The sequence below is a fragment of the Centropristis striata genome, chromosome 9 (genome assembly GCF_030273125.1).
Source record: "Centropristis striata isolate RG_2023a ecotype Rhode Island chromosome 9, C.striata_1.0, whole genome shotgun sequence".
In the NCBI taxonomy this organism is placed as follows: Eukaryota; Metazoa; Chordata; class Actinopteri; order Perciformes; family Serranidae; genus Centropristis; species Centropristis striata.
The window spans coordinates 34,988,908-35,277,265 of record NC_081525.1 but is presented as its reverse complement, the minus strand read 5'-3'; the positions used below and the strand labels follow the sequence as shown (position 1 = coordinate 35,277,265).

General features: G+C 39.4%; 13 protein-coding genes across 23 annotated transcripts in view; 7 read left to right on the top strand and 6 right to left on the bottom strand.

Annotated features, from left to right (window-relative positions):
• Nucleotides 1-63,253: 63,253 nt before the first annotated feature.
• On the bottom strand, nucleotides 63,254-67,022 carry LOC131977867 (C2 calcium-dependent domain-containing protein 4C). The gene is made up of 2 exons (XM_059341318.1): nucleotides 66,961-67,022; nucleotides 63,254-65,409 (listed from the first exon to the last, which is right to left on the bottom strand). The coding sequence occupies exon 2, from the start codon at nucleotides 65,351-65,353 to the stop codon at nucleotides 64,115-64,117; it is 1,239 nt and encodes a 412-aa protein (XP_059197301.1). The 5' UTR covers nucleotides 65,354-65,409; nucleotides 66,961-67,022; the 3' UTR covers nucleotides 63,254-64,114.
• A 10,022-nt stretch (nucleotides 67,023-77,044) lies between these two features.
• Nucleotides 77,045-94,434, bottom strand: cdc34a (cell division cycle 34 homolog (S. cerevisiae) a). The gene is made up of 5 exons (XM_059342099.1): nucleotides 93,938-94,434; nucleotides 83,182-83,268; nucleotides 82,849-82,946; nucleotides 80,665-80,799; nucleotides 77,045-80,050 (listed from the first exon to the last, which is right to left on the bottom strand). The coding sequence occupies exons 1-5, from the start codon at nucleotides 94,118-94,120 to the stop codon at nucleotides 79,828-79,830; spliced, it is 726 nt and encodes a 241-aa protein (XP_059198082.1). The 5' UTR covers nucleotides 94,121-94,434; the 3' UTR covers nucleotides 77,045-79,827.
• A 1,309-nt stretch (nucleotides 94,435-95,743) lies between these two features.
• On the bottom strand, nucleotides 95,744-128,083 carry ap3d1 (adaptor related protein complex 3 subunit delta 1). 5 transcript variants are annotated; one of them, XM_059342093.1, is made up of 35 exons: nucleotides 127,759-128,083; nucleotides 123,546-123,641; nucleotides 122,556-122,636; nucleotides 121,127-121,207; nucleotides 120,908-121,015; nucleotides 119,942-120,071; nucleotides 119,218-119,357; nucleotides 118,644-118,717; nucleotides 118,473-118,522; nucleotides 118,258-118,307; nucleotides 117,821-117,869; nucleotides 115,969-116,114; nucleotides 114,189-114,337; nucleotides 113,839-114,069; nucleotides 112,799-113,030; nucleotides 112,552-112,697; nucleotides 112,262-112,403; nucleotides 111,346-111,417; nucleotides 111,129-111,204; nucleotides 110,713-110,912; nucleotides 110,254-110,327; nucleotides 109,394-109,417; nucleotides 107,725-107,893; nucleotides 107,335-107,481; nucleotides 106,856-106,909; nucleotides 103,798-103,908; nucleotides 102,998-103,153; nucleotides 102,595-102,642; nucleotides 101,621-101,641; nucleotides 101,088-101,277; nucleotides 100,871-100,959; nucleotides 100,274-100,359; nucleotides 99,561-99,682; nucleotides 99,232-99,311; nucleotides 95,744-99,127 (listed from the first exon to the last, which is right to left on the bottom strand). In XM_059342093.1, the coding sequence occupies exons 1-35, from the start codon at nucleotides 127,852-127,854 to the stop codon at nucleotides 99,032-99,034; spliced, it is 3,816 nt and encodes a 1,271-aa protein (XP_059198076.1). In that variant the 5' UTR covers nucleotides 127,855-128,083; the 3' UTR covers nucleotides 95,744-99,031. The 5 variants fall into 5 exon arrangements, with proteins under 5 accessions (XP_059198076.1, XP_059198077.1, XP_059198081.1 ...); XM_059342094.1 differs by lacking the exon at nucleotides 101,621-101,641; XM_059342098.1 differs by lacking the exon at nucleotides 106,856-106,909.
• A 2,110-nt stretch (nucleotides 128,084-130,193) lies between these two features.
• hdgfl2 (HDGF like 2) lies at nucleotides 130,194-139,579 on the bottom strand. The gene is made up of 16 exons (XM_059341850.1): nucleotides 139,335-139,579; nucleotides 138,760-138,836; nucleotides 138,030-138,171; nucleotides 137,407-137,604; nucleotides 137,194-137,316; nucleotides 137,036-137,104; nucleotides 136,755-136,938; nucleotides 136,539-136,623; nucleotides 136,115-136,418; nucleotides 135,864-135,997; nucleotides 135,668-135,735; nucleotides 135,403-135,473; nucleotides 135,222-135,323; nucleotides 134,318-134,465; nucleotides 134,109-134,226; nucleotides 130,194-131,326 (listed from the first exon to the last, which is right to left on the bottom strand). Exons 1-16 carry the CDS (start codon nucleotides 139,404-139,406, stop codon nucleotides 131,227-131,229), a joined length of 1,995 nt encoding a protein of 664 aa, XP_059197833.1. The 5' UTR covers nucleotides 139,407-139,579; the 3' UTR covers nucleotides 130,194-131,226.
• Nucleotides 139,580-141,635: 2,056 nt separating this feature from the next.
• fh (fumarate hydratase) lies at nucleotides 141,636-143,739 on the top strand. The gene has a single exon (XM_059341297.1). It carries the CDS (start codon nucleotides 141,683-141,685, stop codon nucleotides 143,180-143,182), a length of 1,500 nt encoding a protein of 499 aa, XP_059197280.1. The 5' UTR covers nucleotides 141,636-141,682; the 3' UTR covers nucleotides 143,183-143,739.
• A 123-nt stretch (nucleotides 143,740-143,862) lies between these two features.
• On the bottom strand, nucleotides 143,863-146,492 carry fam32a (family with sequence similarity 32 member A). Its single transcript, XM_059341299.1, has 4 exons — nucleotides 146,372-146,492; nucleotides 145,523-145,667; nucleotides 144,250-144,303; nucleotides 143,863-144,079 (listed from the first exon to the last, which is right to left on the bottom strand). The coding sequence occupies exons 1-4, from the start codon at nucleotides 146,443-146,445 to the stop codon at nucleotides 144,011-144,013; spliced, it is 342 nt and encodes a 113-aa protein (XP_059197282.1). The 5' UTR covers nucleotides 146,446-146,492; the 3' UTR covers nucleotides 143,863-144,010.
• Nucleotides 146,493-146,618: 126 nt separating this feature from the next.
• mrpl54 (mitochondrial ribosomal protein L54) lies at nucleotides 146,619-149,045 on the top strand. Its single transcript, XM_059341298.1, has 3 exons — nucleotides 146,619-146,825; nucleotides 147,502-147,658; nucleotides 148,138-149,045. The coding sequence occupies exons 1-3, from the start codon at nucleotides 146,699-146,701 to the stop codon at nucleotides 148,268-148,270; spliced, it is 417 nt and encodes a 138-aa protein (XP_059197281.1). The 5' UTR covers nucleotides 146,619-146,698; the 3' UTR covers nucleotides 148,271-149,045.
• Nucleotides 149,046-151,105: 2,060 nt separating this feature from the next.
• On the top strand, nucleotides 151,106-160,759 carry malt2 (MALT paracaspase 2). Its single transcript, XM_059341439.1, has 17 exons — nucleotides 151,106-151,191; nucleotides 152,674-152,844; nucleotides 153,355-153,521; nucleotides 154,241-154,371; nucleotides 154,458-154,614; nucleotides 154,703-154,890; nucleotides 155,093-155,189; nucleotides 155,369-155,425; nucleotides 155,762-155,842; nucleotides 155,974-156,177; nucleotides 156,984-157,161; nucleotides 157,266-157,340; nucleotides 157,483-157,610; nucleotides 159,034-159,183; nucleotides 159,310-159,467; nucleotides 159,676-159,813; nucleotides 160,069-160,759. The coding sequence occupies exons 2-17, from the start codon at nucleotides 152,702-152,704 to the stop codon at nucleotides 160,486-160,488; spliced, it is 2,472 nt and encodes an 823-aa protein (XP_059197422.1). The 5' UTR covers nucleotides 151,106-151,191; nucleotides 152,674-152,701; the 3' UTR covers nucleotides 160,489-160,759.
• Nucleotides 160,760-161,409: 650 nt separating this feature from the next.
• On the top strand, nucleotides 161,410-171,979 carry safb (scaffold attachment factor B). 4 transcript variants are annotated; one of them, XM_059341235.1, is made up of 21 exons: nucleotides 161,410-161,733; nucleotides 162,028-162,118; nucleotides 163,887-163,954; nucleotides 164,254-164,466; nucleotides 164,557-164,616; nucleotides 164,701-164,740; nucleotides 165,537-165,960; nucleotides 166,323-166,366; nucleotides 166,452-166,558; nucleotides 166,693-166,842; nucleotides 167,289-167,377; nucleotides 167,617-167,663; nucleotides 167,760-167,839; nucleotides 168,026-168,168; nucleotides 168,624-168,729; nucleotides 168,918-169,114; nucleotides 169,393-169,561; nucleotides 169,771-169,856; nucleotides 169,964-170,022; nucleotides 170,790-170,844; nucleotides 170,974-171,979. In XM_059341235.1, the coding sequence occupies exons 1-21, from the start codon at nucleotides 161,581-161,583 to the stop codon at nucleotides 171,089-171,091; spliced, it is 2,499 nt and encodes an 832-aa protein (XP_059197218.1). In that variant the 5' UTR covers nucleotides 161,410-161,580; the 3' UTR covers nucleotides 171,092-171,979. The 4 variants fall into 4 exon arrangements, with proteins under 4 accessions (XP_059197218.1, XP_059197216.1, XP_059197217.1 ...); XM_059341233.1 differs by having other exon boundaries at nucleotides 168,891-169,114; XM_059341234.1 differs by having other exon boundaries at nucleotides 164,554-164,616.
• Nucleotides 171,980-184,585: 12,606 nt separating this feature from the next.
• On the top strand, nucleotides 184,586-193,193 carry lpla (lipoprotein lipase a). Its single transcript, XM_059341335.1, has 10 exons — nucleotides 184,586-184,854; nucleotides 185,722-185,927; nucleotides 186,743-186,922; nucleotides 187,535-187,646; nucleotides 188,725-188,967; nucleotides 189,482-189,724; nucleotides 190,932-191,052; nucleotides 191,269-191,451; nucleotides 191,954-192,061; nucleotides 192,189-193,193. The coding sequence occupies exons 1-10, from the start codon at nucleotides 184,731-184,733 to the stop codon at nucleotides 192,238-192,240; spliced, it is 1,572 nt and encodes a 523-aa protein (XP_059197318.1). The 5' UTR covers nucleotides 184,586-184,730; the 3' UTR covers nucleotides 192,241-193,193.
• Nucleotides 193,194-202,714: 9,521 nt separating this feature from the next.
• Nucleotides 202,715-208,837, top strand: LOC131978047 (lipoprotein lipase). The gene is made up of 10 exons (XM_059341549.1): nucleotides 202,715-202,975; nucleotides 203,731-203,927; nucleotides 204,256-204,435; nucleotides 204,645-204,756; nucleotides 204,844-205,077; nucleotides 205,465-205,707; nucleotides 206,012-206,132; nucleotides 206,414-206,632; nucleotides 207,059-207,166; nucleotides 207,253-208,837. The coding sequence occupies exons 1-10, from the start codon at nucleotides 202,876-202,878 to the stop codon at nucleotides 207,272-207,274; spliced, it is 1,536 nt and encodes a 511-aa protein (XP_059197532.1). The 5' UTR covers nucleotides 202,715-202,875; the 3' UTR covers nucleotides 207,275-208,837.
• Nucleotides 208,838-209,822: 985 nt separating this feature from the next.
• On the bottom strand, nucleotides 209,823-259,631 carry si:ch1073-396h14.1 (disintegrin and metalloproteinase domain-containing protein 10). The gene is made up of 16 exons (XM_059340393.1): nucleotides 259,549-259,631; nucleotides 247,018-247,046; nucleotides 245,852-245,999; nucleotides 245,529-245,647; nucleotides 245,066-245,221; nucleotides 236,269-236,354; nucleotides 234,158-234,280; nucleotides 230,480-230,572; nucleotides 228,399-228,567; nucleotides 222,009-222,172; nucleotides 218,810-218,981; nucleotides 218,529-218,673; nucleotides 217,247-217,430; nucleotides 213,085-213,184; nucleotides 211,991-212,211; nucleotides 209,823-210,926 (listed from the first exon to the last, which is right to left on the bottom strand). Exons 1-16 carry the CDS (start codon nucleotides 259,629-259,631, stop codon nucleotides 210,825-210,827), a joined length of 2,094 nt encoding a protein of 697 aa, XP_059196376.1. The 3' UTR covers nucleotides 209,823-210,824.
• An 8,224-nt stretch (nucleotides 259,632-267,855) lies between these two features.
• The window catches only part of tpm4a (tropomyosin 4a), a 29,288-nt gene continuing 8,785 nt past the window's right edge, over nucleotides 267,856-288,358 (top strand). Inside the window, exons 1-2 of one of the 4 annotated variants that reach the window (XM_059340475.1) lie at nucleotides 267,856-268,195; nucleotides 270,265-270,390. In XM_059340475.1, the coding sequence (XP_059196458.1) occupies nucleotides 268,082-268,195; nucleotides 270,265-270,390 (240 nt within the window). In that variant the 5' untranslated portion in view covers nucleotides 267,856-268,081. Of the gene's footprint in view, nucleotides 268,196-270,264; nucleotides 270,391-277,104; nucleotides 277,676-288,358 lie in introns of those variants that run through there. The other 3 variants (XM_059340473.1, XM_059340476.1, XM_059340474.1) reach the window with 3 other exon arrangements.

Below are 288,358 nucleotides of genomic sequence, written 5' to 3'. Positions count from 1 at the left end.
TTAGAGTGATTTGACCATCTTCACTCAGCCGTCATTGGTAACTAAAAACTGAACATATCTGCTGTTGTTGTTTCACATAATGGACAACCAAGTGTTGTTCTGTTGCTGTGATTGTCTTTGTGCATCACAAAAACCTTCTGTGTCTTTTTCTTCCTCTTTGTCACTCTGCGTGGTGCCACTCTGATCACTTCATCTAATGGTGCACAAAGCCAAAGGAAGGCAGAGACTGACGATCATCTGCTCTTATCTCCCTTGGGGATCAGCGTTACAGCATAACACACGTACATGCAGTTATTCGCAGGCATGTTTCTTAAGTCTCCTTCACCTCCTCCTCCTCCTACGCAAATACTTAACAGCAAACTTTCCACAAAGTTCTTTTTTTCCAATCGGCTAGACGCTCAGTGAGCTAAATGCTGTTTACACCATTATCGTCCCTGACCGCTGACACCAAATCAAATGGAAAAGTACGCGCACATATATTTGTAGCCCGGGGAGACGCTGGCGAGATATGAGATCCACATCAGGTCAGCAGCTTGGCTCTTCAAAATGGAGAGGTTTTGTCTTGGTGGCCCTCTCCTTTTCCCTGAGGGAATTTATTGTCTGTCTGGTCTGGTTTAGAGCCACAGTTCAGTCTGTAAAATACTTTAAAAGCTCCTGGTCGTAGTAATCTGCAGGGAGTAACTGGGTTTGACTGGAGTGATGGTGAAGGAGAGAGCGTGTAGATCCCAGAATGTCTCCAAAGACTCATCAAGTTTAAAGTTTAATGTTATATGCTCAGTCCTTAGCAACCGCTATTACTTTCCATTCTTGCACATTGTCACATTCTCACACTTTACAATGATAGGGGTGGCAGGTTACCCATTACAATTCTTAGTAAAACTTGAGTGTGGGACTTTTACATATAAATTCATGTTTTTTTTTACATTCAAGTCCTTAATAAAAAAATGTAAAACAATGCTGATTAATGCAATTGGTAAAGTTTTCTATCATTTGCAGTATAATGGAGTTGTGCTGTCTGGTGTCAACTTTCCGGGAACTAACTTACTGCTCTTAAACAGGTTGGAAGAAGGAAAGTATTAGTGCAATTCATGTTCAAAACATGCCTGTTCCGAATTATTTAAAAGTGGTTCGCACTGGTTATTGTAGAACCATCCAAGCCAAAAGGAGAATGTAAGATTTCAAACTTTATTAACTAGCAAGGTGTGCCTAATAAGTGGCGGTGTGGTGTTTTGCTGCTGTAGCCCATCTGCTTCAAGATTAGACATGTTGTGCATTCAGAGATGCTCTTCTGCACACCTTGGTTGTAGCGAGTGGTTATTTGAGTTACTGTTGAACCAATCCAGTCATTCTCCGCAGACCTCTGGCATCTACGAGGCATTTTGGCTCACTGGATATTTTCTCTTTTTCGGACAAATCTCTGTCAACCCAAGAGATGGTTGTGTAGATCAGCAGTTTGTGAAATACCAGCCCGTCTGACACAAATAATATGCTCCGTTCAAAGTCACTTAAATTGTTGCTACTACATAGTTGCGTTAACAAGCAGTTGAACAGGTGTACATGATTAGTGTGTAGCTGTCCAGCTGTCTTACTTTTAAGATAGGAAATGAGTAAAAGTGTTCTTTTAATATGCAGTTGATGAAGAAAATGTGTCCCGGGAAAAACATTCGCACCAGTTAATGTTATTATTATATTAAGTACGGCAAGGTAAAATGTAAGCCCAGACTCTTATGTCAATTAAACAAAACACTAACACATTCACACTATTTTTATTTGAACAGTACAAAAAAGGCTTTTAACACGAGGTCTTAGCATTGTGTTCGACAAACAGAGCATAACCATGTGTTGAGTTGGAGTTTAAATGTCCCCATGTGTTTTGTTTTTGGTCCATGCACATCACTTCATCATGATTGGACAATTGTTTTTCTAGGGGAGGTTTTAGAAAACGGTCAACTGATTATTATTACATTATTGCAACATTTTCCTGAGGCAAGCTCACATTTCAGCCACTGATGGATACTTGGAATAGTAACTCCAGGCAGCCCAGCAGCTATTTAATTATCATACCGTACTGTCAGAAGTGAAACCAGCCTGTTGTGCTTTGGTACACAATCAGCAGTCATGTTGAGCGTGCACTTGTCGGAGTTAGCTGACTAAAAGATGCAATAAAACAGATGGCACTGGGGAAAATAAAAAATAATGGAGGTGGATTGACTTTATCTAAAAAACAAAAATGTATCTGCATGTGTTCTTATGTAATATTCCTGCGTGACGTCCTTGTACGACTGACTGCTAAAGGTGCTGAGGAGAAGTGAAACCTCTCCACGTGTGAGTGCGGCACAGGCTCCTGAAATGTGATAGAAGTAATTATGGCACTCAGCGGTGCATGTAGAAAACGCAGATAACAACGGCTCGCCGAGAGAACTCTTCAACAGTGGCTTTGCCCGTCTGTCCTGCACAATTACAGGCTGAGGAGAGAGCCTGACACTTCTTCAGTGAACCACTTCAACATGCATAACTACTTCTGGCTCTTCAGACGCATGTTGTACCTTGGTATGCATATTACAATTACATAAAAAGAACAGATAACACATTTATTAATACTTGTATTTATATACAAGTAACTTTCTGTATTTACTTATATTTTTGTGCTCACACAAACAGTTTGCATCCTTTTTGTAAATGCATGGAATCGTCTTTGTTTGTAGTAATTAGTCAAATTAAGCCACTGCCATTAGGCTTTTAGCAGATTTGTTTCCAATCATTGATTTGGCCAAAATTCTCAAAAGCACACTGCACTTTAATGTGATATTTTTCTGCTGGAGTTTGGCCCAGTGGTCACACAAATCCTGATTCTTTATATGTCTGCAATGAACACTGTATATGTTCAGCAAAGTCAGAACCCAATGTAAAATTCAGTAATTCACTTACTCATCCACTATGTGTTATTTCTGCGAGCCAGCTGCAGCGTGTGACTGCTTATTTAGCCTTGAAGCTGCAGGGAGTTTGCAGGAGTTCTTCGTTTCCTTCCAGAGGGGGGTAATGAGAATCATGGAGACAGATGGTGTGGATGCAATGGCTGATGTTTCTAGCAGCGTATTTTACCACCTGGGAGCCTGAGAGAGCCTGAGTGCCACAAGCTTTGGATCCCCGGGTAACAATTTTCCTCAGCACCACATTATTGAACTGCACCAAAACACAATCATGCAGCAGAAATTAAAGGAGATTATTCAAGTTGCCAAATGTACACCGCAAGGATAATGCATGCAGAGTTAAAACTTTGCAGGGTGTCTGACACGTTATACTGTGGCTCATTCCTCCTCTCATTTCTTTTTTTCCCTCATCTGTTAGAATTTAAGTTTCTCTTGTCATTACAAACATTAAAGACGCATCAACATAACATAAACATTACTATTGAAGATGCAAGGAATACTCCAATGAAATACCTCCAAAAGGAACAACAAACATGATAAAAACCTATTCCATTAAGTTAAGCCCCTTTCACACATGAACTCCAACCAAAAATATTATCTAGAAATCCCCCGGAGGAGCTGGATGTGACAATGAACCAGTGACAATGAATCAGTGTTCTGAATCAGTTGGACCAGAAATTAAACAGACTTTACCCTGCCAGCTCAGTAGTACAAACTCCATGTAATGTCCGATTGTGCCCATGTGTGAATAGAGCAGGTCATTGTCCAGAGAATTTACTGAGCAAGGTTACTTTTCAAACATGTAACTGGCACAAAACCAGGAAAACACAAATATCCCAGGGTAAAGAAGAAGGGTAATTTACAGGAAAATGCTAACAAAAATGTCTAATTGGGGCACCCCGAGGCTCATCGGTAGAGCGCCAACCATAAAGGCTTAGTCCTTGCACCTTGCACAGTTTTGCAGCTCTCACTAGGCCAAAAGGCCTAGTCACCCCTTCACAGTTTGAATTTTTACGACTCATTGTGTGGGGAGCTTCAATCCCATGTTATGATAACACCCTTTTACTAACATATTTGACACCCTGTGTAAGGTCATCATTGATTCATAAAAGAGCCATCCTTAATTTGTATCTGTAACCAGATACCCCTACATTATAGTGCCAACACTGTGTTCGAATTTGGCTTGGAACCATTTCCTGAATGTTTTCCCCTCTGTCTCCCTGTTTCACTCTATATCTCTAACACTATCAAATAAAGTGGAAAAAGGACAAAAATGTGTGGATGCAAATGTTTAACTGAAGAGATGACAATACTCAGTCAATGTGGGCACACTATGATTTGTTTACACTTGGTTTTAAAAATGTGTCTTTGGCGATGGGATCACAAGTGGTCAGCGCTGATTACAAGTGTAAACAGGGTCCCAGACGCATTGTGGTAGGATTACTCAAACCTCTTGTCGAGGTAGTCTAGGGCACATTTGACCGCATGTATTTTGTAGTGTTAACACCAATGTGTTCTGATGCATCATCGACAAAGATGTAAAAGGAAAATCAATACAAGCCTGGCGCTGGTGTTTTGATGGAAAAACGCAGACGATCGTAAAAATGGAAAGGACCTGAAGTGATCAGCTGGGCAGCATGCATGATACACACAGTAAGCAGCAGTGTGTCTCATCTGTCCGCTTGTAATTTGATCGCCCAAGAAGCATTTTAAAACCAAGTGTAAACAGAATGGCAGTTGTTAACCATTTAAAAACCAGCTACCAGGTGCCAACCCTTGCCTAAATTAAACACAGTATTCCCATTAAGTGAGAACACATCTGACAAGGACAAGTTCCTGTTCTGTGCTGTGTTGAAAGGCAACTCCGAATAACATTAGCACTGGATACTCTGGACATTGTCTCATGTGAGAAAACGCTTTATGTCATGAACAAAACTGAAAAGTGACATAACTTTGGATTTTAAACTAAAACATTTTTTTTAATTCTCTGATGTTTTCTTTTTGATTTTGAAACAAGTAAATATCTTTAATGGGCTAAGAGACTGTGCAGGCGTAGAGTCAGTATTCTTCCTTATCACATAAAGAAGGAAGACGTTTTGGCACAGACAGTATGAAGACCAGCTTGTTCTCATGATCTACAAGGTCACTAACTGTGTCGAATCAGAAGTCATATAAAGTGTAAAGAGCTCCTTACCAGTACGGTAGCACTGTACAGCATGAATAACATCTTCCTCACTGTGTCACCTGGTCTTTTTCAGCTCTGAGGGTGAGTTTCTAATCTCAGCTGCATGTCAGCCTTTGGGATAATAAGTTGCACCCACACACAGCCTTTGTTCTTGTCCTTTGTCTGAGTCCACTGCCAGGAAGTGGGAAAGGCGTTATGGAATAATGGAGCTCTGGACTGGTGCGACTTCACCATTCAGAGCAGGCACACAGCATGCTAAATGATGCATCATTATAGCACTTCCATAATGGCGATCTAATTGGGCTCAGGCGGCCCGGCAGGGGCATTTCACGTCAATCTTATTTTTCTGGCGCGCTCTCTTTCTCAGGCTGAGCTTCCGGCCCTCCCTCCACTGGTTTGTCTTTCAGGCTTTCTGCACCTGTTTGTCTCCCTCTGATTTTGTCATCTGTCTGTCTTTTACCATCTCACCCTACTCCAATGTGCCACTGTTTCCTACTTTCATGAATGAGAAAAGAGATAACCAAGAGGTAGATACAGGAAAGAACAACAAACTTGTGCAGGAGATGCAGAAAAAACTGTATGCGTGTTATGACAGTCTGTACTATTTACTGTAATATGTGCACAATGACAATTCCTGTAGGCCACCAAACAGTGTGATGCATACACATGCAGAGGGGAGTTGAAGGCTAAGGCTGAGTTTTTCCCATTGTGTGTCAGTGAAGAGAAAAGCATTTCTCATATTGTAATCTTTCATGGAGTTGACTGAATACGTAGATGTATAGTGTTCAAATTTCAGGTACAGTACCAATCATACGTTTGGACACACTTGTCATTCAATATTTTTTCTTAATTTCTTAGTTAAGATTTAACCAAAAGTGTATAAAGCTGTCATAAAAGCAAAGAGAAAAAACGTTTGCACACTTGTAAATCAAAGGTGTGTAGGAGAAGACCGTGGGTTTATAATAAAAAGCAATAAGCAATCACATATTTATAAAGATTTTAATAAAATTTTGATTGCAAGTGTAGAAGACAGTACGAGTCCCTTATATTTTAGATTCTGATATTGTAAAAACATATTTGCCTTGTTTTCATATTTTTGCTCACTACATAATTCCATATTATTCCATAGTTTTTGAAGCTTTTATCCAAAGTGAATACAAATATTAGAACAAACTTTTGACTTGTACTGTACATGTTGACACAAATTGAGGGACACCCCATGTGCAAAATTAACAATAATGTTATTTTATGTATATCATTTTTTATTTCTATATCTTTGTAACTTCTTTATCTTAAGCTGCTGTGACAACTGAATTTCCCCAATGTGGGATAAAAAAAAAAGTCTTATATTATCTTATCTTAACTGGACAGAGACAGTTTAAATGGCTGTAGTCCTCTTACTCAGATGAGGGAAATGCTTTACGTGGAATCATTTGATTTGATTTGATTTATTTGGCACAGTTTTAAAAGAAAGAAAACATAATAACAACAACAATAATAAAATGTATATATTCCACATTTGTTGCTGAACAGAGTTCAAACACTCTTATCTACCACAGTGTGCTTTCAGGTCTCATCACTCCACATCCTGCCTTAATTGTCCTGTCTGTTGGGGTTTTTGGTTTCACCTTTCATTTGACTAATATGAGGCGACTTTCTGCATACTCAAGTCAAAACCAATCAGACTTATTCACATTGCCCAATACTGCATTCAGTGTCTTAATTGGCTTTATAGAAAAAAACTCTTCAATAACTCATCTATCCATGTTTTATACCCAGTACCCCGACATTCAGATCCTATCTGTAATCAAGCTAAAAATACCACTGAATACTATTTCCCATAATGCAACTAAAAGCATCTTTTAATGAGACTAACCCTAAACACACAGGTGGGCATGATAGAGAGGCTCAGGCACATGCAACCAAGTCAGCACAGTGATTACGATTTAGAAAATAGAATACATTAAATGCATCTTTATTTTATATGTATATATCACCCCTTTTCGACCAAGGCAGTTCCAGGACCAGTTTGGAGCCAGTGCCTTATCTTGAACCAGTTCTTCGCATTTCGACAGCCAAAGAACCGGCTCTTGGCCAGGAAAACTTTTTCCAGAGCAGCACCAACCCTTTGAATGAGTGAATCTATAGAGTTTTATGCCTCTGGCCCCTGGACTCAAGCATCTCTACATCAGTTTGTCTGTAGTGCCCCGTCACAGTTAAAGTGTAAGAAGTCTGAGAGCATCCATGATAAGAAGCAAAGAAAGTGTGTTGCTTAAGTAAGAAAGATGTTTGTTTTTTTACACTTAGAGCGTCATCTCGATCAGGCTTTAGTCGTTTTGTAGCGACTTGAAAACACCCAGATGTTCATTGTAATTTCAGCAGACATGGTGGCTTTGCTCCAACATGTGCCTGCCTCCCACAGAGCTCAGAGCAATTAAACTTGATTTTCTATCAGTGCAGATTTCTGTAAGTATACACCAGCCTTTTCTTTGTCTGCTCAGTCATAGTGGTTTTCACCGTTTATGTTAATTACCCACTTCTTCTTCAGTTTAGTTTTAAGTCCTTTGCTGCTATAAAAATGTGAAACATAGTTCAGTGTATATCAGTATATTTCTCCAGAGAGACAGCTACTAAACACTCATACAACAGCCCCTACCTTGACTTCCTACAGCGCTATAAGGCTTACGTGAGAACATTACCAATAACATGGGCGGCTGTGGCTCAGTTGGTAGAGTGGTCACCAACTGATCAGAGGGTTGGTGGTTCGATCCCTGACCATGGCAGCCTACATGTTGAAGTATCCTGGAGCAAGATACTGAACCCCAAATTGCTCCCGATGCTGCGTTCATTGGTTTATGAATGAATGTGAATTCCAATGGTGGCAGGTGTGCCCTGGTAGCCTCGGCCACCAGCAAGAATGTGTGTGTAAATGGGTGAATGAGCATAGTGTGTAGTGTAAAGCGCTTTGGATGAAAGCGCTATATAAGTGCACTCCATTGACACAGGTGCAACATGTCCAAATTCCAAGCAGGGGGGTGCCGATGGCGCCTGCAGAAGCATTTCGGCCCATTCATTTCATTACAAAATGAGAAAACTTCTTACCTCTGAATTTTCTTTTTAGGACAACACTATGGTCTCAATCGCTGGTTAAAAATCTTCTTCAAGACAATTTGATGTTAATAGTGTGAATAATGGCCCCATTTAGAAGAAAATATAAGATAAAGAATCATATGATTTTTGGCTACCTTTGATTGACAGGTCACTAACAAGGCGAGCCGTCATCAGGAGAGAAGCAGAACAATGTGCATCCACAGCAATGTGTCAATAACATTTTTCTTTTTAAAAAGGACGTTTACCGCTTTGATCCCATAACTTTTACCCTTTCACTGTATTTTCACTTAATGACAGTTTATTTGAATGTTTTGTTCAGTGAAAATGTCTTGTTCAGCGTTTGGTTGGACTAACACACTCCAAGGAGTCGCTATTCATTTTTCTTTGGTAAGTTACGTACATTTTGTTTTTGTTTTTTGCTAGCCAAACAAACATCCCAGTTAATGCTCCATTTACAATTCTACAATTCTACAATGTCATTTAGCAGACGATTTTATCCAAAGCGAGGTACAAATGAGAGTCATACAACACAAGCAAGGATGAAGTCAAGAAACATAGCAAGAGTAAGTGCCGTGAGTTAAGTTCGAGTCCATTAGGACACAAGTGCTTTTAGGTCACAAGAGCGGTCAGTGCGAAATATGGTCTGCTCCCTGTATCGGAAACAAGATGGCGACGAGTGTAACGCTGAACTGGATGCCTCAAATGGACAGTCCATTATTTATACAATCTATGGTTCAGTCATGAGGAAAAACAGTAAGGTAAAATAAACTAGAAAATTTCCTCTGGGGAAATTCTGAAAGGGCCACGGGGGCTACTGCCGGTGTGTGTACACTATGATGAGATTCAGAGATTTATAACTATGCCCTTTAACCTCAAAATGTGTGTGTGTGTGTGTGTGTGTGTGTGTGTGTGTGTAACTAAAATCACATAAAGTTACCTGTGTGTGTGTGTGTGTGTGTGTGTGTGTGTGTGCACGTGTGAGTTTGAAGCATATGTATGTATGTGTGAGGAGTGTGCGTGCTAACGCGCATGTGTGTGTGTGTGTATCTGTAACTGTAATCACATCAAAGATCAAAGGCAATCAGATCAAAGCAATCAACAGAATTAACTGGCACCTGTTCCGGCAGAATGACAGCAGAGGTAGACAGACTGAAATTTCTGGCCTCGAACAGAAAGCATTTTTGGCAAAACCATAATACCTATCATTGATCCGACTTCACTTTGAGCGTCCTGAGTTCTTCCTGAACGTCTACATATGTTTTTTTTTAAGAAAAATGAAAAAATAGCTTTGTTAGAGCGATCTAAAAAAACTTTTAAATCTCCCTTGTTAAGAAATCTTCCTGTGTTTTTAATATGGGAGCCAATGAGGCTGTTGGTGCGTGTTGGTGGCGCATCTATGCATCCTACGCCCAAACTATAACTCTGACACCTTTACCAGAGGATTGTGAGTGAGAAGACAAATTTTCCTACGTTTCTATGTATAAATTATTTCTGTAGAGTGGAATTTGCGGCCTGGAGCGCAGTTTTCAAATTTATTTTTTGACAGTTTTTTCTCTCCCTCTACACTCTGGCGATGATGTCACACACTGTGACACGAACATTCCGTGCAATACACACCCATTATAATCTCTGAATTTCTCTCTCTACTCTTCAAGTTGTAGGACTAGTAGCGGGACGAAATTGCGTCCGGAAGAGGAAGAAGAAGAAATCCACAGTCCCTATTGCTGTATGGGACCAGTGCTCGGTGCGATTGCCCCGAGGCCCTAATAAAGCCTGTGACTGACAAGCTCACTGCAGTCTTTTGTCATTCAGGGCTTCATTTCAAACATTCATGAAACAAGCTGACACATGATGACATGACACGTATGTTTAAGGAGCTCAGGCTGACTGAGTGGCACGGATACGTGTAAGAACTAGAAGGGCACTCGAGAGCACAGAACTCTACCAAGACCATGGCCTTTCTCAAAATCTTAAAAACTGTCAGGTAGTGTTTTAGTACCAGCTTTGTCAAGGTTCCTAGTAACCTGAGGCTATACAAAAAGTTAGGAGTTAAGAATTGTCAGTAGCGTCACAAGCCCAACATTTTTAATAATTAATTTAAGGCTTACCATCAATAGCCACCATTTAAAAAGATCAATCATCTTTTGTGATTTCGAGAGACATGTGTATATTATTTTTAGATCATGTGGCGATAAATGTCTACAGTTGTCTTGGCTTGTCTTCTTTGTCAACAAAAAATAAATTCATAACCCCTGCTCCACAGGGAACTGAAAACATTTGATTCACTGATTCTGTGGCTGTCGGCTCAGTGGTACAGACCGGGTATCTGCTGAGGGTATAATTACAGAGATAGATGAATATAAGGGTGTAATTACCTCTAAAGAAGGTTCACTGGAACTGAGCCCCAGGAAAGTGTGCATGTATGCAGATAAATTAAAGGGTTGTGACAGGGGGCTGTAACCTGCGTGCATCAGTGTAAGTGCGGAGCTGGGTGGCCTATTTACATATTGTACACTAATGGCTGTTTGATTAGATGAGGTGGATGAGTCTGACCTTTCATTATGTATGAGAGCTGTGATGAGGCTGCTGCTATACTGTGGAGAGGCTGTCAGACATAAATCAATGCAGACGTACACAAATTTACATCAGATAGATTCAAAAGTAGTTTCCAAATAAAACAATAGTTTGACCTGCCAGGTGTTTACTTGCTTTACTGCCAAGAGTTAGATAGTGAGCTTTATGAAACCCTCCCGTCTGTAGTTTAAATATGTAGAAATAACATTTTACCCTGTTTTCTACTCCTTTTGCATGTAACCAATTAACAAGATAACATGTAATACAATTTTTTTAGAAAAGGGAATCAGATATTCAATGCAATTACGAAAGTGTCGACTGGTATGATATCCTTGAAATTTCTCAGACTGTATTCATCTAAACATCACTAAACAAATATAGTTCTCTGCATAGACTGCACAAAATATATGTATCAGAACTCCTCGTCCAGTAAGCCAAAAATGTAAAACGTGATGGAGATTTGCTTCATATGCTTTTACACTGCCCTTATCTGAAGAAATTTTGGAAATACATTGTGAGAATAACTTAAAAGTTCATCTGATCCAAGGATCCGGATCTTACCAGATATAAGCACTTGGTGTGAACCATCATAAAAAATAATACAACGCCAATTCCAAAAGCGTTATCTGGGAAATATGTTACAGTTGTGGCTATCGAACGCTGCAAAGTTATGCTTTTTTATGTTTCATTAAAAAATTTTTAGAGCAGTGAAGCTTAAAGTTGAGGAAAACTTGAGAAAATGCTGCAGTTGTTGTCGTTCATACATGTTTAATATCAGTTCAGTTCAGTTTGACGGAATACTTTGTTGGTCAGTCTGTGGATTTGACTCTCATTGTGGAGAAATAAAAAGACTGAAGTGAGATGAATACACTGAGAATTTTCTCTTAATTGACAAAACAATTCTTGATTGAATTTCATTTTGTGGGCACAAAATGCAGTTAAACAGTTAAATCACAATATATTGTATCGCAATACTCACCATATCACAAAATGCTTAACATCACAATAACATCGTATCTTAACTCAAGTATCGGGATAAAATTGTATCATGGGGCCTCTGGTGATTCCCACCTCAAGCGTTTATGTGCCGAAACAAAAAGTGGGGTTGCCTTAACACCTGAACTTTGGCAGCCCCTTTTATAATATATTTTCTTTATTTCGATACATTAGGACCTAGCTTGATTGGATATACATTTTTCTATTTTTCAATTGTCAATGAGGGAGAAATTTCTACCATTCCTGAAGGTAGGGGGCTTGTTAGGGGTTCTTTGTTTGTGTTTGTCTCGCTCATGTGTAGTTATTTATGGGGGAAAAAACATTCATTTTGCCTAAAAAAAAAAAGAAGAGAAAAACATGTAAATGAATGAGCTTAAGAGATGCTGGATTTTTTTTTTTTTACCAGGCTAGCTGTTTTCTTCCTGCTTACAGTCTTTATGCTAAAGCTAAGATAAGCACTCCAGGCTCATCCATGAAACATTTGACCATTTCTGACTTTCTTTGTAGGGATTAAAGAAACAACATATAACTTGAAAATAAATGTGCTTAAGAGGTGATGATAGGGATATATAACCTTTGGACAGAGCCATGTTTATTCCTGCTTCCAATCTTTATGCTAAGCTAAGAAAAATCATTGCTTTCTTAAGCTCAATACTAGACAGTAGTAAATGGAATCAAAGTTCTCATATAATTTCTACAAGAATGTGAAAAAGCCAAAAGCTGCACTAACTTTACCATTTAAGAATTAAAGAAGAAAAACACAGAGCACCTTTCTATTGATGGACTCCGCATTTCCAGCTAAAACCAACCAGAGAGAAGCATTAAGATGATAAAGATTGACACAAGAGAGGAACACTGTGAGATTTCAGATGAGTGGGGAGTCGAAAGGGATTGGGATGGGTATTTAAATGCACTCTCGACCTTTCAAAGCAAGACATTATGGAGCACTTACCCGTGCCAAACAACACCGTAATAACATTTTCCAGGCGGCTCTGGGTGACCTGCAGGGAGAGCCCATTGCCATGTTGTGCATTTGTGTATCTGTGTGTGTTATTTTGAGCATTCGGTGTAACCAAAATAAATGCATTAGACTATAGTGCTTGGTAGCAATATTTGTTGTAATAAATCAAATTATAAAGGCACTTTAAGGTAATCCTTATCTTGAACACAGCATGTTTTATTTTAGTACAACGTGCAGTAACGCATGCACCTGTGATGTACCTGCACATAAGGCACATATATTTCATTAATCATCTCATTATTATGCACATAAAACTATTCATAACTGTCTCTGCTTTCTCACCATCATCTAATGCGTCCTCTGTGCTCCGAGCCCAAACTAACAATGGCACATTTTAATTAAGGACAGAGGGTAACCCGAGTCCTCCGTTGATAAATGACACGATGAGTCCTCTTTATTTCAGATTCGTTGAATAATGAGCTTCGGGTCGTGTTGTCGCTGCCACTAAATATCTTTTCTTTCGGAGCAGCACAGCTGTCATTGTGCCTGCAGTGCTGAGTCCCTCTGCAGCAAAGAGAAAAGTCTCAGCATAAAGCATGCAGTTATACAGACACAGGAGACGCTTCAGGGTGATATGTAATCCCCAAAATCCATAAGCGACCACAGAGGTACCTCTCCGTCTCTTAGGGTCCAGATCTCACTCTCTAACTTTGCCCGAGGCGGAGGACTTACTGGTGTTTACCTGGCAGCTGAGCGGCAGATAGGCTCCTGTTTCCTGTCCTGCTCTCTATCAGTGCTATAACAAACCTCGAGTGGCCAATTAAAGCATCACTGAGCTTTGATGTGACAAGAAAGCGCACAAACCAATGTCAATATTGTATTACTGGGATATTGTACCAGATGTATATGGTTAGTGATGAATCATTAAGTTATTATTACTTGTTAGAAACAGTTTTATTTCATTGAATTAGCGACTAGGTGCCGACCTTGCTGCTTTGTTACATTTAATGTTAGCTCCAGCTAATGTCTGATTTACAAATAGTGAGTTAATGCCATACGACTACAAGTCACTCATCCGGATTGGGAAATCAAGTCGTCACTTTGTGGGCTCTCCACCTGCCGACTCTGGTTTTCAAATGTGAGCATCATAGTAAAAAAAAGCTGACTAGCGTTAGCTTACAACAAAGGCTAAAATTAACATATTTCGGTCAGTGTTATTAAGAATGCAAATCTGCATACATAGCCATCAACATGAGTAGCACAAATGTGTATTTAGATGCTAATGTAGGCGCAAAGCCATGAGCAACACTTTTAAAGAGACAATGTAGTCCGCCATAATTGTTATTATTCTTGCGGAGAGCATGAGACATGTCCAGACATATACAGTGAGTAGTTAAACTAACAGACCAGCCCCAGCCCAGCACTAGAACTAGGTCAAGAAGGGGTAATGGGGACCATCTGATTGGAGGAGGACTGAGGCAAACGCGGAGGAATTAATCCTGGCTGTGTGGGCCGTGTATGCCAAGTATCCTGTTAGCCAACGTACAGGTGTTGGATGGTTGGCTAGATGACCTCCACACCGGCATCATTTAATATGCATTGTTTAATTAAGAATAGCAGGAACTGTAATGTCCTTTGTTTCACTGAAACTTGGCTAAATCCTGGAATAGCATAGAGCACCATTCAACCAGGTGACTGTTGATCTGATAGATGAGGGACTCTAGTGATTTATGATGAAAAATGCACAAGTTGAAGGAGCTGATGGGATTCCATTTCACTGTGGCTGACCCTTGCATGACTTCAAGAGACAAAGAAAACTGATTGGCTGCTTGGATCCCAAAATGTTCATGTTTTGTTCTCTTTTAAAAACATGTACCTCTGTTCTTGGGGGACAAGATTGAAGGAGTAGGAGAATAGCTGATTCCTCCACTTGATGAGCTCTGCTGTCACCAACATACTAAAACTGCTGCAGCTGCCGGTGTCTGAAAAGTTGTGAGAGAAATTCCTAGACACAATGAGGCTTTCACTATTTATCTCAACAGCGTTTGCCTCAGCTTACATGAGTCACTCTCACACATGAATGTCATTAAAGATAGCAGTCGCTCCTCACTCACTGACTGGCATGTTTATATTTTCCATTAGAAGGCAAAATGGGAAATGGTTGTGTTAATATGTGCCCCGTTTTATCATGTATATGTTTAATGTGATTTCCATCTTGCAATATGGGCATCCAGTGTTAATTGTAAAGCCCTGTACAACTACTGTTCGTTAGCAAGTCTTAATGAAACAGGTGGCAGTGGAAGCTGAGAGGAGTGGTGACTACTTGAGGGTCGTCCAGTCGCTGCACAACTGTTAAGGCTGTAAGGTGGCAATGAAATGGTCACCCTTTAAAATGGCATATTTCTTTAAAGATCCTGATCCTGCTACTACAGCTTCTGAGTAAACTAACAAAAACATAGCTGGGATAGAATGGTCTAGGGGTCAGCAACTTTTACTATCAGAAGAGCCATTGTCAGCTCTTGTCTGTCAGAATGGAGCCGCAAACCTCATTTTGAGCCTTAGATTGAAGATAAAACAGCCTAAAAAAGTTTGAAGCCAAAGTTTGAATTAGCCAACATAATGAACATTTATTTATATGATTTTGTCAGACTGCAGTGAGGACACAAGTGCAAATCAGAGGCTGGAAACCGCAGAAACATCTCAGGAGATTTGGATCGAAAGCTAGCCTAGCTAGGGAAAATCAAAACTAGAGGTTACGGCGCTGGCCAGTTGACTAAAATGTACACATTTTTACTATTGGAGAAGGGAGAAATTACTTTGGGCAACTCTCAGGTCAGTATTTAATCACGTCGGCTAAAATAATTTAAATTAAAAAAATGGAGAATTATGGCCCCCAGGCTTACTACATGTTAAATATTATGCATTTAAATGGTTTGAATCTAATCCTAATTGTTCTGCCATTACACTTTTTTGAAATGATCTCACTGAAAACTGACACTCTTCTGGAGTAATTCTCAGCCTGCTGCTGCTCCAAACCAGAATGACATTAGGCTTTTAGAGATAACGAGGTTTCTCCCCTTCTCTCCTTCATCATCAGAGGTGTAATTAGACAGGTAATGGAGAGGAGAGCAGCTCCGGGCCCATCCTTCTTAATCAAAAGAGTCATAACAATGCAAATACTGACCCTTTGTTGACTCAGATGCCAAAAAGACGGTTATCATTTTAACTTTTAAGCAGGAGAGAGACGCCAGAGCCCAGCAGTCAGTGGATTCAGATGATGATACGCACTTCTTAATTCACAAGAAGAGGAGGGACGGTATGAGTCGCACTGGATGAATAAAACGGGTAATAAAATTGGGAATGAGGGAGTGATGAAGCTTTTGGCCTCCCTCCCCTCCACATCCCGCCCACCCACTTCAAAGCCCGTCCACCCACTCACGAAATGGCACTGGCTGTCTCCCTCTCTCGTCCAGATTCTCTCTGTCTTGCTCTTTTATTTTCTTTCACCTCATTTCTCCTTCTACCCTCACCTCTCCTTACCTCTCTGCTTCTGCTCCCCCCCCCTACCTGTGTCGGTCTCTTTCTCTTTTCAGTCAGGCATTGAAGCATGGGGAGGCTGTGTGCTGTGAAGACAACAGCAGGGGAGCAAAGAAATGTAAGGAACTGAGATAAAGAGACTATATAGTGACAGCATTAAAGGCTTGAGACTGTAATAAAGGAGACTATTTAGATTTAGGGTCGAAGGATGGATGTTACAATCTGAGCATGAGCTAAAAAGCCCTACAGAAGAAACCTCAAAGCACCTTCGTGCCATTTTGAAAAGCTGATGGATAAAAGATAAATAAGCCAGCGCAAATTCATAAATTAAGTCACACTCGGTTGGAAAAAAAGTGTGCGGTTAATTGTGATTCTGGACCTATTTTTTCCCAACAAAGCAAAATGTTGTCGGATGAATATGGTCCAGAGTGTGAGCACTTTGCATAATTAAACAACCTGTTCATATGCAGGAAGGAATTTAAAAGACAATAATTAATGCCTTACAATCTGTGCAAATGAACAATCAACAGTGGCAATTAGGAGGACACACTAAATACACACAGCCAAGAGACATCACCACACTGCAAAATGTTCTAATAAACAGGTTCAATAAGGAATGTCAGGACTTTATTCCCCTAATCAAATAATACAAAACTGTTTCTGGTCAAGGCGTTTATTTAATTCAGTTCATCGGAGCTTCGTGGTAATGGAAAAGTGCTCTGGTTGCTATCTTATTCATGTTACATTCTTTATATGCAGTGGTCATAATTAAGGTTAAAAAGTAGTTTCAAAAACTTTGATCAAATGTTGTTGTTTTTTCACTTTTAAGCTGTGGTCAAAAAACTCTCACACCGAAAATGCATCTTTTCTTTTCTTTCTGGTCTAAAGCAAGTATACATATTTGTAGAAATATCCTTGGGCAAGACTTATACTGAACAAATTGCTCCATAGTTATAATATTAGGTAAAAAGGTCACATGGAATTGCCAAAATGTGTGAGATTTGGTTAAAAATAGGAATTTTACTGTTTTCTGCCTCTCCCAGACTCAAAAGCTATTAAATGCCTCAGGACAAACCTTGAATGTTTGTTTAAAATCTTGTTAGTATACTGTAAATATAGAGAAAACTTTAGACAACTTTAGAAGAAACCATTGATGGACATTATAAATAAGGACATAACCAACTGATGTAACAATTTTTATATGCTAACAAATACCCATTTTTTACTTAAAATCACAAAGGCTCTAATAGTAAAGGCTGTAACATCTTAAAATGTGTTGCATGTGCAGCGCATTTCATTTCAAAAGACAGATGAAAGAAATGTTGAGTGAGAGATTGCAGAGAGTTACAGAAGCTCGTGGATCACATCCGTCAGAGGTCAAGCAGGATGTCGGAGCCTCCACATTATCTCTACGCTCTGCCAAGGAGGTTATGTTTCCTGTTTTGGTTTGTTTGTTATTTGTTTGTCTGATTGTCAGGAACACATGGTCAGGAACCTTGGTGGGAGGGTGAAGCAAGGGCCAAAGAAGAACCTAATACATTTTGTTGTGGATCTGAATTTCTGGGCAGATACACAAATTATTTTTCACTTTCATTAACATTGCAAGGACGGTCACTTGGCCTCAGTGGAGGTCTGCCATCTCTGATTCCCCTTTTAGTTTTCAATAGCAATTGTGGTCATGTAAAGAGATATTTTGGGTGTCCATGGTTTTGGTTTATTTTCTCCAGCGTCAATGTTAGACTACAAGCAGTTGGAAAACTTCCAACCCATGAATGGGCATGAATCATCAGTAGAAAACTACTCAAAATAGAAAATATCTGATCTGAAGGTTCAAGTCTATGTACAAAATACTAATAAGCATCCAATTACAGAGCTTAAAATTCTCTTCATGCATCACTAAGGCTATGTCTAGATTTTTCTGAAATTACGAAAGCTGAGGTATGCATCTCAAACTGTTTTTTATTGCTGAAGGTTAATGCAGCTACTTACAACATTGTAACATTGTTTCTACATGAGCAGCATGTGACCACACACACCTATGTCCACCTGTGGATTCTTTCTTTATAAAAATGAATTATGTGTTACCGTGGCAACAGTCAACGGTGATGTCATTTCAACACAATGTAGTTACCCTACAGCCGTGACGCCATGAGGAGATAGGGGATTTCTGTGTGTGTGTGAGTGTGTGTGTGTGTGTGTGTGTGTGTGTGTGTGTGTGTGTGTGTGTGTGTGTGTGTGTGTGTGTGTGTGTCAGCAGACGAGAGGTGAAATTAAAGAGTGGATTGGGAGAAGAGATGGAGCCAAAAAGGGAGGATGAGGTTGAGAAAGCAAAAAGATAATGCTCCCTGTGGGTGAGAGAGGAGCGGGGAGGACTAGTGAGAGAGACGAGTATTGGATTCTAATGAAAAATCTGCCTGCAGGTGTTCATCATATCTGCAGGCAAATCATTTCACAAGCGACAGGGAAACAATGATGTTTTCAGCACGTGAACACATCAGCTACTTGTTGCTGTTTTAAAGCATCTAAACAGCACATTGGGACACTTTGGCTACGTTTACACTGCAGGTGTTAGTGCTTCATTCAGATGTTTTGCTCAGATTCTTTTTTTTTGTTTAGCATTTATTATTTTCTTAATGTGGCCGATATCAGATTCTAGCGTGTCCAGCCCTGAACTGACCTGCATGTACAGAAAAAAGTGACAAAGACGTCACACGCAGCTCTAGACGGAGGTTAACATGAATTTACTGAAGTAGTACTCAATTGTTTTGCAGTGGAAGCCGGTGAAGTTATAATATCAAGAAGAAAGATGAGTAAAAGAGAGCAAATGTTTAACAATGGCTTTTTGTGGAGCAATGGCTGGTACGTCTTAAGTGATGTAAAAGTTGCATAAATTACGACATGCATACTGTCAATAAAAATCTGATCTGAGACACATATGAGCAAAAAAAATCTGATTTGAGCCACATTTGCATTCAATTCAGGTTTGTTTCAGGTGGGTCTTGTTCTTATAATTGTGGCCATTGTGACTATCATTAGTAATGTTAACTTCTCCTCTGTTTACTTTGTAGAATGTGATCCCATCTGTGTTACTGCAACAAGTCTGTGTTTCTGATCAACTTTGTCTCAAAAACAAGACTGAAGGCCAGCTGGAACAAATAGAACCATATTAATATTAGTGATTGCATAGCATGCACACAACTACATTGGATATGCTGGCCCCACACTAGAGGATTAATGGGCCCCTTTCAAAAATCTCAGGGAAGTTCCTGATTTTGAGGCTGGTCCTATAGTGTGAAAGGAACTATTTCGTAGCAATAGCCAGAGACAGCAAGCTGACCCGGGAGCTTAACTAACTCAACGCATTTTGCTTTGTGACACTTGCACCGCAAATGTATAAGCCATGCAGATTACGCTTTCCAGCCATGACTTCTGACACCATGTGAAGAACCTTTTGATCATCTTTCTGTGAGATCTCAACTCTATACAAAACAGCTCTCTGAAATTATTAAGTATGAACACCAAGTATGTGGTCTTGCATCTAGACTGAATCGTCGGTGTTTGAATTCCTACGATTTAATTTTTTTTAAGTTGAAATTTCTAAAAGTCTTCTAGTGTACTGTACACCAAGTATTAGTCGAATGTGTGCCTTTGTGTTGGGTGACAGAAAAATAGAAAAGGGTCCTTGCCCACATTATTTTGATAAATGAACTGAATTACTGCTCTGTCACCCCTAAATGTTTTTGTTGAGGCCAGGTCAGGAGGTTGAATACCTCTTGATTGCAAAGTTGGGTCCCATTGGATTCCTCAGTTCCTTGTTACATCACTGAGATCATGCTTTGCTTGACTTCAGTTAATGTCTACATGGAGTGTCATCAAAGCCACTAACAATAAAGGACAGGCTGGATTTCCCCCTTTGGTCACTCAGGATAACACAACTGATTCAGACCCACCGAAATGAAGAACCAAACCAAAGAACATGTTGTTTTTAGAACACTCGAGAAAAGGCTACAGGGCCAAATTGGATAACCTTCAGAGTAGCCAACAATCCAAAAAAAAAAAAAAAACAGCTTGGATTGCTTTTGCAGTTGTGTGTCTACAACCAGTGATATTGCAGTTTACATCCAGACTCATGTATGTAGTGAAGACTGGGAAGTCATTTAATAAAACGGTATTAAGTGTTTGTTTTTTTGGCATAATGGAAGTAATTACAATACTGAATTCATGTGTTGTCAATGCTGAACTGTTGTGAGGACATATATTCAATAAGTGAGGTTGTGTGGTGGAGATGAGCGGAGTAATCTAAAATGGATTAAGGCTGATACATCTGTGGCTTTTACGGAAAAGTTATTAACTCCTCCTGTCCTGTATCTGTCTGATATATTTGCTCTAAAAATAAGTTCACACAGGTCGATTACTTGTCCTTTTGTCCTCAGAATTCTTGCTTTGCTTTGGTGCTCAAGCTGCAGTTGTTATATCAAACAAGCCACTGAGGTCACAAATATATTGAGGAAGACCTTTAGACTCTCAAAAACAATAAAAAAAACAAGTTATGTGTCCTGTCTTTTACTCTGTGCATTACTGACAGCAATTCTTTTTTGTTCTGTTTCGCTGTTGGCCTGGTAGCTGGTAACTACGACTATCGCTACCACTATCATATATATATATATATATACATTAAAAAATAGATTTCAGTGATGATGCTTAAATCTGGCTGGGGAATAACTAAGGCCTGCAACACACTGGCGGAAACCTTGGTACCTGATGAAATGTCAAGCAACTGAAAAACCTGAGATAATATTATTAAGAAATAAGTTCTCATTCTCTCCCACAAAGACAGATAAAGTAACCTCAGGAAGGGTACAAGTATTCTTGATACAATAGCCCAGACAAGCAATTATTTAAACTAAATATCATCACAATAATTTGACATTTCCTAAGTTTGGCATTTTACAACACATAGTGACAATGGGTGAATAAAATCAAGCAAAAGATTTTAATTAGGCTTCATGAAAACTTCAGTATAAAATTCAGGCTTTTTTGAGGGTTTCATCTGAAACAATGACGCATAATTTGATATTGTACCTCTCATTTAATCTTGAAGACTTCAATTAGCTATGAAATTTAAGAATTGTAATTGCAGACCATGAAAACACATGAAGAGCTTCTTCCAGAAATGAGAAATTTCAAATTAAAAACCATAGTGAAGGTGGCTCATTATCTGTGTTACTCAGCTGCTGCAGTGTATTTGGCTCATCTTCAACAATGGTGCTTGTAATTATGAAAAGTACAGTACTCCACTTTACGTTGTCCATAAAACTGTGGATTCTAAAAAAGCTGCTGCAGTGTGAAGTGGGTGCTGAAGCAGAGTAAAAGTGAAAGACTTAATAAGCCAGGTTGCAAAGGAAATTTATACTCCCTTGTCTGTCTGCTTTTTAGGAGCACATGGCCCTAAGCTCTGCAGAGAAAAAGTAAACCAAATCTACAGCTAATCCCCTCATCGTTCCCCTAAATCTGCAGCCACAGACCACGTGCCCACATGTGTCTGGAGGGGGGAAGAGGCGGAGGATGAAGAAAAATAAGATGATGGAATAAAAAGAGAAGACAAATCAGGGACACAACAGTTGACAATATAATATCACAATAGAAATATTGGTGTCTGTAAAATTTGCAAATCTTAAAATGTAAATTTTAAAGGACTAGTCTGACATTAATCATTAATTAATTAAAATTGCACATAACATAATGATTATACCTAGTATAACAAAAAAAATGAGTACTTAGTGCTTTCACACTGCAGAAATGTCATAAAGTAGACCTGGATGATAATTCAATATGATCATTTATCCTATTTCAATGGAATCATATCATGATTAAGTCATATTTCGGGATATTATGAGAAATAAAAACACTGTCTAAAATAATAACTTAATATTCTGAAGATTATCAGTTGAAGATTGCAGTTTAGATCATCACTCAGGTCAAACAGATTAACAAACTAAAATCAAATTAGTAACTTCCCACATAAACCTTTAGACAGACAGACAGACAGACAGACAGATAGACAGATAGACAGATAGATAGATAGTACTTCAAACAATAAAATATCAAAAATAAAGTGTCTAAAGAAGGACTATGTATTAAGGAGTAGAATTCCAGTGCAAACTCGAAAATTTCCTCTGGGGAAATTTTGAAAGGGCCACGGGGGCTACTGCCGGTGTGTGTACACTATGATGAGATTCTTCAGAGATTTCAAACTATGCCCTTTAACCTCAAAATGTGTGTATGTGTGTGTGTGTGTGTGTGTGTGTGTAATTAAAATCACATAAAGTTACTGTGTGTGTGTGTGTGTGTGTGCGCGCGTGCGTGCGTGCGTGTGTTTGAAGCATGTGTATGCATGTGTGAGGAGTGTGCGTGCTTACGCGCATGTGTGTGTGTGTGTATCTGTAACTGTAATCACATCAAAGAACAAAGGCAATCAGATCAAAGCAATCAATAAAATTAACTGATACCTGTTAATGTTTCGGAACACTGACAGGTGGAATTTCTGGCCTCGAACAGAAAGCATTTTTGGCAAAACCATAATACCTATCATTGATCCGACTTCACTTTGAGCGTCCCGAGTTCTTCCTGAACGTCTACATATGATTTTTTTAAAGAAAAATTTAAAAAAATAGCTTTGTTAGAGCGAAATCTTTTTCCGAAATCTTCCTGCGTTTTTAATATGGGACCCAATGAGGCTGTTGGTGGTGTTGGTGGATCATCTGTGCGTCGTACGCCCAAACTATAACTCTGACAGCTTTACCAGACGATTGTGAGTGAGAATACAAATTTTCCTACATTTCTATGTATAAATTATTTCTGTAGAGTGGAATTTGCGGCCTGGAGCGCAGTTTTCAAATTTCTTTTTTGACAATTTTTTCTCTCCCTCTACACTCTGGCGATGATGTCACACACTGTGACACGAACATTCCGTGCAATACACACCCATTATAATCTCAGAATTCCTCCAAAAATGATCATGGTCATTGACAGGGATTGATAAAAAACTATCTGACCTATCGAAACGTGGATTAATACACCAATACACAAGACTTGTGTCTACTGTTTAAAGTTTAAATGGAGTCTCTAGGTGAAATTATGCCGGAGAAGTAGACATTTAAAAATCTCCAATTATTGTTCTTTTTCGCTCATTTTTTGTCGGCCGTCCCATTCATTTCAATGCAAAATTTTGGGCAGTTTTTTGCGACTTACGTCGCAAAAAATTAGTATTCTGTAGAGAAAAGTAATAGCATACCGATCCCGATCAAACCGCACGTTTTGATATATAATTTGTCCTGCAACTCTTCAAGTTGTAGGACTAGTAGCGGGACAAAATTGCGTCCGGAAAAGGAAGAAGAAGAAATCCACAGTATAACAGAGTAGTGCTCGGGGCCACTACTGACAGGCTTGACTTAATGCTTGACTTAATGTTTAGATGCTTTGATGTTTGATGAACATTGAGTTGAGAGAATATGTTTGTGAATATGTTAATGTTTAGATGCTTTGATGTTTGATGAACATTGAGTTGAGAGAATATACCATATATGGACATAGAATGTTTGTGTGTGTAGATGAGAGAGCGAACACGATGATGTCATTTATGATGTCACGAGACTTAATGTCGAGATTCTATGATTGATGGAACATTCCAGACAGTAGTCTCTAGTCACTAGTTTATTAGGAGTTAGAGGCAAAGTGACCATTTCAACACAAACATTTGTCAATACATTGTCAAACATTTGTACCTGATTTAATTTTCACAGATAAAGCATTGTTCAACATGGATAGTTCATCCAGTTCAGATGACGAGTACATGGCTCAGGAGTTCAGCAGAAAGGATTCCTATGACTCACTACAGGACTTCTTTGCGTCCCCTGATGAAGGATCCTTAATCAAAGAATTAGAAAGGTTAGCCAAGGTGAAAACCTATAAATGGAACGTCAATATTAAAGAACCAGAGGTCAAAGAGAACAGCGTTCAGGAGTTCAGCACAGAGGATGACAAAGAGTCTGAAGGGAACTTCTTTGTGTTCCCTGATCACGGATTCCGAGTCCCCAGTCCCCAGCCTCAGGCATCCAGTCGAGATGACAAGACCATGGTTCAGGAGTTAAGCAGAAAGGATTCAAACAACTCGCTACATGACTTCTTTAGGGCCCCTGATGAAGGATCCTTAACCAAAGAGTTGGAAAAGTTAGACGAGCAGCCTAAAACCGATAAATGGAACTTTAATATTAAAGAATCTGAGGTCAAAGAGTTGTCTCAGGCATCCAGTTCAGATAAAGAAAACAGGGTTCAGGAGTTCAGGACAGAGGATGACAAAAAGTCTCAAAGAAACTTCTTTGTGTCCCCTGTTGACAGATACAGAGTCCCCAGTCCCAAGTTTCATGCATCCAGTCAAAATTATAAGACCATGGTTCAGGGATTCAGTCCAATGGTTGTCAAAGAGTCTCAAAGGAACTTCTTTGTTTCCCCTGAAAAAGGATCCCTATTCCCCAGTCCCCAGTCACAGGCATCCAGTCGAGATGGCAAGACCATGGTTCAGGAGCTCAGAACAGAGAATAACAAAGACTTTGTACCAAAGATCCGGGCTTACTCTCCTGAGGAAGAATCAGCAGTTAAGAAGTTTTCTCCTACATCCAGTTCAGATGATGAGTACATGGCTCAGGAGTTCAGCAGAAAGAATTCCTTCGACTCAGTACATGACTTCTTTGTGTCCCCTAGAGAAGGATCCTTAATCAAAGAATTAGAAAGGTTAGCCAAGGTGAAAACCTATAAATGGAACGTCAATATTAAAGAACCAGAGGTCAAAGAGAACAGCGTTCAGGAGTTCAGCACAGAGGATGACAAAGAGTCTCAAGGGAACTTCTTTGTGTTCCCTGATCACGGATTCCGAGTCCCCAGTCCCCAGCCTCAGGCATCCAGTCAAGATGACAAGACCATGGTTCAGGAGTTAAGCAGAAAGGATTCAAACAACTCGCTACATGACTTCTTTAGGGCCCCTGATGAAGGATCCTTAACCAAAGAGTTGGAAAAGTTAGACGAGCAGCCTAAAACCGATAAATGGAACTTTAATATTAAAGGATCAGAAGTCAAAGAGTTGTCTCAGGCGTCCAGTCGAGATGACAAGACAATGGTTCAAGAGCTCAGCAGAGAGGATGCCAAAGACTTTGTAGCAAAGGTCCAGGCTTACTCTCCTGAGAAAGAATCAGCAGTTAACAAGTTTTCTCCTGCATCCAGTCCAGATGACAAGAACATGGTTCAGGAGTTCAGCAGAAAGGATTCCAACGACTCGCTAGATGACTTTTTTAGGGAACCTGATGAAGGATCCCCAGTTCCCAGTCCCCCGGCCTCAGGCATCCAGTCAAAATTACAAGACCAGAGAGGATGCCAAAAAATCTAAAAGAAACTGCCTTGTATCCCCTGATGAAGGATCCCCAGTTCCCAGTCCCAGGCCTCAAGCATCCAGTCAAAATGACAAGACCAGAGAGGATGCCAAGAAATCTCAAAGGAACTTCTCTGTGTCCCCTGAAAAAGGATCCCCAGTTCCCAGTCCCCGGCCTCAGGCATCCAGTCAAAATGACAAGACCAGAGAGGATGCCAAAAAATCTCAAAGAAACTGCTTGGTATCCCCTGATGAAGGATCCCCAGTTCCCAGTCCCAGGCCTCAAGCATCCAGTCAAAATTACAAGACCAGAGAGGATGCCAAGAAATCTCAAAGAAACTGCTTTTTATCATCTGATGAAGGATCCCCAGTTCCCAGTCCCCGGCCTCAGGCATCCAGTCAAAATTGCAAGACCAGAAAGGATGCCAAAAAATCTCAAAGAAACTACCTTGTATCCCCTGATGAAGGATCCCCAGTTCCCAGTCCCAGGCCTCAAGCATCCAGTCAAAATTACAAGACCAGAGAGGATGCCAAGAAGTCTCAAAGGAACTTCTCTGTGTCCCCTGATGAAGGATCCCCAGTTCCAAGTCCCCGGCCTCAGGCATCAGGTCAAAATTACAAGACCAGAGAGGATGCCAAAAATTCTCAAAGAAACTGCTTGGTATCCCCTGATGAAGGATCCCTAGTTCCCAGTCCCAGGCCTCAAGCATCCAGTCAAAATTACAAGACCAGAGAGGATGCCAAGAAATCTCAAAGAAACTGCTTTGTATCCCCTGATGAAGGATCCCCAGTTCCCACTCCCCGGCCTCAGGCATCCAGTCAAAATTACAAGACCAGAAAGGAAGCCAAAAAATCTCAAAGAAACTGCTTTGTATCCCCTGATGAAGGATTCTCAGTTCCCAGTCCCCGGCCTCAGGCATCCAGTCAAAATGACAAGACCAGAGAGGATGCCAAAAAATCTCAAAGAAACTGCCTTGTATCCCCTGATGAAGGATCCCCAGTTCCCAGTCCCAGGCCTCAAGCATCCAGTCAAAATTACAAGACCAGAGAGGATGCCAAAAAATCTCAAAGAAACTGCTTTGTATCCCCTGATGAAGGATCCCCAGTTCCCAGTCCCCGGCCTCAGGCATCCAGTCAAAATTACAAGACCAGAAAGGATGCCAAAAAATCTCAAAGAAACTGCTTTGTATCCCCTGATGAAGGATTCCCAGTTCCCAGTCCCCGGCCTCAAGCATCCAGTCAAAATTACAAGACCAGAGAGGATGCCAAAAAATCTCAAAGAAACTGCTTTGTATCCCCTGATGAAGGATCCCCAGTTCCCAGTCCCCGGCCTCAGGCATCCAGTCAAAATTACAAGACCAGAGAGGATGCCAAAAAATCTCAAAGAAACTGCTTTGTATCCCCTGATGAAGGATCCCCAGTTCCCAGTGTCCGGCCTCAGGCATCCAGTCAAAATTACAAGACCAGAGAGGATGCCAAAAAATCTCAAAGAAATTGCTTTGTATCCCCTGATAAAGGATCCCGTGTTCCCAGTCCCCGGCCTCAGGTATTCAGTCGAGATGACAAGACCATGGTTCAGGTGCTAAGCATAGAGGATGATGACATGGTTTCGGAGTTCAGTACAGATGATGACAATGACTCTCTATCGGAGTTGTCTCAGGCACCCAGTCCACTTGCCATTTTGAGCTCAGTTCCTTCCACCAATACAAAGGAGTTCACACAGAGAATGAAGACCTTTCTCACTTTGTTTGTTGGTAACCTGTTGGACCATATTGCCCACTCCACAAAAACATCAGTGCAGGACTTTGACTTTGATGGAATTGTGGAGAATCTGATAAAGACACTGGGAGGAAAAAGTTTCTATCTACCACAGACTGTTGGAAACCTACACATTACCATTTTTAAGAAGCTTTGTCTGCAGTTTGGATCTGCGAAGCTGCTGCGTGCTGCCATTGTGTCTGAAGGTCTGGTGTTCGAGGAGGCTGTTGCCAAGGAATTAAAAAGGCAGCTGGATAAGGCTTCGCGCCCCGGCTTTTTTACAAAAGTCTGTAGATTTTTCAAAGGAACAAGCAAAAAACTGGATGAAGTCAACACATCGGTGTCCCAAAGTGGAGTCGTCTTACCGGAGAAAGGATCAACAACCCTGCCTCAAAGAGAAAAGAAGTGCCCTGCCATCATCGGGATATTCTCTGCCGCAGCCAAGATTCTGAGGAAGCCCTTCACCTCCAGCATAAGGGATGACTAACTCAGGGAAATACAATTTATCCCCCCCCCCCCCCCCCCCCCCCCCCCCTCCTCTGTGCTGACACTGGGTTTTCCCCGGGTGCTCCGGTTTCCCACATTCCTTTTTCTGGAAAAAATCCTGCTAAAAGGGGTGCTTCATGATAAAAAAAACAAACTTTTTTCTCTCTTCTAAAGTCTTAAGTTTGAAACTTTGGCCCTCTCTGTGCTGACATTGGGTTTTCCCCGGGTGCTCCGGTTTCCCAGATTCCTTTTTCTGGAAAAAATCCTGCTAAAAGGGGTGCTTCATGATAAAAAAAAAAAAAACTTTTTTCTCTCTTCTAAAATCCTAAGTTTGAAACTTTGGCCCTCTCTGTGCTGACATTGGGTTTTCCCCGGGTGCTCCGGTTTCCCAGATTCCTTTTTCTGGAAAAAATCCTGCTAAAAGGGGTGCTTCATGATAAAAAAAAATCTTTTTTCTCTCTTCTAATATCTTAAGTTTGAAACTTTGGCCCTCTCTGCGCTGACATTGGGTTTTCCCCGGGTGCTCCGGTTTCCCACATTCCTTTTTCTGGAAAAAATCCTGCTAAAAGGGGTGCTTCATGATAAAAAAAAAAAAAAAAACTTTTTTCTCTCTTCTAAAATCTTAAGTTTGAAACTTTGGCCCTCTCTGTGCTGACATTGGGTTTTCCCCGGGTGCTCCGGTTTCCCAGATTCCTTTTTCTGGAAAAAATCCTGCTAAAAGGGGTGCTTCATGATAAAAAAAAAAATCTTTTTTCTCTCTTCTAAAATCTTAAGTTTGAAACTTTGGCCCTCTCTGCCCTGACATTGGGTTTTCCCCGGGTGCTCCGGTTTCCCACATTCCTTTTTCTGGAAAAAATCCTGCTAAAAGGGGTGCTTCATGATAAAAAAAAATCTTTTTTCTCTCTTCTAAAATCTTAAGTTTGAGACTTTGGCCGTCTCTGCACTGACATTGGGTTTTCCCCGGGTGCTCCGGTTTCCCACATTCCTTTTTCTGGAAAAAATCCTGCTAAAAAGGGGTGCTTCATGATAAAATAAAAAATATTTTTTCTCTCTCCTAAAATCTTAAGTTTGAAGCTTTGGCCCTCTCTGCGCTGACATTGGGTTTTCCCCGGGTGCTCCGGTTTCCCACATTCCTTTTTCTGGAAAAAATCCTGCTAAAAGGGGTGCTTCATGATAAAAAAACAAACACTTTTTTCTCCCGGCTAAATTCTTCACTTGAGACTTTGGCCCTCTCTGTGCTGACATTGGGTTTTCCCCGGGTGCTCCGGTTTCCCACATTCCTTTTTCTGGAAAAAATCCTGCTAAAAGGGATGCTTCATGATAAAAAAAAAAAAAACATTTTTCTCCTGGCTAAATTCTTCACTTGAGACTTTGGCCCTCTCTGTGCTGACATTGGGTTTTCCCCGGGTGCTCCGGTTTCCCACATTTCTTTTTCTGGACTTCAAAAAATACTGCTTAAATGCTGCTCACGAAAAAAAAAGAAAAGAAAAACCCTTTTTCTCCCAGCTAAATTCTTCACTTGAGACTTTGGCCGTATCTGTGCTGAAATTGGGTTTTCCCCGGGTGCTCCGGTTTCTTCACACATTCCTTTTTCTGGAAAAAATCCTGCTAAAAGGGCTGCTTCATGTTAAAATAAAAAAAAACTTTTTTCTCCCGGCTAAATTCTTCACTTGAGACTTTGGCCCTCTCTGTGCTGACATTGGGATTTCTCTGGGTGCTCCGGTTTCTTCCCACAATCCTTTTTCTGGACTTCAAAAAATACTGCTTAAATGCTGCTCATGAAAAAAAAAGAAAAACCTTTTTTCTCCCAGCTAAATTCTTCACTTGAGACTTGGCCGTCTCTGTGCTGAAATTGGGTTTTCCCCGGGTGCTTCGGTTTCTTCACACATTCCTTTTTCTGGAAAAAATCCTGCTAAAAGGGCTGCTTCATGTTAAAATAAAAAAAACTTTTTTCTCCCGGCTAAATTCTTCACTTGAGACTTTGGCCCTCTCTGTGCTGACATTGGGATTTCTCTGGGTGCTCCGGTTTCTTCCCACAATCCTTTTTCTGGACTTCAAAAAATATTGCTTAAATGCTGCTCATGAAAAAAAAAGAAAAACCTTTTTTCTCCCAGCTAAATTCTTCACTTGAGACTTGGCCGTCTCTGTGCTGAAATTGGGTTTTCCCCGGGTGCTTCGGTTTCTTCACACATTCCTTTTTCTGGAAAAAATCCTGCTAAAAGGGCTGCTTCATGTTAAAATAAAAAAAACTTTTTTCTCCCGGCTAAATTCTTCACTTGAGACTTTGGCCCTCTCTGTGCTGACATTGGATTTTCCACTCAACACTTGATAGAAGCTGTTGTCATCTTAAAAGCTTGACTACTGTAATGCCCTCCTGTCGGGCTTGCCAGACTGCACATTAAAACCCCCTCAGATTATCCAGAATGCAGCACCGTGCCTGGTCTACAACCAGCCAAAAAGGTCACATGTCACACCACTGCTCATCGAGCTCCACTGGCTACCTGTTGCAGCCCGCATCAAACTTACATCTCTAATCCTTGCCTACAAAGCTGTCTCTGGTACTGCACCCCCCTGCTAGAACACCCTGATTCAGGCATACGCTACCTCACGTCCGATGCGGGCTTCCAATGAACGCCGCCTGGCTCTGCCACCCGTTCGTCTAAGGCAATCCCTTTTTTTGTTGTTGTTGTTCCCCGTTGGTGGAACGCACTACCGATTCCTTGGGGCATCCCTCTCTACCTTTAAAAAAACTCCTGAAGACCCAGCTTTTCAGAGAGCACCTTCTCTCCTACCACCACACAACAATTCCACTCCCCAAAGAATTGCCACAAGCACTTATTGCTGTACTAATGGCTCTTATTGCACTATACCTTGATTGTTTTCCCTTTTTTTGCTCTTGATAAAACGTCTGCTAAATGACTAAATGTAAATGTAAACATCAACTTTAGAAGCACCAAAGAAAACAATATAGCAGTACTATTATAAGCAATAGAGTAATACTAGCATAGCAATACTATACATGCTGTGCTATAACATCATAATAGTGCTACTATAGTGTTTTATTGTGTGTTTGAAAAAAAAAAACTACAGAAACACTACACAATAAGTGTAATAACAAAATCACACTACAGTGAGGAGTATAGTAGTGAACAGCTGTTGAAAAATTCCATAGAACATTACAAACATGTGTTTTATTCATTATAGTGATCTACATCTTTTGGATGCTGGGAAATATAGTGCAAATTACATATTTTTGTAGGCCAACCCAGAAGTTAGCATCGCCATAGGGTCGAATCCGAATTCGCCTAGGTTGTAGCTGTGATTCTGGCAGTTCAGAAGTTTTGGTTGCGATCTGGCGGTTGGATAGTAGCTCGGCCGGACTTAGACTTAGTCTAGGTGATAAAGGCGAAATCCTGGCACGTGTGTGTGTGTGTGTGTGTGTGCGCCCATCGGGTCGGAACTCTGCGCAATAGAGAGAGCCGATACGAATCGTAAACGAGCAACCATGTAGAGACAGAAATGAGATATAGACCTGTTCTATGGGAAAGGTAACCTTAAATGACTTCTGTTGTGATCTGGCGCTATATAGAAAATAAATTAACTGGATCGTCAAGGGGGGCGGGGGGTGCCGTTGGGGGGATGGGGTGTCCCCCTGATATAATGGTATATTATCACTGTATATGTATAATAAATCACTAAAAAAATAATAGAAAGTGAAGTTTTATTTAAATTTCTAATGAAGAACAGAAATCATGACACCACTACATATCTATTCCTTATCTCATTTTAGATTAAACAAACAAAATAAGTATTTATTAGCAAGCTTTCGCTGTGCTGGACCAAAGACTAAGGTTTTATGTATTGTACATATCAAGCTAAAGAATATCCAACATTTCATGGTAAAATATGATCAAACCCTATTGTTGTGTTCTCTGGGCCAATGGAAAGACTGAAGGCTGTCCAATCCAGCATGTTCTGAGGGAACAGATGAGCCTAGAATGTGCAGCCATTTATCTCTGCATGTGTTCAGGATCTTTGTGGACACCAACACGCTGTGCCGGCCATAAGCAGTTAAACACCACAACATGTCCTTTATATGGAGCTGAGGGAGCAACTAGGTCTCAAAACAGCTCGTCATCTCTCCCTGCTAACCATTCTGCTTCAGGTTAATTTCATGCTGCCTGGCAAGATGAGGGATCACGACAGACTTACTTTAACAGAAAATTATAATAGCCACTGAAGCCTGGAATAAACATACAAAATAGATATATAAAAACATTGATTAATTCATGCATCAATTAGCTGGACAGAAGGCAGAGAAACACAGTGGACAGATTAAAAAAACAGAAACAGTGAATCAAAACACATGAACCATCGTGTCACCTAAAAAGAGAAATTAGACATAGCGAGCTGAGCATCATTATCAACACCATCACACTCAATCACTAAATGCAGCTGGAGGTCTGTGCCTTTCACAGCTCTGTGACCAATCAATACGTTTAAGCCCCTCTGCCCTCGGCCCGGTGCAAACGAATGGAAATACTCAGAAGCAAGAAGGCTGCTCGCTTTCCTCCTGAAAGTCTTGAAATTGGCTCAGCTGCAAGGAGACGGGCTGGGGTTGTCTGGATATTTCTGTCTCAGAGCTGAGACCCAGCACATTTTCTCATTCAACTGTAAGACACAAAATGATACAGGCTGAAATTGAATGTATAATAAAAATTGAAAATTGTATATGAAGTTGATGGAATATGCTATTTCAGTGTTTACGTTCTCTCTGTTGAAATAGAAGCAACACACAGACAGAGAGTGTATGTCCACTGCTCTGTAACTTTGAAAGCAAAGATAGATCAATAAAATGCAGTCAGCCTCAATCTCTGTCCACTCACTGATTATTATCAGCTATAACAGGCTCTACCGGCGAAGAATTAAAGAAAAAAATTCACTTCCTGTGAACTTACCATGACACGAACAGTGAAGCAGTGATTGTCGAACCACAATGAACATGAACTCCTTGACAAGTGCCTATTGTGCAACGTGAAAGGAGCTCATGTTTAAAAGTGACGTAGCGGAGATTACAAGCGCTTCCCTAAGTAGGCAGAGCAAGGCGGGCTCTCCTTTAGTGCCGATCGTGCCAGTGTGTGATTTCCGTTTTTCTGTTGTAACATCCCTATCTGTGTAGGAAGAAATGCTACCAACTGCAGTCAAACTGTTTAATAGCAGCAAGACAAAATGCAGCTCTGCCCATATCACCATGTCATTTCACTGTTTTTATACTATACTGTGGATATATCTTCATATATTTTATATCTATTGTCCATATTACAATATACAACAACAAAAGTGCGATAATCAAAATACTCTGAGGAAAAACCCTACGTGCAATAATAATAATACTTTTCAGAAATCATGTAAGTATTTTATATATATAATGTGTACATAAAGTATGCATATTTAAGTATTCATATAATGTCTTGATTCAACTGACAAATAACCGAATGAATCTGAACCAAACACTAAATCAATTTATGAACTTCAGCTGGATGGAAAGTTATACTGCAAAGCGTGAACAACATATACTTCCATAAGTGACACATCAAGTTCACTATTTCATGTCACATTTTCATTATTAAGTTGAGATATACCTACTTAGTATCATAATAACTCAAAATACAGTAAGGTGACTAAAAATGGCAAATATATTTTCAGTTTCACCAACCAAAAGCTGATTCCTGGAGGCAACCACATGTAAAAGTTGATCCTGCCGCAAGTAAAGATCTCACACCTGAGTCTTTGTCAACACGCAGTTAATGAGGTACCTAATGAGATTTACTAATTTACAAAACGGCAAGCTCACAGGCATCTGTTATTTACTCAAGGGCTGACATATTAATACTTAAAGTCACAAACAGTTTGTTTTGTGCTTGGTCTTAAGATAGTTGACGTTTATATAAAACTTGTTGGAAAAAAGTTATTTTATTCTTCTGGTACAGATAGTTTTAGAGCCCGACAGATATATCGGTTGATAGATATTATCGGCCGATATTGGCCTATCAAAGGTATATCGCTATTTGGGGTATATGCTGTCTGATATGTGCCGTTATGAAAACATATTTTTCACACAATATGTAACAGAAAATTTTGCTTCACGGATTGTTTTTTCTTTTTCATAAATAGTCAGCAATCGACTGACAATGAACAGTAACGATTTTTATTTAGCTACTTATTTTATGCCCACTCATTCTTATAGACTCTTTTATAGAATTGGCAGACAATGTAATACAATGTTATACAATATATTATTGTATAATAATGTTTAATATTATTCATTATAGCTTTTATTGAGAAGGTATTTGCAGAGGGGTGAAAAATCAGTGAAAAACAAAATCCCAAAAATAATAATTTTCACTACAGCTCAAAAAATTACTAAATCAGCCACCATATTGGTTATTGATGAATTCTGCCCTCTAAAATCCATATCGGCATTGGTCTCAAAAAACCCATATCGGTCGGGCTTTAGATAGGTTCATATGAAAGGAACTCTGATCTGTCAATAGACCTGTTGTGTTTGTGCACCATGATGACGACTGTATCCTTCTTCTAACAACTCAGAGGACGATGTGAGAGGCTGGAAATAACAGCCAACTGTCTGCTGACCATCTCAACTGGTTTGTTATGTTCACTCTTCCCCCCTCGTCTCCACGTCACACCGATCGAAGCAAACGAACGCAAACAATTATCATCAACACACACTATATTTCTGTCCTCTCGAGTGCTTATCACAGTGTCTGCCTGGACTTTATCTAGAGGCAAAAACAATGATTTTTAGTTCCTGATGTGTGTTTTTGTGCTTGTTTACATAAACATGTCATACGTGATAAGTGTCTAGTGCACAGGATGAAGGTACAGCAGATTTTCTGAAGCATCTATTCACTGTTGCTCCCTCAATTAGAGTCTTTGTTGTGGTAATCTCACTCCCAGTGTCTGGGCCTTGTATTATCATCACTGTCCCTTATTTAGCTACAACACCTCATCATCTTTTCTTGGCTCTCCTCAGCGCAGCAGTACAAGCACACATCAACGCTGAGGTATAAGGTGCTGCCTTTTTAAACAACACTGATGAATGTTATAAAATGGTTTAAAATTAGGCAGTTGTTGTACACTGCGGTTTCTCTCTCAGACCACATTTGAATTTCGATTCAATTGAGGATGATAGTCATATTTGATCTCTTTTTTTCCTGCTGATAGCAGATAGCGAGATGTAGCTAGGTCAGTGCTGAAAAACTTGAGGCGGCATGGCACAGGAGGTACGACTTGATTCCAAAGCAGTTGGGACGCTGCATAAAAAGTAAATAAAAAATGGAATTAATTAAATTTAAAAGAGGGCATATTTATGAAATCAAAGTTTGAACATAAACCTATTCAAACCCACCTGCTTGGGTAGAATTAGGATTAGACCAAAAACATATGCGCTAAACTTTATAACAGAAGAACTGTAAGTACATAATACATGTATGAAGCTTCATTTGAAAGTAAAATCTTCTAGTTTCTAAAGTTGTGTTTAGCATGTAGCAAAAACAACCAAAACTATGTAAGTTTAAATATATTGTATTTGTACACTGTTTAATTTAATTTCTGGCCCAGAAAAGATAAGTAAGTTATTGTATTCTATTTCATCCATGTTTAGGTCTTTTTGGGAATCAGGGTTGTAGATGTTCAAGTAACCAAAAGGTTCGTAGAAGTAGCTGGAGGGTCTGGCTACAAGGCTGAGGGACAGACTCTTCTTTATCAAGCATGAATATAACTGATGCCGGCCGGTCAGAAAAATTTAACATTTTGCCCAACCCTTAACTTCACATAATAATTTTAGCCAATGATATTCTACTTGGCTTTGGAGATGACAAACACAGAGTATCGCTTCTATAGCTCTACACTTGCACACTGCTTTCAACATGTTCAAGTTTTTTTTATGAAACAAATCCATAGTAGCTATTCGACATGCTTCACCTGGTGACGGAGTAAAAGCATTGCTGCTGTCTGGCATGGTAGTGAAGATAAATCTCATGCTGAGGAGTCAATGGATGCCAGCACATTGTGTTTGTCTCCTTTAATAAGTTTTGACTGTTTACTCTGAACCTACATCAAACTACAGCATTAATCTATGAGATAAGGCAAGTGTCTACTTGCATACTGTAGACAGATGAGAGACTGTAGACTATATAGAAATTGTTGCATTCAGATCTGACAGATACACAAATTAAATGTATTCATTTTATGTCATCATATGTTTGGTGTAACAATTAGGGATGCATGATAATCGCGTAACCAATAAATTATCAGCCCATAATGGCAAATTTATTTATGTTTTTATTATTCCAATAATGTAAAAATTATCCGATAGATTGACCTAATAGTTGGTGGTATGCACCATGGTTTCCGCTATATCTATATTATGTCCGTCAATACTTCAGAATAGGGGATTGTTTAATTTTTTTAAACTCTGCAGCAGTGTCCACAGCAGGACGCTCCACCAAACAGTCTTCGATCTCTTGCGGCGAACAAGCGACTCGAACACTGCCAGGATGCAACACTTGAGAAATCATGACAACCATAACAGTGTGATCACTCTGTCAACATTTCTACAGTTTCTGAGAGAGGTTAGACTGCCTGTTAGAGCTGATGGCTAGCTGACGTAACTGGAATAGAACAAAGCACATTGCAGCCAGTCAGCCTCCATTTTTTTCCCGGGGCATGTAATTACTAAGTGTTACGGTCATCATAGTTTCAGAACATGCTTTGGAAAACACTGGTTCTAAAGCTTGTTTTGCAGTTGAGTGTCATTTTTAAAACTTTCTAAAATACTGATTGATATTTACACGTGCACACCGTCCAGAGGACAAATAACCCTTTACCCCCGCTAGTGAAAAAAAGCGTAGAGGAAACACTCGTATGCACCTTTAAAGACTTTTTGCACACTGACTTAAGAACATAAACACTACATACTCCTGTACAGTTGGTGGCAGTATGCACCTTAAAGCTGGTTTTGCAATCCGCCATAAAATACAAGGAAGAAGAAGACTCAAGATGTGTGGTTTTCACCATGGAGGAGGAGGATAACTCCATTGCAACCTAAAAAAAAAATCACCATTTATGAAACGGCAGTAGCTAACATTGTCAACAATAGTAAAGCAAATGCCCTTGTGTTATTATTGTCAGTGCGTTTTTTTCCCTTCCAATATCATGAATCATATCACAATTGCAATATCAGTTAAAATAATCACAATAGAATGTTTTTTGTTATATGCAGCCCTAATCTTCACCATAATTAAGCTCCTTTAAAATCAAGACGCCATCCAGACTTTTTTTTTAAAGACAAAAAGGAAAAGTTGCTGTGTGCCTTCATCCTGTTTGCAAAATCAGCTCTTTAAACTTTGTCTGGAACATAAACTGTCTCAATAAGCACCGTGTAGAGTTTCCATGAAAACCTTCTCAGCAGGAGCTTTTGTGTCAATTTAAAAAACCTCCTTTCCTCGTTCATTAAAAGCCAGAATAAGGGGCACCAAGCTGACATTTCCTGCTAAACCACTCAAGTAAATAATAAGGCAATAATAGAAGACAATTAATGGTTTGCTCCTGCATAAACCCAACAGTTCACTTCAGTCTCTTGTCTCAAACCTCTAGGTTGTCTACAGAAGATGAAGGAAGTAACGATTAGGATTGGGTGGAAAACTCTATCGTCCTGAAGCATTGTCAATTGTTGATTCATTTGTCGATAACCTTTGTTGTAAGGTAATGCTAGCTCGCTGGGTCTGACTAGCTTCTTGGCACAGACTACCAGGTATCAATCACAATGCAGTTAAACTATCCATCCATCCATTATTGTTATCCGCACTCAGGTTGTGAATGGCTGGAGCCAATCCCAGCTGTCATTGGGCGAGAGGCGGGGTACACCCTTGACAGGTCGCCAGACTATCGCTGACATATAGACACAGACAATTCACACCTACGGGCAATTTAGAGTCACCAATTGAACCTAAGTGCATGTTTTTGGACTGTGGGAGGAAGCCCACGCTGACATGGGGAGAACATGAAAATTCCACACAGGCGGGATTAATAAATTATTACACGTGTTTTAGTTGGTCTTGTTGGTCACGACGATCCTGCCCCCAGCCCCTGGTCCGAGACCAGCAAAGCGTTGGTGCCACTCTGGAACCAGTTGTCCTGGCCATGAGCCGGTTCTTTGGCTGTCGAAATGTGAAGGACTGGGTCTAAATAAGGCACCAGCTCCTTACTGGATCTCAAACTGCCTTGGCCAGAAAAGGGGCATGTGTACGCCTCTAAATTCACCATGGCAGTGTTTTTCTGGCAAAGCATCGACAGCAAGATAGGCATTGCCAATTGATTCAAACCATCATAGGTTGTCAATTCAATCGACCGTCAGCCCAAGCCGAGTTACGATCTCTGAATTTAGAGCATGACTTAACTCTGACCCTAACACCTACTGTCCTGTTGGACCTCAGTACGACTAAAAGTGAATCACAGGATTTTAGGGCATGTTCTGACAAATCTACCTAGGGACCAGATCATGAAGATCATTAAATCTTGACAAGAATAGTGACTAATCATTTATCAGGGTGAGATGACACAGCAGTAATATTGTATGTTGGTTTTGAATCATACTGAATACACAGGTGACAGTCACAGCATCCTCTCTCTGGGTACTCTGAGCAATTACAAGCTTTTAGAGATCAGCAAGACTGTGAATTAAATTAAAAAATCATCAAACCACAAGTCATAAGTAAAAATCTGAAAAAGAAACTGTAAAAAGATATTCCTCAAAATGCAATTAATCAGAGGGGGTGAAACTGTTTCACCTCAATTAGATATGAATGAGACATTTTGAGAGGTTTAATAACTTTGTTTCCTTTCTTTAAACAGGCCTAGTTATACAAGGACATGTAAAAGCATAATAAAAGCATCTATTTTTAATTTAATATGAGAGGAGACAAGACCCAGTTTAATTGAGACAACACAGAGACAACAAACATCTATTTAACAAGAAATTATATGTCTGCTTTCAAATGTTGTCTTTCCGTTTCATTCTTTGTGACTGCCAGATACTGTATGAAATTCCTGGATGAAAAGGAACTCTGGCGGTCATCCAGAATTCATCTAAAACTCTTCTATTTCATTCTTCCTGCCCACGGTGTTTATTGTCATCTAGGTATTACACCCACCCACCAATTTATTAGGTAAACCTGTACAACTGCTTGTTTACGCAAATATCTAATCAACCAATCACATGGCATCAGCTCATTGCAATTAGGCACGTAGACATGGTGAAGACGAGCTGCTGAAGTTCAAAGTGAGCATCAGAATGGGGAAGAAAGGTGATTTAAGTGACTTTGAACATGGCATGGTTGTTGGAGTCAGAGGGCTGGTTTGAGTGTTTCACAAACTGCTGAACTACTGGGATACAACACAACGCCTCCAACCTCGAAGCAGACGGGCTACAGCAGCAAAGACCACAACGCCACTTTTTTTAATACTAGGAATGGGCGATATGTTATCGTAGGGGTGGGCGATATGGCCCTAAAAGATTATCACGATATTTCAGAGTATTATCGCGATAACGATATTCTTGACGATATCAAAAATACTGAAAAATATATAGAAAATTATTTTGTAGTCCATATAAATAAATAAAAATTGTACAACAAAATAAAAATCAATCATAAATCTAAATGTAGTGTAAATTGCAAATCTCAACAGTTGCCAAATACAAAAAAATTACTTACTTGAGTATTAGCGAATAATAATAAAAAATAACCTTCTAGGGGGTCTGGGGGCCCCCTGGGAGAAAATTTTGTACATTTTATAGTACAATGTGATCAATCTCGTCCACTTTGAGAGCTAAATGTGAGCAAACACCTCACAAACACATCATTGCCTATTTTAATTAATTATTGTAAAGGAGAATAAAGGTTCTTCTATGTTTTATTTAAGGCATCTTATTTTGACAGTCTTCTTGTAATTTCTGTGGTGGATTCTGTGCTCTTATTTTGAAAGCTGCATTTGTGAAGCGACAGGAACTAATTAGTAGCTTTTTGTGATTAAAACAACTTTACTTGTTAGCTAATGTTAGCTCGCGGCTAACAAACGGCACAGTGCAACAGTGTGTTTGGACCGTTTGGACCTCTGACAGGACAGGTTGATAGTATTTAGATCGGCTCACGCACACAGAGACGCACAGAGAGAGCGAGTGGGGACGCGACTGACACATTACAGACAGGTAGGTGCTTGTTTTGAAGCGCAGTGGGAGGGCAGCTCGGTATATTCAGTGCTTGTGTGTGAATGCGTGCGCATGTCTCGGAGGAGGACAGAGAGGTGGGTCGGGGTTTAGACTGACTGACGGGTGACAGACACTGCTGAGCAGAGACACAACGCAAAATAACTTTATGTTATGAATAGTGTAGATATACTTTCAGTAGCTTGAAATGTGACGTTAGAGCAGCACAAGAGACTGGCCAAGGTCTAGGTAATTAATAGGAAATCCTTACGCCACTTTGTCAAGAAGTAGGGCATGTTGCCAATATCGTGATATGCATTTTTTTTACCCATACAAAAAATATACCGGTATTATCGTGAACGATACGATATGGCACACCCTTATCGTTTACGATATATCGTCAAAACCTTCCCCACGGTAAGAATGTCATCCTACGATAAAAATACTAAATCAAATTCCCATTGATGACGTATGTAAGTGCGCAACACACTCGCAGCCCAACAACACGTGTGGAATATAAACAACAATGGCGGAAGGCAGAGCAGATACACTGGGCAGAACTGGTTTGGTTTTAAAAAGTCTGACGCAGAGCAGCAATTCACCACGTGCAAAGTTTTTTGCTTCAGCCAGACATGTGGAGTAGCCGAGCAACTGAGCCGTAACGTTACATTAGCCTAACCGCTCACTAGATCAGTGATTCGCAACCGGGGGCCCGACCCCCCCAGGGGGGCGCCAAAGGTCCACGGGGGGTCGCAAAGTCCTCTAGATTTTAAGGGGTGTAATAAATGTGTTAAATATAGATGAGTCAGCGTTAAATTCATTAGTGTGACAAAGGACAACTCAATAAGGGCTACATTAAATGTTTATTCATTTATTTAAATAAAAAAAATCACTCCTCCTGCAGTATACACAGGTAACCTCACCTAGCAACAGAAACAGAGAGCTAATGGAAAAATGGCGAAGCGTCAGGGAGACGAGAATGCTGAATATATCAAAAAGAAAAAGAGAGGGTACTATGAAAGTTACATTGAATTCGGCTTCATAAAAGCAATGGACAAATTTAGAGCCGACTGCGTCTTTTGCAGTGAGAAACTGGCAAATGAAAGTTTGAAACCCTGCAAACTGAAGCGACACCAGACAACTAAACATCCCAAGACGGTGGGTAAACCCAAAGAGTTTTTCCTCAGAAAAAGGGGAAGTCGTTGTCACAAACAGGCCCCAAAACATTATGGACGGTTTTATTGAAGCTGGAAGCGACCAGAAGCAGTCAACGGTTGCGTCTTTTAAGTGCTCGCTCCTTATTGCGCAAGCCAAAAAGCCACACAACATTTGGGAAACACTGATTAAACTGCTGTTGGTGAGTACTTATCTTACTGTTCCTTTAGTGTATACATGTGCATTTAACACATTTTTTAAAAGGTGCTATATAAATAAAGTTATTATTATTATTATTATTATAAACTCACTGACATAGACTTATGTGAACTGAAATATTCTTAATTGATATAAAACAATTGTGGAAACAAGTGTCTGAATTTTCATACATTGTTTTGTTTTCATTTTGTGTTGCAGAGAGAAGCATGAGGGACAGCAGGATCACAGAGATGTGGGAGTCTGCAAGAAGATTGTCAGCTTGTACATAAGTACATGCACACAGATATTCCTATCAGCCTCGTTCTCCACATTCTTGTACACTGTACGCATTTCAGTGTTTACATGTTCATTGAAATTTGTTGAAATTATATGGGGTTGTTTTTTTATTTTTTATTTATCATGTTGTCATTCACACTATGTTGTAACCCAACAGAAGAAATGGTGACTTGCATTTTGTTAAAACAATTGTCCATTATATGTTTAAGTGAAGTGTTATGTATATGAAAACTTGAACCACTGGTAATTTCTACGTACATATTTTATCAGTCATCACTGACTGGATTTCATTTCCAGTGAACTTTTCTTTATTTGTTTTGTTTCTTAATTTATCAGATTGTAAATTTGCAGTTGCACTACTTTGTGATTTTTATCAGCTAAGTTATTTTGGTTAGTTAGTTTTAATACATTTTTAATACATAGATTCTGTTCTCACATTTCAGACTTGTTTGTTTGGTGTCACTGTTTTGCAGTACAGGTGAACTACTTGAACTTAATTGATGTAATTTAGTAGCCTTTATTATTATTTTGGTGATATATTTATAATCAAAACGATTAGGCTGAAATGGTGTTTATTTATCGTCATTGTTTTGTTGCCGTGATAAATACCAGAAATTATGGGGATAAATATTTTAGTCCATATCGCCCATCCATATAAGATACACACTTCACCTAAATGTTTTGCTGTCAGTTACTTTTTCTTTTAGCTCTCTAAAATAACCTGTGCTGTGTAAGGAGCAGTGATGACAGCCCACTAATTTGCTCTCACTACCAATTTTAGCTGCTCTGTTTCAACAATGTTGCTGGGAGAAAAAAAGTGCATTCAGGTTGAAATTCAACTATGGTGTTTTGTCAGGATTAAAGGGAAACTCAGGTCAGTTGCAGTCCATCCTGCAGCAAACGGTGCACTGCAGTGTATTCACACTGGGCATCTCCAATTCCCTACGGTAGAATTTAGCCATCGACTTGGTACTGATGTATCGGTTCTCATAACATCACAATAGTAGATATAGTTATACAATAATATAGAATATTTCTCTACATCTACAGGTTTATTCAGACATATGTAAGTGAACTGCTGTGGTAAAGTAAAGCAGTCATGCTGAACATATGGTCCATCAATCAGTGTAGCTCCAAAGGCTTCAGTCAGATGTATATAATGGATATGGATTTTTTTCTTTTTAAATCACAGCTTGAGAGGCAATAAAGGGCTGAGATGGAGGGAGCGCAGCAGCTGTATCGAGTACAAAAATGAGACAAACAAAGACAAATGACAGTTAGGATACAAGGGTTAAAAAAAATGGCAGATGAGAGTCTGATCTTTGCTTATTGCGTCTTAAATTCAAAACATTGTAAGGAGACGATTATATTCATAATATTTGGGTTTTAAAATGAGTTTAAATTACTCTGAGGCAAGAAACAAAGAAATCATTAATATTGTGACATGAAAATGATACAATACATTAATATAAAGTAAGTGATTTTGGACTGTTTTGTCTTTATGAGTGTATGAAAAGCAAAACCCTATCTGCTGTGCTGAAGAAAAGCATGTATACTGGAGCTTTATCTAAAAGTACTTTAAATATCAGAAATCCATTTAGGATTTCTCAAAAATATTGGCTTCTACAGCTCTTACATCTGGAAGGCGTAAACAGAGTATGTGTGGGTCAAGACACAAGTGATAAACATCAAAACAGATCCATGTATCTGTTTTGGTCCGTAACTGGTGACACTTGGAAGTCAGTGTAGCGCTGGTGAGTCAACAACAACAAATTATAATTTCTTCAGAAGTCGCTGTGAGACCTTAGAGATGCTAATACTGTGGCAGATGTCATCTTTCAGTAGGAACATGAAAGAGCAGATGTGGGCACAAATAAAAAACAAAAAATACAAAAAAAAACTGCCCAGTCTGCTTAAAATGTCCTGAGCACCTGGTTACATTCAAACCAGGCAGAGTTTGTGTAAATATACTCATCCTCTCTCTCCCCCCCTCTATATGACACCTGTTCATTTGAAAGCTAATTCTCTTTGATTTCATGGAGCAGCACGTTGATAAAGGGACGGGATAACGTTCAGCTGCGTTGCTAATTAAGATCCTGGTGCTGCAGCACTGATGTTAATTCACAGGTGTCTGCTGCCTGCCAGTCTCCATGGCAACCTCAAGGTATGCCGTCTAATCCGTAACAGACACACACATTTTTTTTCTCCCCCTCTTATCAAGACTGATTAATCTGGACAACAAACAATACCGGCTGTGGCAGGGGCAGCCCGCTGCTGATTTCTGCCTCAACAGGAAATTGAGGCTGTCTGGTAAAAGTCAAATCTTAAAGTGCATTCTGGATCGTAAACAAACCATAAAGTCTTGTTCGTGAAAGAGCATTAAAGCGTCTTTGCTGCCTAACTTCCCTGGATGTTTACACAGGAAGTGCAGCACAGCTCATCATAACAGTTGAGCAGAAACCTGCTCATGTCAGATCCATGAGCTCACTATCATGAGAACTCAGTGCTGATTGATTACACACGTCCACAGTTCATCTCAGCACGCCATCCCTCTTTTTCATTACTCGGTTGTCTTTATTAATCTTTTTAATTTTAAATTCCTGTGATGCACAAATCCATACTGCATAATAATCAAAAGAACGGCCATGACTCAGCTGTTACATCTCACTGATCTCAAAGCCAAATATCTTACACTGCATGGTTGAAAACTGAAATTCTACAATTTGTAGCTGGCAGATTGAAAAATATTCATGAGGAAAACAGATTGTGTGAGCTAGGAGATCTGGACTCTTTTTCTAGAATTTTTTCTCTCCCTCTACACTTGATTGTAGACTAGGACTAGTAGCGGGACGAAATTGCGTCCGGAGGAAGAAGAAGAAATCCACAGTATAACAGTAGTGCTCGGGGCTTTGCAGCTATTGCTGTATGGGACCAGTGCTCGGTGCGATTGCCCCGTGGCCCTAATAACACTAATTTCTCAAGAAAGACAAGTTACAAAGATGACTCTTGAATTCTTCCAATTAAAAATAAAGAAAATCAGAGTCGGCTGGTCATGCTTACCAGTCCACTGACCAGTGCCTTTAAAGCTCACTAATTAAATCTTGTTTGTTTAATTTGTACAAAGACAAACAATAAAAACACCATGCTGCGAGTTTACAGAAGGTCATGTGCCAGACTCAGCAGACACCAGGAAATAGTAAAGCTTGTAAAAATAACATTTTATGTTTCCCATTTTGCACATTAAACTGAAAAGCTATAACATGTTAATGGGTGTGTGTCTGAGGTGCTAGCTGTTTCCATAAATCTAGCTAAAAAGTGTATCATAGATCACACTAAGAGTGCCTGAGGACTCCTTCCCAATGAGTTGAAGCTAAACATCTTCGGTTGACTCTGTTACACAAATGACCTTATATGTTGATTGCACAATTGTCTTGGAGTGAATATTTTTGCAATCAAATGTGAACAAAGAGCCTCTTTCATCTCAGCTTGTGATCAAGGCTCAGAGCGTCAATTACAATGCCTGATTGTTGACTTTGGCAAAAAAAAAAAAGACATACATGGAGCAGAGGTGAAGCAAGTGATTACTCTTATAGTTTCTGGGAACCAGCATCAAAGAGAGCCTGACATGGTCCTCTCACATCTCTCCCTAGTGAAAAAATCTAAAAATAAAATAAAAAAAAGTATTTCTTTTCACCAACATGACTTTATAAAAGTACTCAGATGGCTGCTTTCTTAAACAAATAACTAGAAAAAAGGATATTTAGCATTATGCAATATATTACACTGTCAACCAAATCTAGCAATGAAAACTGAGAAAATTAAGACTACAGTGGAAGTTGCTTATAGTAATCACAGCTGTAGTTTCCACTGTAATAAAAATATGATAAACAGCTAAGTAACATCAGTTCTGTATAATCAGTATCAATTGTTGATCGTTCAAATAAAGAATAAAAGTAAAATAAATAGCTAACACCATTTGTAAATCACTACAGAGATCATTTTCTGCGTTATGTATTCTGAATTCTGCATATCGGACAGCTTATATGCCAGTGGATAGATATTTCTTTGATAGGCCGGGTGGTTTTACAAAGGAGCAATAGAGAGCATCTTTCCTGGAAACATTACAAACTGGTCGGGGACATACACGGCCCAAGACAGGACGGCTCTGCAGTGGGTGATTAAAACCACCCAGAACATCATTAGTAACCATCTATAGAGCATCAGTGAAGTCCCTGCTCGGAGCCCGTAGAAAACTAGAGGCAATACCAAGCCCAGCACCAGCCTGTTCACCCCGCTGCCGTCTGGCAAGAGCTACAAAAGAACCTGCTGTCCTACCACCAGACTACAGAGCAGCTTTTTTCCCTCAGGCTGTAAAACTCCTGAATTCATCCTCTGTTTTCCACCATAAAAAAACTTGCAAAGAGGGACAACAACTCTCATTTTGTTGTGAAATCCTTTGCTGCAGAAGACAAGAAAAGAACTGAGTAACCTCGAAATATGTGATTGTTTCTCCCTGTAAAATTATGACAAGGAAACATGGAGGTTTAAAGGGAGATATGAAGGTGAAACATTGTCACATGCATTTGTTGATAAGGACATTTTGTCAGGATGTTGTCAGTCCTTTGGAAGAAATGAATAATTTGCTGCTTTGCGAGACAACAAACAGCACGGTACTTCCCTCAATATAATCCTAATATGACAAGTGATTGGGGAGGAAAACAGTGCTCACCTTGCTTCAGTGTGTTGATGACTACTTAATAAAAGCGCTTTCATTTCCTTTCACCCAGTTTATTGTTTTTCCATTGGAAAAGGGATGTCGAGGCAAATCTATTTCCATAATAAAATCAATAGAGGCAAACTCTTTCCTGCCCTTTATTTATCAGTGACAAATCAAGGAAGACAAATGTGCACAATATTTTCCATCATTGCGCCTCCTCCGTCACTGCATCGATGTTATGATGAATAAATGATGGAAAAACCATGTGAATGAATATTGACTTCTGTTTTCTCAGTGTAGCTTAATGTTTAATCATTTTTAGTCAATGTTGTAATGATGCAATCAATAAAATTTTCTATAATGATCTATTTATATTAGATAACATCTCAACATGAGTAAAGACAACAATAAACTTACATAATGATCACTCCCTCATATTCACTCCAGCAGCTATTTAATGAGTAAATGCCAAAATGTTTGAACAGTAAATTGCTTTTAAAATCAACTGTCTTTCAATTCCACTAGAGCTTGTTGGACATGGAAAATCTTTTAGAGATAATATTGCTTTTGGTGAGGGTATGTGCTGTTTGTACAAGTGGAGGAGTAGTTGACTCGTCAACGTTTGAATGACTGCAGCAGTTACGTCCTGAGGGAAAGAATGTTTTTGGTTGTTTGGTTTAACACTGCCTTTTGTTGTTTTAGTTCACTACACCTGTGTTCAGGTAAGCATCTCATTGTAAACTAGAAAATTTCCTCTGGGGAAATTTTGAAAGGGCCACGGGGGCTACTGCCAGTGTGTGTACACTATGATGAGATTCTTCAGAGATTTCAAACTATGCCCTTTAACCTCAAAATATGTGTGTGTGTGTGTGTGTGTGTGTGTGTGTGTGTGTGTGTATAGGTGCAATTGTGTGTGTGTGTGTGTGTGTGTGTGTGTGCGCGTGTTTGTAATTAAAATCACATAAAGTTACCTGTGTGTGTGTGTGTGTAGCGAAAATCACATAAAGTTACCTGTGTGTGTGTGTGTGTGTGTGTGTGTGTGTGTGTAATTAAAATCACTTAAAGTTACCTGTGTGTGCGTGTATGAAGCATGTATATGCATGTGTGAGGAGTGTGCGCACTTTAGTGCATGTGTGTGTGTGTATCTGTAACTGTAATCACATCAAAGATCAAAAGCAATCAGATCAAAGCAATCAACAGAATTAACTGACATCACCTGTTAAAGTTCTGAAAGAGTGACAGAAGCCAGAGGTGGACTGAAATTTCTGGCCTCGAACAGAAAGCATTTTTGTCAAAACCATAATACCTATCATTGATCCGACTTCACTTTGAGCGTCCCGAGTTCTTCCTGAACGTCTACATATGATTTTTTTTTAAGAAAAATTAAAAAATAGCTTTGTTAGAGCGATCTAAAAAACCTGTTCCATCTTCCTTTTTTTCGAAATCTTCCTGCGTTTTTAATATGGGACCCAATGAGGCTGTTGGTGGTTTTGGTGGCGCATCTTTGCGTCGTACGCCCAAACTATAACTCTGACAGCTTTACCAGAGGATTGTGAGTGAGAAGACAAATTTTCCTACATTTCTATGTATAAATTATTTCTGTTGAGTGGAATTTGCGGCCTGGAGCGCAGTTTTCAAATTTCTTTTTTAACAGTTTTACCTCTCCCTCTACACTCTGAGCGATGACATCAGACACTCTGACATGAACATTCCGTGCAATACACACCCATTATAATCTCAGAATTTCTCCAAAAATGATCATGGTCATTGAACAGGGATTGATAAAAAACTATATGACCTATCGAAACTTGGATTAATACACCGATACACAACACTTGTGTCTACTGTTTAAAGTTTAAATGGAGTCTCTAGGTGAAATTATGCCAGAGAAGTAGACGTTTAAATATCTCCAATTATTGTTCTTTTTCGCTCATTTTTTGTCGGCCATCCCATTCATTTCAATGCAAAATTTTGGGCAGTTTTTTGCGAATTTTCAGTTTTTTTGTTTTTTGAGAATTTGTCCTGCAACTCTTCAAGTTGTAGGACTAGTAGCGGGACGAAATGCGTCCGGAAGAGGAAGAAGAAGAAATCCACAGTATAACAGTAGTGCTCGGGGCGATTGCCCCGAGGCCCTAATAAGATAGAACAGAATGGATGATTGGCAGACAACAACCAAAAACTTCACGTAACGTTTTGGGATTAGACGGGGCGAAATAGTGGGCAAGATTACGTTGGTTAGAGGTTGTGAATCTTGGTCTTGATCAGGCGGCAACCTCCCTGTCTGAGCAGTGAAGTAAACCTGGAAGTGCCTTAAGCCTGCAGGGGTCGCCAACGTCCGGTCCTGTCTATCTCAACACAAATGTGAGGAATTCTCAAGTGATTCATTGCCTCAGAAAAAACATTCTTGTGGCAAGATTATGGTCTCAATCCCAACTTTCAAGTCTTCTTCAAGACAATATGATGGAAATTGTGTAAATAATGGTTTCAAAGAAAATAGATAACAAAGCAGGGTATGATTTCGGGCATGGCTTATCCATGGCACTGTGTACATCTAAATAGCCGTGAACCTGTGTTTTCGTCTCAGAATTTAGACTCTTTCAACATGTTTTTTTCAGTGCATGAATGTTTATTTGAACATTTTGGCCATTTAAAAATGTCAGCTGTTCAGTTTTTCTGGTAAGTAACATACACTTTGTTTTAGCATCAAGGGTTTATTTTTAGATACACCCATAGATAGCTCCCTCACTCCTCCACAGTTCGAATGTGGTCTCTCCCGATTTAAAAAAAAACAAAGATGGCGACAGCCGTAATAAAGAACTTGATGCTTCAAACGGGCAGTCCACAAACCAATGGGTGATGTCACACAGACTACATCCTCTATTTAAATACAGTCTATGGTTTTGATTCATTTTTGATTAATTGCCCAGCCCTATAATACAGTACATAAAATGATACAGAACCTACAGGTAACTTCAGCTGTCCTGTAGAGACTAATTACAGACTCCCTGTTCGCTTCAACTGACTCCAAATGCTTAGAAATGTGTTTTCTGCAACACTGGCCACCTGATGTTTATCAGGGGAAAAAAAGGGTGACCCCCCTCTCGCTCCAGTGTACCTTCATTTCCCCCTCACCTGTGGCAAATGTCCCCTGTGTTGCTATGGTAACACTGAGATGATGGGTTTGACTTTATAGCCCCAACAGAGTTTAGAGCTGCAGTGTCTCCTGTGATCACGAAAGTTGAGCCGCAGTGCTGGTGGCTGAAGGCCGTCAAGCTCACTGGTTAGGGCCGACGGGAGCTGACGCTGACAGGGTCGCTGCAGGTCGCCTCTGATCATGACCAGTTCTCTCTGCCAGGCGGTAAATACTAGGGATGGGCATCGTCATTAAATCATAAAAAATCGAATACTTCATCATATCTGGAAAAAAAAAAAGTTGTATTACTGGTGCCTTGTGTGTGTGGCGGGCTAGATGCCAAGCTGTAGAAGAAGAAACAAAGAGGGGAGAGGGTGTTTTCCATGGTGGGACAAGTTAGCACCCAGAGGGATTTACGAGACCCCGGAGGTGATTTATGGTTTTCGCCATTGCTAACTGTGCACAACGCCAGCAGCTGAAAGCAAGGTACGAAGGAGTCGCTGGATTTGTCTCCAGTCGCTTTCTTGAAAAATAGTCGCTAACTCCATCTGTAATAACAAAAATTGTATGTATGTGTATCTAATCAACCTGTCTATCAGTCCATCATATGGCTGTCAATATCGCTCCAAAATGAAGGTTGAATATTCGCTGTAAAAAAACATGTACGTTTGAACCATTTGAATATATGCGCATTATGTCAATAACTTCGTTACTGACCGCTGCATATAGGGCAGTTTTCATTTCTTGTTTTTTTCGCTCATCCATTTCTTTTCTCTAATGTTTTCATACTATGACATTTATTTTACAGGTACATGTACGGACAATAACTGAAACGGGCCAGTTAGAAATGAAAAGAGGAAAATCACAGAAAACATGTCCAGGACGTGATTAAGGGAGGATCGGATGGTGCCTCAGGGAGCGATGAGGAACTTTAAGCTGCACACCTGTAAGCAGCTGTACTCCATGCAGACATTTCTCAGACTTTATTTTGTCACAATTCACAATAGAATCTCCTTTTCTTTTTTTCTTTTTTTAATATTAGAATATATATTCGAATTTCAAATATTCGTTGACAGCCCTAGTCCATCAGCAGCGCATAGTCGTGTGTCTTTGAGGCGGTGTTCATGTGACCGCTTACAGCTCGTTGTTTTATTATATCACATTATATTGCACCAAGTTTCATCAGTGTGGAGTTTTGAAAGTGTAACCAGACCTGATTCACTGTGACTTCAACAAGCTGCAGGAGCAACGCAGTCTCGATTGCTCTCTTTCACTGTCTCCACTGCGGCCTCTCCGCTCTGCGCGCAGACATGCGTGTATTAATCATTTGGCTTATGTGTTGTGAAAACACAATTACAATCTCAATCAGATGCTCTCAGGTACCAGAATTATAGGTATTGATTGATTTAACGTGAATTAGTAGTCTGTAGTACCGATGCAATTTGGTGCAAGCACATGCTCTGCAGTCAACAGAGAGAGAGAAGTTTGTTTTCATTAATGTCGAAGCAAACTTGAAGCAAAATTTTTGAAATGTTGCATTAATGAAAATGCGTATAAGGGATGTTTCAACTGGTTTACAGCGAATAAACAAAGCTTCATAAACATACTTCGGTCAGAAGATGGCAGTGTAATGTATTGCTGTAGGCCTATCCGTCAGTAAACAGAACAAAGTGCGCGAAGAAAGAAGAGTTCTGACAAAAAAAAAAAAAAGATGTTGCTAATCAGAGAACTTTGGCCACCCACGAGATAATATAGAGAGAAGTCTTCAGGAATTGGATTCAATTCGGCAACTTATAATTCTTCTTTCGTGTCAGCTCGTCTTGACCTGCTGAGGGGAAACAGCCGATCAGTCATGTGAATTAAATGTTCGCTACATCAGAACGTATTCAGAAAAAAGCATTTCTATCTCCCGTTTAGCATAACTATTTTTGAAAAAAAAAAAAAAAATCACCTCAAGCGAGCATAAAAACTTTGAAAAGTTTTATCAATTAAGATGAATCGTTTTAAAAATAGTCACGAGGTGCAGCCCTAGTAATAAATAGCATCAATGACTGAAGTGCTCCAAGTCAGAAATACAGATTATCCAACATGAACAAATTAAGGGCCATGGAACTGCACACCTAAATGGAATATGGACACTTTACTAAATGCACTATGCTTCTTCTGCTTTGACATAAAAATGTCTGAGTAAATGTTCTTTAAAAAGGTCTTTTCTAGCAAAGAGAAGGACACAGCCATTCTGCCCCTTTGCAGAGAAATAAGCCTGTTCCCTAGACACCGAAGCTGTATGACCTGACGTGTCTACTTTCAGTTGATAAGCTATAATTGGTCAATCAATGTAGCGAAGGGTCATTTCAGGGGATAGACTGACAGATGAACACATACATCAGAACAAAACCAGAGTTATGCTGCAAATCCACCACAGTGACATGGAGTCATGTGGAGTTTATACAGGATAATTCAAAATGGTGAATTCCTCAAGTACTGTATTGAATTCCCTAAGGTTTTGGGCTTTTTTTGGTCATTTTTGAATCCTTTTCTTTCTATCTGTATATACAACACTACAAACACTACAAAATGTTTAACATGTCACAAACTCACCTATATGATCTGATAATTATTTGTGATCAACATTTTGAACACAAAAAACTTAACAAAACATTAAAATTGACTATGTTGTTGTTTTTTTACTTTACAAACTAAACAATAATGCTATTTGAAGAATTTCAAATGATGCACATGAGAACACAGATTGCAAATATAACATTTTATTTTTTTTCCTAAATATTTTGACCTTATCTCTGGTTTTACTTGTTCTATCATCATCAAACAGAAACTAGCATGGAGTTTTAAGCCAGTACTTCAGAGGGAAGCTGACGGCAGGGCTTGATGATTGTCGAAAAAGTCATGTACTTCGATCACAGCGACTACAGGGGGTTAAAAGACAGGCGACATGGTGTTAAATGCGATAGTGGGCATAAAGGCACAAATGCATTAGTGGGGTTCCAGGTGTTTATAGTTTCTATAAAAACATCTGTAGGTACAGTACCCCTAGCAATAGTAGTGCCATAATAAAAAAAGAAAAGAAAAAAAACACCCGCTGCAAACTTTGTATGGTGTCATTAACTGAAGAGCAAACCAGATTTCATGTTTTTTGTTTGAGGGTTAAATCTGAAAGGAAAAACACAGCGTGCTAGGATTATACTGGATTGCAATTTAACAGCAATACTCAACCCCACTACACACACACACACACACACACACACACACACACACTCATCTCATTCCTTCACTCAGCGAACCACTCTGCTCTGTTGTTGCCATAGTAATCCCAAAGCCAATAACAGCTCCTCAAGTCAAGTAAGCCAGCAATGGAAATTCCCCCAATCAGATTTGCCCTACAGAGTATAGGTTTTCATTGCACCCAGAACCTGCACCCTTTCTCTCAGACCCCCTGCCTCCACTGTGTCCCCCCATCCTCCATCCTTCTCAGGAGGAGACAGCATTATAAATCAATTTACAAAATGCGAGAGACATCCGGCAGAAGATGGAAATGAACAATGGCAGATGAAGGATATTGGAATACATTTTCCTGCGGCCAAAGAGAGCACGGTGTAGGCAGAGGCAGCGTCTCGTGTGCAGCTGGCACAGGAAACCTAATAGTGTTTTTGTGTTTGTGTGAGGAGGAGAGACAGACAGAATCTGTATGAGTCTGTTTCTGTGTGGGATCCTGAATAATAAATAGTGGAAATATTCAATAGTCATAGCAGGTAAAGTTGTTTGAGGTAACTCAGTTGTTGAATGAACTGGTGGATGAGACAAAAAAGTCACCTCATTTGACCACAAAAAATTCAAAAGCTTCATATTCATCAGTGAGTGTGGGATTTCTGTCTCACAGGGGCAGACCTGTGGCCAGAGGACGTGCTGCCAACTTTCCAACCTGTTGAGTTTTATTCAAGGCGGGCTGTTCTGAAGATGTTCAGCTCAAATTTAAACTAAGAATAATTTGTTTTAACCATGCTAACAGCCTGGCTCCAGGCATTGCAATTAGACAGTCACTCAAGTCTGCACAGGCCCAAATCTAATGGTTTTACTTTGTTCACAGTGGACTTCTATAAGCTTTTTGGGGTGTTGGTTGTTTATTATTTGCTGTAGCTTTGTGAATATATCTGCTCTCAGAAATAAAAATGGTCAACAATGATGTAAAGTTGCATATTTTTAATTGAAAGATGCTAAATTTGATGACTCTGTCCAATATTTTTCAATAATATTCACACAATAATATACTATTCTGTAATAATATAACTCAAACGTGATCAGTACTTTTGCTTTGATACCAACATTTCATTACAATTTCAGTTCAGTTTTTACTTTTATAGGTTTTAGAGTATTTTTAGACTTTAATTTCTACTTTTACTTTAGGAAAAGCTGTGAGTTCTTCTTCCACCACTACTTGCTTTAGAAAAGCTTTCTCACAGATAAAACACTTCTGAGGTAAACAATATGGCACGGCGGCCCACAAAACACAAACATTTTAGTGGTTAGAACACACATTGCAATTAACCCTTTGAACCAAAAGCCGTTTCAGGGTGTTTTTTGCTCTTTTTACACTTTACTCACTGTGTCCTTGTATGTCACTACAATATGCCAGTCCTGCACCTCTATGAAATCAACACAATCATGGCTAGAAGTGTGAACAACTCAAACGTGTTTTATGCAGAATAGCATAATTTATATATTTATTTTTATTAATTGGAATAAAATGTATTTAAAACACTTTTTAAGTGCCCATAAGTGTCATGAATATTATTACATGCTATAGACCTACATATGGTCATTTTTTGTAAAAAAAATAAAAATAAAAATAAATAAATAATAATAATAATATTTTTTTTAAATGTTGATTTTTTTTGCCAAAATCATCTCCTCATGACGCAGAACACCTATGGTAAAATCGCCTACATCCTCAGTTGATCAGATCATGTGATTTTACCCCTTTAAGATCATCACTTCATTGACAATTTGCCACATTTATAGGCATCAGATAAGAACCCAGCAAGTAAGAGCTAGAGGGAGATTGTTTAGATATCAGTTTAGTTTATCAGTGTTTTATTGTTGACACTAATATTGGTAACACTTTACTCTAAGGTGTCTACATAAGAGTGACATGACGTGTCATAAACATGAGATGTGTCATGAACATTAATGACACTTTGAAGTACAAAAATAAATAAATAAATAAATAAATAAGTACAAAATAAAGATATTGAACTATTTTATACAACCACTACTTGCAACCGCTCCTGACTTCTTTGTTCAAATGTTTTAACAGTATCTATAGCTAGTTATTCCAAACGGTTTATTTTTGGCTACATTTTAAATGAGACCTGTAGAAAAAAGTGATTTTAACAGAAATGTGTTTTGGTTACTTTTTCTAACGGAAACTTTCCTAACCTATGATTACTTCAAATTTCAACGATAATGCCTGTTCCTTTCAACAATAAACGGTGTGTTTAGGGCGATATTATAAAGAAAACATGCATCACAGGGTTATCTACACAGTAGCATCTGAAAATAATAAGTTTTCTTACTCACAGGTCAGTAGATAAATGTCGCCATCCCTGAAGTATGACCAGGATGAGGATGTCTGATAAACCAACTGAACTTGACATCAGTTATAATTCACAATGGACACGGCTGCGATGCTCCTCAGGAGGACTGGAGGTGTTTATCTGTTCTAACAACAAGGTTATAATGTTTCTTCTAAGACATTGTCCTCCTCGGAGCCCTGTAGTATCAAGAAACTCTCCTTTTACAACGTTAAGCAAGATTTCAAACATTACCAACCGCTAGCTAGCCATGAACGTACGCACAATCAACGGCTCTGCGTACGGTCGTCTCTCTTGCGTCATTGCGTCATTGCGTAGCTCCGTGAAACACGTTACACGCACCGACACAGATGGTTAGCTGAGAGTTTGGCTGTGCGCATAAATAAACAAACAAACAAACAAACAAACAAATAAATGAATTAAGTTCTTGGGTCTCGTCATAATAAATAACTTTCTCATAATAATGATTTACTATCTCATAATATTTAATTAGTATTCAAATTCTGTGGCACAAAGGACAGCGACCTGCGAGGAGTGTGTTTTGTGGGCATTAAAACACAGTAAAAATAGAAATTGAAATATCATAATAGAAATAATAATAATAATAATAATAATAATAATAATAATAATAATAATAATAATAATAATAGGAAAACTATTCCTTACCCCTTACTTAAGTAAAAAAAACTAAACTAAAATTACAATGAGAAATTACTCCACTTCAAGTTAAAGTCCAAAAGTATCAGCATGAAAATGTACTTAAAGTATCAAAAGTTAAAGTACTGGTTATACAGAATGGACCTACTCAGATTGCTATACATATTCTAAATATATTATTAGATTATTTGTTTTGATGCATTTATGTAAGCAGCATTTTAATTTAGCAAAGATAGGGCTCATTTTAGCTAATTACTGTTATACGTTTAATTTTAAAAATGTCTTATCACTTTAAATGTATTATGTTTTTTATGTTAAATATTGACAAGAAAAGTAACTAAAGCTGGCAGCTAAATGAAGTGGAGTAAAAAGTACAATATTTGCCTCAAAATATAGTGGAGTGGAAGGAAAGTACTCAAATATACACCATGGCGCTGGAGAAATTTGGGTGATATTTCTCTGTTGGTTATTAAGACAAGCATTCCCATATATATTTGAGCTATTGTTAATATTAAAATAATAATAATTAGGGCTGCTTTAAAGTAATATTTCTTGAAAAGGACATTCAAGCATGCAGAGGCATAAAAAAAGTGACAGCAGTTATTACCCTGGTGTGTAACAGCTCCGGCCTCCTGTCTCCTCCTGCCTCCCACGCACTTCCTCTCCAAACAGGCAGCTCCGAGACGGACTCCTCCCTGAGGCTAATGATGATGGTGCAGTACTTTTACCCTACTAATTACAGACAGCATGGCACAGACAAGAGGTTTAATATTTCTGTTTGGGTTTGTCATCAGTGATAAAAAAGAGGGACAGGAGGCCTCTGTTGAATATAGGAGTCTAATTGGGGAGACGTCATTCATCAGGCTTGAAGTTAGTCTGACAGTGTCACATTACTGCTGTGAATGAAGAAACCAGAGAGATAGAAAGGACAAAGGCAGAGCAGAGATGAGGTGAGGTGATGCAATCCTGACTAGAAATGGAATTTACTTAAGTCAGAGCAGAGCCTTGAAGAGCTCACAGATGTTTTTATCTTCTGACTCACAATCACCTTTTCTCCTGTTATTCACGGTGCAGATGACATTTCTCAGTAAGAGACACTATAGGTGAATCGAGTATTTTTTTAACTTAAAGATATCACCATGAAAGTTCCCCAGTTTGTTATTTACATTAGGACAATATTGTTTTGCATTACAAGTTATCTGAAATTTAATGTTTAGATATGCAAATGAAATTCATTAAATGTGCGCCAATTTGCATGTATAATTCCAAGACATGAATCTAAACATTGAATAAAGCCAATTTCAAAGTTATTATTTCATTTTGTTGATATATTAGATTCAAAGTTTTCACAGAAGGATGTTGGGATATCCTTTCATCAATTCCAAAATCAGAAACTACTGTCCAAAGACCTTAAAAAATATTTTCGTCATGTTTTCATTGAACAAAATGTTCTATAAATGAGGGTATATATGGACAAACCCCTCTGTTAAAACCTTCAGAATACAGTTAGGAATACAACTGGAAGGTTTGGTGTGTAAGTGTAGCTGAAGTTATGTGAAGAGAAAAAAAATCATTCTGAGAAAACAGCCTTTAAACATTTTATAAATTCTTAATGGAAAGGACGATTTGGGGACAAAATATTAAACCTAATTCATAGCGAAAACAATATAGAACATGTAAAACACATAATATTGTGCAGAAGAGTGGGAGTTTTTAACAATGCCTGTGATAACAAGGTTTAGACTACATTTGCAGTTTGACACACTGCAATAGATAACTTTCAGTGAATTAAGGAGAAATCTACAAAATGTTGTAAAATATGCATGTGAATGTTTGGTTTGGATGTTGTCCACTATTCTAAAAGAAGACATGTTATGGGAGAAAAAAAGCCCAAAACCTCAAAAATTGACCTGGGCATGAGATGTTTTTTATGTGTAGTGTCTCACCTTAAAAACTGGGGATGTCAACCTGTATTTTTCACACTCACACTTTTCACGTCATAACACACACTGTTTCCTTTAGAGCGGGGGTGAAACTGATTCAAACGTTATCCTTCAGTTGGTGTAATAAAATCCCTTAATTTGCAAACATTGTTGTTCCCAGAGAGGCAGCCCATTTTTTTTTGTCTAATATTTTTTTCTTTTAACTAGTTTCAATTTGGTGTTATTTAGTATCCCTTATTGTTTTAATTATGGCTGCATGCAACTATTAGGATTTCTTTCTTTTTTTTCAATATAAGAAAGATAAAGGATTATAAAAAATAAAAATAACTAGTTTGGAATTGCATGCTGGATTTCATTTCATACTTGTCATTTGGGAGCAGACAATATATTCATTGCAGGGACTTAGTACGTGCCAAGATACAAAACTCTGTGAAAGCTTTAAAAGCAAAGAGTTTTAAAAAATATCTCCCTCAGACTCCCTGTCTTTTCTGTGAAAGGGCAATTTTAAAGATCACTTATTTGCTATTTTTACATTGTTAAACAGTTTCTGATGAAGGGTCAGAAAAAAAAGCTTGAAATAGAGCTGTAATAAGTAACCGTTTCAGAGGACTTGAACTGAATGTGCCACACTTATGTGTGCAGTGGAACCCAAACGATAGAGCTGATTTTTATCATAAAGTATATATGTATAACCAATCATCAGATTTCTTAATTCAATATATCTATATTTTTATATATATATTAGTATGGACATTTATGATAATTTACTTCTAGTAACTTTTAATAACTTTCATGTCATTCGTAGTTACAAACATATTTAATATTTAATAATAAAGTGTTTTGTTCAACTTGAAAACATTCTGCCCAAAACATGTTTTTATTTCAAATTGAGAAATCTTTACCAAACCAACCTTTTATTGTCTTTGTGAAAATGCATGTTTTGAATACTCAAAATGGTTTAGGAGAATTTCTACAGTCCAAAAAAAAAATGTATTCCTTTGGTTAATCTGAAATTAAAATTGACCATAACATGACAATAATATTATATAAGGCTCTGTTGGTGAGCGGTCTGTGATACTAATATATTAATAATAATATTGTTGTAAATCAACAATGACAAAGCAAAGATGCTGGAGAATTTTTCCTTTAATTAAAGTATTTCACATCCATTAACACAGTAAATACCCAGAGAACAGCTGCCAGTGATTATAAAGCATCACAGTAAAAAAAAATAACCAACCTGCACAGGACTGAATCACAACAATAACTGCGCATGAAAACCAGCTTCCATCGTAATCTAAGTCTAGAAAGAAAAGGAAAGATTTCAATGTCAAGTATTGGGACGGGCACTTTTCAGTTTTCAGAGAGAACCTGTCAGGACGGGAAGACTTGAGGAACACTTCAGCATATATACAGTATATTTAAAACAAAACTTTAATTTAATAATACAGCATCCAACTGACCACTACTCACACTGGCAGTTTACTCAATTCTCATTTCAAACGTTATCAGTCAAGCCTCTTCGCCCTTTATTTAATTAAACAGCTATTGAGTGGAGAGATACAAGGACTGATTTCCACCAGCAGGCTGGATAATGGGAAAGTTAATTCTGGTAAATCCTCTGTGGATCAAATAAAGGTCAACATCTAAAATGAACACACAATCAGTGTGACTTTGTTTGTTGGTTCAACACTTTAACAACAACTGAACGAATTGCCGTAACACTTGAATCACATAATCATGGTCTTCAGAGGGGGAATCCTGACTGATTTGATGTTCAGCTCAAACTTATCTAGAAGGTCAAAATTTTGACTTGACTTCTGTTACAATGACTATGGTTACATGCACAAAATTTGTTTGCCCTTATTTCCGAAAAAGACAATATTTCTACTAAGCAATAGCAATGCATACAAAGTAGGATTTATTTCACAAGAGTGTTCTCTCTAAAAAACAACTCCATATGTTGTTTGTCCAGCAGCGTAAACCGACTCTTATTTACATTTGTTAGCGACGCTCTCTAGCGGCTGAAGGAGACCAAGGTGGAAGTTACAGCGCATGTATAAAGAACAATAAAGTCTGTAACTTAACTTCTGGGCTTAAACGGTCCGCAAATACCACACAATCTATATAACTACCTAACTTACAGTAGTTACGTTAATTTATTCTAACTTTTTTTGACTATATTTTGCTATGCGTAACCACATACTTTTAAATCTTAAGGAAATAAGTTTTCTTTGCCTAAACCAAACCAAACTGTGACCGTTTCACATCATTAACATGTTTACTGTAATTTTTATGTAATGAAGGAAACACCCCTGTGTGTCGTATTTGAGGGACAGAAGGTCATATAGGTTGGAGGACTTGTTGTCCTCTTTCATTCCTACAACCACCTTCTTGAAAAAGAGGGCATCGCAATATTTGCGCTTATCCAAATTCCTGTAAGCCTCAGAGACACTTTGAGATTGATGCTAACATAATAAGCTAACATGCTAATGGTAGCAGGAGACTGAACCCTTAGTAGTTTAGACCACTCCACAAAGGAAGAACCCTTAAATGTGAATCAGGCAACAACAACATGTTTTCCTGATGATTAGGATCAAAGTTATCTCATAGCGTTTCATTTTTTACAAAAAACAAAAAATAAAAATAAAAAGTGCACAAACTGATTCAATAAATCTCCTGTTTATACAGCAAAAAGCATCACTTATTTGCTGCTAAGGTGTCAAATGGGAAGTGTAAAGTTTTTTTTGTTCAGCTTCTGCATTTTCTAAAAATCATCCAGGGACTTAAAAAAAAAAAAAAAGACAGGGAATAAAATGAGCATCTTACCAAATATATTGCAGTTTTTAAGCTTGTGATAGAGAAAAAAGTCTTAACAGCTAAAAAACATAACAGGGTAGACCATCATTTACTTTTCACACTTACAAAAAAATATATAATAAGCATATAACCAATGCAATCGTAAGCTACATCACATAAGTTTGGTTGCATTTATTTCATTCTAAACTATGGTCTTTTTTTTTTTAACTTAACCAAGTACTAGCCCATTAATCTCCTATGAAGTCTTCAGATATCTACCACATAATTATATTCAGACAACTTTTCACCATTTGCAGAATACGAGGCCTGGCCAGAAGTAGTCAGGTAACTTTTATTATTTTTTTCTCCCTGCATTTCCATTCTATTAAATGATAAGCCACATGAAAACAGTCAAAACAAGTAGTTATAAAAAAATAGTACTGAGTTGCAGAACACATCATTCAAATTTCAAGTGTATCATTATAAACATTTGTGTCGGTCCTCATCTAGAATCAGAATAACCACTGCACAATATGGAACCACTGAAATTCATCACTGACACTAAGTTGATCATGCTAGAAGAGACCTCAGAAACAGTTTGGTAGAAATTACGATAACTCTACGAGCAGGCACTGTATGTTTGCGACAGGGATTACAACAGACCACCGACCATAACGAAGCCAACCAGCAGTGTCACTGTTAATAACGTGTATATATATATATATATATATATATATATATATATATATATATACACACGATAGAGAGAGAGAGAGAGAGAGCATATCAAGAACAGTGCTACAAGTGAGCTACAAACACCAGCTGAGAGTAATCCTCCTCTCAGAGCTAAAGTGAAGCTTGGGGCAGTGTGTCAGTAATTTGCATCGCTCTGACATCTCTGACTCGTTGTCTGTGTGAAGTCGCTCTGCTCGGCTGAACGAGGCGAGAGCTGCTGCTCACATCAAAACACACAATATCGATTTCCTTGTTGCCTTGTTTTTCCTGATTTCTCTCTCTGAGATTTCTTCCTCTTTCCTCCCCCCTCGGGCTTCATTAGAGTTGACATAATTTAAACGCCCCTCATCAGCACTTTCTCACTCGCTGGTGCATAATTGGCATTTCGCTGTAGAAACTAGTACATGTGCAGTTATATACAGTATACAAATCCATGACACATTTCAAAACATCCTACAAAATACTACATGTCGTACATAGAAAATCAACAACTTTGGACAAAATGTCATGCTGATCAAAACACACACTCCTTCTGTATCTATGTCTCTCACACACACATAGTAAGGCTTTAGGGTTTCATAAAACTTTGAGCATGTCATGCAAACACCAGTATGCCAGTGACATATTCGTGCCATGCAAATGTGACACCAGTGCTCTGTTCTTCTCATATTAGACATTTAATACATTTACATGCACACAAGTACTGTATTGTCCACTGCCAACAAAGGCAGCAGACTGGTTGCATAAATTGACGACTGTTTAATTGGATTACACTGTAAAATAAATATTTTAATCATCTTGTTTTCATCCTACTGCTATTGAAATTAATTAAAAACCAGTTAAATCTGTACTTCAGGTGTTGCTTTATATAAACAAGCTAATATATGTTGTTGATGTTGAAGAATAACATGGAGGTTGTCACCAACCACACTGAATGCTGATTGGAGATGTGGCTTGGGCTCGTTGCCTAGTTGCATGAGATTTAATCAAGGTGCTCACACTTGTTGAGGCGTGCATGACAGGCTGCAGCTAAAATGTGCACACGGGTCCTTCAGAGGCCTCAAGAGATGTATTCAACCAAACAGAATATATGAAGGAATGTCCTCATAATTCATGCAAACATGTGTCGTCATTCTTACTTTGCAGTGAGAATATTTCAGCTGGTTTCCAATAGAAAACAATTTGTTTTAATTAACTTTTTTTTTCAAAAGGGGGTTTTATTTGTACCTAACTTTGATTGCAAGCAGACTTACTGTGTTTGTTTAAAGAAAATACATTTTAAAGATACCCTGTGGATATTTCTTTACCACTAGTAGTGCTGTGGAGCAATATCTGTGTTGATATGCAATCATGAAACAAACAAACAAACAAAAAAAAAGTTAAGGTGCATTTCCATTCCAGCATCCAGCTGGTAAGTATGAAGTCCTCTCTCTAGAGACAAATATTTGGGAAGATGCAACAGCAGAAACAGCTGATCTGAGTTAAATGTTTGCTACATCATAATTTATTCAGTAAGGTGGTTCCATATCCCATTTCAGGCTACAGTTTTCAGTTTCTCTTACAAAATGAAATTCACTGAATTATCCTAAGTAATTAAAAATATCTGTTTATGTAGCGTTCAAACTGCAGAGGCATTAAGGCCAGTTGGGATATGGGGTGGATGGCACAAACCCAGGACTTTGACCTGGGAGACCAGTGTTTGTCTGGTAATGTTTCCAAGAAATTTACAAAGTTAAAAGATATTTTTTGTTTCTGCAGGGCACTATTTACTTTAGGCATAGGTATTAAATGGAGACTGTATTATAACCAATTAAAAACTTGTAGGTGCTTGAACGTTATTTAATTTAACTAAAGTACTATTTTTTTTGCAGCACATAAATGCTTCTGGAGCTCTACTTTCTTGTAATTGGAGTATAAATAGTCTGACATAATCACATTATGGCAATCACAGGACTGTGCATCATAATTCTATTTGATGTGCATGTAAATGCGTCTATTGTCCCTCGTCCTCCCTGTAGGAGGCGGGGCCATTGAAACTGGGATCAAAGGGTCATTTGCACATCAGGATGTAGTGCCACTTCAAAGCTCTGATTCACAAAGGCATCTTTGTGCTGAGCACATGCGGTGTAGCTAATGTAGAATCACATCCTGTGCTGCCGTGGACCTATGTCACATTACAATAATAAAACAACGCCACACATGACGAACACGGTGCAGGCAATGACACCGAGACGGGCTGATGCACAGGTGTCGTCCAACCTTTGAACCAGACCTGGCTGAGGAAGTTGGCTGGGAGATAAGTCCAATTTCATCTGTTGATGTCTCGCCCAGCTTGGTTTAATGAGTGTTCATTACTGGGAACCAGACGACTCTCAGCCTCCATAAATCCTTCAATCATCCACGAACATCAAGAGGTTCATTTTCAGAGCTTGGCAGTTTTTTCAGATCTCAGGAAAAAAAAAAAAGCTTCTCTTTCTTTCAAGGAATATATTTCACTACCTCTGTTCACTGTTTTTTATCTACTGGAATAAAAAGAGCAGTTTATGTAGAAACCAGTGCAAACGTCCAATTTTAACTTTCAATCCTTGTGTTATTTTGCCTCCTTTGACCTCCAGGTGCGGCGGCTTTAAACCCCGGAGAGCAGCTTTGTTAGAAGCACCTCCTTCTCTCCCAGCAGGTTGTCCCTCTTGAGGCTGGTGCCTTTGTTCACCACCTTGAACTTCACCGACAGGTTCTTCACCTGAACCAAGCTGATGGAGTCAAAGAAGAAGTCCTCGTTGAAGACTGGGTTGCGGCTGTTCTTGATGATGTTGCTCCTCTGCTTCTGCAGCTTGCCAGGGTTCAGGTAGACGGACACGCAGCAGTTGATGCTCTTGATGTCATAGTGTTTGTCGTAGAGGCTCTCCGCAGCCAGGATGCGGATGAGCAGGCGGGAGGTGCTGGAGTCGTAGTTGGCGCTGATCCTCACCGTCCCGCCTTTGTGCAGGTTGATGGTGTGCTCCCGGTGGTCTGGTGCTCCAGCGGCGCCGTGGTAGGACGGCACGTGGAGCCGTCGCTGGATGTTGGGGCTGGGCTCGGCCGAGCTGCACTCGTCGGTGGAGAGAGAGCTGTGGCGAGCGAACGACCGCTTGGCTTTCACCACCTTGGCCTGCGTCTCGTGGGTGAAGATCTTGAGCAGGGAGGCAGAGCGGGAGAGCAGCGGGGAACTGAAGGGGGAGGACTCGGCTGAGGAGCAGGTGTCACTTTCTCCTCCGCTGAAGTAACGATAAGGATTCATATGAGAGGTGTTGCAGTCTGCTGGGTTCAGGTGGTTTCCCCCTTCGCTGCCTCTCCCCTGGGTCTTCCTCTGCGTGTTTGGGGAGGTGATGGGACTGGTGTGCTCGCAGTGGAAGAGTGACTCTTTGCGGCGAGTGTGGGGGCTCTCCTTCAGTGTTGCAAAACCGTAAGGTGTTTGAGTCTTGGGCACATACGGCAGGGACATTGCTGTTTGGGACTGGGGGTCTGCATTGGTGTCTCCAACATCATCTGCACTCTCTATCTGTATTATGTGACGGTTTGCTGCTCTCAGCAGGTTCTTGGTGTCTCCTGCGAGCTTGGCCACCAGGCGTGGACTTCTCGGGCTGCTGATCTTCTTCCCGCTGCTGATATTTTGCTCTGGAGTCAACTGCTGCAGTCCTTCTTTGGGCTTCACCTGAGGAATCTCAGGTTCTGGGGCACCGCTGACCAGCTTCGGAGGAATGAAAAAGTCGGGGATCTTGTCCGGGGTGAGGACGTTGCTGTAGGGGACGCCTTTCTTGTCTCCGTTCTCCCCCTGACGCAGCATGCCGGTCTCCACCGACCCACGGATCTTATCCAGAACCCACATGATCCCACCAGGCAGTGGGGTGTGTGGGCGTGTGGAGGAGGTGCAGTCAGGTGTGTCTGCAAATTAATAACACACAGAGGGGGAGATGTAAATGATCAGAGGATGATTAATCCACAGGGAGCACAGAGATAAAAATAACACCAAAATGTTGTAGCTCTGATGGTGCAGACAACAATGAAAGCTCAAACATTTAAAGAATTAGGACTGGAAAAACACGAAACACTGCAGTTACAGAATGCTGAACTTTTGGAGCCATTACTGCAGAGTAAAAGTCTCACAAAGATACTACAGCTTTAACCCATTGAAGCCTGGACAGCGGATACGTTGTTTTGTAGTATTTGTATAAGCTCTCAAATACTTTTTGAATTTCATTTGTATCTGCTACAGAGGCTGAAAAATCTATTATTTAGTCTAAGCGTTGACACTTCTGTTGAATTTCCACGAAAACTTCAGGTTTTAGGGGCTTATTTTAAAATCGCCCAGAGGTTTTACAGGCGTTTCAGGCGTTAATGGGTTAACAAGGCTTTCTTTGAAGAACGGCAGTTCAATTCTTTGGCTTTTGCATTTTAGGACATGAGAACCAACAGTCAACAAATCTCAAAAGCAGTGGTGGAAAAAGTATTGAGATCCCTTACTAAGTACTTATAACACACTGTGAAATTACTCCTTTACCAGAAAAACTCCTGCATTCAAAGCTTACTGAAGTAAAAGTATAAAATTATGTACTTGAAGTTTTAAAGTAAAAGTCAATGCAGAATGGACCCACAAATATATTTTTTTGATTAATATTTTTGATGCATTTATGTAAGCAGTGTTTTACTTTTGTTAAGGTATGTCCGATTTCGAAAGGGTTAATATACTGTTATGTGGATTACTTTATTAAAATGCAAATACTGTACTTAAAGTACATCAAAATTGTATTTAAGTACAGTACTTAAGTAAATGTACTTAGTTACATTCCTCAACTGCTCTGCATGCAGCAGTGGGAAGTCACAGAAAATCTGAATTCAGCTATATTACAATATTTACGACAAAATTAAACGGTCATATTTGCTTTTAGACCTTTTAGAGTGCCTTAATTAATTGGTGTTCTAAATATAGAGTCACTTTAGGAACCGATTAACAACAACAAAGAGGACCATTTACTATTTGTTGTTTTGTTAATTTAAATCATTTGGGAACTAAATTTAAGCATTTTATTAAGGTGACATATTAGTGCGCATTTTATTTTTAAAACGTAAAAAATAAATCGGTTTAATTCTGGTTTTCCGCATTATTAAAATACATGAAGCCAGATGGCGAGAAAAAGCTAAGAAAAAACAATTGTAACCGACTTTGCCAAATGAAATTACTATAATTTTCAAAAGATTAATTATCTAACAGCAGATTATGTCCGTATTTCTTTACTTTGCACTGAGTTTTAAGCAAAGAAAAGTTGAAAAATATGCAATAAAAGTTACAAGCGAAAACATAAATTCAACAGGTGCGAGGCTTTCTCCAATTGCGCACCACTCCATTTCCCAAAACCTCTAAAATCCTTTTTTTCTGCGCAGTATAGTGTTAACACACCGCTCCTGTCTGCAGAAATGTATAAATAATAATCTCACCGCACTGCAGAAAGAGACACACTCGTCTTTGTCCACTCGCTCCGGCAGTAACAGGTGATTTCTCCCCGGGTAAGCGTGTGCGCTCCGCGGCGCTGCTCTGCGCCCTCAGACAGTCTCAGCTCCGGAGCTCCTGTCGTGCGTTTTATAGCCGGCACAGGGCTGCAGCTGACCAATAAGATCAAACTGTGGGTTTCCGTGTTTCCCAGCAGAAGCAACCAGCACACATACTGGTTACATATGAGAGGCAGAGGAATCTTACAGGTGGGTTCAACATGTTCAAGCTGCAAGAGTACTTTGAACCTGGGAATAAAAATAAGAGTTTCACAGCCATTTACTCATCTTGTTTACTTCCCCAGGCTATCTAAAAAATAGCTTTTTAAATTGATTTCTCTCTGTTGCATTTCAATCGTTCAGCCTCTTTGACATTTCCTCTTTGAAATCTTTCCTCATCACCCCAAGCTTCATCAAAGACCCAAATATTTTATTTCTTGAGCTTTTGTGTGTCAGTAAATTATTATTTATAATGGGACAATTTGACCTGGAAAGGCACATGGAGTTGAGCAGACAATTCTGTGTGGAGCACATGCACATGCACCTGCGTGCTTAAATTCAATTTACACTCTTTTTTGTTAGTGTCCATCCATCCGTCTTTGGGTTTCAACTCACTGATCGGTTTCCGTGGAAGCTATGGCAACAAAAACATTTGTCAGTCTAAAATAAGAAGGGCCCCACTGACTTCATTGATCTGAGGCACAAAAAGCACTTTATTTTTTCCAGATTGCTTGGTTTTTTGAGTAAAGTGCCGTGTAACCTGTGGACTGAGAGCGGCTGCTGCTTTATCACAGATCAGCTGAATGGAGCCAATAAAAGCGCTGCCATTGACTTGACAGGAAGGGATTTGGAAATGTGCAGATATCAGCTGCGAGAGTCAATATCTGGTGACAGGAGGACAGGGGCAACAAAAGCTTTAACAAACAGTTGATTAAAGCAGTTAATGTAAAGAAGAGGTGCCAGGTGTCTCTGCCTCACTTACATGGACATTTAGATGCATTTCACCTTCGTGGAAAACATATTAAAATCTTAAAGCTAGTAACTAGGACTCAGACTCTGTTTGGTACTTTTGGCCCTATCTGGACACATCAATGATGCACTTTCCAGTGTTTCACAGGCATTTTAAAAAAATCACCACCACCAGTGTAGGTAGAATTGATTTATACATATTTAACAATCTATGTGGGAAACTGAATTCATGTACATGGAGATTTACATGTCTAATTACAATACAAAAGCGACTTTGATGAGAGAAAGCAGTAAGAAGGCTTCTGTGACACTCGGGATGATTTTTAAGCCTTAAAAGCATGTCTGTATTTTTACTGCAGTGTATTTTATTGTGAAGGACAGAAGTACGGTCTTGAGTGTTTTGACATTGGTGATACTTATTTGGCTTACCCAGAAACATCTAATTTCCTCAGAAAAAACAGAAGTTTTTTGTTTTATAGTGAGGAGATGGAAGGGTCCGACTTTTGACAAAGATAGCACACGGCTAATTCACTAGCATTAGCATCTTTTTGCCGACTCTGGTAAACCCGAGGCTGACGTACACGGTTAAAGCGATTTAGGGTTTGAAAGAGAAGAAGACTTTAGTTTCACACCACTTAATTAATTGGAAACATAACATGGTCATTTATATTAGGAGGTAATATGAAGTTTTGATAGAATATTAGCCAATAACTGTCCGACTAGTGATATGGTGACGTTACTGTGCAGGAGTTTCCTGGGTTTCCTGGGACTCATACAAAAGTAGTCCCTTTCAATCATCATGACCCACAAGAAGATAGATAGATAGCTAGATAGATAGATAGATAGATAGATAGATAGATAGATAGATAGATAGATAGATAGATAGATAGATAGATAGATAGATAGATAGATAGATAGATAGATAGATAGATAGATAGATAGATAGATAGATAGATAGATAGATAGATAGATAGATAGAAAAAAGGGAAACAGCAAGCTTGTTGAAAACAAAAGTGAATCTGGGGTTTGTTTTGAGGATCTTGTGTTTATGAACATGCTGATGTTTTGCAGGTTAACGTTAGCATACTAACATTGTACTTCTAAGCACTAAACAAAGTACAGCTGAGACTTATGGGAATGTCAGTGCAAAATTATTTACTATTTATTATTATCAGTGTGGGACAAAATACAAAAAATGGACCTGAAAAAAAGTCTTTACAATAATATCAGCTAACAAACTGAATTTGTCGTTGTCCTTTTAATTTTGTGGTTGATGGACTCTCAGTGTGTCATGATAAACCTGTAGTGATAAACAGGATATTTTAAAAAAATGAAATCTATATCATGTTAATATCCCACACGTGAAAATATACTTGAAAATAATACACAGTCTCTTAAATAATTTCTGCCTCTTTCTGTTCTCACTTTGCCTCCATCACCTTAATGCCTTTTCACGATCCATTTGTTTGAAAAAATTGTAGACTTTCCCAATGTTAGGTAAGTCATAAATCAGTTCAGTGTCCGCAGAAGCTACAGCAAGGCCATCCTACACTGATAACAGCCTCCTGTCCTCATCTCCACTGTCAAGGCAAAGGGATGTTCTCTAACACACTGATAGAGAGACACACACACACGTTCACAGAAGATGAGATGACCTTAGAAAACTCTGACGCCACAGAGGAGCACACACAGACCTCCAGAGGCTCAAAGGAACACGACACATGTAACCGGGGACCCCGACAACGTGATTCCGGTAAGCTCAAGGTTCTGGTTAGATCCTATTGTATTCAGGTAAAGAATGACCTTACATGGTTGTTTCTAATCTTACACGTCCAACAGTGTTTAAAAGATTCCCTGAAGACAGAATCTGCAGACTTGGGGCGACATCGCACAATGACTACGTCTTGTACATCCCTGTGTTATCTCCTCCATCGAGCCTCTTTTAATACTTCAAGTCGCCTGAATCTTCTTGTCACTCAGGTTCCCTAGAAATCCTCCTCAACGCCATTAAATGTAACTGTTGTTTTTGTGGCTATGCTTTGTACAGCTATAGTTACAGACTCTCTGAGTGTAAGAAAGAAAAAAAATGCACAATAGAGAAAGTGAAAACAAAATTGACTAATAGAATTCTTGCTATTTCTCTTTTTTCTCTAAATTCTTATAGTTATCATAATAATATAATTATTTTGAATTATTTTGGCCACCATAATTGTGTGAAAATCAGATACTGTGAAAGCCCTAATGCAGTGCTTGTACTTTTTGAACTTGTTTCTTTATAACTTTAAGATATATCTTTTGTTTGTGATGTGACTATAGTGCATGGGGTGTGGCATATAGAGTTTTACAAAAATATGTGACCAAATATTATGTGATATAAAAAGCAGAAAACATGTTCATGTAGGTCGTACTACATGTGACATAGTAAGAAGTTGAAGGATAAAATCTGTTTTCAAGGACTCTAAGTTGGGATAGTTCAACCCCAAGCAGTTATAGGACGTTTTTTTTTTACTCAAAAATGTATTTTGTGCAGAATAGCACAGTTACAATGATATAAATCCTAAAAAAAAGAAAAAAGGAAAACACAAGTTGAATTTCTCTGATATTTTTATTTTTTTTAAGAATTGGATTAAATGGAAATTACATACACAACATTTTAAAAAGTACCCACAAGTGTCATGAATATTGAGGGGAACATTTTTGCTATTGCTATACATATACATTTATATTTGCATCCTACAACCTGTGCTTGCAACCTCTCCTGTCCCCTCCTCTCTGCTCTTTGTAAACAGCCTGCAGTTCTGTCAGATTTTCACTATTTGTCACATAACCGTTTGTCTCAGCAGAATCAATCATGGTTTCCTAGTTGCGAAATTTAATGTTTTTAACAATATCTAATTTTTCTTAACGGTTAATTTTGGGCGATGTTGCAGAATAGAGTGATTTTTAGAGAATAATCACAATTCTGAGCTTTGTTTTCTTTTTGTAACGGAAACTTTCATAACATGATCCATTCAAGGACTGTCGGAAGGTTCAAATTTTGACAATAATGCCTGTTTTTACAGTTTCTTTCTCTCTAAACAGTGTATATTTGCCGATCTTTTAAATAAATCATACGTTTGGGTTAGGGGCGTGGCTTCAGAGGGTTAATGTATGGATACCTGCTCTTAGACACTTAATGTATGTTTAACAGCAGTAAATAACACTTGTTCAACATTTAAAGACAGGCCAACAAAGGTGCAGATGCATTTAACACTTACCAACACCCAACCCATGCAAACACATGCATGTCTGTTGACACACGTTTCTGGGTGTGTGCAAATATACACACACCCAGAAATCCGGATCCAGAACAGGAAGATAAACCTGCAACATCACATTCTTCAGCAGGTGATGAAAGTGAACCCAGACGTGGAGGCTGAACTTATCGACAAGGACACACACCAGGACAGCTCTGGTATGTAAACCATGTCAGCTATTACTGCTCTGAGAGGACATAATTACACATTTTGCCTTCTGAGGTCAGTCCGGAGTTCATTGTGTGATGTCATCAACCTGTGACAAGTGCCACTTACCATATAGATTGCAGAGTAGCATTTGAACCCTCACCCACTGCTGTCTGTCATCTGAAGTCAGGCAGGCCTCAGTCAGCCCCCTATAGTCACTCGAACTGTCACACTCGTCAAGCAAAACATGTTTTAAAAGGTTTCAGTGTTGAAAAATCTCCATCAGCTGCAGTTATGCAATTCAGATTCCCCTCAAGACTCAAAATCAGATGACTGGTAAGTTTCACTGATTGCAACAGTTAAGTAGAAAATAATGAATAATGGAGATCCAAGGAGACATTTTTAAAATCAGCCCCGTCTCCAATAAGTAACATATTTTCAATTGTTAAAGGGGTGGTAATTATTTTTCAGCGCACTGACAAATAAATGAATGTTTCGATACAACAATTCACTGCTGAAGCTGAAGTGGGATACAGGATAAACCGCTGTTATTGTTAAAACAATTAGAGATTACATTATAAATAAAACATAAATGCAAAAAACATGTTAGTTAATTAAAATGAAAACAATATCTCCTGAGAACTATCTGGGTGCCACAGTCCTCCATGTTCACACTGTTAACAGCTTCCTTTACTAAATAATGAGATCGGTAAGCGACTGCGAATCTTCAGCGTCTGAGACGAGAACAGCCTGTGAGAAAAGGTTAATGTGTCTGTTCTGCTCTCATTAAAGGGGTCGGCCCGTACATCTCTGTCAGCCTGGAAATGTGAGGAGCACTGAGGCTATTACAAACCCAGAGGTCCAGCTCCTCAGTGAAGAATACAGAAGTGTTTCAGTGTGGATGAAGCTGCTTGTTCTCCCAATTGACTGACAGGTGTTGTTACCAGTGCTAGAAGTAATACTATACTATGCTATGTATACTATATACATACTGTCAGCGGCCTGTTTCTGGTGCACATGCTACAACTTTTGCCAAAACATGTCCATACACTCACCACCATACACTTTATCATTTACAGCTGTTCAACTGCTCATTAATGCAAATATATAATCAGCCAATCACATGGCAGCAAGTCAATGCATTTAGTCATGTAGACATGGTGAAGACGAGCTGCTGAAGTTCAAACTGAGCATCAGAATGGGGAAGAAATGTGATTTAAGTGACTTTGAACGTGGCATGGTTGTTGGTCTGAGTGTTTCACAAACTGCTGATCTACTGGGGTTTTCACACACAACTATCTCTAGGGTTAACAGAGAATGGTCAGAAAAAGAGAAAATATCCAGTGAGCAGCAGTTCTCTAGGGCCAAAATGCCTTGTTGATGTCGGAGGTCAGAGGAGAAGATGATAGAAAGGCAACAGAAACTCAAATAACCACTTGTTACAACTAAGGTATGCTGAAGAGCATCTCTGAACGCACAACACGTCCAACCTTGCAGTAGATGGGCTACAGCAGCAGAAGGCCACACCACTAAGATAAGAATTCCTTTATAATCGCACAACAGGGAAATGCCTAGTGGTACAGCAGTATTTGGCCTATTTTTCAGGTTTATTTGACAGTGGTAGAGACAGCGAGTGAAAGGTGAGACAGAAGGGAAGACCTGCAGGAAAAGGAGCCAAGCTGCATTAAATCCAAGCCCACTGCATACAAGGACTAAGCCTTAATTGTATGCACCCCGCCCTGCAAATTACTTTATTGACCAATATTACAAAGCAACTAAGCCAGGTCCATAGTATCTTAGTTACAGCTAGTGGGCTAACCTTAAGTTAGGCACCAGTTTGTGCTTTGTTCTTGGGTAGTAAAAAGCAAACGTTAGTTATACACCTTAGCTTTGTACCATTACATAATTTGTTGTTGGCTAAAATCAAAGTTTGTCGTTTGTCATTTGGTGAAGTAATTTGGCAAATATATCTGTAACATCCTGATTCAGTTGCTGTCCTCCTGTCTCTTCCACCTTTCTATCAGTCAACCCCCTTCATCTCATGTTTTTTCCCCATAGCCCTACCCTTATACACACATCTGTTTCCACTGTTATTATAGCCTGTTTGTCTTTGTTCATCCTTGTATGCTCTTACCTGTGTCACAGTTTTTAGTATTAGTTTTCTTGGTTTCTAGATAACTGCTTCCCCCTTGTCTGGTGTTGTTTGCTTTGATTGGACTGAATGTATGTGTGAGCACCTAAAAGTAGCAATATCCAGGAAAAAAAAAGATTTTCTTGCATTAAAAAATGTAGTAAAAGTATTAACATGAACACATCTAGTACTCATAGTGCAAAATAATAGATATTATAGGATTGATGATAAGATGCACCATATGTTGATCACGTTAATGTTGCAGCTGGTGAAAGTGGAGCAAGTTCAACTACTTTATTTACTGCTGGGTAGCTTGTGAGTTCACCTGATTGGCTTCCTGGAAGGACAGGAAGTCTGAGTTGTGGCCAGTACGCAGAAACGTGGCTGTCTGACGGAGCTCTGCAGGAGGTTTTGCCCACTTGTTCCCTTTCTGTGTGTGTGTCTGCTTCAACTCTTAACACACATGGTTACTCATTACGGTTGACGCGTCACAGGGTCCATTTTTACCCCTCTCTCTCTTATTGTTGCCATCCGTCCTTCTCCTTCCTGCCAACCCGCTTCCACACAACTTCTGTTGCCTTGGAGACATCTCATATCCTGACACATGGATCACCCCCACCCCCCCCACCTTCTCCATCTCCATCGCCGACTGTTCTCTCCTCTCATCTCATCTCACATTTCCTCACCTCTCCGGTCTGTTACAGTTCACCCAGGTCTTAGGAGAGTCCGGGTCACAGAGGGCTGTGACTCTGCAGAAGCCTGCGGATCTGCTGCTGCCAAACGGCCAGCTGGAACAGAGGGGGACGAGGTCACAGCGAGAGGGCCGCTGGGTTGTAACATCTGGCTCCCATCCAGGCTCACACCCTGCAGTTTAAACAGAGTGTTATTCTTTTCACTGTGCAAAGTATGAAAGAAACCACAGAGAGAAGCTGCAAATGCCAGAATCATTTCAGTGTCCTGCTTATTCTGGTCCGCTGAACTGGCATTTGGATTGGACACATGCAGGGCAAAATGTCAAACCTGTCGCCACAGGAAACAAATTTGATGGACCCGGTATACGACCTGGAAGCCCAAGGCAGAGTTGGTAAAAGGATGCAAATAAACACAGAAAGATCACACACACACACACACACACACACACAGCCGGACTGAAACAAAATACGTTTTTAGTCATGTGAAACTTTTTTATGGTGTTTCACAGATTGATGATTTTCATTTTGCAGCTACATGTGGGTCAGCTTTACCAGGAAAATAGTGGAGATAATTAATGTTATAACTCATGCAAAGGAGCATATAAAGCCACAGAGTCCCAGCAGGTGATGAGGAAAGTGGAAAGAGGATACTATGGCATTTGATATGAGAGGGTGAAATATATGGAACATATTACTCTCTAATGTCTGCCTATTTAAGGGGATGGCAGCACCACCTACTGGAGGATTAAGGCAGGGATACACTGGGGGCTCTTCAGCTTGTGGCGTTGCTTGAAGAATCACAGACTTTTGAGCTGAGAAAACAAGAATAACACTCACTTTAATAGACTGCTATTGAAAAAAACCCAAATACAAAATCAAAGTCATGTGAAAGCCTGTTGGCTGACTCTTAAATCTTTTATCTTTGTGGACACTCAGTGTCAGGCTGTTACCGACCACAGACAACAGCTCAGATAAAACAAGAGACAAGCTGCTGCTGCCCTCTAGAGGCATTTAAACACACACAAGAGTGGTTAATGAGGTTAAGGACTCCACTAAGAACAAAGTACTACCTTAGTTTTTTTTGCAGGATCACATTCATTCCTAAAAGCACCTGTAGGAGAAGACACAGTGAGACCAGTGAGACAAAGCTGCAGACAAAACATAAAATGTTTCACACATAAGAAGCCTTATGTGCCTTTAGTGTGAACATCATATAGGTGACTTGTTTCTGATCAATTTGTTCAAAACAACAATCTCATTTTACAAATGAGGAAAGAAATCCTGTGCAGAATTAGACAGAGGATTCTCTTTTTCCCTTGCCGATATGATTTGGGATTTACTGGTAGGCTGCCATTTTTTTTTTGTTTGCTTATTGCATAGTTAGACTTCTCTATGCTCCTTTGAGCTGCTATGTTACTTGCAACCTCCTTCATAATCTAATCAATAAATAAGATTAAAATCAATACCTTGATGCATTTATTGTAAATAAATATGAATAAACCAAATAAATGGACTACAGTATGTCAGAATACAGAGGGACATATTTATCATAAGTGTTGTTCAGCTTATAAATGTCTTTATTTCAGTAACAATACTTGTGATCTGATTTGTTTCGACTAGTAAGCCATTCAAAAAAATGAATAATAATAAACAAAACATTTAAATAAATATTAAAAATTCTAAGATAAATTTTTGTCAAAGCAAGTTGGGTCAGGTTGACATGCACTTTCCACCCAGCTGCTGGGCTAAGTGGGGAGAAGACGCTGGCTTAACTGGTTTAGTCTAGATCCCAGTGGGGTACCCATTACTCTCCACAGGGCTCCTACAAGAGCAGCATCACCTCTTGCATTTGACTGACAACAGTAAAAATAAAAAAAAATAGTTTATATATACACATTTACTTATAACTAAATAGCATATGGAAAAAATATTAACATTGGCTCCCCGTATGTTTCAGGATCGATTTTAAGGTTCTTTTATTCGTTTTTAAATGTCTTAATGGTCTTGGGCCATCTTATCTATCAGATATGTTTTTATCATATCAACCCTCATGGGTCCTGAGGTCCTCTGGCACCGGCCTTTTAATTACTCCAAGAGTTAAAACTAAAACCTACGGGGAGGCAGCATTCAGCCATAATGGCCCGCGCCTATGGAACAGCCTGCCAGAGGGCATCAGGACCGCAGAGACTGTTGATATTTTTAAAAGAAGGCTCAAGACCCACCTGTTTGGTCTAGCTTTTAACTGGTTATTTTACTATTTATTTATTTATTCTCCTATTTAGTTACCTCTTTACCTATTTAGTTGTTCATCACATTGTTTATATCCAAATTAACCCAGCATAGTTACCCAGCATTTTTAGTGATTTCATGCAAAGCAGTGCTGCATTAAGTACATTAACTAGTTAAGCAGAAATGAACAGACCTCGCAAAAACAACAGGAAGGTCTAACCATGTTTTCCAAGACTTTGTCATTTAGAAGGAAAAAGGAAAAATGTCCATTTGGAAAAGTAATTTCATAAATTCCCAGTTGTAACAGATGAGAACATGGAAAGCACCAGGAAACACATCTCATCAGGCACTTTCCTCTGCAGTTCCACCAAAAGGTTTTAAATAAAAACAATACTATTAAAGTGAAGAAGGAAGGACATGAGTCTTACCTCTCAGAGCTACCCCTGAGTTTCATTCATGCCAACATTTTGGTGTCTAAAAGAGAAAACAAAAAAGTTACAATGATACCTCAAATAAAACTCAAAATCAAACATTTATCCCATACCTCAATAAATAAAAAACAGTCAATATCTAATAAAGATCTTTATTTCAGATTTTAAATAGATTTACAAACCATAAGAAAAAAGAAAATATAAACAAGAAAAAAAAAACATCAAGTGATCGTCAAATATCCACATGTGCATATCAAGGTAGAGATTGTAAACAGTCCTTTGAAGCCAACAAGTGAGACTCCCCGGGGACAGGTTCACTCAGATGTAAAAGGGTTTGTTTATTTGTTGGTAGTTGTTTTTTTCCTGAGGTTCTTGTAGTTTTTCTGTAATTAACTACTGGGTTTTTTCCCCTCAGTGATGCTGCCACCAATCACAGCTCAGAGAACTGGGGGGGATGAGTGGGGAGCAAAGACGATAAAAATAACAGTAGTTTGACAAAAATGAAATCCCATTCACCCTAAAACATCAGAACATAGTGGGGGAGGATCATTCATAGGCTGTGTGATGGACATGAGTCAATTATTGGGTCTTGGTAGCTCATTTCTGAGCATTCAGGGCTTAATATAAACGCTAGAATAATCACTGTGTGCTGTGCTGTGTCAATTTCTGCATAACTTTTTTGCCGTTATGACTTTTGTGTACAATAAGTTGGTACATTTAGCTGTTCTTCCATGAACATTCCTGGGCTTTTAACAATCAGGTCAATATTTGTAGCACTTAATACATATAAGAGAACATTGCAGCTCACACCACAATTTGGAAATAAAAAGATTACATCAAAACAGTAAAAGAAGCCCCCCCCAAAAAACTGACAACCCTCAGCCCATTCACAATGCAACAGTTTTAGATAAAATTGAGTAGAGGACATTTGTCCCTGGACACAACCCCGACCCTTATAGCAGATCTAAAACCACAAACACATCATAACAGCATGCTAGTGAAGAACCACATTCTCCTTTTCATGCTCAAAGATCAACCCCATCCCCATTGCTTCCCATATCTGCTTCTTCTCAGCACATATTTTATAAACGATCGGCGAATATTCACACACAACGGAAACATGGTTAGATGTTGAGAATTTCATCGTAAATACTGTTGGATGGTGGTTAACGTTGTCTCGAGTGTGCAGCAGAGCACTCCTGGCAGTTAGGAGAGAACAAACCACTCTCTGACAGCGTAGACAGAAAACAAAAAAATCCCCATCAGTCGCCTGCATATTCATCAGGCCATTTTCATTCTTCTGAATCACTCACACTGCTACCTGATCTCCTCTGAGGTAACAGGGTTCATTGATTCAGGTGAGTTAAGATGGCTGCGGCCCAGTCGAGCATTTCAAAAGGAAGAGGGGAGAAAAAAAATGCCAGTACACGCAACCACCACTAGGGGGCGAGCTCTGCTGAAGGCTTGTGTACAATCTCTTGTTTCTTCTGCTCTGAAGACTTGTGCTACTCTTGAGTTAGAATAACAAACCGCCAACAAACATAAAGACAGACACAACACATGATCCACTCTAGTCAAGGAGTCCAAAGCCCTGTTGTTAAAAACTCAAGCTGGAGTTCAGGTCAGACTGTTGAAAGGCTCAACTTAACTGCCATGTTTGAAAGCACTGCATATTAAGTCAAGCACTGACTGCATAGGTTTTTATTAATACAGTACATTGGATATCATGAGCAGCAGCAGGCTCAGCTAGCTGTTTCTTAATGCATCCAGGCCACGAGTAGCACGTGCTTGTATGATGAAGGCTGCATGGCAGTCAGAGGACGTTTGTGGGATGCTGATCTACATTCCGCTCTTCAGTTCAGCTGTTGGATCTTACACCTTTCTCACTCACACAATGAGGACAAACTGACAGGTGCTGCTATAAATATGTTTGTTCCACCAGGAGGGTGCTGTTTGCTGTATCCCCACCTGAGACCTTGTATGTCTCCCTCTGCCGCCTCGGTTTGTGCGGCTGCCTAAACCTGCTGTGTATACGCTCTGTCCCACAAGTCCTTCAGATCTGTGATATCAGGGAGTGAGGGAAGGCACAAGGGAGTGTGGACAGCTTTTTCTTAAAAAAAAATAAAAATGAAAATAATGGATAACTTCCCTGTTTTGAGCAGCACAAGCCCTGGGGCTCAAAAAGGTCAGAGGTGAAGCATGGCAGGGCTTCAAACAGCCTCGAGGTCACACATGTGGCTCAGAGACAGAAGTGACTCGGCTTTTTTGAAAACACACGTTCTGTGCGGCAATCTTCCCAAGCTTAGCTTCCTTTGCAAATGCTTGTTCTAGTCTGATCTGATCTGACCTGTGACGTTACATTCCACCCTGCTGATGATGTCGAGAAAAGGCGTGACTGTTCCGTGGCCAAATTTTCTACAAGAAACTTGGCCATCAGACAGGCTTTGTTACACTCAAAGCCGCAGGAAGGAACCGGTCTTGGAGCCAAAAACGCTTTGGAGAAAAATATAAACCAGTTAATCAGTGCAGACTAACTGAAGCTAATAGGAAGTACTGTTACGGTAATTTGTGCTGCTGTGTGTGTGTGTGTGTGTGTGTGTGCGTGTGTGTGTGTGTGTGTGTGTAACCTCTACTCAGACCACAAATGAAAAAAATAAAGAGAAACATTTAAGAAACGAACAAAAACAACTCTTTAGCTTTCTTTTCTTCGATGCATCAGGTTTTAGTGTGCATACTGTGACTGCACATGTGACAGACGGAGGACATGAGGGGCGGGGACTAAGTGAGGACGATGAGGGGCTGGTTCAGGACGAAGGGGGGCGGGGAATTAAAGTTCAGTCCATGACAAGAGAGGGAGGCGTGTGTAGCGTGGGAGGGGAGGGGGTGAGGGCAGGGACTGGTCAGGGGCGAGGAAGGCGAGGTCAAGAGTCCTCGGTGCCCGAGTCGTCGTCGTCATAGCAACAGTCCTCGTTGTCGTCCTCGTCGTCGTCCTCCAGCTCCTCGTCGTCGTAGTAGTCATCGTATAAGAGGTTGGAGCCGTCGTCTGTGGGCGGGACTTGGGTGCGCACGCAGTATTCGTCCAATGTGATGGGAACCTTGACGCCGTCCCGCTCTGCTTCGGCTTTGGTGGCCAACACCTGCTTCCTGTGACGTGGAAAGACAAGAGAAGAAAGAGAAAAACACAAATGAGGACACACGGAGCTTCAGAGCTGGTAATTCTACTCCGTTACTCCACTACATTTGGCTGCCAGGTTTATTTACTTTTAAGGTAAAAATTTAACATGAAAAACATGAGAAATTTAAATTGATTAGACCCCCACCCCACCCACACACGCTATTACTACTACTACTATGAAGTAGTAAAAAATAGCCCTATCTTTACAAAATTAAACCCTACTTAAATAAATGCATCAATACAAATAATCTAATGATATATTGATATGATATATATATATATATAGATATGTATGATATATATATATATATATATATATATAGATATATAGATATATATAGATATGATATATATATATAACAATCTGAGTGGGTCCATTCTGCATAACTTTTACATGAAGTTGAGTGATTCTGCAGTGTGGTATTAGTACTTTTACTTGAGTAAGGGATCTGAATACTTTTTCCAACACTGTGTGTGTGTGTGTGTGTGTGTGTGTATGTATGTGTGTATATGTGCATGTGTGTATATGTGTGTGTGTGTGTGTGTGTGTGTGTGTGTGTGCCCTGTTTTGTCCTCTTGGTACCTGATGATCTCGATGTATTCTCTGTCCTTGCCCTTGCTGTCCCTCCACTTTCGGTACATGACGGATGCGTCCACGTTGGCCGGGGAGAAAGTGTTGGGTTCGTTCAGCAAAGAGATCACACTGAGCAGGATGGTCCTGAGAGACAGACGAGAGAGGGATTAAGAGACAGAAGGAGGAGGAGAGGGGAAACAGAGGAACACAGAGCGAGGAAGGGAGGATCGAGGTAAGACGAGAAGAGAGACATTGACAATGCAGGACATAAAGGTGCACAGAGATGGAAAGAAAGGACACAGACAAAGAGGAGAAGGGGGATGGTCAAACAGCCAGCCTGCTGAACCCCACGACATTAGTCATCTGTGGTATTTAGCTCCAAGATACTAACTGACAACGTTGTTCGACATTATTTACACCTTACTTTGACTCAGATGAATCAACTTGTTGCACTTGTGATCTCCCAGCAGCTCTCCTTTTTTTTTTTGAGACAAAATGTGGGACTGACTTTCTTTTTGTTATTGTGATCATGAGCTCAGGGGCAACAGAGGGCCTATTAGTGTGGACACAGTTATATTCAGCTATGATATACATGCTGCATGGGTTAATTTAATATGTAACGTAGTAAATATATTACATAAATGTGTATGAATAATACATCATGTTTTGAAGATGCAGCATTTAAAATGCAGCAAGTTGGGTGGCAGTGGAGAGAAGAACTCAAAGAGCAAAAGCTTGATTTTATAGATGGCCAAGAGCGACTACTCTAATTTTTATATGGTCATTCATGCTTTTGGGTTATAGGAAATCCTGTTTACAAATAGATGTTACTTTATATGAATGGTTTGTTTTGAACATAGAACACAATTCTGCTCAATTGTTCAAACCACAGAAAAAAAAATAACCAGTCATTGGTGAAAGAAAATCAATGTTAAGCATATGCATGTGTGCCGATTTAAAAAAGAACATATTAAAAAAATTCTCAACACTTCCCAATAGAAAAAAAAGGTAAGTTAACAGGTTAGTGCGATTGGATCAGGGAATATCAGCCGAACATACTATGTACTGACAAGTCACAGTTAAAAATGAATCAATCTGACCACTTAGTAGACTGCAGAGGGCACAAAGAAAAATGGCTTCCCTAATTATTTAGAGCCCAAATGCATCGCTGTGGTTCAATAATGACAGTCCCTTTAGATTTTCTGTACTGGAAAACATAAAGTCAAAGGGTATTTGAGTGAAAATAATTATTGTTCCAACAGTATTCTCCACTGCCATGTAAAACTGTGGGGACTAAATGTAAGTTTCAATGATTTAATTATTTAACAAGTAAATAATACATTGGGTGTTTGAATTATACTGGTTTTTAAAACTATGTTAAGATAGTCCGATATTCCGAACTTTTGAGCTGCAGTGCATGTCCATTAACAGGAGAGCTAATACTTCAGATTAATACCAAATAATATATTAGGTGATAATAATCTATAAGAATAACACTGTTGGCTCCTAGATGCTACAGCGACTATATGAGACACAAAGCAAATGGGGTGAAAAACTTGCTGGCAGGTTCTAAACATTACATCAGTATTTTTAACATCCATACTGATGCTATTAGCTACATTAGCATACGAATAATAGCCCCAAAAGAAGTAAACTAGGGAAGGGTTTCAAGTCTTTGCAAGTTCACAGAATAAGGCAGGAAAAATGCATCAGTCTGAATCCTGCCAGGTAGAAAGGAAATCAATCTAAAAACGTAGACAATGCTCCAGTCTTCCAGTCATTTGGGCTACAAGCTGCATAAAACACTTGCAGGATATGTTAAGCTTTTAGCCTGTATTGATTGGTGGACAATGAGACAATGGGACAGTAGAAGGAGGGTAGCTATGTGACATTAGTGTGCAACTACTGGGAATCAATGCATGAGCGGACTATAAACCTAAACATTATTCCAACAGACATTTCAATCTAAATTTGAATGTTTGTCTGTCCACGTGTCAATACAGAAATGTGGGCAGTGACAGAAGAGGGGACAAAAGAAACATTGATGATTGGATTGGTGGGGGCTTTTTTAAATTATTCAATTTAAGGAGGCAGCTGTAAGGCACCAGACAAACCGTACCCTGCTTGTCATTTTGTATGTGCTTTTTCTTTAGGAATAAACTAGAACGGAAGTGAGAACATTAGGTTTTGTACCTGACGTTCTGTGTGGGGTTCCACCTCTCTGAAGGCAGCTCCCCGCTCTGTGGGTCGTCCACTGGTGGGTGCAGGATAGAGATGCATACATCCCCGTTCTAGGGACACAATACACCAACTTGTTCAGAGAAATGTTTCCTTAATACCACTCAGATACATGCCCATCAATGTCCTAAAATTTCTCATTGTGTCAGTTAAAAAACACAAATATATTCATTTGAATATCAAATAAAACAAAAGGCAGGTATTGTCCATATTTGAGAGGCTACAAACAACATTTTCTAATAAAATTGTATTTTGTGATCACTGGTGTATTAATAAAGAGTTAGTTACCTCATAAATGTTTGGGTGCCACATTTTAGTGAGGAAGCGGAAAGCAGGTGGAGAGTACGGATAGTCGACGGGGAACTTGATCCGTGCCTAAGGGCGAGAGAAGACAAATATTAGCAGCGTGAGAGGCAGGCGGTTTAGCTACACTTCTCTGTTGCCAACAGACAAGTCAGGACTACTTCCCTCAAAATTGTTGCAGTTTGGAAGAACCATTTCAAGCGCTTAGTTCAGAAGAGCCTCATTATCTTAAATATACCTGGAGGGTAAAGGGGGATTCGTTTATGGATCTTTTTTTTTTGTCCTATATTGCCATAAAATAAATAATTCAAAAAGGATAAACAACAGAAATGAACTTTTACTTCCTGTCTTGGTATGTTGCTTTTTCTTTTCAACCTATGTGACCAAGACGCATTGACGAAATAGCTCAAAGCTCTAAAACAGAGGCAGGTTTGTGCAGTTCTAAGTGCTTCACAGGTGACTGACAGGCCAATAATAAGACAGAGCAAGTGCATGCCCTAAAAACGACAGAAAAGACAAAATAATTTCACAGTTTAAGTCCAATGTTCATGACAGAGTAAAAATAATAAATGCCAGGTCAGGCCGCTGCATACAGATTGCTTAAAGAAGCTGGTTCCACACATGCTTTTGCTAAAACTACTCTGCTTGTGGACACAGTCTCCCAGGGGCAACTGAATCCAGAATGCAAGTCTGTACAATGCTGCAGAAGGAACACACACGGACAGCTGCTGGAGGGAGAGAGTGCTTCACTCTCAATGTTTTTTCTTCACAAAGACCAACGCTTGCAGCACTGGTGTCAACAAGCAGCTGCTGAATAAAGATCTCCACAATCACGATGATGAGCATCAATAGTGATTGAAAGAAACCTATAAATAGGAGCTGTGGAGTCATGGCAAACCCTACTGAGGTGGCAAAGCACAGTCGAGCTAATGACAGTGTAATGTAATATGGTGTGGAGGGAGGGAGGGAGGCTCGCAGTGCATTCAGCTGCCGAGTGTGTGCAGCTTACAGACACAGTGATGGGTGAGGGGGGCTGCTGGTATAAAGACATTGTGGGGGTTGGTCCTCTCCAGCTGTCACTGCAACCCAAGACAATCCACTACTCACACCCGTGTTCTGCTATTATACCCACACACTGAAAACCACACCCACACACTGTATAAATGCTACTATGTGCAGAGGACCCCTCCTCCTGTTCCATAAGGCGTGCTGAGGGAGGGACAGGGGGGAGACACACCGACTATACCGATTATACACACGCACATCACTCACAGCATGAAACCTTCTGCTGATCTCCCCCCCCTCCACTGTCAAATACATACACACACTTGCTCACATTTGCTGATTCGGCATGGTCAGCTGGTCCTCGCCACAGTGAACCAACAAGCTGGAGGCTGCATGGGAGCAGGGAGGTGGTGGAGTGGTAGCGGGAGGAGGAAGGGGGGATTTCACTTGGAATAAAAGGGGTTGTGCTCTATAATACTTGTGCTTAACATTAAGGCCTTATCCCTCTTTGCATGCAATGTGGTATTTAAACCAGGCTGCATGTAGCAGCAACATATCAGATAAAAGAATCTGTCCATCAGAGCCGTCTGTCGTCACCATCGCCTGCTGACTCCATGCAATTCAATTTGCAGGGCTGCTCATTTATGGCTACAATCATAATCAAAGTTATTTTGGTCAATATCGAGGTCAGGATTTTTTTAAACAATTAACAACTTTGGAAACATCATGCATATACTGAATTAATACACTTTAAACAGTGGATTTTCTTGGTTTTCTTGCTAAGTGGATTTACTTGAAATGTAAAATGAATTAAACAAAAAACAAATAAAATTATGAAATGATAAAATATAAAAATGAATTAAATAAAAATAAAAGGGATCACATATACATATCCCCAACCTATTGAAAACTACTTAACATAAAAAATAAAGAAAAATAAATTAAACCAAAATCAATTTTATCAAATATTCACCGCCACAACCTACTGAACACGTAAAGGAAAAGATGCTCTGGATTTATAACACAAGATAAAACAAAAGCATTATTTAAAACAAAATGAAGCACGATCAAATTTTCTTTGAAATTAAAATGTTAATGAATCATCTGGCCCTATTATTTGGTGTCTAAAGTAATCCTGACTTGCAGAATAAACCTGCTCTCACCATATAAAACCAGAGAGCAGAGGAAACACTGACACAGTCCTGAGAGAATGCCGCTTGTAGAGGGGAAAAAAATCCCCGGGTCCGACTGACCCTGCCAGAAAGCTGGCGGCCCTTCAGAGTGCAGGGTTCAGGCCAACACTGTACACATTACAGGCTGGCAACAGTGCAACACATAGCAGCCAGCCAGGAGGGGCAGGGGGGAGAAGAAGGAGTAGCGGGCCAGGGAACAACAGAGCGCTTGGTTTGTCTTCCAAAACAATATCAGCATGAAGATCATATTGGTCCAATAGCTAATGGCTATGAAGGAGGCAAAGATAATCTTATCTTGTTCATTTGGGGGGAATCGTCTTGCTTCTACATCACGTCCGACTAAATGTGGTCATTCAGCTTTTACTATTAGAAAAAGTTGGTCCAATCCAAAAGAGGATGCAAATGGTGTAAAAGAGAACTGGAGAGCTTTGGGCTGAATGCAACACTGTACCAACACTCCCAATTGGGAAAGTGGTTTGTTTGTTTGTTTGTCTTCCAGGCTCGATTTTCCAACAAAACAGTGTGTGAATGAAACACTCTTCAGCAGCTTGACTTAAAGCCCCAAAAGTCTTTAGCATTCTGGCATAGTAATGGATTTTTTTTTCTTCAAAAAATCGAAACTCGTGCCAGTCAAACTGGATGGACAGTGTCAGTCAGGGGATTCTTATCAATACATCTAAAACAAGAAGATAACTGAACATGGAAGAAAACCCACGTTGTCCAAAGCTGGAAAAAAAAACCTGCAGCAAACCAACTACTCAGCACTGCTACTTTCATGACCGTACATATTTGAATAAAAAATGATCCCACTTGGAGCGTTTTGCATTGAGACCTTGATGGATCAACACTTCCCTTTAAATAGCTTCATTCATCACAATCCTGCAAGTCTGAATGCAAGCTGAAGCAGGGAGGTGGGGATATGCATTAAGAATAAGCATGAGCATTGATCCCTTTGAGAAGGTAAGTGCATGATTTCACAATGCAGCTTACCAGGAGTCTTTAAAACCATATTCCTCATAACACAATGCCACAAACACAAGCAATGCATACAGCAACCATTTAAAGGAGGCTGGTGAAGAAGGGAATAGTGAGTGTTACTTGAGGTTTTAGCAACACCATCAATATAATTGAAACTTTTGAACTCACTGCAAAGCAATTTGTCCTGTCCTTTCTAGTTATTTCCACACTTTACTTCACTTTTTCCAAAGTCAAACTCAAGCAGTTTTAAGATGCATTTCAAGTGTTTCCAGCACCTTACAGGTACGGCAAGTAAATATTTATATACTGGATATATATACTGAATATTTGAATTAATTAAATTTAAATATATGTTGTTAAATTATGTGCTTTATACTAACAAAAATAATGTTTTGTGACCACATTCTACAGAAGGGTGACAAATTAAAGGAACATATTTTTGTGTTTCCAAATGAGTCATCTGTTTGGTAGTAGACTTTGACATCCTATAGAAGCACAGTTTCCAACAGTTTCAAGCATTTCATTTGAAATTCCAAGCACTGTGCAAAAACTGAACTATGCAAAAACATAACATTGCAATTCAAGAATTTAGGGATTTCTAGCACCCTTAGGGACCATGTACCCAGAGCATGGGTGTGTTACAGGCCTTATTCGAGACCATTAAACCAGCAGTAATGTGGTGTTCACTGAGCAGAAGGTGGTACTTCGCTCTAGCAGCAGGGGGGCCGAATGAAACCCTTGACCTGCCCACCCAGGTGACATCAAATCCTGGTTTGATGGAGGACAGGATGGATGGATAATAGTAGAATAGTATGACAGAGCTTGCCTAAACGCACACAGGCTGCTTGGTTGGCTCATTTGCTCTGCAGCAGCGAGCAGAGTAGAGAACACAAAGAGGCGAAAAAAGAGAAAGGACGATACAGTGCGGTCTTAGAATGCCAATATTTCCAGGGACCACTCACATGTATTAATATATATTTTCCCTTCCATATCATACACTCACTGTCTCCCCTCTCACTAGCTGTGTTTCCATTAAAGTAGAGTCAAATTTTGAAGCAAAATTTTGAAATGTTGCGTTAAAGAAAATTAAGGAAGTTTCCATCAACTGGTTTAGAGTGAGCTACGTAATTGTGCTTTCGTCAGAAGATTGCAGTGTAATGTATTGCTGTAAGATAACCCGTCAGTAAACAGTAGTAGTTTATTAGATTGTGCTGACAAAATAAAAAAAGAGGTTGCAAATCAGACAGCTTTGGCCACCCATGAGAGAAAATGGAGAGAAGACGCCGACATCGGAAACATCTTCTTCATCATCTGTCAGAACAGTAACAGCTGATCAGTCATGTGAGTCAAATGTTCACTTCATCAGAAGTTATTTGGAAAAATGTTTCCATGTCCCATTTAGCGAATCAACTTCTTTTCGAAAAAGACAAAAAACAGTTTATCAAATTTTGGCATTTCCGTCAGGCTTTTCTCCAAAATGTGCGTAGAAATTCATAGACAGAAACACGGCCACTGTGTCTTCACTGCTGGAACGGACTTTCTGCTTCAGATACAGCAGATTTCTGCCCATCACAAAGTGCCAGCCTCAGTACACTTGCTGCTACATGCTACTGCTGACTTGCATGTCATGCCTCATAATTGGATTGAGCACAGAATTAACAGCATCCACGGTCAAAAGGTGAGCAACCCTGAAGAGCTCATTTGAAGAGCGGCCAATTTCCTGCCAAGCACGCAAAAAGGACTCCTGATGAAAGGCTCGTTACAGAGAATACCAAAATCAATTTGGTGAAAATCTTTCTTGGGTTGTGAACTAAACAGCTGCCTTGAAGAGAGAACGAGGACGAGAGTGAGCTCGCCCACCCTGTGGAAAATGACAGCGAGGCGAAGTAAACCAGGTCAATGCAAAGACCCTGAACAGAACAAATCATTCTGTTCTCCCTGAGCACCTCTTTGCCTTCTCTACAGACCTTATCCTTACACACACACACCTCAGGAAAAAGCTCCTTGTGTAGAGCGAATTCCATACCCTAACACACACGTAGAGGTCCCAGAGATTATCATGTTCGCACCCAGCAGGCCCCTACCTCATTAACTAAACTCAGGAGGAGAGCAAAAAGGATCAGAAGCAGACATTATGTTACGATCTGAGTCTTGGAACACATGGAAATATCAAACAAACAGCCCGTGCAGCTTTAGAGGTATGGCTCACACACTGGTGGCCCATACCGGAAGAGGATAAGAACACATGGCACAGGGCTCCAGGGGACGGTTATAACTGTCTACTGGGGCCTCACGCTCACCTCTATTCACAGCAGGCTCTCCTTTCAAAAGGGGCACCACTGCAAGGAAAGGATCTGCCTGCTCTTGATCTGGCAGTTTCTGTATTCCCTCTTCTTTCCTCTGCCCTGCTCTCGTTTCTCTGTGACACAGCCAGAGGGGGAAACATGACTCCGGCGGATCGGCCCGGCCAAGCCCTCTGCAGCCGGGGGTTGGATCCTCTTGCCTGTACCCTCCCCTCCACTGCTGCTACCGCCAGGCTCACATGGAGCTGGTGCAAATTATCGAGCGTGCACTCGACGAGGAAGGAAGGAAAGCACAGACACACAGTCAGCTGCTCAACAGAACAGAGTGTCTGTCGACCGATTGTCTGAGGCTAAAAAAGACAGACAGGCCCGGGCCAAACCAAAGGGCAACACCCCTCTTTTTCAAGTTTGCTGTGAAGAAGTGTTCTGTCAGTGTTTAGTAAGCCACATGACTGAGATATAAAAGATGTTCTGTTTTGCAGTTTATTTTAGGCTGCAGAGACCCCATTTACGTCATAATTACATGCAACAAAAATGACAATTAAAGCTGCCAAGTGCTGACACAGCAGCACTTCAAACACGGTCACCCATCCAATTTCACAGATCCCAGGCTCCTCCACAGCAGAGCAGTCAGCACACACACACACACACACACACACACACACACACACACACACACACACACACACACACACACACACACACACACACACACACACACACACACACACACACACACACACACACACACACACACACACACACACACACACACACACACACACACACACACACACACACACACACACACACACACACACACACACAGCATAGTTTCTGTTGTACAACACCGTGACCATGACTTTATAGTTGTGGATATAAGGCAGAGTACCTTCTCTTCTGTTCTGTTGCTCGACACACAATGGAGCAGGAAGAGGTCAAATCTACTAAATATGAACTGACATACTCTGGTGTCACAGAAAAAGCAATATCATTGTTTCCTAGCAGAGTTTATGGAGCTGCACACAACTTTATGACTATGTCCTTGTTGCTCTATTAACCCAAAAGGCTGATCAAACTGAGGAGCACAGAAGCAGAGTGAGTTTACTCCTCATACAGGAGGGGACAGCAATACAATATATATCCATAAAAAGAAATAAAAAGAATTATGAATACAGAGAAATTGAGAGAACAACAATAACCACAAGCTGAATCATCTAATTAGTGTTAATTAATGTGTTGTGATTATCAAAAAAACAGTAAAGAATTAGGTCATTATATGCACAAAAGTGCTGTGATTCACTTCATTTTCTTCCATTTTTAAAACATTAATCGAAACTGCAAACACAAACTGTGAGATTGCAGTTCCTGATTGGACCGAAGGCTCAACAGGAGATTAAACATCTTTATGCAGACCCAAACATTAAAAAAATAAATGATCAGATTATTATAGCAAAGGAAAGTGCTCACCTTTCCAGGTGGCAAGTTGAATACTGGCAAGTAAGCTGTCATGATTTTGAACAGTGTTGGAAATAAGTTTTTTCTCCACCTGCCACTGTGGCTAACAGATTTCAAAAATATAGCAGCCACTTGCATATTTTACCAGTATTTGTCTGGTGTCCAGTGCTAATTTCCAACCCTGGTTGTGATGGGATGTTTATATGAATATGACTATTATTTCACATAAAGAAGTAAGTCTCACTTCTTGATTTTGAAGACCTCCCAGAGCTCAAGAAAATACGAGAAAACAGAGAAGTTAAGGAAATAGGAAAAAGAACAGTCTTTATGATTTGGCCATGATTGAATGACTCAATCAACTACAGTTGAAAACTTAAGTCTTACAATTAATTTCAATTGTACAGTTTTTAAAGATGTCCCAATTCCACTGTTTCCTTATTTCAGACTCAAGTCAACATTGTATGTGACTGAATAAAAGACACAGTTTAAAGCTTATAGTTAGTGAATCATCCGGACATTCAACAACAACACACACAGTGAGTCACCGTCCAAACACTGCTTAAAGTCTGCACTCTGAGTGAAAGCAACCCAGCTTCATACGTGTCCCAGGACCACTGCTGGCTGTGGGACTGACTGGCCCTCTGCCAGAAATCATCAGACACTCAGAGCCTGGAGGGATGCTTCACATGACAAAGCAGAAGAAACACACACAAAGGACGTTAGGCCTGGAAATGTCTCCGAACTAATGAATGAATGTCAGAATCCCGATCGGGTCCATTGTGAGACAAAGAGGTCAATGGTCAAGTTACAATGATACGCCACTGTGTTTACTTATCCAGGACAGTTATCTAATGTTTGAATGACATCTCAATATGTCTCGGTCCACTGTGTGCCTGCAGTTATAATGTATTCGTCATGGTGTGACTCTTTGGGAGCAACACCCATGTGAAATAAATACCTGACTCAGCCAGGTTTCGTATGACGTCATTACCTGCCCTGTTTCTGATGAACATGCAGCTGCAGCATGCCATGACTGTTTGTTTATTTGGGTATCCTGGATCAAAACAGGGTGGGTTTTAATTTGTTCTTTTTTGTTTGAATATGGCAAACTGGTTGGATGGAAACCCAGCAGAGAACAATGAGTCACAACCATGCGGTGGATTTCACAGCCAGGCTGTGCATTCCTGGCCCGACAAAGGAATCCTGTACACAGCAGCGCCCACACGGACACACTGAACACCGTCTACGGTAGCCTGGCCGGGGCCCTCGGCTTGTGTTCACAGGCTTGAAAAAGACCAGAGGCAAAATGAACAAGCTTCTCAAGAACTGGAATAACAAAAGCACTGTTGAGCTGAAGTGATGGTTTACAAAAACACAGAGCAGTTAGAACATGCTGGATAGTCTGAACACAGTGGGAGCCTTCACTGATACATTACAGTTTAGCTGGAATATGGAAACAACTACAGCTAATGTGAGACTTAGCATTATGAGCCCACAACAAAAAGCCCTTGTAAAGAAACCATGAACAATTTGAGTATGTTTGTTATTTTTGTTTGTTACGCCATGACAAATTTAAATGTTCTTTTCGGGTCCCTGACCTACATTATTTGTTTTCTCAGAAAGACAGGGCAATTATGCCACCTTGATATAAGCTCATTATTTTTTTTGTTTGATGTCCAATAAAACAACTATCTAGGGCAAGTTTGAAGCAGCTTTCATAGGGTTTTATTTGACTTAGCCAGACAAAGCAATAAATCAACATGCTTCATAGGATGAATAACCACATTAGCAAAGGACTTGGGTGAGCAACAATCCCCTCAGTGTTTTGCAACATGTGAAGTTGATTTTCACACACTTTTTTAAGCTTTGAGACAAATCAAACAGTGGGTTCTCTGCTATAGCAACAAATGCAATGCTTTTGTATATCTACAATGTAGGTGTGTGACTTTGAGGGAATTAAAGTTAAAAAACCCCAAAACAAAACGGTACCACAGCTCCAACTTTTAGGACAGACAGGGTACAAACAACCAGTAGTGAACAGATCAAGGGCCACAGCCATGTTGCTATGAAAATAAATGTAAAGCTCAGATTCCTGTCACTCTTAAAAAGATCTTACACTAAGGGCTACAACTAAATTGAACTTTTATTATAAATACATCTGCCAGTTACAAAAAAATGTCAGAAAAGAATAAAAAATGCCCATTCATGTCTTTAAATGTCTTGTTTGTCAGTTCAATACTAAAATATATTAATTTTTAATATTAAATAGCAGGTATTGCCCATATTTGAGAGGCTAAAATCAACATTTTCTGCCATTATTGCAAGAAAAAAATATATATATATATTTAGTGACCATTTTTCAAATCGATCAGTCGACTAATCAATTCAGCTCTACTTGCGATTAACCATGAAAAGCTTTTTTGGTTTAAAACAAAGAAAAGTCGGTAGTTTATAAGTTCGTGGGGGGTTTGGAAACTGCCAGTCCTCTTTGCCAATAACTCAAACACTCAAAGAGGAACACATGTCTGTGAAACCAAACCATCTTCACTCTCAGGGGAGGAAGTGTGCAAGAAACCAAATTAAATCGCTTACGAGTTAACACAACTTATTAATAAGTTAGACAAGCTAAGATTGTTGCTGTCTACATTTTAAATGCAATGTTACCATACTCTATGGTTTGGGTTAATTTGAATATACAACAAAAAGCCTATTATTCTACTAGGGGGTGTAGATTTGTAAAGAAAAAACACAAAGGAAATGATTGAATCAGTTAGATGATGAGCTATGCTGATCATAGTAACGTTAAAGCTTGAGGCGGTTATGGTGCTTACAACCTTTTGTTTCATGTTAACACAAAAGTAACGCTGTCAGACGTGATCATGTGCTGACTGTCATTATTAGGGACCTCAATAAACGTATGTTTTAAAAGATAAATACGCCATAGGGGGAAAAAGTTTTAATAGCTACAAACTGGCAACGATAAAATGTAATGATAAGAATAAAAGTTGAACAAAGAAGGAGAGTCTGTTATTTATCACAGTAACAACTGCCCACTAGCTCCGTTTTTAACCCTATAAAGCCTGAACCATGAAATAATTGCCAGAAAATTCTATTTAAAAAAAAAAAAACCTGCTGACAAATAAAAAAATATATATATATGAATTTGCATATATGAATTCTAATTTGTATCATATTTGATACATTGGGTCTTTTTGTGCAATTTGTTGCTCACAGTTTTTCTTGAACTAACAGAAACATATAAAACCTAATATTTTTAACCAATGAAAACTTTGACTGTCCTTTTAGCATTTTCCTCAAACATACAAAATATTTTTTTTTCCATATAACACAACATCATACATCTGCTGATATAAAGTTTTCATGCAGCAATGACAGATCCACCAGTGGAACCAGCATTTCATTTTTGCTACATCTGGTATTTTTGTGCAATTTGTTGCTCAGTTTGTTTATCTCCAACACATCATCAATGCTCAATTTTCTTGCCATCTAAAAATACACACAAAAAAAATAGTTTACCTAAATGAGAAGAAGACTGTATGTTGCTTTATTTAATGCATAATGTATGAAATGCAATAAAATGACAACTGACAAATTTTCAAATAAGTTATTGTGTAACAAATATGATACATATGGCTTTATAGGGTTAACCGTTACCTGCTGTTTCTAAAGACGGTTACTGGGTTAACCGTTGGGTTGTCCTTTATGTGTAAATTACTTGATTGTAGGCTAAATCTACCAGCTAAAGAACAATAGATCAACTGCTAGCTACCATTAGCTACTCACCTTAAAATAACCACCCTCGTAGTGTGTGTTTGGGGGTCCGAATATCGCTACTTCCCAGTTGTACATGTCCGACTCGTCCACCAAAGTTATCTTGAACCCTTCGACTGGCTCATCTTGGAGACTTTTCATCTCCAGCATTAGTGCTTTTTGGGAACTGGCTACATGATGTCCATGCTGAGCCATATTCCTCCCAAACGATTTGTTTAAATATATCAGCAACCCACCACAGCTGTGACTGCGAACAAGGACAAAGCTAGCACGGTAACAAACAATAGCTATCAGTGGGAGAACGGAGCCCGTCGCACAACAACGCGTTAACGTTCGTTTCCGTTGGTAGGTTTTCCACAACAGGATCTTAAAATCGCGGCGGGGCTTTATTTGGTCAGATGTGGTGCGGCTTCCTCTGTTGTTGTGAACAATCCCGGGGAGCCCCAGTTAATAACGAGCATCTAAACCTACTGTTGTCAAGTTAGACACGGTATACATTCTGTTTCCGGTTACCGCTTTCGAAATAAAGCCCCTATCTTTCTTTTTGAACATACGTTTTTGTTCAAAATGTATCATATAATAATAATAATAATAATAATAATAATAATAATAACTTTATTTATATAGCACCTTTCAAAAAAGAGTTACAAGGTGCTGTACAATAGAAATAAAACATAACAAATACAATTAACTGAAAACAACAAAATAAAACCACAAGAAGAAATGACATTGGACTTAAAACATTTAAAATTTAAAATCACCATTCACAACAAGGTAATCATACAACGATAATGAAAGGAAATTAGAGAAGGCCAATCGATAAAAGTGGGGTTTTTAGAAGAGATTTAAATATAGCAACGACACCGCGTATTTATCATTACTTTTGTGGTTTTTAACGTCACACCCATAGACACCACATTATTGAAGCACGTTTTTGTCTTTTCACTTTTCAGTTGGTTTTCAGGACATTTCATAAGCTCTAGCTAACGTAATTCAATCACGTAACAAAGATAGTGAACGATAAATCAACTACACTTAAAATTCCCAAATTGACAAAATCTAACAAATCTTAACGAATTTCTTAGCAGCTCAGTGGACATTTCGCGTAACCGTTAAGCTTTTATTTTGAAAGTGAAAACGGAAGACGTATCCTGTTAGCTTGACAGTGATGCTAAGGAAAGCTAGCATATCTCCTCTTTCGGGTGTGTTCAACACACAGAAGAGGGTCGGCTGAGTGACATATGCGCTCAAAGACACGAATTCTAAATAAAACTAAAACGAAACACCTGCGACATTGTTAGTTGAACTTTACTAAACTCAGCTGTTCGCTGTCACTCAGTAAAGAGGTCTCGATTACTTCTGCTGTCACGCAAAGCTTTCTGGGAATTGCAGTTCAAACCAATACATCCGTTTGCGCACACATTCAAGTGTTTATGTGCCAATAACAACCTTTAAGTGTAAGAATACATATAAAACACAGTGCCTCCTCCACACACTGATTATTCTGCTACCCATCTGTTGTCTCTTCATACACACAATATATTAAACATTTTGGCATAATTATGTGGGTGTTTATTGGTTCCTGTAACACAAGAAAGACTACAGCAGCTTGTTACAGCCTTTATTTTTTAATTTGGGTGGACTTTCTTTAAAGGGAATGTAGATAATTTATGTTGTCCCCTTTAAAACATTTTACATTGTACAGCTTGATAATGGAATATGCAGAAATAAAAAGACAGGACCTTCCAAAGTCAGAGTCATAAGAGAGTATATTTCAATGTCACAAGCCAAACCTGGTAAAATAACTCACTACAACTGAACCAATAGAGAATTAAGACAGTGGGTTGCCTCTCAGTACACTGCTTCATGTGACCTGTTGCTCTACTCAACTTTTTATTCTGAGCCCCGTGCCCTTGGTGCCATGACACCAAATATAACCCCGTTCCTTCCCGTGTTTAATAATTTAAAACATTCAACGATTTCACCTTTTTTTTTTTAATTGTCTGAACTTAGAATAGATAAAAACACAATACCATCAAAAATAGATAATGGTCAAGTAAACTTCATTTAAAAAAAAAAAAACTATAAAGAAAAAAAGACAAAATGGAATGACAAGTTTTTCTTTGTGTAAGCATGTCAATGGAACAGAAAAAAAAGGAAAATAAAAAGTGTACATTCCTAATCATGCAATATACAAATTTTAATCAAATATTATGCACAGGAAAATGATCAGAATCAGGACAACGTATGATTTGAGGAGCTGTTTTTTCAGTTTTTCTTATATCAGTTGTTTTCAGGAACAGGGAATACATACATATTTATTTTTCTATTGACATTCCTGAAATACAGCTGATCACATCAGTATTCAGACTCAACTACTGGACAGAAAATCTCGTGGAATGGCTGACCCGATATTCAGGTCACAGACATCATTATCATAGTCGTTATCTACAATAGCAGACAGATATGAGGAGGGCCTTACCAGTATATATGATCAGAGACGCTACCGAGTCAGTTTTTATCTTGCTACTACAAGTTGAAGTCGTGATGGACCAGGTAGTGACTTCAGACATGAATGACACAAACTAAAACATCAAGTTCCTCAAAAGAGAGGTGGCCATTAAAAAAAATGGCCGTTCATGTTCATCATAACATGTCAATGCACAAAAAAAGTGGCAAGGCAGTTTCTGAAGGGAAAATAAACATTGGGGTTGATCTGTGTAGACGCCAGCTGGGTGCAGCTACTGTGATGCAAACGTCAAAAGTGGCACAGGCGTAAATGTCTCGCATGATTCTACATGAAGACAGATAAAACTGCTCTGCTGTTGACAGAGTGGATGATTCCTGACATTAGAAGCCATGTTGCCTAATACTGACTGAAAGGGAACCCAAACCAGTGACCACTTCCTGCTTACAGAGAGCAACTTGAAGGTATTAAAAAATAGTGTAACTTTCTGCCATTTTCCAGAGAAAGGAGGCAGAACAGTGATGTAACATGGGGAGCTCTCTTTATGCCAGATCATTCTTTCACAAACTTGACCATGTGGTGACTTAATGAGGGCCCTCAGCACCATAGCATAAAAATAACAGTATCCTTCTGTGGATTACAGTAATATAACATCTTCTATACAACTAACCAAACCATCTGTGAGTTGAAGAGGAGGCTGATAAGCCAGACAGCAAACTGCTCTGTGGTGAAATCTCACATTACATTGTACACTTCTACTCTGGACTTTCATTCTGTAATATTTAAACTGTACCTTCAGATTAAAGGGGTAGTTTGATTTTTTCAAGGGTTGTATTTAGTATTTTTTCATAGTCAGTGTATTACCTACAGTAGATGGCGGCCAGCACGCCCCTAGTCGGAAAAAGCTACAGTAAGCATTGTATGGCTTTTTATCGATATAAAAATTAAATATTAGTGTAAGTGTAAATTATATTTGGAATATCACTACTTTACCTTGCAGCAAGACAGCCCTTTCTTCCAAAAGGAACTGAAGCCATGATCTATGATCTATGTTAAAGCCACCAGACTCCAAACAAAAACAGTAATTTTACCTCACAGTAAATGGGAGTTTTGTCTACTGCTGCTTCGATTGTTTAGTTTGTGCATGTTATTTTTGTGACTTGGATGAATTCTAACTAACCCTTTAAAACCAAGTTCACACACACAAACTGATCAAGGCAGCTGTAGACCAGCAACTGCCATGTTCTGCAAAGTAAAATTACTGTTTTTGTCAAAGTACTCTGGTGGCTTTGAGGAGAGCATCATGGACAGCTTCAGTTTTACCCAGGTCTATTTAAACATGTCTGTCTGATGGCAAGTTAAAGTGCTGGAAATATTCTAAATATAGCATTTACTGAAACGGATATTGATTTTTTTAAAAAGTGCCCAACATGTTTTTGCTTCTGCACCCGTCCAAAGCAGTCCATGCCAGTATTCCTTCCCGTTTTTCCAAACTTGAGGCGTGCTGACCGTAATCTACTGTAGGCAATACACTGACTATGGATAAAAAAAACGTATACAACCCCATTTAAAAAAAAATTGAACAATCCCATTCATCTCTGGTACGTGAAAGGAATGATATGTTGGAAGTTCTTGGGTGGGTCAAACTGCAGCTTAGCACAGTTGATCGGGGAGCAGATATACTAGGGAGGGAGTTGGGGCTCATCAAGTGCTGGAGTAAGTCAGATTGCACAGCTAAGGCAAAGAGCAAAATCTCTGATCTGTACAAATCACCTCTAGTGCCACACAAGAACTGTGTTAAACTAACAGCAGCAGATCTGCTCTGAGCCAAAAGGCAAGTAGGGCAACAGCTGAGAGAAGTTTGAAACCCATGCCTTATATGTAGCTGTGCTAGTCACACTGCAGTGTCTGGTGCTCTTCAGGCACAGGGTCAGTGGTGGGCGAGCAGGTTAGAGTCCCCCTTTTTACATTTAAGAGCAGTCTGAGAATGAGTCAGTCACATGGTTTTTCCAGGCCTACAAAGCCGAGCAGCACGCACACTGATGTTTAGTGGGCAGAAATAGGGGGCGAGACAAAAGGCGCAGACAGGTTTCAGACAAAAACAAAACAACAAAACAAAAACAAACCAAAGACAAAAAAACCTTCAAAACAGTAAAATCACAATTAAACCATCAACAGCAAAAGTCCAGTTGTCAACAATACATTACATGACTGTCACAGACTGACTTGCCGACAGAGTGGAGGGCGGAGAGAGGTACACAGGAAAGAGCAGAGAACGCTCGGCATCCAGAAACAGGAGCTCAGCGTAGAGTCAGAGTCAGGGAGGAACAGGGCGGCTGTTGGGTTCGAACCAGGAAGTAAAGACGAAAGTGCGTTGCAGAGAAGACGGTTCACGTACACAGTGAGTCTGTAAAACAACATCAAGTGTCGGGGAGTGATCACAGAGCTCAGAGTGCAGCGGAACAACAGAGTGAAGAAGAAGGTAAGGGGGTAGAAATCTTGCGAATCTGAGGACTAATAAATAGGGCGATACTGGAAGTGCCAGCCGCAGTGTGTCGTAACATGATTATGTTGTGTTTCAGCGAGGGAGGAGGGTGGCATGGAGGGGTCGGGGGGCACCCTGGGGCTGTCGGACACAATCAGCACTGAGAGAAGGTCTGCTTGATCTCATCCAGCACATTCCCGAGCAGCGTCGGCTCGTCACATTTAGCGTCAATGGACACTGTCTCACCAGACTGGGGGAGGGAAAAAAAAGAAAGAAAAAAAAATCAAGCTCACAATGACGATAATTGGTTATGAAATGTCAAAAATAAAGGAGGAGTTTCATTGGTTCACTCACAGTTTTAACCAGGAGACAGACGTGGTGACCCTGGATTGACCTGCTGTACATGGAGGCACAGGAGTCGATCCTCTCCACAACTAATCCAAAAATAAATAAAAGAACAAAAGTGTCACACTGCATGCAATCACAGGATCAGATTATTCTTAGACGCTCTTATAAACTGCATGGTTTACCATATAATCCACATATAACCCAAACCACCACATAAATTCCTGACACAAACACCGAATTGTTGATGTGGAATACTCTACTCATCTGGTGCCTTTATGTTTTAGGGCAAAAGTCTGTCACAAAATTATATGGTGTGGCCTGGTGTGTTTGCGTACCAGAAAAATGGTGGTGGAAGCAGATCCTGGCCAGGAGGTGGTGGAAGGGCATGCTGACCCCCTCCAGTCTGACAGAGCTGCACTTCAGGTCAGCTGACTCGAGCAGCTTTGCAAACGCATCACTAGCCAAACAAAACAAGAGACACAGAGCTTACACAATTCTAATAACCAAACTTTTATTTTATTTCCTGCAAATATTAATCATCCTCAGATGCTACATTTTAAAGTTTTGGGTGACCCACTGACCCCTGTCAAGCATAAAAAAATATATTTCCATACAGATAATATAAGAATCTATTGTACATACTGACATGAAATGTACTGAACCTACTCCTGCTTTCAAGAGGAGAAACTTAATACATTTTGGACACAAGTGTCAAAATGGAAGCCCATTTCAATTAGTAAAAGGACATAATAATTGGACACATTCTCAAAATAATGATAATGTCTAGAAATAATGACTTAGTATCTCAAAATAATAAGAAACTTTCTCAAGATACCAACTTATCATTTTGAGATACTAAGTCATTATTTTTGAGAACCCATCATTTTGAAAAAGTTTCTCATGATAATGACCAACAGTCTCCTTTTTTTCAAAACACTCCCACTCCTTTATCTTTCTTACTGACTGTTCTGAAGAGCCCTTAAACAATGTAAAAAATTGTCAGCATGTAGCTTGTCCTCCTTTATAATGTTGAGTGAGGCACACCAACCTGTAGCAAGGAGTAGTGATTAGGTAGGAGGTGCAGGTAAAGTGCAGTTTGAAGTCCAGTTTCTCATGAGTGGAGGAGTCCTCATTCTGTGTGAACACAACAAGAAATGCAGATAATCAATGACAAAGTAACCTGGCACTTGAACGATTCTCTTTTGGCCTGCAGGACCTGTAGAGTGATCTGGGTGAAGGGTAAGCTACCAAAATAAAAAAAAACCTGGAGCTGGTGTCTTGTTGAAAGTACACGGCTTCTGTACTACACCCCCCAAAGTCCTTTAAATGTTTTGACCCAAATAGAATCAGCAAAATGAAGAAAAATTACAGTAACAAAACTCCACAATATCCAACTATTCCTATTGAAACTTGAAGGTTTATTTCTATGTTTGACATGTTGGGGACAGCAGCAGCAAAATAAATAATACATATAAAAATAAAATAATTAATTTTTTAAAAAAGTGGAGAATATCAGAGTAATTCAAAAAAGTTTAACTTTACTTTATGGAGGTTATAAAATGGCGATTAAAAATGATGTGAATGTTTTTTGTTGTTTTGTTTTTTTACAGGGTGAATACGTGTGTGTGTGTGTTTACTGTCAGACCTTTACTATGAAGGTGAGGGTTCCCTTCAGTTTCTGTGGCATTACGATGCTCTGCACGGTGAAGACAAATCGAGCCTCGTTGGACACTCCTGAAGCACAAGTTTACAGTCAAGAAATCAGAGTTTACAAAACGTTTAAAAAACAATGACTATTCCCATGTTGTATATGTATGTTGTTAAGGGACATTGATTCTTGCATTTAGCAGATAATCACTGACCAGGTGGAAGCTGGAAGGGGACAGTGAGGCCATCATGTGGACCCGACCCCTCCGGCCTCTGCAGCTTGGAGTTGAGAGAGTCCAAGACGTTGAACTCCATGGATTTGAGGAAGCTATCACACTTGTTTTCAAATATTACGGAGACCACCACCTGACTGCCGTCCTGCAGGTTTCCCTGGATGTCATTTACCTTTGTGAGGAAAATAAAAATAAAATTATTCATATTATTAAATGAATATTTGCACAAGGAAAGACTGAACAAACTCAAGCCATCTAAACCTCCCTCTTTGTGTCTCACTGAGCAATGATTATTTAGAGAAAGGCAAACAGTAAACACAGCAAATCTGATTCATAAACCCAACACCAAAGCACACACTGCTGTTTCCAAGAACCAGTCTGAGCACAAGGAGAAAATCACAAGGACAGAATCATTCTCAGAAAGGTTAGTCTGCCTGGGAGGCCAGTCCGCACAGAACAAGAACAGAGAGAAACATGTCTAGAAAAGAGCTTATGTAATACTCTTTAACCAGTACCTGATCAGCATCCTCCATCATCTTTAAAGAGAGAGAGAGAAGAAGAGGGTCTGCACACATTGTTTCTTTTCTTTTTAATTGCTTCTGTTGTCTTTCATAACCTTCACATTCCCAACATCCCAAACATGAACAATTAGCAGGATAGCTTCCACGTTTGTTTAAAAAGAAAGGTAAGGTTTTGCTTAATGTGAAGTGAATGTGTGAGGTTTTTCACAACCTGGATCTTAGAATTAGTAATAACCATTTACATTTACATGTTTTTCCTTTCTTAGTAAGCATACAGAAGTGTGATATGTGACAAGCAAACCCAGGCAAATCTTTCTCTCTATATTATGACGTGAAAAAAATAATGTAAACATGATTACATCAGCCAGATAAAGAACAGTTGGATGTTTGACACATTCATGTGGTGCATACTGAATTTCAGAATTAAGTGTTTTTTGACTGCAAAATAAACGTTTACTATTGGTGTTTTTTTAAGAGGCTTAAGACATATGGATTGTAGCAGAATATTCCATTAGCTTGGATATAACACTTTGTAGTAACTGGAAATGTCGGAAAACAATCCTACGCAGCCACCACTGGAATACAATTTTACAATTAGTATAATAGTAATAATATTAGTTTATCTAAATCTTTATCTGTAACTGTGCATAAATGCTGGGTTTAAACAGAATGAATACACAAGCTGCACACCGTTCAAATGTTGATTTACAATTCAAATGTGAATGCTTAGAATGAAGCTTTGACATATTCTGTACAACCTTATGTGGTGCTTTGTAATTCATGACAGGAACAGCCCTGAATACAGATTTTTATATAATAAATTAAATAAGTAAATTAAATGTTATTATGACAGCAATGCTGCCAAATAATAGATACAAGATTTAGGATGATGAGTAAAGAAAAAAATAAGAATTGTGAGAGCACAGTGGAAAATGCATCTCCTTGAGGAGCATGTCGCCATCACTCACCATCTTGATGTAGGAGTTCTCAGCCAGCAGGCAGTAATTGGACATGGGCTGAAGGGAAAGAAGAGCTCGGGTCAGATCAGGCGTTCTCTGTCACTCTGTATGCTAACTAGGCAACAGGAGCTGGTTCACATAGTGTGTGTGTGTGTATGTGTGTGTGTGTGTGTGTGTGTGTGTGTGTGTGTGTAGCAGTCAGTCAGGGGGTTCAAACAGAGGAGCTAAGAGGCACAGTTGAGAATGATGAGAAATTATACTGCCTATATGTAGCATCAAGTTATTTGTGCCTCTGAGGCTACTGACTTTAGTGCATCAAATAAAAACATGCTATCTTTAGATTGTGCTGAATGTTTTGATTCACACTTCTGGTTGGGTTTATAGCTGTTAAAGACTGATGACAGACACTGACCGGCAGAGGCTCTTCCTCCTCCACGGTGCCGTTCTGCACCGACTCCTCTCCACCCCCGTCACTGTGGTGATGATGGTGATGATGCTTCTTCTTCTTTTTCTTCTCCTTCTCTTCCTTCTCCTTTTTCTGCTTCTTCTTCTTGTGTTTGGATGACTTCTTTTCATTGGAAACCCACAAGGAAGATGGAGACAATTTATTAGAAATTAGAAAGGGTTGTTGCATTTTCACTGCTGTCTGTGTCTGGTGCATTCACATTAATATGCTAAAGTTTTCCTTTTGACAATTAATATGTTAAACAAATATGTCTTTTTTTTTACATGATTCATATATATGTGTGTGATTATTTCCTTTTTTATTTTATGTTTTCATTTATTATAGTGGTTTACTGGTTTATAATACATTATATATGCCATTACCACTATTTTGCCTGGATCTTGACGTATTGCACTTATTAGCATTTTTATTTTCCTTTTATGCACAACAGGGAAGACTTTATGCATCCATAATGTTGTGGTTGCACTGTAAATTAAGCATAATCCCTTAAATCCTTTATTAATGAAAACAATTTAAGAAATAATAAATCTAGAGGCTGATTTAGTAATGAAACATGGTTACTGGAAGAGATATTCATCCAGAGACCACATAAGAACTGACAGGTCCGTGGTATATCATTTACGCCAACGTGTGAGTGTAAGTGCTGCCAGCGTGCTGCATCCTGTCAGGTCACTGTGAACTGGGCGCTCTATCACAGCAGTCAAACATTTTACTTGGTAATTATCACATCATGAGTGGTGACTCACGGTCTCCTCTGCTTCGGTGTCTTTGGGCTCATCAGGCTCGGAGTCTGGTGCTGCGCCAGAGGCTGCCTCAGGCACGGGGGCTGTTTCTGCTGCTGCTACTGTTGCTGTTTCCTGTTCACACACACACACACAAACACACACGCACATCACAAGGATAGACACATGCATTAGAAGTGAGCGAACATAGGATGAAGCACATGCAGTAGTGTTTGCCACTTCGGTGTTGAGAGAAGAAAGTGAAGATAGGGACTTCATTCATTCATTCATTCATTCATAAAAAAGTAATTTGTGATCAGCTGCAACCTACAAGCTCTGTGACACCACAAATATAAACCTGATTTGCTAAACCAAGTGCACCACATGCAAGATTTCTAACCAGCCAAATGAGCTGACCACAAATGCGCCTGCCAGAGAAACCAACAAGTACATTCTGTCTGTAGGTATCTGTACATGTGCAGAGGATTTGTTTTAGGCTGTTGGATCAACACACTAGCAGCTGCCAACAGACAAAGAGCCTGATTTACAGGATCCTTGTACATATATACATACATACTATAGAAGACCCCTACGGCTCAAAATCTGATCGCCTATGCTACTGTGACAACCAATATGAAAACAAGTCCTCCACATAGACATGTCGAGGCATGTCCTTTAATGGTTTCTCGGTCAGAAGTGCTATTTCTATGGGGCTGACATCTCGGCTCACATCAGAATTCCTCAAAACCAAAGCCTGACAGATGTGGTTTTCACATACCCAATATCTACAGATGAGAAAAACAAAGTCTGTACCTACATTTACGTGGAGCAAGCCATCTGTTAGCTTAGCTTAGCATAAAGATTGGAAACAGGGAAAAACAGCTAATCTTGATCAGTAGGAGTGTTAACAAATCCTTGATCAAAAAATGTGAAGGAAGTGATTTTCTACAACATTTATTAACGAATTCATTAAAATGTAAATTATTAAAAAAGTTAGTTAATGGCATTATTTGAATTTTGAACAGAAGATATGTTTACATGCAGTATTTCTCACCAATGTGTTTGTATCAATTCCTAAGGTCTGTCCGCCGTCTTGAAAAACTTTTCCTATAATTTACTGCAAAGCAGAATATTGAAAAAAAAATCTTTAATCCATAATTGCTTACTAGGCAACAGCCTTCTTCTTTATTGCCTTTGCTGACGTGTTGCTACATCAATTTGTGCAATATTGCAGCCAGAACTAGTGATTGCGAAACCGGGACTTGCTCCAAAAAACACTGCTCAATAGCACCACCTGCGGCCATATATTCCACACGATAGTTTTAACTCTACATCTATGAAACTTTTGGGAATTTTCGCAATTGTTTCCTGTCTCTGTGTGTGCAGTTGTGACACCTAAAAGTTCATACATAAACAAAGACGAGCACACATGATGTGATCAGGGGGGAAGCAGTCAGAGGACGCATATGGTGACGTGGTGGCGACAGGAACAAAAGAAACTGACTCCAGGCCACATTCCAGAGAACCTCAGACAACCTCCCCTCACTTGTCACCACGACCATCACAACAACAACAATAATGACATCTACTTTAACCTCAAGACCGACACGACACCCAGCGAGCAAAACAAAAGCTGAGGAAAAGAACCACTGGCATTGTGAGACAAAAACACACATACTGTGCACACAGGCATGCTGCAAAACAGAGGAAGGCTGGAGAATGAGAGAGGAGAGTGTTATGTGACCTGTGAAAGACAGGAAGTCATGTCGAAAAGGTGATGAAGGTGCTAAAGATGTGAAAAAACAACTGATCCAAACCAAGAGGCAATAGAGGGAAAACAAAAACCAACATATGAGGTAGACTTGGGTGGTTTAAAGGCATTACAGATTGTATTGGTTATAGAAATCCTAATACGAGCAGACTCTGTACAACTCCACTAATTTATTTTTTCTTTCTCTCTTCCTGAAGTGAATGGTAGAAATGTAAGCTAGCTTGACTCAACTGTTTATAGTTAAGTTCTTAACAATGTGTGTGACGGGCATATGTATGAAGGTTAAGTGTAAAAGCTGCACACTGATTGAAGTAGCAATACATACAAGCAGTTAGGATGATGCACCTGTATGAAAATATCAAACCTATATGACAAATTAACATTTAACCAGGAGGTGAAGATCGTGGACTGAAAGAATCCCTGAGAACTGAGTTGTTTGCTTCATTGTGCCTATGCGTCTCCATATATGTGATATAGATAGACATAGATAAAGATTGAAAAGATTTGTGCACACTATGTAATATTGCCTTTTCAAAATGAAAAAATAAATATATAACTCCCAATGGTGTAATTGTCAGTACCGTCAGAAAGACAAACGCTGCTCTTTCTATTAAACAGATGCATGAGATGATATGTTGAGGTGATGTATTGTGGTGCACAGAATGTGCCACCAATGGTCAGTATCCGGTGGAACAGGCATGTTTTTGTTTTTTGCCAAGATGAAACGTCAATAACATCGGTATTGATACCATTTAATGGCTTGTGGGCTAGCTAGCAACCTGTTTTTCATCATAGCTTCAGGCTGCTCTCCTTCCGGTCAAAAAGTCTTGTAGCTGAGGGGAGTAGAGGGACTCTTAGACCACTATACTGCTAATGGGCTCATTTTTAATAACCAGTGTAGCATGAAGGCTAGCTAACTAGTGGACAAGCAGACTACCTTTATAATTTCGCCATTCTTTAATGCTACACAGGATGGCACAGAGCTATGGGCTCTGGTTGTATGGAGGCAGGACGTTTACTAGTACTGCCTGCGCTAGTATTCAAGTGTCAACCCAGCATATTTTCTAAGTAGGCTAACTGTATATTTACATTTTAATTTTTTCCCTTTTAAATAAAAAAAACAAACAAATACCGTCATGTACACATATACCCTCGTGAAATGACAGGAAAGTATGACAATGTGAAAAAATAAATGCCACCCAAGCCAAGAGGTAGATCAATAAATTATGGAGCTATGAAAGAGGAATGTATAAACTGGAGATGAGGGAAGGAGAAGGAGAGAGAGAGAGAGAGAGAGGGGGGTGACTCAACCTGGGCGTTAGAGGGCACTGGAGTGTTTGAGAGCCAGAAATCCAGATCCGAAACCTAGAAGAGGGAGGGAGGGAGAGGAGCGCGAGGAGGTGAGAGGGGTGAGGGCCAAACAGGTTCTGTATCTTTCTACAATTCATGAAAAAGGATACAGAGATTACACTGTTCTATTTCATGAATAAATCAAGTATTTGGCTGTGCAGTCAGCTACGAGTAAACTGATACTTGATCACTAAAGCTGATTGAAAGACAGGCTGGGAGGAAGCAATGGAAGTGTTGAGTCAATGAAAATGATCAAAGATATCCGTATGCATGTAACCTTTTTAGCAGAAACTGTAGACTACATATAGTGATATTCTACAGCCATCTTTCATCGTGAATTTTAAATCAGATTATTCTGGGTCAAATCAGATCTTTGACATAAACTCTGTTACTGTTGATAGGTAGGAAAAGGCTCGCTCCACCCCTTTGGAAGAACATACCTCAGCAGTGGTGGAGTCGGGCGGTGCAGCCACCTCATTGGCTTCTTCTGATTGGACCACAGGTTCTTCTTCCGGGACCCCGAGAAGATCCTCCCCCTTTTCTTCATGTTTGTGCTTCTTCTTCTTCTTCTTCTCTTCCTTGCTCTTCTGCAAAACAACAGGAGAATAAATTCAGCTCTGTGTCACAACAAGGTTGAGAACCACAACCTCTGACTCATCACATCATAACAGTTGACAGCTCCTTGTTGTTTCCCCCCCCCTCGCTCGAACCGCTCCATAAATCTGATTTACTGGTTTTCAGAAGCAGTTTCATCAGTTGGACAGAATGAGGTGAATGTGGTTGCCAGGAAGAAAAAAAAAAGCACAATCCTGTTGACATTTAACCCTCACCTTCCTATCCCTGTCTTTATCCTTCTTCTTGTCTCTCTTTTCTTTGCTGCTCTTCTTCTTGGGCTCCTGTGAAGCGGCACTCTCTGCGTCTCCATCTTCAGTTGGGCTTTTGAGAGCCTCTGCTGCCCGGTGTGCCCTGACCGGCAGCTTCTCACTGTCGGCAAGTGGCCTGGACAAACAAAAATGCACCGATACACGTGAGGACTTGTGAGGCGATCATTGTCCATCTGGAGTTAATGCCATTATCTTCATGAATTTTTAGTAGCAAGTATGAATCTGTTAGAAGAGCAATCCACAGTATTCAGGCACGTTGTGCACTGTGCAGCAGGCAGGTTTCATTCAAAGCACCGCATTAAGCCATTCTTCTGGCAGAGCTAGAAGCACTAGAACTTCCCAGACAGCTAGAAACTATACCAATAAATTCCTCCATACTGAACTAATAAGAGATGTCAAGTTTATTTCCCCATGCCCGACCCTTTCAAGCAATAACCACATGCACTACAGCCCCCTGCTGGTTATTCTCTATAAAGCCCCAGGTAATAATTCCTGTGCTTGTTATTTGTCCATTTTTGCAGTTTAGCTTTACTGAGTGTTCAAGATGCATTTATTTTTGTTATGTTTTGCTTTACTGCAAATAAATTATTTCATTGAGTCACAGTTAAAGACATGGCAGAAATGTATATTCTGCAGACCGTTTCTTCCAGATGTTTACAATAACTCCTGCACAATCTTTGCTCTTCATTTATTCAAGAAAAGTTGTGACGTTGTCTAATATGTCATTAAAACAGAACGCACTAATCCTTTGCAACTTAAATTAAATTAAATATAAAGTATAATGTCTTTGTAAAGTTTTCAAACTGATAAACTTTTGTGTTTGTAAAAATACACAAGAGTTTAACCTCAAAATTATTAAAATAACCAATGATTTACTGTAAATCATATCATCGGTCTATGGGCATATCTGCTTGATATTTCGACTAAAGCCAGGCAAGGAGAAACCACTTAAAAAAAAACACCTGGTGGGAATTTGGAGGCATGGCAAGTCTGCTGAACTACGGAGGATCTTAAAGATATGAGCAAAATGAGTTAGAGGACCTAACCCCTGGGATAAGTTTCTTAAAAGCATATTGATGCTGATGATCTTTTCAAAGAAAAACAAAAATGCTTTTAAGAGCCTATTCCAGGGGGTCAGGTGGCGAAAGATTAAGTCCCGAGAATATCAGCAGCAGCAAGTTAATAATCAACTTATTTATTTTTGTTTGCTATAGAATGTAACTGTTATTTAAGATTATATATATCTTTATATCTATATCTATATCTCTAAAGATATATAGAGATATAGATATATATATCGTATAGATAGTTTGTTTTGAAATGGAGTGATGTGCTGCTAATATTATCAAGCTTATAGAAGTTTAGAAAAGGAAGCAGGGTAAGAGAAAGATAGTGGATATTATATTAGGTCAAAGGCTACATTAGAAATTGAAACTACAGGGAAAGAAGAGCAGAAAAGGGCAGCAGGTTCTGCAGATTTGAGATGAGGAGAGAAAAGGACAGTGAAGTTATTGAGACGAGCAACAAAGCTATTTAGAGAGAAATAGAAGAGAGAAACAGAAAGGCAATCCATTTAAAGTCGGAGCCCAGGTCCTGCAGCTGGGATGCTACTCACCTGCGCCCAGCAGACTCCAACAGGCTGCCCACGCAAAGAGGCAGTAATGGGTGTGTGTAGGCATAGAAAAGAGGAAGCAGAAAGCAGAACGCCATGAGAAGGAGTGAGAGGAGAGAAAGGGCCGAGTCACATCGGCTGTGACACTACAGACGGACGGGCTAGGAAATAGTCAGGGTGAGAAAAAATATCCAGATTTAAATAAGCCACACAAGATTCAACTTCAGTGTTCCTCAGCTCTGAATTTGGACAGGAAATCAAAGTTTTAATGATTGGTTGATTGGCTCAATCAGATGTAGAAATGATGGGTTTCAGATATTTTAATATTAATGGTAAATTGACGTGCTTCAGTTGGAAAGTTGTTCTTCCGATTACGCTGTGTTCATGACCTTTGGGTCATATTGAGGAAACAACATCAACACATCAAAGAAGATGTGTTGTATGTTATTGCTCACAGCATTTAAATAACACATATATCTATAATATCTATATATCTGTTAACCACTAAAATATTGCTTTACCCGACTTATGATAAGGGTTAATGTAATAAATAACTTTTCAAACTAATCTATGTGAACAGTTACAACCCAATACCATATTACCAAGTTACTTTTGAACGTTTGATGATATTTGATATCCAATAGGTAAATTCATAAAAAGTTTATTACAAGTCGTAAAAACATTTACTTCTGTCCGACAATTTTTCGGTGTTTTTTTGGCAATTTTCCGAGTTGTTTTTCCGACATGCGGGGGCGTTCACATGAATTTTCCCCAGAGAAAACAAATCTTTCAGATTATTCCGACACCACAATAAAATTAAAAATTAAATAGAGGACATATACATCTACACAGTGTGGACTCACTTGTCCAGGTCGATGTCCAGGGCTTTATGAGGATCATTGGGGTCTTTGTCATCATCATCACTGGGTAAGGCATTCTGAAGGAATGACAGGGTGAGATCAGTTAAACAGAGTTTATAATTTTCTAAATAAATCTATTTCCAAGACACAGAAAATGTGAAGACATCTGTTTACATATTGACTTCCAGTCTCAGCTGTCTCAGAGCTGAGAACCCAATAAACCAAGCAAACGATTATAGTATTTACGAGATACATGTCGACATTCATACAGTTTATAAAGTCAGAGTGATGTATTAACATGAACAAGCACAATCATTTCATCTTTTTATAGTACATTCCAGTCTTACGTAGAGTAAAAATACTTGATACTGTCTAGTGTGCAGCACTACATTGAAATCAAAAGTATTTAGTCATTATGAGTCATGATGCCTGTCAATATAAAACTTCACAGCTCCAGCGTACCTCTGGCATCTCCTCGGTAACAATGTCGACCATGTGCGCAGGCGTGATGTCCTCCTCGCTCTCTGGGCCTGAATCATGTTTCTTCCCTCGTCCGCTGCGCTTTTCTTTCCTCTTCTTCTTCTCCTTCTTCTTCTTCTCCGCTCTCTCTTTCTGCCGGCGCTCCTCCTCCAGTTTCACGTATTGGTCAGACATTGGCAGACCTGTGGGGACAGAGACGGCAACATGTAATGTGTCATATTTTAATAGAAGCAAGAAAAAAAGGCAAAGCTGAACCGTGGCAGTATACCATTTGTTATTATTTTAGCATAACCTCTAGTATGATGAAAGTAAAGGAAGCCATTTTGATTTCTATACAATTTTAAAGTTATGAGAGTGAAATTAGTGTTTTTTGTTAGTGTTGAGACAGTGTGTGCTACCTGGGACTTTGAGAGGCACACTGAGGTCAATCTGCACGACTGGGATGTGCTCCACTCCAGGGGCCTCCTGGTACACCTACACAGAGGAGACATTAATTTAAAACATGACACGTGCGTCACACACACTGTTTTTTAGTCTATAACTTTCATACACAAGTCAAATTTCATGTATCTGATATTCTGTAGTGATTAGTTATACAACAGAGACATGTCTCACCTTCTGAGAGGACGGGGAGGCCTTGATGTAGAATGGGTTGTTGGCTTGCTCCTGCTTTCTGGCTTCTCTCCTCTGGGAGAGGGTGAAAAAAATAAAACAGTTACATGAATCAATCAATGAAGGCACAGCCTACTCAGTTCAGCATAAAAAGGAAAACCACATGGGAAACCACATTCACAGTAAAACTCAGAAAAAGTCAATATTGTTTTGAAGACGAGGACTGCAAGAAAGAAAAACTCCTTTATGTCTAATTTTTGCATCAAGTATGAATGTCTCGACTATTTCCAGTCACAAGTGGTCAAATATATATGAAAGGGCTTGGAGAATAAAGAAATGGATGGTACGATGTTACATAATTATATTACAAAATATAAGTTACAGAAATAAAAGACAAATTCAGATTACTGATAGAACTATTAAAATTGTTTTTTTTACAGAATGATGTATTACCACACACAAGAGCACACAATGTAACACAACACCACCCTTGTGTCAAATGAAACCATAGCTAACAGTTTCCAATTCATTTTCACAGACTCTAACGTTAGTGAAAATATCCTTTCACTGGGTGGAAATTTTGCCATTATTTTGTATTTAAAGCAGAAAAGGGGAACAATATCACAGTAAAGTGCAAGTCCTGCCTTCCAGCTGTGAAAATGCTGTCACCGTCCAAGGACTCAACATCTAATTTGCATATTTGGTGTTGAGATAATCCAAAAAATAAGAGAAAGTAATCAAGTTATGCTACTTTAATATTGTGATACTAGCTACACTGTTTAAACAGCTAATTCATAATCATTTTGGCTTATATTTTTCAATAACCCTGCCAACCATGTATATGCACAACTGTTCATCTATACAATTCATAAAACAATGTTGCTCAGTTCATCAATGCTACAATCATCAAGCTACTCACCCTTGCCAGCTCCTTCTCGTCCACCTCTGTGTGACGGGGGCGGGAGTGTTTGGTCTCCTCCTTGGTAAAAATAGCCTTTGGCTGCTCATCCTCAGACTCGCTCTCAGATGGAGGCTCGTTGATCCAGGCATCCAAGTCCAGACTGCACAAAGAAACTCCGTTATACTTCACCGAGACTCAGAGACATACAGCTAATCTTGCTTGTGGACGACAATGGCATCAATCAGTGTTATGGGTTTTAGTATTTTTAATGTGTTTAAGGGTGTTCCTTGTGTACGGAGCCAACTCACCCTTCAGGAACAGGCACTTTCTTCTGTGCCTTGGGGGCTACAGGGTTGAGTTCTCCAGCAAACAGTGCGATGACTTCCTCCGCTACTTCCACGTCCTTCTGTTGCAGTTTCTGGATGTACTTGACCAGCTGCAGGATGCAAGACGCCTGAGGACAGGACAGAAGGTTTGGCAGACAGGGTAATTAGCAGGGTCATTTATTAAATGTGAACACGTAGGTTGTGACTTATATGGATATCTGTTTCTTACCCTCTCCTGCACCTCCAGGTTGGCGCTCTGGACAAACAGCGGCAGCCTCTCGATCATTAGCTGGCTGGTTTCCTGCGCTGCGGTGCCGTCCGTGTTCCCCTCCTGGATCTTCAGCACGGTGGCAAACAGTTTGGCTGCATTTTGCACATACACCGCCTGGATGTGGCCCGGGAGGGTGGCCACCTTAGGCCGCAGCATGGCTTCTAGCGTCTGCATCGGGTTCTCAAGATGTCTACAGAGGAGGAGGATTTAGAGAAAGGCCTGATTAAAAACTACATTCATTAATAATACTGATGCAATTTCTAGTACAGCATTGTAGTATTTCATGATTATTTCATGAAAAGAAGCACTTTATAATGTCAGTTATTCTTGCTGTATTTCTTAACCTCTTAAAACCCACCTGCCCACCTGTGAGCAGCTTTTTTTTAAACACCCTTCATAGATATGTAGTATGAGTCTAAAGTTACCACATACCTTTTTAAAAATGAACATGCTTCATAGTATAGAGTCTAACCAGTGACACCACAAACTCCCTACCTTCTATAAGGTTAGGTCTGAAATGTTATACAGATGTGGTTGAAAAGATGTAGAAAATTTAAACTGTTTAAGTTATGATTGTGTTTTAGCCACATGCGAAACAAGCACATTTTCAGAAAAAACGTTTGTCCTTACAGTTCTTCTGTAATAAGCCTTTTCTTTTGGGTATGCCAAAAACTGAATATTATAGATTACACAAGTTGTCAATGTGTTCAATTTAGAGACAGACGAGCATTGTAAGTCAGGTTTAGGCTAGCTTGAATGTTAAAAGATGAAGGAAACACAGAGATGGGAAGCCCATTATCTAAACCAAGCTGTCAGTCATCTTCTTATGGATTTATTGTTACAGGCTACTGGGGTCATGGGATACCATATTATCATCATGAAACTGTAATGCAGGGTTGTTGAATTACTTAAAGTTTACCTTCGCATTTGTCTATTTACTAAGCCAGCTTATACTGGTGTGCTTAAGCGGGCATCCCGAAGAAAAAAAATCAACATACTCTGAGAATTCACCGCAGATCCAAGCTGCTGCATACAACACTTCACAGATGCCCTTTCGCTGCACGTTGCCAGTCAACAGGTGGGCGTTGTCCAGCAGAGTGGCCATCTGGGCCACGGCAAAGACCCGGATGGCTTTGACCCGGATAGCTACATCAAGCATCTGCGAGGCGATGAGGTGGCCGTGCCGTGTTCCCTCTAACCGGGTCAGCTCCACGAGAATACTGATGTACCTGTCAAGCAGATATGAGGAGGTGCAATGCATGTTATTGAGAGGAACACACAAAAAGATGACACAAATGTTGCAATGTTGTCAGACTTGTTGTCACATTGTTGGTGTAGAGAAACTGACCATTCAAAGTTGGTAATGTACTGGTAGTTGCTCTGGCTGCAGATGTCGATGATCTTGGTGAGCAGCTCATCTCTGTAGGTGGTTCCTTCTGCTTTGTCCACATGTAGCATCAGCTTCTTTACAATCTCCATCAAGTTCTTCTTGGATACCTGTGAGAGCAGAACACAATATAAAACCGATCACATTTAAATACACAAACGTGAATCTCAAAAAGTTAAATCGTGCATTTAAGGAGACGTTATATAATTTTTGTTTGAATCTGTTGTGCAACAAAATCAGCGACAGGCAAACATATCAGAATGGTAGTTGTGTAGTTCATCTCTTTTATTAGGGCCACGGAGCAATAGCTGTAGGGACCAGTGCTCGGTGCAATCGCCCCGATCACTATTGTTATACTGTGGATTTTTTTTTCTTCTTCCTCTTCCGGACACAATTTTGTCCTGTTACTAGTCCTACAACTCTAAGAGTTGCAGGACAAAATATATATAAAAATGTGCGGTTTGATCGGGATCGGTGTGCTATTACTTTTCTCTACACAAGTCGCGAAAAACTGCCCAAAATTTTGCATTGAAGTGAATGGGACGGCCGGAAAAAAATGAGTGAAAAAGAACAATAATTGGAGATTTTCAAACATCTACTTCTCCGGCATAATTTCACCTAGAGACTCAATTTAAACGTAAAACAGTAGACACAAGTCTTGTGTATCGGTGTATTAATCCACGTTTCGATAGGTCATATAGTTTTTTATCAATCCCTGTTCAAAGACCATGATCATTTTTGGAGAAATTCTGAGATTATAATGGGTGTGTATTGCACGGAATGTTCATGTGTGCTCCTTATATATAATATAGTATCATAACATTACTAGTATTAATTGTTTAAAATCTCTGAATAATCTCATCATAGTGTATACACACCGGCAATAGCCCCCGTGGCCCTTTCAGAATTTCCCCAGAGGAAATTTTCTAGCTTGTTTATGTTGTTTGATCGACTGTTAACTTGCAACTGAATCTGTAATTCATCAAAATATTCTTAATTGAATGCGTTTGTGCTCTGCAAACATATTTAGTACGGTCTCAAAAAATTAGTACACACAAATGATGAAGACCAGGCGGTTCAGAAATTGAAATGATTAACTATATGCATAGCATACTCCATTCATTTAAAAAAGACTGTGATAGGCAATATTTAGACCATAAATTTACTAATGGGGTGTTTTCAGCAGATGTTTTTCCAACGGACATCATCCTGTCAGAGAGACCCCTAGAGAGTTAAATCCAGTCTGCTATCAAGAAGTTTACACAGCAACTGCTATTACTACCACAACCAGCAATTTGTATTTCTTCCGGGCCAAAAACACCTAATGGTAAAAAGCTGGAAATGCTTAGCCAACACCAAATGGACATATAAACAAGGTTAAAAACATGTTTTTCCTTGGAGACAAAATGTCCTCAAAATAGAAGATAAATCACAATATTGGTAAATAGAACATTATATATCAAACACCCACTGGTTTGGAATAAACCTGTTACACTACGTTTTCATGCCATCTATTTGCCATTTTAGTTTATGATAAAGTAAATTAGGTCTTATAAAACAGTATGAAGTCTACATTTACCAGTAGCTATGGCTAAAAGTTTTTCTGTCTAGCCAAGAATGGAACTGAAACTTACAGTGATAACGAGATTATATTATTAAAAAGATGATATCAAAAATCTAATTTAGAAGAAAAATGTTGATGTAAAACTGATGTGTAAAAACAAACGTCTTTGCTTCATACCATGCCATAGAGCAGGTCCAGAGCTCTCAGGCGGATGGACTCGTCCTTGTCATCCAGACACTGCAGGATGAGGTCCTTATGAGACTGCACTGACTTGGGGTGGGTCTTCAGGATCTTTGACATGGCCAGCAGGCCAAGGTACTTCACTACAAAAAACAAACATAGCCTCAGCACATTTAAAAGCAGACATTAGTGCACCCTCAGCTCTCCACACCCTTAAGGTGCATTTACTTCTTTACTTAACACCAAAGTATGTTGCTAGAATATTTTCTTCTTCAAGTTCCTGTCATTTGTAAACCTGACTATCCTACTTGATTGTGACTCAGTTACACAACAAATACAATCCCTGGTTGGGAAAAATTCAGTTTACACTACAAATACTTACCTACTGCACTTCCCTACATCAACTGGGTCTATAAGGCTTAGCTGGCTGTATTTAGAAAGTATTTATACTTAAAAATAATATAATCAAATTACTATCGTGTTATCTGCCAAGAATTAATCTATAATAATCATATGGAAATGACACAAACTATACATAAAAAAAGGAAAGGAACACAAAACACACAGGGCAATGGAAAGGACACACAAACATACACACGGTACAACACACACACGGGACAGAGTAGTTTTGTTTTGTTTGATCCTCTGTTGTACACCCTGGCGCTTTGCATTTTTGAAAGATTCAGGAGTCTGCTGAATCATGGCCTTTTTGTCGATCATCTAATTTGGAAATGCCTCTCAGGTTCTTGGATCAATGAGTGTGTACGTGTGGTAGTGACCTTGGGGTTGAGGTGAGGCTGGTTACTGTAGTGAATGCACTGCAGGAATGGCCGAGGGCACAGCCTTAGTGTAGCTGCAGGAGACAGTGAATGTCCCTCAGCAGCAGTCCAGTTTCACTCAGGAAGAAAGGCTGACTGAGTAATGAAATGTGAGATGGACAAAGTAAACATTTCATAGTTTGTTTACAAAACCGCCTTGGGTCGATCTGTTTTTAGATGTGAAATATTCCTGACACCACAACTTTTAAAAAAATATGTTACAGTGCAGATAATCCCAAAAAATGGGATTAAATCTATTGCATGTGGTTTTTGCAACAACACACAGTGCATCTAACACAGTGACTAGGCTGCAATGCATTAAGCATTATACTGCAGGTATGTTATCTATTTTTGTTCGGACATCACGATTCTTTTTCCTTCTCTTCATTTGTTACTTTACCCACTGCAGCGCTAGGTTGCAAGAAAGCACAACTCGTACTTGTGTATTGATAATGCAAAAAATTAGTGTTGGAACCATTTCAGATATTCAGGAACGTCATGTATCGAAATTCAAAAACTACCTATATTTTTAACAACACTGTTGGGAAGTGTTATACCCAAAGCATGAATATGAGGTGCCGTGAAAAGGATAAACAAAACCTCAAACCACAGGTTTACAATCTGCTCTATGAACATCAGATTTCTACTTTCTACTCCACACACAAATCTATCTATGTATGGGCCTCCAGATAACTCGAATAGCTGGATGCAGTCGTCGCCGCTTCAACTGGAAGTGTTTTAATAGAGCCACGCCCTATTTTTGAGATAGCAAGACTTTTGAAGGAGCAAACCAGGAAAAACCTGCAGTAAGTCTTTCACTTTCTGTGTCACGTATGTGAAAGAGGTGGTGATTTGAGCGAAAGGGTATATTAAACAGACCCTCTAATTGAGAGAGGGATTATAATAATGTTCGAGTTATCCAGAGTCAGGGAGTCTACGTTGTTGTCGTCTAAGAGGGTGGACTGCTCCATAGTCAGAAACACGCAGACAATGAGAAAATGACACACTGCAGGCATTGACAGAGGGCTCACAGTTCTGGTCCGAGTCTTCTATCAGGATTCGCAGTTTCTGCACACAGAGCTGAAGAAGAGAAAGAGAGCAAGAGAAAAGGAGAAAAGGGGGGAGAAAGGGAGAGCCATTAACATCACCATAAACCTTTCTACACCAGTTTCAGTCTGGTCATATAGGCACACTTCAAAAAATGTAAATGAGAAAAAAATTGTTGGGGAAATAAGGCTTATATTTAATGGTGCAAAATTATCTTTTCATGCATTACTGACACAATAACTGAAAGCAAGAAGAAAACATCTAATAGTTGCTGTGTATCTACTTTAAGTATATTTGAACAGGCAGACTTGCGTACAGAAATGGTGAAAGCATGCATTGTGGTTCAACTGGGGTGGAAAGGGTTATGATTATTATTTAAGACATGAAAGTGCAGATGGAGGAGTGGACTTCAGAGCCTTACCTGGATACTAGCACTGTGGTTAGGCATCCCAGAGGACAAGGAAATCAACACTGCAATGTAGAACAAGAATCAATTAGGGCTTAAAGTGAACTTAACATTTTCTGAGAAAAAACGTTTTTTGTTTTTTATTTTTCTAAAAGGAACTGAAACAGAGCAAAGCACATATTATATTGAATGAGGCCATTACACTGTACACATTGAATGCCAGTACTGACCTGCAATCACAGTGTTGACACATTCATACAGCAGAGACATGGCAGAGGTACTGTGTGAGAGGAGGACAGGGTAAGAAACAGAGATAGTGCAGATTATTATTGATATACTCAACAGTTTAAACTACTTTTACCTTCTCTGAAAAGGCAAACTATTGTGGGATTTCATCTCACCTGTGGATTAAATTGGTCAGAGGTTCGATCAGCTTCTTTCCCAACCGTGGCTCGAGTGGTGTGAGCGCACCAAACTATAAAACAAACAAGAAGTGCCATGACACATAGTAGATTCATATTCATATCTAAATGGTTAAGTACATTTTAGTTTAATAGTTGAGGACTGCTTTAAATTAATTAATTCAACAATACAATCATGCTTTTTTCAAACAATTTGAAGTGTGTTATTAAGAGTTACTGTTCTATCTTAGTCACTTGCAAATGCACAGCAGACAGACAATGGTTTGTGATACTTTGCAGTCCAGCCAAAATGTTGCGATTCTGTTCATAGAAATTACAACTTGCGAAGCAGTGCAACTGGTCATGTGACCTCACTGAATTTTGACTCATGCTGGAGGAGGAACTAGTATCTATTCCTCTTTTATGGATTTATCCCTGTAAGATTGGTGCAATACTGCAAGTGTTAAACAAAGCTGTGGCTTGCCCGTACACAGCATAAAGTATATTGCGGTATATCCATGGTACTGCATGGCAGCAATATAACACCACATGTAATGTTTGACTGATGACTTACCAGCTTGATGATCTTGATGAGAACCCAGTTATTAGTAGAAGAGGTCATGAGTTTGAAGAAGAGTGGAGCCAAAGACAGGTAGTTCTTGGGATTTCTTCGAGCAAGCTCACAGATAACATTTACAGCTGCAGACTGAACACCTACAGAGAAACAATGATGATCAGAAAATAAAAAATAATATATTTCATTAATGTCCTCAGCCATTTATCATCATAAACATGAACATTATAAGAAGAAGTTACGTTTCTTTTCACCTTACATTGTATTTTAGGACACATATTGTCCTTTCACTTGCAATAACCTTTATTGTAGTGTGTACAATAAAGTTTATTACATTATTATTTCCGGACAGTGTGTGGGAATTATCTCTTCTCTTGCCTATGGATATTTCCTCCGATGGACCGGTCTAAGAGGTATTGGAGGTGTTCTTGAGGCTTTACAGTCAAGAATCTGAGACCATTAAACTTTGTCTCGCAGTAAAGAGATGTGACACAACTGGCCCAGTCCTCATCACACAAAGCCAGATAAATGTCCTGTGAGATGTTTTTGTCAGTGCAACAGAAATAGTCCTATGAGCTGTTGAATATTCCCAGACAGCCCTGGCAGTATCACAGATGAGCCTTCCTTAATCTCATATTCTCAGCTGCTGAATAATTTATGGGGTTCAGGTGACAAAGCAGAAGCTTCCTGCGTAACAGACTGAATGCAGCTTATTTCCTGATACCTGGGTCTGGGTCTTCCAGTTTCTCCTTGAGCCTTGGGAAAGCAGGTCGCAGGGACTCTGGGTACTTCAGAAACACCTTGTACATGATTAGCACTGCTTTCTTTCTGATGTAGGGTTTAGTGTGGGACATCTAGGGCAGGGAAAAGCAGAGACAACAAATATGATTGTATTTGATCTGGAAAAAGAAATAGCACCTATTCTTCACCATACAATTCTGAGGTAAATTAATAGACAGGATGAGTTAACATGGGGTGAGGCTGGGGGGATTATAACTTAAAAATGGCAACATTTATCCCTGCCAGGAACTGTTGAATGATTGTTGGATTTAAAAAGTCAGTCCTTGAACAAATCATGTGTGAGGAACAATTTGTTAGAGAAAATAAGGCAATTAAGCTTAATATATTGACATTTTATCACTCATTTCCTTCATGTGTCATTTAAAATGTTGCCCTAACCAGATAAAAGATTAAAAAAAGTTCCTCAGTGCAACCAGGAAGCAATAAATGCTGAGTTCAGCAGTCACATGACTTAACTGCAGGCTGTTTACAAAGATCAGAGAGATGAGGATGCAAGTAGAGGTTGAAATTGTTAATAGTTCACTATGTATAGCAGGTAGAACAATTTTCCAGTGTAGGTAACACTTGTGTATATATGGATTCTACCATTTTTGTAAAATAAATCATAAAATAAATTAAACTTGCTTTTTTTTAAGGACGTATTGCACTTTAACTAAGTCATATGGGACAAAATACATTTTTGAGTTTCCCTCACATGATTTTGCTGTTCCTTTAAAATGCAAGACTTTTTATGGCAGTGAAAAATGAGACCACACTGAGTGAAAATGTGACAGGAGAAAAGGGACACCCTGAAACTGTTTGGGTTTTAGAGGGTTAAGAGTCGCCAGAAAAAAAAAATGAAGAGCACAAGTCTTTGGTAGTAAAACCTCTCATATTCCCCATGACTCACCAGTGTCATGATGTCATTGGCCAGGTCCCGAGCAAGGTCAGGGGTCACAAAACAAGAGAGGCCTGTGAGGGCAACACCTGTGTCATACTGGTTGGGACTGCTGAGATCCTGCAAAAGAAAAAGAAGAAAAAAATAGAAATTAATAGTCCACAAGACAGAAAAGGTTCTCTAAGGGACGAATAACAGTCAAGATATTCACAGAAAAAAAACATCACTGACCTTTCGGATCTGATTGGTTGTCAGCATGATGACATCAGTGCTTTCATGAAAGCATTGAGAGGCTGCCAGGTAGCCAATCCTCTGTAAGAAGAAAACCAAGTAGAAAAAATCACATACAGTGCAACATTTACACAGTGTAATCACATACTGTATATTTCTGTAGAATGCTGTTACAAACTATCATCAACCTGCAGCAGTTCCACAGAGATTTACCTGTACAGTACACAGTGTGACTAATGCTAGTGCTATTTTTGGGTGAGTATCTATGTAGAGAAATTAACTTTGATACTACAGAGAAGAACAGTTTGTGAGACTGATTGTATCTCAGCAATTATTTCCTGACAAATCTGTGCAGGTTAATCTGTCAGTGTTAATTTCATTAACAAAAGCTGTAAAAGATTTTTGTTATCAACCTTTTTTTCCCAATGACTAAGACAAGATAATGACAAGATGGCACCAACATCATTAAACACCAAGTGTGACTATATGAACCTGCAATATTATTGATGATGTCAACAATTGTCCCAATGTAGCAGTTGTGTTTCTTTTGCTGCATACCCAATATCAAGACTACACCAGAAACACACAATGAGCACAGTCAGGAGAACTCAGAGTAACTTGTTCTTTAACTTACAACCTCAGATCACTAGATCATAAACTTTATGCAAAGCTTAATTCTTAATCATTCAACCTGAGTTTTTCATCATATAATAATATCATTTCAATCAATCATCAATAATAATATAATAATAATATCAAAATAAATTTAGCTAGACGAGACTGACTGAAATGTTTAATATAATCCAATATAATCCTCAAACAAGCTCCGGTGTGTACCAAAAAATGGGGTTCTCAGTTAATTTCCAAGTGTACCAGAGTTCAGTTTGGTGCAGGTAAGAATGCGGTCCAGACCAAAGGAAGGAATCAATATTTGAGAAATTTGAGAATCAACCTCAGGTAAGGTAGTAGCAGACTTTAAAAATGTCTTGTGGGCAGACGTGGTCTAATTGTGAACTAAAAGCCCTTTTCGAAATATGGTCAGACGATCACATAACAGATGCTTGTAGCAACACACAAAAACAACAGTCTTCATATTATTTAGTGACAGAAGAGTGGCTAATGAAATCAATCGCAAAGGGGGTCAATGCCACATAAAAGTGAAAAGACGCGACAAACGATACATAAAAGTCCACAACTTGCTCAAAAAAGCTGGAGCTGGTTCCCTCACATATACTGTCAAATAGACGAAGCATCAACAGCGTGACATTTGTCTACAATGCAACAGACCAAAACTAAGACTAAATAAAACAGCAGAAAAAATGAACACCAGCTTATACCATAGCCATAGCAGCATGACCATTAAGCAGAAAGTGACCAGGTTGGATATTTTTGTTGATTTCTTAGACGTATGATTATATACAAGTCCTACCTTGTAAGTGAACTTGGAGGAGCTCATGACTTCAACGATGTTAAAAGCGGCCCAGCTGACATCATAGCCCAGCATCTGAAGCTGTAACACAAAAAAACAAGAGACAGAGAGGGATGTGAGTGAATTAAAGGAAGACAGGGGGTCTCAGTAGCCCCTGTGGTGCAAGGAGAGGCTAAATAATTTGAGCTGAAACCTGTGAAAGTGGGCAGAGATGCAACAAACTATCTAAACCTGTGGGCCTTGGCTATAAATAGAAAGAGTGCTTTCATTTAAACAGGAATTGCACACTGTTCTCAATAAATGCCGGCTGCTAGCTTGGGGCTAGGCTGTGTAGTGGCTAATTGTCAGGTACAAAACAACATTTGTACAGGCAGTTTTGTACCTGCTTTCTCAAATTGTATTAAGTGGTTTCTAACTGGTCTCTTCTATTTGTCCCTGGTGAAGCCTTGAGCAAACAAAGGGCTTTGATTCAGAATGATGCTGTTTGAAAAGAAAAGATAATACACAAAGAAAAAAGTCTGTGCGCCTTATCACAACTAAACAGAATATTACATTGCCTGCACGGCACTGCAATATGCCACATTTTACATTAAACTGTATGCGCATATTGGAAGGCATTAAAATCAATGCCTGCTCAAAACCAAATCTTCCCTAGCTGTCATTGAAGTTAAGACAAAATATCTAAATAAGAATTTTTATAATTGAATATAGAATATATTCTTACTGCTTATGAGTATAATTTTCTTTGTTATTCTTGGGTGTTGATATTGAATTGATAACCCTGACTATAACAATAAAGAGACATTTTTTTTTAATAAATCATGTTGCAAAACAGCCACATTGTTTGTGTGTATCTATACAAAGACACACAACTGGGCTCACACTGAGGGCCAATGAAAGGTTGAGTCTATCATTATGTGTATCAGTGTAATGTAATGTATCGAGACAGAAAGAGTCAGTGATTCTGTGGAGGATGTTGAGAGATCTTACGTAGGTGAGCTTGCACACAGCATTGGCTTTGACAGCGATGTTGTCCTGCTTGAGCTCCTGTTTGATCTCATCGATGCATGTGGAGATGTACTTGGCCTGAGGGCAGACAAAGGAGAGGACAAACAACAGACACCAGATCAGATTAGGTGGAGTGATATCCGGAGCGGGAGGCAGGAACAAGCTGAAAGGTCCTGGTTTGTCTGTTTTTACTAGCCAAGTCCAGAGTCAAATCAAGTCAGGCAAAATGTCATCCTAGACTATAAATTCCTAATAAAGGCTTCATTTTTTTTTAATACTAGGGATGTTACAGATCTTAAACCAAATCAGAAAAGCTGCAACACCATGTCCACAGACATTTCCCCATGGGATTGATGATGTCTGTCTGTCTGTTCATTCTACATACAGGAAAGAGTTTTGCCTTGGTTAGGGACAATGTGAATCATGTAATAATCAAATTTGGCTTCTACTTTGTGGACTATTTCTGTTCAGTTTCTAAATCTATGAATGGACAATGTCAATTGTGAGTGTTCTTGCAGCTGATTCAATAAAACCCTGCATTTTTTTTAAATTCATCCCCACCAAATAAATAAACAAACACAGTATGAACCGAACCATGGTCTAGAGTCATCAAACTCATGACTTGTGTCCATTGTGTGCTAGTCAGTTTTGACTGCTGAAACATGTAATTTTTAAGGCCCTGTTCCAATTTCAAATATCACATGGCTTGAGCATTTGACCAAGAACATTTCCTTACCTGATGGCCAAAACTGACACATTTATTGTTACCACTCGTCTATGATATTGTCATTTTGCATGGCCTGATGGCTGGGACACACATGGACAGGCTATGCAAAAGCTCAGGTCTGAAGAAAAGCTGCCCATGCTTACAGAGGAAAACATTATAAAAAAGCAAGACTCAATTTTATCACTCTAATTAAATAGCTACTAAGCATAAGGTAATTGATGACTCAACAGGTCTCTTATCCTCTTCAGCATTTTAACAAATGAGTGTTTCCAGGAGCCTCATGCCTGAATGAATGAGTGAATGAATAAATAGCTGTTCTCATGACCCCTGTTATAATACACTTGATTCTCTGAAATTGAGCGAACAGAAGGTACATTTAATTCAACAGTGGGGGGCAAGCTTGGTCAGACCTCTAGAAGGAGCAATCAGTCAACAAACACATACACTTTTAGCTTTGTAGAGTGTAAGTGAGTGTGTGCTGGTCATGTGTGTGGAGTCATGAGACAGCACAGTGACAGGAGGAGGTGGAGGGGGGGTGGACTGAGCTCTGCTGCTGCTCCTGGAGAAACTGTGGCTAGCAGGGCTAAAGGGCGGGCAGACAGGGGCTGCGGTCGAATAGTCAAATTTGCTTAGGAACCTTCCTAACTGAGTGAAATGACCCGGAAGTATTATCGTAGCCGCCATGATAAGAGCTGTTCGAATTCTCTAACTGTTAAGGAAAGGAGCTTCAATGCTTCCTTTAGTATCTCCTTTAGCATAGGATACACCGGACCATCCTTTACGAAAGGAAAGGAGGTAATGCCGTCCCACAATTCCTTGCGGTAGCAGCATATAAGGCCGACCGGTCACGAGAAGAAACGACGTCATCAACATTCGCCGTCGCGTGATGACGTAGACTAAGTGTAAGTGCAGTCGGATTCTCTAAACACCGCGATCGTCTTCTCCTAACTCCTCATGAATTCTCCTTCTCATCTTTCCTTGACCTCGTGACGTTTTCCATTGAGGTTAAGGAAAAGTGGTTAGGAAAGGACTTAGGAGCTGATTTTTTTGATTATTCGACCGCAGCCAGGGACTCAGCAAAAGATCACCAGACACACACAGTGCTTCTGCATCACACTCGCCCTCAATTACCGATTCAGAACGCAGTGAAATAACTGAAATAGTTGTCAATTTGCCAACAGAGACAATCTTTCTGCCAACAATGCAGACTGACTGAGATAAACTGGAAGGCCTGTACGTTCCAACCCCCCAAAAATGAGTAGGTTTCGTGTTAACCAAAGCTAACTAATTCTACACAATTTTTAATAAAGGGATGTAAATCACCTTATATTCTTACTCATATTCTTTTAGTTCTGAACTTCGGACATCTTCACGACTTTCTACAATAAGCTTGCTGTTCCAAAGGCGTGGGAGGGAGAGTGAATGAATGAACCACACAAGGACTCTGCACACACGTGAAAAACAAACTGTGGGCCAGCTTGGAAAAAGTCAACACACACTCAGGCGTGCACACACACTCAGAGCGTATTAATATTTCAGCAAACTGTCCACTGTTGACAGGGCAACCACCACCTTATCTAGGCTGGACAGCTAGGGTTACAACTGGTGAACATCTCAGCGCATACACCAAATCAAGAGATCATGCACTACAAACATCTTAGTGATTTATTTCCAGAAACATGAAAACACAAATATAGTATAATATCCAAGAAATTTTGTATATAGTTGATTATATCTGCTTGTAAATTGTTTTTCAGGTGAGACAGTGAGCAGGAAAAATCTGCCACGTTGAGAAAGTAATAACATCCAAAACAGCTGCCCTCAGGTTAGACAAGCTACCTCTACATTTCACACCTGACCTACAGCCTGAGACAGGTGTACACAGCACCGCAGCTCTGTGCAACCCAACCCCTCCAACTACCTGACATAACATTTTTCACAGGAGGAACATGGCTAGACAGAGCCTCACATAGAGCCTATAAGAAGAGCAGGCTGTTGTGAGAGATGGAAACGTGGCTGTCACAAACAGTGCCCTCTAATGGCCCATCCCACCCTCCTCCTACTCAGGTCTGTTGCTGTGATGAGTGTCATCACCCACAGAGTGGTGACAGAGATGACATCACCTTCAGTCACTGATGGGGTGTTAAAAAAGAAAAATGGAGGAAAGGAGAAAAATGTTATATCAGCATCCAGAATGGTCATAATGGACAATGTTAAGCTACAAGTGAACAAGACAGACAAGTGAAGGCCTGTCCTTCCCCCCATGTCTGCAGAGCATCACATCATCCATTCAACAGTCGAGTGACTCTTGTGTCTTCAACTCAAATAACAGACAAATATCACTGACAGATTGACGACAACTGGTTACTTCTCCCCAAATTAATCAGCCACTAAAGGCCAATAACTAATAATAAAGTTAGCACTTGTCTGTCTGATATTAAGGCTGCTCAGATTAGCTGTAGCCTGCTGTGTTGTATGATCTCCGTTATGTCGAAGAGTAATCTCCAACCCATCAAGCTGCTTCCTCGCTCTGTCACTTAGATCAGTTTGCTAGCTGTCACTAAATCGTTCTCTCCTAGGATTAAAAACCTGACATGTAGTGTGACTACAAAGTTAGCACCAATATCTTCACACTGTTAAAATGTTAACCTATGGTAAAATCGCCTACATCCTCATATACATAAGAGTGACATGGGATGTGTCATGAACATTAATGACACTTTGAAGTAACATTAATGCTCATGATACTTGTAATGTCATGTTTCTGACAGGCTTGTGTGACTCTTATGTAGACACCTTCAAAATAAAGCGTTACCATACTTGTCATGTCATGTTTCTGAAGAGAATTTACATACAGTGTATATATACAGTACACATATATATATATATATATATATATATGCATGACACATCCCATGTCATTTTTATGACACGCTCATGTCACTCTTATGTAGACACCTTCAAAATAAAGCGTTACCATATCTTGCTTAAGTCACAAAGGCATGTTCAAAAATTGCCTAAGTAATTTATTTCTCTTAAGTTACATACTTTACGCACAGTGTTATTACTATGCCAATAGCCATCCTTTGTTACATCCTTTTTGAGTGAAATGATCAATAAATGTCATATGTTATACTTTTGGTGAAGTTTTTTATGTTTCCTGCAAAACTTGAAAAAAATGAGTTGGCTATTATTTTAACAGGGCGACGATATGCAACCCACAACCTGTTATTTAGCATATTAGCATTATCCGCTGGAAAGGGCTGTTTTGAATGGCTGTTAGCTAGCGGCTGAAATGACTGAGCTAACGTTAGCTGACCAGAATACCTAACGTTAATTTACCTAGCTAGCATTAGCAGTTAACGTCAGCTAGCTGGTCAGCGGTAATGACAATATGAGTTAAAACATTAATGAATGAGGGGTTAAAAATGTTCCAGGTGACAGTGTTTGGTCGTCGGGGTTTTTTACCTCATCTTCCTTGTGATTCCTAATGCCACGTACTAAATCCTGAAGGTTTTTATCGAACATCCGATCGATGCTCCCTTTGACAATCTTCAAAGCCATGTCCGCCGGAGACTCGTGCCGCTTCTGTCCTGCGGGGTGCTGCTCCTTGCAGAGGTCTCGTGGGTGCCAGCCGACCCTCTACACTGTGTCTCATCCACCCGGGGACCGTGTGTGCAGGAGCCGCTGCTGTTTACCAAGCCCGGGCAGATGAAGCTGAGGCCAGACGGGGCGTCCTGTGCTCTGCAGAGACGCTGGCAATGGATCAGTGTAGGAAATGGCTGACAAAATGGCGTCTCGAGTCAGCTGACTTGAGTATTATGCGAGACTCTCATATGGGAACGAGCGGAATTAAAGGTCCAGTCCCCCGTTCACAGCAGCACACTGTATGACACTGACATCTGTGTTTGTTTGTTTGTTTGTTTGTTTGTTTGTTTGTTTGTTTGTTTGTTTACATTTATTTAGAACATGTAAAAAAAGTAAGCAAGTAATATTTGAAAAATGAAATGAAAAGCACCAAGCCAAATAAATGGTCAACCGCTTAATGCTTTGGTTTATGTAATATAAGGACATAAGGACATAAAAAAATGTCAAATGTATTAATTTTTCCACCCCTTCTCCATAAGGTATTGCTTGATTATTAATCAGTTTCCTTGTTGCTCTTATTGCTAATAACTTTTCCTGCATTTGTTTAAACATAATAGTTATTTTGTTTTATCTCTGTCATACAAAAACATAAATTCATTACTGATATACATATCCTTACCAAAAATAGAAATGTATTATCAATCAAAAGTATAATAAACTTATAAATGTATCTTAAACAACATACATTTAATGACTTATACATTTACCTTCATGTAAATTTGTTTGTTTGTTTGTTTGTTTGTTTGTTTGTTTGTTTTTCTGTTTGGACATTTATTTAGAACATGTACAAAAAGTAAGCAAGTAATATTTGAAAAATGAAATGAAAAGCACCAAGCCAAATACATGGTCAACCGCTTAATGCTTTGGTTTATGTAATATAAGGACATAAGTATATAAGGACTGAAAAAAAAATGTCAAATGTATTCATTCCCACCCCTTCTCCATAAGGTATTGCTTGATTATTAATCAGCTTCCTTGTTGCTCTTATTGCTAATAACTTTTCCTACATTTGTATAAACATAATAGTTATTTTGTTTTATTTCTGTCATACAAAAACATAAATTCATTACTGATATACATATCCTTACCAAAAATAGAAATGTATTATCAATCAAAAGTATAATAAACTTATAAATGTATCTTAAACAACATACATTTAATGACTTATACATTTATCTTCATATCAATTTTTTTTTATGTTATGATATATAATCTAAAATACAAATATATAACGTAATATACAATATCTGACTACTTATAAATTACAATATACAATATAATTATACAATATTGCTATACACATATATACATAGGAATATTGTATAGTTATATTGTATTGCATTGTATGTATACATAAAAGAAAAACTATTAAGTGGAGACACTACAAGTGATTGGGGTAAAAAATTTACTAAAATATGTCAACATAAAATTTCCCCAGTTGATTACTTATAACTTGTTTTTTTAGTTTTCTAAAATGTTTGAATATGCAAATAATGCACTAACATATTAAATGCATGCAAATAACTATTAAACGTTTTTACAGTGAAAATTAGAATATCTTTATATCAATATAAATTGGAACATGTTGTCGGCAGCCATTAGAAAAGTCCCTTTCACCAAGTTTTTTGGAATAAATTTATATATGAATGAGACAAGGAATATTTTAACAAACATAAACAAAAAAACCCTCCATAATATAGATGGAAATTAAACTGGAAAGTTTGGTGTGGGGAGGTGCTACTGACGTGGAGATTTCTGTCTGAGTTTGAGAAAAAAAAATATTTTGAGAAAATGGCCTTTAAAAATATGCATTGTAAAATTTCACAAGACACGGGCGAATGGGGTTTAACTTGTTTTTTCAGATATCACCATGCAACCTCCTCAGTTTTACTAATGATAAGAAACTATTTTTTTGTATTACAATTTTTCTAAAATGTGATGCTTAAATATGCAAAGGAGGCATTGTCTACTGCCAACTTTTTGGTGCATTTAAGAGAAATCTACAGATGCAAACACCTAAATGGGATTTTTGGATGTTTTTTTCCCCATGTTTGAAAGAGGAGATGTAATGAAATCGGAAAAGCCTAAAAGTTTGTGCTATAATTTCTCATAATATCTATAACTTCTGTGTCAATCAATCCAGTAGCAGGAACCTAGGAAATAACAAACCGCATGGGTGCCCAGTTGTTGAAAACACAAAAGCAAATTATTTAATAGAGAGGTTCTACACACCAAGAAATGAAATAGAAACAAAACCATGCTGAGATTTTTATTCAAGTCTCAACTAAGTGATAGAAATGCTTTACCGATTTACATAGCACTAAAAACACCTGTTGTATGCATATGACAGAAAAATAGGCTGCAGCTACATGAGATCTCGACAGCTTTTAAGGGCAGTTTTCAATCTGTACAATTATTCAATTTATTACACAGGTCACTGAAAGCAGACACTATGGGGAGACGAGAGTGCAAGGTGTTTAACTCCACAGCAATTATTATTTTAGACAAACTGTAAATGCAAATATTTGCAAACAAGGCTATAAAAAAGTAGGTGGACCTCAATTGTAAAACAGTTTTAAGTGACTCAATTAATGGCTTTACATTTCAGACTGTATTAACTGGATCAAGACCAGATAATAATAAAAAAGAAAACTTAACATAAAAGACTCACAAATAGTACTTTACCACTCTCACAATGTCATACACACAGACAAGAGGCCTTTGTGTTGTTTTGTAGGCTTTATAAAAAAAAAGAAGCCACAAAATCTTCCAAGCAAAAAAGTTAACGGCATGGCTCCGTTTTCCCACAAGAATCATCGAAGTTTCATCTCATACTAACCCAGCAAGAATTCCTGTTAGAAGTGCTAGTAATGTAATCGTTCGTTGTAATCAATATATGTACTGTATGAAAGACCAAAGTAAGAGTTCATGTGGTAGAAAGAACAAAGTAGCCAGTAGCAGGAGTACAGGGTGACGATCCAGGACGGGCCGAGTGTCGTATAAAAGAAAAAGTACATTTTCAGGAGTAAAAGGAGTTTGCGCAGCGCCACAAACTATCACACTATTAAGCTTTCCTTTTTGCTGTGATAAATAATGGACCAAATGGTTTGAGCAACAGGGCCTTCAGGTTTGATATCATTATAGTACAAAAGGTCCAAAACATCAACGTTGACGTAACAGATATTGTAGGAAACTCTGGGTGTGATGCAATCTTGGAGCACTGTGACGTCAAACAAAGAGGCCACCGTCTTTAGCACTTGGTCCACTGAAGTGGCAATTCAGGGTCTTTCAGCTTTCTATAGCAGGTGGTTCCGTCTCTGCAGAGATGGAGTTGTCCGCTTCTTCATACGTGTGATGCTGTTGTTCAGCAGGGCTCTCTGGGCTCCGTCTAGACAGAAAGTACATCACAAGTCACAACCACAGACCTGCTTCTGTCATGATTACTTGTGTATTAAAACTGGGAAAGGCACTTTTTGGCGGAGGTTGGCCGTACACACGGGTCTGTATGTGACTGACTGAGTGAACTACTTTCTTCAGGAGGCCGTTTTCAAACACGTTGCTGTTGACCTCATTTCATTTCAAAGGTAATTATTCAGGCCCAAGCACCGAGTAGTGCAAAAGCACTTTTGTTCCTCTGGGAGCGAGATGTGAGTGGCGTGAATCGTAATCTACATACGCTACTGTTTAAAAAAAAAAAAAAATCCCACTTTGTGTTTTGAATTTATTAACCTTGTGTGAATCGGACAATAATACATAGAGGCTCCTGGTCTGTCTGTAAGTTTGTTCAAAATGGCTTCATATATATATATATATATATATATATATACCAACTCTAGCAAGTGAGGAGAATCTGAATGTAGTGAAAGAGGAATACAAACAGACTGGGAGTCTTGATCATTGAAGGTAGATGCGGTTAATCATTTCAAAACACATAGATATGGGATATGTCTGTGATTTGAACAGCTGCCTGAGTAGAAAATGCTTCACTAAACACCACAAAAATAGACTTTACATGCAAAAAACGCAGGGGGCATTGACCAAACGTGATAAGCAATATACAAGTGCTGGTCAACGAATTAGAATAATTTGAAATAGTGCAATCATTAAATTCTTTGAATGCATTTTTTGTGCAGAAAGCAAATCAGGTGTTCACCGCACCTGTCCTACTCGTTAGACTAATCACAGAACTCGTTACCTGTAAAAAAATTTGCTCAGCTGAGCTTTCCAAAAGGCCCATTTAGGCCATTTAACTGTGACACTGTTGTTTTATTGAATTAGAATAATGGAGAAACCGTTTCATTGAATTAGAATAAATGCTCGAATTTTTGTTTTCTGTGAAGAGTGTTCACTGTGCAGTATAAAGTCAGGGTTGAGTAGAATTTCTAAGTTGTAAAATCAATCATGGGTAAGCAGCGCGACCTCTCAACCGGAATAGTGGCTCAAATTCAAGCCCTTCGCCAACAAGGCTTGACCCAAACTAAAATTGCTGAGCAGCTCGGCATCAGCCAGTCTTCCGTCTGCAAAGCTCTCAAGAAAAACTGCAGCAAGCGCACCAACTGTTCCGGCGTCCGAAAAACTTCTGCTCGCGACAACAAGCAGCTGAGAAAGATCGCAGTCAGCAACCGGTTCAAGTCCACTTCCGAGCTCACCGACTTGTGGAACAAGCAGACCGGCGCTGACGTCTCCAGATCAACCACTTACCGTCGTCTGCGCGAACTCGGCTTCAAATCTCGCGTTCCAGCAGTAAAACCGATGCTGAACAAGAAACAAATGGCGAAACGGCTGAAGTGGGCCAAAGATCACGGCGAGTGGACTGCTGAAGACTGGCAGAAAGTGGTCTTCAGTGACGAATCACGCTTCTGCATCTCCTTCGGTGACCAAGGTCCTCGTGTCTGGCGTCGTGGTGGCGAAACCTACAACCACGAGTGCGTGAAAAGATCCGTCAAGTTTCCCCAGAGCGTTATGGTCTGGGGATGCATGTCCGCTCGAGGTGTAGGGAAACTCTGCTTCCTCAAGAAGACTGTCAATGCTGCCGTATATCAAGATGTTCTGGAAACGTTCCTGATTCCGACTGTTGAGGAACAGTTCGGCGAAGAAGACTTCATATTTCAACAGGATCTTGCACCGGCTCATGCGGCAAAGTCGACCAAAGATTGGTTCACTAAAAAACAGCTTGAAGTTTTGGCATGGCCGGCCAACTCGCCTGACCTCAATGTCATTGAAAACCTTTGGGCCATCGTCAAGCGGAAAATTCGCGACAGAAAGCCTACTACGCTGGACCAACTGAAGCAGAACATCGCCACTGCCTGGGAAGCTGTGAGTGCGGAAACTTGCGACAAGCTGGTCAAATCGATGCCGCAGAGACTTCAGGCAGTCATACAAGCCAAGGGGGCAGCCACAAAATACTGAGAAAGTGATGATTCTAATTATAATAAAAATTATTCTAATTCAATGAAACGGTTTCTCCATTATTCTAATTCAATAAAACAACAGTGTCACAGTTAAATGGCCTAAATGGGCCTTTTGGAAAGCTCAGCTGAGCAAATTTTTACAGGTAACGAGTTCTGTGATTAGTCTAACGAGTAGGACAGGTGCGGTGAACACCTGATTTGCTTTCTGCACAAAAAATGCATTCAAAGAATTTAATGATTGCACTATTTCAAATTATTCTAATTCGTTGACCAGCACTTGTACTAGGTTTTGAACTCTTCCTGTTTGGCGTCACTGGGCAAAAAAATCTACTACTCTATACTATACTAATTCAAGTAATCTGAGAGACAACTAGATTTGTGCACCTCCTCTTGGCCCTTCGGGTGATGAAAACTTGATTCAATGGAGGAAAGTTGCTATTCAAGCATTTACTACAATTGCCTACATGGCAAGGCAACCAGTAAAAGGAAGACAGACTTATCAAAAAGACAGTCTGACAATCAGTGCAACAAAACGAGTAAACATTGGCAGTGTGTATTGGCAAATATTGGCAAAGTGTTTCATAGTTTCATGCAAGTTTGCAAAGAAATGAATTGAAGTGCATGTGTATGTCCATGCTTGTCTGGTGGGAGGGGCTTATGACAAAGAGGGGCAAGCGCAACATAAAATAGGTTAATGAGTAAGTTAGTTGTCCGTGCCAATTACATGTGGAGCAGAGAATCTTCAGATGGGATGCTCACCTGTTTGGACTTGAAGCAGTGTCTTCATTATTCTCCTCGTGGGCAGGTGATTTGGGATTTTCATCTATCTCCATGTCATCTTTTTTCTGTTCTGATTCCCCATTCACTGGAGTGGAGTCTAGAAAATGTAAATTGAGATCAAAATAAGAAAATGTACTAAACAAATCGAGAACGCAGTTGGAGGCGAGATCCAAGGAGTGAGTTTCTACCTGCGTTCTGTGTCTCCTCATTATTTTCTGGTTCCTTGTCTTCAGGTTTCACTGGCATCTCTGGCTTTCCCACGAAACGAAGTTTTAACTTGTTGTAGACTTCACTAGCTTTTTCCATGACTGCATTGCTGGCTTTATATCGCCGAATCTATATGGTCCAAAACAAACAAAAAAACAACAACATGAAAACAGAAAAGATAGTTAAAATGAGAAAAATACAGTGCTGTTTTGACAGCCCTGACTATGCTGCAACAAAACAAGGTAGGCCGATATACCATATTCAACATCTTGTAAATTATTATTTGCTGAGTGGATCAGTAAAATAAAGTTAACTAGAGAAGTAAAGTAACCACAGTATGTAGCGCTGAAATTAACAAATATTTTTGTTGTCGATAATAATCATTGACAGTTATTTTCTCCATTAATCATTTGGTCTATAAAATGTCAGAAAAAGTCCAAGGTGATGTCTTTTTTTGTCAGTTCAAAACCCAAATATATTCAGTTTAATATGATATAAAACAGAGAAAGCAGATCGTTTAAATAAATCTAAGCAGCTGAAAACATTTATGAAAATGTTTGCATGCAAAAATAATTGTTTAGCAAAATGGCAATAATTTTTCTGTCAATTGACCAATTGATTAATCTACTAACTTTTGTTGATCAACAGACATGGCCAACTTTAATGCTATTCCTACTAACAATTTAACATCTCCAAGAGAAGCAGCATTTACAGTGGATAAATGCAAAATTATTAAATAACAATTAATACTGAGCAAACAACTGTTAAGTTCCACAAGCTCTCGGTTATAAGCACTGTTATATTAGGACATCATTTACATTTTTTTCATTATTTTAACTTGACATTATTTGCTTAAATTAAGGAGAGTCAAACAAGAAAAAGCACCTTTTTTAGTGTAGCAATAACTTCAGCGTTCTTATGGAGGATCTGGCTGGTGACAGGCACAGCTGCAAGTTCATCCAGGGCTTGTAGACACCGGTCTATGTCCTGAGAACACACAATACATTACCGTTCACTTTTCATGCCGTCAAAAAACACACAAAAAGACTGCAAATTGACCACTTACTGGGTTGTCCACTTTGAGTGCAAACTTTATATCAGTGTGGAGTTTCTGTAGCTTTTCTTCTGGCGTTGGCTCTGCATATGGAAACAGTGAGTCACAGTCAATATTCTGTGTCAATAATCAATTACCATTTCCCACTTACAAAAACAATAAACACAATTGATGTTTATGTGAATCTGTGTACCTGTTGCAGTTTCATTCTATGCAAATAAGTGAGTGTTAATCAGCTGCAGTAAACAAACTGAGTGTGACTGTTTGAGACACTGACCCTTCTTCTTTTCCACTTTCTTCTCTGGCGGCCTCTCTGGTTTGCGTTTGGGTTTTTCAGGTTTGGGCCTGAAAGAAAGAGAAGGAGAGAGGGAAAGAGAGGGGGAGGACACTCTGTGATCTATGTACATTTAATTTTAATGAGGTTCTTCTAATGAGGTTTGCATAAAGTAGTCTGTTCCCCATTGTGCACTCACCTCGCCCTGGACTTCTCTTCTGACCGCCTGGCTTTCTTTTCCTTTAGCTCCTTCTCCTTTCTTTCTTTTCTCTCCTTCTCCTTCTTTATTTTTGCCTTCTTCTGGTTGTCAGGCTTCTTGGATGACTTCTTAGCCTTGTGATGGGGAAAGCAAAAAAAGTGGCATGTGTCAATGGCACCTAGACTGCCCTAAATTCCTATTACATGGAATAAACCACATGCTTTTCTTTATCAGTTTATCAGTGCCTGTACCTCAGCTGGCGGTGGAGAATCAGAGTCTGAGGGTGCAGGGATTGGAGGTGGAGGGGGTTTCTTGGACTTCTTCAATGGGTGATCTTCTACACCTTCATCTGAGCTACTGCTGCTGTCACTGTCGCTCCCCTTTTTATTAGCCTTGTTATCTTTGTCTTTTTTCTTTTGCTCGTCTTCTTCCTTCTCTCTCTCACGTAGCCTTCGGAGCTCCTCCGCCTCCTCCTTTTTCCGGCGCTCCTCCAGCTCTCGCCTGCGTTCCTCATCTCGTTTCTTCCATTCACTGATGCGGTCGGTGCCACTGTCACTGAGAATAAACATAGCAACCATTATGCTGCCTTTCACAATAAAACTGGTTTGTACCTCAGAACTCATATTGCTGTATTTCATATGGGGCATAATTAGGAAAAAACTAAAACAGCCTTACCTGTCACTGTCGGAGGAGGATGAAGGTGCTCGTTTTGCCGGTGCAGGTTTGGGTTTCCGTGCACGAGGCTTTGGTGCAGGTTTCTCTGTGAGTGGGAAAAATATTTACATAAGCAAAATGAAAGGTGTGGAGTCTTCCCTTTAATAATATTTATCTTGAGAATTTTTCATGAAGCTTAAATTGATCAATCTCATCTTATATAAAACTGAACCACACCTTTCTTTCGTGCCTGTTGGGGGGCTTTCTTGGGAGGTGGATCAGAGTCTGAATCAGATTTTGAGCCGGAGTGGGATTCAGAACCAGACACAGCCGGTCGAGGTTTCTCATCCTCTGAGTCGCTGTCCACTACTTTTTTCTCTGACCCTGACCCTGAGTCTGAGTCCGAGCCAGACGAAGCCTTCTGCAACATCACAAGGAAAAGGAGAAATAGTTGGAGATCAAGGAAGAAAGTTGAATGTGTAAGGAAGTATAAGGAAGTGTAAGGAAGGATGGCTCACCTTTTTCTTCCCTCTGCCTCCTGCTTTCTTTCCACCTCGACCACCAGATTTCTTCTCTGGAGTAAAATCCTGTGGGAAGAAATCAAATCAGTAACAACAGGCTATTTAGTTTCACCCCCAAATCACAGCATAATGTGTGCATCAGTGAGTGTAATAACCTGGTCACTATTCTTGCCAGAGTCAGACTCTGAAGGTGTGGGTTCTGATTCAGAGGGGGATCCACTCTCCTCTTCATCTCGGTCGCTGGAAGAGCCGCGAGCCTTTTTTGGAGGGGGAGGCCGCTACAATAGAAGACACAAGAATCAGTGAAAATACTCTTTAGTTGAAACACTGATTTATTTCAACTGACAGTGAAATTAAACGTCAGTTACTTTGGCGGGTGGTGGCTTTCGCTTCACTGCTGCTGCTGCTGCTGCTGCTGCCCTTCCTTGGTCTTCACTCCCAGAATCTGAGTCAACCTCACTTGCTGAGTCTGCTTTCTGAGGCACCGCGGCTTCTTCCTCTTCGTCATTATCGTCATCGCTTCCTCCTCCGGCATTGTTGCCCTCGCTGTCTGATGAGCTTGCTGGCTGCAGGGGAACCATGATAAGGAGATTAATACACATTTTGTGACATTTTACCTTTCCTTGACAGGCTGCCTTAAAACAGTTCCCTGGTCAGAATTGAAAAAATGCATTTTGCAATGAACATCACACCTTAAACTGTTGGGCATCAGGACGCCCTAGTCTGAACTGCAGCATTTTAATCAAAAGACAAGACAAGGAAAGTTAATTTGAAATGCACATTTCAACAGACAATTCAAAGTAATTACTGTCTAGCAGAGACCTGCCTTTTAATTCTAAAATAATGGACTTAATAATCACAGAAGTTAGTTAAATGAGAAACAAACCACAATAACTTCAAAGTCTACATGTATTGTATATCTATGAGCATGAAGTCATGTTGAATTATGAATCCTTAAGGATTTAACATTTCTAATATCTAGGTAACTTACTACAGGCGGGGCGCTGTAAGAGGCGTGTGGATTGTTCTGGATCTCCCATAAACCTTCATTAAATCCCTTCCTTTTGTTGGGCTTTCCATAGCGTTCGCTGTACTTTTCATAGGCAAAAAGGTCCTTTGCTGCAAGAAATGCTCTGTAAAACAGCAAGATAAAGGAAAATGTGACCAATGTAATTAAAAACCACAAAGTTATCACAAAAAACAGGTTAACATTAAGTATGCTATGTTGTCCAGAGACTTTAGAGCAGCAGACTGTGCCATCTAGTGATCGATTAATATACTGCAAGTGCCATCTTGTCAAACAGATGGTGTCTGATGCCAGATCAGACATATCAACACATCGCTCAAAAAACATACTGCACACTCAGACAGGCATCAGTCAATGGTAAATAGTGAGTCCTCAGAAAGAATAATGCTTAAAATATGAAACTGACCACAGCAACAGTGTGAGAGGAAGAAAGTTGTTGTTGTTGTCTCACACTATTGCTCTCAAAGAGGATATCATGCAAACAAACAGATGAGTCAAGGTCCTTAATTTAAATTTGCCACAGCCAATTCAACTATGCATGAAAAAAAAAAAAACTATACTTCAGTAAATAAATTGCAGCCAATTTTGTAATTAAATTTCATCTTTTCCATGTGATAAAAATGCAGGATGCATTTAGTTTTAAGCATCAAAAACTTCTTTCCCAATCACTTGATCATTACTGTACTGTACTCACGTTTCGTGTGTCCCAAAGAAGAAAATTGGGATTTTATTAGGAGGGGGTTTCACTGCTCCATCAGCAACATCTTCAATCTGTAAACAAGCAAGACTTTCAAGTAAAAAAAACAACAACATAGCATGGCAAATGACAAAAATAAAAAAACTGGCACTCAAGCATGATGATAGCATGTATTGATGTTTGTTATCTCTAGAAAATAAAACATTGCAGACTTTTATCTGGTTATGATTATTGAATATGGGGTGTTTTCAGACAGAGAAGTGGGTTTCTCACAAAGAAGAAATGCAGTTATCTCAAACGTCATTTCCAAAATACAAATGTTAGCTTCGCTGCTGTACGTGTACATGCAGATTAACGTGAGGCCAACAGCGTCTCATTCAAATGATGCTGCCCCTCCACTGCCTGAGGGCCTGGAGCACAGCCTGTCTGCCCAATAAGACACGAAGATATGTATATGTATGATAGGTATCCATGTAAGACAGTGTGGAGGATACACAGAGAACCTTCTCCACCGTCCCATGCAGAGCAGCTCATCCCCTCCGCCCCTCCGGCTGCTGCTGCTAACTGCTTACCCTGGCTGGCCAGTGGGGGTACCCCTTCATTTTAGCGAAGACCAGGTCTCCGGGCTGGAAATTGTGCGGCATTGTCCCGCTCCTCAGTGCAGCCGGGCTTTAAAAAGTATTCGCCTGCGCAGCTTTTTCTGTGTCTCTCTTCGTTTGCGCTTTTTTTCAGGTCGACACGAAACCTGGAAACGATGGTGTTAGCTATCAAGCTAACAGTATAGTAGCGTTACCGCGAGAGGAGACGGCGCAGGGAAGACAGCAGCAGCGCCCACAGCACTTCCGGTGGAGTAACGGACTCCGCCTTCACAATAAAGGACGTTCAGGCGATACAAAAACATCGAGATTAAAATCGTTCTTGCTTTTGAAATGACAAACAAAAAATATTCAGATCCCTTACTTAAACAGAACTACTAATACCATACTGTGGAATTACTGCACTACATGTAAAGGTCCTTTATTCAAAAGTAAAAGTACCAGCAACAAAATGTATCAAAAGTAATTAAGACTGTATGTATATAACAACACATATAATAACACACTGTTATAATAATCGCCTACGTCATTTTTTGTCAAAATTGTTGTTGTTTTTTGCCTTAAACATCTCCTCATGACGCTCATGACAATTTTCCCCCTTTAAGATAATGGCCTATGTCAAGTGTGTGACTTAAGCGGATTTGTTATGCCTAAGTCTAAATAAAATGTGACTAAGGCAATTTTTTGAACATGCCTTTGTGACTTAAGCAAGATATGGTAACACTCTATTTTGAAGGTGTCTACATAAGAGTGACATGAGCGTGTCATAAAAATTACATGGGATGTGTCATGCATATATATATATATATATATATATATATATGTATATATATATATAAACAAACAATAGCCTTTCTTATATATATCTATGGTGTCATGAGCATTAATGACACTTTGAAGTAACATTAATGCTCATGATACTTGTCATGTCATGTTTCTGAGAATTTACATACAGTGTTATTACTATGCCAATAGCCATCCTTTGTTACATCCTTTTTGAGTGAAATGATCAATAAATGTCATATGTTACACTTTTGGTGAAGTTTTTTGTGTTTCCTGCAAAACTTGAAAAAAATGAGTTAGGCAATTATTTTAACAGGGTGACGATATTTAAAATATATTATAAGGTTTTTGTATTTATGCATTAATGTAAGCAATGTTTTAGTTTGTAAAGAAAGGGCTCATTTTAACTACTCAATATATTGCTATGAGGTTTAATCAAAGTAAAGAAAGTCTAATCTAATGTGCAATACAAATACTGAAATAGTGCAAAAGCAGCCATGTAAATATTTCATAAATATAAATATATCAGCTATAAATGTATAATACATAATCAACTTCCATATGTTCCAGTGTCCATGCACAATTTAAACTCTCTCTCTCTCTCTCTCTCACACACACACACACACACACACACACTGCACTTTATAGTGAATTCACACAGTAGAAATGCTTTCCGTTGTTACTTTCCCCAAACAACATAAAAATGTTAATATTAACAAATACACACACAAACAGGGGTGCATGCATATAGAAACTAAAAATTATAATAAAGTTTTTATTGTTACTGTACAGAATACATATGACAGAATACATATTACAGTAAAAGGAACAACTTCAGTAAACAAACATCAAAAGCCAACAACACAGGTCTGAAAGTAATAACACAATTGTAATTTTGCACTAGAATGCATTATTGCACGTGAATAATTTTTTTATTAAAAAAATAATAAATAAAATGATTGCAAAATAATAAATGTATTTATTAAGCTAGAATAAATACAATTAATGCACTAGAATATATGTGTTTATTACACTAGAATATATATCATTATTGCATTAGAGTAAATATAATTATTGCACTAGAATACATGCATTTATTGCACCAGAATAAACATAATTGTTGGTCTAGCATTAATGTTGTTATTGCATTAGTATACATATAATTGATTGCACAAGATCCAGTGAGTTTGTCCTCTAAAGGACGTACGTAAGGGGTCCTTAAAAAACTGTTTTGCTGGATCAATTAAATATATACATTTAAAATGTATTTAATCATGCAAAGTTACTGACTTTTATTCTACAAAGTAAATTCTCCTTCGTTGTCATACCGGAAATATAATCGTTCAACGTCGAGAGATGCTTCACTGATCCGGATGAAGCAACCCGATCTCTCCCACTCGATACGCCAACCACGGCGGAAGTCCCGCCTTCTCGGCATCATTATTGGCTGACTTGCGGTTAGTTTCCTCCTCACCCAATAACATATCTCAATGTGGAAGGCAGTGTTGACCTCCCCCCGGATTCACCTCTAATCAGAAGCCATGTTTCGGTCTTTTAGACGCGTTCAGCAGTTTAACTGCAACCTCCTGACTTTACAAAGAGTCAGCGTCAACTCCAAACTCCTCATCTGCACGTCCAGAATGGCCGCTTCGGAGTACAGGATCGAGCGGGACACGTTTGGTGAGCTCAAGGTCCCAGTGGACAAGTACTACGGCGCCCAGACTGTCAGATCCACCATGAATTTCAAGATTGGGGGACCCAGTGAGAGAATGCCAATCCAAGTGATCAAGGCCTTTGGGATCCTGAAGAGAGCGGCTGCTGAAGTTAACAAGGAGTTCGGCCTCGACCCAAAGATAGCAAATGCAATCATCCAGGCTGCAGATGAGGTTTCAGCTGGTAAACTGGATGATCATTTCCCTCTGGTGGTGTGGCAGACTGGATCTGGAACTCAAAGCAACATGAACGTCAATGAGGTGATCAGCAACAGAGCTATTGAGATCCTAGGAGGGAAACTGGGCTCCAAGGATCCTGTCCATCCTAATGACCATGTCAACAAGAGTCAGAGCTCCAACGACACCTTCCCCACTGCCATGCACATTGCTGCAGCCACAGAGGTACACCATGTGCTGCTGCCTGGGCTGCAGACGCTGCATGATGCTCTGGCCGCCAAGGCTGAAGAGTTCAAAGATATCATCAAGATCGGACGCACGCACACTCAGGATGCTGTGCCGCTCTCACTCGGACAAGAGTTCAGCGCCTACGTCCAGCAGGTGAAGTACAGCATTGCCAGAGTGAAGGCTGCCATGCCCAGGGTGTACGAGCTGGCAGCAGGAGGCACAGCAGTTGGCACAGGACTCAACACCCGCATTGGCTTTGCTGAGAAAGTAGCTGATACTGTTGCTTCTCTCACTGGCCTGCCATTCATCACCGCTCCCAACAAGTTTGAAGCTCTGGCAGCCCACGATGCTCTGGTGGAGCTGAGTGGAGCTCTAAACACGGTGGCTGTCAGCATGATGAAGATCGCCAATGACATCCGCTTCTTGGGGTCAGGACCCCGCTCAGGCCTGGGAGAGCTCGTCTTACCAGAGAATGAACCAGGAAGCAGCATCATGCCAGGCAAGGTGAACCCCACCCAGTGTGAGGCCATGACCATGGTGGCAGCCCAGGTCATGGGAAACCACGTGGCGGTCACCATCGGGGGAAGCAACGGACACTTTGAGCTCAACGTCTTCAAGCCCATGATGGTGAAGAATGTGCTGAACTCAGCTCGGCTTCTGGGCGACGCCTCCGTCTCCTTCACCAACAACTGTGTGGTGGGCATCGAGGCCAACACCGAGAGGATCAACAAGCTGATGAATGAGTCTCTCATGTTGGTCACCGCACTCAACCCGCACATCGGTTACGACAAAGCAGCCACCATCGCCAAGACGGCTCACAAGAAGGGATCCACGCTGAAGGCGGTGGCCGTGGAGCTGGGCTACCTGACCGAGGAGCAGTTTGACCAGTGGGTGAAGCCAAGTGAAATGCTGGGGCCAAAATAAACTGACAACACAAAAAGCACTTCCAACACAAAGGAAATAACTTTTTTCAGTATGAGAAAAGACTTTCCAATTCATTTAAAGAGGTTGAACTGTTTGAACAAACATTCTCTGAATCCTGAACATCTCGTCTCTGATGCAGCTTCTTACTCGTAACAGTAAATCCATCCATTAAAACAAAACTATTATTTTAAGATGCTACTTGACCCAGGTTTTTTTACACGAACACCAGTATGTCTTACACATTATAAGTTGTCATTTTATTGACATTAGGTTGAAAGTAGTCAAACCTGTTGCTCCACATAAGTACGTCTTGCAATCACTACAACTTTTTGGAGGAGTAAACTGCTTCTATTTCTATACCAACTTGTTGTTTTTTGGTATTTAAAGTCTTAAATACTTTGACTCTAAGTTGGTACCCTCAGATGTTCACTCTGCTTTTCCAAATAATTGAACAAGGACTTCTGTACCTCGTATGTTCTGGTTTACAGTATGTGTGCCATTTGTGCAACGTTCCAGTTCAATTAAATATGTATTCATTAAAAAGCAAGTATATTCTGGTTTCTAGTATTTGTCTTAATTTATATTGTTTATACACATTTCTTTTTAATTTATGTAATACCTGATCAGCTACGTGGTTAAACCACAAATATGAATGCAATGCAAGACAAAAACAAGATAAATTAGTTTACTCAAATCTTTATTGCATACACAAGAAATTAAAACATGAGTGGATTTTAATTGTAAATATATAAAACTATCAAACAAAATTGTGACGTGCAAGACTTTTGTACAAATGGTAAATAAACAGAATGGCCATCTGCTCCTCTTCTATTTGGTCCAGCTGACCTTGGGGATATCATAATGCTCTGTCAGGGTGTCCAGGTGGCGATTAAAATCCTGCAAATGAACAAAGAGACAAAAGCATTAATTTTTGCAGAAATGTCTCTGTTCATAAATCTAAAATCATACCAGCCGCTTAATGTCTATTCCACAGACATTAATGCATGTTTTTTCACGTCTGAATTAACAAGTTGGACAGAGGTGCTGACAGGTCTGACATGACTTACCTCAACTCTGTGTTTGTGTGTCTTGGATGCTTTGTTCAGAATCCTCTCCATTTGCTGAGGGAGAGAAAATGAATGACAAACCTTTAAAAATGCACAATGTCACTGTCAGTCTGGGCACAATGTAAATATTTACAGAAACGCCTCACTGTCAGTTTACTACAAAACAGCAGCAATATTATACCCAAAAATTAAGAAAACATGAGTACTGAACTTGTCATTATTTGTAGGTATCAGCGTGGAATCACCTGCTAAACCTGTCTTAATGTGAAATAACATAAATGAATGGAAATATTCTAAAGATATAATGGATGTGTTACATTTAAACATTTATTTTCTCATGTTCTTGGGCAGGAGATGATGCATCTCTGTACATTCTGTCCTAACATTCACTGTTTCAAACAATGAACTTTGTCCACAAGGGAGAGCAGGGCTGATAAACTGAGACTACAGCCATTAGACTTTGCCCAGGGTTTTATGAAAGTTCAGGCTAAAGCTTGTGTTTTGTCCACAGGAACCAGAGTCTAGATTAAATTCCAGGGGACATTTTACCCCCCAAAAAGTACCTGTTCGGTTATGAAAGTACATCATTCATAAAACAAAGTAGGACTTTGTATGAGTAGTATTTAAGGATTATAAGAGAACGCTTCTTGTTTGACATGATGGCTGCCAGATTTCCAAACCATTTTTAAAAAGTAAAAATATAAATCATCCTTTAATTTACCTGAGCTACAAAAGTCTATGTTGAAACAATTTCCGGTTGGGATTACTCTGCTGCAGAGCTGGTCATGTCTCTCTCGGGTATTTCCAATTAATAAAAACATTGGTTGAACAAGAAATTCAAAACAGTATGCAAGTTAATAATCTACAATCCTCATATGGATGATTTTCCCCCCACTGCAGCATTGCTGGTTTTGAAGCCAAGTACTCAAATCTTCTTTTTCTTGAATATTTGGAAAGTTTTCAATGCAAAAGGTCATTTGGATTTGTGTTTCTGTAAAAGTTACTATTTTAGGCTAGTTTGTTTGTGATTTTAACAACCCAGATCTGCATCTAAGATCGAGTGCAGACTGGCTTCCTTACTGCTGTGTTGTGTAGTATGGATTCCCATACTAACATGGCATTGTGGCTGGACAGTGTAAGGACAGCAGCAGCAAGAGCTCTTTGGCTAATTAACTCACTTCTGCAGCCTTTCATAACTGTTATTAGCCATGCTTCTGCTTTAAAACCTTAACCAATCACTGAGGCTCTTTAATGCTCAAGGACTATAACTTACCCTCTTCTCTTGCATCTTGTCGAAGGCCATCTGTGCTGGTGTCCTTTTGTCAACATATGTTTTGTTGGTTTTCACCTCCTCATCTTTTTGACTGGCCTCTACCTGCTCCAAGCGATGCTTACTTTCTTTATCCTTCTTCTTCTTTCTGGAAACAAAAATAAAAAGATATAGGCCAGTTAGGCAAGCAGATATGTGGTTTACCAGGCCACCAATCCAGAAAAGAGCTGTGGTGCATAATCGATCTTCTACTTATTTTATGAATATCTACATATTGAATAATTTTGGTTAGATATGAAATATTTCTTAAAATGTTGTCAAATAATCATCTAGAAAAATAAAATAAAAGGCTGTTTATTTTGGGTCTATTTATGTAATATGTAAAATTAATTCACAAATACAAATGGATACAAATAAACACATGCAACAACTCAATACAGAAATTATAAATGATCTTGAAACATTACATGAATGTTTGTAAAGGACACTCTGTAATACTATGTATTGTATGAAATGCTAGCGTTAGTTTTGTCCTGTAATTGCCGAATTGAAAATATTTTGAACATGATTGTATGGCTAGCATGATACAAAACAAGGATACAAAACAGTGTTTTTCCATTTCATAATACTATTTTGTCAATCTCCCAAATGTTTGTTAATGTTAATGTTTTTCGCATACTCCCAGTAACGTTAAACAATAACGTAAGACTGTTTTTCATTAGCAAACATGCTAACATTAGCATCGCCTGAATACCAGGTGTTTTCATCAATTGCGACCGTCTAATCAAGTATTTTTGCTCGTTAAAACGTTGTCTATCATAACAAAAAGCAATCAAATGGCACAATACTTACTTTTTTCCAGCTGAAATGCTCCCTAAACCCTTTATTTTCAGGGCACTCTTCTGGATCGTGGCGTATTCGGACATGTTCGAGAAGCTCTGAATTCTCTTCTTCTGCTTTGTTATGATGGAACCCGACACTCGCACGGCGGTGCTGCCACCTGTCGGATTGAGGAGGAATGGCTCCAGCCCGCCACTGCAATGTGTCTTCCCGTCCACAGGGGGGCAGCAGATCATTTTCACACAGCCAAACACAAAGCACAAAACGGAAGTTAAAGGAACTATGAAAGTCAAACTGTAGCATGGTGAGCTGTGTTTTCAAGTAACCTACAGTAGAAAAATGTCGGGGTACGGTTTATTTAGGATAGCCACGTTAACAAAATGTATCACATCCAACGCCACAACGTCGCTGTGCAGGACGAACATATTAAATAGAATACAGACATGTGGATATGCAAAGAAAGTGGGTGAGTATAGAGGATATCTCATGTAGCGTCTCTTTATTCTGTATATCTTACTGTTCTCCTGTACCAGTTGTAAACTACCAGTGGTTGAGCTGAGCTGTTTAGATTTATACACTGTTTATTAAGTTGTGGATAATGGTTTTGTTATTGTTTATATATTAATTCACAGTTCGTTTACCCACCTAAATCACCCGTCTCTGCACGTCATTAAACCATTACTATTGTTTATTGTAATACTCAATACAAATATTTCCAGAAGTAAACAAGAAATTGGTATGCCATGAAATGTATAATCACTAATTTAAAAGGAAAAAATAGATAATAGATGAATAATCATGAATATTAATAATAAATCCTAATAAACGATTACATAAAAGAGCATACATAATGTCACTAGGACTCGTTATTTTGTGACTTTTTCCCCCTAATCAATAGAGCTATAAAACTGAGTTTTTCTGCAAGGAACCAAGCAGAAGCACCACTTTAAATCTTGTCATTTGCATGAAAAAAAGCAAGAAATTACAGCCTAAAGAAATCTTAGTTGACTGCGACCAAAGCAACCAATTAGTGGACTAAACCACTGAGAAGGGGCATTTCATTAACTCATTATCCTAATCACAATCAACATATCACTATAGCTATGTGAACATTACAAATATCTCCTTCCCATTCTTTGCAGCGGCCAAAGGGAAAGGTAAAGGCTTTCTAAAAGAAGAGCTCAAGGGTCCAGAAGTGTGTAAAGACCCTGTCAGACTGTGCACTCACGCAGTAGGGGCCAACATCTTCAAACAAGGAGATGACCCCCAGCTGAAGCCTCCTGAGGAATATCCAGAGTGGTGCGGATATACTTCTTTTATTTCTTTTTTTATTCTTTTTTATTTCATTTTGCCATTGTCTTTTCCTCTCTTTCAAGATATATGTTGAGAAATGCTGGGCAAAGATGAATGGTTAAATGTGTGTACAATAGCAGAAAACTGGACATCTTGTACTCAAATAGGGATTTTTTTTATCTTAATGTTCAGACTTATGAATTTAAATCCAAATCATTTCAGGCATCACATGCTGCCTGTTACTATTACTATTGTTTTTTACACCTTCATATACTTAATACAGTCCAAGATTAATGTTATGGTAGCTGAATTGTACTCTGGGAATCAGGGGAAATCAAAAATACACTAGGTTCTCTAGATTGATTGTATTATGATGTATGTATATATATATATATAACGCATTTCCTTAAAATATTTTTTTTGTCAGAGACAAATATTCTCAAGTCTACACTGATCTGATTCCCCTTTTTTTGTCTTTCACTCAGGTTGTTCCAGTTGAACCTGGGAGAACCCAAAAAGTTGTCGGAGTTGGAGCCAGATACCTGGGAGTACGGGAAACGTCTGAGGAAGGAAAACATTTGGCGTAACAACAGACTAAAAAAAGGAAAGAAGTTTTAGGCCTTCAGTGGACTGGCAGAGGGCTTCTTCGGACTCTGTGGACTGAATTACTTGACATGGTGTAAGATCAGAGCCAGAGTTCAGCTTCCTGAATGAAACTCCTGAGCTCCTGAATGAAATATCGTTCCACCAACTCTTTGCCGCTTCCAGCCTGTTAAGTTAAATCATGCAGCATATTCAACGGCCCTCAGGTGACAACACTCGGAAGCTCAAGAAAGCCCTCCCTTTCCTCTCTTCATTGCTGGTTATGTTAATAAGGTGAAAAAACACAAGACCTAATACTCACAATGTAATGGATTCCAACGTATGGCCAAAGGAAGGCCACAATAATTTAAAAGTTTCAACAAAAACTGATGTTGGAAAAAGCATTTGGACAAAGAACCTCACCACTAGGTCCATTTAGCACTTGTTCTGAAACTTTCAGTTGTATTAAGGTATATAAAATGATGCTTGATACACCGTTCCATACTGTAAAAAGAACAAGTCCATAGCAAACAAAATAAACAAATTCTGATTAATAACCTGCATATAGTGCTGGTAGTTTCTCAAGGTCACTTTCTTCCTTTTTTGTTTCATCCGTGCAGCCTTGGGTTGGTTCAGGGATACTGCCTTGCATTGAATCAATTTGTACACATTTCTATTTTTCCTGTTTAAATAAAAGAAATCCATATCTGAAGAGAAATTCCCTCCACACATTTCCACAAATTCACTTTGTTTTGTTTCTTTGCTTGTAAACATATTATTAATAAATAGGAATATGTAACTGTCCTGCAAATGTTGCCTTTTCATTCTTGGTTATCAACAGCATAATATGAACCTGGTAGCTACTACTATGTGTGAAGCTACCATTGTTAAAAAAAAAAAGGGGTGTGGGGGGTTAAAATGTAATAATACAAAGTTTTAAACTCATAAAATTTAAAAATAATTTACTAATACTTTATGTCAGGTATCCTTTAGATTAACTGGGTTGCCAGCTTGTAGTTCTAACAACACACTGATCATTTTCTTTATTTTCCCGCCAAACTTGTATGTATCAACAATTATACAACGAGTCTTGTGTATATAGAATAAGTCTCAATTACAAGCATGCCAGAGGGGCCAAAAGGATGAAAAACAAGGAAAATGCTAATAACAATAATTAAGAAAAGTTAAATAAAATCATTGTGAAGCTTACAGAGGCGATAAGTTAAGTTTAACAGCTTTTGTGTTATTGCATTCACAAAAAGATTAAATGTACTGTTATGGACAGTATATGGACAGTTCATTTTGTAAAGATTGCCTTTTTGTTTAAAAATATGGATTTATGGATATATATTTTAATCAAAACAAAAAGTAGAATAATAAAACCAGCGATGGAATGTAACTAAAACATTTACTTAAATTCTGTACTTCAGTACAATTTTGATGTACTTGTACTTTACTTGAGACTTTCCATTTAATTAACTTTATGTTTCTACTCCACTACATTTTGAGGCAAATATTTTACTTTTTTACTCCACTACATTTAGCTGACAGCTTTAGTTACTTTTCAGATCCAGATTTAACATGAAAACATGATACATTCAAAAACATACTTTTAAAAGATACCTCATAAAAGTATATTAAAGAGTTCAAATTAACCCTATCTTAAAAATAAATAAAACGCTGCTTACATAAATGCATCAATGCAAATAATCTAATACTATATTTGGAGTATTAACCCTCTGGAGTCCATGAAAGCACCTGCACATGACTTCTTCCTGACGTGACAACATAAAAATGAAGCAACATTGAGTCTTGCCATCAGCTGCCCTCTAAAGTTCTGGCTTGAAGCTCCATGACAGATTTTTTTGATGATATTCAGCCAAGTAACACCGGAGATATTGTCAGATATATTTTGTATAAAATATTAGACTAGGGATTATCCTCATTTTGCCTGTTATATGTTATATATGCAACCTGTATCCTATATTTGCAATATTTAAAATTCTCTGTTTTGAAACATAATTTTTAAGATCAGATTTTATGTTTCCTTAGTTTCTAGTCTGAGTTAAAACTTTCCACCACTGAATCAAAATAGAATTGTGAGTAAAGGTTTCTGCAGTGGTGGAAGAAGTATTCAGATCCCTTACTTAAGTAAAAGTACTAATAAAACACTGTGAATTTACTCCACTACAAGTAAAAGTCCTGCATTCAAAACATACTGAAGTAAAAGTACAAAAGTATCAGCACCAAAATGTACTTAAAGTATCAAAAGTAAAAGTACTCGTTATGCAGAATGAACCGGCTCAGATTGTTTTATATATTCTAAATATATTATAAGATTATTTGTATTGATGCATTTATGTATGTATCATTTTACTGTTGTCAAGATAGGACTAATGTTAACTACTTAACACACTGTTATGTTTTATAAATGTGTAATCATATTAAATATATGGTATTTTTTCATGTTGAATCTGAAAAGTAACTAAAGCTGTCAGCTAAATGTAGTGGATTAAAAAGTACAATATTTGCCTCAAAATGTAGTGGAGTAGAAGTATAAAGTCACATAAAATGGAAATACTCAAGTAAAGTACAAGTACCTCAAAATTGTACTTAAGTACAGTACTTGAGTAAATGTACTTAGTTACTTCCCACCACTGGGTTTCTGTTATATTCTGTGAATCCAAACAAAATAGTTTCACTCTTTTTTTCCCCACTTTTTCTGCAAAAGTTGACTTCAATAAATCGAAGTTGCCATGACAACGCTTCATGCAAATGATCGAGGCGCCGGGGATGGCAGAAATGAGGAACCGAAATGAAAAGCAATTCATCTGGGGGAACAAAATCATGTAAGGCTGGAAGACTGGGGGGTGAAACGTACAACATTTTGATGTAAAAAAAGAGACGCTCGTTCCTCTTCCTCTTCATCTGGACCCAAAGACCGCTCTGTGAAGTCGGTAAGTTTTAATTCACAACTTGGATAAAACTAACTATCGTTGGTGTTTTAATGGCGGAAGCAGCGAGCAGCAGCAGCGCAGTTGCGATGTTTTAGTTCGTCGCTTTTCATTTGAAGCTCCGTCACCTGATTGATTTATTTACTGTAGAAGATTAAAATGTTCAGGTGACTTACAGCCTCCGCGCCACCCAATCCTCATTAAACTGCCCCTGTGTTTACAACAGTGGCGGAAGAACTATTCAGTGAAAGTAAAAGTACTAATAACACACTGTAGAATCACTCTACTACAAGTAAAAGTCCTGCATTCAAAACTTACTTCAAAGTCAAAGTATCAGCATCAAAATGTACTTAAAGTGTCAAAAGTAGTGTCGTTATGCAGAATGAACCCCGATTGTTATATTCTAAATATGTTATTAGATTATTTGAATTGATTTGTGTTAGCAGCATTTAATTAATTGGAACGATAGGGCTCATTATCACTTTAATATGCTGTTATCAGGTGTAATACATTTTGCAAGAAAGTCTAATCACTTTAAATTTATCATGAGTTTTATGTTAAATCTTTACCTGAAAAGTAACTAAAGCTGACAGCTAAACGTAGTGGAGTAGAAGTATTAAGTTACATAAAATGGAAATACAAAAGTAAAGTACACATACCTCTAAATTGGACTTAAGTACAGTTGTTGAGTAAATGTACTTAGTTACATTCCTTCACTGGCTTACAACAGTGATGAAAGATCCCTTACCAAAGTAAAAGTAGTAATACCACACTGCAGAATCACTCCACTACAAGTAAAAGTCATGCATTCAAAACTTACTTCAGTGAAAGTATAAAAAGTATCAGCACCAAAATGTACTTAAAGTTTCAAAGGTAAAAGTACTCGTTATGCAGAATGGCCTCACTCAGATTTTTTTTTTCATTCATTGTGATATGTTTGGAAGAGATTGTTTTTTGAAGAAAATAAGTTTTGAGAAGATATACACTTTATTTGTCAATAATACATCACATTGTCACAATTATTTTATGGAAAGAGGTAAAAACTATTTTATTCCAACTTCATGAGCAACCTTGTGTTTTGGATTATTATTTTTGATGCATTTATGTAAGCAGCATTTTACTGCTCTCAGGGTGAGGGCTTATTTGTTCTACTTAATATACTGCTATGTGGTTGAATTAAAAAACATGCTTAATCATTTTAAATTGTTTAAATGTTTTTATGTTAATGCAGTGAAGTAGAAGTATAAAGTTACATATGTGGAAATACTCAAGTAAAGTACAAGTACCTCCAAATTGTACTGAAGTAAATGTAATTAGTTACATTCCACCACTGGCTTACAACCTGTTTTTTGTGGCGTTGCAGACGTGTAGACTAACATTTGGGAGATTCCTTCAACAATCAAGCACTGTTAGGTCATCAGTGTTAGGGGGACAGGTTTTTAGCACCTAAAGTTTCACTTTGAATGTTCCTGTTTTCCTTGGTAGATCTGTGGGTGTGTTAGTGGTGACACATATGAAGATGGAGGAGTGTAAAATGAGCATTGGTTCTCTGAGTGACCAAGTCCTGAACAGGCTGTCAAATATGTTGGACAACTCCACCTGCGGATGGAGGCAGCTAGCCAACGCTGTGTCCGAGCAGCCGAAATTCCGCTGCAGGTGAGACACTGAAGGCATCACACAATAGAGGACACACTAGTCGGTTATTTCCTCACCTGTTCACTTCATCGTGTATTTAAAGTATTGTCTTTGATATACAGTACAGGCCAAAAGTTTGGACACACCTTCTCATTCAATGTTTTTCCTTTATTTTCATGACTATTGACATTGTAAATTAATTAAAACTATTAATGAACACATGTGGAATTATGTACTTAGCAAAAAAGTGTGAAATAACTGAAAACATGTCTTATATTCTAGTAAGCAAAGGGTGGTTACTTTGAGGAATCTAAAATACAAGACATGTTTTCAGTTATTTCACACTTTTTTTGTTAAGTACATAATTCCATATGTGTTTATTCATAGTTTTGATGCCTTCAGTGAGAATCTACAATGTAAATAGTCATGAAAATAAAGAAAAACGCATTGAATGAGATGGGTGTGTCCAAACTTTTGGCCTGTACTGTATGATTAACAGGTTTACATGACTGTATTGTCCCCTCCCTGTAGTGAGAGAGAGCTGACCAGCTGCTCGCTGCAGGTGCTGAGCGCTGCAGGCAGCCCAGGACGCACCCTCCTGGCCTGGCTGGCTGACCGTACCTGCCCCCTTGACTTCCTTCTCCACTGCCTGAGGAAGATCGACCACCAGGAAGCTGTGCAGTACCTCACCACCACAGGTAAAGATGAAGTGACTAGGGGTGCTATATATCTGTAAAGAACAGAATTCAATAAATACTGGTTTAACTATAAACATCTCGAGAGCTGAGATAAACTAAAGTTTGTTTCTCAGTAAGGTTTAACACTAGGCTGCTAATGCTTGATCTAAGCCATTCCATTTGCATATCTAAATGATAAAGATACTGGTATTTGACTGTAAATGCTAGTTTTTTTTAAATCTAAATTTGGCTGTAGATTTCCATGTCTTTTTCTGTCAAGAAAGCAAATGATGTGTTCTTGAACATTAAAGCGTGTTAAGCAACGTCTTCAAGCAGAACCCCAAAATACAAGTATGATCCTAAAAAATGAGCATAATCTGTCCCCTTTAAGTACATTTAAAAATGTTTAAGAAACACATTTTCTCTTATATTGTACATTGCTGCAGCACCCATGTTCACAGTGGTCTGATTAGAGTTTGAATTTTTTAATAGACCTGTGCATGTTTTGTTAAGCCCTGTGAAGCAATAGCAAAGCCAATAGCAAAGCCAATAGCTAAGCCAATAGCTAAGCCAATAGCTAAACCCTGGCATTGGAGCACCAACTGTCAATTGTATACAAGTTAGTGCCTGTTAAAAAATTCAAAATGTAACAATACACATATGCACCACATCCAAATTAAAATTCCTGTAAACTGTTTCTTATTGTCTGTGCATATGATTGTTTATGTTGTGTGTGCTAGTGCCAGAGCTGATCCAGGTCACAGTGCAGCCACAGACCCAGCAGGCCACAGTGGGGGGCAGGGTGGTATTGATCTGCAGAGCCTCGGGTCCCCCTGGACTCAGTTACCAGTGGTTCAGAGGCAACGAGGAGGTCAGTCAAACCTAGTATTTTTGTGATTATAAAATAGATGTTGATCTGGTGATGAATTGGTTATTGGTATTATTTTCTTGTCCTAGATTTTGGACGAGACAGGGAATACACCAGAGCTGGTTCTGTGTCCTTTAGCCCCAGTCCACCACGGTTCCTATATCTGTAGGGTCCACCATGGAGAAAACTTTATCTTCTCCCAGTGGGCTCATGTTCGCTTAGTCCGGTCTGCAGGTCGTAGTCCAGGTACCCCACCTCTCCTCCTTCTTGTCTCTTTGTTTTATTTCATCTCATGGCATGTGATGTAATATGATATTAAATCTTGTCATCTCAGGCTGCAGCAGCAGTCTGTTTCCGGGATCAGTGAGTGGACTACAAATCACCGGTCAGCCTCAGTCCCAAGAAGTGTCTGAGGGGGACACTCTGTTCCTGGAGTGCAATGCTGAGGCCAACCCTCCTGCGCAGTACGAGTGGTACCACGACATGGTGCCCATGACACAACACAAGACACGTTCACTCAAGGTGAGTGAGCCACAGACAAAATTCTTAAACCCCTGTGCGTTCATCGTAAAAGGACTATCCCAAAGAAAACATTTGTCTCTATAAGGCCAAACTAATGCAGGATCCAAGATGGCATCATTAAAACTCAGTTAATCATCACATATGTTCTCCTTATCAGTATGCTTTGTGTCGTTGATGTTGTGTATTCTTGTATTTCCTGTAGATCCCATGTGTGACCACAGCACACAGGGGAGAGTACAGATGTAAGATATTTAACTTGTATCACGAGGTGTGGAGCGACACAGCAAAAGTCACCATCGGTGAGAGCTGGGCACATTTCTTCTTTTTCTATGTTCAGAAAGTCAAATTATAAAAGAGGAAGGTCAAATAAAAGGTTGAATATTGAGACACATTTCATTTTCATAGGCTCAATGTCACACTTGAGCAAAAGAGAAGTACTGCGCTAGTGAATAACTTCCTGTTTTGCACTTAAATGCAGGCCCCAGGTCCACTGATGTCACTGATGACTCCTGGGTAGAAGTTGATCGTGGTCCAGGTACTATTTCAACTCTTATACAATAATTAGAAGAGAATAGAGGAACTAGACCTGAAGTTTTGTTCCTTTTCTGCATAAGTACATCACACTTTGATTCCTGTTCTTGTTTTTGTGACAAAGCAGCTAATCTGCATGCTGGTAGTGTGTGTGTGTGTGTGTGTGTGTGTGTGTGTATGTGTGTGTGTGTGTCTTGAAATCTTCAAAGTGTTATTCTTCGAATTTGATAAATAATAAGTAATATGTTAAGTATGTGGTTACCAAGCACTGTAGAATTTAAAATGAGACATTAAAGGAAACTGGAATGTGATTTATACCTTTTCATATTGGTGTTGACAGACTCAAAGGAAGTCCACAGGTCAGGAATAAATCCACTACAACAGATGGCCAGTCCGTCCCCATCAGCCAAGAATTTCTATGGTGTGTTTTTTGCAAACAGACCGACACAATACAGTATATGTGGATCAAAATATACACAGTAAAAAGATACATTACATGATTTTTATTTAGATTTACAGTTCTTTCAAAATGAATTATCCTCCCCCCTTCAGCCACGGACAAAGTTGCTCTCCTGATTGGCAACATGAACTATCTCTACCACACTCAGCTGTGTGCTCCCATCGCTGATGTCCACGAGCTGACCAACCTGCTCAGACAAATGGACTTCAAGGTGGTTTCTCTGCTTGATCTCAACTGGCAGGAGATGCACAGCGCTGTAACAGAGTTCCTCTTGCTCCTGGACAAGGGGGTCTATGGTTAGTCTCTAGTCCACCTGGACAATATTCACTGTGTTTAAAAAAAATGTTCATATGTGTGTCTGTGCTTTGATCCCAAACCTATTACAGCATAGAATCATGTATTCTATAATATCAGGCTTTCAATCTAGAGTCCTGGCCTCAAAACTAGTTTTTATTAATGAGTTATTTTCTCATGTTTGCCCTATTATATGGTGCAATGACATGCTATGTTCTTGGTTTCCGCTTGGGTTATTGCTGCTGTATTGTGGATCACTGTGTTTGACGCACTTTATCAAAATCAATGTTTTTTGCTCATCATTAACACATCCAAAACTTTGAAATAAAAAAAAGTTCTCCCAGAATTTAGTATACCGAAAAAACATTTTTTTTTCTTTTTACAACAGTGGCTTTAAGTTATGATCACGACTGAAGTTGCTTAAAAGATTTAGCTGAGTGAAAGTGAAAAATAATATTCATATATGTCTTAATGGCAGTTTCTCTTTTTGATGGCAGGCCATAAGAGCAGCATTCTTAACCCATTGAAGCCTGGAAAGCAGATACGTTGTTTTGTAGTATTTGTATAAGCTCTCAAATACTTTTTGAATTTCATTTCTATCTGCTACAGAGGCTGAAAAATCTATTATTTAGTAGAAGCGTTGACACTTCTGTTGAATTTCCAGAAAAACTTCAGGTTTTAGGGGCTTATTTTTAAAATCGCCCAGAGGTTTTACAGGAAGTTTTAGGCGTCAATGGGTTAAAGTAAGGCACAAGGAGTGACACACTTCATCAAATTTTATATTACTTCTTTGTCCCTGCTTCCACAGGTTTGCTATACTTTGCTGGTCATGGTTATGAGAATTACGGCAACAGTTTCATGGTTCCCATCGACGCGCCGGCCTCCTACACATCAGAGCACTGTCTGTGTGTACAGAATATTCTCACCAGGATGCAGGAGAAAAAGACTGGACTGAACGTATTACTGCTGGACATGTGCCGCAAAAGGTGTGACTCTTTCAATTATTTAGTTTATGTACCAGCTTTTTAATGTCACGTGAGGTGAAATTATTTGCTGCACATATTTAAACTTCTAATTATTTCTGTTTCAGAAACCTATATGATGATGTCATTGTACAACCTGGGCTGCTCAAGGTGACAGCAAATATAGTGTTTGGATATGCCACGTAAGTATGCTGGTTGTCTTCATTTTCAAACTATGTTGGTGTCACCTCATCCAGTGTTGTAGACGATAAAATAAACACACGTGTGAATTACTAACTACTTTAGGTGAGTATGTGTCACTCATATATAGCTTGTTCTGTTTAGCTGCGTAGATGCTGAAGCATATGAAGTGAAGAGGGAAGACGTATCAAATGGCATCTTCATAAGCTTCCTCAAACGACGTGTTTGTGAAGACGAGAAGGTCACAGTCATGCTCGACAGAGTGGCTGAAGGTATGTGCAGACACATGAAATATGAGAAGTCTGGCCATGCAATAAGATTACATCTGACATTTTCAAACTGAGAGAACCCTGTGTAGACACAGGGACACATTAGACACATTAGTTTAGATTACTTAAGAAGTGGCTTGTATGCAACCACTGCCTATGAATTATCTTCCAGTTCTTTATATTGTGTGCTTGCTTACTTGCTTGTGTTTTAGTTTCTGATCGAGATATACTTAGCATACTATTTAGAGATTCATCAAGGCCAAAAATGCAGCTGTTCCTCTTTCTGTAGGGTTAAACATTATGAGCATGGATGGATCACTGAACGGGCTTAGAAGACACAGGCCCAGGAGCACCATAGTGTCTTCACCTGCAAAATGTCACTCTAAGAGACAACAGAGACACCTGCAAGAAACACAACAACTATGAAAATAGGCAATGCAACCACAAAGAGACCAATAGAGACTCACACAGAGATGCAAAATAACTTCAAAAAGACCAAAACCATTAGAAAATGAGAACAAAGAGATACAAAATGACTGTAAAGGTGGTGGGGACTTTCATATCTGTGCTTTTGAAAAATGCATTGAGGAAACCTTTAAAATTAAATTATCTGACTCCAACAGTAAATCCTCTCACCTATTTCTCTGCGCAGATCGTTTGAAGGGGAATGATAAGCAGGAGACGTCAGAGTTCTCAGTTTAACATCATTTTATTACAATACGTCAAGAAATGTGCAGTTACAGAGTCTCTGGGTTCAAACATCACTTCCTTGATTTCCATGATTAAGGCGGATCAGTTCATGAAGTCTGGACCCCCTCTATTTTCCCTGAACCCTTTTTTTTAATATCCTAACAGAGGTTTAATAAAAAATGTGGGTAGAACTCTCCAGAAGGTGCGTCCCTCTGTTGATTCGTCAGTTTTAATCAATATTATGGACACACCATGTCACCAAGCAGAGAAGACAGTTATCTTTCTGCTTCAGCACACCAAGGTCGTGACCTGACCTGGAAAAACTTTTGAGACACAACCTCCTGCCTTGTTATGACTTGCAGAGATAATAGTGGAGACACAGATTTTACAATGTCCACATAAAATATAAAACATAAAGTATACCATTTTGTGATGATAGAATCTTACTAAGTTTAAGCAGATGGAATTTAGTTTTGATGTATCTAGAGTAATCATAGTTTTAAAACAATATTAGCACATGATCATTGTATCAAAGCATCTTGCATGCACAGAGAGGGCACACACACACATATAGTGAATTACGCATGCATAGATAAAAACGTACATTAACAGAGACAGAATAACAGATTATTTCTAACAGTGCCTAGGGGCCAATTGACAAATCTCTTTTGGGTTAGAGCTCATAACAGCACTAATTTTTGCACACTGTGTACTGTAATATATTTACTCTTACCAGACATGGGTCGTTGTGTGATCACACGAGGGAGGCAGGCGCTGGAGCTGCGCAGTAATCTGTCCGAACGACGTTCCCTCACCGACCAGATACAGACGTCTGAATGTTCGGAGTCCCACTCAGCTCGAAACCTGCAATGGGCTGTTGCTCACGGTACTCAGACATTAGCTTGGATGATTGAATATTATTGTCATGTTTGTAGAGAATTTGTTGGCATGGAATTTCAACAATTGTTGTCAGAGAGCAAAGTGTGCTTACTTCAAATGTCTTGCATCATAGTCCTGCCTACGAGCCATTACCTGCAGTTTGACTGTGGAGTGAAGGTCCAGCTTGGGTTCGCTGCAGAGTTCTCCAACGTCATGGTCATCTACACTCGGATCCTTGAGAAACCAGGAGAGATAGTTTCCTGCTGTGCTCAGCTTACTGACTTCCCTCCGGTTTGTTGGCAGATATTACACATTAGAATATTCGATTTTTACAATGCACAAAGGCATTTAGTTCTGGCCTGTAATGAATCATCACACTTGTGATCTGGCATCCTTCAGTGTTTCACAGTAATTTAAATGGAAATGAATCTGTTATTATGGACAGTTGAAGCACACAATAACTTTAATTTAATCACTGTAATCTGTGTTACTTGGGCAGGATGTGGATGTTGATCTGAAGAAGACGAACCAGGATACTCTGCTAGAAGCCGGCAGTTTATTATTGATCAAAGAAAATCTTCCTTCACCAGAGGTCCCAAGTCTCTACACACGCATCCGATGCCTGCAGAGACTCAGGGTCAGACACCTGCTTTTGGTTTCTAAATTAGTTCTCCTATTTCTGTCCTTGGAGAAGCCTGGTAAATGTTTATTATTTGGCACAAGAATAAAGCTTACACCACCATTTTAAATGGAAGAAAGGTTAAAAAATTGACTACAATTAACTGTACAAATTAACTGTTACATTGCTTTGTTGTTCTGTTTCTAATATATATATATATATGTATTTCTTCTCAAAAGCTTAAAACCATTCTGCTGTTCACTGTCTTTATAGAGGGAGCTCACATTCACCGTGTGCCTTCATTACACTTATTCCAACATGGATGATGAAGTACAGGAAAGGCAGCCAGTGTCAGTCGGTAAACCGCTGGTCTCCAAGCTCAACCTGCATGAGCCCCGACCATCTCGCGCCTCCTCTGGCTCTTCATCCTCCAGCCTCGACTCCTTCAACATTCCTGAGTGCTCCTCCTTTTCCTCTGTTGGTTCAGACTCAAACGCATGGTTATATCATTCACAAACTGCTAGACAATCCTCCACCACAGCTGCATCCAGAAGTGCCAATGTTCCAGAGGAGATGGACAGTCCTGAATTATTTCATGATGCTCCTCAACCTCTCGTTGCCAGCAAAAGTCTGCCACACAGCCAAGTAAATGACACAAACTACAAATTTAGTGACAGTTTTCATTCTCACTAATCATAATGAATCGTCTGATCCAACTATTACACACTGATTAATCAGCAGTACAAAGAAATCCTGTGAACATGCCCTTTCAGTTCAATTGACTCAGTGGTCAATTTAACATTTATAATCATATAAACTAATTATTAAGTTTTTGTAATGTTTTGTAAAGGATTAAAAAATAATAATTTTGATAAATTATAATGCATTGAAAAAGTAACCATGTGTTTGAGTCTGAAGTTTGATATGTGTTTTGATATGTGTGTTTGTATGAATGAGGTAATAAAACTTGAGTTTAAGATGAACTGTATAAACTGTTGTATGCCTTCAGATTTTTGTAGGTTTTTTTAATTTGATACTACTGAAATTAAATTAAAGTAAAATCATTAATAAACATGTTTAAAAATCAAAAATAGAAAAAGTTCTCAAACAATATATATATATATATATATATATAAATATATATATATATATATATATATATATATATATATATATATATATATATATATATAACGCTGTCGGGATGGTGCAAGACCTCTTTTACATGAATTAAAAAATACACAGTAAAGGAAAAAATGAATTAAGGAGTGTCCATTAATAAGCTGATCATTTGATCATTCACATGTTTGGATCTTTGTATCACTTTTGTTCTGTTCATGGATTGGTCCATTTCATTGTATATAGGGAATTTACAAAAAACAACAACAACAACCCATACAACAGTTGGATTATAAAGCTTACATTTTTTTCACAATTACATATTTTAGAAAAAAAAAATCACCACCATATAACATCAGAACAATAACAGAAAGTGTTATATAAATCTAAAATATTTTGGAATACATACAATCGAAAACAGATGTGTCTGATTTTTTCTTGTTTTTCCTGTTTGGTTTGAACCAAGAAGGTTTTATCCCCATGCTTGTCTCTGCACTATACCTGTACTGCGCATGCGCCGTAGCTCACATCAGTCAGGCTCACATCGGCCTCCATTTTGCGGTAGTTTCTGCAAGCCAGCTGCTCCCATTCGTAGGGCAGCTTCAGTAAATAAAGTGCATATTGGGATTATTTCAAACTGAAGGGGTATTTTCACGGACTGAAACGATGGCCGATCCGTCTGCTGACTTGAAGGTTGCGGAGGGCGCAGAGATCCGCAAACTGTCTGAGCTGAGAGTGATCGACCTGAAGGCCGAGCTGAAGAAACGGAACCTGGACACCACGGGCGTCAAGAGCGTGCTGTCCGAGCGGCTCAAAAAGGTTTCCTATCTGCTCATTATAGCCTGTAAATGTATGAATGCCAGTACTCGGAGAGGCCTGTCTGTGTTTTGTAACTTCGTGAATGTCAAACAAATGTAACGCTAAAGCTAGGTTAGCTTACGAGGCCTGGCTGCTAGCTAGCATCAACCCTTAGCGTTTGCGCCAAACGGCTAACTGCAGCTATAATTAGCGTAGATTTAAATTTTTGACGCTGTTGATACTTTTTAACTGTAAACTCCCTCTGGGTCGTGAAGCCTATTCATGTGTTGTGTGTGGTCGTTTCTCTACAATCAGGCAATTGAAGAAGAGGGAGGAAATCCTGAAGAGATTGTTGTTGCTCCGGAGGCAGCCCAGAAGAAAGCTACACCCAAACGGTCCTCCAAAGGTAAGGTGACTGACACATTAGTTTCTGTTTTGATGAGCCGATGCTGGACAAATATAAGTTTAAGAGAAGAGTACTTTATTAATCCCACAATGGGGAAATTCAACCTCTGCATTTAACCCATCCTTATTTTACACACAAGTGAACACAACATGCAAGGAGCAGTGGGCAGCACATTACTGCGCCCGGGGAGCTGTGGAGGGGGGGGGGGGGGGGGTTAGGTGCCTTGCTCAAGGGCACTTCAGTCCTAGACCTGTCAGTACCGGGATTCGAACCAGTGACTCTCCAGTTACAAGCCCGATTCCTAACCTCTAGGCCCCCAAACATAAAATACAAATATAAGTTTACTCTCTGACACATTAGTTTCTGTTTTGATGAACCGATGCTGGACAAATATAAGTTTACTGTCTGACACATTAGTTTCTGTTTTGATGAACCGATTGTTTATTGTTGTTTATTGTTAAAAAGATCCCCATTAGCTGTCACCAAAAGTGGGACGAGCTAGTCTTCCTGGGGTCCACAAGACAAAACAAAAATCACTTAACAATTAAACATTGTAGACATTATTATATACAGAAATCATTCCAAATAAGTTATTACATTCATATCTATTACATTAATTCTCACTTTCACACAGTAAATATGTTAATTCACTACTCACAAATTTAAATAGTGCATTCTCAAGTAATAATTAAAAGATACTTTACTATTCAGTTCACGTATATTCAGTGGGCAATTATTCCAATAACTGATAGCACGATAAATAACTGTTCTCTTTAAGGCATTTGATTTTGGACATGGTAACATCATCTGACCACCATTAGCTGACCTTGTCACATAAGAATGAACCTGATCACATCTGACAATTTGGTTATATAAGAAAACAGGTTGAAAAGAATAGACCGATGCTGGACAAATATAAGGTTACTGTCTGACACATTAGTTTCTGTTTTGATGAACCGATGCTGGACAAATATAAGTTTACTGTCTGACACATTAGTTTCTGTTTTAATGAACCGATGCTGGACAGCCCTCTGCCTGATAAACCAAACATGACAATGTTTCAAACCTGTGCACTCTCACAGACTTTCGTTGAGAAATAACAGGAAATATCCCAGTGTTTGAGACACTCACCTGACGGTGACCTGCCATTAAATGTGCCAGCTAAGAAATGAGTAACCAACCTTAACTGCCAGTGTACAGGACCCATAAACACAGTGTTTATGTCTGGAGGTTATTCAACTTTATGGAGATTATACAGACAGACTGATAGACATTTGATTAAAAAAAACATTGCAAATAAACACTGAAATAACTATGTAAAATATGACATGGTGAATATTAATGATCTAGTATATAAGTACAGTGTAGCCTGTGCTGAAAGTGAAGAGGAAGAAGAAGTTTGTTTTAAATGTGTAATATGTGTTAATATATCCAGTAGTTAACTGAATGTTTTTTTGCCAGTTTTTTGGCTTTATTTGGCAGTAAAAATGGGGAGACAGAGGAAAAGACATGCAGAATAGGGCTCCGACCCAGATTAGAAGCCACATTACCTCCTTACAAAGATTAAGCCTTGTTGTTTGTCCCTACCAGTGTGCCACCGGGGCACTCCGACATCTGTCAGTATCACAATACAATTTAACACAGAAATGTACGACCTGTCATTTTATTGCATTATGATTGTCCACCTCCATTAAACAAAGAGTTTCCTTTTATACCTGTAAGAAACCAAAATAAACTGTTGATCTAAACTAAAGCATATTTTCCGTAGATGCCAGGCAAGATGATGAACCAGAACCAGATGGCAGCACTATTGAGGAGGATTCCCGCGATGGCCATGTGAGTTTGCAGAGAATTGCCCTACTTGGACTCTTCAGTAAAAATCAAATTATTATCTCTGTCCATATGATGCGTTTTATATTTTATATGTGAGCAAAGGAAGACTGATATGTCGATGCCCTGTAGATGTGTACTGCTGTCTTTCACCATCTTGATGCAACACTGTTCTGTGCACTGTGTTGAGCATAGCCAGCTAGTGGTGGTGCGTGGGACAAGGCCAGATGAGAAAAGCTTGATTGCTCAACTGTTCTGAGTATTTTTGATGGCAACTTCAGCAAATTCCCTCCTTTCTTTTTCAGGACGAGCTTCAGGATGATCATGATCATGAGAACATGCAGGAAATGGATATTCTTGACATGAACATTCTGGATGAGACAGAGAATGACAATGGGATACCAGCCGAGGATGATGAGGAAGAAACCCAGAATAGTCACTATGACGAAGACGCACTGTTGAACGAAGAAAACGACAACAGGACCTTCGAGTCAGAAGACGAAGCAAGAGCTCCAGAGGTGAGTGGACAGACGAGAGACTTGTCTACAACTTTCTATGTGTCTAATTGGCAAGTTTTAATGTGGCTGCATTTGTTTCTATGTCAGCAGATGGAGGAGTCAGAGATGTTAGATAAGGATGAGTACATGGGCTGTTCATCAATCAAAATGGTACGTTCCATCAAGTATTTCTAATGTGTGAAACAACATTTTACAAACTGTCACACTCATTAAAACATCATTCCTTTTTTTTAGGCTCAGGATCCAGATGTAGATGACGCAAATGAAGAAACAGGTACTGTAGAAAAATGGTTTGTCAAAAGGTGGAGGCATCCTTTTACAGTGTTGAGCTTGGAATGCAAACACTTTGTTTAGTTTCAACCAGGAAGAGAGACTGGAAGTCCAAAGGGAATTGCTGGCTTTGTGTTGAAATTTGGTTAACCATATTTAATAATTCTACTGGTAAATATCGATCAAGCTGCCGGTTATATTCTTGCAGTGGTAAAGTAACAGTGGTTAACAATTTGATGCACAATGACAGCAATTAAATGTCATGGTCAGGGAGGTGTGAGCTCTTGCAGGTGATTGCAGTGTTTCTAGGTTGCCACATGAAGAACAAGAAAAAGAAGATCCATCAAGACTCGTCAGCTCTTACGACTTTTTAAAGACACTGACTCTGGATATGAAATTGCTGGACTTGAGTTGGAAGTTCTGTTAATCACGAATGGACACTGGGAAAAGTCAAAGGCTGAAAGAAGTTGGACTGCAGCGCAAATCCGCTGCTGCACTGCTGATCTTGTGGCTCTCTTCAGCACTGAACTCTTTGTCTGCTTTGGATCAGGTGAACACAGTGAAGTGGTTCAACTTGAGAAATGAGCCAAAGTGTTAGTTGCACTAGTTGTCCTCCAGACCTTTGGATTCTCTTCCAGTCTCTCGTTAGGGTCTACTTCATCGTTTTGATACTTAGTACTAAGAGCACAGGCCAGTGGTCATGACGTTCCTAATCCAGGCCTTGCCAGTTCCTCGTTAACCATTGCTGTGTTTCAGAAGTGATTAAACTCTGTGCCATTCTATTCCTGTTAAATCCGTAGAAAATGACAAAGTAGCCGGGTCTTGTTTATCTGAGCCACTTAACGAAGATCACCACCACGAGACGAGCCCTGAAGAAGAGCAAGCGGCCACCGCCGGAGGGGAAGACAATTTGTCCGACACCGGCGCCAAGTCCGACGACAAGGCCGCCTCTGGAGATGTGGAGAGCGACCGGGATGTTGTGGAGACTGACACCAAAGAGGTTGGGGACACAGAGAACGCCCCAGAAGAGACATTGGATGCTGAAAACAAAACCTCGCAGGCTGTTAGTGTAAGCGAACAGGGCGCTGTGGGTGAAACTGTTGATTCAGAAATGGGGTCTATGAAGGGTGAGGAGGATGAGAAGACAGAAGAGAAAGCTGCTGCGGATTCAGCCTCCACAGTGAAAGAGTCCTCTTCTGTAGAGGGCGATGATCAGAAAAAGAGGTTTGTTGCTTTCTGTCTACTAGAAACCAAAATGGCTATCTCTGTTGCATTGGCTCCTTTGTGCTAGCAAAATTTGGATGCTCTTTTGGAGGTAAAAACGTTCTGTGCATTTGTCCGTTTTCATTTGTCATTCTTTACACTCACCTATCCCACTTTATTACCCATTAACAAGCAATTAATTGGGATTGCCAAGGGTATACTTCCATTTATTCACTGTTAAATCACGGCACTATGGTACATGATGGGCTGATCACTGTCAGTTATGTATTATACCATAAAACACAAGTGTATGCATTTGTATGAGGAGAGATACCAGGTATCCTCACTGCTGTATGTTTATTGCTTTTTTTCTTTTTCTCTAGCTCTGAGGAGAACGATGTCAAGACAGAGTCAAAAGATGAAAAGGGTGAGTTAAGTGTTGTTGTTTTTCCTGTTCTGGTCTTTCAAATTCGCTGTATGTATGCTCATTGATTTAATATGTACATGTGTAGCCGCTGGAAGTGCTGCAGCAGGCAGTAGCAGGAATCTGTGGGTCAGTGGTCTTTCTTCCACTACAAGAGCGACTGATCTGAAGACTCTCTTCAGCAAATATGGCAAGGTTAGTCAATGCAAACGGTCCCTCTCCATTCTCAACTGGCTCAGATTTAACAAATCACTGTATTGTATTTGATCTGTAATCAAGAATTTCATATTATTACATCTCTTCCCCACCTATTCCTTCTTTTTTTGCAGGTTGTTGGCGCTAAGGTTGTGACCAACGCCAAGAGCCCCGGGGCTCGCTGCTATGGTTTTGTTACCATGTCTTCCACAGAGGAAGCCACCAAGTGTATCAGCCACCTTCACAGGACAGAGCTGCATGGCAGGATGATCTCTGTGGAGCGGGTGAGTGTCAGAGAATAAGTTTTAATTCATCGTAGTGCGTTAATCAGATCAGAAGATGTTGGTAATCGTAAATGTCATACATTTACATACATGACATACAGCAAGCCTTTTGTGAATTGGAAGACTTAAAACTATGCGATTTTACATCATTTTAAATGAGACCAGATAAAAACAGAAGACAAACCTAAAGGGTTATTTTCATGACAGTTGTAATCTTTAAATCTATTATGTAGCCTGTACTATGTGAGTGGAAAATACTAGGCACAGTTACACAAGGCGATAATTGCCTTTGTTAATGTATTTTTGTAAAAGATAATATATTTTGGGGCAAAAGTAAGTTCAGTTAGAGAGCACATGTAAACAGATATCTACAAAGGTGTTATTGTTAATTTTCTTTGTAGGATATCGGTGAAATGGATGAATAACAGTGTTACTGTTTTTTGTAGGCTAAAAATGAGCCTGTGGGGAAGAAGCCAGCAGACAAGAATGACCCCAAAAAGTCTGGCGCTGACAGGAGACACTCCTCTGATTCTAAGTAAGAACACTTACAAGCTGCTACATGTTTGAGTAAAGTCTCTTGCTAAATATTGTCAGTGTTTTGGTCCAGTGTGCTTTTAAATATCACTGGTGCATATATTTTTAGCATGGCATGCCCCAGTGTTTGTCTGCAACCACAGTAGTTTGAGTGTGAGCCATCTGTCACCTATATGGGTAAAAAGAAAATCATTCATTGAAATGTTTGTTGATAAAGCTCACTGTTCATATTTTCTGTAGATCTGATGGAAAGGATGACAAGCCAGAGGAAGGAAAAGATGGAAAAGGTGAGAAATGTGTGATAATTTGTAGCACGTATACACCAACGAAACAATAAAAATATAATTTCTTACATTCTTGACTTTATCAATTGTATTTGACAGGGCGGAATGAGAGGACTGTAGTTATGGATAAGTCCAAAGGAGAGCCTGTCATCAGCGTCAAAACCAAAAGCAAAGAACGGGTAAGTCTCAATATGGCACTGTAGCAGAGATGCCATGTTGGATGCCAGCATGCAGGGTTACTATTAATATTGACATTGGACACATTTTGAAGTACATGTTATTTAGATCTGCAGCCCAGATTCTATTTTGACCTCCTGACACTCTTCCCTGACTTTTTTCCTTTTATATTTTCTTTCCTTCTCCAGAGCACAAAGAGTCGGGACCGCAAGTCACCCAGTAAGGAGAAAAAAGAAATCCTGTCGTTTGACCAGATCAAGGAGCAGAGAGAGAGAGAAAGACAGAGACAACGAGAGAGGGAGATCAGAGAGGTGGAGAGACGCAGAAACACGTAAGGACCATGCCCCACCATAGGCTTCAATAAAAGATCATTAAGTTTTATAAAATATCTTTAATGAGCTTTTCTTTTTACAACACTGCTGTGTCTGTAAAATAAAATAAAAAGGTTTATAGTATTGTGATCGTGTGATATACTGGATTTTCTGCCCAGCAACAAGAAGCCCTTTTTTGACATTTGTTTTTGTGAGAGTAGGCCCTATTACTGCTGCTGTTTTGGACAAAATGTGAAAGTGACTTTATAGTCAAATTTTTATTATGAACCTATCCGTTTTCCATGGAAGAAAAGTTACAATCATGTTTATGTATGCTCTCAATTATAGTTTTTGCAAAGAAAGAAAATCAGAATTGGCCAAGGAATCTGCAATCACTTCTTCTCAAATTTACCATATAAACTTCTAAAAACATATATATGGTGCTGAGAAATTGATCTTTGCCGCGTTCTTTCAGCGACCGAGATCGTGACAATCGCCCAGACCGTGAGCGAGAGCGCATTCGTCTGTTCCGAGAGAGAGAGGAGAGGAAACACTTGATCCGCAAGAGGAACTGGCTGGAGGTACTGCCACATCTCTTAACGTTGTATTTATTTCTCTGAGTGTTTCAACAAAAGTGCCCACATTTCCAATCTTCTTGTGCACAACATAGCCTGATAAATACAGTAACTAAATGACTTGGCTGCCATTTATTCATTGTGTCTCGTCATCATACTTTCTTAAGAGTTTTGATGATGGGTTTGATTCCCAGGCTGAGAAACAGCGGCTTGATGCCGACCGTATGGAACGCCAGTTCTTGGAGCGGGAAAGGCTGCGTATCGAGTACGAGAGGCGGCGCGAGCAGGAAAGGATCCTCAGGGAGCGTGACGAGCTGCGTCGGCAGCAGGAGCAGCTACGTTATGAACAGGACCGGCGGCCTGTGAAGAGGCCTTACGACATGGATGGCAGGTGAATAACAGGGACCGTAGTGTGATGCTGAACAGGATGATGGATAGATGGATTTTTTTTTGCTTCATAGAGATCAATTTAATTAGGCTTGTCAATTAATAGGATATTAAATATTCTATTACAATTTAGCAAAGTGCTCAAGATCTGAGTGCCAAATAAAATAATAAAATAAGGATGACCGCTCCAGTTCTTCTGTATGTATTGTGTATGTGAAATGGATCCAGAGCAGCTCAGTGGATGAACTTCATTGTGGATGTCGTTTCCCGCTCTTCTTGTAGGAAAGATGACTGGCCTGATAAGCGCATGGCCATGGATGATCGTTACAGCCGTTCAGACTTTGGTCGTTACCAGGACTTTGACCACAGAGACCGTGGCCGTTACCAAGATGACATGATAATGGACAGGCGGGATAACACTCGAGGTGTTGCTGCAGACAGAGATGGTCAGGTAAGAAGTGTCAACATTCGTCTCACTTAAGTTTGTTTAAATGTACAGTTAAGGCATACATGTTCTTGATGGGAGGAATTTAGCCTGTGTGTGACTGATGATCTGCTGATAAAGATGAGTGCTCACTCGATTGCCACATTCATACATTAACAATGCATGAATGTTTGCAGTAAGTGTGAATTATAACCGTCCTGTGAATCTTTATGCAGCACTTCTCAGACCGCTCTGACAGACATGGCAGAGAGGGCCGAGACTCCTGGAGTGGTGGAGGCTATGACAAACGCGTTAACCCCAGGTGAGCACCACACTGTTCAGTTAAAACCGCAAAGAAACTTCAATGTTGTCCAGAGCTGAAGGAGGGGCAAAATGAAAATGTTTTTTCTTTTTCCTTTTTTCTTTTAGAGAGGGAGGTCGTGACTGGGACTCTGGACGGAAGATAGATGGAGACAGAGCATGGCAAAGTACGAATGCTTTATGTTTGTGAATGACTGTACTACTGACTGCTTTAGCCCTACCATTCCGAAGATGAGACGTTTTGCCTTCTGAGGATTAGAGATGCAGATTGCACAATTATGGCCCCAGGCAGAAGAAAAATGGTGCAACATGACCAGAAACTGTAGTTGGTATAACCGGGTGGAACCGGCTGATTAACAGCTGATTCACCATGACAAGGGACCTTCTCACCAGTCTCATATACTAGGTCAAATTCATACACTTGTGCTGCATGATGGTTTTATATCTCGCCACTGTGGCACACACTGAAAGCATCTGCTGCCATCTCTTATCAGTAAGTATAGAAAAGAGCAAACCATTTTCACCACAAGATGGCAATATAACAATATATTTGGCTGAGCCCCAGGTCTAACCTTATGCTGTAAATGACATCTTGCACCCTTTTTCTTCTGGGACAGTAAATATTATTAGTTAAGTGGAAGAATGGGTTTAAGTTATTTTTTCAGTTGGATTTTAGAATATATTTAATAGTCAGTGTTTTACTTAGGGACATACAATTTAAGTTTTCCAATAAAAGAAAAGTTATTGAAAAATATTTGTTCATTTCGAATATATTTCTTAGAAAGATGATTGTAATCTCAATCAGCAGTTTAAAAAAAAGTAATAGCGATAGGCCGATAAAATTTCAACAGCTGTATCTCCGTTCTTCCTAATGGCAGTATAAATGCATAACTACTCTGGTCATAAGGTCTCATGTTTTTCCTTTTCTTTCCAGGTAGAGACGGTGCCATCCCAGGCCAGAGCCATATGGCACGTGGAGGAATGGCAAGGTGAGTAGTGAATATATAAGATGGATTTATGCCTCCTTTTGATGTTCTCCATTTTTAAGAAGAACTTAATCTCTCAGCCAGCTCTATGGAACAATATTGATCATTGTGCTGTTGTTCCTTTGTCACCAGTCGTGGCGGCTACATGAACACGGGAACGTCTCAGTCCCTGTCTGGAGCTCTGAACAGACAGAACCAGCTGATGCAGGGCAGCGGGCTGCAGGGAGGAGCTTTTGGCCGACGCTACTGATGTCAGTCTGTCTGTCTGACGGCAGCAGTGGGACTGTTTCAGGAGGCCACATCACAACGGATGTGACCATCTTGTTTTGTAAATTTTTTTAAAATCAGGAATTTTTTTGACACAATTCCAATTAATTTCTGATGTACACATTTATTTTTCCGGTCGCTTCTGCTATTTTTGTGCGTGTGTGTGATGTAGTGATCTCCTGCCTCATATTTATCATTCAGTCCAACCCACCTTGTGCATATGACACTACTGTCACGTACAGAACTTGTTGTTTATGCAGGTTGGCCTGTGCTGGAGAGCCGCGTCAGAGCTCTGTGTTGTGACTTCAGATGTTTTACAGACACCTGGGTTGATGGACCTAACCTCACCAGTCTTCTCTCTGTTTCCCAGTTTGTGTCTGAAGCAACCTGGAAGTTTTCCATTCTCGTTAAATGAGCCGATTTACTTGTTCATAGCTCGAGGCTCCTTTTTGGCGTCATCTTTTTAAAACACAGATGTTTGCTGCTGCTGAATTGAAGGTTTTAAACTAAATGTCACAATCTGATTATCCATGCTTGTCAGACCTTTTTTTTTATATTTCTATCAGTGCTTTTTTTCCACTGAGTTATAGTTAATGCTTTGTGTGATTGTTGGATAATGGTAATAAATGCCCGGAGAGTGTACCAGTTTGCTGTCTATTGCTTGAGATTTGTTATAAAATCTAAAACTTAATGTATGATGTTTCAGGCTACGTTTATTGTAATTGTCCTTCTTTTGATGGTTTCTGGTTCAATTTAATGCCATGTCTGCGTCAGTGGCAGTTGTCAGCTGCTGGCGTTTAGTGGAGCTCCGTTGTAAAATTCACAGGGTGAAAATTCCTTCAATAAAATATTTTTCATTTTTTTGCAGTAGTTCTACTGAAACAAATGCTCCCTGACTCTCATTTTAAGTTGCCTACATTATTTGTAAAAAAAAATTTCAGGAGCTCACATAAAGAACAAAACACAAACTTAAGTATATGGACTGGCACAGCTCATTGAAACACAATGGTTTGTAGATTTTGGATCAAATTTTTGATTGAGGAAAAACCTAATTTACAACCCTCATTTTAACCACACTAGATAACTTTTTGGCAATACAGCAGCAAACAGAAATATCCAACAAGCCAAGCTAAATCTAGTTGCACTGTAATGGAATTGCTGAAACCAAACTGACACATTCAGCACATCCAAGTCTACAATAATACTGAACCAGAAGGAGCAGCCATAGCCGACATGTTTTTTCTCTATAACTTCTATGGAATTGTTAACAGGGTTTGTACGGGTGCTTGAAATGCTTGAATTTAAATGTATTTTCAAGGTTTAAAAAGTGCTTCAAGGATGTTGGATAAAGTGCTTGTAAATGCTTGGAATTCTTACTGTATTTCTCTTGCAATCTGACTATATCCATCTATAGACTATAGATAATCACATGCTCAATGTAAAAAAGAATGAGTAGCCTATCTGAAATGAAGACCGTTCCTCCTCGCTCTCGCTGTAGGTATGGTTCAGTGAAATCTCCCCCTTTTAGTATGTAAGTACTCATCTAAAACATGCAATTTACAACAGGTGAAAGGTACTGGAAAAGCTTGAAAATTGACCTTGAAAGTCCTTGAAAAATGCTTGAATTTGACCATTGCTAAAGTGTATGAACCCTGTAATAATGAAACCACTGAATTGGTCGGATTCTGTTACCTTTCCCTGTTCCCCATCCAGCGAGCTGTGCACTAAGACTGCTGCTCTCGTGCCCTGAAACTTTTCCAGTTGGCAGAGGGAGAGTTACTCAACTTGGACGTCCAGTGGGGGACGGATGCATTTCAAATAATTTGCAGACCTCCAGCCTAGACTGACTAAATGAGGTGAGAAGCCAGTGACTGCAACAGCAGACCCAGTGGGTGGCCTGGGAGAACTGGTTGGCATCCAAGAATGTCTCCTGACAGTCACCTCAATGTCAGTGTGGCAAAAGTATCATTTCAGAATAGTGCATGTCCAGGATTACATATTAGGTGTTTTATTGCAATGAAGGGAAGAAAATGATCTTGACTGTAGGAGGTCGTTTTGAACTCTGTACATAACACTCATTGGGTGATGAGTACACCAGCAGTCATGATTTCCAGTTATAGCTCTTTCCTCAATCTAACTTCTTTGGTTCTTGTCTATTACTGGACCCAAGTTCCCTTTCTACAAATGGAGTTGCACAAATGATGACTCATGCCTGTATGCTACACGGGAAGTTTTCAGTGACAGACTGGAAACCCGTGGATGTCAATTTGAGCCTCATATTAATTGTACTTTTTTATTCAACTTAAAGATGTGTCCATAGCTGAATGCTATTGCTGCATGCTTCTTCCAAATGTTATATATTTCTTTGTCTTGCAATTGCATCTAATAGAGCTTTTCCACAGCAGACATTTTGACTTGTCGCAGTAGGGAAAGCACAGGTGAAACTGTGAAAAAGCTGTATGCTGTAAACAAACTTTTATCTAATAAAATGGTAACAGTAGTTGTTAATAGCAGTTCAAACCTTGTGTGAGTCAGTATGACCACAGAGAATTCTGCATGTTTACAAAAAAACAAAGATGTATAACATTCAAAGAGCATGTGTGGAATACTTTTTAGAGGAAATAAAAATGTGAAACAGGCTTAAAAAATAAGCTGATGAACAAATCAATACTTGTGGTGTATATAACATATATTTTGCTTTGTTTGTTTGTTTGTTTGTTTCTTTCTTTCTTTCTTTCATTATCAGTGTATAAATCTAAAGGAAAATGTTAAAGGTGTGCAGCTTCAGCCATTCACTGGCATGTTCCTCACACAGCTGTCCATCCCATCTTGCTGTTTCATGTGGACTCACAAAAATGACATAAATAAATAGGTAATTATAATCTCTTAATATCAGTTTATGAAACCCTTGGATCTTAAATCCTCCACATTTTCCTCTGTTGTTTTATTTTTGTCCACTAGAGGGTGCGATATAACCATAAATCTAAGCCAGAACTGGTCCTCTCCATTCAGTGCTTGAGCTAGACCAGAAAGTACCCTAATTTAGCAGTTGCATGACATAATATAATTGCATGTGTCTTGGATGTTTATATTTCGGTAATATATCCCACTTTAAATGCATTTCATTACATATGCTTGGCTTATATATGCCAACTATATCCACAGGTGATATACTTGGTCAATGAGAGCTTTTATATTGAATTTAATTTGAAAAAAAATTGCATCTATACTTTAATAAAACTAGTGTAAAATATATTATATGTTGGATAATGAGTAAGCATTTAGTTACTATGTGTTTACAATGAAAAGTTCCAGCACTCAGTCCTGGTAAGTAGCAGCCCATTTCAGTCAGTGTTTCTATTACAGATAAGGCATTAAGGACATGTAATTATGCATATTAAATTACATTAAGATAATTGTTAGAATCAGTTGAAATAACAATATCTACATTACAAGTGACCCTGACCACTGACAGTTGCAATGACTGCATGCACCTGATGTGACAAAAAACTCCTGCATCCTTATGGGCATCGATGCCATCAAAGTGAAACATGAGAACAGAAGATAAGTGGAGCACATGACTTGTGGGTGAGAGGATGTTGGGAATAAAACGAGGACACGCACCAGTGACCAGCACTTCAAACAGTCGGCCAGATGCAGAACGAACTGCTTAAATCAACATGACCACTGGTGAGAGGAGCACGCAGGGGTTGAGCTGCAGAAGGTCGCCGGTCATAGAAATATAATATTCTGCATATAATATGTTGCAACACTCTACCTAAACACACACACTTTAAGGTAGCAATATGTCAATGCAAGAGCCCACAATAACAGAAAAAGAATGCACACACACATCACTGATCCTCGGCGTCGCCCCGTGCTGTGCAACATCATTTATCCAGATTCCTGGCCTTTGGAATGTGTTTATTTTATCTGTCTGTCCTTATGAGTCGTCCGACCGAAGTGTCCTCAATGTTTCTGGTCCTGTTATGTCTCTTTGCTCTCAAACTCAGCAGGTGCAGCTGCAAATATATAGCAGAGATCCATCCATCCATCCATTTTCTTCTGCTTATCCGGGGCCGGGTCGCAGGAGCAGCAGGCCAAGCAGGGCATTCCAGACGTCCCTCTCCCCAGCCACAACGTCCAGCTCCTCCTGGGGGACCCCAAGGCGTTCCCAGGCCAGGCGAGAGATATAATCCCTCTACCGTGTTCTGGGTCTTCCCCGGGGCCTCCTACCGGTTGGACGTGCCCGGAACACCTCTAACGGGAGGCATCCTTACCAGATGCCCAAACAGCAGAGATGTTTAAGTTAAACCAATAACAGAAGTTATCACAGAGTTAATGTGGTACAACTTATGCTGTATGTTGAGGTGTGTCAGGTAAACAATGACTACAGCAGGTGCCAGATCCTCATCTACATCCAAACATGATGGAGCTACATCACATCACACAGCAGGTTTTCAGTAAGATCCTCTGCAGTGTTTCATCGTTTCACATCTCTGAGTCAGTGGCAGCGCATGTGAACGTGAGATGCTGCAGCAGCAGGGGAGCTGAGGCAGGGTCCTAGTGTTTGTGGTGTGCTCATGGCCCCAGACCTGAAACCGCCACAGGTGGATCCACCAGGAGCTTCCTCAGACAGCTGAGGGAAAACAAAGCTGAGACAATATTCTTATTATGTTTCAACAGAGCTGAAGCTCAGAACAACAGCGGGACATGCAGGCAGGAGAGAGGTGTCTGCAGAGCTTAGGTGCTATAGGCTAGGAAAATGCAGAAAGAGAGGCAGATAAGAACATAAATAGTGTATCAACATGTGGGATTGAAAGTCTATACATCCGGCCGGCCCTGTTTCTACTGAGAAATTTGAGAATACCTTCATACAAACTTTGATGTGACACACTTTTATCAAAATATCTATGCAGATATAGAGAAGATTAATATTCTGTATTCTGCTGAAGTTAAAAATAATGTTTTCAGTCATCTTCACCATGTCTACATGCCTAAATGCATTGAGTTGCTGCCATGTGATTGGCTGATTAAATATTTAATTTTAGCTCAATAAAGTGGCTGGTGAATGAAAAAAAGGTTAGATGGTATATTTCAAATATAGCATACACTTAAACTAGAATTATTTTTTGTGTGGCTTGAATATGTTTTGTTGATGCAGTACAGCTTTCTTTATTACTTCATTACTCCTGTCTCTTTATTATTCATTACTCCTGTCTTCTTCTCCAAACTGGGGGTGTGCCGAACGTCTTCCCCTGCAGGTAACACACTGAATATGGATAAGTACCTCAAACAACCCCACTTAACAAAAAAAACAAACTATCCCTGTCAGCAATTCAGGCAAAACCACAGACAGATATTTGTTAACAAGCAACAGGACAGCATGTACAATGGGGGGAATCCTTCATCTGGTGAAGGTCTGCTGCCAGAGAGATGATTCTGGGCTCCTCACAATCATTCCTGCAGACCTCATGCCAGGCTGCTGGGCAGCAGCATGAGAGGAGTGATGTAACCTCTTCTTCCTGCCTGCCAAAGACATTGAGCTCAGGCAGCAATCGGACTGATGAAAACAGAGCGAAGGCCAAACTTGATCATCACAGTTCGAGAACAGGAGAGTCAGACATGAGGCTTCATTTATATGGGGCTGTGAAAGGGGTGCTCAACACTGTGAGAAAAGTCTGCCACCATATGTTTAGTTATTTCTACCCTAAAATTAGTCTTAAATGATCCTCTCAGCCTTTAATTTGAGTTATTTTCATGTTCGGTTGCACAGGGAACAATGACTTAACCAATGACCTCATAAATCACTTAAAGTACAACACAAAACAGTGCATCGCTCACTACCCAGATGTAGAATAATAAATGTATGTATTAAATTTATTCAAAGATTAGATAACCCCGTCTCACTGCCTACAAGCCAGATGCTGGCATCTCCTGTAGCAGCTGAAAAAGTTGTGAAATCTCTTCTTTTGCCCCGAGTTGGGACATCAGTGAGTTGAGAAAGTTCGGTTGGACGAGACTGTCGCTCAATGCTGCACGTACAGCAACTGTCGTCTTCATATGCACCCACATGACCAGCTGCATCATGGATAAAACATAGGGCTCATTCAGACTTCTGCGCTGCTGCATTCCACTCATAACATATAGACACACCACACATGTTTAAAATCCCTTATGTAATGTAGAGACATGAAACTGTGACAGAGAAACTGGATAGAACTGGAAGTACGGGAGGAGCATCTCAGCCTGCACGCACATATACAGTATGTGTTCTTGCTTTATGTGTGTATGTCACTGTCAGGACACTTTGTGCATTTACATGCAACTGGGACAAATGTGTATCGGCTTTTGTGTCCTGGACATAGTGTGCGAAGGACTGTGAAAGCTCTGTAGACCTGACTTATAGAGGACATGCAGCAACAGATGCACAGCTCCAAACCATATGTTCCTCTGTGTGTGTGTGTGTGTGTGTGTGTGTGTGTGGACAGTACATGTATGCACACAGACACACTGTAGGTATATTTACATGCAAATTTTTTTTCTATATGGCAATAATGTTCTCATGCTATGTAACAGAGCTGTCTTTGTGTTTGACAGCTGCACATGCACTTAGTTTTCACATATATATAAATATGTAGTTTTTATATATGTCAAACATTGTATGAGAAGAAGGCTGATGTATCTGGTTTCTTTCCCATCTCATGAGGTCACCCGACCATACATCCAGCTCCCTTATAGTGTTATAGTCAAACACACTATAGTTTCTCACTGAGATGACCTCACTGTGTTTGATATCCATGCAGCAGAACAAGAAATGTCCTTATTTATTATTCAACACATTCTTCTTTCTTGTCAAAACTTGTAATGTCAGCAACATTACCCACATGCATGGATGGATTACAGAACTGGCATACCGGGCACAGGCCCAGGCCTCCTCTGGCCTTTACCTGTGACCAGAGAGTCAACATAAGCACAAAGAAACCTAAGACAACTATAAAGAGACACACATAGACTACAAAGAGACTAAAACAACTACAAAGAGTTGCTAAACAGCTGCAAAAAGACAAAGAGATTACAAAAACACTCACAGCGACAATAAAAGTAGCAAAACACACACAAAAAGATACAAAGCTACTGCAAAAGACAACAAATAACTACAAACAAGCAAAAGAGACACAAAATGACAATGGCAAAATTGGGGTAAAACAACCACAGACAAAAAAAACCCAACAACTTCAAGCGAGACACAAAACAAAACCATCTATAAAGGGTGTGTGTCTTGCTTATATGTTGTGGAGGTTGTGAGCCCTTTGCATGTCTGTGACCAGGTTTTCATTGATTCATAATCTGTCCATGCCCATAACGGACAGTGTTTCCTGCCCTGCTTCACGGCTGCAGTGATTGGCAGCCATCAGCTAGGGCTAATTAATAATCAAAGGCCTTGCAGTATAAAGCTGCAGTCAGGGCCAGCTGACACACTGTCAGTTTGTCATACGTGTGTTTTTGGACTGTTACTGGCAAACCCATGGGTCAGTGTTTGTTGACTGTTTGAGTTAACATTTGTTTTAGTACTTGCTCTAGACTTTGTCTTTATTTGCTGTTGCTTTCTTTCTTGAACGTAGTTTCCAGTCAGCATCCTGGTATCTTTTGTTTGTGTTTCTTAATTGAGATTAAAAACCTCACTTAGTACACATGTTCATTTCTTCTTTCTTTTCCCTGGTTTATTTAATGTTGCTCCCTCTCCTCCCCTCGACCACTTGGGGGACATAAAAATTTGACTCCTTGTCGTTTGGCATCTGTACATGGACTTAGGTTTAGTATATATCTAAAAACATTTTTATATATATGGATGTCAAATAAAAGAGAAGAGTGATGTTCATGGCTCCCCACTGATCTCTGATTTGAGCTTTTCAATTCGCCAAACTATTCAGGACTCATGCACGTCCAATAAACCAACAACAGTTTGGACATTTCTCTAAATCTTATCTCTAATAATAATAATCTAATTCTACATTTTGGACAAACTTGTTATCTGGGAGGAGGATTGCTGAGAATTTCTTCCTGGGAAGCTCCAGAGTTTGTCACTTACTGGAAAGTGACGTCTTAAAGGGTCAAATAAGGAGCAAAGAGTTTACAGTGTGCAGTGGATACAAATAAGAGAAACTCTCCGTGTACGTTAGATATAAACACCCAAACGTCCTGTGTGTGTAAACACAAACACGCGTACTTGAAATTCACACATCAATTGGATTCCTCATTAAACCGGCACCAGTGTATAACACAACCTCTACATGGCACCCTTGAATAGAGGAATAAAATACAGCCGTCCTCGCACACTTCAGTCCTTCTGTGGCTCTTTTATGACCTTACTGTGTCTTTAGTAGGCGGCTCGTAAAACACTGAACTCCCACTGGGGAGCCTTTCTTTTCTTTCTGTCCTGCCCAGCAAATCTTTTTTTCGTCTAATGGATTCTGAACGGGCAATAAAGCTAAAATTCACTCTGCTGATGGTTAAATGGAGCCTTTTCTTTAGCTTTAATGCTACACATGTGAAATAAACCTTACACTGATGATTTTATTTTTACTTTTGGGCCTTATTTTCTCTTCCGCTGGCTTCAAGGTCTGAGCTGAAGTCCCAGACGGTCTTTTTCTCTGCTGGACAGTGACGGCCATGAAAGAGAGCGGAAACATTCTGATTAAGGAGAACACATTGCGATAAGTGTCAATGAAGTCATGAAAAACAATGAGAGGGTGGCCTTGCATGGGCAGAAATGTGCAAAAGATACGGTTTAAGGAGCAGAGAAGAAGACAGAAGTGTTGCTCCAAGATCAACATTAAACTACTGCAGCATTAAAGTAATATTTCCCCAATCAAATTATCATTTTGCATAAGAATTCATTACCTTGAATCAATCACTTTATCTTGATTTCTTGAAATACATTTTGGATTTTCTCCAAAAACAGAGAAAAATCTTAATAAATTTCAACAACAACAAAATTATATTAAAGCATCTGTTTTACAAAACTCATGCAGTATATTCAAAGTTGCATTTATTCTTACTATTTAAAACAATTCACATAAACTGTTTTATGCTTGTGCAGGTGCACTACTTGCACGGTTCTGCATGTGCAAGCTTTGTTTATACTGCAGAAGAGTTTTAAATACGGGAAAAAAGGGAAGTTTTCTTCAAGAATTCAGGGCGTAATGAATTGATATACAAATGGTAATTTTAAGAATGAAGTATTCATTAAATGTTACCAGAAAACACTTTCATTTCCTGCACAAACATGGTGTCACCGGTCTGGCACACAGGGGGGATCGTCGCCAAGAGTATTTATGCTGCATCATCCTGTGAAACCAAATCCATGTTTTTCCTTTTTTTTCCCTTTCTATAATTAGCTTGCTCAGTGAGTCATCAGAATGGACGTTTACACTGCACTGTGTGTTAAACACATGTTTATGAGGTTAATGCCTCACTGTCAGAGATCTCGTGTGAGCATGGCAAACAGTGTCTTGTTGTCATTTGATTAGAATTCTGTAAACACATGTAAATACTGGAGGCAAAACAAGAATCAGATGAGAAAACAGGTGGAGCGTACACACCATCACCTCAAACATTCTGCACATTTACAAAGTAGTAGTCCGTGTGGCTTAACTATGCCCTGCTCGTAATCTCTCAGGAGAGACGTTAAAGAAATGTGCAGCCTTTTAGTTTTCTGCAAAGCAACAACAGGAAAGTGAAGGAATTACATGTCCTCTCTGCAGTGATCTTTTAATTTCCTCAGCAGGTCTCAAGGTCAAAGCCAAACTAATTAGACCCCAAAGCGACTGGATGGCATTAAACTGGGACATACAGAGCTGCATACAGGCAGAAACACCACAGGCAGAATGGCTGCTGCACGGTCCACCCGTCTTTACTGTCCTTACTGTCCTTACTGTTGCATTTTCTTCCTCTCTATGTATCTGCTGATACTTGCACCAACTCAGAACAGTCTGATTCATTCTAAAACATGCCAGGGTGTGTCTCATACAGGATATGATACTTCTGCCCTGTCTTTTATCACTGCTGGTCTCCCTCGGGGGTCAGAACAGAGATGGAGGCTGAGATCACATGCCGGAGGGATAGGCGCCGCTCGTCTCCCTAATCACTGGGTTGGGCCAGTTGGTCGGGCCTTAAGCATCACCTTCCCAACAATCACTGGCAGACACATACATACAAACACACCTAAACATATACATATACTGGAACATGTAAGATAAAAGAAAGAGGGGACTATATTTAGAGACGGAAAATTACTGAGGACAGCAGAGTTCAATCATGCAGAAAAAGTTGGTCTTTCATGATGGAAAGTGAATCAGTTTTTCATTTTATTTACTCCAACTTAGCATTAAATCTAATGATCTGCTTAGGGTCCTCGTTAACAGCTCAAGAAACACACTTTTAGACATCTTAAATGTTGCACCTTTAATGTAAGATGGAAATAAATTGTTTTTCCTGGGATGGTATTTACAATGACACACTTTCCTTAATTTTATGAGAATTGCTTTATAACTTGATTAAGTTTCCGAAGTTCAATACAAAAGAAGGCCACAAAAAAAGCTTTTCTATATCTGCAGTGTGCCATAGGCACTTTTTCTTCAGCACTTCCCCTCACAAATCCCAGAAAAGTCGATTTGAATTGCTGTCTTTTCATTTTTCAGTTCAAAGCATCAAATGTGTATTACAAAATGTTGGAGTTTTGTCCACAGTTTGTCCATATATGATCAAACACGTAGTTTTGATTAGTCACATCGACATGTTGTTTGTCTATAAAGAATTTTTTGGCAAACAAAATGAATATATTTGTCCATTCGAATAAATACTTAATGATTTGGTATTAAAGGTAAGGGTTATTGGGTTTTAATGAAGTCAGAAGAAAAGAAAGTAAATAGTAAATAAGTAAATAATTGGTTTATTGTACATAGAGACAGACAATCGCACTCTTATTCACACCTATGGGCAATTCAGTCACCAATTTAACCTGAGTGCATGTTTTTGGACTGCGAGAGGACGCTGAGAGGACCCACGCTGACATGGGGAGAACACGCAAACTCCACACAGAAGAGCCGCAGGCCGGAGTCGAACCAGCGACCCTCTTGCTGTGAGGCAAGAGTGCTACACCACTGTGTAGCCCCGCAATCATTATTATTTACACATAATTGGCACATGGTACAAACAATGAGGAAATAAAGGTAAAGTCAACAGAACACAAAGGTTAAATAACAATCTTAATACTATGCAGGTCGGATAAACAACACAAATACGTCACTTTCAATTCTTCTGCCTGAAGCTCTGTCAACCTGTGTGCACAGAGAGTTCCTCACAGGGGAGGCCTTTACTCACACAGTAAGAAGTATCCTTAGTGTGTCTGTGGTTCGATATCTGCAAGGTATCAATGTTTCAATGGTATTCAATGGTAAAGCATTAAACAACATGGCCCTCAGTCGGAGTCATGCTCCACACGTGATTCTTAATCCAAATCTCATTCTGTTTCTGAGAAGAATAACATTTGTGGAGATTAAACAACACAGTGGAGTGTGAGTGTGTGTGTGTGTGTGTGTGTGTGTGTGTGTGTATGTATGTGTGTCTCACACAGACCTGATTCTCTGAAAAATGAACGTATATCATGTTTAAAAACATGGAAACTTACCCTGATGGAAAAATATCTAGGGCATAGGTCGCTGTGTTTTTGTTGCCCTCAGCTTTGAGAGAAAACAGAGGCGTAAAATATTCTCACGCAGGTGTTTTGGCAAGAAAATCATCATAAAATGCAGACACATGGGCTCAGACAGAGTTCCCTAATGCCTGCTCTCAACCTACATGTGTCTTTGATTTCTCTGCAGTTTTTCAGTTTCCTCGGTGCCCCCAAGTGCTGCAGACGGGTTTAACTGCCACCATAAGGTATGCACAGAGCATCTTAACATCTTGTTTTCATTTCACATGACATGAGACTGGAATGTACTTTTCTCTCTTTGTTTTATTTTAAACTTCTCAAGCTTCCTTTTTGTGTGCAGTCAGACAACATGGGACACGACACTGTGGTACCATTTGTCACACATTTGTGCTGTGTCATTGTCTGAACTGCAGACTCATCAGTGGTCGACCAATGGGAGAGGGAGCTTTCTGCCACGCCCACACCGCTCAGAAGAACTGTTAAAAATAATCACATCTGACTTGGCTGCAAAAGCTTCAGTAGCCTCTGATGATCATGGTATCAATGCAATCCTCTATTTTTACTATAAGATTAAAAAGGTGTTGTTTTTTTAAAGAGCTTTTAAATCTGCTGAAGCACATTTGAGCAAGGCTTGAAACCCAGAATGCTCCAGATCAGGGTGTTCCTGAAAAAAATAAAATAAAATAAAAAATAAAGAAATAAATATGAATAAATAAGTCAATAAATATAAAACGGAATAAAATCTAAATAAATGAAACAATTTGTTCACTGAAACTCCCTCCCGAATAAATAAGGTTAAATTCATTTAATTCTGATCTGAAGGATATTTGGAGCTGGAAAAATTTGATTTTAAAATATCTTTCATTCATTAACTTGTAACACACCACCAGATCAAGATACCGTGTTGTTATTCTATTAGTTTTTAATTGTCTTATTGTTTGTGTTTATATATATATATATGTACTCAGGACAACCTGTAGAGCCTTGCTGATACTGAGTGAATTATCCCAGTGAAATTAAATCAATTGACATAAATAAATTATATATTTTTCATTTTATATTTTCATATTCCGGTTAGGTACTTAAGTACACAATTAGATACTTGTATTTCACTTGAATATTTTCACTTTACGTATTTGTCTGCTTTTCAGTTTGGGGGATTGATATGACTTTGATTGCTATGGTTACTCTAGCTACTCTGCAAATTAAATTAATTAACACAGAAAACACATGACACATTTATAAAACATGTGTCCAAAGATCCTGAACAATTATTATAATTGTAAATGATGTAGTGGAAATTAATCTGTGATGATTAAATGACTTGAGTAACATTTTAGTGCAAGACTTTTACTTTTTTATTTATATATTTACTACTGGCTTAAATGTTTAGAAACAAAAACAGATGAATCACATATTTTCCAGCATGCTTCCTGTTCAACAGCTTATTGTTAATTATGAAAAACACATGAGAATTCATGAGAATTCCTCCTTAAGACTGAGGCAGCTCTCTGACATTTCTGAAACAGTCTAACAAGCTAATTGAAAGCTGATAATTGACACTAATGACAACGTAAATGAAATGCAGGTTACTGTGACATTCCTGTGTGCAGCAGTTAGTCCGCTTCCCTGAAGATTGTGAATGATTTCCTCTCGGTGATTCGGAGCCGGGACAAAGTTTAAACTCCGCCCTCTAACCTTCAGCCAATCATGTTTGAATATTCAAATGAGCCACCCATAAAGATGACTTGGAGCGGCAACTGTGACAGACCATAAGAAACTTTACTCCTAAACCGCAACTCCATACTCCAACATTGTGATTTAAAAGAAACAAACGCTTGGATATACAGCCGACACCCAGAGAACTTTTTCATTCAGGATATTTTAGAGAAAATAACTCAATAATATGGGAAAAGAAAATATCTGTTTTTTGTCTGTCTGGATAATTTTGGGAAACATCTTTGCAACTTTTTCTTCTGACCCTGAACTCACCACCAGCAGCAGCAGCAGCAGCAGCAGCACTGTGTTTGGTAAGAGCGACCTCTCTCAGTGTGTTTGTCTTCTGACAACTTGTTTGGCAGATTTTTTTTTGTGATTCATCTGCAGCTCCAATGAAGTACAATACAATCATAAGCAGGTTAATTAATGCACGCTGTCCCGTGCTGACCGGGAGTAACCCCTCGGAACCGCTTTCACAGCTCAGGTCTGCAGGTCTGCATCTTATTTCATACCATTCAGGTCCATGTGTGCATGAAGAAAAGGCCTTTTGTCTGGAGAAAGAACCAAAAAAAACAAAGAAAAAAAGAACAGCAGCATTTTAAAATAAAATAAAATAGCATTATTTTCACGGTTAAAAACAAAACAAAAACATACTTATTGTTTTATTAAATGGACTTTTTAATGACATTTCTCCACTTAAAACCATTAATTAGTTTATTTTTATAGACAAATTACAAAACTGGACACTGAAAGAATCTTATGTTCCAGTTTTAATCAGCATAACGGAACTCTAATCTCTTTAGGAAATCCAGGTTCTTAACATTATTTCCAAGATTAATTCATTTTATGCTGGTAGGCATGCAGTGGAGACAAAAGGGGGCGACACTGCCATGCTCTATGCCTCTATTCACTAGTCACTTTATGTGGTTAAGCAGAGCAGCTATGTCATTGCATGAAAAAGTTATTTTTTTGTTGCATTCAGTGTTTCAAATTTGTGATAAAGTTGTTTCAAATTGCTGCCTCATTGTTGTGTGCTGGCACAGAACTGAAGGGGGTAATAATAATGTTATACATGTACTTTTTCCTGCCTAGAATATTTGATTTCTACATGCAATCCTCCACATTTCTGTCATACCAGAATAATCTTATCTACTGCATACTGTTTGTGTGTGTAACAGTAAACACCACAGTCACTGCTACTCCGCTGCCGACCACTACTGAATGGATCTCAGACTACTCTGACATTGTGTCCAAGTTCTCCCTGCGCACTGAGGACATCCCAGATGAAGACATGTGCTACATTGTGCCCGGACAACCAGAAACCATCAAAGAGTGTGAATTCAACTCAGAAACACAAACCTTTATTGTGATACATGGCTGGACGGTATGTAAAACTAAATGGATTGCTAATGTAAAGTTTGCAGCATGCATTCCTAAAGAAAATCTAATCTGCTGTATGGCATTAAGTAATTGATTAGTTAGTAAAACTGAGTTTCACCACAAATAAGCATGTTAAAGTCCCACTTTAACTCTCAGTTTCTCATAGGTTTCTTGGCATGAAATAGCAAAAAAATGACAAATTAGTCGACTAATTGATGAAAAGGAGGCAGTCTTAATTAAAATTGCAGCAGATTTTTCTATCAGTCTATCTTATGGATACCTCCGTTGTTAGTTAAGTTCCTTTTTGTGTAATGTGAATGGTAATGTGCACTGTTGTTGGCCTCTCTGGTTCTGAGATACTGATGAAACTATACCACAAATACTAAAAAAAAAACTGCCATAAAATTGTATGTACTGTATGTTGCATGAACATAAAGTAGAGTTTGAGTCTTGGCACTCAGAGTACAGAGCTCTGACATTAACATCACTGACTTGGTGGAGGAAATTGATGATTAATGCTGAGCTCAGTTCAAACTGATGAGCCTCCTACAGTATTGTGAAATGAATATAACACTTAATTCACCCGTCAGAGCAGACAGGCTGAGAGGTGGGTTAGCTCTCCACACAGTCCATGCATCTCCTCCTATAATGTGATTTAGAGGCAGTCACGCAATGAGATTCGAACCTGATGACACTCTGGCTTCTCTCCAACTGCAGGACACAGAATGAGGGCTAAAGGCCAAAATAAATCACGCCATCGTGCAGCTGACCTCAGTAATGTGTGTGACCCTTTGTGTGTGTGTGTGTGTGTTACTATAGGTGACAGGGATGTTTGAGAGCTGGGTGCCCAAACTGGTGTCTGCTCTCTACGAACGCGAGCCCACTGCCAATGTGATCGTGGTGGACTGGCTGACTCGTGCCAACCAGCACTACCCAACCTCTGCAGCCTACACCAAACTAGTGGGCCGCGACGTGGCCAAGTTTGTTACATGGTTACAAGTGAGTGTTTTTATAATTGTATCCAAGCTGGCTGACAGCTGGCGAACAGCTGGATCATATACTCCACATCCTCTTTGTTCAAATGTGGATTCGGCCCACTGCTTTTGACTCTACGCTAATTTGCCAACATAGAAATTAGATCAGTGGGAGAATCTGTGACAAATTTGTATCTGATGATGTAATGTTTTTGAACCCGCAAGTGCTGCTGCGGATATGTTGTTCTACTGGTTATGATCTTTAATGCCCTATAAAGGTGTTTTATGGTCGTGTCTGCGGCTCACAGCAGCCTCTCATTACAAGGCTCAGTATTTAGAGAAGCGCAGTCTTTGTTTGGACGACTTCAAGGCATAAAGGGGCTTTGGCACAAACAGCCTTTTCATTTGTTTGTCCTTATGTGACTTCCAGTCTTGCAAAGTTTTTTGTAATGCATACAATTACACAAATTAATCCTCGTCTTGGATTTTGTCCCAAACTCCATTAAGGCTTGAACAGAGAGCTGCCATGTACAGCCTACAATTAATCCCTCAAGCAAATCCATGGGATTCACTTTAAACAGTTTTTAGGCAGTGAACATGTTCCCCTGGCTCATCACATCCGTCTCCTCCCTTTCAGAAAGAGCTGCAGTTGCCCTGGGAGAGGATTCATCTGCTGGGCTACAGTCTGGGAGCACATGTAGCGGGAATTGCTGGAGACCTCACTGACCATAAAATCAGCAGGATCACAGGTGAGAATTTTAAAAATGATCATTATCTGCTTCCTTTACACACAGAAACTGTATGAGCATCGATATATTTAAATAGAAAGTTAAATTGGCTTCATCTGCCTTCATTAGCACAGCGTGTAACTTTCTTTTTTCTACAAATGCATTTATGCATTTACAGACATATGTATTGTATTTGAGCTATGAGCATTTTTGGCATATATGATAAACAGTTTTAGCATCCAAATTGAACCTCCGAGCCAATGAATTCATGCGTGCAAAAATACTATACAGTACTGTAATGTAATATATAGGCCCTGCTCGTAAAAACAACACAGCACAGCAGTGAAATATAATCTGTCCTCCATTACATTCCAGGCTCTTATTGTATGTGTGCATGTAGCCAGTCGGTGCCAGTTGGTGGGTCCAATCCCCTTATTTGTCGCTATGGAGTTTATCGAGCTTTGAAATCTCCCTGACCTGCTTAGAATAATGGTATGCTTGCTGTGATCCGAGGCAGCAGCCCGTTAAGAGCCCACAATCACTGCTTCGCATTGTTCTGAGATTCAGCGGTTCTGCACACGGAGGAAAGAAATGAAACACATACTCAAAGTTTTAATGTATGTTTTTGCAGTTAGATCAGTCCAGAGAAGTGATAACTTATATAACTTATATCAATATGGGAATATATTGTTTTACTTTTTGCGATACATTAGTCATTCACTGGTGCCAAATATCTATATTTTTTATTCAAACATGCAGGCGCTTTGAAACAGATCACCCCAACAATGTGACTCACTACATTTTAACTCCAGATCTGTTCTGCTTTCCAGCAGTTAATTGACAGTGCATCAAGTGTGTGTGTGTGTGTGTGTGTTTAAAGTTAAGACTATGCTCTTTTTTTCTACATTTCATCTCAGTTGTAATATTCTGTGAAACTAGCACCACAATGCAGGGGATAAATGCATAATTCCTGCTTTTTGGGGTATATTTTTTCATCTCTTACACAGTTTTTGATGTATTGCAGATTAAGCTCTTACAATGTATTAAGTCTTGAATATCAAAATATTCCGCTAAAACGCCTCGGGCTTCTTTTTCCTAGGTCTGGATCCTGCTGGTCCCACCTTCGAGCATGCAGACAATCAGAACACCCTGTCGCGAGATGATGCCCAGTTTGTGGACGTCCTGCACACCAACACCAGGGGCTCCCCAGACCGCAGCATCGGCATCCAGAGACCTGTGGGCCACATCGACATTTACCCCAACGGAGGCACTTTCCAGCCGGGCTGCGACATCCAGAATACACTCCTCGGGATTGCACTGGAAGGCATCAAGGGCCTGCAAAGTATGTACTCCACTTACTTGCTGCACCTCTGATGTGTTGTGGGTCAAGGTTCAGTATATGGACTGTAAACCAAGCTTGGTGGCATTGCAACGTACATCTGCCTGTTTTTTTAGACTTAAAAGTGTTTTTTATATGCTCTTGGATTTATGTCATGCATTATGCAACAGTTACTTGTACGTGATGACGGTTCAAATTTAGTTAATTTAGTTGATCTGAACTGGTTTTACCAATTGTCTTGAACCGAAAACATCACTGCAAACTGTCGGGACATGCTTGTGTAAATTTACATGGTGTCAACAAGTCTGTAAAAGCTTTCATAGCCACAGTTAAAATGTTTGCCTGCAGGCTTAACCAACACAGCCACAGATCCACAATATGTCCCTCAGCTGCTGCTGGTGTTGTTAGAGTCGTAAAAGTCACACATGAGGAAGATATTTTCTTTTTTCTTTCTTTGCATGACGTCACATGATATAAGCTGTTTCACTGATTCTGTACTCTGTACTGTGTGGTGCAGATATGGACCAGCTCGTCAAGTGTTCCCACGAACGATCCATCCACCTGTTCATCGACTCTCTGCTGAACACGCAGCAGCAGAGCCTGGCCTACCGCTGCAACTCCAGAGAGGCCTTCAACAAGGGGATGTGTCTGAGCTGCAGGAAGAACCGATGCAACAAGCTGGGCTACAGCATCAACAAGATCCGCTCGGCGCGCAGTGCCAAGATGTACCTCAAGACTCGTGAAATGATGCCTTACAAAGGTAACAGCAGGAGAAAGAACATTAACAGAGATCTCTGTGGCTTTTGTGTTCTGTACATTGCAAAAAGATTGAAGAAATAGTTACTAATCCTAAGCAGTACATAAACCCAACCAGACTTTTCTACAGTAGTTAAAGGAATACTTCACATGCAAAATGATCATTTGTACATCAAGTGCTCACCCTGTGTTGTTTTGAATTCTTGGAGAAAACTTGCAAACAAAAGAAAAAGAAGAATGCCTAAATTAAGAAAATCCCAGAGGAATTTAAGCAAAAGGGCGCCAAATTTAACATCGGGAAAACTATATCAAAGCATCCATTCACAAACTCTCACACAACTCGTGCAGTATAATCCCAAGAAATAGTTTTAATCATACTATTTCAAACCAAGGTGTGTTGTGTGAGTATAAACAGAGCTTGCAAAGGCATGCTACTTGGCTTATATGGATGTCCCCCCCTACAATCCATCAAGCATTTTTTAGTTCTCCATTCACCGTGGAGGCATGTAGGAAAAAATGTGTTTTCTTTAAGAATTCAAAGTACCATGGGATGAGTTATTAATATACAAATGGTCATTTTGTGGGTGAATTATTTCTTTAACTACTGTAGAGAAGTCTGGCAGGGTTTATGTGCATTACTGAGTATTAGTGGGAGTTGAGTTAATGGATGCACATACCTTATTGTTGTAATCCTCATCGTGTGAGCTTCTGTTTTTGAGTGTACTTAGTATGGACGTATGAGCTGGAATTGATATAAATACAGTCAACTTTAGTACAAGTAGACTACATGCTAATTTCACATATATGTAGACATGTACAACAAGCAGCAGGTACTCAGGAGATCACATGGAGAAGAGGTCAAGGGTATTTTAGTTACTTGGGGAATGCTAAGGTAATGTGACACTGCTGCATGTGATACACTATCAATGGGAAAGTTTATTACATTTCGGCACCAGTCAGCGGTATATTTGTGCAAAGATTAGCTTGTTAAGTAAATAGTTCCATAGTGATAAATGTATATGAGGGTGTGTGAATGTAACTGAACAGGATTAAGCACAAATCTGTGTGTTTAAATGCAGCTCTTTGACAGTCACATGAAGACATGAAAGGTTGCATAAGAGCTTTTCATAGCATTAAACTTTAAGTAGTGGTATGAGAGAACACGTCATGTTCTAAGCTGTGAGTGAGTCTAAAGTGTTTCTTCTCCATAGTTTTCCACTATCAGGTGAAGGTACATTTCTTCAGCAAGGACAAACTGAGCTACACGGAGCAGCCATTGAAGATGTCTCTGTATGGAACCCACGGAGAGAAGGAGGACATTCCCATCGTCTTGTACGTACATTCAAAATAAATAAATAAATTACATGAGAAAGTAAACACTTGGTCAGCAACTGTGACTCTAAATAAAGACCATTAAGGCACTTGTGTTAACGTCACACACAAGCATGCACACATGCACACACATACCACAGATGCCTTCATTACGTAAATGAAGAAGACAGTCCAATCTGAGCTGCTGACCTTTAAACTCTCCCTTTCACCCTGCAGGCCGGTCCTGAACAGTAACACCACTTTGTCCTTCCTCATCACCACCGATGTTGACATTGGAGACCTGATGATCGTGAAGATGCGCTGGGAGAAGGACGCCATCATCAGCTGGTCAAACTGGTGGGGAAGCAGCAGGTTCCACATCAGAAAACTACGCATCAAGTCCGGGGAAACCCAGTCCAAGTATGTTCTTTGTCAGCATCACAAAGTTATGATTACTCAGAATAAAAGTAGTGATATTTATGCTTTTATTCTGTTTATTATGTATTCCAGTTTTTCAGTCATTCATTTTACCCTTTTCTTGTGTTACTGGTGCTAAAATACAGACAGTAAATTATTATTATGGTGTTATTTGCAGAACAAATTTAAAAACATCCATACTGAGTATTTTTTGCTTTCAAAAATAACACCCATTTTGGGTTTGCACACTTTGGGACTAATTTCAAACCATGGAGCTGTTTTTGAAGGAGGTTAGATGACAGCTGTAGATTCAGAGTGGTGGCATGAGTAGAATGTGCACACAAATTAATGACAGTGTCATCTGCGTATTGTATAATAAAGAGGTAATTTTTTATATATAAATAGTGGTCCAAGGACAGAACCCTGGGGAACTCCTTTTGTAATTCAGGGAAAATAGTTTTACTTTAAAACTGACAATTTTTTTTCTCTGTGTGTGTTTATACAGAGTGATCTTCAGCGCAAAGGAAGGAGAGTTTGCCCACCTCATCAGGGGAGGAGAAGATGCAGTCTTTGTCAAGTCAAAAGAAGACAACATGAGCCGTAAAGAGAAATTGTAAGTTGAGGAGAAGCTTGATTTAGATAGAGCTTGATTATTTATTATCGGTTATTCATTGACAGATTCAAACAAATCCTGTTAAATCAGAAGCTCCCTGCTCATCACTGTCTTTTCTTCTCTGCAGGATGCACAAGCTGAAAATGGAGGGCAGTCTTTTTGCGCAGAATGACGCCTGAAGTTGCACTTGAACCCACATCATGCACATCAGCCATCTCTACATAGATAGCCAAAGATGGACAGGACACACACATAAACACATTGGGAAAGCCCTTTGCAAGTTACTGGACATATACTACATGCTGTGTTTTTTCTCTGATTTTCCTCCTTTTGCGACTCATGGCTTCAACTCCCAGTGAAACCAACAACAACAACAACCTCATCCACAGTGCTGGATACAATCTGCTCATAAACTATCTCCTGTCTCTCTGCATAATCTGCTGCTGAAAAATGTCACAGGTTCTGTCGTGATGATGTGCTCACATTCAACAAATTTACACTCTTAGTAGATTTGCTGCATATCTTTGTAATCATTTGTTTATGCTTTTGTAGCCGACATGTTTATAACTGATTTTGCTGTATTGTATGAACCCCTGAAGTGGTGTGTTTCCTTTGCCTAAGTGAACTTGGATAATTGTTGATATATATAAATGATTCAGAGTGATAGGCTTAATTTCGGCACATCTTTTTGTTTATTTTTTACTTCCGTAAAATGATAATTTTGTCCCTAATGTTTGTCTTTACTGAACCACTAATTGCCAACAATCGACAGGGACCAAAGAAGTATTTACTATCTACTGAATGGAGAATCACAGCAGTCTTTGTGAATACTTTAAAAAAATCAGTATTTTATATATATTTTTTGAATATGAGTAATGTGTTAATATCTGATCTTGTGGAACCTTGGTTGTTCTTTGATTGTGTTTTGGTTATTGTGTCACTGGTCACTTTAAAAGGCTTTCTGTCCCCTGCAGCCAATTAGATGTTAAGGTCTTTGAGATTGCGGTCCAACATGGATAAGCATTTTTTTCCCTTTAGTTTGCGAAATTTCTCTGAGGTCACTTTTGAATCCAGTAATGGCTAGGTTCTCCTAGATTATTTCTTGAATGGGTCAATATTCAGTGTCTTACCTGCAACCAATTTAACTCATTGACAAAGTTCTGTCTACAACATGCCCTTATTTTGAAAGGTCAAACATTGCAAAATTGTTGAAAATAAAGATGCAAGCCTTGGTAATTTGTGATGTACTGGCCTACATAATAGCCATAATACATCTCAAGAATACTTCATGTTGTATTTATTGACTGTACATTTATATATTTGTATATTAAGCTGTAATATATTTTGGCAGGCTGTATTTTTTTATATATTAATGAAGCATTTTCTGATTTTATGCACAAGGCTTTGGAAAGATCGATCAAATCGGTCTTGATGCCAGCTGTTCAGTGCATTTATTTTTATGAACTGAAATGCAGTGCACTGTATAAATAAAGAGCCCAGGATGGTTTAATAAAGAGATAAACCACATATTCCATTATACCTGACTGCTCCAGTTGCTTTTAAATTATAAGCAAATAATGAAATCATCTAAAGAGTGTGGACCTGCATTGGAGATAAAGTTGCTAATGGATGAAAGACTACATGGAACATTTATAAACACGGCAAAGAACATCTACAGAACTTAAAATACAGGTGAAAATATTTAAATATCAGTACTGACAGCTGATTTCTCTAAGGCTGATAGCTCCTTGATTCAGGCGTAGTTTTATATTTTTGCCATTTTTGAGCTTATTCTGTCAGTATCAAGTGTTAATATTATTCAGGAGAACCTTCTCTTTCTCTTTGGTGCAGTGTAAAGTCATGCATGCACTACGTTTGGCATAAAGTATGAAAAGTTGCATTTAGATATTTTGGAGCTTCATGAAAAGTAAGAACACTGTTTACTTAGTGAGTTGCAGCCATTTATTATATATTGTCCTGGGCCTTTTTAGCAGACAATGCAACAACAATACCTTTTGATGCTGTCTCTATATTTTGGTCAATGCCAACTTTTTAAATTTCAATATCACATGATGCATTCACCATAAATTGGCCTATAATTGACCTAAATGCACCACTCAAATCGCCTCGGAAACCTGAATATCTCACTGTTTAGACACAAAAAAATTGATCAAGGCGTATTTAATTGAATTATATTTATTTTATTTTATTTTTCATTTTAGCCTGTCTGTAGGCCATATCACATTTAATTATTATTATTAATAACAATTTAGCTCTAAATAAAATGACCTGGCTGTGTCACATGGTGACCTGCGGCAGGTGAAAGGTCATCACGTGATGTGACCTCCGTTTAGTTAAGTGCAGCTGTGACGCAGGACGCTTTCAGTGGTGAGTTTGAGTGATTGATTATCACGTTTCATTTACTCGGCGTTACACAGCGTCATTTTGCGACAACATAACGGTCCTGACTGCTGCTTCTTCTGCTGATATATCATATATATGATGTTACAATGAGAGAGGCAGAGTCTGCAGAACTCTGAATCAGGTTGTGTTGTTCATTCAGCTGTGTGAAGTTGTGCTGTATAATGACTCATCAGCTGTAATAAGACCATGTGTTTGATTCATGCAGTGAACATTAAGTTTGCCCTTTGCATTCAATTCAAGCTTGGACCACCTGCCTTAATAAACGTCTCTGCACAGCCCTGCTGGAATAAACTGTTCCAAAGTTATTTATTCATTTACAGAATCACTGTCACTGTAGCTACATTACTTTTTTGATATGTTTTATTACCATTTTGATTTATTACATATGTATGGAATAGAGTTTATTCACTGTGTGTAAATCCAGCTACTGTTAAAACAGTTGGTCTTAAACAAGTGAGGAGTCTTATTCTGAGTTTCTACAAACAGTATTTCAAACAAATGAAAAACCCAACACACATAGAACAAAAAACACACTGAGCAGCTTGATCTTGAGTTAAAGAAACCCTGTGGAGTTTTTATTGTGAACAGACACATTTTCATTTGCACCAAATGTTTCTCACCAGAACACAATGTACAGAGTGTACATTAATGGCTGAGAACAGCAAGTCCTCAAACCCATATGACCCTATATGTTGTTTATACCTGCCCTCTAATATGACACATTTCCTAAATTAGCGCCCAGGAGATCAACACGTCCTCATATCGAAACGTGAGACACATAAAGCGTGTAAAGTTTATTAAGTCACACATGTGCTTTAGTAATGTAATGCAGCTCTAAGTTTGCGCCCGTCTGGAGCTCAAGCCCCATCATGATGTCATCAGGTTAGAATGATCTGTTTGCACCATGTTGAACAACTAGGATACTGCAATTTTCACTCTAGTGTGCCATACCGGGCATGGCCATTACACTGTTGTGAGATATACAAAATATTAAATAGGACTCAGTTCCCACACTGAGGTTAAAGGATGCATTTAATATTCTACAGTGATATGGAAAACAAAAGTGCCCTAAAAAAGGTGAACGATGAGGAAAAAATTAATGTTTCTGTAAAATAATTTAGTCAGTTTAATTTAATTTAATCGGGAGGGCAGGGCAGGGCTCACACCTGAATCCATTTATAGATAGAGGCAGGCTTACAAATCACCAGGTACTAAAAGGTACAGGCACAAGAACATACAGTCCAACCAAATCAGATGTTACACATAGCATGTAGAGACAGAAAATATAGCCTAATTCCAATTTATCCAAAATACTGGAGTGGAAAAACTTACTTATAGCCTATAAGCATTTATGATAACAATGAATAATATACAGTATAATCACTTAACCTTGATCTGAGGGCGCGCTTTAGTAAGACGCACATGTGACTTGCTGAACTTTTAAAAAAAATCACAATAACCGTGTTTCGACTAGGGGGGGAAAGTGGCCACCCTCTCAAAAGTCCGCTCACACTGCGTGTTTTGACTACAAGTTAGCCCCCAGAGGGATTTACTAGATTCCGGAGGTGACGTTTGCCGTCATTAATTGTGCACAACGTCAGCAGCTGAAAGCAGCATGGCTAGTTATGCACAACGTTTCCGCTGATCATTAACATAGTGATCGTGAATTAACCGGCATTGCTAACTGTGCACAGAGTGTCCGTAAACCATCAGAGATCGCTAAGTGAACACCTCCTGCAGCAGCAGCACATACACACTGTACTGTTACAGAGCTAACTGTAGCTAACTGCCGCTAATTGCGACTCTCCTTAACAAGCTGGCCTACGGCTCGTTAGCGGCTCGTTAAAAGAGTAAGAAGTCGCTGGATTTGTCGCCAGTCGTTTTCTTCAAAAAAAGTCACTAAGGGGGTCTGAAAAGTCGCTAAATTTAGCAACAAAGTCGCTAAATTGGGAACACGGCTTTGCCGGCTTTTACAAATGGCGTGTTGTAGTGTGTAGAGTAATATCCTGCTTAGCGATCTATCCAATCAGTAACCAGGCTGTTTTCAGGGGATAAAAAAGACCCTGCTCTTCCACAGGGACGAAAAAAGTCCAGACAAAAGCCGGCTCCGGACTGCTCATATTTAAATTAGGGGCGTTTTGGTGAGTGAGACGCGTCTCCTTCCGGGTATTGCCCGGTCGTGGAAACAGCCCTAATGATATCACCTCCCAGGCTCCATATGTACCTCTGTTAAAATCACTCAACATTGGTTTTTGGTTTCACCATCCACCCAAATCTCTTCTGCTTTTTGTACTTCGCCACCTTACTACCTCCTTTACTCCTGTCATTTGTACTATGGCGACTAGAGGTCACCACCAAATATAAACCTAAATATGGGACGTATAAAGGTTTTTGTTCACATTACCTATGAGGCCATTTTTTGGGTGATAGAGAATCTTTCTGGGAAACACGTTTAATACATTTCTTTCCTCAAATTACATTTTTCCAAAGCCGGCATAGTTTAAATTTCATGCAAATATTTGTATGTATAATAAAGCCATTTTTCGTTACACCACGTCATGGTCTGCTGAATTATAGTTGGTGAATCTCAATGATTTTGCGCGTGTCACACACATCTGATGAAACAGATCTGTTTATATTTCAATCAATAAAGCTGTTTACACTGGCTGGAAATGTCGTGTTTTGCTTGCACTGCACGCACACAGCTGCGACCCAAAGTGCATAACTATAACAGAAGTGTATTGGGCTCTGAGCCCGGACATAAGTGACCTACATTTTGTGCTTTTGTACACACTGTGTGTAACTACAACAGAGGTGATGCTGTCAACACTGTGCACTAATCTACAAACTATAAAGGAAACATCGCTCTGCAGTGCCACAAGTGGTGGAAAGCCTCACAGTACGTCTTTAAATAAGTTGCTACACAAAAGTCATTGTCAACATCTGAAGCCATTTAAAGCCCAAACTGAACATGTTTTATTAGTACAGGATTATTGTGGTTGTTATCACTAAGCCAGCTTTGCTAGAAATTCAAAACACATGACGCAACACTGAACCAACACAGTGCGAGTGTATGTCTGATTCCTCAAATTTGTGGATTAGTTTCCCTGAAAGAGATTCCCACTCGGCCACTGAAAGGCAGGAAAGGCATTGAGCAACAGTTGGGACATGGACAATCCTGAAGCAGTGGAAATGGTATGAGTAACCGATGTAGTGATCCTTTTTATTTGAGGTTAATCTGGTTAATACTTGAAAGAGCAACCTGCTGATGATTGTTTAAAAGTTAAGAGATCATCAGATCTTAAATGATTAAATTGTCCAACGACCAAAGTTCACTCAACTTTCAAACACTTTTCTAGAAATGCGATGCAGAAAAAATAATAATGCATCATCACAGCTTTCTTGTGATCCTTTTATGATCCAAATAGCTCTAAATTATATATTTTTAATAACTGTATTTTGTATGAAGCGGCTTTTAAGCAAAGAAATAACATCCGTTTAGTTTAGGGCTAGGCGACATGGGCCTAAAAATATAATTTATAATATTAATCAGCTTTGCTACTCTTGAAAACAAACTACAAAAGACCCCCCCCCCCCCCCCCCCCCCAAAAAAAAACAAAAAAAAAAAAAACAACAACTATAAAAATAAATAAAAAACTTTTTTGAGTGTCTTATCAATGTCACAGCTACTTTTTGAGTCTAATGTCTTAAAGTTCATGTCTGTGACTACGTGACCGTATTAATGAAGTATATCAGTCATAATACTTTAGAAGAGTAGTTAAATGTTTTAATTTTCCATGCAGCTGCTGACAACTCGAACATAGTTACATTTCTGTGACAAAAGCCAGTAATCATGGATGCAAGAATCACCATCATATTGCACTGAAAACAAATGTGTCAAATACAAGCTGTTGAAGTGGGTTAAAACTTCCACAACATCACAATAACAGATCCACTGTGGAAACATTCCCTCATGTGTTGTTAGTGGAAACACAAAGATGACTTTTAAAAACCTGTTCAGTAGCCTGCACAGCTCTGCAGCCTGCATCTGTACCCAATCACAACAGCTTGTTATTGATCAAGATACACCATAGGGAATTCTCATCCTTGTATTATTTATACAACATGTGATAGTGTGCCATTCCTAGAAAACAGCTGAGGAAATACGTCTTGGAAATACAAATTGAAGACATTTTGTTGTCTCCAAACTTTGTGGAAGAAGTTTGTCCACTCTCCCGCTCAGCTGGCAACAACAACTCTCTGGTGTCTGATTTGCTCTGCTCCTCATCACCTCCTCGCCGCCACGACTGGGTCTCTCCCTTCGTAGAGACGAGGACCACGGGGATCAGTGGAAACACAAATGCAGCCTTCTCTTTTCAGGGAAAATGTCGTCATGTTCATAGAAAAAGATCATGAAGCCAGCTGGTCTGCTGTCAGAGCATAGAGTGTGTGTTTGTACATGTGTGTGTGTGTGTGTGTACACTGTGTGGACTGCACCTCCTGCAGCAGTTTTTGCACAATAGCTGCAGGTTGGTTCGCAGAATGTTTATTGTGTGAAGACATGTCCTCACAGGCGAACCCCTGGAGCCTGATTGTCCCAAATAGCTTCTCATTTAAGTCCAATTATAGGAGCTTTCAGCAAACCTACTTGACTGGAAAGAAGTTTAGCCCACTGGCTATGAAAACTTTTTTTTACATATATATGTATATATAATGCAAAATACTTTGCTTGGCGTGATTTAGAATTGGTATTGGCTATTCATTTTATTTTAATAGTCAGCAACTGACTAGCACTGAACAGTAATGTTTATTTAGCTATTTATTTTACGTATTATGTATAACAATGTTAAATATTATTTAATAAAGTTTTATGTTTGAGAAAGGAGCTCTCTGTACATTTGCAGAGTGATGAAAAACCAACACACAATCCACATAAAAAAAAGTGCTAAGTAAATTAGGCTCTAATATACTGTACTGGCCTTCTGTATGTTTGGAAGAGACAAAAAAAATATCTGGGGATCTATTTTCTAAGTCTTCCGCTGATTGAGCGTTTAACAGCAGTCACCATCCCATAAGTTTGGGTGAGCAGGTGCCTGCTCCACCTTCTAGTAGGTCCAGCAGGTTGTTATTCGCTGATGTATTAACATGCATTATTGGCGTAGTAAATTATGAACAACACCAAGGTGAAAGTGTGTTAGACAGTGTGAAAGTGAAGGGGAAAGCAAAGAAAAGGGAGTATTAAGAGCCAAAAGGTGTTCTCAGGGCATGTGGGAGGCCTGTGTGAAAACAAAAGTCAACGCTGTTATTTGAAGTATCGTCACTTTACTTCTGTGTATCACCTTTTTACATTACCAACATAACTATGTCACCTCTGTCATCCTCGTAACAATTTCACTTCCAACATTGACGTACATTCTTTTAAAACTTTTAAAACTATTTTTCTATCATTTCTGACCAGGAACCTTTTTGCCCTAACCTTAAAAAAATCTAAGCTAACTGCACCTTTTAGTTCATCACTTCTGTATTTGACAGTATTAAGTAAACAAACATGCATGAGCTGAAAGTAATGACTTGGATCTGGTTGTGTTTTATGGCTTGTCCATCAATGAACTTGATGCACATAATCAAAGACCAAATCAATTAAAATAAAATTAATTGTAATAGTAGATTCCAATGAGTCGGTTTGGTTTCACTGGTGTCACTCTGGAATTGTCACATTGTTGACTGATAATTGGTTTTGATGTCAGCGGTTCGTTTTAACAAGAGTTTACCGTACCTGTGAACTTTGTTGTACAATTGATCTTCAAGCAACAAGCTTGTAACTTTCAACCATCGCCTCATCGGCCTCCTGCCCAGTTTGTCTTGGCATCTTGATCTGGAGTTTTGGGCAACAAATCAGCCGATGTGAAGCCAACTCCTCATGCCTGAATGTTAGCACATTAATCCCCAGCTGGCATGTAACGACATTTTTACCCAGTTACTGAGGGAAATGCTTTATGCAATAGGTCAAAGGTTTTAAAGTAATGGAAACCATGAAGTCTGTGACTGCCAGTTTCATTTCAAGCTGACAAAAAGCTTTAATGAGTCCAAATTGTAATGCACACAGTCCAAATGTTGCTGATGTTTAACACCAGACGTGCTGTTTCAAGTCTGCCAAAGTGTTACTGAGAGTGGAGTCTAAGCAGTTGGACGGATTTAAATAGGTAAGTGACTATATTTACAAATATTTAGACATCACAGCATCAAAAAGTTGACATTCAGCAATTATATACATGCTCTTAAAACATATATAAAGACAGAAATGTTCTTTAAAACCACTAAAAACTTGGTTTTAAAATGAAATGGGAGCTTTATGGCCTAAAGGTTAGAGAAGTGAAACAGCAGTGCTCACCCCTGCCTCAGTAGCACCACTATGGTGCCCTTGAGCAAAGGCCCATAACGTCCAGCTGCTCAGTGGCCAGCAGGTCCGACTGGTCCGACTGGACAGCTTCCAGGTGTGAATGTGATCAGGGTGTCAACTGTGACCTACAATGTAAAAAAAGAGTTATTTTTCAGAAATTTACTGTATTTTACAGAGTTATTTTTTTTTCTACAATAAGTGCAAATGCCATAAAACGTAAATTAATTTTATTACAAATATTAATCATAAATGGATGTTCAAATCTTTAAATTAATATAATAGAACATAATGTTTTTTTTGTTTTTTTTTTACAGTATTCAATTAATTGCTTAATGTTTTTTCTTCAGTGAATTATGTATGTGTTTGTAAAAATAAAAAAAAATACACATATTGCTTAATGTAAAATTAAGGCACCTTCGTTTTCTTACAGTAAAACATTAAATTTCATGTAAAAAGATATACAGTAAAAGGTCTGGAAGCAAAAGTTGCCAAACACTGTCATATGAAAGTTAAAAAAAAAAAAAAAAACCCTTACTCTTTATATACATGTATATTTAAATACAGACATCTATTGTATATTATCCATATTTTCAAAAGAAAACAAGTTACAGTGGTTACTGTTATTTGATGGTAAGTGTTTGGTAACTTTTGCTGCCTAACCTTTTACCATTTTAGTAACCTATAATGCATCATGATAAACAATACAAAGACCTGACTTACAGACATCCACCACACTCAATATAACACTTCTTGATGCAGGTTCGTGTCTCTTCTGCATTCTCTCTGATACCATGGCAGCAGCAGATCAGAGAAAAGGGGCCCCAAAATGCCCTTAAGAGGCCCCTCGTGTCCTGCCAAGCTGCCTTCGTCCTGGAATGTCAGTGAGAGAGACAGCCATGTGGGTTACAGGTGATATACAGTATATTCTTAGTTTATTTGACCTGCTTCTCCCGCCTGCATCACAGACTGACAGCAGATTAAATGCAAGGTCTCAAAGGTCAGCACTGATTACAGCCCAAATAAACTGAAGTTTATCTGATGCAGTCAAAACGAGAAAAGAAAACTCCAACTTTACAAACTTCTTCCATGTTTTACTCTTTTAAATATCTTGTTTGTTGTAGCCAATGGTGGAATGTCTCTAAGTACATGTACACAACTACTGTACTTACTGCTGTTTGACAGTCATTTTGTTGTTGGAAGATCTAATCACTTGGACATCTGATCCATTCAAAACTTTAAAAGAGCCATCAACTACTACGATATCATTATAGAAGTTTTATAATGGAAATAATCACTTTCTCCCTGAAGCTTCAAGTAAATAAGTTTGAAGAAATACAGCAGAAATGGAAAGTGCATATTTCCCCAAAACTGCCTTCTTTTCAAGTTTTCTAGTATATAATGGGTATGACTGCAAGTCTACTTATTGTATTTTTTTTCCTCTTTAAAAACACCCCAGGTTCTATTTTTTGTTCAAATTATATATTATAAATATATTTCTTGCACCTATCTCTTTTTTTCTGTTTGGTATTTTCTAAAGTAGATGTGCATTTTATATGCATATATTACTCCTTTCTCCTGCTAATGGAGAAACCATGCAGTATATTAATCCATTATCAGTGGCAATAAGATCAACATGCAGTGCTGCCACTCATTCTTCATGTTGTGTTAGAAACATTAATAACACATTCTGCTGCTTTTATTGAGGAGTGATTCTACCAACCAGTGCGGATAGTCTTCTCATAAAGCAGTCTAATGATTTACTTTACACATATTTTTCCATTCCCCGCCCGGGGCTGAGCAGCCAATGGCTGGTCAGAGGTGCTATTTAAGACGCGGACAGTTCAAGGTGGTTCAGATATCAGCGCTCTGCGCGCAACAGGACGCACTGACTTATTCTCAGCAGGAATACATTTACATCTCAAACACAGCGAGATCCGATTGCTTGAATCGTCGAATCCATTTTCTCTAAACGGAAACAGCTGGAAAAGAGATGAAAACGTGGAGAGTCGGGTTTCTGTACTTTCTGGTGTTGAACGCGGCTGTGCAGTATGTGATGTCTCTGGAAGAAGAGCTCACTGATTCTATTTTTGGTGAGTTGAAGTACATTTCATTACACATTGGCATATGCATGTACGGGTGTAATGGTGCACATAGTCGCGGTGGAAAGACTTGCTTGTGACGGATATTTGTGTCTAATTTACGGGCAGCTGTGCAGTCCGAGCCGGCTGCGTGTAGTTTGGACATTAACGGTCTATACGATACACTGTGTATCACGTGTCTATGACTAAACTTGTCTTGGCAAATACCCAACTTCTACTGTTTGATATCAGACACACTAGATGCGTTTCACTGTCAGGGAGGGACAAGAACTACTCAATAATCTCAACATGAATCGAGTTACAATAAGTGCTTCAGCCCTTTCACAATGTAAGCCTTGTAAATGTCTGTGTGGTTCCTGCATCCACCTCCCCACCCCCCACTCTGGAAACAAGCACAACTCCCAGTTGAGCCGGTCAGCTGACTGCATCAGGACCACTGAAACTTGGGCAGATTATAGTCGGTGAGGAGGCAGGAACAAAGCTGGGAAAAACTCTCGCTGGTTTCTATGGAGCTCAGTCTGACCAAGTGAACTCCTGTAACCCCTGAGGACTGATGTTGTCTAAGGTGGAAGCTCATTTACTGGGGGGGCCTCTGAGGGGCCGGGGCTTATTGGAGCCAGTCACTCAGTTAGCTAGTCAGGCGTATCGGACCTCAGAGCCAGAACATTAGATCAGATTTACATTCTTCGGACCAAAACACCAGCTGCACACATTTATTTCTTCTCTTCTAATTCTCTCTCCTCCAGGTAACTTCCTCGATCCCCTGAAAGACTTGTTTGACCACAAGGATGACGCCAATCAAACCGTCGCCAGATTCTCCCTCCGTAAACCATCCCACCCTGATGATGACCTGTGTTACATCGTTCCTGGGAAGCCTGACTCCCTGGCAGCGTGCACCTTCAACAGCACCTCCAAAACTTTTCTAGTAATCCACGGATGGACGGTGAGCAGAGATGCTTCAGCCTGTTGTGACCTGCCCCACGTCTTTTAAAAACACCTGAGGCTTTGTTCATTTTGTTCTCCTTTGACTTAAAAAAAACACCCTTGACTCGTAGTCTGTCATTATTTCACCAAATTCCAGCACCATTATGTGTCCGAATTTACATAGAGAAACTTTCTTGACAAGCAGCAGCATGTTGGAGTTAAAGAACACTCTGTAAAGTGGTCAGGAGGTGGCTCTGATTTCACAATGTCACCATTTAGCTTATACTCCCTGGATTTCCTTGAATTAATATGATTTATTTGTACTAATGATGATGTCATTTCTACAGTTGAGTGGGCTGTTTGAAAGCTGGGTGGAGAAGCTTGTGTCAGCTCTGTATGAAAGAGAGCAGACGGCCAACGTCATCGTGGTGGACTGGCTCAGCTCGGCACAGAACCACTACGTGGTCGCAGCTCAGAAGACCAAAGCGGTGGGACACGAGATCGCTCGCTTCATCGACTGGATCGAGGTCAGTGGGATCAAAATGTTACAGGGATCATCTCAAATTCATGTCCAATTTTTTACAATCCCTTGTTAAAAGACAGTAATATGAGGAAAAGATTGCTTACAATTCACTTGACATTGGACAGCGAACAAAGCTATTGACCCCGTGTTAATATACTTATTGTAGTTTTTGACTGTTTTCTGAACTCATATTTTCATTACCTTTCTTTCAAGGAAACCACCAACATGCCTCTGGAAAACCTCCACCTGATCGGCTACAGCCTCGGGGCTCATGTGGCAGGGTTTGCTGGAAGCCACGCAACCAATAAAGTCGGAAGAATAACTGGTAAGAAAACAATATATTTGAACGTACATGTTGCAGTTTAATTTGATAACAGATGAGTTAATTGTAAGTTAATTGGTTAATTGGCAGGTCTGGACCCGGCTGGTCCTGACTTTGAGGGAGAGCATGCCCACAGGCGTCTGTCCCCCGACGACGCTCACTTTGTGGACGTCCTCCACACCTTCACGCGGGGCTCTCTGGGTCTCAGCATCGGGATCCAGCAGCCTGTCGGACATGTCGATATTTACCCGAACGGAGGCAGCTTCCAGCCGGGCTGCAACCTCAGGGGAGCCTTGGAGAAGATCGCAAACTTGGGGTTATTCGGTGAGAATAAACTGTTAATGTAGCTGTAAAAGCGTAAACTTGAACTGGAGCACTTAAAGTAACTCTACTCCTTTTTTAAAATTAAAATAATGAGAATTATGAACATTTTTATCTTAAAATTACCAAATGAAAAGAACTTCCTGGTGCATACTTCCCCCTGTATACTGTATACACTATATGTACTGTATATAAATATGTAACTTGCTGTCAGGTGGTTGGAAAAGCTTGAAAATGCACCTTAGAAGTGCTTGAATTTCACTTTGGAAATGGGACTGAAAATAAACATAAAACATGGCTGAGAAGTAAATCATATACCTAGAATGTGGCCGGTAAAGAATGAAAAAGTAACATAATTAGGTAATTAAATGTGGTTCCTTTCCTCTGCAGCTATTACTGATGCAGTGAAGTGTGAACACGAGCGCTCGATCCTCCTGTTCATTGACTCTCTGCTGAACGAGCAGGAAGCAGCCAAGGCCTACAGGTGCGGCAGCAACGACATGTTTGACCGCGGCATGTGTCTCAGCTGCCGCAAAAGCCGCTGCAACGCGGTGGGCTACGACATCAGCAAGGTCCGCAAGGCGCGCAACGTTCAGATGTACACCAAGACACGAGCCTCCATGCCTTTCAGAGGTCAGTGGACTTCATCAGTAGTGCTGTTTGTGGAGGGTTGCACGGTTCCCCTACTTACTCGGAGTCATATGAACTCATAATAATGCAAAAGCAACGTCCAAAGTCTAATTCTGATAAACACTGTTCCAAGAAATGTGATTAATACGGACTTAAAGCCTTTTTGAGCTGAATAGTACAGTTTTTGGTGGCTTTGACTACAGAAGTCTGATCACCTGCAGCTTAGCTTTGCAAAACTGACTAAATCTAAATTGGAGCAGCTTCTCTGCAGCAGCATTCATGCATTATTCTCTCTCTCGCTCTACAGTTTACCACTATCAGCTGAAGATCCACTTCTCCAGCCAGGTGAACCGTTCAGAGATGGAGCCGTCCCTCACCGTCTCACTGTTCGGAACAAAAGGAGAGGCTGAAAATCTGGAGCTCAAACTGTGAGTGGGTGATTTAAAAACCTCAATAAAGGAGAGTTAGAGCACTGTGACTTGCATCTTGCAAGTTATGAGTTGTTTTGTAACAGTCGCACAGAAGTCAAATAAAAACAGCATGACAGTGAAGCCATAAAAAATGATAATAACCACAGACTTGGCAACATTTGCTCTTACTATGTGGAGCTACATCATGGTTTATGGTGTAGTTTATGAGGCGAAAATGAATAAAATATTCCTGCTGCCGACCAGTAGAACACTAACATTTCTGTGTTTTCATCCGCCAGAAAGGAGAAAATAGCGACGAATAAGACCCATTCATTCCTGCTGGTGACGGAGAAAGATATCGGAGATCTGCTAATGTTGAAGTTTAAATGGGAGGATGAAAATGGTTGGTCAACCTCCAGCATGTTGAAGATGGTTTCCTCTTGGTGGTCCGGTGACTCAGACAGTGCCAACATGGAGGTTCACAAGATCCGGATCCGAGCTGGAGAGACCCAACAAAAGTAAGATGTGCTTCTGGAAATGTGACAAATGCTCGCTATTGTTTCTACTAGTAGAAGTAGTGGTACTAGTAAAAAAGTTCCAACAAAGAAGATAAAACACCTACAAAGAGACACAAAAAGATTAAAGCGACTCACAACAACTATGAAAAGGGGCAAAACAACAATAAAAACAACTACAAAAAGACACCAAAAAATTAAATGAACATAAAAAGATACAAAACAACTACAAAGAGACAAAAATTACAACAAAGAAACAAACATCTACAGAGACACATTAAATGATCATTAAAGAGACACAAAACAAATACAAAAAACATATGAACATACAGAGACACAAAACAACTACAAAGAGGCATTAAATTAACATGAATAATCACATAATAATGCTCATAAAGTTGTATTGTGTTTTAAACATTTCTCTTTCAGGATGGTGTTCTGTGTAAAAGACCCTGAAGCCCAGGCATTAACACATGAGGTCACGTTTGTTAAATGTAAGGATGCGTGGAGGACGAACCCCAAACGGTCTCCAAGAAGGTAAATTAGCTGCTGCAGTTTCCACCAATCACTGTTAACTTTACTGTTAATGCTTTAGAATAAAACACACTTCTTTTTGTCTGTAGAGTAACTCTGGGGAAACACTGATGGCGAAGACTCCACTGTTGAACGCCCTTCAGTCCACGACAGCACTTAAAGTAAATAATTTATACAACTGTAACTTATTTTATTTCTCTAACGATACAAAACTCTTACTGCCTTGTATATGTATATATGTACACCGACTGGCCACTTGTATAACCTAGTGTGATCCATAAATTCTGCCTATATTATAATAATAATAGTATTCACTTTTGATTGGCATTGTGAGAGAGTTATTAATTTCCCTGTATATTTATTATAGAGGTTGTTGTTTGCAGTACTTTTGAACTGGAGTGCATTATATTAAGAGGTGTTTCTAATATTTTGGCCACCCAATTCACATATATGGTCGGGCCAGAATATTAGAAACTGAAATGTGACCTCAATATTAAACATAAAGTAGAATTATTACCTTTCTGACAGTCAACGAAACCTGAAAAACTACTACTGGTGTACCTAATGAAGTGGCCAGTTGGTGTAAATCCACAAACCTATTTAAAAAAAGTATGTGTGTGAATACTGTAATATATTTTGTAAAGAACTATTTCTATGACATGTAACTGTAACTTCATTGTTGCACAAATAGTAAATCTTTTGGGATACTAGTTACTGCAGAGGTGTGACTGACTGGATTTACATAAATAGTTCTGGTACTGATGTCCCTATTGTGTAAAAAAAAGTTCAATTTAATGACAATAGGAGACCACTGTGAACAGTAATCCTCTTGTGTGTCTGCAGACAAAATGAGAGGAAAATACCCGTTGAGATGAATTTCTTTAGGTGTTTAATGCAATAGGATGCGGTTGATTTACCTTTATATGTTATCAAACTAACAGAGCATTCACCACTGTGGCCCGCAGCTCTGTATGTGACTGTGGGACCTGTAACAGTGTGCCTTACTGTAAACTCTTGCCATACGTAAACTGTCGCAAACTGAACTCTTATTTAACCTCAGTCTGCTTTTGATTCTATGACACTGACTGAAACATCTAAACATTCAAAAGTGGCTTTAAACACTTTTTTTTTACTGCTGCATCACTGCAAGATGTTACTTTGAAGCTGTTACCTCAAAGAAGCACCTGACAGTTTGTCTTCCGTAGTTCTCTTTAAGTTTTATGAGCTAAGGGATGCTCTGCGTGAGGTAGAAAGTATTGTACTTGTACTGTCTTGACTGCAGTTTTTACTGTGCATGTCACTTTTTAAATCTTGACTAATGCTCTTTTTATTCGTGCTTACATTTCCACTCCGTTAGCAGTGTGTGTAAACCTCGGCTCTTTAGAGATCGGTACTGTAATCATTGTGACTGCGTTTCCACCTACTTTAAAAATGTGGAAATGTTTTACTTTTGCACTGAAAACAGGGGAAGAGATTATTAAACCAAGTTACTTGTACAGATATGTAAATACCATAATACAGACGATAGATTTTGTAGTATGGAACACTATTAGTTATATATTTTTACCTCTGGATGAATCTGTAAAATGTGCATTTCTATAATCTTTTGTACATATTTGTAAATATTGACTGTACTGTATAAATTCTTTAATAAACCAAAACTGCCATCTGGGAGGCCACCCAGCCTGACATTATTTTAGAGTTGAAAAATGATAATAAACGTTTTCAATGGTGAAAATGTTCCATCGCTCACACTAACCAGCTCAAGGTTGTTTCAGTCTTCTTCGAAGTTATTATCAGCACAAAGCCTGTGTGTGTGATCCAAACATTTTTAACAGTTTAAACTCTCACATTTGTTTTTGATACAAAAGTGCCAGGAATTGTTAAATTACACAAAATAAGCTCTGTGACTTCTTCGTGTCCTTGCAGCTGTGACGCCATTGTGTTTGGTGTCAAGGTGACCCAGAAGATAGACTCGATCAGGAGATTGGTGTTAAATGTGAAGCCAATTTTAAATCCATTTTAGTTAGGACATGCAAATCATTAGTGGGGAAAGAATGGTTGAAATATATCTACTTTTAGCTAATTCATGCAGCTTTTGACCTTAAAATAACAGCTTCAAAATCTTTTATTCAGTTTTAAAATTCTCATTAAACAGAACCAAGACATAAAAGGGCAACAGCATCTTAAAGCACAACACTGTTCAGCTCAGCATACACAAAAAATGAAGGAAAATATTTTTAGCAGGCACATCTGTCAAACATTACACGTCACCCTGAGTTAGTTATCACGTTATCACAACAACAGGCACCATAGTTAGGCCCGAGCCATAGACTTTATATAAATAGTGGATGTAGTCACCGTGAGGTCACCCATTGGTGTGTGGACTGCCAGTTTGAAGCCATTTCTGTTTTTCAAAACCAGAAGAGACCATATTTGGGCGAGGGGTGGATCTGCCTGAGAACCGTGGACATTGCACCTGCCGTGGTAATGACCTGTCAATCACAAGGTAGCCCCCAAATAGTACCCTGCAATTTTCTTCTAACTGGGGCCATCCATCCATTCATTCATTATCCTCAACCGATTATCCGAACTTTGGGTTGCGGGGGGCTGGACCCGATCCTAGCTGAGACTGGGCGAGATGTGGGGTCCAAACTCCGACGGGCAATTCAGAGTCACCTATAAACCTAAGCTGCATGTTTTTGGACTGTGGGAGGAAGCCAGAGGACCCAGAGAGAACCCACGCTGACACGGGGAGAAGATACAAACTCCACACAGAAGAGCCGGAGCTGAACCGGTGACCCTCTTGCTGTGAGGCAAGAGTGCTAACCACTGAAGCTCCATGTTGCCCATAAATGGGACCATTATTTACAAAATGTCCATCATATTGTATTGAACAAGACTTGAAACTAGCAATTGAGACCATATTCTTGGCACAAGCAATTTTACTGAGGTAATTAATCATGTGAGAAGTCGTATTATTTTCGTATTACACACCCCAACATAGCTTTAAGAAGATGCAAGCTAAGGATTCTCAGTGTCAACATGAACTAAACTATGTGACCAGGAAAAAGTAATACAAGGTTGCAGACTCTTTATGCTTTCCTGATGTAAGAGAACTGCCTAATGGCAAGAAAATGACAGCAATCTGACGAATGATTGTAAATCCCTGCAAATGTCCAGTGTTTCCCATACATTCATATGTCCAAAATACAAAGTCTCAATGTGATGTAAAGCTGGATGGTCATCAAAGCGCTCCAGTTCAAACACAACAGTGAGAGTCCCCTCAGTCTTTGCAGGGACAGGTGGCTTTAAATCGCTGTAGGTGTTTGATGCACCGTGGACTCACATGGGGGTTGACTAACCCGCAGTTGGCATCAACAGCGATGTTTTCCACAACACATGCATCAGAAAACTCAGACAGACAAGTGACACAAGGAAAGGAAAAGGGCAGCTGCAACATGACGTACAAAGATATCCGCTGTCAAAACAGTGTGAGAGGCATGGAGCAGGTGGAAGTGTCCTCACCTGCAGATCACAAGCTGCTTCTGGAGCAAAGTTGAATCTCTTCAAAGTGACCCTGACATATTTTAGATTAATGAGTTCAAACGAATTTGTGCATCGTCATAAAAAGTACTCGTATTCCCAGAGGAGACATGGATCAAAAGTCAGAGGTGTCCAGTTTTTGTCCGCAGAGACAGACGGTGCAGCCCATCACTGCAGACAGAGTCAGGATAGCCAGCAGGATGGCCCACCAGTGAGCCTGCAGAGGATAAATCAAAAGATTGCATGTGAGTCTGGATTAGTGTTGACTGTATTTGTTCACCAGGCTTTAGTCATGCAGTAAAAGCATCAGCTCCCTCATCATTTGTAGCTGCTTATTTGATGAACGACAAAAAACCATTTTAACTAACGTGGCATTGTATCCTAAAAAATATCTTGCTTTCATATAATCTTGTGTAAGAAGCCAAAACCTATAGCAAAGGCCAACAGTGTTTGCTGTTATTGTATTTGTTTTAACTTTCTGCACAATGTTTTTTTATTTGCATCCAATTCTGTAGGTGTTTTTGTTTTGAATTTTCATGTTTTCAAACTTGCATTTTTTCTGAAGCTGCAGAGTGTGTCTCCTAATGGAAATGTTTTAGGCCATTTTGACACATTTGGCCAAGATATAAACATGTTTTTAAAATCTCTTGAAAAATGACTTTAACAGTAATAAAATCACTGCAGACTTTTCAGTCAACTTACTGACTCTTAACATTAAAGGTCAGATCGAAGATGGCGGCTTTCATGCTCAACCGTTTCTATGAACTCACAAGGTTGACCCACATACATTATGAGCTGTCATCTGTTTTGTTTTGTTATGGTTTGAGTGGTTTTCCCACTCATAGATGCATGTTGGTATCTGGCTTCACAGCCACAAGTGAACTTGTGAACCTGCACTGTATTTCATAATTGACCTTAATAGTTGTTTTTTTTTAATTACTTTTCAGCTCTGTACATTAGAAAATGAATCCTGCTGTAAGTGTGTTAAATCAACATGATGGTTCCTGAAATGAGGGCTCATTTCTGTCTCCCTTGAAATGGATGGCTGATCCTCAAGGTGCTCTTTAACCCAAATAGGAATTCCTGATTCTCCACGGTGTCATGAGGAACTAAATCTCAAAGGCAGCTAAGACTGAAACATCGAAGACAGCTGAACATCAGGGCGGAAAGTTTAACAAACACATTGAGGATGGGATCTCAGACAAACGTCTGCTGCATCTTAATAAAGACAAACGGTGTTTATGACCTGAAAACCACAGATCAGCTTGATTAATTAATCACCTTCATCCACTCTGCTATGTCACCAAAGTCGTCCAAATTGAGGAAGGAGTTTTTCAGTCTTGCGATGGGGCCATCTGCATCCAGCAGACGACACACGTGGAATTTGTCGCAGTAACCCTGGTTCCCTGAGCACGGAGAGCCGGCGGCCAATGCCAGCGCCTTGCTCTGGAAGTGACGGGACAACACGGAAGAGGTGGTGCTCGCACACGTCTCAGGCTTATCTGACATTGATACGGACAAATCACATTAGAATATAATACATATCATCACATATCAAATATCTTCCTTGAACAATGAACAGTTTCCTCTGAACCCCAAGACGTTTCAGGGCGGGGTTTTTTTTGTTGCTCTTTTTACATTTTACTCACTGTGGCCTTGTTTTTCACTGCAATATATAACATGTATATGGTCTGCATCTCTATGTAATCATCACAGTCAGGTGTTGACACTTTAAAAATGTCTTTTGTGCACAAATAAAAAGAAAGAAAAAACGCAAGTTCAATTTCTCTGATAAATATTTTTTTTTAGAATTGCAATAAAATGGAATTTATACATAAAACACTTTTTCCAAGTGCCCACATGTGTCATGGATATTGGTGAAAAAATTGGGTCTCCACATGCTGTACATGTTGACCTATTTGCATTTTTACAACCACTACTTGCAACCTCTCCTGTCCTCTCCTCTCTGTTCTGTGTAAACTGCCTGCTGTTATGTCTGATTTTCTGTGAATATTTGTCATGTGACTGTTCATGTCAGCAGTATTAATCATGGCTTGATAGTTGCACAGAGGAGTGCAGAATTTAATGTTTTTAACAGGATCTAGTTATTCCAAACGGTTTATTTTTAGTGACATTTTAAATTAGAAATGTATGAGGGTTCAAATGCAAATACAGAATTTGTAGTGCGCCAAGGCTCTACAAAAACAAAACCTGTGTTTTTCTTTGTGTCAGATGGAGGCTCTTGTTATGGTTTTTAGGTCATCTAATGGAAAACAATAAAGTGACCTCAGAACAAATTGACACAGGCTGATGTGTAGGGACTCAAAGTGTAAACACATTCCTCAGTGGCAGAGGACACATTGGCCTGTAGTTACCGGGCTGCTGGCAGCACATGTGGCATTTTTCCTTCATGGAGCCTCCTGGACAGTCACACTGTTGCAGGCTGTGTTTCACACACACAGACTCAGCACAGACCTGCAGAGAGATCCAGAGATGATCACTAAGAAGAAGAATGTGTTAAGTACTGTATATTAACTTTGAGCCCAAATACCTTGAAGAAACAGCTAGCAACGGTTAGGGTAGTTGTTATTTTGTCTGAAATTTAAGGCATTATTCCTTTCCAGTTCAGGTGAAAATATAAAAACAGGCTGTTGAAACGTATACATTTTGTAATACAGAATGCCAATTATCCCCAATAATGTGATACATCGGCAAAGACTTGATGTTCCCTCTAGTGGATTACAAAACTCCTGCTTAAGGAATTTCAGCCTTCACAAAAATGAATAAAAACAAAACAATGAATGTCTTTGATAGAAGCAATAGAAACAGAGCGCCACAATGCCACAGGGGGATACTATCGGTGTCGCAATACACAGCCATGGGCTGAAACGTTAACAAAATGTCTGTTTCTAGCTAAAACTATTAGATTTAAGCATATCATGTGAATATTTTAGCACTCTTTGTCTACCAGAGAGGGCAAGTTGGCTGGAGGCAAGCTAATGTTAGCCATGTGTTAGCAAGCTAAGGCACTTAATATTGCATAGCTTTCTGAATTATCCACATTCTGCAACAACACGAGTAACATAGTGTCAAATGCTTTCAGAAATAACTTGTAAATATAGTCAGCCTAAAACTAACTTTGGATGAATTAATTACAAAATGCATTTGTGCTTATGTTAAATATACTGAGTTTCATTGTAACTGCTGATGTCCCACATCCGTATTTGTTCACTTTTATCCTCTTAAAAGTTCAGATTGACCAATTTTACCCTGTTGGGAGTATATTTCACCACACAGCAGCTTTTAGACATTTTCTGTTGTTTACTTACAGACAGAATTGTTAACGGAGCTCAATATATAAAATACATGAATGTCTGTGTTCAGCATGAAAATGCTATTTGTGGTTAAATGTCACACCTTGCTGCTTCAGGGTGTAACTGTGACATCACTGTTGGCGTGGTTACAGGTGCATCAAAGCACACTTCTGACGACACACAGTTGAAACAGATTTGAAACTTTTGACTAGAGACACAGGAAAACACTGCTTTTCTGCGAGGACAGTCAAGGGAAATTATTTGAGGACAGTTTTTTAAAGGATGACATGTTACGGTTGAGTTGTTTTAATTTAACCAGTGCTAGTCATCACAATTTGGATGTGACGTTACGTTTATGTTGTTTCCATGAAGTATAATGTTTGCTGGTATACACTGTAAAAAGAAAATCATTAAAAAAATATACATAGTCTGGTCTAGCAAATGTTGCCAAATAGTTAGCGTTTTATCAATAATTTCTTATTATAATCCGGTAAATATCTGTAAAAAAATATATCTGTAGAATAAAAACATTTTTTTTTTTAATTTTTAATTTTAAAATTTCTTTTTCCCTTTTTCCTTATTCGTCTTTATTTTTTTTAAAGATACAATGTATGTAATGTATGTATGTAATGAATTTTTCGTTCAGCAATATGATGTTTTTTTTTGGTTTTTTTTTACACAGAATTCACCGTAATTTAACAGTTAAGACCATAAAACAATTGAATTATACTATAAAAAAATCTGTAATATCCCATTATATTAATTTACAGATGTCAACGTCCATTTTATGGTTAATATTTGCAATTATAATAATTTACTTTTTCTGGCTTTTGCACTTAATTTTGAAAAAAACAAACAAGAAAAACCCTGTTAAATAATACAGTACATTTCTGGATTTATTTATTTTTTACACTTACACACACATTAAAGTTAAGCCCCTGATGGTTTCATTCCTTTTATGTTAGAATAATATTAGCAAGGCTAAAAATGCAATAATCAGAACCTAATGTCACAATTAGCTTTTGAGATTAATTCACAAGACATTTAGCTGATTTGGACCTATTTTACTTATGATAAATTCAACAGAACTCTTCATGCAGAAGCTTAATTTATCGTTTGAGAAGGTGGCAAGTGCTCACTAAAAACAACAGATGCTGAATTGAAACAACCTTGTGACAGTTTTACTTTTAGTTTTATGGTTGTGCAATCAATCTATAAAGGTCATATCTAAATGCTGTGTTTTAATTGACCAGACAGCAGGTGCAATAGCTGCAAAGAGCAAAAAACCCCATACATTTTACTTGCTGCCTCCATCTTTTTCACCTTATTCCACGTCTGATGACTTTGCACGCCTGTGTAATGTGAGTAATTTGCCTCACATATGGTTTTAAATAAATAAACACTATGTTTGATGGGTTCTGAAGAAATGAACCTATTTTTTTTCAGCCCTGTTTATTTGTACAGAGTGAGTCAGCCTTCCTGTTTTCTGTTGATTTGATTCTTAGAAGGATTTGAACTTCAGCTGAAAATGAGTCAATTGTAACAATTTATGATTAATTTGAACACTAAAACTAAAACTCCACCTTCATTTCTGGGTCCTTTCTTTCTTGCATCATTAAATTCCTTTACTTTTCCAGTTATTTTGTTGCATGTTCCTACATGAGGTCGTCAGGGGTTAGGACAGCCAGCACCTCGGGAGAGCAATATATTTCCTGAAAGCATTCACAGCTGGAATATATTCCTAGACTCTCCTGCTAAGAGGACAGTGCTGTCATCAGAGGACGTTTAATGATCGAGGAAATCTGGTCAACATAAAACTTTTATGGAGTCGCATATTGCTGTTTCTTTTCTTAGTAACACTGTGTTTTAATGGTGCATTTGTTTACAAATAAAGTGTATTCCGAGAACACTTATCAGACATCGAAGCAGCTGATTGAATCCAGAAGATCACTGATGTCATGTTAGCTGATGTATAAACAGGAAACACCTAATGTGGCACTGAATCGGTTTCGCAATACCACATAGACAATAATCTATGAATAGGACCTATTTCTAACTACAATAACCAATACAATCCTAATATTTATTCTATCTATTAATGCTATAGTCACTGAAAGAGCCTCATTAAAAAGTAATTTTATATTAGACTGAAATGAAGAGTTTGGCTCACATGTCTCACCTCATGTCTGACCAAATGCAGAATCAGCTTTGAGTGACTGTTGTGATCAACAGTGATGTCACAGTGTACTGACACACCCTGCAGTACAGTCTGACATCACTGCAGCAGGGTGAAAAGATAAATCACTGGGAAATCAACAAAAAATAGACTGTCAGCTGTTGTTAAGTCACTCTTTATATGTGTACTTAACAAATAGTATCACCTGCATTCAGATATTATTTGATTGCAGGTGATGCAAATTGGAATTTAAAAGTACTTTTCCTGCTTTAACAGGCAGCCATTTTTTTAACCATTAATTTCTCACATTGTCGTTATTAGTGCAGATTGAAATGAAGATTTGCACTTTATAAAGTCATGAAAGCAACACTTTTTTGGGCTTGTAAGCCTGGATGATTGTGTGTGTTTGTAGTCCTGTGGTCATGGTAAAATGTGGTTTTAGAGACACTTACTGCAGCGGGAAATACCACAGAAGTGGTTTTGAGTACTTTGCCAGGTGTTTTTATATCTATCTATCCGTCTGTGGACAGATATTGTAACCGCTGTAGCCTTGCAACTGTGGAAGATGCAGTCACAGAACTCTCCTGGTGTGTAGTCAAATAAAAGCAGAGTTCAAAGTTTGGTTTGGTCGAAGCAAATATGTGAAGTTGGAAAGGCAACCCCCGACTCTTATGCCTCTGGTACGATGCAGCTGGTGAGATCCTACCGAAAGATGGTCTCTAGCTTTTTTCCTTTACATTTTTTTTATATATTTAAATAATCCAAAAATCTGTTTTAGTCTTTTAAAAAAAAGAGATCTCAACATCAACAGTTTTGGGACTTGAGCAAACTCCATCTGCTGATGAAGCTCATGTGATAAGACTGAAAGCTCCAGGAGCGCTGCTAAATGGTGAGGTTGTCCAAGATCAAGACTAAATGCTGAAATATACAAAATTATTTTTTCTTTTCTGGACCAACTTTGCAACATCATTGCACACTTTGGCCTGTTGGGAAATGTAGTTGGTCCATATTGAGTCACACAGCGGTGTGTGGATGTGATAGTCTCACCCCGTTCATGCAGACACGCGTGCCCTGACTGCAGACTGTGAGGTTTTCCTTGACACTCGGCTCGGGGCAGACGGGTGAGAGGCCTGAACACACACCCTCCTTCAGACAGTCGGTCTCCTCATCGCAGGTCAGACCCGCGGGCTTGAACCCACAGTCCTGACCACAGCACAGGCCCTGACTCGGACTGAGTGAAAGCATCATACACAAAGAGTCAGAGCAACAGATAAAACAAAAAACCACATGTAAACAGAGCAAAGGCACACCTACAAGTAAGGAACATCAACCAAATAGTTTGATGAATGTGGTGTGTGGCTTTAATTAAAAAAGTTCAAAGCTAGAAATATATCAATCTGAAAACAATGCAAGTCTGCATGCAGAGGCCTCATCCAAAATTCTCCTGATACACAAACTATGTGTAAATCTTCATTTAATTTAAGCTTGACACTAAATGCAAAGCAAATTTTCTCCTCACATTACTTTTTGCAAGTTTTCCCGCAGGATTATCACCCATTTCTTTTGTCCTCAGCCATGAATGACATAACCACTAAGATTGATTTGATTTACGGAGCAGCAAAAGTCGTATAAAACCAAAACACAGTGATTTTCCTGTGATTAAATTGCAATAAATGGTTTAAAAGTAAAGCAAAACAACCACATTGTGACGCTGAAGTGCATAAATTCTGAATTAAAGCTTTGTCAGGTCATTCTGCAAGATGTCAAGTAAACAACTTTTAAAATGCTTTTTTCTGAGTGGAGTTTGGACCGATAAAACAAAGAACCAAAGTGTTGAATTAGATATGGAGAATCATGAAATTTCACTGGTATTTGTATAGACTATAACATTTATTTTACATTTGCAGGTAAATCACTGCTGTGATTTATTTGCAATTAACCAATTAAAAGTAAGACAAAATAATAATAAGTGTAAAAATTCTGAATTCATGCTTTGTCGGGTCTGTTTGCAAGACGTCAAGAAAACAATATAATCGTTTGGATCGGTTAGGTCTATGGTATGCAGGAGAATCTCAACACTGATCAGCTTTTCTGACACAGCAAATCAGCGTCATGTTATTTTTGTAATTTTAACTTGCGCAAATAAAAAAATCGTGCTGGGTGCTTGCACCTTTGCATTAAATTTGCATTGAAAGTCTGGACCGATAAACTAGCATCCGCCCTACTTGGTCAGCCTGCACTCAGGTATCCCAGCACACTTTGCAAAGAAGGTAGTTGCCTGTTAGACACAATAAATAGGAGCACATTTTCTTTCTGCTGTTCTGTGTACCTGCAGACTTTACCAGGCTTGAGGTGACACTGGACTCCCACAGGCTGTTTGGCGCTGTAGCAGCAGAGGTCTGAGTCGTTGTGGCCGACATCACACTCCTCTCCTTCCTCGACAATCTGGTTTCCACAGATGGGCTGATCACTGACTGGCCAGAAAGAACAGACACACGGATGTAAACACACTCAAACTTATAAGTATTTACTGGTGGTCAGTGTAAACTTTTAGGCCCTGACTTTGCAGGCCACATGTAGATGAATACTGTCTGATCTTTTCTTCCTCACCCACAAAGCAGTCGTCCTTCTTCAGCTTCAGGGTCTTGCTGATGTGTTCGATGCTGCAGGGCGAGAACTTATCGTTGTTTTCACGCACCTCGTCTGTGGCATGAGGGAACATCAGGTACCTGCCTTTACCGCCGCTGGAGCCGAGCTTTCCGCAGTTTGAGCCCTCATCGTGCTGGAACACCAGAAATTATTTTTACATTATGTGTTTTTGTGGATATATTCTGTATCTACACTCTGAGCAAATGGAGTGAGTAGTTATTTGGACATCTCTATTAAAAGTACTCAGCCCTAGACAAAAACAGCAGAAGAAACACATGATGTAGCCAATCTGGAACTATTTGTTTCCAACCTCATTATAGGTCATCACTGACAGTCAGAATGTTTTCAGTAGAGCCCATGGCCCATGGCCATTCTGAATGAGCAACTTTCTGTAACTTTTAAAGCTAACTTTTCAAATAAAAATGTGTATCCTTTATGCAATCAAATGTTTTTCTTGGAATCTGATGGCCATGAAACAGCAGAAGAATGTTGTATTCAGGGACAAAAACTCCTCCTGATTTAGTTGGAACTGTATTTGTGAAACATTTTCTGGAAGTCGTGTTCTCTGGATGTCAAACCAGCTGATTAATTAAGAGACGAGGGGATATGCTTGAAGTTAACATGGACACATGTGGAGGGAACGTGTTTTGATGTGGGTAGTTCTGCATCTGTTGTTGATTACTTTAATGGGTGTGATTTTATAGTTTTCACTATATCTGTCAGTATCTGCAGCTCTGGGGTTAACACAACTGCAAGGGAATTTTGAGCAACACAGGCTGCGAATGAGCCAACCTAGTCTTGAATTATATCTAAAGTGTCTGTTTCTCAGACGTTTTGTGGCATTTCAGCTCAAATGTCTACAGATTTAAGACTTCCAACTGTACTCTGACTCTTAATGACAACGTAAATGTTGGAAAGCAGTAAAAGAAAAGAAAAGAAAACAAAGAACAGCAAGAGTGAGTAAATATACTAATAGTACTCTGCCTGTCTGCAGATTTCCTGTTTATATCTTGAACACCTGCAGTGGTTTTACAGAATCTCTCACCACAGACATAACCTAGATACAGTTTTAAGATAAACAACCCATCTTGAAAAAGGAAGATAAATGTTGGGAATTTTCACTCAGAGAGGAAAAAGAGTTCAGCAAGTTTCCTCTAAATATGATGTTACAGCTTGTGTTTAGTTTATTTTGTGTTGTTCATTTGTCTCGTTTCAGTTTGTTTAAAGGGATAGATTATGCTTTTTTTATTCTCATACTGACTGAAATGCTCCATTTTAGCACCAGTCGTTCTTAAAATATATCTTTTTTGTTTGTTGGTTGGTAGGAACTCCAGATACCCAAATGTACATCAGCTGAAACAATTAGTCGATATCTGGCAACTATTTTGATAATGGTTCAGTTATTTTACAAATAAAAATGCCAAATATAATTTAGATCCAGCTACTTCCCTGTGAGGCTTTCTGCTATTATTTTTCATATACGATTGATATTTTTCATATACGATTGATATCTGAATACTGAATATCTTGTGGTTTGGGGCTGTTCATTATTTTTATTTTTTAAACTTTTTTTCAAACATTTTATTGCAAAAATGATTAAACAATTAATCAAACATAATTGTTGCATTGATACATTTTAAAAAAGACCAGCTCCATCATTCTATTCACCAATCAAATGATGAAGTCCATATTTCAGGGACCAATCAAATGACAGAGTCAATAATCTAGCTGACCAATCACGGAGCGTAATTAATCAAAATAAACAAGCCAATCAGGCCCCACTTTCATAGATGAGGTACGCACCCCTTTTCTGTCTGTCTTCAGCTGTCCCATCCATTAAAAGCAAAAAAAGTCCCCAAAAATAGACTTAAAAAATATATTCGCTGCCCTAATTTACAAAATACAAAAATATGTACAAAAAAATGCACAAAATAAAAGCAACAAAGAACCAGAACCAAGTGTTGAATTGGTTATGAAGAATCCTGGAATTTCACTGGTATTGTTATCAACTATTTCATTTCTATTAAATTTGCAGTTGAATCACAGCTCTGAAAGCCACTGTATTCATGTGTGACTGCAAGGGAAGTAGGCCAAAGGCCAAAACTTCTCTTTACCCACAATCCACTCCGTATCACTGCCCACCCCTCTCTCTCTCTCCTCCAGCGCGCCTGCTACAAATCTCAGGTGAAGCCTGTGCTCAGACCTCTTCATGTGCTTCTTCCAGCCTGTCCAGTCTGGAAACAATGAGACATGCCTGTCACAGGAGCAGACGGCACCAGAACTTACGGTAGTTTAACTTATCAAAAGCCTGCAGGGTGTGTCATAGCAGAACTAATCTGCTCAGGAACGCCTCAGAGGACTCTTTGGTCTGTGGAAGTGTGAATAACTGAAGGCAGGGTGAAAAGAGACGCTGCGGGTATTCTGGGCAGTGGGAGAAAGGTTGCAGGTTTTAGCACACAGAGAGAGGTGCATGGATTTATGTGTATACACAACAGTGTGTTATCATGGTGGAGGAGGTTTTAAATGAGAACAAACAGAAAAACCATCAGAGATCTTTCTGTTCTCTTGTTTCGGATGATCCTGTGTGGCTGAGCCAAGGCTCTCAATGAGACAAACCAGTCAGTACAGGCCAAGGTCTCTAATGCCCACATAAGTGAATCATTCACAGACAATTTGTTCTGGTGCAGCAAACAGCCATGTTAGCCCTGTGAGAATATGTGAGGTAAGTCTAATGTTGGGATTCGTCATGGCGAATTATCATTCAGTACACAACACACACGCTCTCTTGTTAGAGGCACCGAGAGGGGTTCAGAGTGAAACTGGTAACAAACATCTGAAAAACAAAAGCACAGTGTTGTATTTTTAGACTTTTTTCACAGACAGCTGATATATCTCTATATATATCTCTAGATATATCTATAGGTGTAGCTGATAACATTAACGATGGCCACGTTCAGTGTGCGTGCTCATCGACAGGCCTTTCTCACAGCAAACATTTTGACTTCTCATAGCAGGAACAGCACAGGTGTTACTAATGACATTAATGGTGTTTCTGCTCTATTCAAGTGTTCCAGTGACAGTGAGCCAGCATGCATGATGCCAGGAACCTCAAATCAAAGCAGTTAGCAGTTGTATCTTAAACTCAGTGATGGCGACTGACCGGAGCGCCCAGGCTGTGTCCGAGCTCATGAGCGAAGGTCAGCTGGACGTGTCGAGGCGGCAGGAACTGTCCGTAGTTCTGAATTGTGACCAGACCCGTGTTCAGGGTGGAGGTCCCGCCGTTACGCAGGGTGGTCTGCTTGGAACATATTCCACCCCAGTTACCTGAAGTGCACACAGATGAGAAGATAAACAAACAGTTTGGTTTTCACTGAGGTTACATAGAGTAAATATTACATAATACGACAAGCAGAGATTGTCTTCTGATGTTTATTTACTGCATAAGTTGTGTTTTATGTATTTTTCCAGTTAATTAAGAATAAGCGTTGCACTGCAAGAAGGTGGTAGAAATAGCTTTTGATAAACTTCAGATTTAACCTAATGGAAACATACCTACTTGCCACTTTGCACTGGTTGCATAACTGACCTTGGGCTACTGGAAATACCTTAAACCAACAGTGTTTTGCTTTATCGACCCCTGAGGCCCCAGGTTGGGGAGGTGCAGACAGACAGACCAACAGAGCGGCTGAGCTTCTCTAGTTTCACATCAAAGCCTGCAGACACATTTGGCCTCCAATGGACTCCATCTGCCTGAGGCTTTACGTAATGTCCCTGAAAGCCTTTTCCCAAAATTACAGACAGCTGGACACATTCACATGGATGGACGGGTGGCTGGGGTGTGACATCATCTTTCGGCTGGCCAGCCAGAGGTCTGCTTTTACAGGAACTCATCTCATTGGTCAAACTGGGCACCTATGAAGGTTCCTCTGAGAGATGGCTCACTTCAGGTAGTTCAGCAAGACTACCATGACCCTTTGTGATATCTCACACTTGAATGGGGTCGATGATTGTTATTGTACTGCACATACAAGCCAAAAATCTACTAAATATGGAAACTTGGAAGATGCAAACTACTTCTCATCTGAGGCTGGGTTAGTAGTAGTCGAGTAGTGTATAAAATGTTGGCTATTTAATGTGCCAACTTTCCTTATGAAAAGTCCTTATGAATTCTTCTTCACCGCTTTTCTTGCAATCCTGATGTTTTCCATTGCGGTCAAGGAAAAGTGGTTTGGAAAAGACATATCTTTTTACTATTGGACTGCAGCCCGGTGACAGCCTCCTGGCCTGAAAAGTTAAGCCAATGTGGAAGTACCTTAACATGCGTTATTTCTAATGGCCAGCAGGGGGCGACACCACTGGTTGCAAAAATTCTGATTGAATAGACATCTATGAGAAAATTACTCTATTTTTCATTTGATTTATTATATCAGTATACATGTTCTGAGTTTCACGTTCCCAATTATTAGTTGCAAGTCTATTTCAATACAACATGAACATCATTTTGCAGATTATGCTCCCATTTAGAGTAAAATAGATGTTAAAGCAGGCTATGATTTATGGCTATCTAATGACTGACAGGTCCCTAGCTTGTGATGGAGCATCATTCTGGCTCCTGGTCTGTTTATTTCACATGCACTGGCTGCAGAAAAACAGTATGGAGGAGGCCAGATGGTGACAAAAATGTCAAACTTGAGGGTTCAAAACCGGATTTCACAAATCAAAGAGTGACGTCAGTGTCTTCGTCTACTTTATTTATAGTCTGTGACTGCAGCCTAATGAGATGACCAATTACTACATAACAGCATCCACAGCCGCCTCTAGTCATGCTCCTCATTGTCCAATGAGGGAGTAATCTCCATGGGTCCACATCCTCTCTCTTCATGGGTTTCCCCCATGTGTGGCTCATGCTGGTGCTCTCAGCAGTTCCTGTTTATTCATGTGCGGTTTATATAACACCTCTTACACAATGTGGTCAGTAGTACCATTTTGAGGGGTAAGGCTTGTGAGATGTACGTCTGTTAAAGATATTCAGCGCCTTTTTCAGAGAAATCTGAGTTCAATAGGTGTCACTGAGGACTGTGGGAACCAGTTGTTGGCATCTGGATCTCCCACCTGCTTGTTTTTGTTACACAGTGGGCGTAAGTGTGACGTCTGGGAATGTTGAAGGACAGTTACAGGTTGAAAAACAAAAACAGAAGCGCCCCTTATCTGAGCTGTTGTAGAAACAAGGAGAGTACTGTAGAGCTTAGGAGCAAAGTCAAGACCGTTACACTACCATGATACATCAGGTGAAGGAGGCTGCCGGTCACTATACAGTAATCTGACACTTTTTTGTGTTCAACATCACATGATGGCTTCTGCGAGAAATAAAAACGCACATTGAAATGTTTAAGCTTCAAAGGAAACCTGGAGGAATTGCCATTGTCATGATTAATTGTCCTTCTTATTGCTAAAAGCATAAAGAGATCAGTTTAATATCAACAGACTGTCAAGAGAGACCCCCACAGCCGCGATAATCAAGAATTCTGGATGCATTTCAGCAGCATTCCCGGCTTTTGACCTAAAATGGCCCGCCCCAGTGGGCTATTCAAGGAGACGGGTTTCCTAGAAAGAGCTTACTTTGGAGGGTTGTGCTGTGGTTTTTGGCAGCGTGAGCAGAGAGGAGCTGCGACTTTGTCCCCTCCTCCCTCTCGTCTTCGCCACAGAAAGGAACCCCAATGAAAGACTCCTATTATTAGCTCGCTGGGCAAACACAATCCAGAGAAACAAGCTACCCTCGAGATCACTTTCAGATAATGTGCACACGCACTCAGCGTCAAGAGGAAGCACACACACACACACACACACACACACACACACACACACACACACACACACACACACACACACACACAGGTAGAAACATAAACATACACGGGATATAACAACCATTTCAAGAAGTATTTGGTCATACAGGAATCAATTAACATCATAGACAAAAATGGACACACACACACAACTACACACTTTCACACGGTTTAATATGAGCATACAAACAATAGTAAAGGGGCAGTCTTTCCTTGGATAAACAAGCAGTTGGAGTCCCAGTATCCTCATACCTCCTTTAACAACAAAAACAGACACAGCGAGCGATTTGACCGCTAAAAACACAGACCACAGTTCTCAGAAAAGTACAGTGAATGTACTCTGGAAGCCGACCAAAAGTATTGTAAATAATGTAGCAGCATCCGATGACTTTCCATCACTGCCCTCTTTGTCTCCAGAGTTCATTGACCTTCACGTTGCAGATTTGAATAGGGTTTATTCACAGTGGGGTGAGACCAATTTGAACTTTGCGTCAACAAAATAATGTCTGGAATAATCACAGGACGTAGTCAACCTGAGATGTAATACCTCCGCCAATGACGTTATGTTTTTGGCTTGGTTTGTTTGTCTATTCAACAGGATTGTATTAAAACTACAGGCCAGATTCAGAAAACTTTGCAGAAGAATGTAGCAGGAATTTTTCTTCTGCAGGTGGATTTGTAGGGTGATGCATTTACTTAAAATAGAAAAAATAACATAAACACTGCAGGGAAACTTGTTTTTGTTTTATTGTTAGTGCTGTCTCTGTTGTTGCTGTATGGGTTTTTTTTAAGTCTTTGGAGCAGATCTGAATCTTTCATTGTAACATTGTCAGATCTTAGCATTTGTGTTGCATTTATGTGGTGTTGAAATATTCAGAAAACTTAGTTCCTGATTGAAACATTCACAGAAACGCTTTCTCCAGTCTGTGAGATAGGGCATGGCCTTGGCAGAGGTTCCTCCTTTCCAAGTACCCTTCTTTTTGTGTGCTTTTGGTGATCAGACAAATCATTTTCCAACTTAATGGTAATTTGTGAACTACATAAGGGAATTGGATTGATGGATGTTTGCTACAGATATATAAATTCATAAATAATTTTAACTGGCTGAAACAGACTGTCTAAACTTTCTGAAGACAGACTTTAGTGTCTCCCGATTGGGACATTATCACACAATTGAATGGATGCTGTATTGTCAGGTGGGGGTCTGCTCCACCTCTTCGTAGGTTGAGAAGGTCATTGTGCTACATTAATGTGTATTATTGGTGGTGGCATCTAGTGGCCAAACAAAGTATGAACTAATCTAAAGCGTAAGTTATGTTACTGATTCTGAAAGTGAAAGAAAGGACAAAAAGGTACTGGCCAATTGTACAAAGGTGTGATAAATTATAGCTTCAGCAAAATGCTTTTCAGTCAAAATAAACGTTCTTTAATTTCAGTCACTACAATAAAAATAATTTCTTATTATTTATTTATTGAGATGTTCATGTTGAAAAAGATCAAAATAAACCAAACTGAACTTGTCAGTTGTAGAAGTATCCCAATGGGCAACGGTGCAAGGTTAAAGATTAATTTAAAATCAACATTTTAAGGATATATATTTATGTTAACATCATTATTTTCATGAGGTTGTTCTCCCAGAAGGACAATAACTCAATCGTTCTGCAGCCAGCAAGCTAAAACAAAACCTCAAAAACACAGAAATTATTGTGTGGAAAATTACCATTTCTCACTCAATTAGTCTCAGAAGAGGAAGGAAAGTTACCGGTAAGAAAGCACGAGTGGCTTTAGATGTTTGGACCCCAACCCCCGCTTGACTTAAAGCGGTGGGAGGTGGAGCTCCAAGTGATCGTTGGCAGCTGTGAGTCTATGTATGTGCACGCTGCTCCCTGCTGTAGCTGCAGTGGCACTGGGGTCCTAGAGTTTAATGGGCCCTCTATTTCCCAACACCAGTAATAAACTGGTAGAAGTGGGTTATGGAGACACGTATCTGTTTCTGGAGGTCAAACATTATCCAGTTTAATGCTCGGCTCATGCTTCAGGGCGGTCACATGAGACCAAAATGTCACAACAATGTCACTGCCACTATGAATCCACAATGTGTGTTTGTGTGTGTGCCTCACGTGAGGTGTCACCATGGCGATCAAGCTGTGGAATGCAGGCAGCAATCCTCACTAAGACGTCTGGGAGCGTTGTGTGTGTGTGGGTCCTATATGTGTGTGTGTGTGTGTGTGGGTGTCAAAGGTTCACCGCTCCCTAACCACATGTCATTGTGGTGGTCTTCTCTCACGCCCCCCAGTTTAGCCAATCAAAAGCAGCGTCTTAGTGAATGTCATAGAAACAAGCAGGAAGAACCTCCTACCACGACAAATCCAACATACGTGTCCGACTTCCTCCAACACAACAACAACAACACACAGTGTTGTCACCAGAGCGGAGAGACCAGGCTCATTGTAGTAAATCTGTGTATTTAGGTCATCCCACAATAATGTCCTAAACCTTAAATATAAGTTGTTTGTACAAAGTTCATTTTCAACAATTAAAAAGCAGATCATGCATGTTGTTTTGTAAGAAAATGTAATATAATGCAGTGTGAGTTTCAATGACATTTTTTAATACAGGTGCAACTCAGGTGCAATATATCAGGGAAAAGTCCATTTTGAGTAGTTAAGGTCAAATAGCCCCAACCAAGTATTGAGTCATATAGATGGACATACTTTTCAGAGGCCAACATTTCCATATTAAACATACTTTTTAAAATTGTGTTTTTGTATTATTAATTTTTTTGAGACACTGAATTTTGGGTCTTCATTAAATGTAAGCCATAATCATTATAATTAGAAGCAATGAAACAAAGACATAAAATGTTTCATTCTGTGTGTAATGGATCTATATAATGTGTTATTTTCACTTTTTGAACTGATTCACTGACATCAATAAACTTTCTATGAGAAACATTTAACACTTCCAAGTTAACTAAAACAAAGATTTCCAGACTCTCAAAGCCTTTATTATTACTAACTAAATGTTTAACGTTTCTATACATTGTTCACATGCTAAATTTGTCTGATATCATACGCTGAGGGCCGAGGAAGACTTACATGCGTTTTTATCTGTTACGACTCCTTCACTGACCCCACTAATGAACTGCAAAGGTACTTTTTACACATGCTCTGCCTTCTTCTTATTTTGAGTCTCAGTGCAGCTGAATTCAAGCTGCATTTGCACAACCAATCACCGCTGATTCACCTCTGTCACGGGTCAAACTATTCACACTGATCTGGAAACTGTGAGCGTGTGTAGGAGTGTTGAACGTGGCCTCTGGTGAGCTTGTGTCATATGAAGACCAGGGAGTCCTGGGAGCCAGAGAAGGAGCTGCGCTCGAAAGATCAACACGGTTTCATGCAGAGATTCACACAGAGAGGCAGAGCAGCAAAAACACGGCCTCACTTTCCAAGTCTCATACTTTTCAACATGGACAGACTCAGATCTGTTTCATGTTTCTGTTCAGCCCGCCAGCACAAACTTTAAAGTTTTTTTCTGCTATGTCATATTTTATTTGTATCATCATTAATCTGTTCTACGTATTCTAATGTCAAGCAACATCCTACACAAAGCAATGGCCCCATTTGTCTTCACAATCCTTTCTAACGATTTCCACCGATATATTTGGAGGTCATACAATACTTTTATTTTATTTGACTCACCCGCCTTGCCCTCCCAGGCGAGCCCCAGCACTCCGCTGTAGTCTCTGTTGGTGAGCAGGTAGGACAGACAGTAGTTGCCCCAGTTGGACTCCGAGTACAAACTCAACAGTTTCTCAGGCCCGATGAACAGAGGGTACAGAGGATCCTTTTTATCCTCCTCTGTCGTCAACTGGAGAGAGACAGGCAGAAAAACTGCTCAATCAACACACAAGGATACAAACAATTATATGCCCCACCACTCTTCTACGAAAGTTAGCATTTTAACCTGCTGAACCCCAAGCTGTTTCAGGAAGTTTTTTGCTTGTGTTACATTTGAATGAACCCTTTTATTGTCATTGCACAGAGTAACAAGTACAAGTACAACAAAATTGAGCCATCATCCCGTCCAGAACGTATAAAACACCCACAAACAATATGACAAAGGTAAACAGGACAGGAAGAGAAAGAAATACAGCACACATGAGGAGAGGAAAGGAGAAAAAAAGCATGAAAAAAAACCTCAGCAACATAAGCATGATACACTTTCACAACATGAACAGACTTATGACCTGCCACAGGGGAGGGGGAGGGGGGGCCAGCAGAGCCAGGCGGCCATCCGGATCCGCAGCCATCCGCGGCGCAGCTCCTAGACCCGCCTGTCTTGCCAAGGGAACGAAGCATCAAAGGCGTGGGTTGGGGTGGTTAGGGGAGGGATGTATGCATGTCTGTATAGCGATAAGCCTGGACGTTGCTAAGGAGATGACCTTCCTTCCTGGGCTCCAGGGCAAGGCAGACAGTCCAACAGGTGGTTGTGGGGGTTGAGAGGGGGAGAGGATGGGATGGTAGTGTCTCACTATATTCCTCAACAGGGAAGATTAGCAACGGCCTTCGAGCCAAGGCTGTTGTTTTGGGGAAGCCAGATAAGATTAGAAATTGAGCTGTGGGTGAAAGTGGCAGCGATTTCTGCTACTAATCCTGTAGATGGTAAAAATGTCCCTCCCGGTCTCCGGTTTGTTCCCTCTCTAGGGCTGTCACTCTTCCCTGAATGGTATCCATGGTGCGGTTTGTGACCACAGTCTGAGTTCCGACAGCCCTGGCCATTGATTCAATCATCACGGGCAGCTTTATGGGGCCTGCTGACACCGTTTCCTGCGTGTCTCGATAAACCAGAGCAAAGCCCAATCCAATCAGCAAAAACCCTGTTATCATGGTTCAGAACAGGTAAAGATCTTCAATGTCCTCCAGAGAGAGAGTCGCCAGGCACAAGACACGCCACCTGTTCCAGGCGTCCATCGTGTACCTGGCAACAAAAGTCCCCTCGGGGCAGGTGGGCTCCCCAGAGATTTTACTAACTGTGGCCTTGTATTTCATTGCAATATATAAAAAATATAAGTCCTGCACCTCTATGGAATCAGCACAATCATGGCATAGAAGTTAAAGTTAAAAATGTTAAGAACTTAAAAATGTATGTTGTGCAGAATTATTGAGTTGAATTTATATAAATCATAAAAATAGAAAAAACCCAAGTTTAATTTCTCTGATTAATTATTTTTTATTGGAATAAAATGGAATTTATATATACAACACTTTTCCAAGACCCCACAAGTGTCATGAATGTTGAAAAAAAAATGGTCTCCACATGCTTTACATATTAAACTATCCCCATTTCTGAAAATTTCCCTGTCCTCTTCTCTCTGCTCTGTGTAAACAGCCTACCATTATGTCCATTAAATATCATTAAATAATTTTCATGCTGTCTCAGCAGGATCAATCATGGCTTCACAGTTACACTGAGGAGCACAGGATTGTGTTGTTTTTAACAGGATCTAGTTATTCCAGGCAGTTTAATTTTGGCAACATTTTAAATGAGACTAAATTAAAGTGATTTTACTCTACGTGTCTCATTCATCGGAAAGTTCAAATCTATCAATCTAAATATCTTTAATAAACTGTGTATTTTTGTCGATCTGTTCAAGAAAATATACCTTTTGTGATTCTCAGGGGTAGAAGACTTTAATATCTCATGTTTGTTCAATAAGAATAGATGTGTTGGAGCCAGGATTACTGGTTATTGCTGTTGTTTGAGTGCAGAAAGATCTTACATAGAGGGATTTCACTTTGAAGTTGATCAGCTTGATTCCATCGAAGTCCACTTTGTCGTAGATGTCATTCACAGCTCGCATGTAGGATGCAACCTGAGAATGACATGCAGTGATGTTAGAAAACTGTCGATAACATCTTTGATCTTTCAGTGTAGGTGCTGTTTGGTTGAGGTTTACGTGTTCCTGAAAGTTCAACATGCTGCATCTTGAAAACAGATGCAACAGGAAAAAAAACTCACACACAAGCCAATGAAGGAAATAGTATCTTCTCTGATTTGACAGCACACGTTTGGAAATGTGTGCTGCATTTGGAAAAGATGGAAAAGATTTTATTTCTGCAGATAAATAAAACAACTAACACGCAACATCTTTTTCATGATGTTCCTTCGCCGGTAACAGCTGTGCCATAATGTCTGTACCTCAGGAATACCTCAAATTAGGCCTGTCACGATAAAAAAAAATGGCCAAAGTAGTTTTCTTACAGACTCAATATATTGAGTTTTTGTGCTTTTTTGTGTTATGTTTAAAGTAATGCTGCAAATGTTTGACAGGCAGTATGCATTGCCAAAAAAACCCAACTATATTTCCCAAGCAGCCATTCCAGCTGTTTATGTTATTTTAATAATAAAATAAAAAGTCTATTTTATTTGTTTTGGTTGTATTTCATTTATTAATGTTTTATTTATCTAGGATATTTTAATATTTCTTTTCCACATTTCAATTCCAATGTTTAATATTCCAGAGATTTAAAAATGAATTGCTGTGGAAAAGGATGTACCTATTATGCTCTAATATCATAATAAAACTAAAACGACATAGATACAACAATACCATCATTTATCTTGACAGTTTCTGGGAAAATATATCTTTCTAAAAATGAATTATCGTGACAGGCCTACCTCAAATTTCTTCAGATTTGGTAAAAACGTCCTCTTGGACTCAATGATTAGATTTTAGAGAGAGTGTTTTCTGGTTGTTCGTCTCTTTCTGGCAAAATGAGATATCTTAGGAACGCCTTGAGGGCATTTCATTACATCAGACACAAAAAACCACTTGGACTAAAGGATGAACTAATAATTTGGAGGTCAAAGGTCATTGTGATCTTTCATTTTACACGCATTTTTACACAAATTCTGATAAAATCTCGTAACAGGATGAAAGGATGAAGTGATGGCATTTAATATCAAAAAGGTCAGAAGGTCAACTTCACTGTGACATCATAATGCAAAAACACTTTTGTGGCCATAAATCAACACCATAACTCAGAAAAAGAAAGGGACATTGTGACCATATTTAACATTTGGTCGGATAGTGAATGTGTGACACTTATATTTAAACTTTGGTGATTCTAAAGATCTTGCAGATGTGTGTGTGACACAATGTAGAATTTGTAGATTTTTTTGCAGCAATATCCACATTTCATTGCATTGTCTACTGTTTGGACAGACATGGATGCAAATCGCAACTTGACTGTTTGGTGAAGGTGTAATTATAGTTTCCTTTGTGTGGTCAAGTCACAGTGCATTGAGTTCTTAGCGCCACAGTAGAGGTTTGACCTACAAGACAATAAAAGGACTAGCAGAAGGTATGAGCGGTATTTCATAGTAGATTTAGCATCTTATCCTTGAGATAATACACTTGACTCTCCGATCCGCCCCACCTCTACGATACAAACACAAACCTCCTTGACCGAGTTTTGATCGTGATTCATAAACGGACCACGTGAGCTAATCTGTCAGTGAGGTTATCCACAGGGTGGGTGGCACAGCCGGTCACACACTCAGAGAGGCACGTGCAGATCAGTCACATGTGAAGCTCTGAGTCTAAACAGCAGGACACGAACCAGGAGAAGAGCCCGCTGATTCTCCATAAATGTAAATATTGACACCTTGAACACATGAACACCAGGTCATCGGTGATTGACGACACCATATTGTCTGTGCAATCAAAGATCACATCGCAGCATCGCTTACAGTGTGTTTTCTCATCCTGGTGCAACAAAGGTTTGGCACTGAACCAGGGACAACAAGTACGAGTGTGTTTAAGGGGGGAGGAATCTGAGGAGATGATGAGAGGATAGACAGCAGGAGGAAGGCCAGAGAGGAAAATAACAGTGTGGCCACATAAAACAGCAAAGGACAGACTGACTTACTAACTGACCTGGTTTTGATCACAAAAAGATTTGAGTAACAAAAGCACAGATGTGAAACTTGGTCCAAACTGAACCTGGATCAGATGCTGAGAACATGAATCTAAACTAATGAGATAAAACTAAACATCTGTGAAGTTATACTTTCCTATTAAATATGGAATGCAACAATAATTGCTGTTTATTGGTTTTAATTTAGGGGACGTTACAAAGGTATTTGCGCTCGAGTTATGTCACAGGATTCCCACATCAGTGTGTGGCTAAAGTCAATATCATGAAAGCATCTCATGTGACCTCTGACCCCAAAGACAAGCGTTCTGTTCAGACAGAGAAACTTCAACACAGACACTTAAATCACTGTTATCTTTCTTTCTGCACTGAGGCAACGCAGGCGCGCCGGCAGACAAACAGCTTTTTACCCAGAATGTCACTCTGAGTTCATCACAGGTCAGCGATAAAACTAAAATCAGTTTAATGCAGGACAACAAAAAATGCATTAATCTTCTTCAACTTCTGTAAATTCAGGTTCTCTTAAGAAAATCTTTTACAAATTAAACTAAAGATTCTTCCGTCCCCTCCTGTGAAGCTCTGAAGCTGCTTATAAGGTCAAAGGTCAAGAGCTCAGGACAGGAGGTTAAAAATGTTTGACATTTTAAATTTAATAAGCCACCTCAGGGTTCAGAGAATGCATTACATGCAAGGTGGGAGATCATTACATTTTCAAATCAGGTTTTATTATTGCAATTTTGTAGTTTTTGTGGTAGTTTATTTTTATCAGGACGGACTTAAAAAATTTGGTCCAAAGTATAATAGAGCTCACAGACCTGAGGCAACAAACTATTAGAGGATTAATGTTTTGATGCCGGGAGCGTCTTCAGAGTCAAACAGTAAAGAGACTCACATTCTCTAAAAATTTGTGACCGCCCTTAAATTTAGTGCCTTTTTCTTCAGCCCAAGCTTTATGAAACTTGGTGGGAACACCTTTCCAAGTTTCAGGCAAACAGGCAAGTAGTTTTTTCCTGTAATCCTGCTGACAGACCAATTTAACCATAAAGAAAGAAAGAAGGAAAGAAACCCTTACCTCCCTGATGGAAGTAAAGACCACTAATGACATGCTTAATGACGCTATTGGCATATCGTTTCACTCGTTTTATCAAGATTAGATTCTGGGGATTACATCAGGTGAACTTTGATTGCAGCACCGTGTACCCGGACACTGCATTCAGAGACGGGTTAGTAAACAAAGCGGCTCAGCTCTGCCAACTGCCGAGGAAATCCTGTTGTATTTTGATGATCCTGCTGGATCAATGTTCCTGTGAGAACATTGTGTTCTCTGAAGCATCAGGTATCAGCATCTCAGCGCCTCACTCTGAAGGGGGGCACACTCTGGATTGAACCTTTCCTTTGTGTTGAGATGAATAGGTCACAGAATTTGAACCTGAAACTCCCCTGAAGTCTATTTGTTAATCATTTCAACTACCAGCAGGTTAAATAACTTGTTGCCTCTGTGTGTGTAGTGAACTGGTCACCTGAGCCACGACGGCCTCGACGGACTTGAACTTCTTGTAGTAGTAGTGGTCAGCGTGGATGTGGAGCAGGCAGGTGGTCTTTGACTCATCCACTGTTCTCCTCGTACGGCTCGCTGGCGCCTCCTGTGGAGGACATTGCAGAGAGGAAATGTTGATGATTGAGTTGATGATTAATCGTGTTAGTTGTGTAAATATAGCCTATGCATGCAGTCCTCAGATTTCACGTGTTAAATATGTACTGTTGACTCATTGTTAATGTTTCTTTGTAAATGCCAATCCTCCTTGTTCACCATTGATTTTTTTTTTAGAATGCTATCAATGTAACTACAAAGAACTACATTTGGTAACTTCAGGTAATATTTCGAGAAAAAGGTTGCAAATTTACTAGATTAAAGTGGCAAATCTACAAGAAAAAAAGTCGCACATTTAAGAGATTTAAAGTGGCAAATCTGCGCGAAAAAAAGTCGCACATTTAAGAGATTTAAAGTGGCAAATCTGTGCGAAAAAAAGTCACAGATTTACGAGAAAAAAGTGGGAAAAAAGCAATTTTTTTCTCCAAGATTCACCACTTTAAATCTCATAAATCTACGCAGTTTTTCTCGTATATTTGCCACTTTAATCTCATAAACTTTTTTCTCAAAATATTATTTTCGTATGTTTTTTTCCACACATTCTGGCTGTAGGTAATATCCTCCGATATTCTCTAGGGTTGAAATTTGGAATTTGCAAGTATGTCAATGAGTGCCCTATTAAGGGTTAAAGTTGAAGCGAATTTGAGGCGAAATTCTGAAATGCTGCTTTAAAAAAAATGTGAGTTCCATCAACTGGTTAAAAGCGAATAAACAAAGCTGCATAAACGTCCTTTCATCAGAAGATGGCAGCGTAATGTATTGCTGTAGGATGATTTATTAGTAAATGGTAGAAGAAGTAGAGATTGCGTGAGAGAGAAAAAACAACAAGAAAAAGGTTGCTAATTGGACAACTTGGGCCACCCACAGGAGAAAATGGAGAGAAGACGCCGACAGTGGAAACAGCTTCATTTTTTCCCTGAGCTGATCAGTCATGTGAGTTCAATGTTCACTACATCAGAACTTATTCTGAAAAAAGCGTTTCTATCTCCCGATTTGTTCAAACAATTTTTCTGAAAAATATAAAACCAACTCAAGTGAGTGTTAACACTTTTATGTACATTTTCCTGTTTCAATTAAGCTTTTCTCATGCAAATCTTTAAAATGCGCATAGAACTTGTTGATGGAAACATGACCACTGTGATCGCACCTCAAAGCAGGTGAGTGTGGACATAAGGATTGGGCCACACAGTGTAGAATATTCCAGCATGTCACTGAACCTCTACTCAAGTTTAGCAAATATTTGTCCATTTTGAAGCCGTAAATCCATTATGTTCACATCCAAACATCACAACATGACATCAGTATAACTGCCCTATGTCCCAGTGGGAAAGGGGACATGTCGCCACAGAAACACAACATGAACGCTCCACTGGGAACAACATCTGTTCAGGCCATTTCATAACCAAACAGTGGAAATGATCTGCACCTGCAGGCATGTTGTTAAAAATGGATCCATACCAATTACGGACATCTATTGTTGACAATGAACTCTGGGACCGCCACCCAGTTGGTCAAAGGTAAGATACAATGGAAGATTAGCTAGAAAATTAGCTGAATAGATTTGGCAGATGTTTATTCCATCATACCTGGTTTTATAAATGCAGTCGAGGTCAACTGGTGCATCAGTAGATGCCACTCTATTCTGTAAATGTGGGTTAGGCCTGAAATGAGGCAACTTCAGCTTTCTGTGTTTTCTGCTTCCTAAATCCTGTAATTAGCTTTTGGTGACTCAAAAGGCTAAATAAAAATGACCAAACAAATGAATGCACTCATGAATAAGGTCAGTTATATTTACAGATGAATCACACACACACACACACACACACAAATTCCCTTTAAGAAAAGGTTTCTAGGTTAGGAGTTAATTGGCTATAAATGGCAATGCGGAGGAGGATGTTTTCAGGGTGAGGACAGAAAAAGAAAGTGTGTGTAAGTGTTTCTGTGTGAGTTATCACTGAGGTGATGTCTGGGCTGTCCTACCTCATTGGGTCTGAGGGTTTGGGCGAGGGAGTTTAGATGTTCTGCACCACAGAATCCATCAGGGCCGGTTCTCATGGATGGTAGGACTGTAAAAAAAAAAAAACAGAGACACTTTGGTACAAATTCACGATAAAAGCACATTGAGAATATGTCGACATACAGATTTCAACTCTTGAAATCTGTCTTGGAATCGGCTTCATCTGTTGGCATGACTGGTTCAAAGCTCAATGGAAAGTAAAGGGAGAGACGACAAAAATATTCATATAATGGAGAAAATGACATAATGCTTAAATTACAGAGGAGATTTTTATAGAAAGTTAGACACTACTAATGGGAGAAAACTGGGATGGTTAATTTAACGATAGAACATGTGATACCCAGTAGTGGTCTAATATTATTTCTTTAAAGTGAGACCTTTGAGTTTAATTAGCATTTCTTAGTTGTCTTTCCTTCCTTATGTTAAGTCAGTTTGAGGCTTTTTTTGTTTTTCATTTCGGATCATGTTTAGTGCTTCGTGTTTAGTTGTAATATGTTCCATGTGCATCCTGTCTTTGTCTGCTTTCCCTCCTTTTGCCAATCTGCACACCTGCTCCTTATCTGTGTCATTATCACCGCTCCCTTAGTTTCACTCTGCCAATCAGCTCCCTGCCTGCCTCGTCACCTCATTCCTCTCACCTGTGATTCTCCACCTGCACTTCATCTCCTTGTTAGCTTGGTTTGTATTTAATACCTTTTTCAGTTCATTCTTTGTTGGATCCTTGTAATGTTCTGCTTGTTTGCCTTGGTTTTGTCCTCCTTTTGGCTTGTCCTGACACACAAATGATTATCAGATTATCCCTCTCTATTTTTTAGATGATTTCCCAACTTTTTTTAGAGTCAGGGTAGTATCAGTAAAGAATATATACATCGAACCTTGCAAAAGAAATGTCCAGCAATCACAAAGAATTATGACACTTGACTTTATAGGTCATTAAAAAGGCTTTATAAGGTGTTATGAGTATAGTTGTAGAAAAGCACTTGGATTAAACCATTTGAAAAATTATTTTGTTCAACTTTTAATATTTTAAGTTTTATCAACACACACCAGAAGATTCAGGCAAGACAGAGAAGTGATCGCTCTCGGAGAGGCGATGACTGGGACTTGGGATCTCACAGAACATGATCAAACGTGATTTCAGATAAAAACAGACACGTTGTCAGCAGGTTGCACTTGTTTGTGCTCTGTTTTGCACCAAAAGAAAAAAAGAAAAGAAAAAGAACTTGAATTTTGAGGAAGATGTCATAGCTGAGAAGAAGGAAATAAAGTTTTATTGCTAGTTTGAAACAGGCCTAGTGCAAGCTAATGCTACAAGCTAATGCTAACGTGGTGGTGATGCTTCCCTGACGGTCAAGATCAAAATCGGGAGACTCCTATCCAGTTATGCTACCTATACTCCAGAAGACTGTGAAAAGATTTGGAAAGACTCCTGGAAGACTATCAGCTCACACCTGCTCACATCTAAAGACAAGTGTTTAGAGTTTTTAGTCACAGCCTAGTCTCAGACTGAGATTCTATAAAGACTACAACTAGATTCTTTAAGCATTTTTTTCGCAAACCCAAGACTAGGAAAAGACTGATATGAAACAGAGCAGATTACTACTTTACACTTAACGATCGGGATGACGGGAGCGCGCTGTGACTCCAGTAAGACTCCTAGATTTACTAAAGACTTTCAGTTTTTAGTCTGGGACTGTGAAAATCGTTTGGTGTAAGCCCAGCATTAGTGAGATCAAGATTGTGTCTATCAATCCCTCACATTTCAGGATCCTCTGGTTCAGACCAGCCTCAAATCTGTAATACAGACTGACGGGAGGGCAAATTTGACTCAAAATGGCCCAAATATCCTCTAGTATGGAAATTAGTCCTACACACACACACAGACACACAGAGACACACACACACACACACACACACACACACACACACACACACACAGAAGCAGGTTAGATAAGCAAACACAAAAAATTGCCTTTGAACATGTTTTGTCAGTGAACTTTTTTATGACTCACTTATATGGGCGTGCAGTGTCACAAAAAAAAACAGTATTTGCCAATCATAATAAATAACTGTGATTAAACATGAAGTGTGGTTCAACCCTCTGCTGTTCATTTGTTGGATCAAACTTTGTGTTTAATCTCTGTTCATATATTTATTATGATTGGAGAACACTGGTTTTTTTTTGGGACACTGTACGCCTACATTAAAGTGAGTCATTGATGTACTCACTGATGGAACATAGACAATATAACCTCACAAATAAACACACCAAGGCCACAGTCTGATCTTTGACAAATATATTTGTTTATGCTCAAATGATTAATGTACGCATGTTGTGTTGTGTGCGTAACCGGGATAAATGAGAGCGGGGGAGGCAGCCGAGCGATTCAAGGAATCCAGAGGTGGACGGAGGCCCCTGAAACATCCCAGGAATTACTGATATTAGCTGTGTCTCAATTCAGGGGCTGCATCCTCTTAAAGGACACAGCCTTTGAAAGTGTGGCCTATGTAGCGCAAAGGCTAAAAAGAGCATTGCAAAATTAGACACCCTGGTCTACGGAGAATTTCCTATTTAGATAATTTATTCATTCATTATCCTGCTTATCAGAGCTCGCGTCGTGGGAGGATCACAGCTGACACTGGTGAGAGAGAGAGGTAAACCCTGAGCAGGTCGCCACACTGACAGACACAGACAGACAACCATGCACGCTCTCATTTACTCCTACGGGCAAGTTAGATTCTATTTGCGTCATGTACAACGATTTATAAAGTAGATTATCTCTGCATTTGGTGCACTGTAGCACAGTTCAAACATCCATGTGTTTTGATCTTGCATAGTATTGACGTTTTCACTTTCTTACTAAATTCATGCTATTTTAATTTGCCTATATCAGTGTCGACAGACTCCTAAAAAACACGGGAAATCAATAATGATAACTAGATACTTAACTAGAAAATGTTCACAAGCTTCCGCCAAGGAGACAGTTCACTGAGGAGTGATGGTTAAAAACTGTGATTACAGAAACGTAAATGTAAATGCTTAATACCAGAACTTTTTTTTCCTCCGCCTCACATTTTCTGAATTCCTCAGACTGTTATTCTGTGGGGGGCTGTATGGTGCTCACAGGACGCCAGTTGATTATTGCTGGCCTATAATATCAAAAGCACCCATCTGCTTTGGTAAAATGTGGGAAATATTTGGCAAATAGATTCATTATCAAACAGGAGATCACATCAAATCAAAACAGAGTTTTTAATTAGAAGCATTTGTGTTTTATTCTAATGTTTGCTAATTTGTTTCCTCAAAGGTTTTCAAGTTTGAAGCCAAGTATAGATGCTGGGTCATGTGACTTCTCTGGTTAACTCAACAGGTGCAGCAGGTCACACTTATTGCTTTATTACCCCATTTAAAGAAGAGATAAAACGCTTGTTTCCTGGGGGCTAAGTTTACTACTGTCGGAATTTATGATGTAAAGATCATGCTATTTCCCAAACTGATTATTTTTAGTGATAAATGCAAACTAACCACACCAGACAACTTTGCTTGTGGTCTCAAAATTGAGCTAAGATTTACATTTTTCTTATACAGAACAATTTAAAACACAAAGTGCAAAAAAACATTTGAGTCAGCTCCTCAGTGAGCAGCATGTCAGGCAGCTATCACCGGCAGAGGCAAACTCATATTCGCAGACACTTTATAAATAGAGGACCCACATTTGGAAATCAGCGCTGTGGTCTGGAGCAGGAGCCACGGGGCAGCCTTTGGAAAACGCTGTGATAGCTGATTTCACTCAGTGATTTACAACACCTCTGGGATGTCTGTCTTCTTCAGATTAATGCAATAATGATGGAATTGCAGTCAAGGGACGCATTGCATTTGCATGGATTGGCCGTCTTGTTTGCGCTGGCAAACACACAGAATTCCACGAAAAATGCAAGAAGCCAAAGGGACTTCATTGCAACAGAGTGTATTAGGTTTATGGTCAGGGACCGTGGGGAATCTGCAGATGAATATGAACTGAAGAATGTAATGTACAGTATATACACTGCTGCGAAATGTTGCAGAATAACATAAATATAGCAAACAATAGGGATGTGGCACAAAACCTGTGGTGAAAGCCTTAAAAATGGGCTTTGAATTCCACAACTTGGAGTCACATGACATGATAATCACTTTCACATGTGATTTACAGTAATACGAGAGTGACAGAATAAGGCAATGTTTTGCCAGTTAACTGGTGACCCGTAAGAACTTCAAAGGGTAATGCACAGCGCATGCATGTGCGTGTGAAACACTCATTCAGCAGTGCAACATCTCCCTGGATCAGAGACACAGCTCTACAGTGAGGGACAGGCAACACATGATTGGATCACACCATTTTACGAAAGTCCTGCAGCCAATCACAAACCAGCAGTTCGTTCTATACATGGCATGAGTGGGGGTGTGCTGTGGGGGTGGAGGTCTAAATGCCGGGCGTCGACTCACTGACGGAATTATTTCCAGACCTTTCTACCATCCAATGTTCTCACTCTCTCTTACTCACTCTTACTTTGGTTCTGTGTATCTTCGTTCTCATCACACTGCAAGAGACTTTTTTAAATTTTTATTTTAAGACAGTTAAAAGCTAATTAAAATTGTGCAAATGTACAAACTGTAGAGCTGTCAGTGCTTAACTTGGAAAAGGAAACAATTTCCCAAATGAAAATTCAGTGTCAGATTTCAGTCCAGACTTCCCAGCAGCTGTTGGAAACGAGCTCTACTGTAAAAGCCACTTGTCTGTCACTCCAGCATTGAGTATATAACAATGAATATGTTTGACAACACAAAATAACATATACTCTTTATAACTTTGCATTATGGTTAGGGAGTTTGGTTTAGTTCTGACATGAAACTGTTCACAACAGGCTGTGTGGATTATCTTGAGTAACTGGGTCATGATTTCTGGAAAGAGACATTACTGTTGAGTTTTACAAATCAATTTTTTTGGCCACACAGGTAAAGTGCCATCTTGTTCCATTATATTAAAAAGAAGGCAGACATCTCTACGGCCAGTATCTCCAAAAACACCAAAACAATCTACTTTGTACTTTGGGCTGAACTGTTCCTTCAAGATGTTAAACCAGGATATATCTGAACTACAGTGGAACATTTGACGGCTCCCCTAAAGTCACTGCCCATGTGCCCCATGAATGACCCTTTGGTCAGGCCAACTGCCCTCAAGTGCCCCGTTGGTTGGCTCAAGTGCAAAATAACCCTTAAGCTAAACTCTGTGTGTCAAAAAGTTTCTCCCCCGTCTATGCACACCTCTCATTACGTCCGTTGCTTGGCTCATACCTCAGATTTATTTAACCACAAGGCCCATTCTTCTTGTTCATGTTCTTCAGAAAATATAACGATTCACACGCTTGGTGGGAGATTTCCTGCTAAGTCCAGATTTCATGTGTCATGTAGTCCAGATATCCCGTATCAACCCGCGTCCTCCCCATCCGCAAGTGATGAAACCTCCATAGAGCTGGAGCTGCTTTCCATTTGGTATGATACTGTAAAGCTATGTGTTCAGGAGCAATCACCCTTCCTTTAAACTGTAACAGCTGCTTTTTGGCACTGAAGACTGATAACCTTAAGGCATTGCTGCAACACAGAAGGTTCAGCCAAAGAGATATTTCTCAAATCCTCCATGCCTGTATAACATAACTGAATACCACAAAGAACAAGATGTTTTGAGAAGTTTTGAGAGGAGGACAGCATTCGTATGTGTTGAATCTTGATCACACACCTTTTGTCAAAATTCTTGACTGTAAAATCACTTTCGGTTTGAAGCAACAATTTACAGCCCCGCAGTCAAACATTAAGATACTTACAGTGAAGTTTCTCTTGATTTATCTCAAGGCAGTATGAGGTTAATAGTTAGCCATCTTTCATGCTGGACTTCAAAGGGAAGGTCATAAACACCAGTGTGTAATGAAACACAAACACACATGGACGGAGACTGATCATCGACTGGAGAAGCTTTGCAGAAGTTCTTCCAGGAAGACTTTTTATGTTTTCATTAATTCTCTTTCTTTTACAACTTGATCAACTGGCCGGGCATTCACTCTCTAAACTTCTAAAACTGTCCTCCTCTCTGCTGTTTAGTTGTCAGGGTGAAATCGATGCGACTTTCCTCCACCTCATTCACCTCCACCTCTTAACCGAACCCCATCTTCAGGCATTTCTCTTCATGCCCTCACCAACACCAACGCCAGCCCGTTTCAGACTGCGTTTCCGCAAAAGTGCCGATATAGTGCCGTAACGAGCACTGCCGGCATTTCATCATAGGACATTCATACTTCTGCAACGGTGTAATATTGCTGTGCATTCACATTGCAATCCACATTGTGGAACAAAGTGTGAGGTGACAGTAGTGGTGTGTAACTAAACAGCAGCAGTACAGTATGTATGTGCTGCAGCAGTTTGTGTACAATAAGCAAAGGCAGTGTTAAGTGCATTCAAAACAATAATTACAGAAGATTTGCAGGTTGTGCTGTTTCTCGCTGTAGAGATGCTACTCAAGCAGAGTTGTTCTGTATTTTACTGAACATGATCCAATTATTGCCTGACTCTAGTGAGGGGTGTGTCTGTTTCTTTCTTTCTTTCTTTCTTCCTTTCTTATTACCTGTTGTGTTTGTTGCACAAATAATGTACGTCACATATATTCCGTCTTTCCGCCTCCGCCTGTCTCGATCAGTCTCAACAATTTAACGCTTCTTTTACTACCTCTGAAAGTGGTACAGAGCTGAGATCACTTGGTCTCCCCGTCACACCTCTAGGACGTTCAGACTGAAGACGAAACGTCACAGAGGCGTAAATGGTAAATGGGGTGCACTTATATAGCGCTTTTATCGAAAGCAATTTACACTACACTCATTCACACACACATTCATACTGGTGTTAGGGGCTACCAGGGCACACTGGTGCCACCTGCCACCATTGGGAATTCATTCACACACTGATGAACGCAGCATCAGGAGCAATTTGGGGTTCAGTATCTTGCTCAAGGATACTTCGACATGTAGCTGCCATGGTCGGGGATCGAACCACCAACCTTCCGGTTACTGGATGAACGATCTACCAACTGAGCCCCAGGCTGTAAATATTGCGGCTTGAAACAGCAGTCTGAAAGAGGCTGGTGTCTGGACTATGACATCTCTTCCCCTCAAAATTTGACAACATCATGATTGGGTTCTTCATGATATTAATGAGTAGTGTTTGTCATTTAATATGTAGAATGATGCCTTTAATTGTTTGCAGAACCGGTGATGGTGATTGTGATCAGGTATCCTGATGTTATTACACTGTATTTGTTGTAAATGGCTTCCCTCAGCCGTCCTTTGTGTCCCTGATCTGAGACCTGACAACATCCTACACCCCAGGGGAGAGAGAAATCCTTAAACAACCTTTGCGTCCCCGCCGACGACAACGACAGGAAGTGGAAATACACACAGGAGTAGACGCATTATGTCAGTTCCTGCGCCCTAAATTACCACTTGTAGGAAGCATTGATTGTTTATTGAAATATCATGCGCCAAATCTTTCAAAGTTTCCTGCAGATATGTCGGCCTATGAATGAAAGAACAGGATGTTGTCAACGGCAACGTTATCTCATGTAAATGTTGCTACAGTTATAAAAGGGCCTGAAGAAATGGCGGGAGGCGCAGGGAGGAAGGCAGCCACGGTGTCTGGGTAGACTTGAGGACAAACGCAGGGTGTGGGGGGTATGTTCCGCACTGTTTCTAGGAAAATGCTTTCTTGGAATTAATCTTATTCAAATGCAAACATGCACGCGCAGCTAGAGACACACACCCACATGGAAATACACATGCACGTACACATTGACACACACAGAACATTGTGACGGCTCTCACTGATGGCTACCATCTGGCCAAACCATAACCCGGCACAATCAAAAGCCAAGAGTTTGTTTCCAACGCCTTCAAACCCTGAAAGATCCCTTCCATGCTCCTCTTTTTTCTTCACTCCTTTCACTTTAGAAACTCCAATCCCTTTCCTGCTGTTACACTGTACCCCTTCTCTTCTTTCACCTTCATACCTTCCTCCTTACTTTAGCCCCCCTCTCTCCTCCCCCTCCTTCAAAAGTCACACCATCTTGGGTTCATCTTTTCTTTCGCCTGTGCCCAGGAAGGGTGCCAACCCCCCCGGAGCTCTAAATAGGATCTGCTGTTACATTATAACTCCACTCTTACTACAAGAGTAAGGATTGTTCATTGAGCTCTAGTAACCTCAGGTTATACAAGAGCTTGAGGCTGCAGATACTGTATGAGAACAGGAGGAAGATACATTTGGCGTTAGTTGTTTGTTTTTCTGTCAGAATACCAAGGGGGCCATGAATCAAACTTCTGAGGGAAATCTACAGTAAGAAGGAATTTCTTGTTGTGCTTTTGCCATCATCACTAGACGGGCCAGGAAAAGCAGCTGAGTTTATGGGGTTGTTTGGACAATTTTAATCTGCAGATGCACAAGTTTTTATCACTAGACACTGGGGGCAGTTAGAAGTTACTACAGAGCCAATAAAAACTTGAAAATGTGTAGCAAGGGAATTTTATTGGTAAAACATCCCATCTCATAAGGGGTGAAGTGTCCCTCTTACATCAGACTGCCGTTACAGTAAAGTCATGTCTCACTTCACTTGACTCTCCTCAGCAGAGGCAACATTTTCTGAAAAAAATATTCCTGAAGTGGCAAACAGAAGGTAGTCTTACCCATGTCATCCTCATGGTAGATTATAGAGTGGTGATCTGTTGGACTGCTGGTGTATCTTTGTATTGGCTCTATGTGATAGGTCCCATTGTCTGTATGGATGGTTCCCTCAAACTGACCCTGAGACACTGAGCCATGGCACGCTGAACCATGTTCACCTGCAAGACCACGTCAAGAGAGATAACATGTGAGGGTCAGAGAAGTGAAACTGAACAGAGACAACTCTGGTATAAAGGCAGGCAGACGGAAGAAAATGATAAGATACTGAGATACAAGTTTGACTTCATTTATTTTTAATAATCAGGAATGTTTTGCCACAGCCAGATATTTATCCAGATGTTTTGTCCAAACCAAAAACACTATGATTTTGTGATTCTGTTCATGTTAGTTGATTAAAAGTTTTGATCCCAGTTAATTGGCCCTGAATCCTAGCTGTTTTGAGACAGATATTCCTGTCATACTCACCCTCGAGTGTTCCCGAATATATGTGGGAGAGATCAACCAGTGCGGAACCATTTTCACTGACCACCAAGAAATTTTCTGAAAATGCGGCAGTGTTGCGTCTCAAATGCAGGTGGAAAGTTCTGCAGAAAACAAAAACAGAAACAGATGTGGTCAAAGCTTTGTAGTGGTGTATAAGGTATGTAGACCTATCAACAGCAGGCACATGTGGATGATTAGTTGCTTTCATGTGTTTAGGAACTTAGAGAGTGTGTTCAAATAGAAGAATACTGTATATTTAGCCACACTGAGGGTTGGTGAAACAATTACTATAATAAGAAAGTTACCTGTGGAAAGCATTAAGGTCCAACTGCAGTGTATATTCCTGAGGGTGTGAGGCTCTCTTGGCTCGTAAATGTTTCTTGTGAAGATCCTCCCTGTCGTACGACAAGCCTTCATAATACTTTATATACGGACTGATGCCACTAACAACACCTGGCAAAAAAGGAAAACAGTCCAGTCACTTCACAGATCTTCACATCTGACGGGAAACCAGACAGAGATGCCCACTTCTATCTTCTATGTTAAATTTCTTCAGTAAACCAAATGTTACAACACCTCACATAATATAAAATCAGTCTTTATGCAGATGATATATTGTTACCTACAAGATTCCTACATGTTATTACAAGAAATATTAATCCTAATAATTTATATCTGCAATTTTACATTGAACAATAAAGTGAAAAAGAACTTCTCTCACTCAGAAGAATATTCAGCACAGATTATGGACAACAATAATAAAAATCAAGATGTATCGTTAAGCTTTTTTTTTGTTCTTTCACTTATTTCTTCAAATTCTTCAAGACTGATTATTCATATGAAACAGAACCACCTAATTGACTTTCAGTTATTTTTGTTACATTTAAACACTTCATATTATTGGCACTGAATGTTATTCAGAAAATCATTTAAGGCAAATAATATATTTGAGGGTATTATAAAAAGTTAAATAATACCAAAAAATACCAATGCATTTCTTCTTTCATTAAGGGTTTTATTAGTTTTGCAGTATTTACTGTATGTAGCACCTAGACCTTCTTTATATGCCAAAAACATATGAAAAAAATCTAATTTTACAATATGGGACCTTTTAAGTAGTAATACATGTGATTCTGCATTACCTCTTTTATTTTTTTCTAATTTCCCAAATCAACCACAAGCAAGCTGTTGTTGCAAATTTAAATTGTAATTCTTGATGTTGATGTTTAGTATAAGAAAGGAAAAGTCAAGGTCAAGGAAAAGTGTCTGAGCATGTTCAAGCTCCCAGTGAAAACCAATAACCTCCCAAATAATTTGTGATTTTCCTTCATGTAAGGACTGATGACTGATCTGAGTGTTGAGTGCGAAAGTGCTGACCATCCAGAGAGAGCCTCGGAAAAAGTGCACGCTTTCCTGTACAAGGTGTCATTACTCAATTACTTTCTGTCCCTCCTAAGTGAATCACGCTTACCTAAACCCTTAATAAATGGGTGTACCCCACTAATCACAACTTACTTAGCCAAACATCACTAAGTAAGCCAAACATCTACTGCCAGGTTTTGCTTGAAAGATTCTGTTTGGAGCATTCCTAAGAGGACAGGTCGGGACATGTCTGAGGCCAGAAGAGGCCAGTCCACCACAGAAGCTGCCAAAAGCTGCATATTCATACAAACACGTCCACATGTGTACCCACGTAGACTAGATTCACACACACAAACAGAGTTAGACAACCTCCAACAACCCCACATACTTACTCAGGGTGCGGGCACATACACACACACACACACACACACACACACACACACACACACACACTCTACCACCAGTCTACCTGTAATCCGTTCACAGCAGTCGACAAACAACAGCAGCAGCCAGTAGTGTTGAACCCCCATGGTCTCCTCATTGGTCTGTTTTTGTTTTCTTTCTTTTTAACAGTTTTCTATCTCCTCCTTCGCGCACATCCTTCTCTCATTTATCCCTTCTGACTTTACCTTTCGTACCTGTGGTCTTCCCAAACAGGAATGTGACTAGTTGAAGTCAGCGAAAATGCAAACACTCACGCAGAGAGGCATATTCAGACTTGTTTGTGAGCACATTATGAGTTATCTGCATAGTTAAAGGAGGGTTCCTGCATCTGGAGGAGGATTACTTACTGAAATGGTTAGAGTGTTGGTAAAGAGGGAAGTGATATGAACATTTGCAGTTGTAGCTGTAACTTTAATCTCCTAATATAGAACTAATCCAAAGATTTAAACCAACATAAATTGTTCAGTGGCCAACAGTACATTAAGTGGTTGTGCCAGACAACAAAGCAAACAGGATATTTATTAAACATTTCTTTGTTGCTTATGGATAAATACAGCCATGTGAAGCATTGCAAAACTTTGCTCTGAGCTAACAGCTGACGTCAGCATGCCATTAGGACAAATATTATGGATTTGACTCTACTCTGAAATCCATTTAACTTGTACTATTATTTCCTATTATAATACCTCTATTTATTGTAATATATTTATTTTAAAAATTACTTACAGAGTATATGTTTTGGGCCACAAAATTTCTCAAAATTACAGAGAAATAGTACACTAAGTACACTATTTGTTTATAACAGCATTACTAGGCTAATGTTATGGCCAACTTGTGGCCATTGAGAAGTTGTGTTCATTCTTGTGTTCATTTTTTCTATGTTTGTGTTGATGCCTGTTGTCTTTGTTGTTGTATGTCTGTAAATTGTTGAGTGTTTTGTTTTGTAATGTTCTTTAGGACCCCCTCGAAAACGAGAGGATTCCTCTCAAGGGGTTTATCCTCCTCAATAAAATTTCTGAATGAAAATTTCAGGCAACAAATGGGTAACAGTAACAGAATCTTGATTTATATTTGATCAGTGCTGCCTAGTTTGACTTTTTGACTCAGTTTAGTGAGTTAAGCTGGATGTCAGTCATCTTATCAAACCCTAGATGTTATCCTATTGATCGGTCCGGCGGGGGCCACAGCAGCAGGAAATCAGTCTGAATGGGAGAGTGAACCGACTCATCTGCCAGAGCAAATAAAAATGAGTTGGCAGATTCATTTGGCTGGATTCTTTGAGTAGATTTCTCTATTTCCCGACAAAGTGAATGGCCTCCCACAAGTTTTATTATTGACTCTTGTGTGGTACAGAAAGTCTTAAAATGGCTCCAAATATGAGAAGGAAGCAATCATTGGTATGACTCACACTGTGTCAAAGGTATTCTGTGTGACAGTTTTAGGTAATTTTAAGGAACAATAAGCTCTCAAGAGGAAACAGGACACATTTTGACCTGGAAATGAGGTCAATTAAAAGAAAGATTTTGCAGCCTTGTTGATTCACTTTCTGAATATGAAGAGAAAATATCACATACTTTCCATTTATCTCTATAGTGTCACAGTTAAGTAAGCTCTGCTGTGTTGCATAAGAAATTGATTGTAGCTGATCAATGTACACATTTCCAGACTTTTGCACTGCAGTAGTTCACTGCCCTCCAGACATATATTTCAGTATCAGCTAAGACACTGTAGAAAAGTTTAAACTGTTCCAACAGTATCACAAAGCAAATTGCTCAACAGGAGCCCAATTACTCACTGAACCACACCAAATTACCGCACCTCTTCCTGTGAAATTATCACAAATAAGTGGCATAAATAACAGATAAATAGCCTTTACAACTTTATCCTACTGTCAATGCCAAGACACAAGGATTTGCAGAGATCTTTGTAGGGCAAAGATCATAAGTTAACAAGCACCAAAACAGCACTAAACTTTGGCTTGTAAATTTTTCCTTGAATCAGTAATCAATCATCTCGTCTCCTTGCTGAGTGGCTGATGATGGTTTACAACTATGTGCTGCATGTAAATCATCATAAACCATTTGTTGTAAGTGTATCAGATTGAAAGAGAACTTTCCATCTACAATGGTATTTTATGATAAGACAATAGTTCGAAATGTTCGAAAATCCATTTAAAGTTCTGACTACAACTACTACACCAATTTGTTTATCCTATTATCCCTTCAATTGTCAAACAAATGTTAAAAACACATTAATTTGCATTCCTTTTTAATGTCCAGCAGGGGGTGACTCAACTGGTTGCAAAAAAGTCAATTTTCTATGTAAATATGACCCTTCTTCTCAATTGATTTCTTGCCTCAGTTAAAATTTACCTTATCGCTTCATCATTGCATCATCATTATGGCTTCCAACCCAGCATGCACATGTGCTTGTTGCAAAAAAGCAATTATCTGGAGCTTCAAAACCAGAGTCCACACATTTAATACAGAAGAAGTAGAGGTTGCAAAGCGGAAACAAAACAAGTTGCCTTGGCCCTCTAGAGAAATCAGAGAGGTCTCCAGGAATTTGCTTCCACTGGGCAAGTTTTAAATGCTTTTTCATGTCAGCCAGTATTAGCCATGTTTCATGCATGCTTTTTTCATTCAGCTTCTCTAATGCAATACTTCAAAATGTGCATCACATAAGTGAATGGAAGCACGGCTGCTGGTGTTCCAGTGTGACCTGTCTAAGCTTACATAACTAACTCAGTGACTTCAGTTTGATTTCTTGGGGGTGTCTTGATATTTAGCTTTGAACTTTTTAAACTCTGATCATAGGAGGTTTAACTGGTTCTGATCTTGATGCATGTGACCTGACTGTAGTTAAGACGATGACATAACATCCTCTATCTGTTACAGGTCTCCTCATGCTGTCTCTGCTGGGTCACATCCAGCAGCAGATGTCACACATGGGTCGCTGCAGACAGGTTCTTGGCCTGAGACGTTACTACAGACAACATACTACACCGATGACTTACTACCTCAGGTCAATGTTTTACAGCCTGGTTTAGAGCTTAACCTCCCCCAGCCTTTAATCATCCACTGATCACCTCCCCCAGAAAAAACTCCTGCTTCACACCGATTGGCTGGGAAGGGATCACCCGTATTCGAGCCATGACATCACAGATTCAGACACACCTACCAGTAGAGGCTTGCACAAATATGCACACACACACACACACACACACACACACACACACACACACACACACACACACACACGACTTAAAATCTTGGTGTTGTCTTAGTGTACAAAGTTTTAAGAATTTTTATGAGCTCTTTTTTTTAATTATTTTTTTTTAGGTTTTTGCAAGTGGACCCATCCAAACATAATGAAAATTCTACATTGAACACCTGCACAGCTTTTACTCCTCCTGAAGAGCAGTTGTTAAACTTTTATTTCTGGCAATTAGTGCGAAAAGGTAACTGTAGGATGTTGACTTTTGATGGCGAGGCTACTGAAAGCCTTTCTTAAGTAACATGATTCGATCTCAGCATTTCATGTCAGGCTCAATGTTCTTCTGCCTCACTTGAGCTCATCTGAAAGAGCTACAAGAATCTGGACAGAGGAAGCATTAAAAAGTGAAATCTATGCTTGTTTCCCAAATACTTGGATCTCAGTTGTTGTTACATGAATGTCAAAGCCCTCCATGTATGCAAGCACAGAGAAATGAAAAATAAATTATTTTCAGGCCACACTACTGTAACTGATCGTGTCAGCTCTGGGAACAATTCCACATATGGATTCTTCGCTCTGCATTCATGATTCATGTTGGCTTTTCCTCGCAGGATGTGAAGTTCTCATGAGGTTTGCTCACTGCTTGACTGAAATGTTTTCATGGGGGTTCCTGGCCGCCTTTGAGGCTAATTCAAACCAACACTACACATGACATCCAATCTGACCTCACAAATGTCTCGGTATTTAGTGGCAGACAAAGGATCATGGGATAATTAGTGCGACTGCAGGCCCTTAGCAGGTTTCCTTGCTTCTCTGAGGGTTCATAGGCTATGGGAATTATCAAATCACATCATTCTGCTGACACAGCCAACTGGTAACCCCTTCATGGACTTGACCCATTTCACAAAAGACTGTGGCCTTCTCTTTCTTCATGCCAGGACACCGCACAATATCCAGTCTGTGTCACACTCCATAATGAGCTCATTGTATTCAAGGCGTTGACATAGATGTGAGCTGAGCAGATAAGCAAGCTGCCATCCATCTCTGTCTCGTTACTGATGCATCTGATGTCTGCACAGCTGAGATGCTCAACACTCATGTTTGTCCATCAGGCTAATATATACGTTTCAAATCAAATACAAGTCACTGTGCAGTGGCCACAGATATGTGACAAAAATATTTTAGCAGTTTATGTAACCAAAATGTGGGAGAAAAACACTGATTGCACATTCTGGGAACCACTTATTGAATGTCATCATGTGTTATAAATCCACACAATTCATGATTAAACATCTGCACTTTACAGGGTATTGTAATGGTGCTGATTCTTCAGTGTCTAATGTAGAGTAAAGATGCATTTCAAGACTCAGAGCACTGTGCCCAAGACAAATTTTCCCTTTGCGATTATAGAAATAATTTTTGGAAGTGCAATAATGTTACCTCTTTGTTGCAGCTACAAAAATGATTTGGGAGTGATTCAAAGGTTTCTAATTTTTATCACAATAAACCTCACACAGGTGCAATTTCTCAGTTCAGAGGAAGACAGGGAGCCAGATGAAGCGCATCAGATTTTAACTGCAGAAGTCAGTCCACTTGCAATGCAATGCTTCCCCCTAGAGAAAGCTTGAAGCATAAAGACCATTGAGCTGCATGAATTAATCATTCATGTGCAGTTTCACTTCCTTTTGTCTGTGTTTTTATAAACTTTTCATAATGATTTCTAATGTTTTTGAAAGAGTTTTAAAAATGATGAATGATGTTTAAAATTCTTAATGTCACAACAGTTTCTACAGCTACTTCATACACTTAAAAGTTACCTTTCCAAATCATGATGACACCTGGATGACTTCAGGACGAATTGGGAAACCGTGGCAAACGACCAGTACACTCTGGTTTACACTGGATACAACATCTGCCTGTAGTAATGTTTGTTTAGTAAACACACGCTGCATACAGCACGATCTCAACTTTATCTCAATATCCGACTAGACTGACAAGACTAGATTTTAAAGGCCGAGCTCACGCCACCGGTTTTTATGAGTCTTGTTGTTTGCCATCTTTGAGCCAAGGACAAGACGACCCAAACAACAAGTCAGACGATGTCCCTTAAAAGATTACAGAACAACTGCAGGGACTATCAGCAGAGAGAGGAACAGCTCATGCCCATTGAACGAACATCAGGTTCATACACTGGTATGGCTGGTATGGCTCTGAGGTAAAACGCATCCATTAACCTTGGCACACAAGGTCAGCGTCAACCTTGAGAGATTTGACTTTATGTAACAATTTGATAAAAGAAACAAAAATACCAGATTGTTCTAGTTCCTTCCAATGATAGCACATTAAAATAAGCACAATTTTTCCTTTTCAAAAGATTAAGCAAGATATGTCTCACTGCTGTTATGACTTGTTTTTTGTTTACGCTCAAAATATCAGTAGTATAGTATTCATAATATTGACAAATGTGTACTACTTTGGTGTACTTGTCTATTAGCAAAAGTTAAAAAAACAAACAAAAAACATCCTTGTTTGCTTTTATGCAATAATACATCTGTCAACAACATGACCCAGTACAAAAGACTGCTCAGTGTCAATAATACTTTGATCACCACACTGACTAGATGTAGTATGAACTAGATAACATTGCCTTTTCATTGAATTTTGTGTGGGTTGGAAGCAACTCTTCCTGGAAGAGTTTCTGTTTGCTACAAACTTTGCATTCAGAGGCTAGAGCAGGCTCAGTTTGAATGGCTCAAGGAAAATGTTGAATCATAAAAAATGAAATGGCAAAAAGAGCTCCAAAGTTCAGCTAAATTTTTGTGAGGGAAAAACTGGCATGGCAAATTTTCAAAGGGATCTCTTGACCTCTGACCTCAAGATATCTGAATAAAAATGGGTCCGTGCTGTTTTTTGAATACCATATAAATATGTTTCTTACTGTGGTCCCTTAACAGTCTTCGATTTGCATAAATTGTTTATGACTGGAAAATCATTTCAGTGAGAACATGCATTTAAATTTGACTTTCCTGAATAAAACAACCTGCTGTGACCTCTAGGACAATAACAGCCTCGTGAAACTTTACAACCACAAACTAGAGACCTAGAGCATTCAGCGGATTTATAGCCTCAGTATATTGACAATGAGGGGGTGTCCCAGCAGTTTAGAGAACGGAAGTTCTCGCCATTCAATTGCCGAAAATACAGAAATCCCCACAATATCTTACTTTTTATAAACTAAATCTCAGCAAGGATATTTCTGTGGTGTTCTTTAAGGTCTTGATTTCCCAAATATCCCAAATATATGTAGTATTTTCAGAATAGACCATCAAGTAAAATCACTTTATAATTAACAATTAAATGTTGTGAAGTGCTTTTAACGTTAGACCATAACATGACTGCTGGCTGCAATTCAGAGAACTTTTAGAAGTTTATATTCACTTGTCAGATGTGGGGATTTCATACTTTCTTTGCGGGGAACTTGAAGTCTATTTCCGTACCTTCTATGCTGACTCATTTTGAATATACGGTCTTCGTTCAAGAAATCTGTTTCCTGCATGAGTTTCACTTGTAAGAAACAGATGCTAAGAAAGCACAACCAGGGCCTGTTTGGTGTTATGATCGTGATACCCTACAGGCCCAGAAGAGGGAGCTGCTCACACACTTTTATAACGGGGAAGACATTGTGTGAACAACCATAGAATGGAGGGGGTAAAGGCAGCCACACCACTTCAATTGGAAACCAGCAAATTTGGATTGGGTGTGACTCAGCAAAAGTTAACTGACATAAAATGCAACTTTAAAAAAAAAAAAAAAATTATGATACATTGTAACAGCCATTGATGCAGATTAACTACCGAATTACTTTGTTTAACTGCAATTTTTAGGGTACTTATTCTTTACTTGAGTGATTACATTTTATGCTATTTCATACTTCTATTCCATCATATTTTGGAGGCAATATATATACTTCTACTATAGTTGTTTTAAAGATTTAGTTTGTAGTTACAAAATCCTTAATATATGATGATATATTAATATAGATTAAGCTACTCAGCAGTATATAAGACTTAAATTAGCTCCAGCTGCAACATTAAAGTGACAAACACATTAATGCATCACTAATTAATCTGTAATCCAATATTGGAATGTCTACGATTGTAAAAAAACTGGCCATTTTGTATGACAAGTCTTACTACAATGTGGTGCTGTTGCTTTTACTGAGGTAAAAGCACTTCTTCCACCACTGGTGACAGTCAAAATAACAAAAACACCTATAAAAAGTTCAGGCGTGTGTGTGCGTGTGTCCTCGTTTGTTTATACTGCTGATGACAAATGACCCCGACCATTAGTTCCTAAATGAAGCCATATGTTTAGGTCAAGAGACACAGACCTGTTCTCAGCCACACACACACACACACATACACACACACACACACACACACACACACACACACACACACACACACACACACACACACACACACACACACACACACCCAATGTTACTAATATGCAAGCGTAATGTATCATTCATTTGCTTGCATTCACTGTATTTAGCTGATGCTGATGTATAGTTTAATTGCAAGCAGTTTTACAGAGTGCATAGACAGAAAGATACTTAAAGGAATACTTCATCCTACAAATGACCCTTCGTATATCTCTTACTCACCCCCTACTTCACCTTGAATTGTTGAAAGCACTTTGTTTATGTTGCATGTCTCGTCAGTGATCAAAGAATCTGTAAAAAGAGTAAATAGGGGCCACATTTAACAACAGCAAAACTAGATAAAAAATATCAGTTTACAAACTTTCATTCAACTCGTGCAGTATAATCCAAGTCTCATTCATCCAGTGTGTGACACATTCATCAGTGTCACTTCTTCCAAAGCACAATTTTGCTAAAATCATACTATTTAAAACACTCTTTTGCTACTCGTCTGGTAATGCACAAAACTATTTGTATTTTAAATACTACGTTTTTAGTTTAAATGCATTTTTGGGAAGTGGTGAAAGAGAGTTTTTACAAGGATGTTTAAATATATATGGTGCAGGTGTTTAACAGAAATGAAATTGTGCAGCAGAGGGAAGTACAAGCTCAAAGTTTACAGAAGAAGCTGGGGAGTGACCGTTGCGTCCTGATGTGGGAGAAGTTCAATCCCACATTGTGAAACCAGGAGAGGGAACATTTCAAGCCAGTCTGGAGTCCAGAGAGAGCCGAAAACCAGCAGTCACAAATCGAGCTCCTGCAGTGCTGAAGACAAAGACTGACCTGAGGCCTCTTTAATAAAGCTAGTTTACAAAAAGATTCTTTCAGTTAGTCCAACTCATCCAGCTGCATGAAGCCAATTCAATCAGTTTCCGGGATAAGTTTCCAAAGTAACTGAGCAACGTTGAATTTGCTTTGGGGAACCGAATCTAAAAATGAGTCAGACTTACCAAAATAATTGTGGCTTATTTGGTAAATGGTTGGTCTGGTAATGGATCTGGTCTGCACGTTTGAGTTCCTTTTAGTTTCAATGTGAGCAGTCAGTGGAGCGGAGTTAGAAGAGAGACTTTTGGGGATGTTAAAGTGGAGGCAGGGAGCAGTGTTTTGGATGAGAGTCGGGTTGACAAGAGTGAAGTTCAGCCAAGAGGGAGTTACAGTAAGACCAGGGTCTGGATAAGGAGCTTGACTCAGAATGTGAATGTTAAACAGCTGTTTGATTTGGTCCATTTCATGTGAGATTTAACGGCAGCCTTCAGTGTCGATTCTCACACAGTCGTTACGAGCCCTTATCGCCACCTCGTCCTTCTTTTTGTTTCATTTCTAATCCAGGAAGAGTGTTGATCACTCATACGGTGACCTTTGACCTCTAATGACTATGTTGGCAGCAGCAGTGTAGCTCACGGTTCACAGGCTGGCTTCTGCTGGCAGCTATCAGCAGCCTATCAGCAGAACGGCTGCAGGATGATAACGTCATACATTCTTCCTGCATGGGCTCTTAAGTATGGCACCTAGATAACCTTGTAGCTTTGTTTAACTGCTAACAGCTTCGTCCTTGGGTTCGTACCTTTGAGAAAGACGTGAAGTCTATTTTAAACAATAAAGTACATTCTGAGAAGCATATCTATATGCACAATCTTGTGTTTGCAGCATGTAATTTACTTTTAAAGCTGCACTAATCAATGTTTTTATATGAACAATGAGTCCAATGTGTGTGATGTGAAAGAGGTTGCCTGTAGTGACAAACCCACAGAGAATTTCTACACAGCTCTGCAGTTCCCATCAGCTTTTTAGAGAGTTTTATAGCCTGTTTTAGCTAATTGTTTTGCCCTCAACTTAACTTTGTTTTACTAGCCACAGCAGGCGGCTGTTTTCAGTGAAAAGCTTCAAACAGCATATAAAGTTAGCAGACTAAGTTAGTGACAAGCTGGTAAAGAAAATGGAGCATTAGCAGCTAAAGAAGTTTTTTTCAGGAGTTGTTGAGACCAAATCAGAGGTAAAAGGAGAGTAAAAAATGACTTTCCACCAGGCATGCAAGAGTTAGCCATTACCATATGTCATAACAATTTTACCAGTTTGATAAAACAGATTCATTACACTATGAGAAAAGGTGTTGTGCTCCTCTGCCAAGCAGTAAACTTCTGGTCTGAAAAGGGAAGTTAATGTGGACGTGCCTTGAACCTGCATTCTTCATTCTTCAACTGACTGCAAAAATATCGTATAGAAGTCTATGAGAAAATAATCCCTCTTCTTACTTGATATATTTTCTCAGTAAACATTTTTATAAAATTATGGTCTCAGTCGATAGTTTCAAGTCTTCTTCAATGCAGCATGATGTTCATTTAGTAAATTATGTTTGTAATTAGAGTAAAACAGATTATAAAGCAGGGTAGGGTCCACTTCATCGTACCAGGTGTTTTTCTCGCATTCTCTCCTCTCTGTCCTGTGGGCCACCAGAAAGGGTCTACTGTATGTTTCCCCTCCTGTCCTCTCTTTTTCCTGTCAGCCCCTCTCTCATGAATGAGTGTGATGAGGTGATAAACACTCTGAATAACTGGTGCAAGACAGGCTCTCGTTACAGCCATTCAACCACAGGGATCTTTATTTACACATCCTCTGTGAGCAATGTCAAAGAGGCAAATGTTGGGCCTGATAACAGAGGGCAAGATGAGGCAGCACCAATGCAGACACACACACACACACACACACACACACACACACAAACACACACACACCCAGTGTTAGGTGATGGCAAAGGCAATAAAGGGAACCCAGGGTTGAGCTAACATGTTGTCATGGCCTCGTTGGGGCAGCACTGGGAGCAGGTCAGCATGCATTTTGTATGCTATTTTAAAATTCCTCCTTTACAAATATCATGAGATTAAAATATTTATGGAGGTTACAAACTTTTACCAATTGCTTGTGCCAACCTGCCAAAAAGTCAGTTTGTGAACAGCTTCAATATCTGTAATAGACTTAAAAAGTCAGATTTCCATGTCTTTTTTATTTAAAAAAGCAAGCCTAGGTGTAATTAAAGCATTAAAATGCTCTATTTGGCTACAATGATGGTTTGAAAATGTTGAGATGCAGAGAGCACAGATGCAGAAGATCTGGAAACAGACTGGGCTTTTTCAGGAATGGGCCTTAAAGAGACAAACACAAAAATAATTTGTTTTAGACAGAGGGTGAATACATTCAGACAAACAGTATGATTTTAAAAAATGTGTTTTTTTGAACATTAAAGCATGTAAACGTATGTATGAACCTATAAAAATGAGCACAATGTTTCCCCTTTCTCACAATGCATGAGTCTGATGGGTGTGTGTTGCTTCAGGCACTGGTGAGACATGAAACTGGATCTAGGAGGTCCACTATGAGCAACATATACATGAATTTGAATACTGCACAGATGTCAAAAAACTGCACAGCGGTTTCAGGATTTCACAACTCAGTAAAATTGTTACAGTGGCAGCAATTATTTTCTCTTTTATTGTGGAGATCAACAGGTAAACATATGGTGTTCACGCTTCAAAGGGATCCACTAGGAATATGTACAAATGACACATGTCATCATCTGATGCTGGGGGGACTGTGAATGTCTGAGGAGAGGTCAGAGAATAACCAAAGTCAGTCGGCTTAATCCTCTGGGAACCATGAATGTCTGCACTGAATTTCATGGAAATTAATCAAAAAGATGTTGAGATATTTTAGTCTGGAACACAAACGGTTCCTTCCCTGGAGCCATGCTGCTAAAACTCTACAAACACATCAGGAGTATTACAGATGTTGCAAAACCATCCTGGCATCACACATAAACACATCTCTCTGTGACATGTTTCTGACAGCAGAGGCAAGTAAATCAACAATACAGTAATCTCACAAACACTTATGGATTTCAAGTGAAAATATTTAGTTTTAATTAACTAAAAGAGACAATAAGTTGAAGTCAGCAACTTTCAGTAATTAGTAAGTATCTTGACAATTAACAACAATTTCTCATAAGGGCATAGATGCATTTTTGTTTACAGTTGCTTTGAATTGAAGCTAATTTTCCCATGTGGAAGAAATGCACGGGGTCTGTTTCCCACACTCCTCTGCACTTAGCATGAGTCAGACAGACGACATGAATGTTTCTCATCTTTGTGCAGCAGGTCACTGACTTTGCCATAAAGATACAGTTATGACCAGAACTAATGTATGCCTTCAGTCATAACTGCTCTGATAGTGAAATGTTATGAAAATGTGAGTTATAGCGGACCACATCACATGGAAATGGCTGCACTCTTAATGTATTATTCACTCAAGAAAAGAGGGAAATACTCTGGGAGCTTCCAAGTTGTGTTTCTGATTAATACTATTTGTTCTGTTGAACTTTTCATAAAGTCTTTCCTCACTCACAGGCTTCCACCCTGCTTTCCCCCGCTCTCTCTGTTGCTTTAAATGTGACTATATCTTAGCCCTATTCCCTAGTGAGAAGAGTTTTGGGGAGTTTTTTACCTTAAAAGGCCATGTGGAGTGGAGTGCTGGTTTCCTGTGGGAGGGCTTTCCTCTCTGACTCTGGAGCTGGAGGCCAGGCCCATCCTCATCCTCTCTCACCCTGACGGATTCAGTCACTCCCACTCCCACACACACACACATACACACACACACATGCTTTCCTTTTTTACACTCTGAAGAAAAGTGGTGAAATCCAGCTACAGCCAGATGTGTGTTCATGTGTGTTCATGTGTGTGATCCACAATGACCTCCTTACTTAACAGGAGGTGAACACACGGTCACACAGGAAAATAAGGTAATGAGAGTAAAGACAGCAGGGACGTTATAAAGAAAGGAAAAGGGTGTCAGGAATTTAAGTGTGGGAGGAAACAGGAAGATAATAAGAGGTATTACCAACAGGGATGAAGTGTGGAGAGGTGATAATGAATGCAACTTTATGGGACTGCAGATCATTTGAGGTTGAAGCTACCACACGCCTCCGCTCCACAGTGGGCCTGTCAGTCAGTCAGATAGTAAATGACTAAGAGAGATGTTGTCCTTATAAGGTCAGTGCTGAATACCAGGCTGCACTGGTGAACTGTAGGCCTGAGCTACAGCTGCTGGTGTGTCACCACCATGTCAGCATGAAGTCATAACCATAACACACTGTACCCCGTCTGACTTTATCTCTCTATTTCCTTTTGTCTGTGACTATAAACCCAACTTCCTTTCCATAGACATTAGTGTGCTATCATCTGTTTCTGTCAGTCTGTCTCAACATTTCTTCTGTTTTGTTTTGAATATTTTTATATTTGTAAGGAAAACACAGAGGCAGAAGTGAGACTGTTGGCAAATGCATTTATTTGGGCTTTATTATTTTGTTTATTTTGATTTTGCTAAATTTCTGCAGAAAATTGTGTTTTTTTTTCTTGGTTTATTTTGTTTTATCTTATTGTAATTTTTATTACTATAAACATTTTTTTGGTTTTAACATGTTCAAAAAAAGGGAGATCAATTGAAAAATAAATAAAGGTAAAATAACGGAAAAGGAATTTTGTTATCGTCACCAGAATTAAACAGAGAAGAGGAGGATAATGTAGGGACATAAATGCATTGAAACAGTAGCATGACTAAATGAAATGTAAATAAATAAAAGTGGAAGCGATTCAGGAAGTCAGGTGATGTAGTATAAAGATATGACAAAGTCCGTGGAGGAAGGGAGGAAGGTGGAGACTGGACTTTGATCCAGGAGACCACTGTTTGTGTGAAACCAAAAGTCAACAGAGTTATTCTAACCAACTATATAACTAACTAGCTATGTCACGCTTAATGTCACATGTGCAGTTATGTCATGTGCTTTGGTATGCAAATTAAACTTATTTTAACCCAAACCATGATATTTTCTCAAACTTAACCAAGTCATTTTGTTGCCTGAACCTAACCAAACTGGTCCACAATGTTAACCACATGTTTGAAACAACAACTGTTGTGTTTCGTTATGAGAACATATCGGAAGGGGCACGTATTTAAGAAACTCTTCAGTGCTTCATATGAGGCCGGAGTGTTAAATTGAATCAGTCTGCTGCATACAGTCAAAAGATCCTGAACAAGCTAATACATGTACTTTGAGTTGATTTTTGTCAAAAGCAGTTTCCAGAATTAAGAAGAACAAAGTTACCAAAGCAGGAGGAAGAATTTTTTAGAGGAGAAGGTGTGTTCACTATTCAATCAACAACAGATTAGTGAAGAATAAACCCCTGATGGTTGCATAAAGTCATCAGCAAAGAGATTATTCAAACAGTATTTTGCTGATATTGTGAGCAACAAATTACAAATACAAATTACAAACTATCTGTTCCTTATCTGTCTCTTTGTCATCTGTTTTGCTGTCTTTGTCTGTTCCACCTCAGGTATCTGACACGTCATTCACAAATTACTCTGTAATGTTCTCACTTGCTTTACGCAGAGGAAGCTTAAGTTGCTTAATCAGACATTCACAGATAGTAGGTCATAGTGTATTGGGTAACAAAAAACTGTTATTAATCTAGATTCTTGGGTAATTGCTAAAAGACCAGACTAAACCATATATCAGAAGCATAGTTGTCCCAAAAATGTCAGGGTTATTAAACAATAATTTAACAGTGTGATTGTTGGGACCAATCCGACATACCTCACTGTATTTGCCAGACTAAGAGAAAGTAAAATCAGACATGTGGCATGTAGGAAAACACGTCAGCCTCCCTGATCTCACCACCTCACATGCAAGCAATCAGATTCTTGTTTATGCTCCGTGATTTGATTCGCAGCATATAAACCTGAACTGCAGGTTTTTGTCTCCAGGTGGCCCGACAGCAATTCTCTGTCAGCTCACTGAGTTATTGTGCACTGATTATAAACTTATTGAGCTGTGGAAGTTTTTTTGTAAAGGTGGTGGAAATAATTGGGACCAATCAAAAACCTGACAGACTTGTCTTAGACTGAGCTTCATTACATGCAAGTTGGGCTCTGCAACACATTTAGTTCATTACGCAGATGCACATTTTTCTGATGCTACAACGTTAAAAAGGTGAAACAGTCAAATATTCACCCAGTGACATCACTTTCTGCAGCTGTATTTGCATGTTTGTAATCTCACATACTACCAACAATGACGTGCTGAACTTGCCCCACAGCAATGTGTTCAGACATGCAAACTCACCTCTAATTGGTTAACTAAGCTGCAAACATGTTTGAAATGCTTGGAGAAGTGTGTGTAAGAATGTGTATGAGTGTGTGCGGGTGAGCAGGGGGTTAGGGGGGTCATGGCGTCACAGAAGCACAGGCACAGGCAGCACAGAGGCTCATCGTCACACAGGAAATGTTTCTTGTGCTTGTACAGACGTGAAGTGTTTCAGAGGAGATTCATCTGACTGTCAGTGTTTGTGTCACAGGTCCAGGTGGTGTCCTGTCTCTTTGAGACATGACACACGTCTCCACCCCGAGGCCTGAAGAGTTAACACATACACACATACAAAGAGGACCTGATAATGTACTGAAGTAACGCCTTTCTGTTAAGCTTCCAGGAAACCAGTCTAGTGACTCTTCCCCCTCTGCTCTTCTTCATCCTCTCTACCAGTGCCGATTCTGGAGTCTGATAGGGGGCCTGAACCATAAACTCACAGGGGGCCCCTCGAACCAGCGTTCATCATCATCATTTATAAATAATCTGGCACCAACAAAAGAATTGCAAGCTTTTTTTTATTCCAATAGATAACATTATTCGCAAAAATATGAAAATAAACTAGAAAATTTCCTCTGGGGAAATTCTGAAAGGGCCACGGGGGCTACTGCTGGTGTGTGTACACTATGATGAGATTCTTCAGATATTTCAAACAATCAATACTAGTAATGTTATGATACTATATAATATACAAGGAGCACACCTACAACAAGCATTCCTTTTCGAGTATTTATTTATACAGCAACCTATGCCCTTTAACCTCAAAATGTGTGTGTGTGTGTGTGTGTGTGTGTGTGTGAAGCATGTGTATCTGGAGGAGTGTGGATTAGTACACTGATACACAAGACTTGTGTCTACTGTTTAAAGTTTAAATGAAGTTTCTAGGTGAAATTATGCCGGAGAAGTAGACGTTTGAAAATCTCCAATTATTGTTCTTTCCGCTCATTTTTTTCCAGCCATCCCATTCACTTCATCCCATTCACTTCAATGCAAAAGTTTTTCGTGACTTATGTCGCGAAAAATTCATATTCCGTTGAGAAAAGTAATAGCACACCGGTCCCGATCAAACCGCACGTCTTGATATATAATTTGTCCTGCAACTCAAAGAATTGCCTATCAAGGCTAAGGTTAAGTCAGAACAATAAATAATATTTTTCATTCTGAAGTCAATTTCCATGCTCAACTATGTCCCATAAGTTGGTTTTTGGGTTGATACCATTTGTTACACACATTTGGTGTTATTTTTTTTAACATTGAGAATGGATAAAAATGATCAAAACCCCCTGCTGAATATAACATCAATACACCCAGACATTTGGAACAACACAGAAAAATTAATTCTGTGATTTGGTTTCAAAAACTTAGAGATTTCTGAATTTTCATCGATTGGATGATGATGACTTCTGTTTCCTAAAACTGTTAAAAATATTTGGATAAAATTTTGTTTGGCTTCTGTTTTTGCCATTAAGTCTGTTTACGCAGAATTATGCACGGCACTTGTATTAAGTGAGTCAAGTGGGGCCCCCTTAAGGGGATCTCCTACAGTCACTGCGAAATTGTCACTTCTTCAGTTTTAAGTTTGTCGGCATCTCGGGGGCCTCCAATTGGCCTGTGGACCCCAACAGTTGCCTGCCTTGCCTGTTGGCAAGCGATGCCTCTGCTCTTAACTTTGCCCCATTCTCCATAATAAATCCACAGCATACACATTTAATCGGCTGCTCAACTTGCATTTGCAAAATATCTTCATGTTTAGTCTGGGCCCCTCCGCAGCATTTCTGTGGCTGAGCGGCAGTGAGGGAAAGCATAGCTGGAACATTGGGAGAGGATATTGAAAACACTAAATTACACTCTTGAATAACTCACTGAGAAGCTGGGTGGAACATGGCAACATTCAAACAGTGTGTGCAGGAGACTTACAGCGGCAGCCTCGCAAATCAGAGCAGAGGGCTCCTGCTGCTGCTGCTGCTGCTACTGCTGTTCACATTTAGGACAGATGGGATGCTTTCAGTGGCAACAGATTCAACAGATTCAACAGATTCAACAGATTCAACGTCAACATTATTGTAAAATACAGGCTGCACACTCTGGTCACTTCACTTGCGTCCATGTTAAAAATGCCATTGTCTCTTAAGGATGAAGAATATAAATAAATGACTCTGAGAACAAATATTGCCCATCAGATATACTCATAATAAATTGTATCACATGTATAGCCACAACAGCAACACGAGAGCCAACACATCACATTCAACTTCACATCTATGAAAATGTAAGAGCAAAATTCCAACTAGACTACCTTGGTAAATTGACCACAGATTTGAAGTTTAAACAATTAAATTCTCTCTCAGAGACAACTTCACCTTGTTTTTGGAATACTGCGGATTATGGTTCTGTTTGCATACAGGCTCAGACACTGTGTTTTTGTCGATCAATCTGTTGATTGGTTGATCAATCCACCACTTTGGTTCAGACTAAAAATCTTTCCACCTTTAAATGGATCGTCCTGAATATTTGTATAGACATTTATGGTCCTCAGAGGAGAAATCCCAATGACTGTGGTGATCACCTGACTTTTCCTGTGACATGTCTGGTTCTCAGTGAATTATCAAGATAAATATTGGAAGGGTTTTCATGAAATCTGCTTCAAATCTTGAAGCTGCCTTTACTGGCGTCATCCAAATCCATAAATCTGATTTACTACTTATCCTGCATCTTATCCTAATGTCAAGAAAAGTGAAACAATCCATGCTGCAGTTTATTTTATTCATACAGTATTGCCTGAGCTTAACAGTAGGTTACATAGTTAAAATGTATTGAGACTGTACACAACTCTCTGTGATTGTGGATCACACCACCTTGAAGCTGCTGTTTAGGATTGCATTATGAAACAAATACAACAGCAACAACAGAAAGCCCTCGCTCACTTCACATTGTTGTTGTTCAAGCTGCTGTCACCTTGAAATGTTGCCAGACAACCAGCAACACTGGTAAATTATGTTGTTCTGTAGCCTGGAGATCACATGACCAGAAAAGTGTAGCTAGACCAATGATTACGTGATATTTTTCTCCATGGCTCTCTCTCCTGCTCCACAGTAGGAGGGACAAATTGGTTGTGAATCAGTTTTTGCACCTCCTCCACCACAGACAGCTGTAACTCACATCAGCAGCAGTGCAGAGTTTCAGCTGGGTTTTTCTTCACACAGTGCAACACATTTACTCCTAATAAAACCTTATTGAGAAAATTTCTTTAGGATAACAGCCATTTACCTCATCCTGCTTTTTGTTTCCTTTGAAGGCAAAGAGAGCAGATGCTTTGAATCAAACCCCTGTATGCTTTATGATGGATGGATCAAGGAGGTGGAGTGGTCAGAAAGTCTGCATTCCACTGGTCATAACTGATCGAGCCTATGTAAATAATGCCATGTTACATAATACGCTCTTTACATCTGTAGCAGTCAAGCCTTTACTTTAAAACATCTGTCAAAGAATGCCAAAAAATATGGATTTATTGTAGGTGTAATATATGGCACACTGTCAGTTTGATAATACCAATATCTCATCCCTGACTGACTGAAATTTTACTTCCAATGGTTATTTAACAGAAAGCTGCAGCTGAATCTGACCGGCATCATTAAGAAAGGAAAAGAAACAGGAACAAAGATAAAAAAGGACAACTGATTTTCATGAGCGAGCAGAGCAACAACTGAAAGACGACCGGTCAGGTGTAAAGCTGCAGTGTATTGTCACATTTCTCCAAGTTCCTCACACAGATTGTTAGATAACCAGCTGTATAAGCAAATTATTTTATTTATAACTTGTTAAAGTGCAGCTGCACATATACTAAAAACCAATGCACAGTGGCAAAAAGATGTCTGGAAGCCAGCTGTACCTCCTGATTGTAAGTTAGGCTAGATTAATACAATACATGTAAACTAAGTACAAATTTAAGCATTACTAAATTATGGGGGTTTGCACAACAAAATAGTTTTTACACTGAAATGACCTGCTACTAGCTAAATGTTTACACCCAGTAGCTGCTAGTTGTAATGTTATACAACATAACTGAACCAACTTAAGCTAACGTTAGCTTGCTAACACAACCTGTTAATTGAAGATGAAAAGAATAGGCCTAGATGCTAAAGCTAGCATAATCAGATATATTCCAGATTCTAAATGAATACTACTATCGACGATTGCATATATAAATAAACCATATATTTTTTTAAAGGGTTTTTAAGTTATATTTTGTATACATTTTTAATTGTTCTATTTGTAAGTGATGCTAGCTGTTGATGCTACATGGAGCTAAAGATGTTTACTAGCATCTCATGTCATCATTACTAAACTATTCACTATTTAAAACCTTTCTTAGGGTTTAATGGTGAAACCTGGTTAAGAAAATCTCCAGGTTGAAATTAGCCAGGCCTAGTGCATCACACATGGTGATTGATTTACAGTAGTTTGTGCTACACAGCCCTGTGTGTCTTTGTCCTTGTGTGCATACATTCATATCCATGGATCTCCTCCTTTAAGAGCCATCCATCTTTCTACATATCCCTCTCTCTAACTGTGGACACTGGTCTCCATTGTTCACGTAAAATGATTCTCCGTCTGCTTTCATCCCTCACTCACCAAACCTAAATATCAGGTGCACAGAGCTCAGAGCTCAGATTTCACACAGTTTTGATAACATCTCAAAACTTCTGACACATTTTGTTTTCTGCTGTTCCTGATGATCACAATAGAACTAAGCATGTTTTTATGCTTTCTTAGTAAAACAGGGACAAAACCAGCCATTTTGAACCGTGGTTTGGACATGTCCCCCAGTGTAAATGACACCTACTATGCCCATCACACGCTACTTTGCAGAGTTTTGCAACTGAGTGAAACAAACTAATCCCTGAAAACACAATATTCTGTTCATTTAATCCCTAGTCATCTCTGTTTGCATCTGCGGTCTGTACCAGCTAGTTTTGTGTTTGTCTTTCAGACCACATTATGTGGCCTCTGTTTGGCTGGTTTAAGTCTCCTTGACATAACTTTGGCGGGGCAACACCTTCAGCTATAATGCTTGAATATTATGACATTGTGATTACAGCATGGGAGCCATTTCTCTACCCTTCTTTATCTCTCAAACTTCCCCTCCCTCTAGTTTGCATTTTTGCTCTCTCGTCCTCTAATATATACACTCTTGAAGGCCCAGAGTGTGAGATGTTGTGTGCCAGCGGGACTCTTTATCCATTGACAGGAGGTTAAATGTGGAAACAGGACCTGCACTTCTCTCTCTCTCCCTCTCTCCTGACTCTGAAAACAAAACAACCCAAATAAGGAGATCAGCCACGTTTGTAGAGTAAGTGAGTGGAGTGGAGAGCCTGGACCGATCCGTAGAAAGACCTTGGATGGGTGGTTTGATAGGGTGGAGTACGTGTCTGAGAGAGTGATAGCCAGGGAGTTGGGATGGAGTGGAGGCAGGGTGGTGATGGAGAGGGAGAGGATGGAGGGAAAGGAGGGAGGAGAACATGGGAGGAGGTGGAGGAGGAGGTAGGAGGGGGGTGATCAGAGACTGGAGGCAGGTTCTGTTGCAGTTTAAATAACTACCCATATAGGGCTCAACTCTCCATCTCTCTCACAGCTCTCTCTGTCTCCTTCCTACTTTCTTCCCCCTTTCCAGCTCTCTCCCTCTCTCTTTCTCTGTTTCTCTGCAGCTTTTGTTGGACTCCAGCTCTCTCCACTACTGCACGTAAGACCACCATCTCCTTACATCTCAACACAACTGGAGCTATTTGAAGCTGCATTTTCACATCTCAGAGAGGGAAATCCAACCAAGCAGCCACCATGGAGGCCATCAAGAAGAAGATGCAGATGCTGAAACTGGACAAGGAGAATGCCATCGACCGGGCCGAGCAGGCAGAGACGGACAAGAAGGCAGCGGAGGACAAATGCAAACAGGTGGGAATGAAAAAGAGGAGAGCAGAAAGAAGTGTGTGGGTCAGAGGTGATGTCAAAGGCAATGAATACAGAGATGCTGTTTTTAAAGTTATGGATTGAGATAACTGCCATACAAACAAAAAGGCAAAGGGATCATTTGGTTCCTGGAGGAAATACTCATTATTTGGTTGATGAGCTGTAAAACAAACAGCATATGGAATACTTTTCTCTTGATCCAGTTCACAAGCTAATCATCATACCAGACATACCTTAAATGAAACTGTCTGTAAACATCTTTAACATTTATCTACACTACATTCCGCACAGCTAATTTACTGTTTTACTTGGCCGTGTCAAATTATATATACTTTTCTCAGAGGTTGGAGGGTAAACTCAACAAATGTTAGTGACAGTATGTGGAACACAAACACCTCCTTAAAAGGCCAGGCAACGCTCTCTGGATAAGCTCCCACAACGTTATCTCCATTCTTAGATAATCACTAGAGTACTTCAATTCCAGCTAAAATTATCATCATAATAAAACATCTGTCACCACCTGAACACCACAAACAACATGTAATAAAAGAAAGCAGTAGGGGCTAAATGATATTTCAGGACCGTGCGGTTTACAGTGAGGCAAAAAGACGTTTCGGCCACTTCAGGTGACGAGACCACCCAGAATTAGGATCTGGTCTCTGGGGAGGAAGAAGAGGTTACATCCCTCCCTCCAGGACCAGTTTGAAGAGAGTTAATGGTGCATCTGTCTGTCTAATAAAGCCTATTTGACAGGTGTATCCAACACAAGGGACTGCGCACAATGATGATAAACATGCAAAATGGAAACATGTGGACACGCAAATTGGAGATTAAACACACACACAAAGACACACACATTAGGCCACGGTCCCAGGCGTCTGTATGTCCTCACTGATAACAGCTGTATTTTTAGACATGAGGAGAGAATGACAGTGTGGAATTCAGTAGGATTATCAGAAGTACTTCATGGGCTCGAGGGGAACACTGATTAGGGAGAGAGAGAGAGAGAGAGAGAGAAAGAGAGAGAGAGAGAGAGAGAGAGATGGTTAGGCTCTGCATACCAGGGTTCATGTCATGAGAGACTGATAGTAAACCATTACCATTTAAATGTTCCCAAACATCATAAACACAATTAGACTCTCAAATCGCCCTTGGCTGCTTTATCACGAGTCTGAATTCAAACACCTTGGCTTTAACGATGTCCCATCAGACTGAATCATTATTTAAGTGCAGTATAAACACGATAAAAAATAATGGTTTTGATCAATTATTCCGCTCAAATCAAAAGATTTTTTTTTAAGTTGCTGAAAGTTTTGAGGGTAAAACAGATCAAGAGTTCATTGCACACATTTAACCTTTGATACACAGAGATCTGTCTGTTCTAGAGCAGAAACAGAGCAGAAAAAATAGGGCTGAACAGAATAGATACAATAGACTAGGCTAGAATAGAATATGATAGTAAAGAATAGAGTAGAACAGACTGTAACAGCTTAGAATGGAATAGAACACAACATGATATTGTAGAATAGAATAGAATAGAATAGAATAGAGCAGAACAGTATAGATAAAATAGAGAATACAATTGAATACAATAGATGCAATATAACAAAATAGAATCAAATAGGATAGGATATAATAGAATAGAATATAACAGAACAAAATAGGATAGAAATGAATAGATAATGTGCAATATAAAAGAACATAATAGAATAGAGTAGGATATAAAAAAAATAAAAAGGATAGAATAGAATGGAGTAGAGCAGAACAAAAATAGATATAATAAAACATAACAGAATAGAATAGAATAGAATAGAATAGAATAGATCAAAATGGAGAAGAATAGTATGAATTAGCCTAGATTGGAATAGAACAGAACATGATAGAGGCAAGAGAATAGAATAGAATAGAATAGAATAGAATAGAATTAACTTTAATGAAATGTCCATGCCAGGCTGGGGGGAAAAGTAGGAAAAACTTGGGGGGAAAAAAGACAAAACTAATATAATTTGGGTAAAGACACGGTGAAGTGATGTTGACTGTCTCTGCTGTTGCAGCTGGAGGAGGAGCTGATGGACCTGCAGAAGAAGATGAAGCAGACTGAGGACGAACTGGACAAATTCTCTGAGGGCCTGAAAGATGCTCAGGAGAAACTGGAACTGTCAGAGACAAAAGCTGCAGAGGTTAGTAAAGGCTCACATACTGTACAAACACACACATGCATGCACGCACACACACACACACACACACACACACACACACACACACACACACACACACACACACACACACACACACACACACACACACACAGGAGTTTCACTTCGACCAGCTGAAAATTTGGAATGTCATCCCTGTACAACAATAATGACACAGCCTTGTTTCCTACTGAATCCTTAGAGAGAGTTTGAATATGAACAGGAGGCTCCTGGTTTTGTCGTTAATTACTTACTTTTTCCAAATTTGCCACACACTCACGTTACCATGGCATTACCGACTACCAGAGCCCATTATTCCACAGCTGGATGGTTCTAAGCCCATACCAGCTGTGGGTTTACTTTGATCCACAGTGAATGGTTTGGAGCACTTCAGAGACTGTTACATTCCTGTGCAGCCACTCCTGAAAGATGAGCACACGGATAAACTGTAACCCCCTCACTCAAACACACACACACGCAAGCACACACACGCATGCACGCACGCACGCACGCACGCACGCACACACACACACACACACACACACACACACACACACACACACACACACACACACACACACACACACACACACACACACACACACACATCTTCAGGTCAAAGGTCAACAGACATACTGCACTGTTGATCATCATCATCCCTGGTAGAGAAGTTTATATATAAATGCTCAGTTTGACACTTTCAACAACAGACTTTGCTTTAATGACATCAGCATGACAATATTGTTTTGCTCTTCACTGTTATATATCATGTGATTATCACCACAGACACACTTTCCATCTTACTTACTGTAGATGTCTAGTGTTGAAATATCATTACATTTACTCAAATACATGCAAATACTTACACTTTACTTTACATTTTATGTTTCTTCATATGTCTACATTTCAGAAGGAAATTTTATTTTTCATTTATCTGGAATTTGTAGAGTTAATAAATAATGATTTCCTTTATACAAAACATGTGACCAGCTTAAAAAATGTAGTGCTTTATTATAGATTAAATACCCAACAGTACATAATGCAGTTAGCTCCAACTCCACCAGTTACAACAGAAAATCCAGTAATACACCAGTCACAGGGGCATTTTTTATTTCTACGTCATACATTTCCTCCTTTCAAGGGATAGTTCGAGCTCTGGTGTTGGAGTTCTGGCTGGTTCTGATGGTAGAACTGATAGTCTGTAACTACAATATTTTATTCTACAAAACTATATGTACACTAAAAGGTCACCAATTCCACCAAAAATAATAGTCCTTGTGCATATCAGAAACCAATATTTTTTCAAAAAAGCCAGTAAATGCGGTAGCGGCTAGTACAGCGTATAAAGCATAGTTGTGTAGTTTCGTGACACTGCCAGCTTGCAGGAACTATCTATTCCATGATTGGAGCTGGCCAGAACTCCCACATCGGAGCTCGTAAAGTAAGCTAATAGCAGACTGGTCGCCAAAACGATCCAATAGGTTGTTTGTACAAAACAACTAAATACAACCCAAATTTACAATTTAGTAGAGTGTCAAGTGGCCTTAATAATTCTGAATGATGGCGATGCAGTATAAATGGCAGAAGTCTCATTCAGCGTGTGTGTGAGGGAGTGGTGGTGGATGGGTCGAACTAACCCAGGAGAATATGGTTCTTGTCCCATGGGAAAACAAAAGTAAACAATGTGATTTAACTATCACTGAACTTCTGTGCCTCACATACTGTATTTATTTAACTATGTCACTTACGGTAGTTACAATGAAATTTCAATGAAACTGCAGCCGTACGAACCGCACATGTATGTATAATGACGTGAGTTATTGTATAAATGCTCCGCTCTGTACTGCAAACTGCAAAACACTCATATGGGTCTTTAAGGGTGGTACTGAAAAACAACCTATTCTTTCCTTTGTGTTGGATTTGGTTGGCTAATAGCTTTGCATCCACTACACTACTCTGGCAAGTATTTCATACAACTTAATGTCCAAAATCCTGAACTATCCCTTTAACCCTTTATCAGGCAAAGAACTATATTTGGTAACTTCAGGTAATATTTCGAGAAAAAAATTGATTTATGTGAAAAAAGTGGGAACAAAAGCAACTTTTTTCTCCCAGATTCATCCCCTTAAGTATATTCAGCTTGTAATACCTACTTTTCTGATTTAACATTGCACTGTCAAACTCACAATGGACGGTCAAAAAATATAAATTAAAAAATCTTCCTTGTCCAAACCTGGCCCATACATTACACAAAATGCAACTCGACAAGGTCAAGAATTTGGTCAGAGGTTCCAGGTGTGTTATGCAAGTAGGTGCTAATGTAGCCTTCAAGCAGAGAAGAGGAGCGGGCTGCTGAGGTCTGCTAGCTCACTACTTTCTAACACCACCCAGCAGATTTTTCGTTTTCAAACATGTAGTTTTCTGCCCCAGTTGCCATTGCCTGAAGTGACATGTGGGGCCATTTATCTCCCCAACACCTGAAAACAGACTTTGATGTGTAAAATTTTCTTCACTGGAGTATTGACCTGAATACTTATTCTATGTATCTTATATAGAGCCATCCTATAAATATCTCTCCATCAGACCCAAACTAACTCTTAAATTTGTGAATTTGAAAATGTTTTTGTGTACACAAATAATAAAATCCAGTAAATGTTGCAGAACATTAAAAATGTCAGTTGCCCTGTTGCTAATGAGCTGCAATCTGGGGAGAAAGATCATATTTTAGATTACTGACAACACCGCAAACCACAGCAATGTATATCTGTCAGTGGTGGTTCCTCTGACTTCTCGGTGCATGTGTTCACAGGCATGTTGGATTACTCGTGTGTGTGTGTTTGTGTGTGTGTGTGTGTGTGTGTGTGTGTGTGAGAGAGAGGGGGGGGGGGGGGGGGGGGGGGACAGAGAGGAACTCAAAGTCTTTATTAGGCAGTAAATTACGTCTAGGATAAGGATAGAATACTAATCATACCAGATTAGAAGTGAAATTTTTACAACAATAGCTGAGATTTCAACCATTCCAACAAGATTACTAAGCAAACCATGCAGGGAGAAGAAGCACTATGAAAACAAAAACTCTCCCAGCTGCCACCAAGATGTGGTATTGTTTGAGCCTTGCGGAGGATATCCCAGGGAAATGCAGCGTTGTACTACACACAAAGAGAAGGGAAGTGTCTGACATACAGACACAGAGACGGAGGCTGAGACACGCTGGATTATCCTCACGCAGCGATTAAATAAACTCTGAACAGTTCTGAGAAGCCTCACATATAAAGTGGGTCAACTGGGCCCCTGGAAAAAAAGGAGTTGTTGAAGTTGTGGTCTGAGCCTGACTAGGTGTAGCTTCTTTCACTCCAGAGTTTTGTTAAAAATAGGATATTTATAGTGAAGTCAGACACACTCTCACTCAACATGTCCTGCCAGTAAAGCTGCTCCGCTCCATGAGTCCCCCTCCACACATCACTTATTAGAGGCAGCAGTCAAGTCATTACACATCTCAATTCACACAGAAAGCACAACCAGACTGGAAACCTGGAGGGGGCTGGGAAAGCACAACAGTGAGCCAAAGACCCCAAACAAGCAAGCTGTTGTGATTCATAAAAAATAGTCCCTGTAACCAGAAGTGCATTTACTCAAGTACTGTATTGTTTTGAGGTACTTTACTTGAGTATGTACATGTTATGCTACTTTATACTTCTACTTCACTACATCTCAGAGGGAGATATTCTTAATCCACTACATTTGTTTTGCAGGTTTAGTTACTTTACAGATTATAATCCCCAGATGTGCTGATTATTTTACCGTTTCTGATCAACTGAATGGTGAAGTGTTGTTTAAACTATTTTTAAAACGACCCTATTGGATCAGCTGGAAACTGCATCGTCACAATGCTGAAAACAGCTGTTTTTCTGACACCATGAAAAGCAGATTTTTTTTTTTAGGGATACGTGGTTCTCACGGGACAGTGATGCTACACACTTGATGATCTTATAGAAAATGATGCAATGCTGTAGATTTAAATACCCCACTGTATATAAAGGAGTTAAAATGAGCAGAAACTTAATCATCTCAAGCAGTAAAATGCAGCATACAAATGAATGCAGATATAATATATATATATATATACATATATATATATATATACATATATATATATATGGGAATGCATGACTTTCACTTTCACTTAAGTAAAGTTTGGAGTGCAGGACTTCTTCCCCCACTGTATGTACGATTGACTGGCAGTGCAGATATTTAGGTCACTGTCAGCTCAACCAGACAAAGAGTCTGTCTGTAGGAGTGATGACTGTGTGAGCATAATGGACGCAGAAAGCGAAAGGTGGTGATAGTCAAAGAGGGTGGCACCGTGTGGTTTTAATACAGGTATTGATAACAGCATTCACAGCAGCAACAGTTACTGTGTGAGGGTAAAGCTGGGCTGTGGGGGCGGCCGGGCGGAGAAAGCACAGAGCAGGCATGGGGGCTCTGGTATGTCAGGAATGCAGCTAAGGCAAACAGAAAGCCCCACACTCCTGTGTCTAATGAAATCAATGCTTCCAGCTTTTCCGGTGCAAGGGGCAAATCAGACAGAGAGGCTCAATCAACACATGCGATTGATTGTAAGAGGTTTTCTTCTTCGTTGGGAACAACAGGACTAAATTTGGAGCTGAACCTGAACTGAAGCGAGCTGGGCCTGGCTCAGATCTGCTGCTGGCCTACTTGCTCGTCCGGCCAGCATGTTTGCTCACAAGGCCGATCGTGTGAATAGGAAACAGAGAGAGAGTAAACAGAGGCAGGGCCGGCACAGAAACATGAAGGATGCAGCATAAATGTGATTTACAGCCACAGTATGAACATCAGCTGCGAGCAGGCAGGTGGAGGTGGGTGTTTGTTGGCTGACACCTTATAAGACAAACAATCTCACAGTTCCTCAAAAATAGAAACATTTATGATGCATATTTCATTATGCATGATTGTTTAAAGTTTACTTAACAGATTTCCCTCAATATCTTGTGAGAATTTATACATAACCCATGTGGTTGGTCCAGCCATTCACTATCACTAAATCATTATTTTTTAATGTATTCATTTGAATAAAATGAAGATCATAAAGTTCCCAGCAATACCTGATACTGTCAAAATCATACATAATTAGAATAATGTAACTGTGCAGCCATGAGATTAGGTTAAGAATGTAAGCATTATAGATCATAACAAGTTATATAACAGCCTGACTGATGCTGGGTTTTCGCAGTAATAATGACATTTGAGGAGAAAATATATGTTTTTATATTAACATAAAAAATTAATATTTTTGTCAATATAATAAAAGATATTGATCTACTGAGCGACATTTTACACTTCAAAGCACACAAACTATGTAATGGGGCACTGTTGTGGAATGTAACTAAGTACATTTACTCAAGTTACTTAAGCACTATTTTGAGGTATGTGCACTTTACTTGAGTGTTTCCACATATGTAACTTTATAGTTTACTACATTTTAGGGGACACATTTTGTAATTTTTACAGCTTTAGTTACTTTTCAGGTCAAGATTTAACATAAAAAAACATGATCAATTAAAAATGATTATGCACATTTACAAATTAGGGCTACAAGGTGGTGTAGTGGTTAGCACTCTGGAGTTTGCATGTTCTCCCCGTGGGTTCTCTCTGGGTACTCCAGCTTCTTACCACAATCCAAAAACATGCAGCTTAGGTTTAATTGGTGACTCTAAAATTACCTGTAGGAGTGAATGAGAGCATGAATGGCTATCTGTCTCTATGTCAGCCCTGTGATAGTCTGGCGACCTGTCCAGGGTGTACCCTGCCTCTCGCCCAATGTCAGCTGGGATCGGCTCTAAACTATCTGAGTGTGGCCATTCTGCATAACGAGTACTTTTACTTTTGATACTTTAAGTGCATTTTGATGCTGGTACTTTTGTACTTTTACTGAATTACGTTTTGAATGCAGGACTTATGGAGTGATTCTGCAGCGTGTTATTAGTACTTTAACTTTAACTTAAGCAATGTTTTTGAGTACTTCTTCCACCACTGCTGTGATATGCTCTCTTCCTGAAAAGTTAAAAATAACTGACACTTAAAATAACTGACACTTAAAATAATGTCTGCGGCATTTTGCAAACCCTTGGGTAGGAATACACTGATTTAACTGATTCTGAGTTCTTAATTCGGGGCATTTTCTGATACTGATCCAATACAGCGTTATAGATCACTACGTGGAACTTATTTTGCTCGACATGACTGGTTGAATGCAACAGGAAACACTCAGTCATTACATCCCTAATGAACACTGTCAGAGACACTGACAAGTGGATTGGTCATTCTAGATGTTTGTTATGGTCAGTATTGGGGCCAGTATCTTAGTGCCAATGTAAAGTTTAAATACACATAATTCTTCCAAACAGGATGGAAACTTTAAACTTCAGTCTGTAAAAGGGAAATTTCTCCGTCAAATCAAGTTTGTGTGTGACATCTAAACTATGCGCCTTTTTTATCTGAAAGTAATTCGTCCTGGCTTTCCCTTTTTCTTTTGAAAAGTCTCGTTGCAGTGATCACATCAGTCACAGGGATCAGTTTTAACACACACACACACACACACACACACACACACACACACACACACACACACACACAGGCCCCGCCCTCTGTGACCTCATCATCCCAATCATCTCTCTTCTCCTCCGGCAGCACAGTCTGGCGCTCTCCGCTCTCCTCACCGCGCAGCTTTTCTAATCCTCCTCCTCAGACATTAAGTGTCCGGACCAAAAAACTGCAACATTCCCGGGGACAACTTTCTACACTGCTCATTAACTTATCATTCCCACAGACCAGAAGAAACACTTTGGAGAACACCTGGACGGCCTGACTTCCTGGTTATATAACTTTTTCTTGCACTTGAACGTCTCCTTTTTACATTCCAAAGACTTTGGCCGCGGATCTACACCGATTTTTGTCTTTTTAACTCAACGATCAAACTAATTTTTGCTTCGTATTATATTCCTCTGAGTAGACCAAATAAGTAGGAGGCAGTAGCTTAATTTTATTATTTTGCACAACCCAGAAATAGTCTTAACTGCGCGTTTTTGTAGTCTTAAATTAAGTTAGAAAACAGTCAATAATGGCAGGTATGAACTCTCTGGATGCTGTGAAGAGGAAGATTCAGTGTTTGCAGCAGCAGGCTGACGACGCAGAGGACCGGGCTCAGGTCCTACAGAGAGAGCTGGACAGTGAACGGGAGCTCCGAGAGAAAGTGAGACAATCAAATCCTCCACTCCTCTTTTTCTGTATTTTCTGTCTCTTATAACCCGGCTCCACTCCGCTTTCACCTGACAGACTCGTTAAAGGATGTTAACCTCTTCCAGCCACCCTTTGAGGCCCTAAAAGTCAACTTACTTCATGTCATTGATTCATTCGGCGCGATTGTGCCACAATGCAAGGCGTTGGTCTGTAATGAAAAAAAGTTTGGATTCCTGCAGGTCTGTGCGCATGCTCAGTGTGGTCAGATTTACAGGCCGCTGTAAAACTACTGTGATTAATGTAGACCACGTAGACAGCATTGACCCTAGTCTGCAAAACAATGAATGAATCTATTAAACTGACCAGATTACTTCTCGTGTTCATATACTTAATTACATTATAATTGTAACTACTTATTAATGAGGTCTGAGCAGCTTTTAGAGCTGCCAGCATTTAGATTAAGGGGATAATGTTGTTACTCTCCAGGGAAATTCACTTCTCACTCTCTGAGGCCTGCAATTAACAATTATTATGATTATTTTTCATCTATTTACAGATTTATGCGCCTGATTGTTTTCTTGATTAATCGTTTGTTCTATACATTGTCAGAAAATGGTCAAAAATGTTGATCCCAGTTCCTCAAAGTCCAGGTGATGTCTTAAATGTCTTGTTTTGTCAGTCCAAAAACCAACTTTCAGTTTAATATAATGGAGAACAGATACAAAGAAGGAAATCTCCATTTTTGAGAAGTTAAAAACAGCATTTTCTGCCATTTTTGCATGTGAAATGACTTTGATTATCAAAATAGTTGTCTGTTGATGGAATAATCGATTAGTGGATTATTTGTTGCAGCTCTATTTAGTGATGTTTCAGCAGGGAGGATGTGTGCCAGCAGCAGCTGCCTGGTTGGATGCCCAACCACCATACCAACCACCCTGCCTCCACTGATGATAGGAAAATAAAGGGCATATACTTAACAGTCTGCCTACCCTGTTATTAGGGGTTTAAAGGAATAGTATGGAAAATGTGCAATTTTTAACCAGAGCTTAAAGTCTTACTTGCTCAATCGATCAACAGAAAATGAATCAGAATTATTTTCTCTTCATATTTTCATATAAATATGGCTTAAATTCACTGGTCCAACTTCTCAGGTTTGAATATCTTTAGGGCTGCCCCTCAGTTGTTTTTGTCTTAGTTAAGTTAAGATTTCTTCAGCTGATTGGTATTTTTTTAATATTCTAATGATATTATTCCACATTGAATGACTTATTTTCAAGAAACTCTTGACCATATGTTTGGTAAAAACAAGATTTAAAGTGGTTCTTTTGCATGATTCTTTATGAAGTTTTACAGATCTGTTGATTGACACAACTAATCAAATAGTCGACAAAATTGTATAACTGTTGGTGGAGTTTCTTTATTTGAGACAGCTCTAAATATATTTTGGTTCTAGACTGTATTTGAGACAAAACAAGACATTTGAAGATGTCACTTTGCTCTGGGAACTTGCAAACTTAACTTTTTTTTCTTCACTGCCATTCTGTAGATCAAACTTTTAAACAGCAATAAAAATAATGGTTATTTGCTACACTACCTTCAACACGTGTTTACATTTTAATGTACAGTATCAAGCAGCAAGTTGCGCAATTTAGGCTGTAACTAGCTCGAGTCATTTTTGAAATTTCTCAACACATGGATGTCTTGAAAGTGACTCATGCATTTTTTATTCCAAGTAACAACCCATTACTGTCACCTGCCTGCCTCTTGACTCTGCCCACTTCCGACTTTTGTAACCCTGTGTAGAAAAAGGTAGAGACTGTAGAGAAAAAAAATAGCTTAGCAGCACAGTTAGGTAACAGTCCCGACTTGTTTCACGTGCTGCTTTATGGCGTTTGGGTGCCATATCCTTTGCATAGGAGCTGGATAATGACAGGACAAGTAGAAAGATTCAAGGAGAGTGGGAGGGGAAGGTGTGGCTGTAAAGATATGGGAGCTGAGATGATGAAAGGAGCTGCCGTGCTGTAGGACTTACCCCTTTGTTACAGACTGCCTATTAGGTAACAGGGCGTTTGGTCAACTTCATCGCTCTGATATGAACTTGTATATATACATCAGTGACGTCAGAAGTCATTCTTTTAAAAATAATTACAGTCTTTTAAGTTTAAGGTCTGAGTTGTTTGTTAATACAGGTTGGGACATATTAAGTAACTTGACGTCAGCTTTAAGTATTGTGATGCTGTGGCCTTCGGTTCTTTTCGCTCATTTAATGTCCTATAAATGTTTAATTCATGAAAATAGGATGGATAGGATGACCTATATAAGATTTCTTGTAGTGCATATGAACCATAAACATTTCATCTCTTGGGATAGTAAGACATACCCCTGCTATTAATTTCTGATGTTAAATGAACAGTACAGTAACTTATAAAGCTAAAAATAGTGTAGTTTGTAGTCAAACAATATTTTAATAATTGATCATTCATTTATTCTGTTTTTAGCTGACACATCTTAAAAAATCATTGTATTAAACTGCACTTTAAGAACTTTTGCATGTGCATTTTTAGAGATATTACGGTAGTGGTAACACTTTACTTTAATCCTGCTATTTATCATTTATGGGCATTATATAATAAGATATAAACAACCTAGAATTACTTAATTGTCATTGCACATAATATGACATTAAATAGACTCATTCTAATGGTATATTCACACATACTAAACAGTAAATAAAAATAGACAAATATATTTATTATTTAAAAAAAAGAAGGGTTCTGTGACCTATAAAACAGTAGGATAGCTGAGAGTAAATTATTAACAACTTTTACAATGAAGAAATATTTTATATAATTACCACTGTGTTAGTTTTATTCATTATTTGTTCATATACCAACATCCAGTTATGAATGATCAGGAGTTAAAAGTGGGGACAAATAGATCAATAAACACTTGAAAAAAGACCCCATGTAAGCTTACAACTAAGCTGCAAAAGTGCAGATCAGTTATTACAGAAATCATAATCACAATTATTTTTGGTTAAGATTGACATTCAGACATTGGAAACATTATCATTTTTTTAAATGTTTTTTTAACAGTGGATTTTCTTGAATTGAAAATAATTCAACTGAACAACAAATTAAAAAAAAGAAGAAAAAGACAAGAGCATCATAGTGACACAGAATGCAACACAAAAATAATTTTATCTTTATTATATTTAATAACTGTTGGAAGCCAAAACAGTTACTGAAAATAAAAATGTAATTAATTCCCCGGCCCTACTTACATGAAAGTGTGTGTGTGTAAACAAGTTATTAAAAGTGTTAATGGAGCTTATAAATGCTGAATTGGGTTAAAATTGTCCTTCATCTACAAAGTAGACGTGTTACATTCTGGAAAGAATTTCATCCCTGTTAGCCTTAATGTGTAAAAGCAGTTTCAGGTGTCACACAGCTCACTCCGTGTGCATTCAAAGTCAAACAGAGCAGTGCATTTGTGTGGCGGCCTGGGTTGGTGTGGTCCCATATGTGAATAATTAGGGCAACCTGCAGTTATTCCTTGGCACAAAAACTCTTTTCATCAGAGCACGGGGAGATCAAAACAGGAACCTCGCTGAGTGAGTTAACGTAATGAATCATTGTTTGAAAATGTGGAGGCATCAGGAATAAAACCCTTGGCCACATATCTAACTAAAGAATATTGCTTGGTGTTATTTCTAGTGTGGTTTTGACGCCGCTGGAGACGTTACTCAACAGCTCAATAATGCTTTAATGTCAGATTACATAGCCTTGAAACGCTCATTTGACCTGCTTAGATGTGTTTTATTTACAGCCGTTATTCTCAATGAGCTGTTCATTCTTCATAGTGTTCACAGCAGTTTCTAAATGGAGGGTTCAGAGTTGAGAGTCAGGCCAGTGAGGATGATTTGTGTTTTATTTATGGCCCTTAGAGCCGTGGGAGCAACACAGATGAACCACATTAGCTGCTTTTTGTAACACCAAAGCAAATTTGTGATTTTTGCTTCTGTGATAGATACATTTCATATTTTTTTTATATTCGTGAGACAACATATTGACTTGATAAATCACAAAGCGGTCAAAAAAAAACAAAAAACTAACATGATAGATATAAAAAGGGTAGAATTGAAGCTTAAAAATATCTATTTCCCTTTTCTGAAGTCCAAGTTTTGCTGTGTTCTATGGTTGCCATGGCAGAAATACAGTTTGTAACATACTGATCCACATTTAAAACCAGATAAAAAGGGAAGTGGGACTCAAACCTCCACTGAGGTATAACCGTTCGGAGCAGGTCTCCCCCACCCAGGCTGCCCCTCCCAGGATGTTGTCTGCCGACTCTGGTCCAGCACTTCCTGTGCCTCTACTCCCAACACTTCCTGTCCCTGAGCTCCAACCCTGATCAACAGGAAGATTAGTGTGTGGAAGAGTCGGTGTTTCCACCTATCGAGCTTCCAGTCAGTGGGATAAAGGGTTGCAACTAAGGATTATTTTCATTCTCACATAATATTTTCGGTAAATTGATTAGTTGTTTGATCTAGAAAATGGTAGAAAATGTTGATTAGTGTTTCACAAAGCCTGAGATGATGTGCTTAAATATCTTATTTTTTTCCACAACTCAAACATATTCTGTTTACTGTCATACAGGAGTCAAGAACCCCCAACAATTCACACTTAAGAAGCTGAAATCAGAGTTTTTTTTCCTTTTTTCCTTCTCAAACTGATTAAACCACTAATCAGAGTAGTTGCTGGTTAATTGAATGGATGACAACCAATCGATTTGTCTTTACATCTCAACTTAAATGAAAGATTAATCCTTAAATGTCCACATCAGCTCCTGTCAGTTGACTTGTAATCCCTATAACTTTATATCTGCATTTGAGTGCAGAATCTGTTGGAAACGGGACCGTATTTTGGTGTCGGAAGCATTCTGGTTTCTGTCTGTAGTACGAGCAGTATTGACCAATCACATTTGAGCAGGCTTTGGTTGACTGCAGCTAAACAGTCTGTGTGGAAAGTAAAAGAGGCACAACACATTGGCTGAAGTACAATCTCTGAACCCATCAGCTATCATCTGGAGATGATTTAGCTTTTTGTTAGCTTAGCTAACTTAGTTAAACCTGATACTTATGAAACAATCCGGTTGAGATCTAAACGTCACCTCCATTCTTGTGTCTCAAGTTGCTAATCGGACAGTAAACAATGACCAGTGCTTAGGGGGTCGCTTGAAGTTTTTCCTATGGCTGTGGAGGTCAGCCATTGATTTCCAACCATCTCTCAATTCATCGGATTTCGTTGTCAACTGAACCGAAACAACATTTATGTTGGATAAGCTCAGCACACTGAAGTTGTTTTCTACATAAATGACAACTGTGTATATTTTGCGCCAACATAATTGCAGGAAGTAATTTAGACACACTTCCCTTTGCTCATCACTTTGTCAAAATGAAGTAGAGGTTTCTTCTGTTCGCTGCCTGGTGCGGTCAGTGGGTCTCGAGCAGATGCTGTGGAAAGATTTACTTCCTGGTTTCACTGTTTTCTTTGGACTTGCTCCCTGGGAATAGCTCAACTTTCCAAATATAACTGCCACATGTTGATACTTTTTGGCAGCCGCTGGCATTCTGGAGAAAACTCCCATGTTAGTGGCTTGTGGCTGAGCTGATTATGCAGGCCAAGGTTGCGGGTTGGTGCTAGCGAAGTTAATTTAGCTATAATGTCATTAAGTAGCATTTAGAGAGTGGAAATGATGCTGGTCTGTTCCTTCATGGATGCATGCAGATTAATTTCCAGTGAGGTTTTTGTCAAAGCAGGAGCTCTGCATCTGTTAGCATGCCAGTGCTAGCACTGCAGAGTGAAAGTGGTATAACTGTATAAAAAGTTTTATTGCGAGGATAAACTGTGAGTAGAATTGCTAGTTGTTAAATCACCTGCAATGTGTTTGTTCAGAGACTACACAATTAAAGACCTGTGCTGTTTAACAAAAGGACAACCGTGTTAATTGTTTGGTTCCCGTTACATTTCATGGTTTCCTGAATGACATTTTTTTTATGAATATCTTGCAATGCACTTCTTGTCAGGACGAGACGCTTCAGTATTATGTGGTGGAGCCTGAACGAAAGACTGAAACCAGCTCAAGATCTGTGGGAAAGTCCGACAAATTACTTTCTGCACAGAGAGATCTCATTGTGATGCTTGTCTGGAAGTTTAATGACCTTCTTTTTACATATCACACCTCATGACAGGCTGGCTTATACATTGTATGCAGCTCTCTTTGCATGCCAGGGAAAAGATTACACACACTCACAGCAGTGTCAGGAATAACTTCCCCTGAACCCCAACAGCATTGTGCAGCTCATTAGCCCACTGCCCTGGAATCAGCCAATAATTAGATTCCTCTTTCACTCGTCCTTGATCTTGTCTCTAATACACTCAGGTTTTCTTAAGTCACTCCCAGTGGAACTGTGCTGTATCTTCAAGTCAGGCGGTAGACTGTTTACTTCATTAGAGTCCTGGATTCCAACATGTTTTAGTTTGTGTCACGTATTGTTGCTGCTCAGAATAATCATGCAGCTCTGACTCCTAATGGAAAAGTTTGACATTGTAGGAAATATTCTTGCTGTTCTCTTGTCTCCTCTTGAGTAAGAACATTGATACAAATACGGCTCTGTAGATGTTTGTACATTAAACATGAAACTACAGACAAAAGCTGGTTAGCTTCGCATGAAGGCCTTCACACACCAGGGAGTTTTTTTTTCAAGTGATTAATTCAAATTGTCATATATTTCTGTCATTTAGTAAGGTATAAAGGTATAAACCAACCATGATGTGTGAAACGGACATATTCAGAGTGTAGCCGAGACTTATGAAGATTATAAAAAGGATTATAAAACCATAACACGGAGGCTCCATAGTCTAACCAAGAGGGCATATTTTATTATACTTTTCAATCTTGACAAAGGCAGCTCATACCAGGTCCACTGCTTCTGTTCTAAATGGCTTTCACAATAAAAGCACAAGAGATATACACTGTGTGAGTATTAACCAGAGGGAACTAAGCTAAATTTATTCAGAATATTTCACTAAAAGGCTACTCAGGGGCAATAATAATGCAGGAGCTGGTCCTTTGCCTACATGAATCTATTCAAATCTTTTATTGAAAAAGTGTTGCTTCTGGTAAGGATATTTTTCATGTAAATATTAACAGACAAATATTACCCATTTTTGTATAATTTATTCATCATGTCTTTGGTGTTTAAAGGCCTTGAAGGCAGGAAACAGTTAGCCTCACTCTGTCCAGATCTAATGAAACAGGAACAGTGACTGTTAAAAAAACCTGTGTATCCATTTGTACAGTTCGGTAACAAACAATATATAAAAGGTGCAGTTATGTGAAATTAGGTAGCTGTTTCCCCATTTCCAGTCTTTGTGCTAAGCTAAGCTAACCACATGCTGGCCGTAGCTTTATACTTAAACATGAGAGCACCACTCTTAGTCTTCTCCACTTAGTCTTTTCATCGCATCTAACTCTAAGAAAGAAAACAAATAAATACATTTCCCAAAAAATGTAAAACAATTTCTTTAAGAATCTTTTAAGAATCTAACAATGAATGTCCTTTAGCAAAGCACTGGCTGGTCGAGGGAAGCTGTTAAGTAGCCAGCAGTTGCTGACATACCACTCACCTCTTAGAAAGCGCTGCTGTTACATATTAAACTAGCTTGATAACAGAGCAGCTACTACTTGTCATTCAGTATCTTTAAACGTATGTGTGTGTGTGTGTGTGTGTGTGTGTCTGTGTCTGTGTGTCTGTGTGTGCGTGCGCGCGCTCGCTGCCTTAATCTTCCTGGTACTCCGCCACAAACATTCTCCATAGTTTGTTTTACCATATAAGGTGGTGTGCGTCCCTGGCAGCTAGAGAATGCAAAGTGGTTGCTAAAGGAAGGGGCATGGCCAGAGACGGCTCTGAAAGAAAGAACAATCAAAGGGAGGAAATGAAAGGATGTTGGGCAGCTGACTTCCTGTCACTTTTTTTCAAGATCCTCATTTGCAAAGTGACGTGACAGTCTGTTCTTCGAGGGAAGGTTTGTCGATTGACTCAGTGACTCTCAGTTCTTGTGACATTTACAAACCATTGCATTTTTGATGAAAGGCTCTGAAAAGAGCTTGTGTTGTTATGTATTTCAAGCATTGGTTAACTGTTTTATTATGAGCTGCAGACGAGACTTTATTCTCAACATTACCTTCAGGTCTAACAGGAACAACTCTTCTGTGGTCATGCCTGAGTGAATTAGAGGCATGTACTGTATGCACATAAGCTTTCTCACTTGACAAAGCTGTCTCTGTCTATAAGGGGATTCCCCTGCCGTGATTGTGAAAATCTGATGTCAGAAAACACACCAGGTTGCACACTTTGTTTGCGAGTGTAGATTTACTACCACGATAGCTCAGGCTTTTTTATTTTTGGTGTTCGTGTGTTGCTTGACGACACGTTTTACTGGGCGGGAAACTAGCCGGTTGCTAGCTGGTGTTGTTTGTTTGGCAGAGATTGACAGAACGAGCGTGTCTGGTTGCATGTTTGCAGAGCGTGCGTGTGTCTGCAAGTGCATTACAGCATCTGATGTGCCAGTGTAACTGACCTAAAGCTCATGAATAGCATGTTTGTTTGTGAGCAGACACACACGCACATTGCTTCACCCAGGGAGTATAACAATATCTGTTATTTCAGGCTCCGGTTAAATTCTGTCCAACGTTTCTCACCGGCCAGATGAACAGTAGTGTCGACAGGCGCAGACCTATGTGAAGGACATTGCTGATGTGATTTCAAGATGTTCGACCGATTTATGACTTTTCATTCATTCGGTGTTGGGTTAGGTTTTCCTCTATCAAGTGCTGGCTGTTTTAAGGCATTTCAACGCTAGTCCGACAGACATTTCCTGTCTCATATCATCAGCCTCCCCCGGCAGCTCTGGGTGCAGTAGGCCAGGACCTGGGAGAGGACAGACAGAGAGAGAGAGAGAGAGAGAGAGAGGAGAGGTGGAAAGACTGACTGACTAGTCAGCAGTCTAGGATGACATGCAGACGAGAGGGAGAAAATCCTAAAAATTAAAACGAGAGGCCTGTGCCAGCTGCCAAGAAGCAGGAAACCATGCTTTCATTTCCTGAAATATTAAGTCTATGACAGAATGGAAGAATAAACTATATGGAGGTTTATTTATTCGCAGCACAAACAGACTTAATAACTCTTTTCCACTGAGCTTTCTGAGCTCTCACTTCCTCTCTCTGCAGTGTTACCTTTCCTGCTCATTGCCAGTCCTTTCTCCTTTGTCTCTCTAAATGCGTATCAAAATGACTCACCCACCTGTAAGCTGAATTGCAGACACTTTGACTGTTCATCTGACTGGCAACCTGACTTCTGGACTGAATGACTAGCTAATGAGTCACTGACCTACTAACTGCTGCCCTGCAACTGCACACAGAATAACGTCTGTTTGTCTAAGAAATCCCCAGCTGCTTCGTTTCACTAACGGGGAGTAAACTTGTGTGAGTGCTGCAGGTTGCAATGAATAATTGTAGCAGTTCAAAAGTGCAGTTATGCAGCGCTGTTTGGTTGTAAACTTTTAACAGTGGACAATGTCTTTGTGGTAACCTTTACATGAAAACTGACTTTCCAGTTTGAAAGCGGCTCCGTAGGAGGTTGTGGTTGGATAAACTCCCTGTCCAACAGAGAGGAAATGCCTGTATAGTTGTCTGTTTGCTTTCTTTTTCCTCTCTCTGCCTTTGTTTACCAAGGGCAGATGAGAAGAAGCCTATTTGTCCATCCTACTTGGTCCAGTTTTTCATTCACAGTCACCGGAAATTGTGTTTTGTGAATGTTTCATTCAAATCCAAAGTCCTGTGATCTTCAGATATTAAAAGGATTACACTTTCCTGCAAGACTCAGCAGTTAGTAATAGGCTGCGCTCCGATATCCGATCCTCCAAGGACCTCCAGCTGTCTCTATTTCACTTATTTTTCATCAGCACGACAACTATTGATCTGTGAAACATGAGCAGCCCAGAGAGCATGGAGAATAGATTACAGTATCTCATTTACAGATGGATTTGAATGTGTTTTAGTTCACTTGCAGAAAGACTTCTTTATTTGGATTCAGTCTTTAGCCCCTTTCCCCCTGGAAAAAAACCCGCTGACACAAACCAACATCTGGCTTTTGTCTTTCGTGGGAAAGTTTACAATCAGCACTCATTCCCTGGCCAAAACTACTTGGTTAGGTTTAGGAAAAGATCATGGTTTGAGTTAAAGTACATCATGCTGCGTTACATTTACCCTGGAAAGTGGAGCTGGGAATGATGTCATACCAAAGTCGACTGTGTTCCAGTACAACAAGTTGCAAAACCATTATTTCATCAGGGCGGAGAAGTGGGGTTTGCTTCTGGCAGGTTAGTCATTGTAGGCAAAACCCATTCATAACAACCCATTATGTGGTATTTTGCGCCTATAAACACCAAGACAACATTCCCACTGATAGAAGTTGGACAGTACTGTGTGTACAACTGATTTAATGAGAGACATACGATAGCAGTGCTAATAAACAGTATTTTACTACAGTTTTCACTACTGTTGATGCACAGAGTAGCCACCTTTGATTTTGAGGTTGGGGTTGTTGACAATCCTCCTACTTTTAGAGTCG

Excerpts from the sequence above, each read along its gene's own strand:
- lpla (XM_059341335.1), top strand. The coding sequence starts at position 184,731 with ATGGGAAAAGAAAATATCTGTTTTTTGTCTGTCTGGATAATTTTGGGA. Across the intron at positions 184,855-185,721 it reads CAGCAGCAGCACTGTGTTTG|TAAACACCACAGTCACTGCT; the intron begins GTAAGAGCGACC and ends TGTGTGTAACAG. Across the intron at positions 191,053-191,268 it reads GAGGACATTCCCATCGTCTT|GCCGGTCCTGAACAGTAACA; the intron begins GTACGTACATTC and ends TTCACCCTGCAG.
- mrpl54 (XM_059341298.1), top strand. The coding sequence starts at position 146,699 with ATGTCGGGGTACGGTTTATTTAGGATAGCCACGTTAACAAAATGTATC. Across the intron at positions 146,826-147,501 it reads TGGATATGCAAAGAAAGTGG|CGGCCAAAGGGAAAGGTAAA; the intron begins GTGAGTATAGAG and ends CATTCTTTGCAG. Across the intron at positions 147,659-148,137 it reads CCTGAGGAATATCCAGAGTG|GTTGTTCCAGTTGAACCTGG; the intron begins GTGCGGATATAC and ends TCTTTCACTCAG.
- fam32a (XM_059341299.1), bottom strand. The coding sequence starts at position 146,445 with ATGTCCGAATACGCCACGATCCAGAAGAGTGCCCTGAAAATAAAGGGT. Across the intron at positions 145,668-146,371 it reads AGCATTTCAGCTGGAAAAAA|AAAGAAGAAGAAGGATAAAG; the intron begins GTAAGTATTGTG and ends TTTTGTTTCCAG. Across the intron at positions 144,080-144,249 it reads CACACAAACACAGAGTTGAG|GATTTTAATCGCCACCTGGA; the intron begins GTAAGTCATGTC and ends GTTCATTTGCAG.
- ap3d1 (XM_059342093.1), bottom strand. The coding sequence starts at position 127,854 with ATGGCTTTGAAGATTGTCAAAGGGAGCATCGATCGGATGTTCGATAAA. Across the intron at positions 114,338-115,968 it reads TGGACCTGCTCTATGGCATG|GTATCCAAGAAGAACTTGAT; the intron begins GTATGAAGCAAA and ends CTGCTCTCACAG. Across the intron at positions 111,205-111,345 it reads CCTCCCCGTCCTCTCAGAAG|GTGTACCAGGAGGCCCCTGG; the intron begins GTGAGACATGTC and ends TCCTCTGTGTAG.
- safb (XM_059341232.1), top strand. The coding sequence starts at position 161,581 with ATGGCCGATCCGTCTGCTGACTTGAAGGTTGCGGAGGGCGCAGAGATC. Across the intron at positions 165,961-166,322 it reads GGCGATGATCAGAAAAAGAG|CTCTGAGGAGAACGATGTCA; the intron begins GTTTGTTGCTTT and ends CTTTTTCTCTAG. Across the intron at positions 167,840-168,025 it reads AAACCAAAAGCAAAGAACGG|AGCACAAAGAGTCGGGACCG; the intron begins GTAAGTCTCAAT and ends TTCCTTCTCCAG.
- si:ch1073-396h14.1 (XM_059340393.1), bottom strand. The coding sequence starts at position 259,631 with ATGGGCCTGGCCTCCAGCTCCAGAGTCAGAGAGGAAAGCCCTCCCACA. Across the intron at positions 228,568-230,479 it reads TCAAAGTGAAATCCCTCTAT|TTGACGACAGAGGAGGATAA; the intron begins GTAAGATCTTTC and ends GTCTCTCTCCAG. Across the intron at positions 212,212-213,084 it reads CATGTGCTGCCAGCAGCCCG|ATAAGCCTGAGACGTGTGCG; the intron begins GTAACTACAGGC and ends TATCAATGTCAG.
- malt2 (XM_059341439.1), top strand. The coding sequence starts at position 152,702 with ATGAAGATGGAGGAGTGTAAAATGAGCATTGGTTCTCTGAGTGACCAA. Across the intron at positions 154,372-154,457 it reads GGTTCAGAGGCAACGAGGAG|ATTTTGGACGAGACAGGGAA; the intron begins GTCAGTCAAACC and ends TTCTTGTCCTAG. Across the intron at positions 157,341-157,482 it reads ATAGTGTTTGGATATGCCAC|CTGCGTAGATGCTGAAGCAT; the intron begins GTAAGTATGCTG and ends TGTTCTGTTTAG.
- LOC131977867 (XM_059341318.1), bottom strand. The coding sequence starts at position 65,353 with ATGTGGGTTCTGGATAAGATCCGTGGGTCGGTGGAGACCGGCATGCTG.
- fh (XM_059341297.1), top strand. The coding sequence starts at position 141,683 with ATGTTTCGGTCTTTTAGACGCGTTCAGCAGTTTAACTGCAACCTCCTG.
- cdc34a (XM_059342099.1), bottom strand. The coding sequence starts at position 94,120 with ATGGCTCAGCATGGACATCATGTAGCCAGTTCCCAAAAAGCACTAATG. Across the intron at positions 83,269-93,937 it reads ACGAGGGTGGTTATTTTAAG|GCACGGATCAAGTTCCCCGT; the intron begins GTGAGTAGCTAA and ends TCTCGCCCTTAG. Across the intron at positions 80,800-82,848 it reads AACCCCACACAGAACGTCAG|GACCATCCTGCTCAGTGTGA; the intron begins GTACAAAACCTA and ends TCTGTCTCTCAG.
- LOC131978047 (XM_059341549.1), top strand. The coding sequence starts at position 202,876 with ATGAAAACGTGGAGAGTCGGGTTTCTGTACTTTCTGGTGTTGAACGCG. Across the intron at positions 206,133-206,413 it reads GAAAATCTGGAGCTCAAACT|AAAGGAGAAAATAGCGACGA; the intron begins GTGAGTGGGTGA and ends TTCATCCGCCAG. Across the intron at positions 206,633-207,058 it reads GCTGGAGAGACCCAACAAAA|GATGGTGTTCTGTGTAAAAG; the intron begins GTAAGATGTGCT and ends TTTCTCTTTCAG.
- hdgfl2 (XM_059341850.1), bottom strand. The coding sequence starts at position 139,406 with ATGCCGCACAATTTCCAGCCCGGAGACCTGGTCTTCGCTAAAATGAAG. Across the intron at positions 138,837-139,334 it reads ACCCCCACTGGCCAGCCAGG|ATTGAAGATGTTGCTGATGG; the intron begins GTAAGCAGTTAG and ends GCTTGTTTACAG. Across the intron at positions 136,624-136,754 it reads CCAACAGGCACGAAAGAAAG|AGAAACCTGCACCAAAGCCT; the intron begins GTGTGGTTCAGT and ends TCCCACTCACAG.